The 288,358-nt window shown below is 42.6% G+C and overlaps 7 protein-coding genes and 1 long non-coding RNA gene across 28 annotated transcripts in view; 4 read left to right on the top strand and 4 right to left on the bottom strand.

The window, feature by feature from the left end:
- The window catches only part of slc2a4rg (SLC2A4 regulator), a 44,357-nt gene extending 21,451 nt beyond the window's left edge, over positions 1–22,906 (top strand). Inside the window, exons 3-9 of one of the 2 annotated variants that reach the window (XM_085782252.1) lie at positions 3,929–4,029; positions 5,509–5,747; positions 8,568–8,668; positions 10,741–11,014; positions 12,145–12,285; positions 13,852–13,979; positions 14,685–22,906. In XM_085782252.1, the coding sequence (XP_085638378.1) occupies positions 3,929–4,029; positions 5,509–5,747; positions 8,568–8,668; positions 10,741–11,014; positions 12,145–12,285; positions 13,852–13,979; positions 14,685–14,796 (1,096 nt within the window). In that variant the 3' untranslated portion in view covers positions 14,797–22,906. The remainder of the gene's footprint in view (positions 1–3,928; positions 4,030–5,508; positions 5,748–8,567; positions 8,669–10,740; positions 11,015–12,144; positions 12,286–13,851; positions 13,980–14,684) is intronic. The other variant, XM_085782253.1, reaches the window with a different exon arrangement.
- On the bottom strand, positions 20,937–82,873 carry zbtb46 (zinc finger and BTB domain containing 46). Of its 5 annotated transcripts, none has more exons than XM_085782247.1 (7): positions 82,509–82,863; positions 61,523–61,743; positions 60,356–61,313; positions 36,922–37,203; positions 31,770–32,161; positions 30,222–30,264; positions 27,327–30,083 (listed from the first exon to the last, which is right to left on the bottom strand). In XM_085782247.1, exons 2-7 carry the CDS (start codon positions 61,706–61,708, stop codon positions 29,287–29,289), a joined length of 2,658 nt encoding a protein of 885 aa, XP_085638373.1. In that variant the 5' UTR covers positions 61,709–61,743; positions 82,509–82,863; the 3' UTR covers positions 27,327–29,286. The 5 variants fall into 5 exon arrangements, with proteins under 5 accessions (XP_085638377.1, XP_085638375.1, XP_085638373.1 ...); XM_085782246.1 differs by having other exon boundaries at positions 61,523–61,746; positions 82,509–82,862; XM_085782248.1 differs by lacking the exon at positions 82,509–82,863 and adding an exon at positions 80,869–80,964 and having other exon boundaries at positions 61,523–61,746.
- An 18,630-nt stretch (positions 82,874–101,503) lies between these two features.
- On the bottom strand, positions 101,504–117,030 carry uckl1b (uridine-cytidine kinase 1-like 1b). 5 transcript variants are annotated; one of them, XM_085782242.1, is made up of 15 exons: positions 116,916–117,030; positions 111,480–111,673; positions 110,713–110,819; positions 109,328–109,498; positions 108,877–108,948; positions 108,396–108,585; positions 108,069–108,130; positions 107,074–107,090; positions 105,097–105,195; positions 104,872–104,965; positions 104,274–104,336; positions 104,010–104,132; positions 103,609–103,716; positions 103,359–103,515; positions 101,504–103,207 (listed from the first exon to the last, which is right to left on the bottom strand). In XM_085782242.1, the coding sequence occupies exons 1-15, from the start codon at positions 116,987–116,989 to the stop codon at positions 103,128–103,130; spliced, it is 1,611 nt and encodes a 536-aa protein (XP_085638368.1). In that variant the 5' UTR covers positions 116,990–117,030; the 3' UTR covers positions 101,504–103,127. The 5 variants fall into 5 exon arrangements, with proteins under 5 accessions (XP_085638368.1, XP_085638367.1, XP_085638369.1 ...); XM_085782241.1 differs by lacking the exon at positions 107,074–107,090 and adding an exon at positions 105,892–105,911; XM_085782243.1 differs by lacking the exons at positions 107,074–107,090; positions 116,916–117,030 and adding exons at positions 105,892–105,911; positions 114,114–114,441.
- A 1,124-nt stretch (positions 117,031–118,154) lies between these two features.
- Positions 118,155–146,850, bottom strand: znf512b (zinc finger protein 512B). 11 transcript variants are annotated; one of them, XM_085782228.1, is made up of 17 exons: positions 145,287–146,850; positions 143,040–143,174; positions 134,248–134,327; positions 133,962–134,090; positions 133,451–133,626; positions 133,055–133,338; positions 132,883–132,954; positions 131,829–131,963; positions 131,177–131,304; positions 130,065–130,157; positions 127,567–127,665; positions 126,714–126,971; positions 126,218–126,559; positions 125,771–125,872; positions 122,882–122,944; positions 122,363–122,461; positions 118,155–122,179 (listed from the first exon to the last, which is right to left on the bottom strand). In XM_085782228.1, exons 2-17 carry the CDS (start codon positions 143,170–143,172, stop codon positions 121,835–121,837), a joined length of 2,538 nt encoding a protein of 845 aa, XP_085638354.1. In that variant the 5' UTR covers positions 143,173–143,174; positions 145,287–146,850; the 3' UTR covers positions 118,155–121,834. The 11 variants fall into 11 exon arrangements, with proteins under 11 accessions (XP_085638354.1, XP_085638357.1, XP_085638356.1 ...); XM_085782231.1 differs by having other exon boundaries at positions 126,714–126,869; XM_085782230.1 differs by having other exon boundaries at positions 145,440–145,774.
- Positions 146,851–151,258: 4,408 nt separating this feature from the next.
- Positions 151,259–204,817, bottom strand: LOC146984804 (sterile alpha motif domain-containing protein 10-like). 2 transcript variants are annotated; one of them, XM_085782227.1, is made up of 5 exons: positions 204,433–204,817; positions 183,823–184,007; positions 169,333–169,501; positions 162,136–162,276; positions 151,259–151,677 (listed from the first exon to the last, which is right to left on the bottom strand). In XM_085782227.1, exons 1-5 carry the CDS (start codon positions 204,443–204,445, stop codon positions 151,655–151,657), a joined length of 531 nt encoding a protein of 176 aa, XP_085638353.1. In that variant the 5' UTR covers positions 204,446–204,817; the 3' UTR covers positions 151,259–151,654. The 2 variants fall into 2 exon arrangements, with proteins under 2 accessions (XP_085638353.1, XP_085638352.1); XM_085782226.1 differs by lacking the exon at positions 204,433–204,817 and adding an exon at positions 192,780–192,946 and having other exon boundaries at positions 151,408–151,677.
- Positions 204,818–214,435: 9,618 nt separating this feature from the next.
- Positions 214,436–228,254, top strand: prpf6 (PRP6 pre-mRNA processing factor 6 homolog (S. cerevisiae)). Its single transcript, XM_085782225.1, has 21 exons — positions 214,436–214,689; positions 216,836–216,998; positions 217,140–217,258; positions 217,361–217,439; positions 217,570–217,746; positions 218,216–218,344; positions 218,459–218,553; positions 218,637–218,793; positions 219,058–219,220; positions 220,864–220,982; positions 221,125–221,343; positions 223,011–223,133; positions 223,236–223,357; positions 223,693–223,831; positions 223,955–224,074; positions 224,876–225,052; positions 225,702–225,835; positions 226,376–226,467; positions 226,585–226,699; positions 226,847–226,973; positions 228,081–228,254. Exons 1-21 carry the CDS (start codon positions 214,469–214,471, stop codon positions 228,231–228,233), a joined length of 2,943 nt encoding a protein of 980 aa, XP_085638351.1. The 5' UTR covers positions 214,436–214,468; the 3' UTR covers positions 228,234–228,254.
- A 1,510-nt stretch (positions 228,255–229,764) lies between these two features.
- On the top strand, positions 229,765–234,158 carry LOC146984802 (uncharacterized). The gene is made up of 5 exons (XR_015036218.1): positions 229,765–230,464; positions 232,258–232,392; positions 232,872–232,928; positions 233,190–233,327; positions 233,593–234,158. It is a non-coding gene; the product is annotated as an uncharacterized LOC146984802 (long non-coding RNA).
- A 789-nt stretch (positions 234,159–234,947) lies between these two features.
- aar2 (AAR2 splicing factor) lies at positions 234,948–237,457 on the top strand. The gene is made up of 3 exons (XM_085782224.1): positions 234,948–235,830; positions 236,361–236,590; positions 237,197–237,457. The coding sequence occupies exons 1-3, from the start codon at positions 235,041–235,043 to the stop codon at positions 237,362–237,364; spliced, it is 1,188 nt and encodes a 395-aa protein (XP_085638350.1). The 5' UTR covers positions 234,948–235,040; the 3' UTR covers positions 237,365–237,457.
- Positions 237,458–288,358: the final 50,901 nt, after the last annotated feature.

Genomic DNA, 288,358 nt, shown 5'->3' with positions numbered 1-288,358 from the left:
TTTGACCCTTTTCAATCAGCTATTTAGTGTTTTGATAAACTTAAATCCTGTTAAAATGACTGTGTTGAATAAAACAAACAGTAATGTCTTCATTAATATTTTACTTTCATGTTTATTGAAAGCTACCTTTTATGTTGCAAGAGTCCACTTTATCAGAGTGTTGTTGTTTACCTTTTACTATGTTTACGTTGTTTGCACATGTTGGCAAAACTGCAACTATTTAGATTAAAATCTCTTCAGAAAGGTTCTTTGGCCTAAATTGTCTATTTTTCCTTTTTTCGATTTAAGATCGTGATGAAATCGAAATCGTGACTTCATTTTAAAAAAAACGTGATATGATATTTTTGCCATATCGCCCTCCCCTAACACATGGTCAAAAAATGACCATGTGTGGCATACTGGACTCATTTTGATTTAGTGCAGGATGGTCTGTAAAGGTTAACCTTTAATGCACACCACACACCAGTGCTTTGATATACATTACTCTCCCCCGTTCTACGCATGCAGCTTGCTGTCACTACTTGTCTCTTGGCTCAGATTGGTAGTCCCCCCCCCCCTCCTCTCCCTCTCTAGCTATGTGCCTGGGCCTGGCTTGTTGACTTAAGCTGGCCCATGTGTTGTGCCGCTGCCTGAGGGGGGGGTTCTGGGCCTAGTAGGCAAGGCCAATACAAGTTTAGGGAGGAAGGAAGGTGAGAGGGTGTGTGAGTTGCGTTTTTTTTCTTCACATGCACAAATGAGTGAGTGAGTGTGTGTGTGTGTGCTTGGGAGTGAGTGCATGTGTTTTTAGTGCTTGTATTTAAGTATGCAGAATGCTCCAATCAGAGACATCCACAAACGCTTGTACACACATTCACACCCAGAGTACAACGGGGCTTCCCTTCGAGGGATAGTACCTGTCTCATAAAACACATATCTATCAGTGACGGGGTCTGTAAATGTGACAGCGTATGAGTTGTGTCACTATTCTACCTTAAATTCCTCACTTACAACACAGTCTTTATATGTGCCTGCCTACACATGTTCATGTGCGTATATGGGGGAGGACGGTTATGTTTATCATGTCATCATTAAATTTACTGCATCCCATAAATGCATCATGGGCGGACTGTTTTTGTAAACATCTATATTTGGGGAGTCAAAAACCAAGAAACCCCAAAACACCCTTCCCCTTTCTCACACACCCCCACACACACATACACACACACACACACAGACCAACTTTGTTGACAAGAACCTCTACTCTCCAGTGGCCGCTCTCTGGCCGCTAAATAAAGGCATCCCTAGTTTAACATGCTCCAAAATAAAGCCTTGCATAAAAAGATGCAGACAGATTTACTGTTGCATCAATAAAGTCACTCTTTAGTCCGCCCTCCACTCCCCCCAAGTTTTATAGCTCCATAGTAATTTCACAGACTGACAGACAACAGATGATAGAGAGAGGAGAGGATCATGCCATTTACAGTATCTGATCCGCAGGCACTGATCCGTTCATCAGAGTGAGCAGTGAACAGGAATGACAGGGCCGTTATTTGTGCGAGCTGCTTTTTACGATGGCAGAATCTGGCACCCGTCTGCATCTAACCTGGTATAAACAATTTATATCAAAGTCTGATAGCAGCAACAGTAGATTAGCTTTTCCACCGTCAGCAAGAGTGCGAGTCACTCACCGACCGGACCCTCTGTTTTTAACATGCCATTAGTGTTTATTGTATTTATTGCTTAACAAACGCACACATACAAACACTCGCACCAGATGTAATACGACTGTGGTGGAGTATCGAGGTTCTGCCGGGAAGCAGAGGAAGGAAAAAGCTCAATGTCAGGAAATCAGGGTGGGTGGAAGGGTTGGAGGAGGAGTTGTGGGTATTAATGGGGTTTGGCGTGTGTTGGTATCTGTGTGTGTGTGTATATGAGTAAGAGAGAGGCGGGTAGGGGGGGGGGGGGTGGTATCAAAGTTTGAATTAGAGTCTGGAATCAACTAATAGGTTGTATTTGTATTTCTTTTCTAAACTGTCTCACTACACACACACACATACAGACAAACACGACTGTAAACGTTGTGTTATTAGTACCACTTCTCAACACCATGGACAGTCTCAATGACACTTTAGCAGCAGAGTTGAAAACAACAGTTCTTGTTCTCCTGAGTGAAACTGACAACACGTCCATATTAGTAACAAAATGAGAAAAATAGAGAAATTATTGTTATTAAAAATAGACAGAGATCCATAAATCAAAAGCCTGTCCCTGGTTGACCCTGTTTAGTGCTGAAAACAAGGCTAATGACTGCAACAGGACACGGCTAATCTTGTTATCTCTTTATCTCTCGTCCAGACTGCGTGTGTGTTTATGCATGCGTGTATTTGTGTGTGTTGTGTTGTGTTGTGCACATGTGTATCACCAGTCCTCTCCTCTGGGTTATGTGTGTGTCTTCTGCTGTAGCGGTCTTGATATTATTCTTTGCCTACTGTGATTCTATCGATGTTGGTATTTATAATTGCACACAACTGTTTTGCCAGCCGCCTGCATTGTATTCAGAGCACACACACACACACACACACACACACACACACACACACATGGTGGAGTGTTCAGATTCCTCCATATCTCGTACATTCCTCTACATCTAACACATTCTCATCAGCGTGGGAGCTGAGAAACTTTTCTAAACTTTTTCTGAGTCACACAGTGTTTTTAAATCTAGTCAAATTTTAATGGTGTGTGTGTGTGTGAGTGAGTGTGAGCAGGTACATGTAGCCTTGCTCATTTAAAATCTAGTTTTGTGCGTGCTTGTGAACACTAGAGTGAAGTTTTTGTGTTGAGTGTGTGTGTTTCTGTGTGTGTGTGTGTGTCTCTGTGTGTGCGCGCATTGAGACTCAGAGTGGATCTCTGCCAGGGCTTAGGGCTTGGCTGAGAGAAAGCCTCAAACCAGTTTACTCTGGTTGTGTAGTGGAGAAGTCTGGGGGCGGGACAAGGACCTCTTAAAGCTGCAGACCATGTGTATCTTTGTCTGTCTGCGTATAACTGTCTGCTTTTGTGTTCGTGCATGCGTGTTAGTGTGCGCGGTCGTATGTTAACATTTCACAGCATTTTGTTTTGTATGCTACACACAGCACATAGCTATTCGCCACGTTGTACGGGGTTTAGGGGTTTTACATGAGAGTTGTATGTGTGTGCAAGTGTGTGGGTGAGTTCTTGGCCCTGCATTGAATCATTTTCCCTGTATTTCACTTTCAAGGACAACAAGAACAGAGGTTAAGGGTGCAAAATATAATAGACTGAGAGAATAGGTATTGTCAAGCCGAGACATTTGTGCTTCCTTGCAGGATGGCACAAATGACTTCTGTGCTCAGTCATATTTTTATTTTAACACCGGTTGCCAAGGCATACTCTTTGAGCACACTGTGCATGTATGTGCAATGTGTGTGTATATATATATATTATGCTGCCAGTTCAAGTGGGCAGTATAAATAAGGTTTAAGCTTTGGAGTGGACTGCTCAGCATGGAGTGCACTGAGCAGGAGGGGAGGAGTAAGTATCTCTCTCGCTCTCTCAGAGCTGCGTTGCAAAAGCTGTGCAGAAGCACGCCACAAAACCTTCTCTCTAGAGACTTTCTATTACATCCTCATGCATACACACATGCAACATACGCAGAACTAATAGGTTCCCTCAGATTCACTTGTCTCTGTGTGCACTGGCTCCTGTTGCTGGATTTGTTACCAATATCAAATTTCTTGAAACTTTTGGGGTTGACAGGGATTTTCTAGTTTTCTCTGGAGACCAGGCTTCTTCTTATGAAATCATTTTCCATTACACACACAAACACACAAACAGTCAAAACAACGCATTCTCTTACAGAGTATGACTCATGTTTGATTTTTCAAACATTATGCCTGTGTGGTCAAATCTATATTTGTGTGTTTTGCAGGAAGCCCTCAGGTCATGCTGATAAGGAGGTGATGGCTGCCACTGTCCTGACCTCACTGTCCACATCCCCTCTGGTGCTCCACCCTTCCTCTGCATCCACAGGTAACACCACTGCCACGGCTCCAGCTGTATTTATCCTGGCAGCTGATCATCCACCGTTTTAGCAAATGAAGTACAGTACATGCACTTCAAATCCCCTGTTGCACACTTTTAGTTATGTAAAGCAGGGGACAGTGGGAAGATGTTAGTTTAGCCTGACACAGATGGAGATGCTGACTGATCTCTGTTCTAAGCTCAAGCTGTGTTCATCCAATGGTAGAGCATTTTAAAGTATTATTAGCTCTATTCCCTTATCTTTGTTTGCATGCACTTTTATCCAGATTCATCTCTTACTGCCAACTGTTCAGCCCTGACCATATTTGCTCTTTCAAGTAATACTGTGGTTTCCATCGCCATGCCAACCCCACCTGATGGTCAAAGCCCTGTCAGCTTTTTTTTTTTTTTATTTTTTAAAAACACAACATTTAAAATAAAGCTATTGTTTTTGCTTCCCATAAAGCAAGATGTTGAAGTTAATATCACAAAAGGCTGGAGACTCCATGTTTACATGGCTGTATCAAAGCACAAATCAGTCTACATTAATGTGAATGTTTATTGTTGAATTCAGCAGAGGATGCTGTGGGGTTGGGAGGAGCTAAGCGTGATGAAAGGTTTATTGAATGTGAAGTGTTGCAGAGACGGGACCTTAGTTGATTTATCACAGTTTGGTCAAGTCTCATAAAAATGTCTGCATAGTGTACGCAAGTAGCAGCTTTGAGTAAAAATCCCATTGTGTGTCCCCTCCATTAACACCACTTGCTCCATACTTCCCTCAACACCATTAAAACATGAAAGTGGCTGTTGTTTGATTTTTATATGATTTGTGTCACTTAGTAAAAGTTATGACATGCTTTACTCCCAGCCTGATGTAATTCTGTCAAGTTGAACAGTAATCCTCAACAAAAACACAAACTCGTCAAAACTACATCTTCATTTGAACTGAGATTCAACTCCTTATATTTCTATAGGATAATATAGTTATTGGTTTGTATACATTAATCCCCAGCCCACATGATGTGGATTCCTCTGTCAAAGTCATTTTTTTTTTCACATGTTTTGCAGATCAAGCCAGTGTGTTTATTAAGTTTACGGGATAAGCAATATTGGATTTGTCATAAAAGCCCGAGTGTATGAAAGGATTGTGGGACAAGACTTGTAAATAGTGCATCACCTGTTCAGGAAATTGAAGCTGTGTCGGGCTTAATTAGCAGAGCTCAGTATATCTTAATGAAAATTGTTAGAGTGTCTACTGCTACTACATGTAAGGTATTATAGATATTAGAATCGACATATTAAACAGGCTGTCATGGTTTATATTTGGGCCTCTTAAAGATTTTGATTCCCATTTCAGCGGTAGGATTTGGGTCAAGATTGTTATGAATTTCCAAACATTGTTAGAGTGGATATATATAAAGTCTGTAGTTTATAGTATATATTGTGTTGCAGTTAATCTGAAGTAACCTGTGTGTATTCTTCAAACAGTCCCAGAGCCAGCCAACAGGGCCTGGAAAGAAGTGTTGTCGGCTAGCTACAGCAGTTCCACTAGCGGCAACTGGAGCTGGGATGCCAGCGACCAATCGGTGCCCTCCACACCGTCCCCACCTCTGTCCAACGATACCAACAAGAACTTCCTGCTCTCGTCCCAGGGTGATGATGTCAGTGAGGATATCACAGAAAACACACACTTCATGTTTGAGGACCCCATACCTCGGAAACGGAAGGTAAAGAGACGGATGTCTAATGTGACCTTCATCTCATGTCATGTATCAGACCTTTTAACAGTAAACTGAAATTGTCACTTGTATTTTCTATTTGTTTATTTCCACATATTGGAACTAAATGAAAACATACAAACATTTGAAATTCTGCATCTAACACCGAAGCTAATTTTGCTCCCAGCCAGCATCTGTTTCAAATGCTGCGAATGAAACAATGAAAAACTTTTGTGAATATTCTTAGCAGTGGGACACAAAAGGGTGCGATACTTGTGTCAATTCCTTTGCATAATAAATGTATCGGCATGTTCGAATTGGATTGAGACAGAAGAGAGAGGAGAAGAGAAAATGAGCATTTCTAGATGTGGCCAATTTAGCCTTCAAAATAGTCTTCATGCTTGAATAGACTTTATTTGATACAGCTGCATTTTTCATAGTTTTGGTTGATGACTAGATTGACAGCGGGAAGATTTTTATTGTGTGTTTTAACCGAAAAGAAAAGTTGACATCCGCAATCACTACACAGTTTGTTGACTCAACCCAATGCTTGACACAGCCGTGGTTTTGTGGTTGTCACAGCAGCCCGAGACGCTATCCACTTCACTTTTAACTAAAAACTAAAATGGAACACGTTGAGTATTACTTAAGTTGTAGGTGAATAATTTGGATGTGCCTTTATAAAATGTAAAAGCAGAGAGAGGCTTTGGAAAAAAACCCACTTGAAAAATTCAAAAAATGTAAGAACCATGCAGTTTAACAGCCTCTGACATATGGCTTGTCGTTCTCTGCTTGTGTGGATGATGGATTATGTCCTCTCTTTCACTTCTCCCCCTCTAATTTTTTTTTAACTATAGCAACAGTCCAGAACGTCAAAATGTTTTCACTGTCAGGAAGCTTTCTATCCCCCTTTCAGTCTTTTAAAGGAGAGGTGGGAAGGTTTAGCAAGAATGAAGGAGAGGAGGCAGACGGGGGAGGGATGATCAGCAGAAAAGCAACAAAGGGTTCAAGGGATGCATGGAAATGAGGATAGTCAGAGTGTAGAGGAGGAGAGGAGAATTGATGCTCAAGGTAGCAACTGGAGGAGAGATGAATCTCAATATATCCTCTAGCCATACGGTGACAGAAGAGAGCTCATATACAGTACAATATGTGGGAGTTTGCAATTCAACCTCCCTGGAGTGGGGCAGCGGTGAAGATTATTGAGCTGCTGAATATATGAAACCATAAAGTCTCCAAGGGATGACGCTGCCAGAGACCTATGCCATACCATAGATAAGCTGACAGGAAATGAAGTAGGGAGGAATACAGACATACAGAGTTGTGTGGAAGGGGGCTGAAGCGTGAGCTAACTTGCTTTGTGTTGTGATACAGCTGTCGCCAACCCCAGAGGTCTAAACCGTCTATGAGCAGCTGCCCCTTGGATTGTAGGCCGTTTGATTTTGTGCAGGCAGTGAGTTAAGAGGATTATTAAACATTGCAATCATCGGTTTTACTGTAACAGTGTTAAGATGCAAGAAAAACGCTTAGGGAATTAAGTGATTTGTGATTGTTTGTGGGATTAAAGACCAGCTTCGCTGTGTAATTTTTATTAGGAAGGTTGTTTCAAACAGCATGGCAGGGGACTTGCATATGGCCAGCACAACCCCATTAGTTTAATAGCATGTTGGTGTCAAATGCAATGAAAGGGAGTGGCAGTCAGGGAGAAATAGTTCAGAGGAACAAAAGTGTTGGAGACCATTGATAAAATCTGTTCTACTGTGACTTCTCTCTCTCTCTCTCTCTCTGTTCCACCCTCTCCGTCACTCTTTTCTTGCCCTTCTTTCTCCGAGGGCTGTTAAAAGGTAATGAGACTACACACCCACTGTCTTTCATTAGCAGTGATGCATGTCTCTGCCTGCTCATGGGACAGCTGCCAGCCCCTGATGTGGGGAAGAGAAAATGAGTTGAAATAAAAAAAAAAATTTTTTTTTTAAACACCCACTCCATCTATCCATCCATCCCATCATGGCTTACTTATGAACCATGGAGGGTTCTTCTTGGTTTAATGCAAAATCAGATATGAGCAGGACAAGATATGAGAAGCATTTTCAAATCCTCCAGTTAATGATATGATCAGAGGTCAGAAAGAGGTCACAGGTGTGCATGTGTGCAAGTTCATATATTTAGTACATCTACTGTATATTCTGTTAAACATTAGAGGCATTACTATTTCCAATGCAATAGATCTTCAACCCGGCCCACAGCATGCACAGACAGCAGGAGTAGATCAAAATGGTACATTTATTTTGCTCTTCATTCTGTCAGTGAACATGAAAGTATTGCAAGGTAGACAGAAGAGGGTACAGTTTCATTGTCCTCTCCCTGTCCCTGTCTTTTTTCTCTCTTTCTCTTTTACTCCGTATGTGTCTGAACTCGTCACATATCGGGTTTCTATTTTTATAGGCTTGCCGTTCTAATAGCTTTCTAATGAGGTGTAGTGTTTGGCCCCTTGTAGAGTGGCACTCAATCCCCCACGAAGGCTTTTCTATTGCCAGTGAGATCCACACGGGGGAACATGAGACCACATGCTACGTAAATGTCTGTTTCCTTTAAAATACTCATGAGTGCTTTGCAGAGAATATGTTTAGTTTTGTCAGTTTCTATCACAGCTGACAGCGGATCTTTTTTTTATTGCAGAGAAAAATGATTTGAAAACCAAAGTGCTTAAGGAAAGACAGATGTGATAGCCTACATGCACAGATTGTGAAGCGAACATCAGTCACGTTATGTGGTCTTTATAGGCAATCACACAGCTCATGTTGGTTTTGGGCTGAATGTCTCTTTCAGAACTCCATGAAGGTGATGTTCAAGTGCTTGTGGAAGAACTGTGAAAAGGTCCTCAGCACCTCCTCAGGGATCCAGCGACACATCCGCACCGTCCACCTGGGGTGAGTCAGAGAAAATCAAGCACGCAGATGTTGTGTCCTGAGATTCAGCAGTCCCATTTGCAGGGACTTTTAATCCAACACTTTGTTTATTTATTTATTTATTTTTTTACATATCTTGCACAGTAAACGGTTTAAAAGAAAAACTGACACTGAATTTAAGATTTTCCATTGAGTCTTGTTGCCTAGTGTCGGAGCTCAACCCTTCAACACACACCGACTGTTAATATAAACTGATCAGGCATAAATTATGACGACTGACAGGTGAAATGAATAACACTGAATAACACTTCATCATGGCACCTGTTAGTAGGTCTGATATGTTAGGCAGCAAGTGAACATTTTATATTCAAAGTTGATCTGAATCAGGAAAAACGGGGAAGCGTAAGGATTGAGCCAGTTTGACAAAAGCCAAAATTGTGATGGCTGGACGACTGGGTCAGAGCATCTTATAAACAGCTCTTGTGGGGTGTTTCTGGTCTGCAGTGGTCAGTATCTATCAAAAGAAGTTAATGTTGGTTCTGATAGAAAGGTGTCAGAACGTGCACTGCTCTTTTTTGCGTACAGCAGAAGGGAGACCAATGCAATATTAGGCAGGGGGTCATAATGTTATGCCTGATCGGTGTTGTATATTCATAAGGAATCCATTCTGCTAATGTGGACAATGATACTTATGATGTATATTTATTTTATAGAACTGCAGGCATAGCTTTCCTTTAAAAAAAAAAGACGATCATGGTGCAGGTGGCAGTTTAATAAACCTTGCTCTGCAGCTTCAGTGCAACAGTGGCAGAGCTTATTTGAGTAGGGTGGTAAGACAAGAAAAGCGATACACATCTGATTTGTCACCACTTGGATGCTGTCCACAAGCCTGCCTTCACACCTGACAAGCTGAGCATCATCACGTCTTCATACATGTGCGTACTTGACTTTGAGTGAGTATAGTATGGTATTAGTTAAAACGTTTTTTGGAGTGATGGTCCTTTTTCATCTTCATCTATTACTTCTATATGCACAGAGGGACAGAGTCTTACTTGTACTTCGTGCATTAGCTGAACCTCATGCAGTTTATGAAGGAATAGGCATCCACACATGTGCAGCCTGTTTGTGTGAGGATGTTGGCACACTGGCTTTCACTGCCCCCTGCTGTAGGAAAGGGTAACCACTGTCCTCCATTTGTTTTGGTCACAGAAGTGGCAGCTGTGCTAATGTTTGTGCAGTGGTCAGTGACACTTAAGTAAAATGGGACATCACAGGCAAAGACTTTGACGTCTTTCATAATCACTTTGTTTTCTAAATGATCTTATGTTTGGTTATTCTCATTATGCGCTTCTTCTCAGTAGTTTTTGTTTTATATGCGGTTTATCTGGGAAGAAAATCACATATATGTACAAAGAATTAATGTGTTGGTGTATTTTTTGTAAAATGGAAGCTTTATTAGGTCCAAATGTAATTTAAAAAAAACATCTGTGAATGAATATTCAACTGACATTTTTAAATTGAATAAATATTCAGTAGTATTTCTGCAGTGCAGTAATGTTGTAATTTCCAGAGAAATGTCAATTCGTAACAGCATCAACACAATATCATAGGCTGACTCACTCCACCTCGGGCACGGGCAAGAGTCTTCAGGCTAATGCACCTCAGAGGAATTAGCGCATTTGAGATCAAGGAGCTCTGCCACCAAATTAGAGATTGCAGACTAGAAAGGAGAAGAATTAATTCAGGCACATACAGTAGCACAAGTGCTTCATATTTTCTGGCTTTAATGCTTAAAGATTTGAAACGGAAGTGAAAAATATATCTTCCACCTCCACTTGCATCACTTGTGTTAAATGCGTAGATGCTCAAGTGAGTCATAACAAAAGGTTTATGATTCTGGCATTTATAGCACTAGAAGTCAACAGAGTGTAACACTGGGCAATTAAAATGCTGTGGTCAGAGGTATTAACAAGCAACAAGTACAGTACAATATGAGAAGGGCTGGATTATAGCAATTCAAGAAGTGCGTGACCCCAAACTCTAAGAGGCTTTGTGAAAATCAGGGGATCATGTGTACTTTTTGTCTCCTACAGGCGAAACAGTGATTCGGACTACAGTGATGGAGAGGAGGACTTTTACTACTCAGAGATCGAGGTCAACATGGACAGCCTAACAGAGGGCTTGTCTAGCCTCACACCGACCTCCCCCACTACGGCCGGTCCTCCACCCATCTTCCCGCCGCCGCTCACTGATGTCCCTCACTCCGAACACATCGACATGAACGGCTCACAGAGCCACGCCCCGACACTGCTCAGTCAATCAGCTCCCTCCACGCTCTGCCACATCCGCACTGACCACGCCTACCAGGTAATACACACACTCCAGCCCACAGAACTTGGACACAGACTCTCACTACTAAATTTAATTTCCCATTTAATCGTATTGCAGTGGTGTTTCTTGCAATGTAATTAAACAGCAAGGAAGAAACGTGAAACTGACCACAAGTTATAAACCAACAAATTGCAGTTTTCTATCGTATGGAATTTGCAGAGGCAGTTTTTGAGATCAGAGTAGCAAAGAGCACAGAGGTCAGAATTACTTAACTCCTACACCAGTGTGGGAGTATATATCTGGGTTATAGCTGGGTGAGAGCAGGAAGAATTTTCTTGGAAATATTAACATAAGTTTACTTGAACAATACAGTCAAACTATTTTATGCCAGTAAACTTTTAGCCATAAGATTTTATTATGCTTAATCCCTTCTTGCAACATTTTATTTGAACAGCTTTGTAGCAACTTTGGAAATCAATGCCTCCTCCCTCTTCCTCTGCTCGTCCTTCTCCTTTTCTTCCTGTTCTTCTAACCAAAACCAATTCATACACACACCCCTCACTTGTTTGCCCTTGGAGGTAAAACATGAAGTGTTTTCAGTTGGAAGAACATATTTAGTGAGAGTATAAATCTTTAAAATATTCAATATTGAATTCAGTCCTTCGCAGTGGTTAGAGGTAGTATCCAACTTTCAGTTGTCGTGACAACACAAAATGCAGACAAATGCAGACTTGCGTTATGCATATGAAATTGCTTCTTAAGTTTTATTTTCTCTATTGCTCACACTCATTCCTCTCTATTTGTAACGGCTAACCTCATGTCCGCATTGCTGGTCTCTCTGCTCTCTAGAAACAGTTCTGAGCCACAGCCTACGGCTGCCTGCCAATGTTGTTTAACAACAACTGTAAAAATATCAAATTTTTCTCCTTGTAAAATGCTATTTTAAAAATATGAATACATTTGTGTGTTGAGGAAATTGATTCAGTAATCAATCAGCCATGATATGAAGGCACTTTTCACACTCAGGTGGAAAGATACCTTCCCCACTAATTACGTTATCTCTTTTTTCTGTGCTTTCTGTTGGTTCCTGTCTGCACTTTTCCTGTCCCTCCTTGTTTCTGTCATGTCCTTTCTTTCCTGCGGTGGGGTGGTTGTCCATGTTCCAGGCCACTGCTCCAGTGAGTATCCCAGTGGGTCCTGAGCTGGCAGGGTTAGGCAGTGGTAATGGGACCGGGCCTGGAACTGGGACGGGGAATGGCATCAGTGTGTCGTGGCAGTCCCCTCCTGTCATTTTCAAAGGCGTCCCGGTGAGTGAGGCTTTGTCTCACGCCTTTTTATCTTAATCTTAATTACTCTCCTGCTGTTTCCCCACTTGTAGCCAGTTGAGCTTCGTGTCGCCCTGATTTCCGCTGTCCCTGCTTCTCTATACTGTCATCTCTTCATACAGAAAGGTGTCAGCCTGTCTGTGTAAACCACCGTCCATCCATCAAAACCCCTAACATGTATTCAAGAAGAAAACCATCAACTAAATGTGCATGTATTAACAACATTTATTATAGCTAACATGTATGTGCTGCCTCAATGCTGTGCGTGTAAGACTTGTGCAACTGAATAGAAATAAAAAGCTAGAAAATAAAAACAAGTTAAATGGAAGGAAACTGAAGGTTTGTGTGTTTAGAACAAGTTTAAAATATTACACTGTAAAATCCTCAGCGTCTCAAGTGGGCTGTTTTACAAGCTGGAGCCATAACGGTTGAAGGCAGCTTTGCCTTGAATCAGAGGCTGGGCTCAAAGAACAGCCAGGAGACAGTCAGAGGACCTGAGGGATCCCGGAGGCACACGCTGTATCTTAAAAGCACATCAGACATACTCAGGCATAGTCCTGTTTAAATATTTACAAACCAATAAAAAAGACCCTAAAATCAATAACAAACCTGACAGGCTACCACTGCAGGGACACGGAAATGTATGTAACACCATCTTTTGTGGTTGTAGATCGAATATGTGCAAATGAATTTTATATGAATTGGTTTTGAACTGTGTCTGTTTTTTGGGGGGAAACATTTTAGAAGAACCAGAATCGAAACAGTGCAGCCAGCTGGTGATGGAGGTGCAGATCGATTGGTTTCCTCTTTAGTAATAAACGCGGAAAAAGACAACGTTAAGCGCAATAACAGCGATGCAAAGTTAGATGTCATCAGTGTGACAGTGATAACTTGTGCGTGACTCCTTTAAGATAGAGAGTTTTTTGAAGTGACACACTGCAGAGCTCCACAAGGTTATATAGTTAATCGAAAGGCAATAAAGGATAATTCCTCTGGTAAGGTACTGTCACAGTGACAATAAGGCCAAAGTCTTTCTGAAAGCATGAAATGTTCAACAGTATTTCAAGCTTCTTAAAGGAAACAACACTGAGCCTTAACTTGTTTGCAGCTGTTACTAAAGCAACGTCTGTGATCTCTGTGCTTTCCATGTTGGTTGCATTTAAAACATAACTGTGTTGAGGGTGGCTCGGCTTGTTGTATGTGTAATCTGAAATTATTGAGGGGAACTTCTGTCCAGTTCCCATGGACACGATATATTCTAGATGAACTGGTTAGTTTTTGGTGGTCAGGGTGGTTTAAACAAACGCTTCATATTTTATTTGAGTCTGTATAAACAGAGATGTGAAGTGAAACTAGTCTGAATGCTGGAGGCAGAAAACCGCGAGGTGGAAACTCTAATCGTAGTCTTGCTCTGACGGGGACAAAGGTTTTGCCTTTCTGATGACTGACTTCTTTCTCTCCAGGTAGAGAGTAAACCAGACACAGTGAGGCGTCACTCACGTCTACTGAATTGAGGACTGCACTTATGATGTCTTCTCACTTTTGCAGGGGCCCGTGACTCACGTCCGAACAGTTAGCATCGGCGAAAAGCGGCAGCCGGCAGCCAGCACACACACCACTGTTAACAAGACCCATGCTTTAATAACGCCACCAGCGAAGTCGATACCAGGAACCAGGTACGCAGCAGCTGTTCTCTGTGTGTGTTATTGTGTCATGTATTTATCTCTATGACTTAAATTCATGGGACTTTGTTATTTATATTTTGCATCGTTATCATATGACTCGGCAGTCAGCCGTTCCTTATCCTCTCAGGTCACATCCACTTACACGTCATCTTCTCTTTGTGGCGAAAAATTACATACAAATTGCTGTCCTCACTACAGTCTGTCACAGTTATATAAATGTACTCAACAGCTCATTTCATAGCAATTCAAGTACTGTTATTATAAATTGTCCAAACCCCTTAAATACAGAAATAATTGAATATAATTACATTTGTAGCAGTGAGTTAATTAATGGCTTATTGCCAGTGGGACCTAAAATAAGGACATGGAGACAAAAATTTATGTCATTACTTTAATGTTAAAATACCTGGATAGCATCTGGCCACTATTGATTTTTAGGACCAACTAGAGTCATAACAAACACAGTATACATCACCATCACCCTGCACTGCTCTTATTCATCAGATCACATTAAAAAATAGTGATTGACTTGTTTAAAGGAACGATTTCTGCAGGTGTGTATTTGTATCTGTATGTGTCTCTGCCCCTGCACTTAGAGCAGACTGTACGTATATACTATATATGTGTTTTTTGCCAGTGTGGGCGCCTGAATGTCTGTGTGCATGTCCTTATGCTGTCACATCTGCTGTTACCAAGGAAACCCCGTGGGGAGGCAAAGAAGTGCCGAAAGGTGTACGGCATGGAGAAGAGAGACATGTGGTGCACAGCCTGTCGCTGGAAAAAAGCCTGTCAGAGATTCACCGACTAATCCAGTCCCCTTCCCGCGTCTGTGAGATGAGCTCTTCCTCACTCAGAGCGACAGCGACGTGGACTCTTCCACCGAGGAGATGAGGGGAGGTTTCTTCACGATGGAGCTCTCAGTGCTGCTTCCTCTGGCCCAGTAGGGGCTTTGCCTTCTCTCTTTTCGTTTCGAAACACAAAGAGAAAATAAAACTGGTGGGTAAAAAAAACAAAAAAAAACAAACAAAGAAAATCAGCAAGAAAAAAAAAACTTTATGCAGGTTTGGAGACTTTTCTAAGACTGAGACATTTTTCATTCTGTTGATGAATAAGGAAAAAAAAGAGACATTTAAATTGGATTTTTAACCTTCTGATTTGATTTTTGTTTCTCACTCGCCATTTTTCACGGCCTCGACTCAAGGCAATGTTTAAAGACTACAGATAAGCTTTTTGGTATACTCTGTTGTTCATTATAGGAGCATCATGTAAGCTACTGTTTACAGGGTGGATAAAGACTCTTTTTTCGGGGGTTCAAGGGTTAACACCAGATTTGCTCGGTAAGACCTCTGTAGCATATCCGTTTTTCATTTTCACTGTTTAAGGGACTTCAAACCTACCAAAGGCAAAACGCCTGTTTGCTTACAACTAACAGCTTAGATCAGTACAGAATCTAACATCACTGTCTCCTGCAGCCTTACCGGGTATCGACTGTATGTTTAAACACATATTGTTCCATATCTAACAACATGTTCATCAGCCAGCGACACTTCTCATAATTAAGCAGAAATGCACAAAAAAAAGTGGTACAAAGAGTTTTCCCTTGACTTTCCAAAATATTTTAGAGAGATGTAGATGATATATTAAATATATTTCCCTCTCTTCTTTTCTATACTTATTACCTACAGATATGCACCTTGAAGAAATAAGTCGACTTTTGGAGTATCACTGTAACCACAGCCAATTACTGAGAGAGTGGATATATATTTCTTAAATAGACTTTATTCTCAACAATGAGTTGCTTAAGCAACAAGCAGCTGCACTGTGCAATCAGCAGAATTACAGCATTTAATATTGTCTTTCTTGCTTTATGGTTGTCATTGTTATTTGGGTGAATTGAGGCAGAAAGACTCATTCTTTCCTTTGACAGCTCATGTTCTTCAAGAGATTGTTTACCACAATGAATGATAACTACCCCTTAAACTTTAATTTACAGTCTGACTGGTGTTAATTGTGTACGTAGGTAAATAACCTAGAGATCGTGACCCAACGAATCACTACCTGATAATAAGTCAGGCATTCCAATTCATTTCTCACAGTTTGAAATGGAGAGGTTACCCAGTCGTTAATATTTAGATTAATTAGAGTGATTAATTATTTAGCAGCAGTGTAACAGTTTGTAGTTACCAAACCTAACTTCATAGGAATCAAGACGTTTCCCTTGGTTTTCACTAGATGTTCTTAATCCTTTAGAATGAGCTTTCACTCTGGTCTGACATTCGGATTCACATGGATGTACTAAGTGTAGCATACGTTTTAAAATGTTATACCAAAGTGGAGTTTTTAGAACCGGCCTGTAATATTTTAAAACAGGTCCAGTTTTCCAAGCATTACATGAGATGTAAGTGGTAGACTTTTAGATAATTAGGATTTTTTATCAAACATTTTTGATGTATCCCTATTTGTTTTTGTTTTTTTCTACAATTCCCAGCTATAGTCACCATCTTGAGAAAAAAAAAAAGTTAAAACCCAATTTGTTACTTGCTTTGTATCTCCATATTAGTTGTTTAATATATAAAACAGAAAAAGGAAGAAAAGATAAGTCAACTTTCAACCCTTTTCTAGAAATATTTATAAAACATGCTCTTATGCGACGGCACAGGAGAGTTCCTACAAAGGACAAGCATGAGGACACAATGATGATCTCCTATTTAGAGATAACAGTAGAAGAGCGAACCACACATCCGCAGTCATAAGTACAAATATTTTAGGTAATTCCTGTATTGAAGATTTTCTACGAGATGAACTTTTTTCTTTTTCTTTTCCCCTCTTTTGTAATGTCCTGTCTTTGTTAACCTGCTCTGAGTCGACTCGGTCACAATTCAGATTTAAATAACTGTGATAGAGATGATAGCCGGCTGTCTGTACTCAACCATATAGTCAAATCCATTTATTTATTTATATAGCCCCATTTTCCTCAAGGTGCTTCACAGTCTGTACCACTTAAGACGCCCTCTATCCGTACACCCACAGTCCAAACAAGGAAAAACACAAGAAGAAAAAAAATGTTTCTCATTTGCTCTCAAAAGTGGAGTCATGACAGTAGATGTATATATATTTTTTTGAAGAGATTCACCCTGGTGCTGTTTGTCAGCAGCTTTTTGAATGTAGATTCTGCTGCGTGTCCTCTACTATTTGAAGCAATTTCAACACTGACCTTACCTGATGATCACCATAGTAACTTATCACACACACACACCCATGCACACACACACACACACACACACAGTGCCTGTCCTTCCCTGTATGATGAGCAGGCTGACTCTGAGCAAGCTCCTTGACTGAGGATTAGTGTGACTTTAGGACCTCCGTCGCCATAGAAACACCTGCACTGTCCTCGGTCGCCACAGGGTCACTCGTGCCGTGTGCTGTCGGCTGACGCCACCTTACAAGTGACCAGCTTTCACTTCTCCATTAAAAAAATTGCTCATTTGCAAGCGTCAAGTCAATGGGCAAAACAAAAGATAAACATGAAGCACATGTTTTGCTGTGATAGTAGTAGTTCTTTAATATCTCACTCAATTCCTGTCATAAACCACCATTGTTTTTGAAAATTACTGATCCTGCCTGTAAAGTGTTTATTCCAGTGGCATCCCAGATAAGCTAGGCCTCCCTCTGCCTCGGTGGGCGGGCCTCTTCCGGTCAGAAACTTCACAAAGTGCCAATGAAAAGAACATTAAAAGGAAAAAGGTATACTGACCTAATGAAATTGCACTATGTTGCACTGCGCAAAGACATGTTTTTATACATGGACATTTTATATACACAAATTTTGAAGTGAAAGGATTTTCTTTCTTTTTTTTCGATGGGGTGGGAGGGGTGTCGTCACTGCCCGGTAGAATAAATGGGGAGTCAGGGATAGGGGTCCAGTACCTCTGGGGTCCCCCATTATTAGCAGGCGATCTTGACAGTTAATGTCTTTTCTCTCTGTGTCAGATTTATCGTACTAAACACAGTGGTGCTGGCTGTTGTAGAAGCGTGGTACTGAGAAGTACAGTGTGGTACTTTGGTAGTCAGTCACTTTGCCTTTCCTTGGAGGAGTGCCAAGGGCCGAAAGCAGCACCTGCCTTGTCTCAGTGATGGGAAAACACCGGTCTCAGTCAGCAGCTACAACGTTATCGCCTTGATAGCGGATGCTTTACAACGTTTAATTGCCAGGAGTTTTCTTTTTTGTTTTTCTTTTTTTTACAATACACTTTTCTTTGAAATCCGTAAAGCTCGTCTTTGTGCTTTCTTTACTTAGAATACAAAAAAAAAGAAAAAAGAATAATACAAAAAAAGAACAGGTTCATGCTTCTTTACATTTTACTGAGCTGAGGTGGTAACTGTAGATACTGTTATTAGTGCTGGATACCACTTTTGATTCTGTTATCTCTGGTTAGGTCATAGATCGAGTGTCAAACGCAGCCCATCAGCTCGCTCTCTCCATCCTCAGTGTAAGCACTTTTAGATTCCACCAGCAGGGTTAGAGGCCAGTGCTTTTGCTGGCAGTGAATGAGGCCGTTAGCACATGTTAAGCTAACAGGTGCCTGTGGTTGTTGGCCACTATTCCACCTTTTTTTTTTCTTAATTTGTAAAGTTGCACTAAACTGGCCCGTGACGATTAAAAGCCAGGCTGCATCATTAAAGAGCTTGGACTCGGCTGGACTTGACTTCGTGGCCTGAAAGAACTCTGGGTACAAAGTCGCTCTTGTGCACAGATCTCAGACAAGAGAACCTGATTGGTGAATTTTTTTTGTGAAATAGATCATCAATTAAAACGTTCACCTAGAAAACGAGCGATGGAGAGATTGGAGTTGACTTCATGGGCGTGCGGGGAAACCGGGGATTGACAGTTAGACCGAAAATAGACACGAGATGCGCAGTGACGATATTGATGGATTTGCAGTTTCAGGGCTTTTCTTGTACATATGCAACAAAAGAGAACCGTGAGGCTTTTTCATATATTGTTGTTTTTGTTGTTGTTGTTGTATCTCTGTTTTATGAAAAGGAAACTTTTTTTACAGTACAGTTGCTCAGAATATTTTTCTTTCATTAAAAAAAAAAAAAAAAAAAGTCAATTGAGAAGCTATAGTGAACATAACACATAAAGATTCAATGTATATTGTAGCTTAGAGGCAATGGGGAGAAAAACAAAACGTGTTGAATGTAAATCCTACAAAAAAAGAAAAAAAGAAAAGGTCTTTTCTGTTGTGTTATTTGCTGGCTAGTTTGTACCGCCTGTAGTGAACCAGTAGCGCATCCTGATTTTTTTTGGTATCCAAATCTTTTTAACACCCACTGACAGCTGTCGCCACACTGCTAATTCATAACACAACCATGCAGTATTGCTTTACTATCATACTTTGTGCAATGATATGCTTTATAATGGAACAAGAACTAACTTGAGCTTTTTGGTGACATCTGGGCAACTCGCTCACACTGTTGCTGTTCGTCTTTTGTCTTTCTCCCTGCGCCAAGTAGTACCTTTTTTTTTTTTTTTTTTTTTTTTTTGGAATGTGTGTGGTTGTTGTCGTTGTTGTGAATGTTTGTGGTTGTGATGTTAAGTTGTTGTTAGGCAGGATAACCTTCGACCTTTTTCGGTCATGATGAAAATTGTAACCTTGTGGGAATCTGTGTCCTGCCGTGCACATTCCAACAGACAGCACGCTTTCTGTGTCTTCCACTTGTTTCCCAATAGACATATCTTCCCATTTCCTTCTCACTACAGTGATTTCTCTCCTGATCACCTTGTCTTTTTTTCCCCATTTCCCATGTTCTTGTGCTATCCTACAGCTTTACTGTGGTCCCACCCAAGCCTTTACCCAGTATATTAAGCTAAACTAAACCCTTGAAATGTGCATAAAAAAAGCCTTCGTTTTTTCCAAATATGTCAAAATCTATGTGCTGCTTTTCTTGAATGTCAGTTTTCATTGTGTGTGCAAACCAGCAGCAGCAAAGCCAATAGATCTCCTTCCAAATCAAATGTAATGCATTGCAATGGCAGCTCCACTCAGTTCTCGGCTTCTTCTACTGTGCTCTTGTTGTTTGTCCAGGCTTTTACCCCCTGTCTGTCACATCTCTCATTTCATGACCATTTCTTTTCTCCTCTTGTGTTTTTACTGAGCCTTACACTGGCCGGTGTGAAAACGGACTTTTGCTTTGTTATTGTTTTCTCATTGATTGATTGATTTGATTGATTGATTGATTGATTGATTGTCTGGCTGAATTTGAGGTTGTTTTGCATGTCTAGCATCGCTCAATTTTTTTTTTTCCTGTTTGTTTTCTTGTTTGGAGATACAACACTGAAGGGTTTTATGTGTTAGATTTTCCCTTTCAGAAACTGATAACCCAAGGCTGATTGTGTTTGTTTTCCTCTAAATGTTAAGATGCTCATCGCAGCCTCAGACACAGACACACGCGCTGCGCTAAAAGCTTTAGATGGAAACACTACGTCAGCCTTGGGTCTTCACTGGAGGGCAGGATTTCTCCTGTGTGTGGGCTCAGCCTCTGGTCTTCATCAGCAGTCCCACGCACATGGAGGAAGCACTTTCTGAGGAGTGGTGCACTCAAAGAGTATTTGTGTGAATGTCAAGCCTATGACTAGTGCTTGGAAAGATGGATGACCATGTATGATGCTGATAATGTGATCTATGTGATGTAATGTGACAGAAAGAAAATAAACCTGAATGGAAGAAAGTTGAATGGTATGGTGTGTTTTTTTTAAATAAACTTGAATATGCAGATGAATAAATCAATTCAGGGGTTGTTGATAATGTAAAATCTTTAAAATAAGTAAACATGTAAGATTGTAGAGTGGATTCATTTGACTTGTCTATTCTGACCCCTGGTGGGTAGCAGTTGTAATTACACTTCTGTCCACAAGGAAATAAAAGCCATAGCACACTTTGGTCACTTCTTTACAGCAGCAATTTCAAAATTTATTGAGACTGATTGGTTTTTGCAAATAATAGTCAAGCTAATTCTTCCACTAAACATGAAGTTAGAAAGAGGCTTGGGCGGCCGGCGGGCCAGCCCCAACATCAAAACAGGAGGCTCATGGTTGACTGTAAAAATGTTTTGTGATCAGTACTATCAACCAAAAGATATCTGCACAAGAGCACTTAAATCTGCCCAAAACAAAACAGGTGTAAAAACAGGACAGGTTTTTTTGATTATTTAACACATTTTGTTACAAACACAGGTTTATGATAATCATCAATATAAAGTCAGTATCATATTGAACAATATCCCCAATGAAAATAAACAAACCTCAAGCTTCAAGGGCAACCTTTTACAAATTAAAGACCCTCTGAAACTCGAGAGAGGAAAATAAATAATATATAATAGTAATATAAATTCATATATATGAAGGTATACACACATCACTCTTAGTAGAAGAACAAAATCTAAAGTAAAAAGCGCCAATTTTGAAATATAGTATAATATAGATATACCCATATCTATGGCTTCATGATTTGCACGTGTGAATCAAGCTATACAGGCTAAATGAGGATTGCAATTTGTACACGTCTAAGAATACCCATATTCATCTGCAATAGAGCAAATAGTTCCAGTTTTGCATCGTGGAAATGAGACAGTTGTGTGCAGATGCCGAAGACGTCGCTTTGGTATGACAAAATGAACACAGGCATGCAGTTAAGACCACAGAATCAGGGCACAAAAGGTCATCAACACACGGTGGGAAGGAGAATCTAGTCGCCCATCATGATTTGTCTCTTTGAAGTTTCATCCTCAGACATTTTGCACCTCTAATCTGATCAGTCACATCTTGGTAATCTCTTTCCATCAATACAAATATTCAGTCGTCTCTCGGAAACAAGCACTCTCACAAGCACACAGGTGAAATGTCATTGAGGCACATATTGAGGGGTTGATGGCAGACGTTTTCCTGAAGTACAACCCAGTATGAGGAAGAAGACATACAGTACAGGTTGTGAGAAGAGCGCAGGAACGGGGGAGTCACGCATACATCCAGACGTCTCGCGAGTGGCCACAACAGCACCACAGGACAGAGATTTGTCACTGATCATGGGCTCCTTCCACACCCACCATTGACATTCATAAAAATCCTACCCCATTGTCTTTCTTCTTTTTTTTTCACCCCAGAAAAGTACAACTATTTAATAAATGGGTTGAACAAAAACACAATAAATAATACCAATAAAATAAAGACATTTGCCAGACATGAAGAAAGCATCACAAATCGCATTCTACTGAGTTTCTCAGTGGGGGTTTATGGGAAGTGCAGTCCATGGCACCTGTAGCAGGAAAGCCTGATGTGTACGACCTGCACTGGCAACAAAATGTTTCCCAGAGTTACTACTGCATTGCTCACTTTCCCTTTATGTAAATGAACTAGAGTTCAAGCCAGTAAAACGCTGGCGGATAGAAATACAGCATGTAGACTCAACTGCCTTCGGTCTGCGTGCTGCATTTCTACTTGATTGTGTGTCATGCGCAGGCGTGAGACAGTAGAAACTAGAAGAAAAAAAACCAACAACAAAAAAAAACTCATCAGCTCGGTTTTGCAGTCTTCAAAAGCTAGCCAGTTCTTCCACGCAGCCCTTCATATTCACAATAATACCATAACATGTGCACTTTTTTTTTTTCAAACTGTGACAAATAGTGACAGGTTCAAAAAATAAAAACAACCCAACAACAAAACTGTTAACCACAACAATAAATCCAAAAAGCACCTGCACACACAGACTGTGAAACAAAAGCACTTCATGTATACAAGGTACTAGATTGGTTTTGGTTCGATATTAATCAATTAGTGTACATTAGTGATGCAAAAGCGTGTGCTGAATATATGTCTCAATCAATATCTAACAGAGAAGTTTGACAGTGAAGTTGTTTTTCCCCTTGGTAAAAAAAGCAAATACGACAGAAAAAGCGTAAACTGGCACAATAAAAGGTTGATAAAAGCCCCATGGCTTGCTGTCCACAACAAGGCAAAGTATAAAAGCTTTTTTTTTCTTATACAAGATATAAAATATCAAAAAAAAAAAGAACACACAATAAAGCTTAGCATCCAGCACTTAATAATAATAATTAATAATCATAACATCAACAACAGTAATCATAGTTCTGATAATCATAATAATAAGACATGTCATCTGCCTCACTTGAATTGTCAATAACTTTGCCAAAAAACATGGAAAGAATCTTAAGAAATCAATATAGACTTTTTTTTTGGACACTGGACACTCAGACATTCTTGCATACAAACAGCCATCCTGTCCCACACCACACAGAGAGAGAGGGAGAGAGGGAGAGAGAGAGAGAGAAGGAGGGAGAGAGAGAGAAGGAGGGAATGACTTGTCAAAAATCAGGAATCCACAAACAGGTTTTCTTTTTTCAATAAATAGCTGTTAAACAAAACAAATTAATATTACACTCTCTACAAATATCAAACTCTGAATTTTCAAGCACAATTTTTGATCCTCTACTTTTTTTTCTTTCTTTCTTTCTTTCTTTCTTTCTTTCTTTCTTTCTTTCTTTCTTTCTTTTTTTTTTTTACCTTACAAAGCCGCAGAAAATATGCATGTCACCAAACAAAAGAAAACTGTGGAAAGAGTCTGCATATTCTGTGTTCAGAAACTGGAATTACATCATGACCAAAAAAAAAGAAAAAAAAGAAAACATATTAAAAAAAAAAGAAAAAAAGAAATAGACAAACAGAAAAGAAAAGAAAAGAAAAGAAAAGAAAAAACAAAGGCAGCTCCTCCTCAGTTGTGAGAGACTGGGCTCTCAGGTCCTAATAACATCATAACCTCCAGTGTGAGAGAAGCTGGACCAGTGAGAGACAGTGAGAGAGACAGAAAGAGTTAATAGTGTAGGTCATGTGGATCCACTGTGTGCTTGTGTCGGGTCTCCAACACAGGGAAGCAGAAACTGTGTAGAAAGACTCTCAGATACACTGTAAAACTCTTTTCCCAGTCTCTCTCCGTCCCTCTGTCTCACACACACTTCACTTCACTCCCCCCTTTTTTAAAAATTCCAAAAGTCGTATGTACATTTTTGTCAAATCTCCAGTATTTGTCGGAATGGATCGATAAGAAAACCGTGTGGTAAACTTAAGCGAAGAAAAAGATTAAGGACCCCACTGAAAGGCATAGGCTATATAAACAGCAATCTGCACAAAGATTCAGTGATCTTCTATATCGTGATAACAGTCAAGAGGACATAAAGTACATCCTTAAAGGTAGGTGCGGTCACCGAGTTGTTTAGGTAAGTAAAGATCAGATCAAAAAATGTAAACCACGGGTTCAGGGCTTTGATAGGAGTCAGTTGTCATTAAAGTGCAAGTCTGTGGCAGTAGGACTCTGCATCAATGTGCCATCGGGCTGCCCGGTCCTCTGACACACGTAGCTTTGCAATAGATTTCGACTCCCCCCCCCCCCTCTTCAGACACACTCTCCCTCCCTGGGGAGCGTTACCCAAGGTGGGACCAAGATAACCCTCCCCTCCCTCTCCCTCTCCCTCCCCTTTCTCCTGGCTTTTTTTCCCCTACGCTGTCAGTGATCCTTGGTTTCCATGGTGATTGTGATGGCAAACATACATAGTCGCAAGTAAAGTTGCAGTCTAGCATTGGCCGTGTGTCCTTGGCAGGCAGCGTCCTCGTTGATTCCTGTCGTGGCAGAGTTAGAAAACTACTGGACTCTGGCCTGAACCCTCAAGAAAAAGAAACACAAAAACACTGCATCAGAAGTAAAGGAGGTAAGCAGAAAAAGCCTTGCACTCGAGATCAGCCATCCCCTGACCACTCTTCTTCTTCTTCTTCATCATCATCTACTATGGCAGTCAAAGTTGAGAATAGCCTAAGTGTGTGTATCTGTGTATCTGTGTGTATGTGCATGTTTTGTTGTTGTTTTTTTTAGATCATTGTCGCGCATCACCCTACAGCGTTTCCATTCAAAGGAAGGCCGGCCCACGCTGGGACGAGTGGGTAAAGAGAGCAGAGCAGAGTTTTCTTTCCGCCCAAGAGATCGCAGGAGATCTTCGGAGAGAGACCGGTGGCCGTGGAGCCGCGAACGGGAGGATCGCGTGGCGGCGGCGGCGGGTTCTAGGAGATCCAGGCGAAGTCCCTCTCGCTCCCGTTCTGCTGCTCCCCCTCCGGCGCCGAGGAGTCGCTCTCCTCCTTCTCATTGTCCAGCGCTCCGTGCGCCTCGCCGCTCATCCCCGAGTCCTTCCACTTCCCTCCTTCTTCCTCCCCCTCTCCCATCATCTCCCCGTCCCCCTCCGCCATCATCTCCTCCTCCCCCTCCCCGTCGCCGTCGCACTCCGCCTGGTCGTCGTGGAAACGGTCGCCGGGATACAGCTCCTCCTCCGGGGAGATGTCCCCCCCCACCTCCCCGTTGTGGTCCAGCAGGGCGGCCATGCCCCGGCCGGAGCAGTCGGCGCAGACGCCGTGGCGACGCGAGCCGTGTTTGATTCCCACGCTGGCCGCCGACATGAAGACTCTGCTGCACACTTTACACACGTACTTCTTGTCTTTGCTGTGGACCTGTCGGGGCGGAAACACATGATTTCAAAATGTTAATTCACACTCTGGACCATCTCTGATCCACCGCCCCACCCCCCCCTCCTGGTGATGGTGAGCTAGGGGTGGGCGATATGGCAAAAATATCATATCACGATTTTTTTTAAATGAAGTCACGATTTCGATTTCATCACGATCTTAAATCGAAAAAAGAAAAAACAGACAATTTAGGCCAAAGAACCTTTCTGAACAGATTTTAATCTAAATAGTTGCAGTTTTGCCAACATGTGCAAACAACGTAAACATAGTAAAAGGTAAACAACAACACTCTGATAAAGTGCACTCTTGCAACATAAAAGGTAGCTTTCAATAAACTTGAAAGTAAAATATTAATGAAGACATTACTGTTTGTTTTATTCAACACAGTCATTTTAACAGGATTTTAAGTCTATCAAAACACTAAATAGCTGATTGAAAAGGGTCAAATAAAGTAACTGTTGTTATCTCTTTTAGCAAACTTTGCAAATGTCCTTTGTTTGCGCTCTGCAGCACAGAACTGCAGTTTATAGAATGAGCCCCAGACGATCCTACGATCTCTGCACTTTGGCAGATCGTCTACACGCTCTAATCCTTCACCATCTCATATCGCCGTATCGCCCACCACCCCTATTGTGAGCCCACTCACCAGCGTGTGCCTCTTCATGTGCTCCCGTCTGGTGAACTTCTTGCCACAGATTTCACAGGGGTAGGGCCTCTCGCCAGTGTGAGAGCGCATGTGCCTCTTTAGGATGCACTGGTGCATAGCAGAGAAACTGCAGTAGGGGCACTTGAACTTTTTACGGATCACTGTGAAGTCATTCACTGTGGGGATAGACAGAGAGAGGGGAGAGGGGGAAGAGAAAAGAGAAAGAAAAAAAATATTAGTGCTGAATGAAACTCATTTAAATAAGCAGAGACGTCACCTTTCAGTTACTACATTTAATTAGCGGCATGGTCTAGAAATGTACCATCAATTCCCATGGCCACCCCAACCCCAGTCAAAGCTACAGTTGCCCTGGCAACAGCTCTTCCTCCATACTAAAGCAATAAAGGCAAAGAGATACTATAAACACACAACACAACAGTCAGTCTGCCTTGGTCGCTCTAGAAGGTCTCTGCTACGGACAGCAAAAACACAGACAGAAAGACAAACACAGACAATGACAAGACGGCTGAAGGTCGGGAAATAATCACACACACAGAGGGAGGCTTCAAAATAATGATGAAAAAAATAAGAGCTAACGTTAATACCACGTCCCGGTTTGCGTAGAGGTCTGGTAAGTCAATTATCTCGAGGTCTAGACTTAAATGGTAGTTAAGCCAGGTGAAGGCGTCCAGGTAAACAGATTGTGTGTGTGTGTGTGTGTGCGCGTGTGTGTACTAGTGCGTGTGTGTGTAACCAATGAAAAACTTTACAGTAGAAACGTATATAGACCATAATAACCAGGAGCAGATTTAAGCACACACTGTACACGTCTACTGCACATGAGGGAGGGAGTCACACACACGGTTAAGGGTTAAGTTCAGCTACTAAGAATTCAATATAATTACCTCCATCTGCAAAACGACTTCTGCTCTGATTAAGCACTTGACAGCACATCAAAAAAACAAAAAAAACAACAACATGCATGTATACATATACCGCACAACAGATTAGTTTTTTTTTTTTTTTTACGTGAAAATGCAAAGACGAGGAAGGAAATGTTGTGATTGTGTGAATATGTGCACGACACAGACGACTAATAACAAAGGGGTTTTGACAGTTTCAATAACAGTTTAATTACAGCATGAAAATTACAAGCAGAATCTCATTCTGTTTAGAAAAGTACAGATTATTTTATACAGTACATGGGTTTTCTTCCATTATCTAAAATGAAATATCTTTCTGTATTTACAAACAACAGGTTTCCCAACACTGAAACGCTACACAACATCTGCACGGTTTATTCCTCCAGCATTTTCTCCTCAGTGGCTGATTTTGCAGAGTTCCTGATTAGTTCCTGATTTCTCTGAGCCTGCCAGTCGGCTTCAGCTGCAGGCCGGGACAGTGTGTGCTACCTGAGATTTGGGATTTTGTATCAGAGAGGATTTGGCATTTGGGAATTCAGTGTCTGCATATATATATTTATATTACATACATACATACTGTAGCGAATGGGTAGATTCTCCAACAGACACCAGCTCCACCTTATTGCACACATTCATATATTACTGTTCTTTGTGCTGGAGGGACTGTGGATTATTAGAGGGAAACACAGGTGGATGTCTTCTCTTTGGATATTCACATTATGGGTGTGCACAATAAACTGGGCTGTATCAAGTCAGTGTTTTGTTGCAGGGTAAAGGCCTGCTGTAAACTCAAGGGAGAACATTTTGGCAGAGATGTGTCTGTGAATTTACATGAGCAAAGATTTCTCCTCCTGCAGGCCGTGCTCAGTCTTCACCACCTCCCTTATTCCTCCTCAGCATTTTCCCCCCACTCTTCATCTCCCATTTACCTCTACCTTGTACTTACAACTGCACCATTATCTGTCTGCTGCAGTGACATCACCCCGCTCATCTGGTTTAAAGGGCATCTGCCTCTCGGCCCCCCACTTCCCCCTCAGATGACGGGGTCAGGGGTTAAGAAGGGTCGGAGCCATGAAGGACCAATTACTGTCCAGCTCCAGCCACACTCAGCCACTAGAAGACTTACAGATCTGGGACAGAGGAAGATGGACAGGGAGAGGAGAAAATGACACCACCCAACCCCCATCTGAGCTGCTACTGGTCTATTGTTTTAGCAGGCTTTGTCTCGTTCGGCACATCCCCTCCATCTGCACTGATCTGACAGCACTGACAGAAGGGAACTGTGTCAGACTGATGACTGAGGACAAGCTTCTGCGAGTCCAGTGGAGGTGGATCAGTGGTAGGGGGACTTTGTTTTTCCTTTCTCTCTGAGATACAAGTATCCACATATACTTTTATATATTCCATTCAATTCTTTCAGGCCAATTCTTAATATTTATCGGTGCGCACTGCAACAGAAATAATCTCATTTGAGGGTTTTTCTTCAGCTCTCACTGCTGCAACGCTACAAAGTTCCTGCAGGTGGTGTGGTTGCGTGGGCTGTGAGCAACAGTAAAGCCTTGCAGATATGAACTGTCTTTGTGCCCGTAATGCAGGGGTGGACACAAAGATAAAGATCTCTCTGCCTAAAAAAGGAGAGAAGAGTTTAGTCAGACTGGTGACTGGCGACAGTGAGCCGGACAAGTGGTTTAGGTTGGGGAGGCAGAAAAGACACCACCACTACCACCCACCCCCCCTCTACCTCCACTCAGCACAGCAGCAGAGTCATTCACCTGTTTATGGGTCCAGTCACTGCTCCACTAAACTATTAACACAGCCTTAAAAAAAAAGTTTTTTAGCTTAAAATATCAGCATTGCATAGCAATTGTGCACTGTTGAAGTCAATTTGTGTTAAATCGTCCTTATAAAATAATCATTTAACACGTAAAAAAAAATAGATAGATATTTACAACCATGTCAACAGGCATTTGATTGTAAAAGGAGCTCATCCCTTCTGAGTGCACCGACACCACTGATCATTTTTGGCATGAACGTACAACACAAGTGAGGATACGCTGCTAATTACTGGGTATGACTGTGTGTACATAACCCTGCAGCCTGCAGATCCAGTTTTACTTTTCCCCACTGATACTGCCATTATGACTGTCAACTTTCATCTCTGGAGAAAGCCGCCACCGTGGATATATACCCTGAGACGCCCTGAGACATTTCCATCCCGGTGCGACCCCCCAGCAGGGCTCCTGGCATCGAGCCCACCTGGCAGCACACTTTAACATGTGTGGCCAGGTTCTTCTGGGTGCTGAAGCCCTTGGCGCAGGCGGGGCAGGTGTGCCCTCTCTGCTTGGAGTGCACGGAGGACAGGTGCCTGTGCAGGTCTGTGCGGTCTCTGAAGTGTTTCAGACAGTACACGCACTGCATCAGCTTCTTTTTGAAGTGAATGGTCTTCTCGTGGCGGTCCGCGTTGGACTTGAGGGTGAAGCTGGCGGGGCACTGGGAGCAGAGGTAGCGCGCGGGCTCGGCCGCCGCGGGCCGATAGAGAGACTGGTCGGAGAAGTGGAGCTGCTGCTGGGACTGGGACTGGGGCTGGTGCCGGGACAGGGGCAGGGGCAGGGGCAGGGCGGGTTGGTGGTGGTGGTGGTGGTGGTGGTGGTACGGACCCGGCATGCTCGGCCAGTCCAGGGACAAGGCCATCAGAGACAGGGTGTGGCGGTACTCGTGTTCCCTGAGATGCTCCAGGCTGCTGAACAGCCGTTTGCACAGGGAGCAGGAGAACCCCTGTGAGGGCCAGGCACCGGGCCCTGAGCCGGCCTCTTCGCCCAGCACCAGCAGCCCTTTATTCTCTCTGCCAGCCACGGACACTGACGCAGGCATGGTCAAACCACCAGCATAGCTCCCACCGCCCATCTGATCCTTCTCGACAGGAGACTGGTCACCTTCCAAGGCTGAGACAGCAAGAAGGAGGGTGAGAATGAAAAAAGTGAGAGAAATAGAACAGGTATATATAAAAAAAAAGGACCAAAAACATCTCTGTTAAGTTGTCTAGACTTGACATACTTCAACTCTTAAAGCCTCAACCATACCTGCGCTGTACTCCTTCATGTCGTCTTCATCTTTTATGCCCTCCTGTAAACACAAAGCGTCTCGTTATGTCACACGCACACAGATTTATACAGGCTGTATGGAATATTGTCTGGGCATGCAGGAGGCAGGCAGGTGAGACAAGCTGCGAAGACAACCTTTATTCACACTTGTGAGAAACACAAGAAGAGAAACAAAGACGTGAAAACAGAAAGGGGGGAAAAAAAAGGGACGACAAACAGCAGGTCAGCATGATTTAAAGACAGATAAATTGTAAGAGATAAGCATGAAAACACGGGGAAAAAAGTCTTGTACAGTAAATAACTGAGGCTTCCTGGGTGCTAGAGCTGTCCTACGAGACACAGAACGAACACTTAGGTTGATCTACAGTATTAATAATATTATCTCCCTGTTACTCAGATACTCAACCGTGCACCCATCCCCACTTTCCTCTCCCTCCTACATCCTTTCTCCTTTACTGTATCCTTCCTCCATCTACTCCACGCTCCTGCCATTCCTTCGCCCCCACCCATTTCCTCGGTCCCTACACCTCCTCCTCCTCCTCCTCCTCCTCCTCCTCCTCTCCAAGAACAGAACACAGTGCACTGGGCAAACAGATGGCTTGTCCGTAGAGATAGGGAGGCTTGTTGGGAGGCAGGTCCGCTGAAATCAAATGCTGCTCCTAAATGCTCACCCGCACACACAGACTGGCACAGAACTCACATCCACACATGCTCATACCGCCATGCTCACACACATAACATTCACACACACATTCGCGCACATAAACACACACGCGGAGCAGAACAAACAATTTCCTGGGCTGTGAGAGCAAACCTCTCATTGTCTACTAGTATTGATTCTACTCAGTCTCATCTCACTACCTTGCCCGTTATCTGCCATATCTAAGCACACACTGCCATTGTGACCAGATGTGTCATCTCTAATCTAACCACTATATAGCCACATTACTACTAATGCTGAGCAAAGACTGCTGGGCTTGGAAGGTGAAATCTGCTCTAGCTATATTAAAAGAGTATTTGAAAAGTGAGGCAGGAGTCAAGAATTGGAAATCTGAAAGGAAGAGAAAGCAAACAAATCATACAGAAAAGAAAGACAAACAAAAGAAAACAGACAGACAGTGTTTCTCCTCCAGTGTAGCAGGAAATATGCCAGATTCCACACAGAGAACAAGATACAGAGAGAGGGGTTGAGCGATGATGTAGTTGCGTGTTTAGAAAAGAAAAAGACTTTCCAATCATGACAAAAAACCCCATTAACCCAGAGCCCCCCTCCCCCCCACTACCATCATGTCACCAGTCACTTTTTTACTCTCCATCACCTCTCGACCCCTCTCGGTGCGTTTGCAGAAGCAGGGTGAAGCTGCCCCCTGGATTCTCGTCTCCACTCGGTTTTACGCGGATCAAACTTTCATCCGCCTGGAGGCGCAGCGCCCAGGGAGCAGCCCCCACCCCCCACCCCCCCCCGTCCCACCCGTCCCACCCGTCCCACCCACCGCCCTGGAGGTGAGCCAGGCTGTGTGTGCTTACCTCGGGCAAGGTGCAGGGCTCTGGGCCCTCGGGGGCCTCTTCCACTTCCATGTCCAACCCTTCTGAGCGCAGCGGGGATACCCCAGCCCGCAGACCGGGGGCCTCCAGGGGCTGAGGCTCAGAGGGGAGCAGTGGCGTGGGTGGAGTGGGTGGGCAGTATGCTGAGGTCGATGTGGATGAGGATGATGATGAGGATGATGATGATGTTGGCGGTAGTGGTAGTGGTGGTGATGGCGGGAGATGTGGAGGAAGAAGAGGAGGAAGAGGAGGAGGAGGAGGAGGAGGAGGAGAGGAGCCAGCCCCCTGTTTGTTATGAATAGTGGCCCCCGTGGCCCCCGTGGCCCCTGTGGCCCCTGGCCGGAGCGTGCTGCAGTAGTTGTTGGAGCGGAGCCCTGAGGAGCACAGGAAACGAGTCTCACCCACCCACTCACGTACAACTGCAACTCTGCTAGCAGCTGGCCACCAGAACACAACGGGAGAGAGTGGGCAGGGGGGCACACAGAGGCTGCCAGTGCTACGCTATCAAACACTATGGAGAGGGGGAGGAAGAAAAACTCTGAAGTTTCACTTTCCACCAGCCGAGGGGAAAGGGTTAGGGCTTCTCTTCTCTCTTTCTCTCTCTTTTTCTTTCGCTCCTCTGCTCTCCTTCTCCTTCCACCCACATGCGTGCGCAGAGGATGGCAGCATGTGTGTGTTTTGTGAGAGAGTGTGCATGTGCTGTGTGAGCAAGTGAAATGCATATAAGGAGAGGGGGCTCGAGGATCCTCTGTAGTGTGGAGGGAGATTGTTTTGGACAGGAGCCATCCTGCAGCTCAAGTGAAGACTTTTTGTACACGCAGGGTAAAGGACGAGTATATCGACCATGTAAGATGTTTACCAGCAACAAGTTGAGGCACGCTGGATAAAGAATTTGGAATTTATCACAGAGCCTTTAGCTCTCTATAACTATTCACACAGGCGCTTTTTCTGCTACATTAATATCACCATTAGCTGCTGCTGAGAGTGCATCTCTTTTCTTTATTGTGCATATTAATCAAAGTATAATGTATTGCAGGTTATTCTGGAGTGTGTGCGCGTGTGTGTGTGTGTGTCTGAGTATGTGTGAGTGTGGGCAGCGTTTTGGGGAATGTCTCCAGAGTTATGCAGTGGGTTAGCCATTCATTGCCCTCCTCTGCACAACGGACAGAATCACACAACCATGAGGCTCGACCATGGACGGATTCCTGGAATGTTAAACTACCGCGCCCGACACTCCCCACTCCCACTTACTGAGAACACACACAAATGCTTAACTCCCCATCTCTTCTTCCTCACCCCCGGCTGTAAACGGGAGGAACAACATTAACCGGGAGGAAGAAATGAAGACAGAAAGAGCAAAGGGATGAGCTACAGGTGAGAGATAGCAGCTCATTGACAAATCTCGTCCCGGACTATCATGGGATATCTGCGGTACAGTACGTCGACCGGGTTAAACTGCGTCGGCTCAGGCCTCTTGAAGAACTCCAACATTTGAATGTAATTTTTGCAATCTTGTCTCACTGACTTTAATATCGCTCGTCGTGTCTGGCGAGCTGTACAGAATACAAATAACAGCAGGCTGACTCACTGCACAGCGTCAGGAGCAAAAGAAATAGAAAGAAGAAAAATACAGTAATGTAGAGTACCTGAATTATGTTAACACTAAGACACAACCTGCAGCCTCTCCTGCTGCCAGAACAGGGCCAAGATACTTGCGTCTGTTTAAGCTTTAGGGAACCAGTTACTGTAAGGTGACTGAGCAGCTGCCAGGAACCAATTAACTAAAACTTGCTAAGTCAGGTTAGGAATAAATATCCAGATAGGATTGGAGTCTATGACTCTAAAACTCTCTCTACACTCCTTTTGTTGTGATGAAAAGCAAAAAAGAAACTTGAACTTGTATCCATGTTTCACATGCTGCATACATCTCCTACAGGTAAGAGGTGTTTGGAAAAGTGCCAGCAAATCCAAAAGGTTTATATATAAAGTAGTTTAGGTCACCTTTAATGGAAGATCTCATGACCACATTGAAGCTATTTCCATCTCCTGTATCGATATCTGCCTTTACATTGACCCTCACTGTTCTTTCTATCCTCTTGCATTTAAGTAAAGAGGCAGAAAGTAGGGCGTTGGTGTGTATATATATATATCTATATATATATAATCCAAAGTTTAAATCTGAAATGTCTTTTGCCTCCCAATTGAGATAAATCTGTGTTAAATCATATGAAAATCATGACATCTCTGGAGAGTGGCAGCTATGGAGCCACTGGGAACTATACTGTACATGGTGAGTCAATTTTCAAAAGTACATGTGAAGTGATGAGAGCAGGCGGTGGGGGAGAAAGTTCAATAATGTCAGTATGATCCCTATAGTTAATTGGATGTTCTTTACAGTCGGTACACGGTGGCGGCGTGGACAGGTGCATGGGGATGGTCCGGCAAAATCCATTGTCTGGCATTGATTGTCTGACGCACAGAGGGGTAACGGGGCCAAATCCAAATGATCTTAATTGGATTCAGGAGGCTGATTGACATACAGACTGGTTCCACTGTAGATTGGCATTCGACGACATGCTAGGAGGATGTAATCTGTGGCCCGTGCAAAGGAATGCCAAAGAGAGGAGCTGTGCATTTGAATGGCCGCCTGACGCGTCAACAAGGTGGAGGCCGGCTCAGTTTGAAAGGCCGAATGTAAAGAGAAGAAGGTTTTCAGTGGATGAACTGCAGAAGCACTGATTCTCACTTTGGTCAGATTCTAAATGGATGAATCTTAAGGGGAGAATTTTCTATTATAGAAAAGAGAGAACAAGAGGAAGAGGAAGGGAGGGGGAGAGAAAGTCTATGTCAAGGCCTTGTGCTGATGTTCAGTGGTCTCTCTTGAATTGGGCCAGGTGACCTTGCTCTACCTCCTCTCTGCCTTGATCAATACTTTCCCAGGATTTTAAAACCAACATACTTTGATGCTCTAACGGAAGAGGTAAAAGAAGGGGGCAAGAGACAGGAGTGAAACAAATACGGAGGCACTGAAGGAGTCGGCCAGAGGGGGGAGGGAGTGAGGGAGAGTGTGAGGGATGAGTGTTAAGGAGGGGTGAAGGAGAAATAGATGGAGGAAAAGAGGGAGGGAGGGATGGCGTGAGGGGGAGTACAGGAGGGAAAAAAGGACAGGAAGGATGTTAAGCAGGGGTGAAGGAGAAGCAAGGGAGGAGAAGAGGAGGAGGGGAAAGAAGGCTGAATGGAGGGAGGGAGGGAGGCAGGGAGCAGCGATCTGTCAAACCAGGCAGACTTATCCTCCGCCCAGTAATCTGAGGTACGGTGTTTGTTTATTTTCTGTCCTCATTTAGACACGGGGGCAGACCCAGGGAGGGAGGGGAGGTTGTTGGCCATCGTGACAAGCCCATTTCCCCGACCCCTATTGTGCAGGGAATTTAAAATAGGGTTTGGGCTAACCAAAAACCTCCCCAAGGTTTCTTTGGTGACAACAGAAATACAGCTATAAGACTTATTCAACATTTTTTTTTCCCAAGCGGGGAGCAAATGATTAACATTCTTTGAATTCTCTAAAATCTTCTATTCATATAGTCAAGGCTGAGTGTATCTGTAAAGTGTGAGTGTGTATCAAAAAGCCCGTTCTCTTTCCTGGAGCTTGTGAGGCTGCCTATCTGTGCTGTGACAGCATCTGATTCTCCTCTTTAAGCCAACAGAAACATCTCAATCCCACACACTTAACACTTGCACAAAAGGGGTGATGTGATGTGGCGTGCGTGCGCAGGCACATGCGCGTATGTGCAATTTCGAATGTGTGTTTTGGTCTATTCAGCCCTGGCTCTGTCTTTTATTTTGTAGGTGAGTGGGGCTCAACTCAAAAGGCATGACTAGGCTTGGAGTTGTACCCTTCCTTTGCTTTTCTTCCGCTCACAAAGACAGGCAGAACTCGGGACAAAAGATCCAATTACTAGCCAGTAAAAGCAAAGAAACACAAACACAAGAGTCACACACACGAATGTGCCCTCGCGGACATGGTCTCAAGCAAATATATACGCTCGCACTGGCACATACACACACACACACAGACACACACACAGAAATGCATGTACTACAGACACACTGACAGTTTAACACCTTCACTGAGAGCAAAAAAAAACAAAAACAAGAACGGACTGAGCGAAGAACAAATTCCCTTGTTCACATGGACAAATTAGGTGCAATTAGGCATGTGTATTGATCTATTATTGGTGTGATTAGAAAATTATTTGTTCTTCATTAAGTAGAGGCATTGATTGGGACATTTAGGCTGAGTTTGTTTTCTTCTCTGCTGGGATATTCATACCTCATTCAAAGAGTGGAAGAAGGCTTAACACAAAAATACACAAATATCAGTTTCACAGTCGTTCATAATCACAACAGAATCGTATGGGAAATAATTACTTGAATATAGCAGTGTGTTGTAATCTGTTTGTTTGTTCATTTTCTTTTTGTAAAGTGATGTTTTCACTGGAACAATTTAAAGAAAAAACATTCCTCATTTTGAAGCTGCTTTTAACAGCGAGCAGTGGGTTATTCCAAGCAAAGCTCATCATCACTTTTGCTGCTAAAATTCAGTAAGAGACTAATATGTGAACAGTTGCTGCAGTTCTGTTGTGTTACTCTGCTGCTGTGAAACAGCCGTAGACCCACTGATACGCACAAAGAAACTGTCACATAAAACCAAACAAATTTTCTCACGACGGAGAGAGAGCGATCCCAGCAAAATGTTCTCTCACTGAGTCACCGCTGACTATTCATCACTGGCATTGCCACACAATCTCGTTACACACTGAAGTGGCAACACACACACACATGCACAAACGCACACACACATGCATTCAGTGTTATCCCAATACAGTGGCTGATGAGGGAAAATACTCTGCAGCAGAGGACCCTCATGTCAAAAGCGGTCAAGCCTGTATGTTTTAAGTTTCACAGGTGACCATATGAGCAGGCACTCAAAAAATAACACACACACACACACACACACTGGTTGATTTGTGTATACTTGACTTGTAAGTTATGATGAGATGTGTGGTTGGTTTTGGGTGCATGAAGTGTGCGTTAACGATCAGTGTGAGCGCGGTGTTAGTAAACAGTGACTTACACGACAGGGAGTGTCCTCCTTTGGGCAGGTACTCGAAGAGCAGGGGGTTATCATCTCCCATCATCTCGGCCCGCAGCGACAGCAGGCTGTTCTTACTCATCAGCGCCGCCTTCAGATTGGCCACCGACGAGATCGTCCCGCCCCCGGCCCCTCCTCCGGCCTCTTCCGATTCGTTGGGACCCATGAAGCCGGGCTCGGCGGTCAGAGCCTCTTCCTGCTTGAGGAAGAAGTCCAGGCGTTCGCCGCGGCTGTCTGAGCTGTTGGGTTCGGTCACGTCTGCCCCTGAGAACACAGATGAGGTAACAGAAAGATGGATGGGTGAGGCTCCTGTGCTCTTTTTCTGAGTTGGTACGGGACATTACAGTACCTCAAAACATTTCACACAGCACTGTTGTGACTTAATTTGGGAGATGACATGTTTCTATATTGGTGGAAAATCCTGCCAATCTTCTCAATTCATGAAATCCTCTCACAGGGGGATTAAAAAAAGGGGATGGTGGACAAAACACAAAAACTGGTGACACTGTATTTGAAAAGTTGTCACTTTGTTGATGTGAGGGTTTCACCTGACAGTGACAACAACAGCTTGAGTGAAAACCCACAACCCCCCCCCCCTCCCAACCACCCCCCAACCAACATATTAAACCAATTCTTTCAGCCCTCTCAGTCGAGTCATGGTTTACACCCAGTGTTTTCTGTTTTCTGCAGCAACTTCCAACACGTCACCGCTCTGATTCATCTCTCTCTCTCTCTCTCTCTCCTCGACTCCCTAACATACCTCATCATCACCAGTCAACAGAAAAACAGGGAGATCATAAAGAGACAGTGAAAGAGAGAGAGAAGGGCAGACACACAGACGTGATGCGTATGCGTATGTGTGTGTGTGTGTGTGTGTGTGTGTGTGTGTGTGTGTGTGTTTAGCCGTCAGTGTCGTTGAAAGCAGAGTGAGTGGAAAAGCTGTCAGCGGTAGACATGTCGCTGGAGGATCCACTGTAGATCTACAAGACTGTCAGACCACACTGCTGACGACGGCTCCGCTCAACACTCACACACACACACACATGCAAGTACGCACCCAGCCAGGCAAATACAGACACACAAACACACTTTCATTGCCTCCTAATTGACATTTAACTGATGACAGGTTGCTTTTCTCTAACAAAGACTAGGACAAAAATACACACCACGCACATCACCGACTTGGAGACTTTGAAAGAAAGGCTCGTCTACACCTAAAACAAACACACACACACACACACCGACTTCTGAGCGCTAATGCAGACTCCAGAGTTGCTTTAAGGGGGTAGTGTGCATAATTATGTGTGATTGTTCTGGACAGAAACCTTCTGACATCCTAATATATAAGCCTACTGTTCCACAAAGCCCATGCAGTGACAGCTGAATTCACACTTAAAGCTAATGGGGAATAAACAAAGTGAAGACAGAAACAGGGGTGATGCGGGGGCAGAGAGAACAGGAACAGACAGGGAGAAAGAAAGAGGGAAAAAAAAAAAAAGTAGGAACTGGGGAGTAAAGCAGCCCTATTGTCCATTTTAACTACAGTCAGGTAGTGCTAAGTGTTTCCTGTGCAGCCCAGTGCTCGTCTGCTGCAGGGGGAGTCAAGGTGACAGAGACAGTAGTTTGCCTCCCCGTCTGGAATACCGATGGGTATACAGCCTCTTCACAGTCTACCAGGTCAATGTTGACCACTCTGTCTCTCCCTCTCTCTCCCTCTCTCCCTCACACACACACACACACACCCACACACTCTGTCAGTCATTTTTCATGCCCACTGTAGATAAATGATCACAGATCAGATGGATGGATACACACTCCGTATGCACGTACACGCATGGATCTGAAAGGTGCAGAGATACTCGTGAGATATTGAGGACGCGGGGATGGAGATGGGGCGCGACAGATAAGATTGACACACATACGAAGTCATCAGCAGCCTTCAAACTAGTAGCGGATGCAGGGGAAGTGGGGGGGGGGGGGGGGGTAGAAAAAAAAGGGGGGAGATAAAGGAGGAGAAATGAAGGAAGAAGAAGAGAGGAGGAGGCACGGACAGGGTGGAAAAAGAAAGAGAAAGGAAAAAAAAGGCAGGGGCGTGTAAAAGCGGGGGTGTTGAGCTGTGGAGGAAGCAGAGGAGATACACACAAAATACACATGCATGCATCCACGCACACACCCCCGCCCCACCCACACACACACACACCCACACCCACCTACCCACACACACGCACACACACACACACACACACACACAAACAAAGTTAATTAAGGAGGGGGTGTAGGGGTTGGCGCAAGGGGCATAAGGTGCAGGAATTCATTAGAGCTCTGCCCCCTCCTTCAGTGGGCAGCCCAGCAGCCACAGGAGTCAATCAATAACATAGATCTGCTGTTGGCCAACAACAAACACACACACATGCACACACACACGCACACACACACACGTATATGGAGAAAGGAGAGGCACACAAATGGAAGGAGAGGAAGCGAAGGAGAGAGAGAAAAGAGGGTCACCTCTGACCCCCATCTCCCTCCACTCATCTGTTCATTGGACGAGCGACTGACCCCTGACCACATCTCCCAGCATCCCCCTGGACACATGTAACATGTCCGCCCTGCTCACAGTCATACAGTAACATCGCTTCGGTCACACGTTGTGGATTTAAATGGCACCGTTATGGAAATGTGACCATGTCCCTGACTTTTTATAAAATATATGTATTTAGTATATACATGTCTTAGACATTAGCAAAGGAGTCACTCTGCTTCCCGCTGACACACTCCGCTGTGCAACATACAGTATCCTGCTTTCTGGGGATTTATCCACATTTCCGAGACTAAGCGTGAGATATTAGAAATTAGTATTCAGCTGACCACAAACAGGCTTCCGCGCCAAATAATCGGAATATGGTACATAATCCTCCTTCACTTATGTAAGCTTTATCGGCCCCGGCGTAGATGGTGTGTTACTTAAACCTCATCCTGTTCCAACAGATAAAATCATTTACCACACCAGAAACAGTCGCACCTAATCCCATGCACGCAGCTTATGGATTTCATCATACGTGTGCCGGGTTTCACTGAGGATTTGTAGACACACGTATTGTAGTGTCTTTCAGAGGCAATAGGTTTATCTGGAGTTTTAGAGACACCGCGGTTACATCATTCCTTTGTGCACATATGCTGAGTGTTAACGTACTGGTTGTCATGAGACAACCTATGAATTTCAATGGCATGGTACGCCTTTGAACTGCATGGTCAGATACAAAAAAACAATAGCATTTTCCTCATTTTTCCTCCCTCCTTTCTTTTGCCTTTACAGTGCAGTGGTCTCTGTACAGTGAAGGGAATTTTCATTTTCCCCTTCATAAAAGAGTCCGAATAATTTAGATTTCTGCTTTCTGAAGAGATCCTCCGTTTAATTTGGTTGCCATGGTAGCCGGGCACCCTTGGCTTCAACATTTATGCTAAATCAAACCCCCTTTTAAAAGGAGAGACAAATATGTGGAAATGGTGGTTCTCTTTGTTCATGTGTGAGTTTGTGTGTGCGTGCGTGTGTGTGTGTGTGTGTGTGTGTGTGTGAACGCGTGAGCGATGCTGCAAGCTATGTGGGGGCTTGAGTGGGAAAAAGCAAAGGCGGAATAAGACTTGCCTTGGAATGAAAGATGCGTGTGTTGAACTATACTTCAAATGTGTTGTGAGGGATACTGCATTTATAAACCATTGAGAGAGTTGCAGCTAATGGATAGACGATACAGTTTTATGTGCTGTGGTCGGAGGCTGCACTGTATATCTGAGTGAAGTGTGTGTGTGTGTGTGTGTGTGTGTGTGTGTGTAAGAGAGAGAGTGTGTGTGTATGTGTGTATGTGTGTGTGTGTTTCACAAGGGGAGTTGTGTTATTAGACAGCGTGCTTTGACGCAGTAAAGAGGAGGAGAGAGAGAAGGTCTGAAAAGGGAGGGGAGGGTCAGCTGACCCAGTTTGACCTCTGATCTTCTGTTCTGATTGTGCTCAAGGAGTGTGTCAATGTGTGTGTGTGTTTGTGTGTGTGTTTCAACATATTTTGCCTCCAAACACTGTTGTGTGTGTGAGGGAGTTTCCATTTCCCATAAAAATGCAGGTTCTTAGATAGATAAAGGATGATCGACATTAACCTGATTCGCATTCATTATTTGCACATGCACACATGACCTGGCTGTTGGTGGACACACTCCTGTTAACACCTCCAGTCACACACACTCTCACTCTCACACACACACACACACACACACACACACACACACACACAACACGATGCACCACGCCTTCAAATCACCAGAGACAGTAGCCAAACACAATGGAGAGAAAAAGTCCAGGGTGGTTAAGCAACGAGTTACTGAGGCTTGTCGACCACAAGAGAGCTGTCAAGAAGAAAGTAGGGCTTGTGTGCATGTTTGAGTATGGAAGTGCAAACAAAGGAGAAAGACTCGCTCGCTGTGTCTCTTTGTGTGTATGTAAGTGTGTGTGTGTGTGTGTGCGTGTGACAGAGAGAGACTCAAAAAGAAGCCTTGCCCCAACCCGGCCTGGTTAATGGCTCGGCCAGCCTGAGGTTGAAAAGGACAAGGCATTACAAGAGCCGTGTTGTCACAGGACCCCGCTGCTCACCGTATTGTCTATGCGACATTACAGCGACATGCTTCCAAACCAGAAAATGAAAGTCTCTCTCCTTCACCTTCCTTTTTTTTTTTTTTTTTTTTTACACAAACAGTTCAACACACCGTCTGTGTGATTAGTGCGTGTTTGTCCTCGCGTGGACAAAGAGGGGAGGGAAGGTAGAACTTGCTTCCTCAGCATGCCAGAGTTTGAGAGGGTAAAAAAGTAATTTCAGCCGAGAAGGGGGAGTGAGGCACTAAAACAGCTCAAGAATTCAGAGGCAATTTAAAAAGCAGTGTGGGAGAGGGGAATGAAAAAAATGCTGGGTTAAAAAGGAGGGAGGATGGAAAGTAAAAGAGGTTGTTATTCTCTCTCTCTCTCTCTCTTTCTCTCTCTGTGTCTGTCTGTCTTCCTCTCCCTTACTTGCTCTCTCCCTCTCCCTCTCTCTCTCTGTTGTTTTTAGGGACTAGCCGGGCCACAACCTCCAGGAGAGATAGGGAAGGGTGGGTGGTGGTGATGGTGGTGGTGGTGGGGTGTGTGTGGATAGGGAGGGCAAGCATAAATCAAGCAGAGCCTGAAGGCTTTAGAGGAGGGAGGGACAGAGGGAAAAGAGTGGTAAAGGACAGGGAAGAGAGAGCGAGAGAGAGAGGGAGAGGGAGAGGGAGAGATGATGGTGCTGGTGGTGATGGTGGTACTGCTGGGGGCTCGGAGAAAAAGAGAGAGTGTGGGTGGAGGGGAGGAGAGGAGCAGAAGAGAAGAGGAGCACAGCGATTGCAAGAGTGGTGGGGTGAGAGGTGGATGGTGGGGTGATGGAGTGTGGGTGGGAGGGTGAGTGAAGGGGGAGCGAGGAGAGGTGAGGGGGAAGTTACAGAGGGAGGGAGGGAGGGAGGGAGGGTGGTGCCGGTGGTGCCAGTGCAAGTGAGTGTGTGAGAGTGCGTCTACAGTGTAAGACAGCTACGTTTGAAAATGCATCTTTCGCTCACGCGCTCGCTCGGGTCCACGTGAAGAAGACGGAGAAGCTGCAGCTGCACAAACAGACAGAGGGGGCAGCAGATCGAGACTAAAGCTGCTGCTGCTGCTGCTGCTTTTTATCTCATTAACCAAATAATAAACTCCTCAAGTGTCACTGTGTTTCATTATATTTAGATTTTGAGAGAGAATGGGGGTCACAGGGATGATCTGGTCTGGTGGCAGCACAAGGGTTCGCTATGGTTTGGTTAGCAAGTGGATTCGCTTGGTTGCTGATGGGATAATAAGTTCACACACACACACACACACACACACACACACTTCAGTCTGTTTAGATGCATTTCTACCATTGAACCATGTCTTGTAACTGTCTGCAAACTCTTAAAGTGGATGTTGCAACACAATAAGCTATGACAACTTCCTCCATTTTTAAGATTAGTCATTCCTTTTTTTTTTTTTGTCGTGTCACTGTCATGATGATTTGCTGGTTGAGATTCCACATGCAGGCACAGTACAACAGGTCTTATACTGTATGAGAGCTCTGACTCTGTTTTCCAGTGCATCACAAGCCATACGATATATGGACGACTCTCATCTGAAACTATCTCTGTGAAAACTCATTTTAATATGTTATGTTCAATCTGGCTGATGACTTTGTGATCTCAGCACAGCAGGACAAGATTTACTGCCCCCCTGGTTAAAATGAAGCTTTGATCTGGGATCAAATTGCTATTTTATTGCACCCTGTGTTGTCTGACAACAGAGACCTATGTTTATGTATATGATTGTGGAGATATGTTGGCAGAGATGTACAGTTTTGTTGTTTTCTGTCTGAAAGAGCACAACAAAGACCAGATTCATTCGAATTCCTGTTACCGAAGTGTTTCTTGGAAAATAACATGAAAATGCTTGTGCGGTCAAAAGTGCTTTTCGTATTCAAAATTAGCCGCCATGGCGTGGACGCACTCAGAGTGAGCAAGTGAATGAGTGAAGGAGGGGAGGGAAAGAGGGAGCGGGTGAGTGCGTGGGGGATGGAGGATTGCAGGGCTCAAGGTAATCTGGGGAGTTAATGCAGCTTAGAGGGACTGCGAGGAGTGGGAGGGAGGTAGAGAGAGAGAGAGCGAGAGAGGGGGAGTGATGGCAGAGGGAGAGAGAATATAAAAATAATAGGGTCAGCAGGGAAAGAGAGGGAGAGAGGAATAAATGAAGACATATCAGAAACAAAAGCCGAAGCAACTGTGGGGGGAGAGAGAGAGAAAACGAGAGAGGGAGAGAGAGTGGAGGGAGTGTAAAAGCAGGAGAGATAGCAGAGTGGAGGGGGAGAGAGCGAGCCGAGTGAGTGTGTGAGATAAAGAGTGGGCTAATGAAAGGTAGGGTGAGGCTGAGCGAGTTGGCGGGTAAGAGGGAAGTCGACAGAGAGAGAGAGAGAGAGAGAGAGAGAGAGCGGGGGAGAGGTCTGCATGGGGAAAGAATGCTGGGTGGGGAAGGAAGGCAGACACGCAGGGCTTTGTGCTAAAAGCAAAGAGAGAGAGAGCGATGGAGAGATTGAGGGAGAGAGAGAGAGGTTATGTCTTGGCTTTATGCGCAGGGGAGGAACTGGTGAGCGGGCACGAGCCCAAAGGCCCCGTCCAGCCTGGTCCAGGGTCGTGTCTGAAGAGGGAGGTGGAAGAGAGAGAGAGAGAGGTTGAAATGAGGGATAATGGAAAGAGGAGGAGGAAAACGACAATGACTCTGGGTGGGGATGGTGCACGGAGCCCGTGGCTTATTGGTGTGTGGGTTAACGCACTCTTCAACTCACACTGACCAGCTCAGAGGCTCAGAGGCAACGCAGCCAGAATGACTCCTTTACTGCTCCCTGGAAATGAATTTAAGGACGAGTTTAACAAGCAAACAAAGTTGGCGAAAAAATCTAAATATTTCCAGCTGGACGTTCTGGAGCGGATGATGAAACTATAAAACAGATAAACCACATGTTAAGACACATAAAATGTAAAATGTGTTCACTGAGGCAGACATTGGTGACGAAACACGGTTTATATTTTGCGCTATTAAGCATCGAAATCTCCACTTGACACCTCGACTGTGTGATGTAAATTACGCCTACAAAAAAATGTACAAGCGCACGCATGCACGGAGCCGTGTGTGCATCTATCTGCGTGTTTACTGTATGTTTGCATCCATTTGCGTATATAAGGCATATAAGCATCAAATCCTTTTAGACTGTAACAACCCCTGAAAATCTTGTTTCTCCTGCCCCCCCTCAGGGATTTACATTCTCGTCTTTCTTTCATGTCGTGCACTCCGTTACATCTTAACATCACTGCTGGGTGTGGTCAGAGCCAAGACAGATTTGAAACTTTTCCACCAGGGAGGGCAGTGAAACGCCGCTTTTCACTCTTGCATGTCTCTATAAAAAAAGGTTTATATGTCTTTTAATTTCATTAGATTTTTAAGATGAATCAAATTCAAGTGGCTAAAATCTTCATTCATCACTAAATACTGGTTTGACGCCATTCCTCCTTCTTACATAATTGGAGGTCTTAACCTACTGACACTTTGACATTTAATAGGAGGGTCGTGAGTTTGACAAAGCCTTCAGGATTATTCCACTTAGAGTCAGGGAAAACTAACCAACAAAGGTGCAAGGTTGAAATGGTTGTAGAAATATGTCAACGTATCTCAAAAACAAGACCTTTAAAGAATTCTAATGTAATCAATTGATTTTCAGCTTTGATTATCTTCTATTTTCATTCAATTTTTAAGATGAATCAAATTCAAGTGGCTAAAATCTTCTTTCGTCGCTAAATACTGATTTGACGCGATTCCTCCTTCTTACATATTGGAGGTCTTAACCTACTGACACTTTGACATTTTTAGTTAGGAGGGTCATTCACCAAAGCCTTCAGGATTATTCCACATTTGGAGTCAGGGAAAACTAACCAACAAAGGTGCGAGGTTGAAATAGTTGTTGTAGGCCAGGGGTGTCAAACATGCGGCCCTTGGGCCAAAACCGGCCCGCCAGAGGGTCCAATCTGGCCCGCGGGATCCATTTGCCAAATATGAAAATCATATTAAAGACAGAAGAGGCATAATATCGCCGAAGCTGCAAATGTTTTTCTCAGGAAATTTGTTCGTTCATAATATTTTTTGTCAAAGGATAAATAATATACTGTAAATATCTTAATAATGTACTTGTTTGCACTAGAGCAAAAAGAAAAGTTTAGAGTTCTTGTTATTTATAGGTTATTATGCTCTTATTTTATCTGGTCTGGCCCACTTGAGATCAAATTGCGCTGAATGTGGCCCCTGAACTAAAATGAGTTTGACACCCCTGTTGTAGGCTAATGTGCAGCATCATTAAATATGTCAATTATTAATTAATTTTCAGCTTTGATTATCTGGCTTTTCTTTTCTTTTTTCTTTTTTTATTATATAGATGAACAAACATCTTTCTAATCCGACCTCTGGAGAACCACCATCAAGCGGGGAGCCTGACAGATGTACAAAAAAACACACCACAATCATACACTACACTCACAACAGGTGAGCAGAGAGCAGGTGACCGGTACAAGAGGTTCCTCCACCGACAGTCAATGTCACTGTGCTCTATTCACAGAGGGACGCTCCACTGAGTGGTGAGCAGGGGGTGCTACGTGTTCTCTGCAGAGCATTAGCATTGTTGTCGGGCTGCCCAGTGACCAGAGAGGCTATTGCCCCCTCTCTCTGCTCATCTCTCCCATCTCATAACATTAAGACTGTGCCTCTCTGTGCTTGTATCCTTGGCAACCTGCCTCCAACAATGGAGAGAGCTCTGGCCTCAGCATGGGAGGAGTACGGTGCCATGGAGAGGAAAAGCAAGGACGAGGGAGATACAGAGGGAGATGGAAAACTGGCAGAGAAGGTGGTCAGAGAGAGGGAGAGGGAGAGTGAAGGAACGAGTCGCAGTGTTTGCGCCGTAGCACAGATGTGTGGGTCAAAGAGAGGGAACAGAGCGAAGGGTTAAACAGAGGAAGGAAGTGAGACAAATGAGACGTGGATGAGGGAGCCAAACCTGTGCAAGCTGCGAGCTTAATGTTAGTGGATCAGTGGAGATCTGTGTCACCCCTGAGCTGATAAAAGTTGGACGGGTGTCAAGACCAGGGCAGGACGGATCTGGACCTTGAACCTCACACCGCTCCGTGAGCCTCTCAGCCGGTCCAAAGCCTGCGAAGATGCCACCGGAATAGACGACGACCTCGATTCACGCGGCTTTAATTCCATAATCAGAGCTCCGGCGCGGCAGCCAACACGGAGCTGACGATGCCCACTGATCATGAGAATCCAAGTTTGATTTTATTAGTTTTGATCATCAACTTATTTACTTTACAAATTGCAGTAAGTGATGAATGTGTTTCATGACCTCGGGAGGCTCGTAAAAAAAAAAACCTTTTGAAACACACTGTAATTCTAAAAGACATCAGAGCTGGAGCTTTAAAAGCTGTACTTGTCTGCAAATCCAAAAATTACTAGGGAAACCACACTGTTTCTGCAGGGGGATATCATGTGTGACAAGAGACACAATTGCCACAGCATGGCCCCTCTATGATATGAGTATAAGAGGTAAGAATAGTAGTAATCACAGTGCATGAACAGAGGGGGAAACCACAGCCAGGGACACAGGCTGTGGAGGACTGTTCATCTTCTCTTCCCCCTCTGCAGCCGAGCTGAACCACTGAGATTAATTGCTTATGATCAAATCAGCAAAAGCTGTGCAAATTAAAGAGCAGGCTACTACCCCCCCCCCCCCACACACACACACACATGCACGCTCACACCCCTCCTTTTCCCTCACCTCTGCATCATCTCCCACCCACCCAGAGCCACAGACCCAGTGGACGAAGCGTGTGACGAGCCGCGCTGCTTATTCAAGGCTACGAACGTGTCATTTCCTCTTTCCCCCGGAGAGAGGAACGTAGAGCTCGGAGAGGGCTCGCCATGGAGCAAGGGGTCAGTCAAATAGCGCGGGCACATGAATACACACGCACAAATGTAGTACACACAACCTCACGTGCACACACACACACACACACACACACACACACACACACACACAGAGTCCGTGCCCTGAGCAGAACTGCTGATATCTCACCCCGCTTCTCAAAACTGCTCCTCTCTCCCTCTCTCTGACTCTCTCATTAAGAAGCCATTAGAGAGAAGGGCAGCGTGAGACCACATGACCTCTCCCTAACCCCTGTAACACACCCCTGAAAGGGAGGGAGGAACACAGAGAAGGAGGGAGGGAGAGAAAGGGGCAAAAGATATAAACAGAGTCAGATAGCAAAAAAAACGGGAGGGGGAAAAAAGAGAGAGCGATAAGAGGATAAAAGGGAGAGAAGGGGCAAAGGGAAAAAGTTGAGAGCATGTGAGTTCAAGCAATGAGCAAAAGGCTGAAAAAAAAAAGGTGTGATCAAATACAACCCCCCACAGCGACGGGGGGACAGATGAGCAGCGGAAAAATGTAAGCTTCTGTCTCTGAAGTTCACTTTTCACTATAAAATGAAATATGTGGTTATACAATACTAAGATTTCCACTGGAGCTTCTGGTGTAATAATTCACAATACAACACAATCATGTTTTTTTAAACATGATTCGCACTGCAACAAAAAAAAAAAGAAAAAAAGAAAGAAAAAAAAGGTGACATTATCGCACTGTGCTGCCAGATCTTTTTTCACTTGCTCCAATACAACATTTTACGATTCACTACGAGATGATTCAACGCGCTGTTTGCAGTGTTCTCGGTGGAGAGATGGAGAGGACGAAAAGACGGTAGATAGATAGAGGAGGTATGTACTGTATGAGTCAGAATGGAAGAGAGAGGTAGAGAGGCGTGTGATAAGTATGCAGTGACTTTAGGAGAAGGGGATAATTTGGGAGTGGAGGGGAAGACGGCTAGGCTGCTTCCTTAGTCGGACACAGGAATGTAAGAGCGGGCGGATCCCTGTGTGTGTGTGTGTGTGTGTGTGTGTGTGTGTGTGTGTTTCTATGTGTATGTGCGTGTTTGTGCCAGACAGGAATCCCTGACCCCCACAGACTCCGGCTCCACTTATCAAGGTCTGAACACAGAAGTATGGAGGGGGGGGCAGAGAGGGTGGGGAGGAGGAGGAGGGCAGATGGGTCTGGGTGTCCAGCGCTATCAAAGCCACCTCTAACCCCCATCGCTCCCTATTCCCCTCTCCTGCACTACAAACACACACACACACACACACACACACACACACATACACATACATACACGTCTTCTCACAGAAACACAATAAACCTTGAAGCTGGATGTCTCTCTGAGGCTGGAGCAACTATGGGAAGGCCAAACGGTCTCACCGCAAAAAGAAGAAAAAACCTGCCAGGGTCACAGACAATTACACCATATACACATGCAAACACACATTCTCTCTCTCTATCTGTCTCGCATGCTTTCCCACACACACACACAGACAGACAGACACACACACTCTTAGGACAAAACTCTAAAGTCCTCTTTTACTACTCTGAACAGCCGTCACCTTCCACCACTGAAGGAGTCTCTCTCACTTACTCTGAATTCACATAATCCCCCCCCCCCCCCTCAACTTAGGTCAGGTGTAGTCTCAACTGGGGAATTAGTGTTAATACAAAAAAGAAAAAAAGGAAAACCTACGGGCACCCCTGTTGTGGGAGGTCCCACCTGAAATGAGCCCATGACCCATTTTAGATTCAGAGATACTGACTTACGAGGAAAAGAGATGGGGGGTGAAGACAGATAGAGAGAGTGGAAAGGAGATCAAGATGAAGTTATTCTTTGCATGCTGCTACTTGATTGTATGAGGGTAGTGAGGAGGAAGAGAGGTGGAGGAAGGTGGAAACAATGCAGCGTACGGGCAGGCAGGCAGGTGATCTGGGGCAAAGGGGTTGGTGGAGAGTCAGGGAACAAAGGAGAGTTTGGCCTGCTTTTACGAATCGTCTTGATCAAAAAAAGAGCAGAATTAAACGGAAGAAAGTGCCGGACTAAAGCTGCTGTTCCAGCTTCTATAGCTCAGTGCAGCCTCTGTTCACGTCTTTCATCCATCTCAGAGTGAAACATATTCCTGAGGAGTTCTTTTAAAATGTGAACCTATTGTAATTTAACAAAAAAAAAAAAAAAAGTGAACAACAATTAGTATTCAAGAAACAACAGTTACAGTGTTTCTCAGGTTGGCAAACGTCTGTATTACAGGTGATCCTGCAAGTTTCTCCCTTATCATTCCCAGTGTATTTACCTCTTTTAAAGCCTCTGGGATTGTCTTTATGCTTGATGTTGTTGTTTTTTGTTGGGTCAGTGAAAACACCACAAAGCAACACTCAACTGACATGAACTATTATCTCCCTTTCAGTTGATACAGTGAACTTGTTAGCAAATAGCTGCCTACAGTATTTACACATCCAGCAGACATGGAGCAACATTAACATTCATTTGAAGTTGTGTTCAAGGCAACCTGGGCCAACGCAAGTCCAATATCCACTCTCTGTTTGGAGATGTTTTCAGTATCCACTTAGTTTCCAAAGGGAAATACCTGAGTGTGTGAGCATGTTAATGCTTCGCTGTGCTCACCAAGCTAGTTGCTAACTTTGCCTGTCTGCCATTAAGACGGGGCAAGAAGAGTGGAGAGGGTTTAGTTTAAGAGCTTTTAAAACAGATGTTTTCAGTGAAACAAGTCAGAGCAGCTGTGGCCTGAATAAAACCAAACAGTGAGTCTGGTGGTAATTCTCTGTGGGTTCATCACTGTGGGGGCGACCCCTTTCAAATCGTCGCCTTCCTCACATAATATAATAAAAAAAAGAATTGTAATAGTCATGTCTGGGTAAGTCCATTTTCATAGCTCACACTTGACTGGTCTCAGTGTGTCAGGTTGGTGACCTGTAACCCCTGAAGGTCTCGTCTTTTTTTTTGGGGAAATGGTGTACGTCGAAGGCCACGATAAAAACACTAAAATCAAACTGGCAACAACATGTTGCTCAAAAAACAGCTCTGATAGTCATCAATCACATGAGATGCTGTTGATAAAAGTCATGTTGAAGGGCTGGGATTTTTCTTTAGTAATTTGCATCATTATACTGTAAACGTCAGTATGATTTTTCTTTTTACTTTTGGGGCAGGACCTGGAAGTTCCAGTTTTACACAACAAATAAACACAGATCCTGCTGATGAGGAGGAAGTTTAACCCACAGCCCGGCGTTTATTTCAGCCCATATACTCAATGTGAAACAACAGACACACTCACATACTGTACACAAGGAGTGACTGTAGCTCCAGTGTGTGTGTGTGTGTGTGTGTGTGTGTGATGAGTGAAAACAGAAGTGACAGCATGAACTGACTTAATGGAGAGGAAGGTCCAAACAGACAGAGGGAAGGAGGGATAGAGGAGAGAAGAAGGAGGGGACAAATACTTGTGAAGGACAGATAGTGGCTTCCAGGACTGTCTTCAACGCCTCTATAACTATCAAACCCAAAAAGAACCACACACAACTACACACACGCACGCACACACACACACACACTTGTATGTACACAGCCCAAGCCATAATTGTCCCCTGTGGTGATTTTGGCCTCACCCTCCTAGTTTCTCATTGCTGTTGGCCAACTCTTCTGTATCTTTAACACTTTCTTTTTTTCCTCTTTTCAAGAGGAGGAGAGGAGGAGGAGGGTGGGTGTCACAAGAGAAGGAATGAAGGATGAAGGAGAAAGAGAGGTCTAAAAGGAAGGAGGTGTGGAGGGGTGTGACGGTGAAAAGGGGGGAGGGGGGGTGAAGGGAAGGAGGGGAAGGGAGAGAATGAATGTATAAGAGGAAGGGAGACTTTGCCCTCCAGCGGGAACACTCCCACGATTGTGTGTTCGTGTATGTGTGCGCACGCCCGTGTGTGTTTGTGCGCGAGCTGTGCCTCGGCCAAACCGACACACCCACAGGCTGTAGACCTCTATATCCTGTTCGGGTTGTCCGTTTGTCCAAACATCATGCACCCACCCTCCTCTCCCCCACCACCTATTCCTCCTCCTCCTCCTCCTCCTCCTCCTCGCTCCCCTTCTCTAACTGGTCTGACGCTGATGGGGGTAGAGGCCGCAGAGGGAGTGGGTACGGTAAATAGAACAAAGCCACCTTTCTAAAATAAACAGACCGGGAAAGGGGAACTTCAGGTTGACTGAAAATGAGAGAGAAAGCGAGCGCCGATCCAGCCACGAGCTTACTGTGAAACACTTCTTTTTTTTTTTTTCAGGTTAAACTCTTCACGAAAGTTACTGTTTCTGCTTCTCCTTGTCAGTCAGTCTGCCACTGTATATGTCTGCCCCTCTCTCTCTCTCTCTCTCTGCCCCCCACACACACACACACACTTAAATAGTCTCAATATCCCGGCTGCTTGTGCTCGACTAACTCTTGGTGAATGCTTGGTACAGTGTGACACATAAGCCACAGTGAGCGGTGCTGCCAGGCTCACGGCTACAGGGCCCATTACTGGCTATCAGATCACTGGAGGAGAGAGGCTCACATCACATCTCCATCTCATATCTCCAAAAGAGAGGGATCTCCCACTGAAGAGGAGGAGGTTTTTCCTCGCACGTAAGGCTCATCATTTTTTCCCCCTTCAGATTTTCTGTGAAAGTACCTTCATCTTTTTTTTTTTTTTTTTTAATAAGTCATTTTCACAAGATCTTAGGTCACCAGGTATACCAAAAGTTGTTTTCATGTTTCCTAATCGCCACAGTTTACTGTACAGTAGGTGAAACAGGTTCCTCTTAAGAGATCAGAGGCAGCCAGAGTTTCTTTTCCTTCTGGGAGTGTTTTATTTGAATTCTTCTAAAAGGCTTTCAGAAGAATGACCACAAACAAAGGGAAAAGTCTGAGACTAATTTCAAATTTCCCTTCCTGTTATTCATCTTGGGACCCCTCTGACCCCCAGATTGGGAACCAATGGATTTTCAAACTGTGAGGGGAGAGTTGAAGGAGGGGCCCAGACTGAGGGATGAGCCCTGAGGCAATAGTGCCCGATTACTGAAATGTGTATCAAAAGTCATTCTCTGCCTGTAATAAATCCAATCTGAACCCACATACTGTACATGTGAGATACACATATTCTTAGGTTCAGAGTGACTTACACTATCTCTGGTTATAATTACTTCAAATAACTAATACAATTTAATATCAGTTAATTTGCTAATTGACCAGAACTTGCTTGAGAATCGTCACATTTTAAAAGCTTTCTTCAGTATTAAAATAATCCAGCGATGGCTGTCTGTACAGCTATGGGTACATTACAAACAGGAAGTGCTAAAAGCTAATTCAGCATGGCTTTAATGCTGCCAATTTGCCAAAAATATGCCAATGAATAAGCCATAACACAGCTTTTAGCCCACAGCTAACTAGTTGCCAACATGGGTACAATAAACTTCCTGTTACAGCTCCCAAAGCATCATGGAAACTGTAGTTTCAAAACAAAGACCAAGATTATTCCGCCAGTAGAAGTAAGACAAGACACAGGTGTCTCAGTTTTGTCTAAGGGAGGGCCCACAGGGTCACACTTTGAAAACATCTGGATTCAACAGTGCTTCCAGTAAGAAAAAGTGAAACCCAAATGTGCTGCTGATTATGAACCTACTTACAAGCTATACTCAAACTCTCTGAGAAAGTAAAAAAAAAAACCCACATTATTTTGCATTAATGTTATTTTGAAAAACAGTTTTCACCAGGCTGCTTTATTTAGACATATTTTGGAAAGTTAGAAGCTAAGTGAGACAAGCCATTAAAAGATGAAATTGAGCATGGGAATAACTGAGTTATAGTGTTACTGTGCTGAGTAACAGAGGCTGGTGGGTGTGTCTGAATATAGGTGTGTGTGAGTGTGTCTGTGTGTGTGTGTTTGACCTACAACGTTAACCACAACCATTAATATACCTGTGTATGGTACATTTGGGGTATGTGATGGAGTTTGAAGTGTGTCGGTATGTGGGGGGTGGTTCTTAGCTGTGGAGGGGTACTGCTGTGAATGTTCAACCACAGAAACCTCCTGACCCACCCACCCCTACACTGTGCCAACAGGACATCCTGTCAGGATGCATTCTGGGTAGTTTAATTCTTAGACCAGAACGATCAATGCCAAAGAGATGTGTGCGTGTCTATGTGCGCGTAGACAGAGTTTGACCACATAAATTTAAAGTTAAATGTACGATTACATTGTGCACATATTTTATAGGACATTTTCAGGTGCTATGCATGTGTTTATATACTTGTGTGCAAGTTAGTGGGTGAGTGTGTACAGTATGTGTGTGGGCCATGGCCGACTAAAGCACACACACATGGGCCCAACCCAGGTGCACTCAGGGAGGGATGGCTAATCTTTAACCCCTACAAACACATACACACTCCTCCTCCTCCTCCTCCTCCTCCTCTTCTCCACCTAGCAATCTTTCTCCGGGCCTGTTCCAGGGGCAGGAGGTGGAGAAGTGGGGGTGCTGACATTTTGGAAAAAAGCCCTGGTCAGGAGTGGGGTGGGGGGCAGTTTCCTGTCCAAAATGGCTCTTTTAAAGCCAGAGAATTATAAATAGAGCAGGTGTCAGTATAGAGAACTGGGAGAGAGAGAGGGAGCGGGAGCTGCAAGAGAAAAAGACAGACAGCAAGAGTGTGAAAAATTGTGTGAATGTGTGTGTGTGGTGTGGTGTGGTGTGGTGTGATGGCGTTGTGGAGTAGGAAGAGGGGCTTTTAGCTGGTGGACTGCCCATAATGTCCAGCAGGATGTGAGGTCATATGACAAAGATGGCTGGTGGGCGGTGAGAAATGATTGGTTTCCACGGTGATAATGGAACTTTTTTTTTTTTTTTTTTTTTTCAATCTAGTGGGGGCCGACCGACCAGGAGGTTGACATGAGAGAGAAAGACAGAGATGAAAAAGGGGGAGAGAGGAGAGGAGAGATATTTGAATTTTCCATCACAACTCTCAGAACAAAAAAGAAAAACAGTCAACCCCTGTTACAACATACAACTGAGAAACTGAGGGGGGAAATGAGTGTGCATGTATACGTGTGTGTGTGTGTGTGTGTGTGGTAGAAGGGGACAAAAAGGGGAAGAGGAGGATGGAGGGGAGCAGGGGAAACTGAGGGAGGTGGGGTGAGCAGGCCACAAAAGTCAATAGGGTGGGAGGAAAGGGCTGAAAGCATCTGTGCAGTCAGAGGACAAAGAGGCAGAGCAAACAGGGGGTGGGGGAGACAGAGTGAGACACACAGAGAGAGAGAGAGAGGGAGAGAGAGAGAGAGGCCTGGAGTACAAAGACAGTGTGAGACAGAGTTGATAATAGACTGACTGTGTAAAAAGTGAGGAAGATGAACCAGGGGCTGCAGAAAAGAATTGAAAAGAGATAGACGTGGACAGAAGGGGGGAAGAGACGATGTAGTTGTCTAGCCCATAGTGTGTCAAGCACCAAGCCATGAAGAAAGGGGTTCAAAATTAAGTCCACACAGTCTGAAATATTAAACCTATTTTGGTTTTTAATGAAGGAGGAGTGAATTAGGGAGGAAATATGAGAGTAGATTATTAAACCAGGAGTGAGGATGGAAGGGAGAGGAAAAAGTAGAGAGGTGTGCGAGGGGTGAGGGGGTTGAAATCTGTTCACGGTGTTTTAAATATTAAACCTATTTCAAGTTTAATGAAGTGCAAATACTATGGGGAGAGTCTTAACTGGAATACAGAGAGGAAGGGGGCGAAAGGGGGATCCGATTCATTATTTCAAGTGTTCACCTTTAGACTGCCGAGACTTTGGGGAGAGGAGCGCACGGAGAGAGAGAGAGAGAGAGAGAGAGAGAGAGACAGAGAGAGAGAAAAGAGGAAGAGAGAGAGAAAGTTTATGTGCAAGTGCAAACTAGAGGGCAATCTTTAGAGTGGCGGTCTGGGGGCCCCGACAGAGTCCGAGCGGCTCCGCAGCAGGATGAAGGTCTGAACTCAAACAAGCCAAAACATGCAGCGCTAACTGCAGCACTGCCAAGCTCACAGGAATAAACAGGACGGGGTTCTACGGAAAGATTATTTCACTTTTTTTTTTTTAGTACGTCTCTGTGGGCATGTGTGTGAAAGTGTGTCTCTCTCTCTCTCTCTCTGAGCATGTGTGTATTACTGGTTGAGGAGGGGAACTCTGAGGCTGCAGAGCAGAAAGGAAGAGAGTCAGATAAAGATGTTGGATTTCAAAAAAGATATTCGATGTAATCAATGTGCAACAGCTAGAGGGAAATGGAAAGAACAGCCCACGTGTGATTGAACTGTTCACGTCTTCATAATCAGATGCTCTAAGCTGTGTGTGTGCGTGTGAGTGTGTGTATGTGTGTACGTACATCATACCGGCCATGTACCGGATTGCCAAAATCCCCCAAGCTGCCACTAAAGGTCATCATGTTTGTGTGTGTTTGTGTGCGTGTGTGTGTGTGTTTTAATACCAGCAAAAAGAGAAAACTAACAAAAAGTGTTTCCAGTGCCGTTATTATGTGGGATAAAGATCAAGTTGATGTTTGCCCCAAGTATAAAGGAAGTAGGAAAGAAATCAGTGGTTAACTCATGTTTTCACCAGCTCAGGCTTCTTCTCAATCTGAGAGTGAAGGTGCCAGGGAGCGGCTGAACTCTGACCTGTCTGTTAAAGAAGTGAGACCTGCTTTAATAACATAAACAACACGTAGGTGAAGGTAGAGAAAATGTTGGAAATGTTGAAATGACAGAGGCTGCAGCCCTTAAGGTCTAAATGACACATTTACAGATGGGAACAATCAATGGCTTTATGTGATTATATACTGCAGATGCATGTAGATCTATTGAAAATACGGTGTCACAGGTGAACAAAGCATGTTTGGGATTTGTTGAGGGAGGGTAGCCCATAGTTCAGGGTATTTTGTTAAGATATAAAAAGAAAGCAGGGAATTACAGCTGAACACTATGATTATTTTTTATGAATAGTCTTGATGATTATTTTTTAAATTAATCCATTTATAGTTTTCTATATTAAGTATCAGAAGTTCATAAAAAAAGAAAAGAAATCTTCATCTCAGGTGTCTTCAGTTTGTTTTATAGAACCAAGAGCTGAAACCATCCTCACATAGTGACAAGATGCTGTCATACAACGTATAACGTTGGACATTTTTTTACTCGACGTGACCTGATAAATGATAAATCATTTACAAAAACTGACTAACTGGTTAATCAACTCACCATTTCAGCAGTACACAGATTACAAGAAGAGAATCTGACATGATGCATGAAAGATGAACACACCGAATCATTAGGAAAAAAAAAAGAAGAAGAAGCTTGACTGCAGTTTTCAAAACACTGCGTGTTTGATTTGCAGATGCTTTTTAATCCAGGTCTGGAAGAAGCAGCGGGGCCAAACTAAAAATAATTTTAGGTAATTATCTGAAGGTTTACGACATAAGCAGGCAGGAGATGGAGAGACTATTTAAAACTCTCCTACTCAGAATTGTCACCTTTAATATAGTATTAAACAGGAAAAAAACATACAGACATGAGGAGAGCACTGGAGCGGTGCGGTTTTTTTTCTCCTAATTCGCATGTAAGATATCAAATATTTGTGTCAGGTGAGCAAAAGATGGAGTGAGATCAAGCTTTGGGAGAGAGAGAGTGAGAGGAAAAGTAAGTTGAGTGTTTAGTGGCCTCAATAACGACATCAAGTGAACACAGCAGATGTTTGCAAGGGAAGGGGATCGAAAGAAGACAAATCCTAATTCCTGCAGCTGTTTGTCAACACGCGCACACGCCACTTTCATGCAAACACTTTGGAACGGCCTCCGCGGTAATACACTGAGCCTTTACACGGCCGTATATTATCCTTATATTACAGAATAATCCAGCGGAAATCCTCCGTCAGCCGTCCTCTGTGTCGTATGTAATGTTGGCATTTTCCAACAGGAAAGCATGGACGCCGATCACACATGAATGAGAGCGAGGGAGGGAGAGAGACAGTGAGTGTCTAGGCAGTTCTCATCAATAAGGAATGAAGCAATTAAGCTAATCTCAGACTGAAGGTGCCCTTTCTCCTTTACACTTACCATAACTCCTCATGGAAACCAACAACTGGACACACACACACACACCCTAAACATGGGTGCTACAAATGGGAGAAGCCTAAATGAGTTGGAGAAATGTTCCAAAGAACATGGTGGACATGGATATTATCATGTTTTCATCTTTTTAAATTAATTTATGCGTTATTTTATGTGTTTGCTAGTGATTTTTTGTTTTTTTTTCAGAAGCAGGAACCAAAAAACCCAAACTGCCTACTCAGTGGCTCTTTGCTGTCTGCCCAGCCTACATTGCAACACTGTGAAATGGTGTAATTAGAAACTTTAAATAGCATTGTCCATGACTTTCTAATTCCTTGGCTCTTCCCTATGCCTGTACATCTGATGGTAATCGTCTTCTGCAGGTGACAAAATCCTGGACTTAAGCAGACTTAGGATTTAAGAAGACAAACTCTCATAAGCCCACAGAGATCATGGGTATTTTTGCCCCCTGACTTGGTCGAAGTAAAAAATAGAAAAAAGAAGAAAAAAAATCCCCACTTTATTGATCATAGTGAGAACCTATACGACATCACATGGTAGAAATAACAGCACAGTCCCAGTGCTCCCACAACCAAAATATCACACACACACACACACACACACACACACACACACACACACAGCCCCTACCAGTTCGATAATGACCTCACTAAACCTGTTCAGCAGCACCACCCCCCCCCATCCCACCGCCCCTCCCCACAAACCTTAGCTAAACACGCAGAAACCAACTCCTACAAACGGACTCAACACAGTGTTGTGTTGTTGTTGCTGTACTGTATATAGAGTCTGTCACACACCATCACACGTCAGCCACGTCGGTAACGCGATCTTGTTACTGCTAAATGGCGGGGACGGCCCACTGACAGAGGCCAAAATAGTTTTTAATGTCATGATAGAAAGACATGCCGCCTCTCCCTCCCTCCCTCACCCACCTCACCTCACCCCTCCCCCTCCCCTCCTCTCCTCTCCTCTCTCTCTACTGTGACACCAATAGTGAAACCCAGTTGAATGTGGGCACAAATGGTGGTTTTTTATACCAGCCAGTGTCTAGCAACACTACACTAGACTTCCTCTCTAACCTTTAGGTGAGGAAACACCTTTCTCAGTAATGGCTGCCCCACTCACAGAGCCAGACTTAAACTCTACCTTCTACCCCAGCGCGGACGCACGCACACTGGCCAACAGGCTTAATAGAGTCGTTTATTTTGTGGGTGCCTGTGGTTTTTTGCGCGTGTGTGTCTGAGTGACTCTGAGGCTCAAGACAAGATGTACTCGGGCACCGTAATAAGGCCTGACTGCCGGTCACAAAATCTGGGGCTTAGGACACTTTGAGCTAAACAGACAAACTCTTACAAGCCTGTATGGATGCTCCGTCCTCTCTCGTTTCTTTTCTCCCTTCCTCTATCTCTCATTACCCCTCTCATCTCCAACTCTCTCTTGCCTTTCCCTCCTCTCGCCCTTTCCAGAAGGTCCTTCCCTAAACCCCAGAGAGAGAGAGAGAGGGGGGTGGGAGGGGGGGGAGGAGCCTGGGATGGCGAGGACGTGCTGGTAATCCGTGCAGTGACCCAGGTCAATTCAATTATCCTGTTTTCTTTCGCTGCGTAACGCGTGTGCCCATTTCACAGCCAACTCCCTTAATGCGCCCAGGATTAGCTTCTCTTACTTTTAATGATCTACCTATCAACGCCTTGGGCCCCACAGCACACACACACACACATACACACACACACACTCACTCACTCACTCACACACGTACAGATAGTAACAAAAACACAGGTAAGTGTGTTTTTATGCATTACTTTTAGTGTAAAAGAATTCGTTAGACAATTCAGCAAGGATGAGGATCAAGAGAGGCTTTCTCAAAATAAATATGCGTTCTTGAGTTTGTTTGTGTGTGCATTCGCTTGTTTATGTGGGAGTGTCTGTTACATAAACTGCTGTAAGAAGAGGATTGTATTATCCATCTGCATTTACCCAGGCTTCACCTCACACCTCCAAGATTTGAGATAATCATCTTGGGCCTAACACGTTAGTGTAGAAGCTCGCTAATCTCAACCCCGGAGGAGGAAAAAGAGGCCATTTTACACTAGTAAACTGTGTGGAAGGCTGACATGCATTGAAATATCCTCACAGGATTCAGAGTATTAAACACACGTGTATTGTGAAGCGCCGTGCACATTCAACAAAGCGGTTTTGATCGCTCACACACTGCAAACGCTGCCCTGCTGGTTAGAGGGAGTCTTATAAAGAGAGGAGCACATATAAATTAGATTCTGCTGTTGTTTAGGTGTTGAAATGACACTCTCACCCAATTACCTATCCTAATCTCTTTATCTCACCAGTCATTCACTAATTACATGACTGGATAACTAACTAAGTAGAGGCCAACGCGATGAAACTGCAGCAACTCTAAGAGTGTCTAAAGCCTCAAAGTCATCAAATCAGCACCGCAAAGTCTTTTCCAAGATGGAAGTGGCGGTCTGTTTTTTTCTTTTGGCCTGCTTCCATCCCACCAGTTTTGAGAGACAAGTTCAAGTTAATTCCACCTGCTGTTGTGACAGTAAACTAATAATGTAACCAACAAATCCAATAAAAAGAGACTATTTGGACCTGAAAACACATGCTGTGCTTTCACCATGTCAGTTTGGTTTATGCTGTGTAAAGACATGCAGCAGCACTTCCCGTCCGGACTCGGTGAAATGCGGAAGACGCGGGTTTGTCGGTCTTACCTGGGATGTCCTGTCCGTTGTAGCTCCATCCGGCCACAGCCAGCATGGAGGGCAGAGGAGATCCAGGCCTACTGTCCCTGTCTCTCTCTCTGTCCCGCTCTCTGTCCCAGTTCCTCTCCGCCTGCTGGGTAATATGTCTGACTGTGTCCTTGTTCTTCCTGTTCTTCCTTCGCCCTGACCCTGATAGGGGTTGCCACGGCCCCTCTCCGCCTCCTCCGGCAGCGCCCCCGGTCCCTTGCTCCCCCTGGCTTTGGGCTGCCCCCCTGGGAGTGTCCCGAGGATGAGAGGAGGAGGCGGGGGACACCTGTTCCTCTTTGACGGTGACGGGCCTGTAGTCGTGCGGCCAAGCGGGCTGGGAGTCGTGGCAGGTTTCCTCCTGGCTCTCGTGGCTCTTGGGGGGCTCTTGGTCCTCCTTGCCGTACGTGCTGCCTCCCTCGTGGCAGCTGGCGATGGCCGAGTCCCCGGAAGAGTTGGCCGGGCTGGTGCGCCGTGCCAGCCAAGGGGAGGTGCTGCGACCAGACATGATGGAGGCCAGGGCTTCAGAAGCCATGCCCACGATCCCTCCGCCTCCTCCTCCTAAACCCACTCCTGCAACACCCCCTGCTCCCGCTAAACCCACTCCTCCTCCTCCTCCACCTGCACCACCGCCACCACCGCCGCCCCCTCCTCCACCTATGCCGGCAGCGGCGACGGCTCCCATTTCGAAGTCGGCCAGCTCGTCGGCCATCTCGGAGCGGATGCTGATGTCCAGCGCGGCTTTGATGAAGCTGTGGCAGGCCTGCACGATGTCCGTCATCTGCAGGTAGCTGGCGGCCGACATGACCTCGATCACGTTCTTACTGGTGAGGGCGAGGTGCGCCGAGTACATGAAGTCCAGGATGGCTTTGAAGCCCGTCGCCGTGACGATGTCCAGGTGAGTGACAGTAGTCTGGTGGTGCGGCTCTGCCCCTTTTTTAACCTGAAGGGTGAGGAAGAAGGAGTGTTCATAGCAGAGTTGCATTGTGTGTTTATCTCATAGAGGACAGGAGTACACACAACAAGAAAACACAACTTTTGACACTGATTTATGAACTGAAACACACAACTATCACAAGATCTGAGAGGAAAAACAAGCCCTCAAACCGAATCCCCTGACCCATCCACCCCCCGGTGTTGGCGGTCCTTTACCTGGCAGTAAAGAGTCTTGAAGTAGCGTGAGGAGCCCAGGAGGACGTTCTTATGGGCCTTGAAGATCTTTCCGTCCACAATGACACAGGCGTCACAGAGGATGCCGTGCTGCCTCTGCTCATTGAGCTCTCGGAGGAGCTGACGGTAGTGAGAGGAGATCTCCATGTCCTCCTTCCTGTTGTTCATCTGTGTAGCTGAACAAAAGCCTCTCGTCAAAACATCTGCTGAGAAATGAGAGAAGACACGGGAGAAATCAACTTAGGGTGTACTGTATCTCCTGGTTCATCATCGGCGCACTGTTGTCTGTTGCGCTGCGATATGCACAGTGTGGAAATGTGACTGTGCAGCAGCGGGAAGACACAGCACGGGAGCAAAGACATGCACACAAGCCATCTTTTTAAATTTCTTGGAAATGAAACACAATTTCTGGCAACGTGTTCAGGTGTTTCTACTCTTAAGTCAGTGTAGACATGGTTGAAGTCTGTGGCTGAATGAAAACGTTGGTTTCGTAAGGGAGGGAGGGAGGGGGGAAATAGGCAAATTTAGCTAAACCTTTAAAGAGAAGCCAGGGTAAGGATATATCAGTAATGACTGTGACATAAAAACAATGACATCAATAGAAGCCACATCTCAACTGCTGTAGTTTGATGTCTAAAAACAGCCCAGTAACAAATAGTCAAAAATCTCTGTTGAAACCGTGTCTGACAGGTTCATTTGTGAGCGTGTGTGTGTGTGTGTGTGTGTGTGTGTGAGCAAGAGTGTGTGCACGCTCATTAAAAATGTCAGTTAAAAAGCGCAACACTTTCACAAAACAGTTGAGAAGGAGAAAAACACCTCATTTAGCACAGACCACTTTACCATTAAATTTATCAATAAACATAGCCTCGGCTCCTTTCTCTTTTTTTTCCATTTTGTTTCAACTGTGAATTTTCTATCAGCTGTCTAGTTAAGACGAACATTTACTCTTGAACTCTAACCTCGGCGCCTCTGATCTCGCTCAGTTCAGTCGAGGTTGTGAACACAAAGTTTTTCTGAAAAAAACTACAGAGAAAAGACCTGTAATGACACTTCACGCAGCTTCTGAACCGTCGGTGAATGAAGATCCAGTTTTTTGATATTCATTGACAGGATTTGTGGTGAGAAAGCATGAACACTGGGATATTATATTGTAACTTTAACCATACTGTATGTTAGTAGAAGAAAAGACAACGATTTTGACTTTTACAATCTAAAAGCTTCTCTAATTCTGGCTTTTGGCTCACAAGCATTGATCCATGATTTTTCCTTGAGTGTTTTTTTTTCTTTTTCTTTGTCTTTTTCCACTGTGTAGCGGTTAGATGACGCAAAGAGAGGCATTGTGAGCTCACACATAACAGAGGGAACGCAGGTAAAGGCCACGGCGAGGCGGAGAGCAGCGGGGAGACAAAGGGAGACATGAACATCCTTATGTCGAACCATTCAACAAGGTGGTGGTGAAACAAAGAGAAACGCAGCCACGTGAACATAAAAACACACACTCACAAAGAAGAAGCAGAAGATGAACACACACACACACATACACACACACATACGCGCACACTCAGGCAGTGCATTAGCCAGAGCATTAGCAGCCGCCGCTCCCACTCTCGTCTTGGTGGGCTAAATCGCGCGGACACAGAGTGTTACCAAACGCAGCAGTGATTTGTTTTGGGAACGCCACAGCTGTCAGCTCTCATGGGCCATTCTGAGACATGACAGCTCGGGTTGGCCAAGGTGACAGCAGCGTTTGCTCGGGGGCCGGCACACTTCAGGTCATGTTTAGCAAAGCTCTGCTCAACCTGATGGCTTGTAAGATCAGATAAATCCACAGCGTCTCCCACGTCCACTCGGACAAACACACCTCCTATGAACGACAGTGGACGAGCGGATGGAGTGATGCCGACAACTGCTGAAGCCTCCCCTTGCTACAGAAAAGCAACAAAAAGAAAAAAAAAAAAAAAAGTAAAAGTGTCCTGAGTTCGATCAATGCATGGCTGGCTCGCAAACTTTCATTTTGATTGGTGTTTCTCTAAGTCATAGAAAGAATTGTGAGGAGGAGGAAACTTAGGTGTGAATGCAGTGAGTGTCCCTCAGAGTCTCAAAAGGCAAGTTTTGACGCAAGTGTTTTTATCCTCTGGCTCACACATTCTCTGGAAAAAAAGAAAAAAATCTATTGGCGGTTCAACCTTGAGATATTCTTTCCTTTCTGCATTGCCCTGATTGAGGCATTGAGAGTCTTCACCTCTCACCTTTGGAGACAAGCGGCTTTAAAGACACAGCAGCTCCCCTCCCCTCTCTCCCTGCTCCTCTTCTCTCAGGGCCATCGGCACATTCAACTGTATAGGCCAGTCTATAAGATAGGCTCCTTCTCAGAGCCACATAAAACACAGCAGAAGTCATTTATTCACTGAAAAATACCTCAATACCCGGCTTCCTCTTTTTTTCCTGCCCAATGTGAATGGTGAAATACAGGGTCACCGTGCAGCACACGCCAATCAGCAGCTCCCCAATTGAAACACACATCTGCCGGTAGCACGGGGAAGGTAGTGAAAGAAAAGCTACAGCTACACCGAATCAACTGCAGATCAACTGGAGACCGTGGCCTTCAGGTTGCTCCAGTTCTTTCTGTTTCCATCTCATTTAACATCCCCCGTATCAATGAGGAACAATAACGACAACAATGACACTCACCGGAACAAGCAACACGGGCGATGACAGCAACAGCGATTTATTGACAGGAGAAATTAATTGTCGGAATGAGATTACGCAAATTTCAAAAGAAAAGAAAAACTTTCTTTTTTAAATCAGGTCATGCTGATTGTTCAGAGATATCCATCTGTGAGATTTCAGCTACAACACCAACTTATTGGAGGAAAAAATAAAAAAAGCTGAATTTCTCTTTGGAAGATACTAACTGTACACACCACTTCATGTGGATAATCAACCAAACACACTGTCAACTGTTTTCAAGAGTTGTTGTCATACAGGGAGGCTGCATTGATTAGTTTTATTAATTGATCAGCAGAGGCAGCAACTCATTTGTCACTCTTAAAGCAAACAGAAAATATTCTCTGCTCAGCTCGTCGAATGTGAGGATTTGATTCCTCTTTGTCAAACATAATAAATAAACCGAATCTCTTTGGGTTTTGGACCATTGGTTGGACACAACAGGAAATCACCTTGGACTGTGGGGAGTTCTAAAGGGTATTTTTCAACTATTTATTGATTAACTGAGAAAATGAGCAGATTACTTTCTAAAAGCAAACATTAGCTGCAGCTCTCTTAGAAAATTCACCTCTTTCTGAATGGTGTTGAGCCAGAAAAGACAAGGACACGGTCTAACAACAATGAAATAAAATTTACACAACTACATTATAAAAGAGGTAGGTGGGAAAATATATTGTTGGTATTGTATATTGGGTGAAGACTAGTTTTTGTACAATCCTTGACAGTTTTAATCATTTATATTCAAATAACCCACTGAGAGGGAATAAACTCTGATAACTAGTATAGGACCAAAGTTCATTAGAGCAACGTTTCATTCTGTGTGCTAATGCGCGTCCGTGGAGTTAACGATAATGCCAGGGTGGTGCGACGCTGCCTGCGACACAGGAGGCCACGGATCTAAGGGAGTATTTAAGTTGTTGTTGTTTTTTTCTTCATCAAGTGTGTGAGTCTGAGTTTGTGCGTGAACGTGTGAGTAGGATTGCAACCAAAGACATGTTAAATGGTGCCTCAAATTTAACAAAAACAATGATCAGCGAAGGGTAAAACAACAGCAAAGGACTGAGTGCAGCACAGAGGGAGAGGTCTAATCAGATTTATTGCTTCAACAGACTCAGAGACGTACTGAGTTAGCAGTTAGGCAGAGAAGAGGAACTTAAATGGAGTGCGCTTTGACCTCTAAACTCTTTGCTTGCCTAATTGGCTTGTTTAATTTCAGCATGTCCAATTCCCTCCAGTCGGAGAACACTTTTCCAGAGGAACCAGTCCCACTGCTACCCCGACTGCAGTACACAAAACCCTCTCCAGTTTTCATCCTGACTTTTCATTTCCTCAAAGAGCCCCTCCATCTTATTCCATGAGCCTGGACCATCTGCAGGACCAATACCTTCCCTTTCTCTCTCTCTCCCTCCCTCCCTCCCTCCCCCCACCATGTGAGTACAGCCTTGATTTATAACCCACTTTTTTTTTCTTCCAAATATACACTTGACACAAGGTGGGAAAGTAAGGTAAAATGAAGTTGTCAGACAATCAACTAAAGAGAGAAAGGCAGAGACTTTTGTGTCTCATCCAAAGCATTAGCAGTCTCACCAAGGCTACAGAAACTAAAGCCTGCTCTCAGGATGTCACAGAATAGAAAAAAAGCTTTTCATCCCTCTATGAAATTTCACTGCAAAAAAAAAACGGAAGAAAAAAAAAAGAAAAGCAAGGAAAAAGTCATCAGAAAGCAGGCTGACAGTCTGAGAGCGCTTATTTGTGGTCAGAGACGATTGTTTCAGTAAAGCATGCCACTACAACTCCAAGTCCCTGTCACCCTTCTGAGGCCAAATCAAAAGTGACTGTCCTCCTTAACCCCCCCCCACCCACCTCCCCACTCCCCCTCTCACACACACACCCCTCCCTCTTTGGCTCACACACAAACGCACACCGTCAAGAGCCCCGTTCCCCTCAAAACAGACACGTACACACACAGATTCCCTGCCCCTAAATACACAAACAACATGTAAGAACTAAAAACACACACGTTCACACAGCCGTCACGGCATCACACCCGGTTTGTCCTGGTCACATCACAGCAAAGTCACTTTAGGCCCCAGCCAGACGACTAAAGAGATGAGACATGTGATGGAGTGAGAGAATGGGGCTTCCTCCTTCTTGCGTTTCTCTTAATGCAGCCTGTCCCTCCGAGCCACTTCTCTGCCTCCTTGACCGCACAGGACCGAGGGGAGATGGAGCGCAAGGTCCTTCTGGATCAAAGGCAGCGCGATACTTTGTTTGTATGGGGTTTAACACAGGCTGCTTTCACAGGGGGCTCATGCTGTGATTTGAAGAGGTATTCAGACATCACACTGCGCGAAGATGTTACAATATGCGAAACATCTTTGGACAGGGTGATAATACAAGATTACACAACATATTTTAGCAAATAAAACTCACCTCAATCACACTTTCTTCTTTGCTAATATGTGTCTGTCAATGCACTCCTCATTAGCATTCTTGCAGGTACAAGGTTTAACTGACTGTGGTTTCGCCATCTGAGCAGTTTCACACACACATATTTTGAATTGAGGGATTTCTTGTTAGTCGGGGCAAATTATCATTTAGTAGCCAGTGTGCTGCTTGCAGAATTGGCACCCTCAGCTAATCACTCCACATTCAAATTGTGGCCCTCTGCCCAACAAATGTAACAATTCTGCTCATTATTTGATAAAATGACTTTGGTTGGAAGAGCATGTCAAACTGAGGGAAGTGAGTTCACATGGCTCATCATTTAAGTGGTCAAATAAATCAAATAAATAAATAAATAAAACACATTAAAAAATACAGAGGAAAAAACAGACTAATAGTATTTTTTTAAATTGCAAACTGAAATAGTTTATGCTAATGTAAACTTGGTTGCAAAAACAAAGCACGAGTGCAGTTTTGGCATCATTTTTTTTGTTGTCTTTTTTGTTTTAGTCTTTTGCAAAACTGCACCAATCCATTATTTTATTAATTACAGGTCAAATAACTTTATGTAGTGCAACAGTGCTACCACAGAAAATCCCCTTTAGTTTTTAGTAGTATTTGGCGTATCGTAGCTCATCGTTTGAGTTTTACCGCCTGCGACTTGACTGTTTCGACTCCCTCCCGTCACTCCCATCATGCAGCTAATCAACATCATGCAGCATTTAGCAGCAGGGGAACCCAGGTCGGAGCTGGAGCTGCTGAAGACGACACAATTAAATGCATCGCACCTTATTTGCTGGATGTGCAACTAAGCAAATGTTTGCTCACTTGTTTGGTTGCATTTTAATGTTGTGATGTCAATTTTCAAGAGGGATAGTATGCTAACAATGGAACTTTGTACTATCTGTACTAACAAATACCAACACGCACCAATCTTTTATGATCAGATACATGACAGGATCCTCTGTTAGCAGTGAGTTCCCTCCTTTTCACATCCCTACTTTTGTCTTGGCGCTGTAGCTTAGAATCAGCAGGGAGGATGCAGTAAAAACTGGCCGAAGACTGACGACGTGAATGAATGTGTGGGGGAAGCAGGAGGGGACATCAAGTCGGGATTCAGTAGCCAAGAGTTGGCATTTATGTTGTTCACGTTCCCTTTTGCATATTTTCTAGTTGTGACTTGCACCAGCACAGTATCATATCATAGCAGGCAGTTTCTGTGGAAAAGGCAAACAGGTTGGCAGGTCTGCACAAAATGAATTATGTATTATGTAAAGCTTTCAAAACAAAGTGAAATAAACGATGTTAGCCTCAAGAAAAAGATATTAAGAGAATCGTTGACATGATATGCTAATATCTATGAAAAATTAAAGAGTACAGGAAGAAAGAACTGTTGCTTGGAAGCGGACTTCTTCTCGATATAATGAGAGAAACCACTGGAAAAAATTACAACATGCACAAGTGGAATTAAAATGATGTTGAGCTCGACAATGTGGACACTGTTCTTTAAACACATGACAGTATGATAGAAGACAGCTATTACTTCACTGAATAAAATCTATTACTCTCAAAAGAAAAAGAAAAATGAACGCTAGATTACAAGGTTTGCTTCTATTATTTCCCTAATCCACAACAGAATCTTCAATAGGTGGTTAACATTACTGACGTTAACTGGACACGCTCTGAACATCGTATGAGGTTACACAGAAACGAAACTAAGTGGGAAAAATCTAAAGAGATGGAGAGAAAAGAAAACGTAGCGCCAGAGGAACGACAGAGATAAAGAACAGTGAAAAACAGAGGGGGAAAATAGAATAGAGCAGAAATGTAGAGACGGCAGGGCTAGAAAGATAGAGACAGGAGATAGAAAGAGGGGGAGACAGGAAGAGAGGGGAGAGTGACTCAGGCAGCCAATATTTTTTAAACAGCTTTGCTTCCACTCAACTGGGCATCAAGGCCATTATCCCGGGGTTAATCCCCAATCCGACGGAGCTGGCAGCCTTCCGGGACAAGCCAGGGTGGCAGCCCATCAACGAGGCAGGCACGGACAAAAATAACGCACACATACACATGACACACATGCACACACAGCCAGACACAGGCAGGCATGCAGGCTGCAATTAGGAAAGAAAAATAACAACACAACAATGCTATTAGCTGTGAATGGCTCGTTCTTAGATTCTTTGTCCTTTATTTTCTGTCACAAATAAACGACTGTTCATGGTTGTCTTTCATTTATTTCCCTCTATCTCACTGTATGGGTTTGTGTTGTCACTTTTCCCCCCTTGTCTCTTTTATCACATACCCTCCATCTGTCCAGCATTATTTTCTACACCTTCACCATGCACCAGCTCTAATCATGCCATATTTTGCGCCTCTACCTTGCTCTCCCTTTCTCCGTCCGCTCACTGTTTCTCTGGCCGAAGTCCAAGGAGCCAAGGTGGAGGAAGAGATTGACTCAAAGAAGGATAGCCATGTCATGTGGAGAGGGACCAAAGAGGATCCAGGAGGCTTAGAGAGACTTAGCACTACTCCCTTCATCCCTCGCTCTTCCACCCCCCACTTCAGTCCCACCCTGCATGCACCAACCCAAAAAACAATACCCGGGACCCTCCTCCTCTACAGCTGAAGACCTCCGTGCTGCTGCTCGTCATGCTTTTTCTACCTATTCATTATTCAGCCCACCTGCTCAAAAGATCTGCCCCATATAAGAGCCTCCGTGTCCGGCTTACGACGGGAGCGCGTACAGTTCAGCAGCTCTCCTCCTCTGCTGCCACCTGTTCCTCTCACCTTCAGCCACACAGGTGTTAAGCTTGGAGTGATCTTATGGAAATCCAGCCATAGTAAGGAAGGATGGACCGGGCTCATCCCAGAGTGACCGCAAAAAAAAGGTGTGACGCTAAGATGTTAACGTTGGTGTCCTTTCACACTGAACACTGACTGTTCAGTGTCAGCATATCCTTAAGTTCCTCTGATGCCCCATGAAGTGTCAGTGGTACTGTAAGATCTGACGTATCAAGAGGTCCAAAATAGGGTGAGAGATGCCACATCAGCCCATCTATATTTATCAATCTCTCTGTTTGTCTTTTTTTCCCTGTACCCTCTTCATAGACACTAATGCATGTGTGTATGTGTAGTTTCTGGGCTATCGTTCTCTCTAGGCCCCTAAGCCTGCTATGTCTCCTATGGTAACTCCCTGACTGACGACCCGGGGCTTAGCCTAAATTCTCTCTCTATTAAAAGCTGTGAAATGCAAATAATGAAACATCTCATTACCACTGTCGGAGAACCCAAAATGAAAGGAGGGGGAGAGCGGGAGAGCGGGAGCGAGGAGCGTTAGAGAGGTGGATGAGTAGGACTGTAAGACAAGGAAAGAGGGCTACGCGGGAGGGAGGGAAGGTGAGAGGACAAGGAGAAACGAGAGCGAGAGCTGGAAATAAAAGGAGTGGAGCAAAGGGAGGAAAGGATCGGAGAAGAAAAGGGAAGTGAGGATGTGAAAGGCAGAGAGGCGGAGAGGAGAGGTGAAGGCACGGGAACAGATAGTCAGACAGCGAGGCTTTTGTCTGATACGTGTTGCTGTTAACACAGAGAGTAGCCAGGGCTGGCCACCTATGCAAACAGGGGTGGAGCACCGAGGAGCTGAGCTGTGAGTCGGGGGGGGGGGGTAGTCATTCAAATGTCAAATGATCAGATCATCTGGAATTGATCTACTTCAGGGTCAAGTTTAGTATAAAACCAGAACATCTGTCAACAGCTGTATGGCGCAGTCACAGGTAATGTGTGATCAAATACTGTAATAATAATCAGGTATGTGTTTGGTGGTTGATATTCACATTAACAAGAGGGTTATTAGTCACTGGGATTTTACTGACTACCCTCTTGACCACACTATCATTGATAACCTCAAAACCTACAGTGGCTAAAGAAAAATGTATGACTGTGCTTTCTCATTATTACTCAGGTTTAAGCGTAATAATTTATGACAGGAAAAGGGCTGCTCGTTTAAAGACTATATGCGTGTGATGCAGGGAAGTGAAATCACCTACGGGAAGTGTCTGTATTTGGTTTTGCAGGTGGGAGGAGATTGGTGTGGTGGGGGGTTGGGGGGGGTTGGGTGGGTCTCATGTGACAATGACCACACCATCTATAGTCTCCTGGTGCAAAACCCAGTTTCATCAGTCTGGAGACTCATCGTTTGGTGTAAGAACCTCTGATATCACAGGGGTGGAGTTTAAAGGTGGGACGTTGTCTAATAGCAGGATTAGTTCCCGACTTCTTCAGTATGTTGTGTAAGGGTTTTGTCTGGCCGCAAATTGCATCATATTTCTTTCCCCCTTTGCTTTCCCAACCACGGTGGTTGGTATCCAGTCGTCTCTGACTATATAAATGTCTTATTCAAATGTAAATTCTGTTTATTTTGTTTAACCAAACTGCATTTTTAATGACTGTATTTTATAGATTGTGATAACATTACTTCCCTACTACCACTGGGATAGTGAAAATAAATTGACAAATCTAATTTTTTATTATCCAAACTACCACTGTAAGTGTTTAATAAATTTTGCTTTCTCATTTAACTTTAACAACACACACACACACCTCTGAACATTACACCTACGGCCTCCACGCTACTCTTAGAAAAGGTTTTGGCCGGAAGAAATTTCTTCCCATTCAGCCAAAAGAGAATTAGTGAGATCGGGAAGGATGTTGGCCGATAAGGCCGCGCTTGCGGTCGGCCTGCCAGTTCATCCAGAAGGTGTTTGAAAGGGTTGAGTTCAAGGTTCTGCGTAGGCCACAGAAGCTCTTTCACGCCGAACTTGAAACACCATTTCTTTGTCAAGCTGAAACAGGAAAAGGCCTTGATAAAACAGTTGCAACAAAGTTGTAGCCAAGTTATTCTCTCAAATATCACTGCAGGATGAGCATTTCCTGTAAATGGAATAACTACTCTTTGCCATAGCAACCCCAGCACTAAGTACACATACGTAGGTAGTGTACGTGAGTCATTCATAATTTTTGCAATGCAATGAAGGATTTTAATTCATATTTCGTGTGATTGCACATGTTCCAGGTGTGAACAATCAATGAACTGGACAACAATGAATACAAAAGCAAAAAAGCTTCAAACTACAAAAAAATAGAGAATTTTCTTTTAATTCCTCCTCCAGGTTCACTCACAGTTTTGTGTTTTAAAAGGCACCAAATAGGCTTCATGGCTAAAGTGATGACGACAGTATAAGACAATAGATGGGCTCAAAACTCACCTATAACACCCACCCTGATCTGTCTCTGCCAGCAGGCCACTCAGTGTGTGTATATGAGTGTGTGTGTGTGCACGCGCGCTTGTGTGTGCGCTTGTGTGGCTGTCCAGAGTAGACCCTTTCATATGTCTTAACACACAACCTGTCACAGCAAAAAAGCAACCTGTCACGACTCAGCTAGACACGACTGTACATGACTGTACCCCACATAACACAAGCAGCCTGTTCCCGAGCTGTTAAAAACAGTCACTGCAGCCACCAACTCCAAAGGTCTGAGACGGCACACACACACACACACAGAGCAAGTGAACAGTATAGAGGAAATGAAACAAACAAAGGGTTACCAAGAGGGAGAGAATGTACAAAAATGAACATATGGTAGAACAATACCATTCCTAAAGGAATAAATACATGAGGTGTCTGAGGACTGTGAGCTAATTGTTGTTTGTTAAAATGTGTGGTTTTTGAATGTGCAGGCGAATGACTGAATGATGGTGACTCACTGCTGGTGGCCAGTCGCTATCTGGTGCCGAGGCGGGTGTCCAGAGAGTGTGTCTGTGTGTGTAAGGGTAACTTGGTGTGACTGTCGCTCTGTCAGACAGCAAACAGAGGCATCTTTCTCAAAATCCACACTGGGCCGCAGTTTACAATGAGCTCATGCAAAGAGGGGAGCAAAAAAAGCCGCAGCTTAAGTGTGTACTCACAAGTTCAACAGGCACACCCTCCATCTCCCCCCTGTGCAAATATTAAGAGAGACTTCACTCCCGGCTAATCTAATTCACAAACACTCCAGAGCACACACAAACAAGAGAAAAACACATAATTTTACTACATTAACTTAGCCCTCAACATGCAACATTCACTCACAACTAACGCTCCGGCAGCCTACTGTACAATAGCAACTGAGCAGCACAGTGATTTACATATAGATAGAGGAGTGTTTATAAAAACACATTTGTATATAATAGCCCGGGGCTGTGTTGTCACTCATCAAGCTGATCAAAAAGCAGCTACTATACAACACTGATGAATCTCGGAGAGCTTTTGCAAATCTGTCCTTCAACAGCAGAAAAAAAAGGAGGTGAGATAAAGGAAGAGAAATCAAGGGGAGAAGAGAGGAGCATCTAAATATAGAGAGACTCACATTTTGGAGTCAGAAAAGAGACAGTGAAGGGTAAGGAAGAGGGAGGCAGTCAGGAGATGCAAGAGGAGAAAAAAAAAGAGGGAGAGGAAGAGAGCTGGGGAACAAATAAGAAAACAATAGAGATGGAAGAGAAGTGGAGTTGAAGCTGCACGAGAAGAAAAGAAGACAGAGGGAACGAGATCGATGGCGGCGGAGCCTCAGTGGGTTTCTCACCTACTGTAGCGCTGCTTAGTGGACTACCGGTGAAATGGACATGGAGGACACTCAATTTTGTCTGCGAGACTCCAGAATTCAATAAACGGCGCGCCGCATCACCACAGACATTCGTCAATACGTAGCGTCGATGGTGAGGGTCTGCCCCCTCACTGATCTCTTCAGCAGTTTCTAATCACACCTCCACTCTGGTCGCTCTGCAGAATCCAACTTCTAATGGTGATCGTGGAAAGATGCACTGTTATTATAAATTCATGGAGGAGTCGCTGCAATTTAACGCCCAAAGCTAGTAACAAAAAAGTTTCAAGTTGAATTTTAAAGTTTTTGCTGAATTGTAATTGCTCATGTGCAACTTTTTTATGGATGTTGCGTGGATGGCAGCGTGGCCCGAGGCCTGAGGCGCCCACATTGTCACGTCACAAAGAGCAGAGTTCACAGCCAGACAAATGCTTCACCTGGATCCTCAGTTCTGTCCTGAGCTCTCTTCTTCAGTCATCCTCTCCTTATCTGTCTGTCTTTTCACTAAGAGCGTGTTTACTCGAATGCGGTTTGACATTTGACTGTCACCTGTTGGCTAACATGAACGGCCGCCGTGGCTCGCAGGCTTTTTGGAACCATTGCTGCTTTTTTCCCCCCCGGCAGCGATGGAAAGAACTGCAGATTCACGTACATTAGTGCCACAGCCAGACATAAAAGACACAAAGGGAAAAGGGAGAGACAAAAGGACCACTGTGCAAACTCTCTCATGATCGTGCTCACCATTGCTAGGGACAACACCCACCTTGGAAACCTAATTTTGAAGAAGTCACACATTCCCACATTGTGAGGCAGTGCCAGTATCAGGTGTCCGTCCAAACCACCAACCACCAATCAACCGCCACCCCCTTCGTGACACATCAGCGCACACACCAAAACAAGCGGGAGAGGGAGGGGTGGGTGTGTGTGTGGGTGGGTGGGTGGGTGGGTGGGGTGGAGGTGAGATAGAAGACAGGAGGGAGTGGTGCAGGGGTGAGAAAGAGAGAGTAAAAAAAAAAGAAGAGGGCAAGGGAGAGAGCCAGCCAGAGACAAAGGCAAAGAGAATGACAATGAGTGAAAAGAGGAAGAGTGGGGGGGCGGAGGGGGGGGGGGCAAGGAAAAGAAAATACAGGGGATGAGATGAGGTGAAAAGCGTACTGCCAGCTCGCCATGTGCTTTCACAGAGCAAGAACAGAACAAAAAGCTGGCAACAATGAGACTTCCATGTATATGCATGTTTCGGTGTCCGTGTGTGTGTGTGTGTGTGTGTAGGCCTATTTGTGTCTATCTGTGTGGTGTGTGAGTGTTGCGTGAATCTGTGCGGGTGCAACATGGGAAAGAGCAGCAAGAAGGCCGTTGGGGGAATTTGCCCCTCACCACTGAAAAGGGGATGTGAACTTACTCACTTCTGTTCACATTTGGTTTGGCTTCTCATCTCTTGTTGGTAAAGGGAACTAGACAGGACACAGGAGGGCTCATAAAATGTCCAGCAACAATGACAGAGCTCTGTTTTCATCGCTGATTTATAAAGTTCATATAATTATACACAAAGACTAACAGTTTCTCATTGCTGAAAAAGTCGGTATATATCAAAATAAACCCACTCCCCCCTTGAGAAGTCACCTTCTAGCCTGCAGAGATGAGTTATTCTAACTTCAACTTGGTGACTAGGAGCGCATCGGGCCAAAATATGATTGCGCTTTAGCAGAAAGCTGGACCCTCTGTATCCACCATTGTGAGCTGTTGCATTAACAGGATGTATAAATATGAGCTAGGGTCAGGGGGAAGGATAAAAATGAGAAAGGGAACAGGGAGAGGGTAAAAATGAGAAAGGGAGTAGAGGAAGGGTAAAAATGAGAAATGGAGTAGGGGAGGCCACAGGAGGCACCTGGCCCACTTACAGCAGAGGAGGGGGTGGTGGAGGAGGAGGAGAGGTGGAAGATTAAGGAGTGGGAGGGGAAAAAGAAAAGGATAAGGTGGAAGAGGAGGAGGAGGAGGAGGAGAAGGAAAAAAAAGCACGGGGAGATGCAGCTGGGATGGAGCAGAGGGCACGAGGAGGACGGGGGCTGGGGTGAAGTGAAGGAACGGGAAAAGGTGAGAAGAGAAAAAGGACGTGAGATCAGGAGGCAAAAAAAAAGAACAGATGAAATAATGGGTAGGGGGAGAAGGGCGGCGGGGGGTTAGGAGGGGTGTGTGTGGTGTGGTGTGGAGAGCAGGAGAGAAAGAGAGAGAAGGAGCGGAGGTGGGGGCCGGAGGAGAAGAGAAGAGAAGAGGTGGCCTCGTGACGCGACGAGAACGGAGGTGGGGTGGATATGCATGCGTGGATTGACTGCGTGGCTTTGTGTGTGTGTGTGTGTATGAGTAGTGTGTGCTTGTGTGTGGAGGGAGGGAGGAGGTGGAGGAGGGGAGGAGGGAGAGGAGGGGGGGTTTAAAAATTATGACGAAAAACTAACACCTCACCCAAAGTATGAATAACCGACCACAACAGGCCAATGTAGGTTCAATCTCTTCTCCCAGCACATTCGAGCAGCCTGCCTATACCACTAATATCCCACTAATACCACCCACAGTCCTCGCTCCACCTCACATCAATGAATATTTCATGTCCTGATGGCACTTTTAAAGCAAAAACTAATTAGCAAATCCAAGTTGATCTGGCATTAGTCATATCAGGCCAATTAAAAGCCCAGTCCTACTGTACATGTTAATGGCAGCGAAGTGGAATAATTGTATGTGGAGCAGGGGAGAGAATGTTAAACAGGCCTTGTTAGCAGCACTTTAGCACTCTAGCCTGAGTCCATGGCTGGATTACAAAACTCTACAAAGCAGGATAATGTTCATCAGAAACACACACACACACACACACACACACATACATACAGGGGCACACATACATCTTTGAAAGCGCCAAACGAAAACTCTATCCATTAATTAGAGTGTCGCCATCAATTCCATGGGGTCAGGTCTGATACTTTTAGTAAAAGAAGAGAAATATTTCCAGGGAAAATGATGGTTTTATGCGTCAGTAATAATATTAAACAGGGATCCAAATATTGGCAGAAGCTCACAGGTCAGATGTTATTCAGTATTAGTGGGAGAAAACCATTTTCGGCTCCACACGGTGTTTCTGTGGTCAGCGCCAGTCAACATAAGGTTGTAGGGACTCGCATTTGTGTGGTATTGAGGAGAGAAAGGTGTTGGTGTATTCGAGTCTTTCCAACCTTCACCGTGTGTGTTTTTTTTAAAATGCAAGAGTTTAGATTGAGACAGACAGCACTGACACACACAGACTAAACTCTGCTGCACAAAAAAGCGACAGAATAACAAGGGCTAGAACTCTTTTGGAGTGGATGTCTGTTTCATCACCCCGTCCTCCTCCTCCTCCTCCTCTTTCTCGCTCCTTCTCCCCATTCTCTCTCTCTCCTTCACATTCTCTCTTCTCCTTCCTTCCTCCCTCTGCCTCCCGTCTCTCTCCCTCTCTCTCTCCCTCACCTGAGCTTTGATATGGAAATCTCTCACCAGCCAGAGCCCGAGGCTAGTTGACTGTTTCTAAAGATGTATTTGCTCAAAGCCGCTCAATTTCTCATCAAATGCTCACACTGTGTATAAAAGACAAACCCTTTCAATAGGAAAATAACAACTAACAACTACGTACTTATACAAAGCGTTCAGCCGTCTGCAAACCCAGGATTCAACAAAAAAAAAAAGGTTTTTCCAAACCCAAACCTTAAGGCTCTTAATAGCTTATATAAATTTGACTAAAAAGATGGTGACCTTTCTACGAAGCAGAGAGCTGAGGACACTAACTATCGTCGATAGATTCCTTCAAGAGAGTGTCAGCGTGTCTGTGAGTGTGTGTGTGTGTGTGTGTGTGTGTGTGTGTGTGTGTGTGTGTGTGTGTGTGTGTGTGTGTGTGTGTGTGTGTGTGTGTGTGTGTGTGTGTGTGTGTGTGTGTGTAGATTTCTTTTCCACTGGCCTACCAGTCCTGCACTGCCAGGTAATTATACTGCATTAAGGATGTTCAACCTGCACATCTACAACACTCAGCTGAATAAAGTAACAACCAGAACCATTCAGGAACAAACAAAACAATTAGTAGGAGATTTAGACATAAGTGAATAATTTAGGAATAAGTCAGAAACTCTAATTGGGAAGATACAATATTTAGTCAGTCATGCCAACAACAATTATCAGTCCCATGTCAGCTCATTATCAGAGTAGCAATGTGAGTAGCTGGTGTGCCTAAAAAGTGTGATTGTGTGAATCTCTCATCAAGGTGATCTCATAAAGACTTTTTTTTAACAAGAGAACAAAAAAATCATCTCTTTAAAAATACTGACATTTCTTTCACGATTCCTGCAGAAATATATTGGTTTCAGTATGAATACCAAAACCTAAAAGTGACCCATGGCTGTAAAAAAAAAACAAAAAACAAAAAACATGGCTCCAAGATCACTGTTGCTAACTAACTGATCTATACTGGGAAACACAGAGATGAGAAAATAGATACAATTTCTATCTCTTCCTTTGTTCTTTCATTAACTAGTGACAGGAACCTAATTGAAAGGATAATATGTGCATGTTGTCTAGCTCACTTGCGTTACCTTACGTGTGAAACAGCTACCGTCATCACTTCGCTTGTTACAGCATTTGTTTTGACAGCATCTGAACAAGTGAAAATGTACAGGATATAAAACCAACAATTAGTAGTGCGTTAAGCTCGAGGAGGAAAAATGGAGGGGGACGGATTCGCTTTCTAGGCTGCCCCCGACTTTTGGACATTGATGCAATTGATAACTGATGTTAGAGATGGTCATAAATTCCAGAAAATAACTCGTGATGCTGATAAGCATTGTGTGATCATGAGGCTCTGGTTGGAAAGAGCCGATCTGCTCCGCATTCCTAAATAAAAGAAAAACACACCCTGATGAAAGCACACAAACTGAAATCCCTCATCTGTTTCCTCAGGAATGTGCGATCCAAAAGGTGTTTTGCAATATCAACAACTTCTAAGAAAAATCCTGACACCTTGCCATTTTCACTGCACACACACACACACACACAAAAAAACCTTTGCATTCGTTTTAAGCAGCAATCAAAACATGATTTCGCTTCTGGACTTAAAATTCTTTGTGGTAGATTAGAAAAATTTGAGCAAAAGCTGCAAATTACCTTCCAATTTAAAATTCAGGGACAAAAGAACAAAAGAACAAGAGAGCTCATTGCTTTCATTGACATCCTATCATGCGTGCAGGTGCGTGCTCACGGACACACAGCTATGAAATATTAACACCTACGTGAAAAGACAAGTGGGGTTGTGGAGAGTTTTTTATACGTGTGTGTGTGTGTGTGTGTGTGTGTGTGTGTGTGTGTGTGTGTGTGTGTGTGTGTGGTTTGAAGTGGGGATGGCTTAAACTCACCTGTTGTTTCTGCTGACTGGGGATGTCAGATAGGTGGATAGAGAAGACAGCTGTTACACACAAACACACACACACGCACGCACACATCCCCCACAGCATCCATGTAACCCCATGGGGATTAGGAACACCTGTATTCAGCACTGCACAATGAGCTATAGAGGCAGTTAAGCTAAAAAGCCTTGGGAGTCATTAGGGGATGGGGGATGGAGGTGGTTTGGACCGGGGGGTTGATGTGTGCGTTTCGGTCTTGACACAAAATCAGATGTGAGAATGATAGTGTTCACGGCATGACAGATGAAAAAAAAAAAAACAGAGTTGTCAGAAAACTCTGGAGAGATGTGGCATGTCATGTAAGATGTGTACACGCGAGTGTAAACGGTTCATTTTGCAGTGTGTTAGCCTAACAGGTGTTCCCATTAACAAGTGAGCTCCGAGGGGGGATCGGGACGAGGAAACTGGCAGAGAGGGATAGAGACAGAGAGATGAATGGAGTACAAGGTTGCTCACAGGGAACAAATGAGTCTTTATGGAGCATTTGTCCTCTTTTCTCCATTTCAGGAAAATGTAGAAGAGGCAAATGTACTGTACAGTTTATTGTCATGTTGTCTCGATAAACACACCCACGCACACACTCCTGTGAGTGGGGGTAATACTCTGCATCCCCAGGGGTTGCAGAGCCGAAGCCGACTAACCTGCTACCACACAGATCAGCCCACAACCTGCATGGCAGCACTGAGAACCACCTACACTATAGCAGGCTTACACACACGCACACACAAACACACACAAACACAGTGAAGAGGCAAGTGTCACGAGCTCCAAACCTGACTACCACCCAAACCAAACCCAGCCCCCTCGCCTCATTTTCTCACCCTGTTTTCACACCTTGCCCCACCTTCACTGTTAATACTCGGAATAACCACCTCCACCACCCTCGGCAAACAGCACGCTTAACTTTGGCTTTAACCAAGAAAAAAGTGAAAGGTAAATTTAACTCTCTTATCTTGTTTAATCAACTTTAAAGACCCATTCATGAGAGATAACACAAGTGGAAAGTGCTTCAAATCCTCCTTTGCAATCCCACGAGCACACGAGCAGCTAATATTTTTTCCATCTTTCGGCCGATCTCGCCTACACTCCTCCTCCACTCATGCTTGTAGCTGTTGTCTTGGTCTGTATTATATTTTCCCCACGGAACACACAGATGGAGAAGGTACACACACACAATCACACACACACACACACGCTCACACAAACACATTCACAGGAACACACACACACACTGATGTCCGCTGCTCTCATAATGATAATACTGCACAGCCCCACCTCTGAGCGGGTAGCATGGGGCAAACACAAAGACACAAGGCATTCTGGGTGATTGTCCATCCAGTTAAAGATTTAGGGTTGTCACTGTTAAAAAGCAGATATCTGAGTTTTCTCTTGCTCATGGCGACTCATGGACACACACATCAATGCACACAAACACACACAAACACACACACACACACAGACATACACACACAGACATACACACAAGCCTACACTAATTGAATTACTGAATAAAAGACTTTGGAGGGTTTATCATATTAAGTGCCAACCCTTAACTCTGTACTAGGAAGGACAAAACAACACGCACAAATCCAGCGAGGCCTAAGACAATTTGGAAAAATCAGTAGATGGTCTCTTAATCCCAAAGATCCAGTTAGCTGATGTCGAACTGAACAAAATGCTTAGATGCAACCCGCTGTACACAAAGAAGCTGCAGCTGCACTTTAAAAGCAGAGGTAAAAATGGCTTGGCTGTGCTGCGAAGTTCCTCAAACTAACAAATAACCACAGACTGCTTTGATAAAGCAACTCTCACACAAACACATTCTGTGTTTTTTTTGTTTTTTGGATATCCCTTTGCTATTATCTAAAATTTCTAAATAAAAGATGGAGGAGTTACAAGAAACAAGAAACCTACATGTCAATCCAAGTTCAGAAAAAGTTTGGAAACCCCAGTGCAAAAGATCAAGAGCAGATGAGGAGTAACACAGGAAATCTCAGTCACTTTTTTCTCTCTTTTTGTGTTGCTCTTCTAGGTCATGTGTGGAGCACTCACCTGGCTGCAGGCTGCTACTGTACTCAGAGGAGCACGACAGCCAGGCGCACTTTGCCTGTCTACATGCAGGGAGCGTGAATGAAGTGGGGTTGTTCCCCTCTCACATGGTGAGCATGGCAGAAAATGGAGGAAGACGGAACTGACCGGTTTGAGAGAAGAGGGCAGACACAGACAGCAGACATGTATGTAGCCTACACACTGCACGGGGGGGAGAGACAGACAGACAGACGGAGGAAAGCGAAGCGAAGGAGGAGGAGGAGGAGGTGGTGGTGGTGGAGGGGGGGGGGAAGAGACGCTTTCGGCTTCAGTCGCCAATAAACAGAAAACACTTGACGCCACACTTTTCAACTCTCAATACGGATCAGATGATGATCAGCGGTACCTCGTCAATTACAAAAATTACCCGAGAGCACCATCTGCAAACAAAATCCCCCCTGTCTTGTCTGGTTACTCGAGGGCTGGGTGTTGACGCAGCAGAAATTTCCAGCTGGAGAAATCCCCCTTTTGGAGGTTAATCGAGGGGAGAAGGAGGAGGGTTTAAGCCCTTGTCTTCCCAGCTCTGAGCGCTTTCATTTTGAATCCCCTCCAGACGGCTGCACGGAGCATCACCCGTGTTTTTGCGTGGCACGACATGTGTGCAAGACAGGTCTAACCCCCTCCTCCTCTCTCCCCAATACCAAAACCGACGTGTCTGTAGGTTGTCACGCTGTACAAAACTTTGCAAATTTCAACAGGATCCCGCTCCATCAGCTGAGATAGAAAAAAAAATTGGACCGGATGATTTATAATGTGCCTGCGAGTGTGACATGAGCTACCTGTGCATAGGTGTTTCTAAAAAAATAAAAAAAATAAATAAAAGAAAGAAAAAAGAAAGTCCAGCCTGCAGGAAACACGTCTGTGCAGGTGACATCCATTCAAATTAATATTACACAAACTGGGCTTTTTCTATTTCCCACCCTGCGCGCTGTTACAGCCTGTCATTCAAAGGTTTACTCCACCAAATTAACTGTTTCCATTATAGAGCAGTTTGTCTGTTAGAAAGTAGATGTGAACTGCAGTCGCTTCCACTGTGAGACAGCTCCCCGTGGCTCCATAATCATGTACATAACGTGTGAAATGTACAGTGTGTGGATCCCGTCAGAGAATGACAGCTTCTCCAAACATCAACAAGCGCAATAGACAGCTGGCTGTCACGTATGGAACAGGTAGGCGTACTTTCAGACTGTCGCCTGCTCACTCGCTCGGTGTATTTAGCTGTCAGAGTACCACTCATGCTGTGGCTAACATGATGCCAATGGACTGGAATTAAGACACAGATCAATAATAATAATAATAAAAAAGAATACATAAAAAAGCGGACAGACAGGCCTTCGTACTGTGGCCAACTGTACCAGTGCCACGATTGCGAAGAGTTGCATTGTGTGTCATGTCTCCTACCTGCGCGCCCACCAACTATCAGCTGGAGACGCGACGTCTCCGTGAGGTAGAAAACTAATTGTTGACATGCTACTATAAAGGCATGGACATCCTGCCGTACCCCGCCGCGGCTGAATGAAAACCCTCCAAGCTGCTGGCGAGGCGGCGGGGCTGAACGCTGAGAGAAGAAGGGCTACTAGTAAATACAAGGAAGTCAGACATACCTGTTACCCCATGGGGTCTGGGGTGGACGCGCCGCGGTGTCGGTCCTTCGGAGTCCAATCTGATGTGACAGCCTGAGAGAAGAAAGGAGGGGATGTCCAAAGCACTAGGTACTGTCCTTCCTCTCCCCTGTATGCTTTCTTCAAGTGTTATTCCCCCTGTTTGCTCCCACTCCCCGCTCTTCTTCCTCCACCAGCCCCTTTTTCTTTCTCTCTTTCCCTCCCCTGCTTTTCCGTGTCTTGGTATCAGGAGCCTCCCCCTCCTCCTCCTCCTCCTCCTTCTCTGTGCATGTCTATGTCTCTCTCTCTTCCTCTCTCCCCGTCTCTCTCTATCTCACTCTCCCCCTGCAATCTCTCTCTCTCTCTCTCTCTCTCTCTCTCTCTCTCTTCGTGTCCCCATATCTCCTCTCTCTCTCTCTCTCTCTCTCTCTCTCTCTCTCTCTCTCTCTCTCTCTCTCTCTCTCTCTCTGGGCAGAGTCAGGAAATGAGACAACGAACACACTGCGCGTGTATCCATCAGATCTAAGTCTTATCAGAGACCCTAAAGGCAAATTCTGTAATTTATAATAAAAATAATATTAACAACAGTAATAATAATGATAATAATACTTATTATTATTATTACTATAATGTGATGGTTATGTTAATGGTTTTGTGTTGTGATGTCAGCAGTGGGATTGTCATGAGTTGTGCGTGGTACATGGGGCTTCTGGCTTGTGCGTTTGTTGCCATAGGGCTCAGTAATGACCAAGGGGCTTACTGTAACTTACCCCCTCTTGTGGCAACAACAAGAAAACACCAGTCAAGTCACATAAAAACCTGATGGCTGACATTTACAGTTTGACACTGTTTGGCTGGAAAACACCGTTTAGAGCCATGTGATGTGCGGCTTGACGTTTTTTTTTTTTTTTTTTTTTGGGCGAAAAGTCTGGGGTAATTCCACCACAGTCTGGCCTTCTCCTTCTCACACCATGATGGATGTTTATCATTAGGCCTACACTTCGTTTGAACTTATGGGGGAAATTATGAGTCGACTTTTTAACACCTGTGACACAGCAAAGAGAGAGAAATGCAAAGTGTTTTTTTTCCCCAAACATACAGAAAATAGTACATGTGGTAATGGCAATACACAAGCTGGTGGTTCCTGATACCTACAGGACTCACCGGTCATTTTATCAGTAAGTAAAAGTCTTACAACCGAACTGCGCAAGATGTATTATAAAACTGTATTTAAATTATCAAAAGTAAAATGCTTGTGCTTCAGCAGAGAGACTGTCCTTGAGATCTGATATAACTCAATATATTGTATTATTAATACAGTTACATCAATATGTACATCTCTAGCAGTTCAAGGTGGAGCTAATGTATCTATTTATCCTCAGGTAGTCCAGTGGCGGTCCAGTCCAGTCCAGTGGTTCTCAGCGTACATGTGGTGGCCAGGCTCCTCTGAAGTGTCTGAAGGTATGGGATCATTAATGGGGATCACAGAAAAGTTTCGTTGCACACATTCGTTCTCATTGTTCTAACTTCTTTTAACTTAACCTTTATTGGATGGCCCTCAGACACTTTAAATGAAACATCTGAGTAGTTTGGAGAGGAAATGTCTCAAAGAACTCATAGATATGTGCAATGTGACCCCAGGGCTAAAACTACACACTGTTTTTTTTACGTAAGAGTTCACAAGCCAAGAAGGCCTGAAGTTACTGCTTTCATCGTTAATTCATCGTTTCACCATTAACGATGATGTGTTAAAATAATTTTTCATATATATAATCTTAAAAATAAAGAAAAAGAAATGTACAGTAGATGGTGAGAGTACAATACTTTTTTTATATAAGAATGTAGTGAAGTAGTATAAAAGTATGTGTACAAACAAGGAATTAGCTGTACACAAATCAAACTGAAAACAAATATGGATTAACACCTGAGGGTGAATGGCCATTGTTTGCAATTAGGAAAATGATGAGGTTCAACTCACACAGTGACAAGTAATACTAGAGAGGTGTGTGTGTGTGTGTGTGTGTGTGTGTGTGTGTCATTGTCAGTACACAAAGTCCACCATTGTGTGTGTGAGTGTCATGTTGTAATGAGGAACTGAGGAGGGGCTTGTTTCTTAGGAAACAGTCGTATGTGTGGTGTGACCAGGAATCGTTGTAGGTTTGAGGAAGTGGGAAAAGTTTATAGGGAAGAGAGTGGGTGGCACAGCAAAACATGTAGTATATGCGTGCGCGTGTGTGTGTGCGCGTGTGTGTGTGCGTGTGCGTGTGTTGAGAGACTGATGTGTAGCATGACACAGCAGGGGGTAGAGCCATTCCTCCATCAGTCTGCGTAGTTGGCTGCTGAGGGCCGGATAATGGAGAATGTCAGGCCATGTGGATTAAGGCTGTCGCTCTGTAATGCCCAGGCACAGATCTCTCTTGCTCTCTCTCTTTCACACACACACACACACACACACACACACACACACACACACACACACACTCGCACACACACACACACTCGCACACACACACACTCGCTCACTGTCTCTCCCTCTCCGAGTAGGGTCCACAAACACAATCCCTGCCTGAAACAAGCTGCTTTACTCAAAGCTGTGTTCGCTCACGCCAATGTGGCCTTCCAATCCTCCTGACATGACAAGCATGACCCCGGATCCCTCCTACACCCCCTCCCTCAGCCCCCAGCCCCCAGCCCCCAGCCCCCATCCCTCCCCCCTTTCTCTTCCCCTGTGTCTGCCCATAGATGGGTTTAGGCATCATTAGGCCACTTACACATGTATTCAGTCCGAGGAACACTCATCACAGCACTCAGGAACTCAGGAGGGAGAGCCGTGGTGTGAGGGGAAAGCAGGATTTCTGTATTTCTGTCCGTGTGTGTGTGTGTGTGTGTGTGGTACTTATGTTCAGAAAGAGTCCTTGAAACACAAGGTGATGGGTGTGTTTTGGACCTGTGTGTGTGCGTTTGCATTTGAGAAAGTGGGTAGGTGGGAGTTGGTGGTGGTGGGGGAGGCAGTTTATCAGGCTGAATTACATCTTACCTAAAGAGACAATCACTCTTCTACTACTGTGTTCTGCTTTCCTTCCCCCCTCAAGTTTGACTTTAAAAAAAATGAAAGTGAGCATGCTTTTTTTTTTTTTTTTTTTTTTTTTAAGTTTGTCACTGAGGCCAGGGAGAAGACATAAAAAAACAGACACAGTAAAGAGAAACACACTCGTCTTTCGCTCAGCGCAGGAAGAGAGACCAGGTCCTTTTTTTTTTTTTTTTCTTGACGACTTGTGTTTGAAACGCGACAGAGAGATGAGGAACGTAAACACACTTTAGGAAAACTTTTTGAAGTCAAGCATTAATTTGCTCTGCCTTGCGTGCCCCCCTGCTGGGGAACGCAGCGGCATAATTGGTCACATCGAATTAAACAGCAAAAAAATCTACAACTGTCATAAAAATAGCACAAGCCGCTTTCAAAGCCCCATCCACTACCCTTCACTATCAATTTACCGAGGGGAACAGCTGTGTGGTGCTTGTGCCATCCTAGCCCTGCTTGTATAGAAAGCAGAGCCTGCGGCTGAAAGAACACTATCTCTACCAGGTGCAGGCAGGGGATGGGGGAAGGCTTTACAAAGGAATATTTGGCACAAGGTGTGAGACAACAATATGTGTGAAGGTGCAGCTTAGTGATACTCAAATCAGTATTGGGAAACGACAAGGCTTTTATAAAGAGTCCTCCCTCGGAGAGAAAGCGCAAATTAAGAATATGGGAACCACGTCCATTGATGGTAGGAGGGAAGAGAGGACGGAAGGGATTGGGGGGCAAGAGGACCGGAAGGAAAGGTGGCGTTAATAAAGGAGGAAAGGAAGGCAAAGAATGAGCAGATTTCTCAAAGAAAGTGTCAATGAATGAATCACAATGAAGAATGACACCAGAAGAAGCAGAATGAATCGAGGTTATTGGATTTAAAGGATGTATAATCATCTGGAGGATACAGAGAATGTGTTTGTGCTCGCTGCCCACACATTTTGTTCCTGTGTGAAGGCGACATACAGGGAGGGGAGGGGGATCGAGGGGGGGGGGGGGTAGTTGGGGGTGCAGGGGCTGTTAACACTACCGCCTGTCCTCATGTCACCCGTAGGACTTCCTGTCCTTCCTACACTGGCCCGGCCTTCTGTGTCTATTGTATGTATATGATGGAGAGGTGCCTCTGGACAGGGATGAAGATAGTTCCCTCATCTCCCCGCAAGTCTTTTTTTTGTCTCCTCGCAGTTCCTCGCTGTGTCCATCCTCACGTGTGGAGAAAACACATGTGTTTGTCCCCAGTTCAGAGCAAAAATACCCCCCCCCTCCTCTAAAATGAAAAATAGGCAGACTCATTCACTCACATTCAGGCTGTTCATGCCCTGGATTTCTGAGGTTTCAGCCCGTCCGCCTCGCTCTAACCCTCCTAGTCACTTCACTTTAGGGGAATTTGGATCCTTCCCTGTTTATCATATCTTAGTTCTCTGAGTTATGAATCCCACATTAAACTGCCCTCTCTCCCTCTGCATCTCACTATCTCCATCTCTCTTTCTGCATGTCTACCCTCTTGATCCCTTCCTCCACTATCCTACCCCCTCTAAATCTCATTTACTCCATTGGAAGTAGTAGGAGAAAAAAAAAGATTGAGAGAGAGAGAGAGAAAGAGAGAGAGAGAGGAGTACAAAATGACCTTCTCTTCCCCGAAGCAAGAACATCTTCTTATTGTGGAGGTCACCGTCTCAGTGCAGCCCCACGCTCAGAACACTACTCTGCTTGTTTTAATGATGCACAGAGCGGAGGGAGAGGGAGGGAAGGAGAGAGAGAGAGAGAGAGAGAGAAGGAGACTAACGGAGAAGGGGGGAGTAGATGGAGATGGGAGGATTGGGCTATTTTTTCTACTGACTCTGTTCACCCCCACCCCCTCTCCTACCTTCCCTCCCCCTCTTCTGTGCAGAAAGTGCACCTCTCTTTCCACATCCATCTTGAAAGGTTCTTCCAAGCATTCTAACCTCTCAGCAATATTATATATTATTGCTTGCCTCAACCCACACTGAAACCTGGGTTGCTATGCTACAATAATATGACCTCTCATCTCTTCTCCTCCACTACATTTCCTTTTTCATTGCTTCCTCTCATTTCTGCAGGGAGGCAGGGGAAGGGGTTAACAGCGTCCCCCGTTCAGCTTCCCCCCCATCAGGCCTCTCTGTCTCTTTAATGACCTTCTTGGGCTCGGTGCTGCTGTTTGATTTGACCCCATTGACCGTGTGGGGTCACGACCCCAGTCCACACCACAAAAAAATTATATTTGACCCTAGCGAGGGTTTTATTTAGTAGTCACGTCTATCTGTTTAATTATGTACAGTATCTATCTATCTATCTATCTATCTATCTATCTATCTATCTATCTATCTATCTATCTATCTATCTATCTATCTATCTATCTATCTATCTATCTATCTATCTATCTATCTATCTATCTATCTATCTATCTATCTATCTATCTCTATCTATTTATCTATCTATCTATCTATCTATCTATCTATCTATCTATCTATCTATCTATCTATCTATCTATCTATCTATCTATCTATCTATCTATCTATCTATCTATCTATCTATCTATCTATCTATCTATCTATCTATCTACCTAAAGTATGGAAAAGTATGGAATTTGATTTTATACATTTCCAGGTCTGGAAAATGGAAACTATTGTATGGAAATATACATCTATTTTTGGTCTTCTCTGTATTTGGGTTAACTATTTTGTATGTGCTATTGTACTTAGCTACAATCACCTGGAAATTATTTGGTTGCATAATAGCATACACATTCAGAATGGAAACAAGATAAATTGCATGCTTTTTTTTATATTATGCACATCTATTTACTTGAATATCACAAATTACTAGATTTTTTTACAGAGAAGTCTGGAGATTAGGGTCTGGAAAAAGTATGGAATTTGGAAATTTCAAATGTGTAGGAGCCCTGTATCTATCTATCCATCTATCTATCTATCTATCTATCTATCTATCTATCTATCTATCTATCTATCTATCTATCTATCTATCTATCTATCTATCTATCTATCTATCTATCTATCTATCTATCTATCTATCTATCTATCTATCTATCTATCGAAAGATTTGAAAAGTATTGACACAAGCTGTTTAAACTACTTTACACATTGTTGTGCATATTTGCTTCTAAATGGACATACTTACTGTAAGTAAAGTACCTCAGAATTGTTCTTAGAATAAATATATTTGCACTCCTACCTACCCACTGTCACTGGCTTCTTTCTTTCAGAAGAAAATGATGGATGATGGAGATATAGATGGAGATAGATAGATATGGGCTGATATGAACTGCTGGTTCTGAAACTCTCAACCCAAATCATAATGCACAGCCAAAATTCCCTGTTACATCATCCATCTCCAATCCCTTCCTCCTCCTCCTCGTTCTCTCCCTCTGCCATCCTCTTCTTTCTCTCTTATCTCTGCTGGCCCCGTCTCTTGGGGGTCGTTCGTTTTTGTCATAATCACCTTGGAGATTGGGGACCGGTGCCCATGGCAGAGCTGAGCAGCGCGGAGGAGAGGAGGAAAGAGGATGAGAGAGAGAGTGTGAGAGAAAAGAGAGAGAGGGAGTGGAGGGGGGAGGGGGTGTTGAGATGAGCAGTGGAGGACAGTCTTGCGGGGGGGATGACGGCTTGTCTGGCTCAGTCCCGGCTAATGTGAGGGGACAGCCTTGGCTTTGCCTTAACCACACTTGCGCCGTCGATGCCAGGCAGAGCAGGGAGGAGAGAATAGACGGATGAAACGCTCTCCTTTTGAGCGCTGCCTTCTCCCGCCCGCACTGACTGCTTTCGGAGGCGCGTGGGGCCCCAATGTCACACCCTGTAGGTGTTTAAGCTGCTTACTTACACCAACAAGAGAAAGAGATGAGGCAATAGAAGACAGGGAGACAGAAAGGGAGAAGGAGCTGCAGAAAGGATGAGAGAGGGAGAATGGGAGAGAGTTAGAAGAGGATGGGGGCGGAGGTCACAGCTGTAGGAGGTTGTAATGTGTAAGTATCCCAGTTTGACTGTCTTCACACCGAGGAAGGGTTGTGTTACATGGGGGATATTCATCACTCATTATGCCGGTGCAGTTTGAGTGTTTGTCATGTATCCGAGTGTGACGATTAGAAACTGCACTGACAAAGACGATCGGGAAGAGGCAGAGTCATCAGGATGATAATATGATAAGTGTTTTCTTCTTGCAGCCCCACCCGGCTGACTTTTCTTCTCGCAGACTGAAAACATTTCCCAGATTTTTTACACTCCTCAAGAAGGAGAGGCTGACTGGGAAGGCGTGGGATGCACCAGTCAGGAGAGATGGTTTCACTGGGGGTGGGGTGGGATGGGGTGAGATGGGGTGGTGGGGGGGTTCACAGCGTACTTGTGTTAGTCTAAAAAACCCTGTCTTGCTGTCTGGCGTCCGTGCGTTCAGGCCTGTGTTTGTCTCACTGAGGTGTGAGGGGGTGATGATGACATGTGTTAGGGGGTTAGCATGGGGGCAGGGAGGGAGGGATGAAGGTGGACATAAGAAAGGCTTTTGTTAGGATCATTTAGGACTTCTATAGAGTGGACACACGCTCACATACAAGGGGGGGGGGGTCAGAGGGCGACGCCTCTCGCCGACACGCGTGTTTCGACGTTGCTCATTTGCTCTTTTTCTCTGTGAGCCGCTCACAGCTCACTGTTTTAACTCGTATTTCTGTCCTCTCAGCAGCCCCCTCTTGTTGATGCATGCTGGGTAGGTTCTCAGACACTCCCTCCTCAGGTCACTGGCTCTGTTTGTCCTAACCCTCCTTTCCTCCAGCCCTCTCCTCCCCTCTCCTCCCCCCTCCGACTCCACTCTGCCTCTCCTCCTCGCCTGACCAGTTCCTCTAATTTGGTTTCTAATTTTTTTTTCTGTACCTCATCTCCTCTCCCTTTAGCTATGTAGGGGTAAAGTACAGCCCCTCCTCCCATTGGCTGTGTTTGTGTTTGCTCTGTAAGTATGTGTGTTGTGTTTGCGTGTGTGTTTACGTGCGTTTACGAGCGTGTGTACCACTTGTACGTAAATCCCCTTAAGTATGCAAGGTTTTAAGAATGATGATTTGACATTGATGGCCTTTCTCCACATATGACTTACAGTTAACATGCAGGGAAACATGATGGTTTATGTCATGTGTGCAAAACACACACACGCACGCACGCACGCACACACACACCCTCACACCGTCTCACACAGGCTTGCAGAGTAATGAAAAAAAGACTATCACACCAGACAAATGTGTTAAATGTGAGCTGCAAGTCAGACAACAATCCTGTTTTGTTATACATCGAAGGCAAACCTGATTTTTTTTTTTTTTTTTTCCAAACATCAACCCGACAATGTGTGTGTTTGTGTTTGGACAGGGAGAAAAGAGAAACTGAGAAGAGCGTGGCAATAGAGCTTACAGTAAATGGAGACATTTAGGAAAGTGGTAGATAGACAGACACAAACACACAGATCAAAGAGGTCTGAGCATTACAGTACACTGGGGAACAAAAGGAATAGAGAGAGAGAAAGAGACTGAGAGAGGGAGAAAGAGAGGATGTGAGTGAAGGTGAATAGAAACCCCAATCAATACACCATCCAAGAACAGCTTGAGCCGGTGAAGGAGCAGAGAAACTGAAAGATGGAAAGAGACGGAGAGGAGAGGAGAGGAAAAGTGGGTCAAATAATGAGACAAAAAAGATGAGTGTTTGCGCTTAGGAGGACACGGAGATGGAGGGAGGTGGAGAGATGGAGACGGAGCAGCAATAGAACAAGAGCGAGGGTCAGGAGAGAGAGGAAAGAGCATGAGCGAGGGAGTCACGAGCTCCTGACCCCCGCTGACCCCTCGGCCAGGAGGTCCCGAGGAGCTCAGGGCAGAGGAGAGAGTGGGAGGGGAGTAGGGGAGGTCTTTGGGGAGGTTTGGAGAGGAAGGAGGTGATATTGATGTGGTAGAAAGACGGGGGATGGGACGTGAAGAGTCGAGGAGGGTGAGGATGAGGGGTCAGCAAATCATCCAAGGACAGTAAAGGGAGGTCTTCTCTCTTCTCTTCTCTTCTCTTCTCTTCTCTTCTCTTCTCTTCTCTTCTCTTCTCTTCTCTTCTCTTCTCTTCTCTTCTCTTCTCTTCTCTTCTCTTCTCTTCTCTTCACAACCAAACCTGACAACATGTGGTCCGTCACTGGAAACCATCATCATCATCTAATTCACCTTGATACTCGCATCTGTCTCGCGCACCTGTTTATCTCTTTTACACAAACCATTCTGATGACTGAATGTCATTTAGCATCTTGTGCACATCACACATTTGGCTGGATAACATTGCACTTCATGGTGTTCTCTACCGAGGGCACTTTACACCAAACACAATTTGAAGAGAAATCATTTACTGTTCAGTGCGAGAGTGTCTGCCATTTTATGGTCTAGTCTGTTCGTCTGGTGGGACTCAAATTATCCCACAATGCAACATAATATGTAGTGAGTAATTAGGAGATTAGTGGTCATTAATCAAGTGCCAACAATCATCATTCACAGTTAAGGCTGGATTACCAACTAGGCAAAGGCACACAACTGCCCCAGGCCGCCATTAACAACTCCAAGGCCCCTGAAAGCTCCAGACCTGCTGTGTCAAACTCCTCAGTGCCAGGTTAACTGAAAATTTGTTTGGGAATGCTACACCACAGGAGAGGCAGCATTATCTAATCAAATGGCCGTGTCATGACCATGGATCCCTTTGCCAAAGTCTAATTTTGTCCCTTGTTGTGGGGACTAATACAGCACAGAGCAGGAGGAATGGGGGTTGATATTGGCCTCCAAGGCTGACCGTGTCCACAGGCCTTTTTCATAGGAAACTAATTCTAATGTCACAGTAATGAAGGGGTATAGGACAGAATGATGGCTAAACAATCAGCAGTTGTTAACGTTACCAGCAGTAACTCCTGTTTCTACTTTTTCCGCCCTTGCAATTCAAAGTGTTTGCTTTGCCTATTATGCCTATTATTGAGACAAAGGTGCATGGCATATTTTTATTTGTGTTACAGGTAAAACATACTGTAGTCGACCATGTATTTTGCCACTGCAGAACAACATCTATCATGTTACTCCATAATTTTATTTAATTAAATCTCATTAACCAGCATTAAAAAGGTGGCTGGTTACAACACAAACTGTATTCTTGCTCTTGCTGTAACTTACTCTGTTAGTTGCACTTTCTGTCTACTCCATAAGCTGTTCATGAAACAACAACAACAGACAGACAGACGGACAACAAACATTAAAACTGCTATATAGCATTATAGGTATGATACTGCACCCACATGAGCCATTCAATTCAGTTCATTTGAATTTTATTTATGTAGCAATGATCCACAACGGAAGTTATCTCAAGGAGCTTTTCACATAGGGCCACTCTGAACCTTTATTATACTATTGAGTGTATTGTAATATAATATTAAGAATATGTCTTGTGTAAAATTTAGAAAATGGTTGTTTTTGAAAGTTTTGGGTAAAATTGACAATGTCTGTCTCCAACAGAGAAGCCAAGACCAACTGTAAACCAAAGCGCACCTGGGCCAGGTATATACTGTACTTTCCACATCTGGTACACATGATACAGTAGAAGACAATCACTCCTCTGAGGTAAATCGTGGTTAATTAGTTAGTTTATTGACTTAAATATCACAGTATGTACAGTATATGATCACTTCAGAGAATCTTATTAAAAATTATATATACAGTTTTACAAATACAATATAGTTTTGTCAGCATATGAACAAATTTAGGCAATACACCTTTAACATTACCCTGTCTGTGACTATGAATAATTAATTCTGAACATTTTGGATAAGGTCAAATCCTGATCATAAGACTCTGAAGACATGGTATGTGTCTTTTCTTTTGTATGCTAATGCCAGTTCAGCAGTCACGACAGTAAAAGATGATGAATCCATGGCAGGATAATATCATTTATGGAATATATATATATATTTTTTTTAGCATAAAGAGAACGCTCCAGAATGAGTGTGGAGGCTTTGAAACACATCTCTATCAAGTCAAATCAATACATATTGCAGGATGTTGAGTATTACCATGGAAAAAATGTAGCGTAATGACCGCAAGCAACATTTCTCCCTCTGTTGCTCCCCACGTACCTCCACCCCCACCCCCTCAATTTCCAGCTCTCCCTCCTTTCCTCCCATCTCTCTTCTCATCCCTACTCCCTCTTTCATGCTGTCTCTCTCTCTCTTTCTCTCTCACACACACACACACACACACACACATACACCACGCTCTCCTTTTCTTCAGCCTTCTCGCAGTCCAGATGGCCTAGCTGCCCCCACACTCACTCCCCCACATACAGTCACTCCATGCACTCCACTCCACCCCACTCCTCCTCTCTCCCCTACAGGAACAGCACTCCCTTTAGAGGAATAGACCTCACCCCCCCTCCCTCCCTCCCTCCCTCACCCCCCATCACCACCACTACATCACTACCACTGTGCTCACGCTCACACAGTCACAATGTATACACATACCTCCCCACACATGCTCTACTTCAACACATCTCTACTGTCCCTCCACAGACCACAGGCTTATGCACGCCCACTCAGATACACACTGACACAGAAGATCTCGTTCACAATTCTCCTCTCCTGCAACACAATGTCTGACGGGGAGTTTAGTTTGAACGCTGCTCGCGAAGGTGCGATATGTGGCACTGTGAGACACGGCCATTTTTGTGCTTTTCTTTTGTTGTTGTTGCCCACCCCGCACCCCCACCACTACCACCCACCAACCACCACCACCACCACCACACAGCTGATTACATGATGAGACACTGGCATTAGCAGGAATGCCGCGAACCTATTACGAGTGTAAACCTACCTGCGTGTAGACACAATGGCTCAAGCACAAACATGCCTACATACACTAGGGTTGACTTATCTTTATAATTAGCTTGTGCGTTTGTATGAGAGTTTGTGTGTGTGTGTGTGTGTGTGGGGAGGGGGTGGATGAGGGGGAGAGGGGCGGCGGGCGGGAGGGGGGTCAGGCATGGAACAGCAGAGAACAACAGAGAGATGTTGTAAGGGCAGAGCGAGGATCAGAGAAAGGGAGAGGTGTGACTACTACAGTGTGAGGGAAGAGGACTATTGTTGGAGCGTGTGCGTGTGTTCGTTGGCCGGGGAATAAAGGAGAAAGAGGGGAGAGTTGGTGTAAGAGCGGAGTGTTTTCGAGTGCGTGGTGGTGGTGGTGGTGGTGATGCGAGGGGGTGTAGGCCAGGGGAGGAGGGTGTGGTTAACGGTTATAGCGCTCACAGGAAGCCATGAGGCAGGGAAAGGGGAAGTGAACCACCCCCACACTGTTCCAAGGCCGTGGCGGCACTCTCCTCGGGACTGGAACTAACTGACCTCAGCTCACACCACACCTTTTAACCCTCACACACACGCGCACGTGCATACACACACACACACACGATGGTGGATGGTCACTCTCAGCATAAACAATGTTTGGCCGGGTATAAGTTGACCGTCATGTACCTTCTTGTCATTCATCAATGCTGCACCAGCCGCAGCGATGACGCCACATTTTATCATTATACACGTGTAACAAACACTTCCATCAAGTGCTTCCAGATTCATCTGGCAGAAAATCATTATTGCAAACAAACAACCGAGCTGATGATGTTTCATGTTTTAGCCCGGTTGCTATACCAATCCTACGATCTTGACATTATTACCAGATATTGACTGTTCTCCCACACACATACACACATTAAAACACCATGAAACAGCAGTTTGACAATCATCAGGTTATCTGTCATAATCTGCTATATGTTTTTTTTTTTTTTAAAGTCACCTTGCATTGAATTTCTTTTAACTTCATTTGGCTTCTGCACCGTACAGTTGTGATGCAGCTGCCAAAAAAGTTAAAATGAGAAACCTAAATATAGGTGGACAATAGGACATTTATTGGGGGGTTTTTCCATGGTCTCCGTACGTGCACCAACATTTTCAGGACAGTCCATCACAGCATTTATAACACAGTAGTGATGTAAAATTATATTAAATACTGACTGTGATAAATTGAGTATCTCAAGCAAGTGTCATACTGTAGAGAAAGCCTAGAAGTTAGAGCCATTAAAAAACAAACAAACAAAAAAGAAACTAATGAATCTTTTTTTTATATGAAAGGACTGAAATTCTCTAAAATTCTGGCATGTTTCTTTAAATAAGAAAATTCTCCAAGATGCAACACTTTTATAAAAAGCTCTTAAAGTAAGAAATTATTTGATAATGTGTTTTGCTTTTTAGAGCAGTTTTGCAGGAACATGCTGAAATTTAAGTCTTCATGTGAACTCAAAAACCTTTTCTTTTCTTGCGTGACATGAGCTGACCTGAACTTCCTCGCTCAGCCTCAGACTGTATGCTGTAAGCCAGCCACCTCGGCTCACACTTGGCCGCCATGATCTGGCTTTTCAGTCCACACACATGTTCATTCAACTCATTCATACTCGGCCAACTGACCCCGGGCGACGTGGCTCAAACCCTTCAACCCTGGTCGGCTGACTCGCAAACCACATAAAAGAAATTCAAAGAGCAGTGGGGGCAACAAAGGTTAAAGCTAGGACAGCTAGCTAGAAGACACGCACACAAACACACACACAAATGCACACGACTCATTACAATTAGTCAGAAAACGGCTTATAACATGAACCACATTTTATATTTATGAATTGAAATAAACACGGTAAAACAAGGTAAAATATGTCACAAAAACAAAATGCAATCTCCTCTCAAGCCATAAGATAAAAGTCAGCGTCTAATAAATATCAGAGTGAGAGTTCACCGCTGTGACCCTGGTCATCCTGGTTGCACATAATGTTACCTTGGTGACCCGGTTTAATCTCTCCACAGAGAGCTGGATCCCAATCTGACCCTTAACCCCAATGAAAGAAAGGTCAAAGAGGTCACACACTCCTCTGGTCTATTTTCTACACAACCATTTTCCTCTTAAACTGTGTTAGTAAAATCAGCTTTCACGGCAACAGAACAGAGAGCCCACGATGTGAATATGTTAAACTGTAACAACGTCATCTTACTGTAACACAATCACTGCACATCAGACTAAATATATTGTGAGTTTAGGGAAATAATGATAACAGTGAATGCAACACTTCAGTGTCCTTTAAATATTAGCAGGGGTGTGACAGGGTGCACCTGCTGTCTCTTCACTCCCTTTGCAGAGTTAAACTCAGCCATTGTGAAAGAAAGTTGCTGATGTAAAGACCTACAAGGTAAAAAAAAAAAAATAAATTGGCCAGTATGACATTAATTTATACAAACTCTGCAACCGCTTAATTCCTGATACATTTTAAGATCACATCAGTGTTTACGCCCTCTCTTAAAAATCACAAGATGTCTCATTTCTTTATCTAATTTTAACAGTGGCTTTGCTGGACAGAAACAGCAGAATCTGAGATGCCAGCGCAGACTGAGAAGTCCCATTTATTTTACATGTTGGAATAGTTAGTGGAAAATAGAAACTCTAAACTATCGTTCTAAATTTAAAACACATTTGAAAAGACCTGCTGCATCTATCAAAGGTTCTTTCATTTCATTTTGCACTCCATATCGTACCTGTGATTTTTAGATTGAATTACATATTAATCTCAGTGTGAGGTCAGAATGTAAAAAGATATTGCATTTTCTTCTTTCAAAGGAACACGCACGCGGACACACACACACACACACACACACACACACACACACACACCACCGTACAAAATTTACCAGAAACGACTTTTAAAAAAGCAAAAAAAAAAGTCCTTCCCTCAGCTGAACGCCCGCAGCTCCATTTCTTTATAAAAATAATTTTCATGGAATTCATGATTTATTAAACAGTTCCGAGAACGAGGAGACAAAAGGGTTGTGATGTAACATTTGTTCAAGATTAGTGATGCTGCAAAACACTTTTTGGATAATTCGTTCCTTGAGTGTAACAAATGCACTAATAATCATTTTATTCCATCTGGTTTATGTTATATTGTGATGTTATTGTTGCATGTGTGACTCGTTTTATGCTCTTAAACCGTTTCATTCAAGATGGTTCAATAAGGAATCCTGGATGATATTCAGGTTACAAACTGGCTAAAATATTTTGATCAGATCAATATTCAGATACAGAGTTCATATTTAGAGGGGTTGCTTCAAGGAATTTTGACACTTACTGTAAAATCTACACAAGAAATAATGAATGCAGCAAAACGACTCCTGTTGCACACATCGAAGTCTCGAAACCAGTGAACAGTAAAACGTGTTTCCTGAAGCCAATTCAAATAAAAAGCGCGCATTAACACTCAACACTCATTTTTAATTTATTGAATACGTTTCTCTGACTATTCTTGTGATTGTTTATAATGAGGCAACAAAAATTATTATTATTGCATAGATCATCTTTGTATTTTCTCATGTGCTAAAATCCAGTATGCAAGAATTTGACATGAAATATACAGTATGAAGACACTTTCATACCCAGCACTTTTTAAAAAACATTAGACGTGTCAAGTTCTCTAGCCTAAAACAATAGGATTATTAACAAGAATCAGCAGTCATTCATATGAGTTCTGCAGAACAGCTCTAAACCAGAAAACAATCTTACATCACTATGTGTTTTAAAATAACATCACATTTTAGCTCTGGCAGGTGTGTACAGAACAATGTGAGGTGACCTTCAATATTTCTGCTTTCTGTCATTTTCAAGAAGGAAGTAGCCGTTGTTGAGAGCATATGAACAGAATTACTGAGAGGGCGATTCAGGCGATTTAGCTGTGAGATTAAAATCTAAATTATCGAAGTCAATTCCACAAGCAGCAGTGCTGTGTTGCTGTGTGGTTAGTGTGCACATTGCTCCCTCTACTGGCAAACAGGCAGAGCTCAGTTAGAGAAGAGTTGCTCTCTGCATCTCAACATTAAGGACAACAGTTCGGTGTAAGGAGAAGGTGCTTTATTTTGAAAATCTAGAATAACTTGTTCAGTACAGAAGATTTTCACAATAAAGTCGAGCCAATTTCACTGTCAATCATTTATACAACTGATGAAATACAGAAAAAACAATGATCAGTAGATAATCTACACCTTGCTGTCTGAATGCCAGACATTTTCCACCACAGTCCGGGCAAGTTTTGGGGGCCTTTTTGGTTGTTCCGCCTCACAGGCTGCTGAGGTGAGTTAGCGTTTCATGGGCTGACGAACCTGAGATTGAGCCTGAAATCACCATTCTCAGGTTGGACAGTCCTAGAAAGAACTACTCAAGAGTTTAAGTAGGACTGGGTCTCCTCCTCAGGCCGCTCCAGTTGTACTGACCACACTGGGTGCAACTGCTACCTACAGTATGAAAAGTTGATCTCTCTCGGGTTATTTTAGTCCAGATGTTGTTGTTTTTACACACCTGCCAATGTGCAATTTCTGCCGCTTACTGTGTATGCATAATTAGAATAAAAGAAGTACTTTGTGATCAAAAGGTCAAACTATATTGCACGCTAACAGTGCTGATTACCATAATCTGTAGACTAATTACACTAAATGTAAGGTACTATTTTTGTTTTGTAAAGTAAAGTTATTAAATAGATCAATTCAAACAAAGTGAATTGGATTGGGTGGTACACGCAGTCGCAGCATCATCGAGGAGGATTTTGGCGCGAGGAGCAACAGCCACAAATCCAATGGGGATGAAGTTGAGAATTTACACTTTTGAAATAATTTAATCAACAACAATGATTTAAGTATAGTGATTTATATCTATTTTGATAATATATCTCCCTAGATTTTATTGTTTCTAAGAGGATACACATGCTATGGCCATAATAAAACATCATACTGTATATAACAAATAATGGCAAATTCCAGCAGTTACAATGAAATGCATTTGAACAAGATATGTAGATTGTATTAGAGCATGTTTTCCAGATAACTAAGAGCACAGAACAAAAAGTTGAACACCACGTCTGTCTCTGTGTTGTAAGCTAACCTGCACTGAAACCACTCAAAGAACAGTTACTCAGCTAAAGAAGCTTTGTGCACAAACTGCATCGCACGGTTAAAGTCTGTTAAATCATCCTGGCCTGACTTTATGAAGACATTGCAGTTTCATACAGTTCTCACTGTCATGATAAACTGTGCAGATGGAGGTTACAGCAGCAGACATACTATACACACAGACACACAGACACACACACACGGAAAGAGAGAGTGAAAGGAGAAGGAGGGAGAGAAAAGACGTCTATACTTTACCACTGTTCAACAACCCTCTTCACATGATTCAGAAATACTTCACCTTCTGAATAATTCATCCTTAACTATCTGCATTAAGCCACTGTGCTGTGCTGGTCTCCTTCACATTTACAATCCAGACGCACTCACTGCCAGATAGCACATTAACCAAACAAATAACAACCATAAAAACACACTGTTGCTTTCCATGTCTCCTCAATAATCATTAGAATAATGGAAGATTGTGTGAAAGTTTTGTGAGTTCTCCTGTCTAAGAGCTTTCAAAGTCTTCTCTGCGTACTCCTTACCCACATGGCAGGCAGACCCTCTGAATCCTCACACCCAGTCAATGCACAGGAGGTAAAAAAAGAAAAAAAAAGAAAGAGAGAGAGAGACTCAGAGAGACATCTTCATCATCTAAAATCAAGAGCCAAAGAAGATACAGAGGAAGAGAGAGAGAGAAGAGCGACCTGGAGCCAAGCTGGTGACATGAGGATGAAAAAGAAAGACAGGTCGCTGAGTTATAACTGCCGCTCCTGCTGTCTTTACCAAGCTGTGACCTCATCATGCTTTGTGCTACCAATGGGGATGCAACTCACAACACACATGCTGACACACACACACACACACACACACACAGACAGACACACCACCTTCCTGTTTGTCAGTGCTGGTGGTAAACTTTCCACTGACATCTCCATTCGAGGGACTATGCCACTTTATCATGAGAAATGAAATAGATCTGAAACCGACTAAAGAAAATAGTATTTGGGCAAATGTCAGCATGCAAGATGGAAGATAATAAACTAATTTGTGTATGTAAGTGAGTGAGTGAGTGAGTGTGTGTGTGTGTGTGTGTGTGTGGGTGGGTGTGTGTGTGCGTGTAGAAAGAGAGAGAGTACTACAATTGCTGTGATAAAAATAAAGACAAGGCAAACTTCTAAACTTATTGCAAATTAAAACCAATTTGACATTAAATGAACTCATTACTGCATTTTAATCAAATCTAAGCCATTTTCACTTTTGCAGAAAAACAGAACCCGTCAAATCTGAGACAGCTGAACATTTTTACTCCAGACAAACTAGAGCAGTGCTGCTGCTGCTGCTGCTGCTGCTGAGCTTCCTGATATTCTTAGCTCTTGTGTGTCTTTTGACTGTCCTTCTCACAGCTTCTCTCAGAAAAAAACTGCCTCTAGCGGGTCAATATCTGCCTAATCGGCTGCTGGTTTGTAATTGTCCATCAGCCTCATCAAATGTATGTCAATCATGCTTTACTGTGGCTGACGTCTTGACAGCTGTCAGAGTGATAATTATGGAAAGTGATGGAAGATGTCAAGGTTACTTTCCATGAGAAGAGGACAACCACAATATCCTTCCTGTTCATTTTCAAAGTGTAGGTAATGTTTCATTCTGTCATTAAGTGTTGGATGGAGGTAAAAATGTGTGACTACGAAAATGTGACTTCTCATCATGTTGATGATGAGAGAAATGTGCTTTTTTTTTTCTTTGAGGTTTGTTTTCCTATCCCAGTCTGAAAAAAGATTTGAATGCAAGGCTGAAATATGACCCCCGTTCACCTGGCGTGAACTAGCTGAACACAGATAATATGTTGTTTGTCATAACATGTTTATTTGGCTGAAATGAAACAATGCACCAGAAGAAATTTAAAAGCTCTTTTGCACTTTTATTAAATATATATATAAAAACATGCAGCAGAGGAGTTAAACAGCACACAGTCACACACTGAGGCTACAAACTCGGTCAACGGATTTTCAGTGCACAATGACTTGCTAACGGTTGTGTTGAGCAGAAGCAGTTGATTAAATGTTAAGATTATGGTGAACTAACAGCTGTACCGGTATCCAATGCTAATGTCATAGGTTGCACAGTGTTCCACTTTCAGCACGGCTCTTTTGATATTTTTTCTCGTATTGCTGTACCTATTTTTTTTTGTTTTTTGTAACGGAAATGAGTGATACTGTATATTGTATGAGCAATGTTTATCAAAATATAGTACATGGATAATTGAGTGTAAACCTGTAAAGAGAACATCATATTCATCTACTTTAACGAGGGAGTCAACACATGATAGAGTAAAATGCAAAGCGCACTTTCTATGCAACGCTCTCCTCCTGACATCTCATTACATCAGTTCTTATAAACACGTGGATGAATATTTTAAAATACTTCCACACTTTTGAAATGATCCTTATCAGAGCAAGGCAACATTTAACAGGCACTAAGTTTAACAGAAATCATGTTTTTTTTCTTTCCCCAATACTGACAATGTAAAAAGATCAGGCACTACAGGACACCTTTTGACTTGTTCTGAGGTCATATCAAACTCTACAGGCCCTTTTTTTTTAAACAAAAAAAACAACAACAACAAAAAAACAAAAAGAAAAAACAACAATTTCATCTACAGCATAAAAAAAGGCATAAATGAGGTTGTGTGGGACTGAAATAATCATTTAGTCTGTGTTTTGTTAAATGCAGATGACCTAGTTTCACAGCAGTAAAACGATATATTTGCCTTTTTTCTCGTTAAGTCTATCCATAGTGTAGAATATGTAAATGAGGGATATACTGCATAAGTACACAGCACAAGTGCATACTTTTAGCTGTATAATGAAAAACAGTTTCAACACCGTTTTCTACTGGTTGGGTCAGCATCCACAGAGAAGGAAAAGGCTGAACCGGAGAGCTAAAAAAAAAGAAAAAAAAAGACAGATACACCTACACATTTTCCGATTGAATGGTCCTTCAGAAAGTGCTCATGGCAATGGAAGTTGAGCAACATGAGTTCATGTTCTGATTTTTGAAAGTTGTGAGGAAGGTTTGTGATAAAAATAACCTTAAAAGCTCGATATTTCTTTTTCTCGTACAGCACGTGCAAATTTACATTCAGTGTCGTCTGCAGCACACGCCTTGAGGATAGATAATATTTTTCCAAAACATGTCTGCAAATTTTGATACAGAGATTGTCACATTCTAAAATTAAAGATTAAAATAAAACATTTGGACTTCATAACTTAGTGATCATACAAAAATATTTCAGTTCCACTTTCCACAACAGTATTTACATGAGATTAAATAATAATTTAACTTAAAATTTCAACATGGTGGCTCTAGATTGGCAACGTTCATCCTGTTTTGTTGATTTTTCAGGGTAGCATTGTTTGGCTCTTGGAGGACAAATTTTATGGCCTGACAGTAGCAAATGATCATCCTCAGAGGGGCATTTCCATGAATCACCCAATAAAGTCAATGCACTGCCAATAATTTGATCAATAACTGGGCTCATCCAGGTCGTCATCGCTCCAGTCAGGGGGTGCATCTGTTCCGAAGTACCGATCCCCAAAGTTTCCTACAGGGACGACAAATGTGTGATAGCATCAGTTAATCTGTTCGGATCAGAGGCAACATCATGTAAAGGTCAAGCACGCCCCGTGAAAAAAAACAAACACTGCAACAAGCAGTGCTTCTTCTACACTCTCTTCTATCCCAGCATTCCTCACCTATGCCAGGTATGATGTGGAACAGATCGTTGACCTTCTTGTCGACAGCCGTGGTGATGATTTTAACCTGTGGAAATGCGTAGGCCACCGAATGGATTCCCATTTCAGCCATTAGCAAAGACACCAGCAGGATCTTCTCCTCCTGAACGTCATGGTCCTGAATATGAAAACACGACTGTGAAAAACTCTGTAATACAGTTCACTGCACACAGTCAACACGGATTTGTGAAGAAGTCGGGGAAACACCCACCAGAAGGACTCGTACAGCCATCATGGCAGCAGCTCCCGTGGACACAGTACAGTCCATCAGAATCACATGGTCTTCGCTGATGTCTTTGGGTAGACGCAGGTAATGAAGCTGCCAATGTTTTACACAGGATGTGGGTTGACACCAAAAATATGAAATACATGACCAGGACCTATATCCTGTAGCTATATCATAGGTGGTGTGTTGCAGAAAGCCCCTAACCTGAGAATTTCCTGCACAGGACATAAATAAATAAATAAATAAATAACTAAAATAAACAGCAGGACCTTGCAACACAACAAGACACTTAACATAAGATAATTGACCAGAAAATTCACAAGTAAAAATAGACATATATTTTTTTAAAGTTGCATGAGCCACACAGTCACAGTTCACATCTGTACCTCTGGTTCTCCCGTGTCCTGGTTGGTCTGGATGAGGATCTTGCCGATGCGGACATCTTTGCAGACAGCTCGAAGAGCCGGCTCCATGGTCTCCCCTGCTCGCAGGATGGACACGCCTGTGATCTAAAGAAAACCAAAGAAAGAAAAAAAAAAAACGGAGGTTAATTGCATCAGTTTAGGCAGCGACAAAACTCTTTAAAAAAAAAGAAAAGAAAAGAAAAAAAAAGTTGAGAAACCGGCAGGAAGTAAATGGAGTTCACTCACCCTCTTCCCATGGAAAGACCTGCCTTCATAATCCTCTCCTTGGGGGGTCTGGACTACGTGGACCTGAGATAATATTAAACATCATAACAGTGTGAGCACAGTGCTGATCATGGCTGTACTATAGAATACAAGTCCGGAAAATACTTTGTGAGCACCTGCAGTACATTTCACACTTAAGTCACATGGGTGCAGACTCTAACTTGTCACCTGTTTCTCATGGTGAAGGTATGGAAACTTTCCACCGTGGTAACCTGACAAGCTTCCTGGCTCAGACGGCAGGCCACTATGTGCATGTATATCTTATTTTCTTTTCTGCAAATACCAGTGCTTACTCTTTTTCCATTCATCTCCATCTTTCAATATTTTCAAGACAACATATTGTACAGCATCTCACTCTCTCGATAGTTCTGGTCAACATCTGTCTATCCATCAGTTGTCTCACACTTTCTTTCTTTCCTTGTTCTTCTTTTACATACCTACATCTACATTAATGTATCTAACAGTTGAAGTCACTGTCCTAAATACAAAGGGTTACAGAACCCTCCTGTAGCGCTGTGGGTTAATTAACAGTGTATCTGAGGGATAGGGTGTGTGGCACCTGTGAGGGGAGGAAGGAGAGCGCTCGCTCGATCAACAGACGCATCAACCTCTTGGAGTAGAAAATGAATTCATCGCGGCTGGTTTCCTTATTTCTAAATGTGGTGATTAGGAAAAGAGAGAGAGACACAATATTTATGTTACTATCATACACAATGATAATTCCTTTAAACAAAAAAGCTGCTTGTTCATTTGACAAATCAACATTTCATACAGTAGCTTTTACCTGATGATGGTGTGCATGCCCCTGACCTGGGGTGTACTCTCCAGGACGCTGAGTGTCTGGGGCAGAGGTTGGGCCTGGTGTGCTGACGCCAGGGCTGCCCTGTAACCACGGCAACACGCAGTAGACCAGGGGTGGTGCAGGGTGAGAGGAGCAGGAAAAGAGAAAAGGTGGACGGACACAGGAAAACAATGAACATGAATAAGTGCAATTAACACTTCTCTGCACCTGTGTGTACAGAATGTGGTGTACAACTTCACAAACAAGCAAAACAAGCAAAAACAAAACAAAACAAAACAGACATACACACACACACAGATGTGTAAATACATGCAAATCATTTTCAGAGAGTATTTGGAGCAAAGTTGACAATAGTAGTCTGTAACCACCGTAACTGGAAAAGGCAGACACACAAAACTGCAAAGCACACAGTGCCAGTGTTGAGTGTTTAAGTGGAAAATTACAACAGCACAGAGACCGTGATAATGGAAAAGAACATTAAGAATTAAGAATGAGCCATAAAAAATTATTAACATAATATACAGATTTGCAATAAAGGAAAATCTCACTGCATGATATAATTAATATGCATGAATGTTATTTTCCATGACCGGTCTCTACTCTCTAATAACTTCCTTGTTATATGTAGTTAGCCGAGGTCTAGCCTGGGCTCTAGGAGCGCACACTGTTACAAATAGTCAGTGATTCAGTGTTGTTGACACCACAGTCTCCACAATGTCACTGCGATACATGTTAGCCAGATGCAAAGGAAAGAAAAGTCATAGCAAATCTGCTCACATATCCCAGCGAAGTTTCCTCTATGGGGAGATTTTTTTTTCGACGAAACACAACAACAGGCACAAAAGAGGAGACACAGAGAGATGAAAAAACAACAGATAAGAGGAGGAAAAATGAGAGGAGACACAACATCAAGTGGATGAGGGGAGCAAGGATTATCTCTCACAGTGAAGAGTGTGACAGCTGAGACTTAAAAATGTCAAACGTCTCTGAAATACACTCAGCACTGAGGTAAATTTCCATTATAAGTAAACTAACTAAAATAATATTTACTGGTTATCACTTTATTTGTCACAATACTGAGAGGAAGGGGGGTAACAGGCCGTGCTGAACACGTACTAGAGTTAAAGAGAGCATTATCAAGTTTTGGATCAGATTTGCAAATCTATACAAGTGCATCCATTGTGTGTACGCGTGGGAGGTGCGTGAACTATCGTGCGGCTGTCACTCTTTCACCATGTAGAAGAGGAGAGGTTGGTATTTCAGCTCACAGGCCCCAGCACATCCTGTGTCTAAAGACAGACACCGAGCTCACTTCCGCTCTCTCTGTCTCAGATACTGTGGCCGACATTCAATGGAAAAACTCAGCGCTTTGTAGTAGGGTATTGGAAACTTTCTCTGTGGCTGAGGTATGTGATAGTCAACAATAGCTGTAGCAAGAGCTTCCTCTCTCTTGCTTTCTGGTATTGTCACTCTCTCTCTCATTCTTGTTGCTGCTGAAAGGAGGGGTCAGTGACTTCACTCATTGGTGTATTTTTAGACACAGAAGGCAGGAAGAGCGTGAGTTGTCATTTCTCTAAAAGGTAGAGAGAAGGAAAACCAACGTCTTTACATTAAATGCTGGCTGCACCACATCACTTCAAAACTTTTGATCAAAGTTTCACTTTCAAATGTTCACAGCTGTTTTCATGCAGTTTTTAGATTTGCTCCAACCTGGGGAGGACAAAATCTTTGCAATGTTTTGGTACGTTATCGTCACTGATCTGAAATGAGCCATATTAGGTTTACAGATGAAGAACAAGAGTGCCGCCTGGCGATGTGCCATGGCAGCCAGCAGTTCAGTGGAAGGTAGACGTTGGTTTTGCTGGACTCTTTTTCTCTCCCTCCCTGCAAGAAGCTGAAGTTGAGGAACTGGGCAGATGGTGAGGTAGAGAATGATAGACAGGATAAAGGCCACTCTACCTGACGCTGAGCTCGCGCTGTGAGCCATGGAGGGGGGATGGGGGGTGGGGGGGTGGGGTGGGGAAGGTGGGGAGGGGGTGAGAGAGTAGTCCATCAGCAGCCTGTGTATTACTGTGTGTGTATAGTGGGGAGGAAACAAAGCAAAGTGCACTTTGGCACAAAGTGCTCCCCATGGGTAAAAATTGCCTCTGGTTTCACAATTAGTGGGCTACATGTCACACATACTATAAAAGGGCAATGCCATGAACCATCACCATGAATGGATGGATTTATTATTTATAATATGTTTACTTTTAATTAATTCCCCATTTTGTCATAATTTACCAAACTAGAGCTACAAAGGTGTTAAAACTACAGATTCATCTAACTCCATCTTGATGCCAGAAAATGTAAACAATTACCAAAACGAGAAGAAGAAAAAAAACTACATATATGCCAAATATCAGGGCCTATAAATTCCTATAAGTGAAAACATGAAGCTTCAGACTCATCAGAGAATGACTATCAAGTATAGCATTTGTGACTTATCAACTTTATGATTGTTGCTATACTAAGGGTAAACTAATTTGTATTAATTTGTACATTAGGAACCCACTAAGACAGGCAAGACAGAGGAAATATTTAATATTAGTTATTACCTGCACCAAATATGCAAACAACTTGAGTCTATATCATATGTCAATGATTATATTCCCCAAGACAAATACAAATAATTATAGCTAAGAATTGTTTGCACAATCTTTTACAGAATAGGCCTGGGGGCAATCATGCACAATCACCATCCACTTGGATAAATGCAATACAGGTCATTTCCACTAGAGGGTGTGATGGAGCTTGTAATCAATGACTACAAATTTAAGGTTGGTTGCAACTACTCAACTCCACCTGCACCTCACTGTAAGATAACACGAGTCAGACACCAAAATAAATATTAACCCAGAGTGACTGTGTATCTGTGTGTGTAGGTCTGTGAGTGTGAGTGTGACTTCACTTACCTCCTCCAGCTGACTGTGTACATGTTGCACGATCAAATCGATGGCCACCATGTTGCCACCGCCTGACAAATACAGTGAAATTATGTTTAGATGCAAGTTGAAAACACACAGTGACTGACAGCAAGTGAGATTTTAACAGCAGTGACATGTGAGAGATTATAACTAAATTCCAAACAGACTTGAATATAGCAATTGTAATACTGCACCTTTGCAGTGAAACTAACGATTTAGCAGTATCATAGAAGGAGTAAAACTGAAGCTATATGTATGTAAATAATGTGTGTATGTCATGTATATGTGTGTGTGTGTGTGTGAGTGTACACGCACCACGTGGCACCACAATATCAGCCAGGCGCATGGTGGGCTCGATGTACTGTTCAAATGCTGGCTTGACAAACTTGTTGTACTGTTTGATGACTCCTTCAATTTCTCGCCCCCTCTCTGAAATGTCCCTCCTCAAGCGGCGCACCAGGCGGATGTCCGAGTCTGTGTCCACAAAAAGTTTCATGTCCAACAGCTGACAGGAGAACATGAAACGGGGACAAACACCGTTTAGTTTCACAAACTGCAAATCTACACAAAGAAGACGCTGAAAACGAGGCAACCTAAAGACACTCTCTTGATTCTATTGTGAATTTATTTACATTTGATTCAGGGGTTTTACATTTAAAAGACTTGCAAAGCTTGTTTTTGCATAGACAATACTAGCTGCACATTTGACCACGACGAGCACAGATAACAATGAATCTGACACCAGCAACTTCCAGTGACCAGATGACCATGTCACAGGACAATAACCTTGACTTACCTGCAAGAGCTCTTTATCAGCGAAGGCCATGATTCCCTCAAAGATGATAACACTGGCTCCATATACAGTTTTCTGTGGTAGACACACGTGCAGATATTATTATAGTACAATGTACATACAAAGAATAGTAGGTGACCATTAGACATTAGACACCAATCATTGTTTATGCTTAAACAATGTTTATGCTCAACCATAATTAACAGGTGCCACTGATAAATGAATATTGAACTTACAGTAGTCAATAGACATCAAAACACAAAACCATGTAGAGAGAAATCACACTGATGTTTTGTCTGCGACCATCTGGAGTAGCAGATTTGTGACTCTAAATCTCTAGCGAGGGAGATTAAAGCGCTCTTAGGTAATCGAGAAACTGAAGATTATACGCAGTAACTTATTAACTTACAAAGTGCATTATCATGATGTTGAGTGTGTGTGCTTTCAACCATACCCAGTCCTTATGTCTCCCATGAGTTGTGAAGTCGTACACAGGGATTTTCACGCTCTTTCCCTTCTTTAGTTTGCGCAGGATGTGTTTCAGCAAATCAAAGTCAAAAGCATCGGGGTGGTCAAAGTTGTAGTCGTTACTGGCAGCGAGACTCTGCTCCTCTGGGGTTAGTACCTGAAGAAAAGGGCCAAAACAAAGTTGGAATGACTTTACAGCAACTGTGCTTTCTAAGCACAACGCAGCATCATTTTCTCATCAAAATATTTCTTTGTCTCTGGCTTTTGCTTGTGAACAACAAACAAACACATAACACATACTAATATGATCATTTAGTAAATGAAATTACACACGCCTGTGTAAAAACACTTAGGCGCAGATCACAGTTCAAGAGCGGTTGAAGTAAGGAGACCTAAATTTAGGAGAACATCATGCGCCACTGTGACGTCTGTACCAGGTGGTGTGTGTGTGTGTGTGTGTTTGTGTGTGTGTGTGTGTCTGCCCTCAGGGTGGTCAAGCATTAAAAGCCCGGACCTTGCATGTAGCAGTCTCAGAACAGCAACAGTCTCTTCTCAAGTTAACTGATTAAACACTTGTAATAATGATAACTCTGTGTTACAGGCTCTCGGGGGGCTGTAAGCAAACATTAGACAACGTGTGTGTCTTCTTTCCAACACAAGAGGAGAGGGTACAGAGTAAAAAAAGAAGAAGACAAATTCCATATCAAATGTTTCGGATGCCGACCTAAAGTATGGCAATGTAGAGTGCGAACTGGCACTTGCTGAGGGCTGAAGTACCCCTGGTCACTGGTAGAGCCCTCCTACTCCCAACAGTGTGAACCACTACTGTCAGATTGTGACAGGATTACATAACCAGAGAGTGGGTGGAGGTATAGAGGGGCATGAATGACGGCTCTGGCTTGATTGCTCTCCTCTCCCTCACTCTTTTTTATTCTCCCCAATTCGCTCAACACTTCTCTTTCAACACAGCTGCCTTCTAATATTTTATCCTTTCTGTCTCCTTTCTCTCCACTGACTCATCTTATCCTCATTTTCCTTCTGGGACTCAAAGTGAATCCTATTTTCTCTCTTTTACTCTGTCTTTGCACTCAGCCCCTCTCTTTCCTACCCTTCCTTCAGGCCACTTGAGGAGTTAGCAGTCATAAAAGACACAGATGAAGCAATCATGAAAGGAACAAGTTATTTCTTAAGACTCATTTGATGTTAACATTTTAACCTCCAGAGTCTAAAAGCATCTGGATTGATGTCAAAATTGAAATACCTACATAAGAAATAGAAATCCTCACCTCACATCAATACAGATAGGTGTGAGGCTGCACATGGGCAGAGACTGGCAACATACTATATCCCACATACTACATAAATCCACACCTTGTAAAAAGAGTCCATGGAGAGAAGAACAACCCAAGGAACATCTAGAGCTTCAATGATTTTCCTTGCTACGGTTGTCTTCCCTGAAGCGCTGCCCCCACACAGACCTGCGACAGAATATTGACACAAAAACATTACGTAACACGTTCATACATTTTTAATTGCAAAAGTGTAATTTTATTTTTATGGTGGAAACATAGTAGCACTAGCTTGGCAGAACACTCTGTTGTTTCTTTACGTTGCCTTAGGTTATTATATTATATACGTGTAGAGACAGGTAGAAAAAGGGACTGGCTGTCTTTGAGATAAACATTCCCATTAACTTGTGAGAGTATTTGCAGAAATTCCTGTTCTCTTGAAAGCACACTACTTTCCAATGGCTTTCAGCAGAGTCCCTCAGCCTTAAAATCATCTAAAATACAAGTAATGACACCGTACTTTGTGTAAGTATGCATTACTTATAAATAAGGTGATTGCTCTGCTCCCTCACTGCTTTATTCAGGGAGTCGTTTTACTTTGTTTACAACAGATAAATACACCTGTAACCGCTAGGATGACAGTCAGTTCTTAGATTTCAGACTTGGTACTTGATTTTATCCAGGGAAGCATTTTTTTCAGGTTTGAAAACTCACTCATAAAAAGATTTATTGGTAATGGCATCTTATTTGTATTCTAATGCAAATGTATACATACTCTAATTACTCCATGTAGAAGGAATAGAGTCAGTGTTGTAATATTGGGTTATTCATTTGCGTTAGGTCTCCTACCGATGACGAAGGCCTCTTTGGACTGTGTTCCATGTTCGTTGTACCAGGGCGGACGTCCAGCGGTGTAGATGGTTCGCTTGGAGGTGCGGAGGAGGGGGGGCTCAGACTTACACTGGCTGGTGGTCCTTTTCCTGGGCGACAGGCCCGCGTTTACCGCGGGGAGAAGCCGGTCAAGTGATCCCTCATTATCTCCACTGTAAACCAACAATCACAACAGAGCACATCACCAAGGAGAAAGGGACGAAACACCTGCTGTTTTCGTTTTTTTTTTTTTTGCAATTTGATTGTTTGCATTTTATGGATGAGACAAACTACAGATTGCCTATACAGACACAGTGCTGAGGTGTACAATTTCTTTTTGACCCATGCTTACACATCTTTACGGGCTACTTATCTTATCAAGAGGTAAATTATAAATGACTTTTGGTTACAGTATGACAAAGGCTTTTATTTTTCTTAACTTTCACAATGCCAGCACATAGCCTGCTTATTTGTGTCACTGTGCAAAGAGTTGCATTTGACCAGTGGCGTTAAAGCAAGCAATAAAAGGATCATCAAGACCATTGTGATAATCTTCCCTAAAGGAGAAGCTGCTCCTTGTTAAAGTTTCCAGCTTATGATTGATTCTCCTTTTAGTGTGTGATACATGTTTGCCAGTTTGGGTGTATAAATGCTAACCGGTCAAGTGACAGTAAACAAGACAATGCAAATGTTGTTACTCAGCAATAGCTTAATGCTATTTTTTAAACTTCCAACCACAGGGTCTTGTCTTGTAGAATATAAATGCCTCAAGTAAGAGTAACAATAACAGAATACACCGGATGTTACCTCAGAGGAAACATGTTGACTCAATTATATGAAAACTGTTGTGTGGTTATTTCTGTAGCTGAACCACACGTGTATATCCTGAAGGTATCGTCAATGACATAATCGTCATAATATCAGAAGTCCTCAGACACAAATGACAACAGGCTCATTCAAAACAGGTACAAAAGGGGACTACCAGCATGCTGGTCAATCAAATCTCCCGCACGACACCATAACAATACTCATGACACAATTTGAAGAAGAGTTTTGTCCAATACTTAGCGCAAGTGTTTCTATGGCTTCTCAATTTTTGTAGTGAGTGAGGTGGAAAATGTGTGTGTACGAACAGTCCCTTTGTGGTCGCCAAACGCTGAAGAAGAAGTGTAGAAGAATGCACATTAACATTCAGTCAATGATTGTGGCTGATCACGATTCAAAGCAGAGAGCAACAGTATAAAGGACTGGTCAAACACATTGCTGAATAAACTATCCCGAACTCAACTTCTGTCTGGAAAACACTTGTTCCCTTTAAACACTCTCTCCAAAACATTCCCCTAAAAACTCTAGTCTGAATCTGTGGTGCATTATCTCCACAAAAATGTTTTAGTCCAAGGAAAAAAACAACTTGCATAACATCTGCGAGGCAGTCATTTTAATCAGTGATAACGCACGCATATTAAGTTGCACAAGGAATATCACCAAGAGGCATCACCAAAACAAATGCTGCCTTGATAAGGCTAACCAGGTAACCGTTGCTAGCAAAACTTACTGCCGTATCCGAGACATCCATACTTCACCAATTGAGGACAGCAAAAAGCCAGATGCCATAACTATAGAAAGCTGTGTATGAGAGCAGTCAAAGAGTTTCCTCTGCCTATTTCTCTGTTTTCCAGTCAACTCTCAGCTCTCACATGTTTTTATGGGCCATCTATCTTGCTAGGTGTCAGGAGGTTGGGGGTGAAACAAACGAGAGGGCAAAGATTTATCTTATCTCACCAGGGTTACCTGAACTTGGATGGAGACAGGGAGTGAAATGAAACTAAGAAAGCACACAAAAGGCACGGGACACTCAAACATAGCACACCCAAACTGGGTTATCAGTTAAAACCAAACTAGGGTTGCCATAAAAGATAAGTATGGTTGACTCTGCTGACTCATGGCCTTATTCAGTGGTTACAGTAGCAATACATCCATGGATCTATGGATGCACCTTTGGGAAAAGTGACGGTGACAGCGCAGGTTACTTGAGGCCAGATGAGATGAGACCATCTAAGCCCAATGGTCAGCAGTGACCCGGGACAATAATAGCAGTAAATAAGACACAGGGGGGGGGGGGTCATACAATATCTGACACTATGTGGTGCCTCTATTGACAAAAACAAGAACTTCTTTACACTGTTCGACTTTAATACAGTTGCTTCATTCCAGTTTGCACTGTATCGTAAATTTGGGCGACAAAATGGTGTAAAATGCTAACATAATGTCAGAACTTGTGATCGAATCGTAACACAATTAATTATCCTGCATAAACTTTGGGTGTCAGCACAAAAGCACTTCTGCAGACAGTCACTCTCACCAAACCGGTGAGACACTACTGTAACTGACAGACACACACAAAGTTTCCTACAGCACGTAAACACAAACCCTATGGCTATACTCCAGAGAGCTTAGTGACTGGAGCTGTCATTCCTGTTCATCCACATAATGAAGAGAGCAACTTACACCAAGACTTAGCAAAACACTTGTTTAGTAGTAGTACATCTGATGGCACTAGAATTGAAAGACAAATGACATCATGTAAATAAATAAATAAATAAATACACTTACCTGCCATCAGATCTGAGAGTCCAACAGCCAGATACTCTAGCTCCTGAGTAAGACGGTAGATAGCTCATGCCTCAAGACAATATGATTACGCCCTCCACTTTGTGTGCTATGCAAGTTTTGTCTTGATCTTATAGTTTTATACACACTCAAGCACAATAAAGCAGTTAACAGCACTGCACTCTGGTACAACACATCCAGAGAGAGAGAGAGAGAGAGGGAGGGCAATGTAAAGGGGAGTTAGCTTTGATGAAAAACGAAACTTTAAACATCTGTTTAGCTTTCTGTTTTGGGAGAGAGAGGCACTGCAGCCTGGTGGACAGCGCATTCAGACTGGGACTACGGCACTGCTTTTCCCTCCTCTTTCACTTGCTCTTTTCTCCTCCCCTCATTCGTTCAGCCAACAAATGTAAGAGGATAACCTACCCTCCAGATTATGTTCATTAGGTGGTATTAATAGCATGAGGTTAAAGCTAGACCTTCCCACTCCTGGCACACTCACACACACATAAACACACACACATACACATGCCAAGCTTGGGTCATCTGTCTTTGACAGTCAGTGTCGCAATATGTGGCTGGAGGTGAAAGAGGAACCAGAAGGGAGCGACAGAGATACGAAAAAAAAATAACATGGGAAAAGGGAAAAAGAAAAAGTGTGAAGAAAAAAAAACACACACACAGTAGGAAGAGAAAAACAGGCTGCTACTATTTTGCTCTGATATTGATGCAGTTGATCAAATTCAGAGACGCTTGAGGCCGTGTTACAGAGGTGAAGAGAAGGAGGAATGGAAAGATGCAGAGAGACAGAGGGAAAGGGGAAGAGAGATGTGCTTTTTTCCCCTGCAGGGACTCACCATGTCTCTGTGTACCTTACACCAGAGTCTGGAGACGTCAGCATTATCAACACACACACATACGCACGCGCTTTACCCACTGGGTGCATGATGAAACCCAACACTACCTCTTCTGCTCTATCAGCTGACAGTCTGCGGAATAGCCCTGGGCACATACAGTACAACGAACATGTGCACAACACACACACACATACACTCCTTCCGGGCCACAACTTGTGGAGACAAACAAATCATTATACCCAGAGATCAGGGGAGATAGGCTAATTCTCATCTGGAGCAACAAAATCAAATCCAAGGAGTGCACAGGCCACAGCTTAAAAAACCTCACTGCTCAGAGAAGTCACAAATTAAACCAACATTCAAAGTGTTTCTAAATATTTGGACTGGACAGGACCTCATATCTGCTACTTCCTCGTTAAAACCACAAGGGAGAGACATGAGGGAATACAGTGTTTTTTCTCTAATCGTAATTGCAGACTTGGGACTTTTGCTGCTTCTTGTTATTGCAGTGAGAAAGCCACGCCGAAACAAGACGCCTGAACTGGTTGCTATGTCAAACATTCAGCTACCTCTCTGTGGCTGCAGAGACACAGCAGAGTTATGGGGGCCCCGGTCGTGGTAAAACTTTACTAAAAATAATATTGTTAAGTAATATGAGAAATGTTACAGGCACAACAAACACAGAATAAGCACATTTGTCCCTAAATTCTAATGACTTAAAGTATATATATATAAAAAAAAGTAATGTTAGTGAAAAATTTAAGTCACATCTCACAGAAGCCGTTAAGGTACAACATATGTCAACATGACCCAAATTCCAAATGCATATTCTTATCTGTTTTGGAAACTAGGGCAGACTTATGTAAGTGGATACATATACTGTAGATAAGGTGGGCAATATAAACAAAACATGCCTCCAATGCATTGCAATCCAAGATCATAAATCTGCAGCTGAATCTTGTGCTGTTTGATTTAAAGTTGGATCTAATTCAACTGGTAGTTTACAAGGTTTGCAAGTTGTTTCCTACTTTTTGCAGTAATCAAGCAGATATATTTATGTAAAGCTTTATCTAAATGTGACCATGTCGGTGTGTAATGTAACTCCAATACCGGTTTAATAAACAGGAATACACCCTGTGTGTGTGAGTTGATCAATGCGGTAACACCCTCTAGTGGTCGAGTTAGGTACCAGTTTGTAGGCTGCATTTTTTTTTCTTTCTTTTTTTCTTTACTGTAGGTGGTTACAGAAAGAGCACTAATTGGATGAATGACGGTATGATATGTTAATACAAATTCCGCTATGGCGTTAGTCACCTCATTCAACTATCACACCTCTTTGTAGCCTTACATTGCCTTTAGGGAGATGATACTTGTTTGTCAGTAGAAAATGGCACTTACTCATGCTGCAGTGCCAGCACAGAAAAAAACACACACATGCCATGTTTCTCTCCTTTCCTAAATAAATGCTGCCTCTTGCTTCACTTCCTCTCTGCGCTAGTCAGGCTGCTGGTGCACGCCACGTTGCAGTAACAGCACATGTTAAAGGCACATTATTAGCATATCTCATGCTGAGTTAGCTACATGTGTCAAATATTCGTGTGTTGTCATAAGTTAAGGAGGGTGACAGAAGTTATACGGGGAGGTTACCTTGTGTTAAAATAGGACAGGTGTTATTAATAACCTCGTGAGAGACCGAAAGCAAAACCTACTCCCGGGTTTACTGTAATATAAATAACATGACAATTTCTCTGCGTCATGTTACTTTTAGGCAAGTTACAGTGGCTGTAGCCTATACTCACTAAGGGACACAACGTGACAGGTCGAGTTTCCTCAATAACTAGCCTAACCAGTGGATATTTATTAATTTTCTTTTTTTAAAATGTAGTCCAAAAATCGTTACGTTATTCCAAACTTTTCCGGGTAAAACCCACATATCCTGACATATTACCTGCTCGACAAAGTGGGAGTTTTCTCTTCGTTCTCCATCTTTGAGGGCCTGTCTTCCCAGCTATCGTCAGACATGCTCTCTGTTGTTGAAGATTGCTGCTGCTGGGAGAGTACAGTTAGCGCTGAGGCATCATGGGACTTGTAGGCGCATCGCGTTTCATTCTGATGGCTGCGTCACCAGCGGAAACTGAGATGGACTTCATATCCCAGAATGCAGCTCTTCCGCAGCCAGTAGTGTACATAATTATCATAATAATCCACGCCTTTTCATAAAGTGTTACTTATTTCTGTTTTATACCACACATGATTCAGCTGTAGCCTACATCATTCATATACATTGGCGTGGCATGTAAAAGTTTGAGCAGAAATGTGAACAGTTAAGCAAGATGAAATGATCTCCAAAAGTCATAACAGATGACACATTCCCTTTACATTTTAAACTATAAGTTTTTTTTTTTTTTTACAATTTCAAAATGACAGAAAGGAAAAAGGCCAGCGAAGGTTTGGGCACCGTGTATAGTTAGTACAGTACCACTACCTACTAGCCCCCCACCCCGGAGACTATCACAGCAGGTAGCCTAAATAGTAATAGCTTCCTTGGCCAAAGTTAAGTCATTGGTTTGCTTTTCACTCTAAAATTATAGAAAACAAAAATAATACAGTGATATTGCTTAAAATATTGCAAAAGAGTGTTTCATGTTTAACTTTATGCCTTTTGAAGATCATTTTATCTTCCACTTAAATTCACATTTACAGAAATTTTGCATGCCACTGTATATCAGGAAAATATTTCTATGACTTCATGATACAATCGCCTTCTCTCAAAAATCAGTTACAACGAAACTAGGACATTAAAAAGATCAATATATTAACTTGTCAGTGTGCCAAATTTTAACTGTATGTCTGAATAGTAATAAATCCTACATTACAATGATAGAAGCCTTTAATAAAATGATACCTAACACTGGGAAAGATCCATTTTAGCACAGCGCTCAGTCACATCTTAGCATACCCCAGGTGCAGTCAGATCGTGGGTGTAGAGTTATTATGATTCATTTCCATTTACAGTACTGTACAATAGTTATCAGCACTTTGGATGTTGAGATTGACATCTGATAGTAAATAAGTAAAAATTCATGACCTCTGTAGGAACTTGATCTGTTAAGATTCTCACAATGACATTTCATGTAAGCCACTTATTTATCCAGAATAACCTACATGTTGAGACAGTTAACACAAGTTTAGTCAACAAACTTTTATTAATTAGTTGAGGGATACTAATGCACAGGTAATACAACAAGTTTGGGAGAAAAATTGTAACAGTTCAGACTCAAAGGAGGCATTGATTCCTTTTACATTAGGTACTATACAGCTTCATTTCAGATATGGAAATCTTTAATACACCATTAGTCTCATTTCACCTGTTACTTATATATCTTAACCAGTTATGAGCTACAACATCATCTCGTAAAACTCTCGACATTTTCACCACAATGGCCCCCACAGAGAGGCGGACACCATTTCCTGCATTTGAAGTAGGTAGCATACAAAATGAACCACTGTCGTCCAAATAAAAGGGTAAAATTCTCAGGCTGTCTAAGGGGATTTCTAGGGATTAATCTTGGTTTTGGAAATAACATTGTTGACAAAGGGAAGACGCTTGAGCCTGCTGTTTCCCCAGGTACAAAAGTCACACCACACACAGTCCAGGTAACTAGAAAGCTCCAACAACACTCCTATTTCAAGCCTATTTCATGGTATAGTAAGTGCACTAAATACAGAAACAAACACACATACATATGCCTTGTTGTCCCATATTGAATAGATAGTAATAAAGGACTCTCTCAATGTGTTTGTTTGTCATTGTGTACTGAAAAAGCTCAATTTATGTGCATCATCAAAATGAATAAAATAACAGTGTATGCCGACACATAGGCCTACAATGTTCTTTGTGGTCTACAAATTTTTTCAACCTTTTTTTTTTTAAGTTTTTTTTTTTAGATTTCATAATATGTAAAAAGCCTTTTCAAAGCAAACAAAGAAAAGTAGGGGAGTGAAAAAAGCCATACATTTTTGAAAAGACACATCAATATCAAAATATCAGCAAGCCAACAAAACCAGCTAAATATGGTGTATTGCTGTACTCTCTAAACATGTTGCAGTTAGCTCACACTGCGGGATAGATATGTGTTTTCCACATCGTAGGAAGACAGATAGTAAAGGGTGTGATAAAATATAAAATACCCACTGTTAAAAGCAGTGCTAAACTATCATATTGCAACACCAAAGCTTGTCAGGTAAACACAGTCAATGTGACGTTATTAATGAAACGAGTAACAAGCAGCTGATGAACTGATTCTGTGCCACAGCATAACACTCAACGAAAAGTGTTACCATTTCTGACATCCAGTCATTACAAAGGTGCTAACTGTTTAATACACATGCACGCACGCAGGCACGCTCACACACACACACACACACACACACACACACACACACACACACACACACACACACACACACACACACACACTGTCTCTCTCTCTTTCAAAGACTCACTCACACAAGGTCTGGACAACTCATATTGGAAAGGTCCGAGGACCAATCAGTGCTTGTTACTGTACTTATCCTCTCTGTCAGTCGAACCTGGATAGAAGATAAAGGTCCATCCCAACAACAGAGACAGACACATGCATATTCAACCCCACCTGAATAAGCTCCATCAGTTGATTGATTATGGAGGAATTCAGCTCAAATCTTTGCTTTACAATATAAAAGGTCACTGCGTAGGGATGACACTACCTGGGACACGCATACATTTCAAATCCAATGTTCCTTGACAACGTTCAGCTGACATCAGTGCTTGATTTAAATGATGACATTGACATTTGTTGGTGCAAAATTTAGAGGACTTGCCAGTAAGGAGAAAATGTCAGGATGGATTGATGGGCTTAACTGAGTTGTATCAGGTCCTTAAGGTAGAGTGGCAAGTAGAGCACCCTTATTAACTCACCAGAATAATCCCCACATCACAACTTTACCCAAAGCTATCAGATTGCTACCTACGTAATACATACAAGAGAATATAAAATAGATTTAGGATGTCTTTTTTTTCTTAAGTAAGCAAGTCATTATCTTTATGGACATAGACTGTAAATATAAATCAAATATTTATGGAGTTTTCCTTTGTTCAAATTGTTAATATAACTGTGAATTCAAGTATCTACTTTAAACATGTTTAAGTGAAAATATTCTCTGATTGCACACATTTTAGATTTGAAAAGTTATTTAATAATATTGGATTACTTTGTTTAAATCTGAAGCTAAACTAGCATTAGGTGGTAGAGCAGCCTTAATTCAACAAGACCAGCTATGGCTTTGCGTGGTGAGTCATAATTATATGGTCATGTTGGATTACAGATAGCATATAGAAAGAGATAGCCACGCTGCTCATTATACCCATGTATAGACAAATTTAGATTTTCTCTAGTTTAATTTTTCATCAGAGTAAAATATTCCCGCTCCTGTGCCTGACAGCTCGGCTAAGTTGAATACTCCTGGAGTGCAAAAATACAAGAGGGGAGTGAGAAGGGTTAAGGGTTAAAGTGCAAGGCAATAACTTTGAGCGTCCAGGAATTAATTCATATACATTATTATATGTGAATTTTCATTTGCAATTTTTCTGTTTAATAAAAGATTTTTTTTTTGTTTCCTCAACCTCTCTATAAAAGATAGTATGTGTATTCTCTTCTCAGTTCTTCGATTTAAGCTAAAGCAGTAGCCAAACATAATGGCCTTCTTTAACACGGTGTCACATCTTTTGATTGTGCTGCAATGGTGCAACAAGCTTCACACATAATTCACCTTTTCTTCTGTCCAACATTTAGCTTTGCCAGTATTATTTCAGACAGAATACTTCAAGTTTCTTGTTGTTTAAAATCAATTAAACAATGCCATGTTAAGAATTACTGTAACTAACTCATACCTTATAGATGGATATCTCAAACAATCACTTGTGGTGGTATTCTGCTTATCAACTTCAGTGTAAAAGAACTGTGGAAATAACCTTTTGACATGTAACTCTGGTTGTCAAAGCAGAAACCTTTCATTGTAATGAAATGCAGATAAAATAAAAATTAATGTCACTGTTGTGACACCCACGTAAGAAAAACAGAGTGGAACATGATAAACAACTGACCAACGGTTTTAGCTTATATGACATTTGCTTACGTGAAACATGAAAAGTAAAAAACAAACAAACATAAAAGTAAAACCAGGAAGAAAGTAAAAAAAATCAAGTTCAAAACGACATTGCACTACAGCACACACTGCAAAAAATTCTGATTGCTCATGATCCAATTGGACGTGTCAGGCTTGAAAATGACAGATGGCATCATTGCTTTGAGTATATAGATATATAGATATAGATATTGTACAGTACAGTATATCTGTGAAAAAAAATGTGAAAACACTAGCTATTATTAAATGACTTCACCATGCGAATAGAATATCCTTTTTAAAATCTCTCAAACACAACATGAATCTTGTAGAGAGAATTACTCTACATTTGTATTTGGAATACTACCTCTGTTTAGAAAACATTATCCATGTAGAAGTCAGGATTTTATCTTTGATAACACCGACACCCCTGCTGTGAGTGCAGAAACTGAAATGTGTGCCTTGAAAAGGAGACAAAAGTGGAATGGTGAAATAAAACACTACTGTTACATGAGTATTGTTCAGAACAATAGCCACATGAACTCTGGGTTTTCAAAATCAAGATGGTGTTTTACTTCTTAATGGCTGATTTAACTTTCTTCTCAGTGCCAAGTCCTTGGGGAGTTAGAAAGGTCTTTTAGATTCCTGGCATAACATTTACAGTAAGCATCCTCTCTGGCTCTTGGGTCAACAAAAGCAGAGCTACTCTGACAACAACAGCCTCTTGGGTTTGTTTCGTCTGGCAGCGGAGGGGATGGGCTGTCTGTTTTGGCCTGAATTAGCACTGTCCGTGGGGTCGGGGATCAGGGTCGGAGATTGTGTTGGGCCCAAGGAAGGAGTCACGGCAGGGGTTGAATTTAGAGTGGTAGCAGGTGCTTCAGTTTTTGTTTGAAGGGGAGCATCCACAGGAGGGCGCTCTTTGGGCTTGCGGCCCCTCTTTTTACCAGTGGTGGCACCGTTTCTCACCTCAGCTTTGATCCCATTGTTCTCCAGTGCTTTACTCTTGCTACTGGAGACCACTTGAGTGGCTGCTGCACGAAACCAGTTCTAAAGCAAAGCAATGAAAATAGTTTGGGTGATTATGCAAAGCTCTGAAAAGCAACAGGACAGTATAGAAAACTCCCAACTGTAACTAGCAGGGCACAACAACATGTTTGATCACTATACCATGCAATGAATTGAGAACAATATAATACATAGTATATATTTTTGAGTTTTAGGCCGACCCACCTGTGAATGTGTCTTGCTGATGTGGTATTTGACACCGCTCTCTGAACTAAACTCCTTCTGACAGATCAGACAGGTGTACTTCCCCAGTTCTCCACCACCCTGCCACACACACATCCACACACACACACACGTACGCACACATACACATGTTATTCCGCTTGGTGGTTCAGCAGTCATTATCATTAACACCACAGCATGCTACCTGCTAGGCATCAATGCGAGGTATCAATCAACACCAGAAGTTGAAAATTAGTATAAGCATCTGTGTAGACAAGTTCCCTCACGCCTTGTATATTTCATTGCCATCTGTGTTGATGCTTAACAGCTATTTCTCAACATCATTTTGTTTTCATGTCAGATTAGCAGAGTCTCTAACGTCCTTTATGACTCTTATAAATTACTACCTAAACTACACAGACACTTCATTTGTGTGAAAATGCATTTTCTTATTTTCACTGAAGTGTCCACAGAGAGAAATGCAATCAGGATGATGTCTTTCGTGCAGGTGGGTGTTTGTACCTGGCTGCAGTTGGCGAGGTGAGCTTTTAGTCCCGACACACTGGAGTAGACGGCTTCACAGTTCTGAAACAAAACAGAAAGAAAGAGGGAGTGAACAAGCTCCCATATTCCTGTGAAATCTTTAGATTTAGTGTCATAACAACTGCACAACATTTCATATATCAGTTTTTTTTTGCAATTGCTTATGCATTTGGGTCATTGTGTAAAAACTCCATTCACAAGCTAAATAAGACAGAGCGCTTAGAGCTTGTCAAAATGACTAACTGCGAGACCAACAAAACCAGACAATTGCTTATTTTCCAAAAATGATAATTTTGGTAAAATGTTCAGGGTGTAACTAACTACAGAAAACTTATTCACTGCACTGTGTATATTGTTGTTTACGATGAGACATAAATTGACAGTTCACAGAGGAAAAACCTACAAAACTTGTTTTCTTCTTTGAACCCAATTTGCAATTCACCATTTTAAGCAACACACTGCAAACAGTTCTGTATGTAAAATACAAGAATCTGACAAGAAAAGTCATTTGTTTGCCACTAGGGATGGGTATTGATAAGAATTTAGCGATTCCGATTCCATTATCGATATTGCTTATCGATTCGATTCCTTATCGATTCTCTTATCGATTCTCATTGGGTGAGGGAATAAAAGAGAAATGGGTTTGTTTGCATTAATGCAGTGGTTCCCAACCTTTTTTGGCTCATGACCCCTTTTGACATCACAAATTTCTGGTGACCCTCATTCAAGATGAGCAAGCTCAGATATTTGTATATGCTGCATTTTATTTAATCTTGATTTATTCAAGAAAGTGAATGTATAAAGAATATAGTTGTTTAAGATTGTGAAAAATAATTAGTTTATTTATTTATTTATTTATTTTTAATCAATTACTAGACATTTAAGGCGATCCCATTTGAATTCCAGGCGACCCCACATGGGGTCCCAACCCCAAGGTTGAAAACACTGCATTAATGGCTCTGACATTAAAAAAGTTGACAGGACCGACCTGCCTGGACAGGTTAACACTAGACCACTGTGGCTGTGGGGCAGCTGTGCTCACAGGAGGAATTTAACAATGTTTCCATTACATAGTTTTTATGCATCTGTATCTTCTCACTAGTTAATGTTTTCATAACGTTCGTTTTTATGCGGAGCGAGTGAGCGAGCGAAAGAGAGAGAGCGCGCAAGAGAAAAGACACAGGGCGCAGCTACCGTTTCACGTGGCTACTAGCAAAACCTGAAAGGAAGTGATTAGAATGAAGAGAGAAAAACAGAAAGAATAGACATGTAGCCTGTTCAGGAGACGTTGTCCTGTCCTCACGACGTGAGGGAGGGAGGACCGGAGGGTGGCTCTGGCTCACAGGTTAGTGATGAGGAAACGTCACTGTCAGCTGCATCTGTCAGCAGCTCCGCTCCACACAGACACGCCACTAACTTTATTTTGTGAGAACAAACGGTGACATGTGGATATAAACACTAAGCACCCTCATTTATAATGAAGATTGATTTTAACGGAACGTTACGTAACGTCATTAATCAATTAATGCGCGAGTTTCTGAACCAAACGGAATCGATAAGGGAATCGTTAAAGCAGACACGCACACGATTCCAAGAATTGATCCAAGTTGGAACCGGTTCCGAAGAGGAACCGGTTTTCGATTCCCATCCCTATTTGCCACACTGATATTCAAAATGCCACACCCATAGACCAGTAGGCCAGTACACACGACACCTGGCTGCACACAGTCATCAATCAGGATCTAAGCACTAAAAAAAAGATACACTTTTACAACAACAAAGGTGGAAGGTCGGAGCATATACAGCCCTGATCCAAAACTGGTTTGTTGACCACCTACAATTTCTTGCATGGTACCTTCCACCCTCCTCTCTTTCATCTCTCTCTCCTCTTTTTGCCTTTTCTTTACTGTCCACTGAAAAATGTTTTGTTTTTGTTCCTACAACCATAATGTAAAGGTATAAAGGTATACTGTGCATTTGACTGACTGATTTGATTTGTTGTGGAGAAAAATAAAAGGTTTTATTTCAACAGTGCTTCTGTTTCTGCACACATTTCCCGCAGAATAATTCTCTGCATGCACAACTATGATGACAAGACCAAAGATGAAAGTGCTTTTTATTGAGCACAACAGTGTGGAGTTTGTTAAACAATAATGTGGTAATTTGAATGTGTGTTTGCCCTTTGGTGCAAAAGCTTGATTTTTGATAAGAGTTTATGTAGCTTGAACACAGTGCTTCAGTTTTCAGGATATTTGTTTTTGTGAATTGTGTTAAGTGCTCTGGAAAACTGAGCTCTGTTTTCAAAATGCTTTGGCCTTTGTAAAAAGAGCAAAACTAATTCTGAAGACCTGTTCTCCAGGATCACTATCCATATTATGCATATTACCTAGTATTAACTAAGGCTGGGTTCGACTCTATACCCACTCTCCCTTACTGTCAAGCTATGATTTATGACTTAGTCCACCACAAAAATGACTTGATGTCATCTGAATTATGTGTCTGTCTATTGCCTGGTCTTCTTCTCCATCTGCCACTTTCTCTTATAGTCACTGCTTCCATGTTTGTAGAGTTCTCACGAAAGCTCACCTGAGGACTACAGTATAATGTAGCACCAAGGCTCAGACTGATCAGTGTTCAATATCTGCATTGTTTTTACGTTTGTATGTGGATGGTACAAAAGGTGGGTCTGTTTTGCAGTTTTCTTAATGATTGCAAGATGTGTATGTCCAAACAAGGTGTCTAATGTAAAAAACCAATGTGTTTGTACTTTTGGTTCCTCTGTTTAACGAATGGTTTTAAAAGTTAAGATTTTAATTATAGCTGTATATGGTGGCACATTGAACCAGTTAGCAATTAATTAGTTCTTACTTCATTGGTGCAGCAGATGAAGCCCTTCTCCTTGACTTGGTTCTTCCAGGTCTCTAGCAGCTCTGGGCTGAAATTGGGGAGGCCAGGGCGGGTGTAGTTTAACTGTTCAAGAGAGAACATCTATATCATTATTCATTTTACTGTGTGTGGTGAGCCTAGGCATTGGCAACACGTGTATCTGCTGGTTTCATCTATTTCCATTTGCACCTGGTGTTTTTGTGGAGCCTTTTCGTGGAAAGGTAGGCTTTGATGCATGTCAGTGTCTAAACCTTTTTGTTCTACTGGATGAATAAGATGAGTGCAGTGTTTTTTTTTTTTTAATAGAGGTGTTTGTTCCTGTGCATGTGTGTGTGTGTGTCTTTTTCTGTCTATTCTGTTCTACCCTTCATGTGTCTGCTAGGAATTCAGATCACGTGTCTGCATAATGCCTCTATTTTCTCTGCTCACCCTCTTGCTGTCAGGTACCAGGTCATCCTTGATGCGACGTTTGGTGCCCCAGTCCTTGGCCAGCTCATCCTCTGCTATCTCCTGCAGGTGGAACACTGCTACCTGAGCTGAACGTCGCCTCACCCTGCCACTGGGGGTGCGTTCAAAGTCCTCCCCCTGGCTCACATTCTGGACTACTTTCCCATTGTCTCGCTCCCTCTCCTTTCCTTTTTCCCTGTCTTTCTCCCTGGCTTCCCTTTCCTTCTCCTTAGGATGGCCGGATGGCGCTTTCTCCTGCCAGTCCGTCTTGTCGGGCTGGCTTTGCTCCTTCTTCCCTCCCGAAGGAGACTCCTCAGAGACCACCTGGAGGAGCAGTAGGAAACCTCTTTGAGCGGAAAATGTGGAGAAACTCTGGCTACTTACTCAAATATAAATATAGTAAAATACCCTTATAAACAATGGAGAACAGCTGCCTCCTATATTAACTACTGTTTCCTCCCCCGTGGTGTTATCTTACCCTTTCTTTGCCAGTGTTGTTGTTGGGGTCAGTTATATTGTCCTTGCTGTTGTTGTTAGTGGCGGCTGACGTGGTGGTGGTGGTGATGATCGGGGAGTGTTCGGTACGCACATGGTAGTCTCTGCCAGCCTTGGAGCGGTAGGTTTTTCCACAGTGCTGGCACAGAAACACAGGCTTCTCATCGTCAGACAACTCTCCTCCACAACGCTTCTGGTGATACTGGTAGCCCATCAGACTGGAAAAGTGTGCTGAGCAGCCCTGTATAAGTGTGTGAGTGTGCGTGTGTGTGTGCATGTGTGCGCACATAATGTTTATGTGATTGTGTGAGGCCAGTGACAGAAATGGGACAGAATTAAAACAAACATTAAGCAGGAAACTGGGTAAGTGAAGCGAGAAGTGTAGTTTAATAGAGCAACGTTACTGAACTTGGTTAATTTTTTGCGGTTTGCTCTTGAAAAGACAGTGAAAAAAGGAGGAAACTGCACATTTTTTCTGCATGGAGACATGTCATTGAAGAGAGTCTATTTTTTTTTTTTTACAGCTCATTCTCTTCCTCTCTGCCTTTTGCACTCTAGTGTGAGTAATGGGAAGCAGAGTGTTGATGTGGTTTTGGGCAACATGTCAAGAACAAGGCATAAAGGAAAAAGGAGGGAGAGAGGTAAAAGGAGTCAGACAGAAAAAGAGGAGCCTGAGGAGAAGGGAGAAACAAAATCGAAACTGGCATTTGAGGAGAGAGGAAAATGTGATATGAAAGAAAAGTTGGACACATGGAATAGAGGGACGCAGGAAAACGAAAGCAGTAAAGATGGAGAGAAAGAAAAAGAGAAAGGGACAGTAATAAAGGAATGCATACCTCACTAGGACACTTGATTCGTCCCATCTGTTTGAGAACTCGGCGCAGCCTTTCTCTCTCCTCATGCTCGTCACCCGTCTGGCCTTCACTCCCCGAGGGCTGAGGGGGAACAAACACAACATTGCATAAGTGTGTCCCACCACAATACCTCCTCCTCCTTCCTAACTTAAAAAAAAATGGTGATGAAAATGTGTTTTCCATCTTGGGTGTTCACACTGTGCCAGGATCATTAAATCGTTTCATGGTGAGGCTGTTTCTCAAGGCATGTTTATGACAACTGTCAAACTCGTGTTTTCACTCGAGTGTTGGCTGGTGCCAAACCCCAGCCAAGACCAGAACAACAGATGGCGGGGCTGCCAGCGAGAAGAAAGAAGAGAAGTGCAGAGGACTGGAGAGAGTCTGGACTTGGGAATCCCAGCGGAGTGAACTTCATGTGTTTTCTCATGTGTTAACACACAGAGCAGGATGCAGGATGACTTAGATGCAACCCTAGCTTTCGGTAAAGGTAAGGAGGAGATGAGATACAGCCAGAGCACTTCACTAATTCAGGGAAACCATGCTTAAGCCTGCAGGCAAGAGCGCAGACACGAGCACAGCCTTTGATTTACACAGGCAGTGGAAGAAACCACGGAACAACATCAGCATGTATTCTTAATGCCTCTATCATAGCCGGAGCGAGCAAGAGAGCAAGCGCCAGAGTGAGACAATAGGCGGCAGTATCACAGTTGCAACAGCTACATCAAGGTCAAACTCAGTGGGTGACCCCCGTCCTTCTGTCAGCATGCTGTGTTTTCCCACACTGCACTGGGGTTGGGCCATGTGACTGTACCGACAACACACTGGACCCGGGGTCAGTGTAAAAGCCAAATCAAATCATATAAACATCAAGTCAAACTTCATAGCAACGCAGACCGGATCAGTAAAAGTATTTTTGCAGTTCCCATATAAGGGCACATTTCTATGCCTATGTAAAAATACTGCACCAAGTGATTGACCAATTGACCAATTTGAACAGTGGAAAATATAAAACCTCAGTGCAGTTACACAAAAAGTCTGCCCTCAGATAACTGTCAGGACTTGTTGTGTGCAATGGACACAAGCAAGACACCTCAGTCAGAAAGAAAAACTCTTGTCCACTCATAGATAGAAAAAACAACTGCCTTCTTAGCACACCTTAGTAAAACTAGCAATATGTATGTATTCTCTATAGGAGCCACATCGACTACAACTGTCAAATGTTTAAATGAGTACACAGTAGCACAGAAATACACTTTTTAATGCCAAATGTGGTAAATCCTGTCTAAATACTAAGGGTTCTGTGATTCTCCTTCTGATCTTCTGAGTTTGGTAGAGTAGAGTAGAGTTTACTGCTGTTTTCTATGACTGAAAAACGAATGCGAGTATAATGCTGATCAAACCTGCAAATTGTAAAAGCCTTGAGACCGGAGCACAATCACAGACGCCAACATACTAACACAAAATTGACACATTGTTGGCTTGAAGCCTGTTTTCCAAAAAGTTTGAATTATCTAATCTGAAAACATGTTGCAAAGATTTAGTGGTTTCCTGAGGAAGACTGAGCATTTTAGTTTTAACAGATGCAAGTGCTTTTCTTTTCCTCCGCTGCATTGGCATGTTGCTCATAAGGTCAGGACGCCACAGGTCCAGACAAACGGAGAAGACAAATGGCGGAATCAAACAGTTTAGCCTGGATGACACAGATGGCACAGTCATCCATCATCGCTATCATACCGACAAACATTACACACACAAAACCACTCAAAGTCGCACTGTATCCATGCGTTGTGAACACACTACACCATTTACTACTAGAAAGCGTGCTCACAACATACAAACACACACACACACACAAGGTTGGCTGCACGTACATTCATTAATCTTTCATGATACTTTTTGAAACAGGCAGTGTTAAATTATTCAGCAAACTTCATAGCAGTACCATTGCTCTAATGCAGGAGTGTCATGATAATATCTTAATGAAGCTCTCTGCTGTCAGAGTTAAGACAGCTGCAGAAAGAAATGTGAGCAGTTCAAGCACAAGAATACCAGTCACCAGTTCAAATGTATCATCATTTACAAGAGAGGGGCACAGCAGCTGACAATGAATATGCAACAGATACATATAGCGTAGTTCAAGGGAATTAAACGCTGGAGACTCATTTATACGGGAAGACATCGACATGCACAACACCCGTAAATAGGCTTAGTGAAAACTGACACTATGCATTAGCATATAGTGGATTTCCATACATAGAAGCCACCACTGCAAGTCTGACCGTCACCTGTAGTGTGGTGCTTTGTGGTGTCTAATAACTACCTACCCAGTTCAGTGGGTCAGTGTGTCAGTGGTTGTATGCCTGTCTGCTTGCTGTCTACTGAGTGATGGATTAAGGGGCAAAAAACATTCATAAACAAGTTGCACAACTCAAAAATGATCACTTCACATTTTGAAGCCAACACACGGTCATTGGGTGTACCTTGGTGGTGTGTTCAGCCATCGTGTGGTAGTTGAGGCCGGCCTTGGACCGGAACTGTTTGTGACATTGCTGGCACTTGAGGGCATCCTGGAGCTGCAGGGGTTGAAGGCCACAGACACAATCAAATAGCATTACTAATAAAGGAAACAAACAAGTTGCCCACTCTTGCCAGCTTTGGTCTTTATTAGATCTATCAATACAGCAAAATTTCATCTACCGCCTAATAGAGGACGTTATACGTGCACAGTGCTGGTCAAAATAAAGGACAATGGTCATATCCAGAAACTTCGGGAGGCAGAAAAAGCCAATTTAACACAGTGTTCCTTTACCTAGACGCCTCACCTCGCCTCGGTATCGATTTGGAGACGGAGGCGTTTTGATGGTGAGTGACCCGGTGGTAATGTGGTAATTCTGTCATTGCTTAACAGCAGGCTGTCACTTTAATGGCACACGGGCCACTGGGTCACAGAGCCATTAAAATGGCTGTAGGAACACTCTGAGGACCTACAGGCTACAGCACCACTCAAGCTGGCTTGTCCTGAGGAAAAGCCCAATAAAATATAGTTGTATTCCCTTTTTTTATGCTTTATCCCTACTTCATTTATTGCTACTATTGACCCTAATTGAGTGCAATGCAAACACAGGTAGAGAACGCCTTCCCTTTATCCATTTCAAGTGATATTAGCTTTCATATCAGAGCAGATGAGTAAAGGATATTACATGGTTAACATTACTGTACTGAGATACTGCCCGATGTTATTTCAACAGCCTTCCAATCAATAGCTACTGTAAAGGCTCTCCAGACTCTGCACAATGGAGTCCTCAGGGAGAGGGATCTAATAACGTTGCAGTCAAAGTTATAATCCAATGTGGAGATTACAGCTCTGGGTTGAGAGAGCTTTACTTCATACTCCGGAAAAGTTTAATAATTATGGTATGAAAAAGTTTTGTGAATATGTAAAGTTTCTTCCACCTGAACACAACGCTATAATTTTAAGGGCATTCGTTTGCACTGCGGCATATGTCTTGGATCGATATTAAGAAGTCAGATTTGTTTTGTTTTTTTCGCAAATTGTAGCAGGTGTGGTGACAGCACTCCCATGCCCACTGACCTTCTGGCATATCTCCATGTGTTTCTTGAGGCCGTGGATTGTTTTCCTGGTGACGATGGAGCAGGTGGGACACACCACTTCACCTCGCTCTGAGATTGCTCGCTGCCATTGGATGTCAGGAACAGCACCTTAGAAACACATTACGCTGTCAGATAGCCGATCAAGCGTGACTGGTATTATGTCCTGATTAGCATAACATTTTCCTTTGTGTACTACAAGCCGATGGGTTCCTGTACTGTCTGTAGCAGTTAGGTCGTCAGCATTTGAAGCATTTACAGTAATCAGAGGATCAAACAGGTGAAACAGGTTTTATGTGTCAGTTTGAATTGATAATTTGCAGATAAAGAGCAGACCTCATCGCAGACATTTGTAAAATCTGTAATGGTTTATTTGTCTCAGTAACTGGTAGACTGATTAAATGACAAGTTAATTAATAAATAATTGAGACAATAATGAGAATAACTATTAGTTGTAGCTCTATATTGCTGTACGACGTGGGCTTCTCATGAGTGAAACACTGCCATTCAGTCCAGAAAAAAACTCAGGCATTACGATTACCCGATTATCACTGGTGACCTTTATGAATGATAACAATTCCTATATTTGCATGTTCACAAATAGATTGATGTAAAAAGCTGCTGAAGGTGTTCACCAGAGCTCGTTGTGGCTGGGTCTTTCCTGGAGGACTGACTCTGACTGGATCTTCTCTGAGGCTCCTCACTGGCCCCACTCCCCTCCGATCTCTTCGCTCGGCCTGCTTTCAGTTTCTCCTCCACCTTAGTCATACCTGCAACACACACACACACACACACACACACACACACACACACACACACACACACACACACACACACACAGGCATTGTAATTATTAATAATAAAAAGTAAGTAAGGTAAAGCGAGATATACAAGCAAAAGGGTTCAGTGGAGGACAACGCTGAACAAGAGAAATACAAAAAAGAGAAAGATACTGAACATAAAAAAGAAAAAAACTCAGTGTGAGTGGGTTCAAAAGAGAGAAAGAGATGTTGAGAAATTGAGAATAGAAAGTTGTTTATGAGTTGCACCAGAATAGTCACAAGCAGAGTGAAAGAGAAGAAGAGAGAGCAGTGAGCCCCGCAAACTGTGGATGATTGGTTCGATTAGAGCTGATAAGTAGTTTACAACAATGTGCACAGACTGAGTCAGTGAACATTTTCATCATGTGAATGAGACAGACAGAAAGAGAGAACAGAGAGAGAGAGAGAGAGAACACTGTGTGTATGCGACGTCTGCTCAGTGTGTGAGTCACTGATTCATTTATCAATGTACTGTATGAAACACCTCTACAACTGCCACATCAGCACTGACCGGTATCACTGATCAGCAGGAGTAGAGAGCGCTCACACAGCCAATCACATGATCTTGTAAAGCTATTTCAAACAAGCCCTCAACCCGAAATCCCCATCCCTAGCTTCCAGCAGTGATACATGTGGTTTCCACTATTCAGTAAATAATCACAGTGTTCTTGAGGCCTGTTCTATTGTCAGTGATCAATGATGAATCAGCCGGCACAGCACAATCCCTTCTTCACAATTCCTTTTATTCATTTATTAATAATACACCCACATGAGATTACAACACAAAGCTGTTTGATTATTACGGGCAATAAGAAAACATGGTTAACTGTCAACAAAAGGATGAAGTGAGAGAGATTTAGCTTGTTACCTTTCAGCCCAAACGTTCCAGATATGGACGGTTGCTCTCCTGTGAATTTCTTAGGCGTTTTCTGCTTCCGTCCTTGCTCAAGAGAAAAACAGAACAAGGAACGGTCAAACACGTGCAGCGCAAGTTTAATGAGAACATGAAGTTCGTTACAAAAGATGTGCTGTAATCTTACTATGCCTCATTCGCTCTGGGTCTTCGTCAGGGTACGAGGGGGGAAGACTCCCGCCCTCGCTTTCACTGCCCCCCGCGTCAGACGATGTGCTTTGGGACTGCGACTGCTGGGACTGAGGAAGGACCGGCAGGGATTGGTGAATCTGCTGCGAAGGCTGGCTGTGGCTGTGCTGTTTCCTCTCACTCTTCTGGTGGGCCAGCTCCCCGTTCTGAGAGGGCGTGGACGCCTCGTGGGTCTTTTTCACTTTGAAGAACACAGGAGAGGGGGGGCTGTTCTCCATGGGCCTGAATTCACGGACCGAGGGAGGACAGGTTTTGGGAAGTCAGCGTTATGACTTTACTAACACTATTATGTGGGTCAGTGTGGGTGGGAATTTGAGCTCTAAATCCCAGTCACCTTTTCTTGGTGTTGGACTTAACAGGGGTCTTTTGAAGTTTAGGCTGCTCATCCTTGGGCTCCATAGTAACCCGGTCGGGGTGGTTCCACAGCTTGTGCTTCTGTAGGCGCACCTTAGTGGCAAACACTGCCTCACAGTAGGGACAGCCATGACTCAGCTTCTCGGCTACGGTGGCCTGATACAGAGACAAGAGGAGAGGGGGATTTAGAGTTAAATTCCTCCCTATGTAAAATCAAATGGCGGCTGGCAGCTGTTACTGGAAAACCTCAACTGACTCATCATGGATTCTTTCAACAGCCTAACTAATTGCTCATGTATGGTCAATGACAACTAAGTATGGAGAGTGAGTAATATTAATTAAGTTCAGACTAATCCCCCCCAATGTGTTATCACGGACTACTACGGCCCTTTCCTTGAGAGTTTTCTTCAGTACTCGACTGTCAACATCTACTCTGAAGCATAAGGTAGAACTAGCCGAATAGCAGGAAAGAGCAGAGGTTAGTGACTCACCCCCTGGCAGCGTTGATAGTGGTACTTGACGCCATAGATGCTGGGAAACTCTAACCAGCAGCCTGAACACGGACACTTAACCCTGGAGCGGCGCTTAAACTCTTCCTTCCATTGTTCTATCATATGAGCCTGCTCAGGGGTGAGGGAAGAGAGAATTGAATACATGCAAGGGTTATCATCTATACTGTGCTGTATGTTGTGCATATTCATGGGGAGCCGCCTACTCTGTGCAAGAAAAAACGAGGCCCACTTCAAACACCCACTCCGTTTAAACAGAGATACTCACGGGGATGCTCCGAAGTTCCTGCACTTCTGCTTTAGGACGACCTTTCCTCTTCCCCTCTGCTGGCTCATCACAAACCGGACCTGGCAGAGTGAGAGAGAAACCCGCTTCTGAGTTCACCCTGCTAACTCGTATGCATAGAATAGAAATGCTAATTACGTGGGGGTATCATTTAGAATCTCAAAGACTACTTGCATTTGTTGACCTGCTATGTTATTGATCGTAGCACTTCACAGAGCTACTGTACGCAACGACCAAGTTCCAGTTCGATGCCTTGTCAAGCTTCCAAAATGTCTGATTGTGATCATATATTCAAACTACATGAAGAGCACATTCGACAGAAACAAATACAGCTACGTTGGTGGGTTTGAATAGACAAACAAAAGGAGAAGAGCACAAGAAGAAGTGTGTGTGTGTGTGTGTGACAGAGAGAGAGAGAGAGAGAGAGAGGGGGCAGAGTGGTAAAGGCCTTCTGTTGAGCCAAATAGATCAGCTATAAATCGATAGTGCGTGTGTGAACCTCTGACACAGCACACAGCAGACCGACTGCCTCAGCTCTCCCTCTGCTCTCTATTACTCCCTCCCTCCCTCCCTCCCTCCCTCCCTCCCTCCCTCCCTCCATCTCTCACACTGTGCTGCCTTCCTCTTTCTTCTCATCCCATTCCTCGCTTTCTCACTTTCCTTCCTTCTTTCCCGCCCCACACCCTTCCTGATCTTTCTCCATGTGAACTTCAGAGGACAGGCAGCGCACTGGCTCATTACCGCTCTCTTCTCTGCCACAATTAAACCTCTGCACTATCAGCCCCGCACTGTATTTCCTCTATACACTGCTACTTGAGAGAGAGAGGGAGGGAAGATAGAGAGGGGCCGGGAGAGAGTGTGTGCATGTGGGGAAAAAGGAGGAGGAGGAGGAGGAGGGGAGGGGAGGGGGGTGACAAAGGGAGAAGAGGAGAGCAGAGGATGCTGAGGGAGAGAGGAGAGAATTGCAGAGGCGTATGACTTCTTCCTCTGACCAAGCAGAATACTGAATGACAGTGCTGCAGGTAGGAAGCTGAGGCTGTACTCTGTTCTTCACAGCGATATATCTTTACATGCGCTCTCAACTCCTGGCTGCATTGATCTGGAAAGGCCGGATAGCGGCAGCAGAAACAAGGCAAAGCAAGAGAAACACAGAGGCTGTTCAGTCAAACCAGATCAGATCTAGGAAATGTCAAAGGGAAACTACCTGAAGTAGAGATGATACACCTTTGTTGTGAAGTGGAATGCAGCAGTGGTCTTGCACAGATTTTTTAAAAATCTCTCTCACTTCCCCATGCTGAGGAACACGACACTGTGTCTGCCAACTGCTTTCTTCTCCTACAAAGTCACTGACGAGCGGCGACAGGATGCACACATGCCTACTGCAGCCCATTTGTGGCGGGTCCCAAAGTGGATCAGAGCACTCTGTGTGCCTACCAGGATTATAAAAATGGTTGGAGGATTTCTCATCAAATAAATGAAATGACTTCCTGCCATTGCTGCTCATATAAAAAAAAAAAAACAACAGCACATGTTTGCAAAGGAATAGCCCTCCTCGACCCAAAAAGCATCGATGTCGTCGTCAGTGATGTTACAGTAATATGTATAAGACACATTTCAGCAACAACCTACCACGACCTCTCTTTCTCATTTCCCTCTGTGTTTTATTACACACTATCAACTTTCCCTTTTCGTCTCATTTTTCTTTTTTTTTTTCTGTTTCTCACTCACAAGCGCAGAAACAAACACGGGCTGACGGATTATATGTAATCTTTTACTTCAGACTCACAGTAATAAGGTAGAAAGAAAATAAGGCTGGGCTGAATGAGATTGAATGAGGAGCAACAGAGTGTTGCCGGCTGTGTTTGGGAATAGTTCATGACACAAGGTGTAAACACACACGCGTCAGAGCACACACTGATACACACAAATAAGTACACAAAACCATTACGGGTGTGTGTGAGTGCGATTCGTGTGCATGGATATGAGTGTATTAATATTCTCCTGGCGACACAGCATTTCTCTATTAGCTGTCTGGGTAGCAGCTGGAGAGGTGATGCAGTCGGCGCTGCAGCCCTTGTGCTGAGGAGGAAATTGAGCATGCATTCTAATTCCTGTCTTAGAAAATAAAGGTCTTGTAAAAGAAAGGCATAATTAATGAATTCTGCTCTTGGGAAAGATATGTTCTTGTTGCTATGGGAATAAGATCCACTTGTCTTAGTTACCACTATCAGAGGCCTCTATCCACAAGCAGAACAATTAGGGCCTCATACAGTAGGCTACAATGCAAATAGGCACGCACAAACACAAGCCAAGGAAGCACAGGTGCAGGTGCAAAAAAACCCCACTGTAAGATGAAGTATACAACAGCACATTTGTCTTTCCTGGGGTGATATGCAAACACAATAAAGGGTGCTCAGTATCTTTTACTTTGTTTTGCTCGCTTGAATATGTGTAGCACGCTCTGGCTCTCAGACGATCCAGCAATCACAACCATTGTCTTGGTATGAAACAAAGCAGGCCCATTGTGTGGAATCTATAGCTTGGTTCTCAGGCACAGGCCATGGGGATAAAACAGCTGTTCAACTAATGTCAGAGTATGACTCGCTCCCAGCTGTCTGCAACTGTTGCTCCACACACACTGGTTAACCCTGACTGAACAGAGGAGAGCATAGAGGAGAGAAGAGAGAAGAGAGGAGGCGAGGGCAGAAGAGAAGGAGAAGAGAAGAGAAGAGAAGAGAAGAGAAGAGAAGAGAAGAGAAGAGAAGAGAAGAGAAGAGAAGAGAAGAGAAGAGAAGAGAAGAGAAGAGAAGAGGAGAAGAGTCAGGGCCCAGGAGTGCTGGCAGCTGCCTAATGATCTCAAATAACCTCTGAGTTCTCCTAGCTACGCCTGCAACTGCTCCCCCTGAGTGCAAGGGTGCACACATTACCCACAAACACACACACACACACACACACACACACACACACACACACACACACACACACACAGGCGCACACAGAACAGTCATTTGTTTTCTTTGACAAACACTCACACAGGAGCCTTTGTCTGTGTCTGCACAGTAGGGTTTTAGACATACTGTACTGTAGTTTGGAAAGACAGCGCTCACAAATACAAACAGCACTCACCACTGACACAACTCTGTGGAAAGAAGACATACGTAGTATCACTACTTCCTCAATCCCAACAGACAATAGATGGAGAAACTGATATACCTGGACACGGTGCGGAGTAAACACACGCTGACACAGTGTAACCACCTCCTGTGCTGTGCTGTCTGTGTGTGTGAGCTGCCTCGTGGTTTACAATGTAAGCAACCACTGGATCATCTCATCTGTTTGTACTTCTGGTTTTCACGTACAGTAAAGGGTTATGTTTGTACTTCTTCACATCATCTTTCCCCTCTGTCACACATTCTCTAGTTCAGCAGCACGTCAGCAGCACAGTCACAGACACACACGCTTCTTATTTTCCTCCATGTTGTTTTTCATTCTGAACTCCCTCACCTCCCGTCTCTTGCTCACACACTCACACTCACACACAGAGACATGCACAAGCACACACACACGCACACACGAACAGTCCAAACCCTCACATCATATACGCACCTCTCTTTGAAGACGTCCCCATAATTCCCTCCCAGTCAGGCCTGATTCCAGACAGTGAGTAAGAAGAAAAAGAGGAGAGGTGGAGCCGCAGCAGAGCAGTGCTACTCAGACACGGACTAACTGAATGAAAACCAAACTCTCTCAGTGAGTTCAGCTCTCACTCTCTGTCTTAGTTTTTTCCCCTCGTCTCGCTCTCTCTCATTCTGCCCTCCCTCTTTCTCTCTGTGTGTCTGTTCCACCATGTATCTACAGTGAGCTAATCTCACTTGTTGACACACATATGCAAATTTCATTTCAACAGATTCATTTCAGTTTTTTTTTTCCTGGAAAAACTGTTGTAGAAAAATATCTCTGCTGATAATTAGTGATATCAAAAGGGGGCAGCCATTCTTCAATCACTGTATTCAATCGACAGGTGTTCCAGGGGGGTGTGGGTAAACAACGCTTCATTTTATGGGGTTCTGAGCAAAAATCGAAAACAGCCAATGAAGAGCTTATTCCACTGGGAACATCGTGAAGACTAAGATGTGAGCTGCTTGCATCATCTCTCCATTTATGACTGTCTATGATAGTTAGTGTTTCTGCGATAGATAATGACACAGAGCATAAAACTTTAGGGCTACATATAATGGACAACAGATTTCAAAGTATAATGATGCCGGTTTTATTTATTTATTTCCTCATTCGAAGCCACAATGGGCACCAGTGACAGTTCTCTAGTTGATATTGAGAGCACCAAAGATTTGAAAACTAAAATTGTCTACATAGGCTTCAACCGCTCTATTTGTTGATGCCATAATTGATTCATACTGTTATTTGTTTCTAGATTTGTCCGTCTATGATTTACTGATACGCAGACTTAAATTGGGATATCTTCTTACTACATAATAGGTCACCAATGCCCAGTCAACAAAGAGTGAATATCTAAAGAAAAAAACAACACACAGAGATGTGTGTTAGGCTATCAGTTTCTGGCACCACAGAACCACACTTAAAGCAGCCAAATCAAAGAAAAGAGTTTGGGCTTAAGATTCCTGCTACATAATCTGGTGACTCACAGTACCTCGACAGCCTCTTCAGACCTGCATTGATTTTACAGCCTTCCACATCAGCTGCATGCTTTATATTATTGGAAACCTAATCTGTTGCCTGATGCCCATTTGGCCCATGGCCAGTAGTGTGTTTAGTGACATCCAATCACAACAGCTTTGGATGACTGGCCACATATGTGGCCAGTGAATTCCTGGGGGACGATGCCAACAGGTGAACTGACAGCAAAGCAGATAAAACACTTTTTAAATATAAAACTGACAGGACAGAAAGGAAAAAAACAAAACAAGAAATGCACGCAGATGATGGTAGAGTTTATAATTGTTGTACTAAAAGAGGCACCCATGAAAAAAAGGCATGCATCTATGCAACAGTGCTGTATATGCAAGCCAGACAGACAATGCCTGCTCCAGACTGTTTGCAGTGCCCTCCTTATGGACAGTGACTCACCAACTCATTCTCTCCCCTCTCCCATTTCCCTGTGCTTCTTCTCATCTGCTATCCTCAAGCCTGCCAAATAAAGGTGTGACAAAGATGACAAAGGGCTCTCCTCAAAACGAGACGCCGCATCAGGCTGAGAAAAGCACCAGAATTCAATTTCACCCCAAAACAAACATTCTGCAATCTATAGCTCAGTATTGATTTTATCTTTTGGTATTTCACTAATCTGAGAGACTCCAAGCATCAGGCCAGAAATACAAAATATAAGAAATGTGAAATGTGAGAACAGTGAGGATAGGTACAGTAGGAGTAGGGTAAGGAGGGCTGAGGGGATGGAGCTGACAGGGGCAGGAATAGTGAGGTTGGAGGCCCAGTGATTCACTGATGCTGATAATGCTGCCTAATAAGTGAGACAAGAGAGAGATGAAGAGTTTGAGGGAGGATAAAATGGAAAGGAATGACAGTTATGTGTGGAGAACTGGACAACAAACAAGTGACAGAAAGTGTGACAAAGCAAAGGATAGAGAGGAAAAGCGAGAGATTGCTGCCGAAGCAAATGCGCAGGGTCAGCAGATGTTGACTGGGGGCCTGGAATGGAGATCCTGCAGTCGGAGTAGTGGACTGTCATTTGAGAACATGCATGCCAAACACACACACACACACACTCACACACAGAGACATGTAAACACAAACAAACTGCACAAGCTAACACCTTTCAACATGTACACAGAGCCTCCAACTTCACCAAACCTCCATCCTTCTCCATACAAACAGAGACAACATCAAATCTGGAGCACAGACAGTGTACCCTGCTATCAGGTGCACATCTCTCTATCAAAGATACAAATGGTCTCTCACACACAGAGTTACACAAACATACCCAGCATTAACATTTGCAGCAAAAGGCTTTACTCCAAAACATTGCGTCCTGCATATGGCAGCGCAGCAGTAGTCCTGTCCCAGCACTTGAGAAACGACAAACCGAGGGTTGTAATAAGATGTCAATATGAAAAAAAATCTGACAGCAAGAAAAGAGTAACAAAGAGAGAGCATGTCACCCTCAAGGACCACATCCGTTCCTGTGAGTTGTCTAGTGTGGCAAGGTGACAGCTCAACCACAACGCTCAAGGAAAGCACACAAACCCAACTTTCTGTCTTTGTTTCCTTATATAGAAGCATAGAGGGACTTCAGACAGCATTTATTCATAGTTAGCATTGTGAAAAAGTTTCCTACAGGGACGTTTATCGATCTACTTGTGAAGTGATAATACAACAAGGAATGACGGACCAAACTTTCCACGCACAGGGAATGAAGAATGAAAAGTGACCGGTGTGAAGAGGGCAGACGATGTGGTACCTGGTTATCTGAAGAGCACACTGTGCACAATGGGTACAGACCGAGCGTTGAAAAACATCCACAGGGAGCCTTAGATATGAATGCCTTTGTTTCCTCAAACCGTAGCTCACAGCCCCCCAGGGATAGACGAACTAGCGCCAGGCTCATTATGATTAGCACTGTAGCATTTCTCCTCATCATTAGCCATCGCAAGCTCAAGCCAGTCACTGATGAGTAATAAGCTAGGAGGGGCCAAACATTTGAAAAAGATGGCTTGTTGTATGGAAAAAATATTTTTGATGTACTGTAGACAGAACGGCCGTTTCGCCAGAGGAACCGCAGAACGAAACGACCACTCGCAGTCCCATGAACACCCTCTCACTTCAGCCTTGACTACATCTGAGTAAATCACCAGACAGTTATGCCGTGGTAGACGACGTCGGGGAATACAAATTCTGTAATAATAAAGTGCCCTTTTTTTAGTAAAATGAAAATGCACAACTTCTCATGCATTCCTCATGCTCCGCTTTGTGTCTAAATGAAATCCTACTCTAACTATTAGTTTCTGCGAGTGCTCCAGTAGCCTTATGTTTCCCCTTAAGGTTGCTGGATGTTCTAAGAGAATCTTCAGACCATAATCACATAAAACTCAGTCCACTGGCAATGTTACTAACTAAGCCTCTCTAAAGGCTAGGGAAACCCCTGGTAATGTTCCAGATAAGAGCAACTTTCCAGCCAAACAAGACAATTCTTCAGCTACAACATAGCAGAATGTAGATTCTTATCTTGTGCAATCAAATAGTGCTGGAAGCTGTCCTTAACTCAGACTTAACAAAAACAGACTCTTTAGCACGGACTTGTAATATCAAAAAAACACTGATATAATTACTGTACTCATAATGCTGAGAAGCTTTACTTTAATGAGAGTCAGCGCAGATCAACTGTGGAAAGAGAAAATGAAACAGGAGCAGAGTCGAATTACCAGAGAAAGTCCCGTAAAAACCGAGACGAAGCCATCACCTGCGATAGCATGACTTCAAACCCACACACAGTCTCACTCGCAATCATCAGTGTTTCTCATTAACAAACTGAAGCCAAGTGTGCTCCTCTAAATTCAAGCCTTCAGTTCAGTCTCAGTCCAATCAGGGCAGAGCCCACCACCAACTTTACACTGATAGACTTACAAACAGCCCTTGTTTATTGAGTGATAAAGTGTAAAAAGTCTATAAAACATTAGACTCTGAGAGGCTGCAGAGAAAACCTGTCATTCAAATGCAGAGCCTTCTGCTACAATAAAGTCTTTAAGAGCAGAAACAACACATCAGCCAGAAGCCGCTATACAATGAGGAGTTGGAGAACATACTGTGAGCCTGTGCTATACTGCTAATACGTGATAAGATTAGGCAGAAAATCATGAACGTAAAAAAATAAGCTTTGGATTTCTGTCCACGGAAACACACACAAACGCAAACATGCACGCGCACACACACATGCACACACCCACACAAGCGTGCAAATCCAGCCTACAGGGCTGAATATTAAGAAAACAAATTGAAGCACCTAGTCTCGTGTTGGTGCTGTGTATATATGTGTGTGTGTGTGTGTGTGTGTGTGTGGGAAAGAGAGGCTATTTTGTAGTAACCAAAACAACTGGGTCATATTAGAGCAGCCCCAGTTTTCCAAGTCTGCCTGACTCCATTAACAAAGTCATGATGATCTGCTAGTTATTGGATTGAAACATAATTCCCCAGTCCGACTCTCTCTTTCCAAAATCTTCCATCTCCATCCAGATGGCTTGGGTTTTCACTCATGTCAGTGCTTGGCAATACTTGTTTGTTTGGTTTTCTCACTGTAATGCAGTCTGAGGAAAAATGTTGTAGTTTCCAGGCCCTTCTGTGGTAAGAGGGGTAGAATTACATTGAGGTTGGGGAACCATTGATTCTTAGTAAAATATAACCCATTCAAAAAAGCAGCAGGGACAGTTTTATGCAAGGTATGTTGATCAAATCCTTGAGAAACAAACTCTGAAGTTCAGAGCAGGCTCAGAATGACAAAACCCAAGATGATGAAATGTAGAGAAATGTGCAAAAAACCCCCAAAACAATCGCAAATATCACATATGTGTTAGTGTGTCATGTTGTGTCCAGACAATAGCTATTCTTTACGCTGGAATAACCACGTGGAATCCACCCTGGAATCAGTCCAGGAGCAAACCTGGGTCACCCAAACAAAAGCTCTCCCAGTTCCCACATTTTAAACAATCTGTGAAGAAACACTGCACAGATCTAAAGTCACACACTGTGTTTTCATTCAACAAAAACTGTAGCGGCTCATTACTCACTATGTTTGTTGTTGTTTTCAGACACCGCCGTGGTTCTGACCGGCTCCTGGGGGTGTCCGTGCTTGGGGGTCCGGCCCCTTGGCAGCCCTGATGAGGACAGCTTCCCAAGCCTAGGGCCACTTGGGCTCTCCATGCCTATAATGGTAGTTGAGGGGGCACAAACACAAGAGATGGCTATAGCTGGAGGCAACACTGGGATGCTTTCTGCCCTCGTTAATCCCGTCCCATTGCTTGTCAAAACATTATTAGCAATGTCCACTGTATCAATAGCCTGTGATAATGCTGTCTCCTTGTTCTATAATGCACTACTGTCTTCATGTCGGCCATCGGAGCGATTGGGCTGAAGGTTATCTGAGTGGAGGCGCACATATCATCTGCAGTGGTAATGAGGGTGTGACCTTTCATGTTTCATTTTAAAATCAATACTCTCACTAACACACTAACTCCATGCTCTGCCCATTACACGGAAGGTGAGCCAAAGGTAGGTGATTGATACAAAGCTCCTTTTCTTTCTTTCTATCTTTAATATTTACATTGTAATATTACATTACAATACAAACCATGTACAAAGCAAAAAATAAACTTCTTCCTCCAGATATCCAGAATCTGTTTAAAATGAAGGATTCCAGTTATAACCTGAGAAGACCACTATTATTTGAGAAAACAAAGACTTGAACTACTGTAAAAAATCACTGTCTTCCTGTTAGAGGGGTTAACATCTGGAATAATTGTCCTGAAAATATTAAATTATGCTGTACTCTAGTCAGCTTTAAAAAACTTTATAAGAACAACATCATTTCTCGTTACAGTACGGAAAATTAAGTTCAATGATTTTGTACTATTTTGGGTTACGCGCTGTGTACAATTCTTTATTTTGTTGTGATCAGAAATGTAAGTGTAGCCTACTGATTAATTTCAAATGTCTGTGATCTGATCCTATTGTATTAATGCGTATATATATATATATTTTTTTTAATTTTATTTAATTTAAATTTTTTAAGGTAAAAGGGGTAGGGGTATATAAGCTTTGGCTTCAACCTAAACCCTTATAAGCTTGATATACCGAAATAAATAAATTCATTCATTCATTCATTCAATATGAAAACCAGTGATGCAGTCTTGAGCAGGTCAAATGGACAGTACCAAAGTTTTGGTACAGTTTGTTGTTTGTTTGTTTTTAAAGCAGCAGGGCTAATCCGATAGATTACAAAGCAAAATCCATTAGAAACCTCATCACCGTCATCATCCAAGGTAAACCTATATGTCAGTTTTGGGCTCTGTGGTGCTGAACTCGTCATTCCTCGTCAACATGGGTCAGATTAATGGATGAAGGCTGACAATCGCTAATTATGCTGAGAGGGACTGATCACGATCCAACATACTTTCTCTTAGCACACATTTGTGTCACTCTCCTAATGAATTACAACGGCACACAAAGGGTCACTCAGCGGGGGCCACTCAGTGTCCGTTTACACGCCATGCTCTTCACTTTACATTGAATGATGACGACTCATCCGTCACAGTCATGATATGCACACAGCCTGGTGTGAGATATTAATAAATGTGATTTTTTTAAAAAGCATGGTGAGCTCGCTGCACAATGCAAGTTGCAGAAAGATTTGCACACACGCTTGACACTAAACACCTTCCTTCCTTTTCCTGTGTGAAGAGAGGGTGCATTAGCTACTTCAAATAAACAGATAAGACTGGTCTGCTGAATTATTACTGATGAACAGACATTAATACCCTACATAGGAACAAATACACTTATAACATTTACTAGTTAGTTTCTATGGTTGAACACTAGTGTGGTCAATGCATTTGTTTCCAATAACACAGCTGTAGGATAACACTTTAACACTTTTTAGGTTTGCTTTGATGTTTCAACACCACAGCCCAGTTCAAGAAACACACAATAATAACAACATTGCAGCCAGTGTTGTGATAAAAGATTAGCTTCACAAGTAAACCACATGCAGCCCCCTACAGTACACTAACTACATACATTCTGCTAGACACAACAAAACCTGGTGACACCCACTCACATCTCCTCACACACACAATCTGCTGACAAACCAACCTGGAAATAAGTATTTTAGCTCCGCACGTGGCACGCTGCCACGCTGTGTGTGTACTGTGTCAACTACAACAAGGTTACACACTTTCTATTTGTGCGGTTAAGAAGCAACAAAAAAAAAAAGACACATCTCCACTTGACTTGTCTCCTCTCAGCTGGGCCACACCTACCTGAAGTGTCGGGCAGTCACCCAGCACCAGGGGCCGGGGGGGCCGGGGGGGCCGGGTGGCCCCGGGTCACCCACGTGAGGGAGGAGGGGGTCAGGAGACAGGCACCTAAAGTGGGCGGTTTTCCACCAATGTTATGTTACATGGCAATCACACCTGCTGTGCGTCAAGGACCGGTCAGACTGGGGTTGGGGGGCCAGAAAGGAAGAGGACAGTCGTCACCGTCGTCCTGTCCCCCCCACTCTGCAGATGACGACGAGGTGGAGGAAAAAAAAAGAGCAGGGCACGAGAAGAGAAATTACAATTTCGTCTGTACATGAAAAGAAATCCAGGATACTTTCACCTTATTCCCAGTTTCCAATTGCCTTGCCCCCCTCCTTTCCTGCATTAATATGTAAACCACGAGGCACTTCTTCAACCTCCGTCTTCTCGTTAAACACTCCAGAAATGTTAGAAATAGCCAGGAAAGATAGGTAGGTCCCCGACTCCTTGAGGAAAAATATTAGAATACGGGATGGTTTATATAGGCAGTGAAGCAAAATGGCGACTTTATTACGAAGGAGGAGTAAAAAAAAAAAAAATCCTTGCGCTGGCTGGAGCTAAAGGGAGGCACAAAAATATGTTTAGTGCAGTAATTTCGACGGCTGCGAGACAGTTGGTTAGAGTAAAAGAAAACGAAGCGAAGGAAAATCAGCAGAAACACCAAATCTCAGTCGGGTTTGGTTCACTCCTCGGTTCCTTACCTCGGGATTATTTCGGTTTTTTATACGGATATTATCTCGGCGGCCGTGTACAGTATTACAGTAATGTGTGTTGGGTCATGCGCGTATCCACTCCACCTTTGACAGTTGCAACTACAGTCTTGAGGCAACTTGCAAACTCTCGCGTTATTATTATCTATATCGAGCAGATTAATATTGGGGTTTCTGTCTAATAAACTCGCTGCAATACCGGCTCGCGCTGCTCTTCCGACGTAACGGCGCTCGTTCCTGACGAAAAAAAAAGGGTCAGGGCTTAAATTCCTTAAATCAACCTTCGCCAAGTGTTTTAATCTAGTTGCCGCTAAATGTTCTCTCCGTGCGTCCTCCAGCCTATCGCAGCTTTACCAGATCAGGCAGGGAAAATGATTATTGTCCGGTCTGTGGCAGGCTTTTCTGGTTGTCACTGCCTGACTGTAGGCCGGTGCAGTAGGCACTCACTGCAAGTAGCTCTCTCCTCAAAACCACTGGAATAACAAATGTGCCCAAAATTTTTCGAAATGCCTCGAAAAAACTGCTTTGTACAATGAAATTAAACAATACAAATAAAACCAGGCGTTTGCAATCACGCTGTCACGCAATTCAAGGTCAATATTAAGACACAAGCTATTAATCCTATTGATGTCAGCCAAACGACACATAGGCCTACAGCCAATTTACACTATTGGATTTTTAATTGCTGTAGCTGAACGCTGGCTACAGGCTATGTGCACAGTACTGGCATTTCCCCATTTAACTCAGCTAATAATAAATGTTTCACACATGGTGTGAAGCCACATCATTCTTGTATCACGGCTCACCACATGAATAATTCATGGCATCATTGCCACCTCACTCGTTTCGGTAAAACAACAGAGGGTCTCTCTTAGTGTTTGATTGGTGCCAGTCATCATGACCTAATATTTCCTATTAGTGGAAATTATCTGAAACCATGATGTAATGTGTAAAAACAATTCTCAACGTTGCCAGTGGAGGGCAGGCGAGCCTCATTTTTGGGGGAAGTCGGCTGTGATGAATAAGTGTAAAGCCTTACTGGTGTTTAGGTGTTTTATAAAAAGATTATATAAATTACATAGAAAAAAGAAAAAGTCAGTGTCCTCAGATGTTTTGAATGTCAAACTTGAGAGACTATGATGAAAAGAAACATCTCTCAATGCATGCAAGTAAATAATGCAAGTAATGCAAGTGAATACAGTATAGCTACATAAAAAGATACAGAGGGACCTGTGGATCCTAAAGGCTCAAATCATTGGGAAATCAGATGAAACGTTTTCCTTACTTAAAACATTGTCCTGCACTGTACATAATATCATAATAATACAGTTTTTTTTCAAAATTATTAATCTACACAAAATCAACAAAAGTTTGTTTTAAAAATAATTTATTTAGTATAATTATGGGCAGTATAATCTACTTAGATATGATTCCCAAAAGTCAGACTCTTAAATTATTGAGGACTCGGACTGTGCTACGCCCTAATTTACAGTGAAATGAAATGTATTGACACAGATACCCATTTTATTTATTATAATCATAGGCTATTATATATCAGCTTGTTAATGCCCAACTTTTTGGTTGCAGCTGACAAGTTTCCAACATGTTTTTATAATGTCCATTAATCTTCCACTAGGGGGCAGTGCTGTTCTGTGATTGGTCAGCATCACCTGGCTGGACCATATGGACACATGGGGCTTCTTTGACACATTTAAAATGTGTGGTTGTTTTTTCATGGCAGTGTCATGTCTGTTGGTACAAGCACATCACTTGACTAGTGGGAGAGGACGCACAGCTGGTTCATCATGTCACTCTGAGCCCGAGGTTTGACTTTCTCCCTCAGCTGACAGACTGACAGCTGCCATTCTCCCGTGCAGTATGTCCTAGTGGTGAAGTGAAATCTGCTTTCTGCTGTCTTTACCGGCTGCTGATGAATGGTTTACGCTCGGCCCCGTCTGACCCGTGATTAATCCTTTTACTGTGGCAGTGATTTATTTTCCCACTCCTCCTGTGCTGAGTGAGCAAAAGGCATACTTAATGGTTTTTAAAACTGGCCAGGTGGAGTGGTCTGTGCCCTAAAAGGCTACCGGAGAGTCCATCCAACAACTGATTGTGTTATTTATCTTACTGGCCTTTCCAGTGAAAGTTGAGCGAACACATATGCACTTTTTTGTCATTCTGATATACCTTCTAGCGGTATAATGAATATTAACGCTTGGGTCATAGCCAGAAAAATTTGTCTTCATGCTGCTGAGCAACTCCACTGACGCAGCTGCTGGAGTGCTTCTCAACGGTAGCAGATGAGAGAGGACAGTGTTTCTCATTCAGCTTCAGTGCTGTCAGAGGACTGAGATCCTGATGATCAAAGGCACATCAGATAATGATAAACAAGGCGGATGGAGATGCTCGGCGTTTGGGTGTTTAAGAGAGTAATGACGGAAGACAAGCTTTCAGAAATGAACTGCACATTTCCAAATGAGAGAAAAAAAAGACAGTTAACAGTAAACAGCGCCCAATTAACTGCACCATCCAACCATCTGCTCCACAGATTTATTCTCAGTCAGGGTTGAGAAGGCCACTGTTCACTGAATCTGTTTATCATACATGTGCCTGGTTATTAACAGGTGAGATGCTTCATGTCTCTCAGTAATTGGATCCCAGTGTGTGTGTGCGCGTGAGCATGAGACAAAGACTGTGTGCTGTTTTGCATTCACAAAGTTGGAGTCTTGACTCATCGACCCTGACTGACAGGTCAGAGGGCAACAGCAAGCCTGAGACAAACATGTAAATAAGTATGCACTATTTAAAGTCATAATTGGTGAATAAATGAATAAAATTAACAGATGCGTGAAAAGGGGCAGGGTACACAAAAGGATAGAGAAGCAGAAGGAACAAACAGAAGGCAGAGAATGAAAAAGAAATGAGCATCATAAGAATCCACAGGAACTGAGCAGCAGTTCTTGGTTATGGCCAGAAGAGGATATCTGGGACTCTGGGAGCATTTATGGCATTTGAGGGACAGACCACTGAGATGTGTATGTGTGTGTGTGTGTTGGTTTGAATGCATCAACAGAGAGATACAGCACATGGGTGTTTCTGTATTATTTAGTAAAACACATTGTAGCAGACCAGCCACTTTACAAAATTGAGCATATTTAGTGCCATGGGGCTAGTGCACGTGGCCGAGCCCGAGGCCACGCTGTCTCTGAGTCTTCGGTCGTGGCCGTGGGTTTGATTCCACATATCGTGGAGGCACCAGTTTCTTTCCAGGTTCCTCCAGTTTGCCTTTTGAAGTGACCTTGGGAAAAATTGTGAATCCCAAGTTGCCCCCAATGTATCACTGGTGGTGTGTGAAGAGAGGCACTACTATATAGGAAAAGGTGTGTACTGTATGAATATGTGTGTATGTAGAAGTGGCTTCCATTGCTGAGCACTTAAGCACTTCAAGTGAAGTCCATTTACATACAATGGCACAGGTTAATACGCTGTTAACAATTGGTTTAAAGTCTACTTACACAAATCTAGTGTCTCAGTTTAATGATAATGATGCACATGCTAAATACAGAATTCAGTTACACAGATGTCCAATGCTAGACTTGTACACATAGAGTCTTGGGTATTGTTGGTGATTCTAGTGCATTTTTTCCTTTGTTGCTCTTACAGCTGTTTTGTTGCTCTGATATTTATCTTGTCCTTAAGCTTTTGTGTACATTGTGTATATTGTGTGTATATTAAAACCTCCGATTCATCAGAAATAGACACATTACAGAAATCAGGACAGTTGCTTCATCTCAATTAGTTTATTCTAAAAAGACAGCTCTCATCACGTTCCATCACATGTTTCTTCATATCTGAAAAGCAAATAAATATTTCAGTTTCCTCTGTTTGCATGTCAAACAGTTCATCAAGCGTCTGACAAAGTAAACCAAAAGTGTCTATTTATACCGTACATCAGGTAATCCAAAAAAACAAACAAACAAACAAAGAATGTGTTCAATCCATTTTAACAGTCAGTTACATACATTACTCAAAGATTCCTTGTCAAAGGACGGATGAGAGGAAGTTGGAGGGGGAAGTTTGGTTTGTTAGAAGTCTGTTTGTGTACGTATGATTTATTAATTCATGTGATTTAAACACCATCATCATACACAGCTGTCGAAGTGACATCAGAGTGGCATCAAAGGTGCTCAATTCAGTCACGCTGGGGAATCTTGCCTCTGGGTAAAACTGTCAGAGTCTTGATTTTTCTGAGCATTTGAAATCACAGTGTCACATCAGGGGAGGGGCGGAGACTGGGCAGAACACACCAGCAGAGGCTTGTCCCTTCTCTTCACGTCTCTGTGTGAAAGATGACATACGGTATACAGTATAGCACACACCTAAGGACAGAAGCTATGAGGTTGGCAAATGCTACCACAGGTACAGGGACAGACTGTATATTTCCCTCAGCAGACACTGAAGCTGCATCTCAACTCTGTAAAAAACAAAAAAACAAAAAGAAAAACGTCTTTAATATTGGTCCCGCTGTGTGCCAATCCTTTTCATCTGTTACTCTTTACATTATTGCTTCATCAAGCATAGACAGTCAATGATTATCACATTAACTCTGTCCTCTTCATTAATAAAAGACTATGGTACTGTTACAATAATATACACAGATTAAATTGTAGGCTATGTTATTCTACAACGCTCATACTGTATATATATATATATATATATATATTTCTAAATTTCTCACTGACATACTGCAGATCAGTCGCAATAGAAAAGAACTGATTGAGGGAATGACATTCAGCTTAAAGAGATACTTTTGATGCTCCAAACCTAGAACTCCAAAACTCATAAGTCCTGAGAAGAAAATGCACTGTGACCTGTGGCTGAGGAACTGATTGATATCGGCATCAGTCAAACTGCATTCAAGATCGGCTCCCATTCCTTCTCAGCAGGCTCAGTGTTGTAGCTTCAAAGGTGAGATGAAGAGCCACTTCAGGTCCAGTAGCCAAGTGGTGGCGCCGCATGGAAATCTGTGTTTTCATGCTATAATTCAAGCAATCGTCTACATGTTTAAGTGTCGCCGCTTTTAGAGATTTAGGTGATTTCAAACCGTAACAAAGAATTATTCATGATGAGAGAGGGGGGAAAAAAAAAACGTGTGAATCCTTCTTATGCACATATGAGGCTTGTTTGTCTGTCTGTCTGTGTGTGAGTGAGTGTGTGTTCAACAAGCTTTTGATAAAACTGCCCAATCAGTCCTAGTCCAAAACGAGGCAGGAAACCAAAAAGGAGATTTGCCATGATCAAGCATATACCAGTGACGGGCCTACATCATCACTAGGGCTGTGAATCTTACATCTTATCACTATGTTACAGTGGGTATCCCTGCCTTGAGTGGGGCTTTGTCTCTGTGTCAGTGTCTGTAAACCACATTGGCCGTGTTGAATGAGGATCCTCCAGACTGGTTTGGCATGTCGTCTATAGGCTTGTCCTCTCCCCTTTCACTCATTGATTCTCCGCTCACATATCTGAAGACAGCAGCTCTTCCATGGCTCCTAGAGACGTATTGTGACGGGGGCGGGGGGGGGATGAGGGAAAGGACTGCCAAATGGATCCAGGGATGAGCTAAGAGAAGTTTCCAAAGGAGGCTGTAGAGACAGGGGAGAGAAGAGCAAGGGAGGAGGAAGGAGGAGGGAGGAGAGGGGGACATAGTTAGGATTCACAAGGGAATTCAAAGTGCAGCAATAGTTTGTTCTCACATAATGCTCCCTCGTATCCTCACTGCATGGTTAAAAATACTACATAATACCTCTCCCTAATGAAGCTGTTTGTCCTCTGTGCTGAGCCTCTGTTGCCTTGAAAAAATCATCACACCAGTCTCATAGGAGCCTTTCCAGTGCTTAAGTATTGGGCTCAGGACCCGTCTGAATCTGTATGAGACGCCTCGCTCCCCCCAGACTCTGCTGAATTATCAAGTAAACAGTGTGTCTGACCTCGCTTCATGTAACACGCTGCACTCCATCACAGAGAAAACAACCTATGACAACACAAGAAACTGTGGCAGACTGGAAAAGTTAGAGAGTAATAGCAGTGCATGACAATTAGTGCAGTGTCACTAATGCAGGCAGCGGAGAAGACACTACGATAATGACATACAGGCTCTGATTAATACAAGTCTTTTTGGTGTCATTATCTTTTTCTCTCTCCTGAAACAACAGATGTGACCAGGTGGTTTCCCTGACACCTCGCCAGTTTATTCCACCCTGAGAGGCAGACTTTCCTCTGTGAGGCTGCTGGCATCTCAGCTCCAAAGCCCTCCCCTCTCTGATAGCCAAGGAAGACGTGCCACCTGTCCCTCGACACAGACAGATGTAACGTGGCACTGGAGTGAACCTGAAAACAGGAAACGACGGAGAGAGACAGAAGGATGGAGAGGCGTCGATATGACTAGAGGCTTGTAGAGACACAGAGTGAGCCACCTCCGTGATAGAAATCATTTTAAATGAGCTCCCTATGGAGTCATCAGTGCTTAGGTGCAGCAGAGGAGGAGGAGAGGCGGATGGGAACCAGGGGGATGAACCGCAACCAGGCGAAATTTGTGTTGAAGAGAAATGACACGATTCTCGTTTTGCTCTGCCCTGTCACGCACAGTTTCATTCATGTTCTTATTCAGAGCCACATTTCAACTGGCAGGCACCACACGGAGCCCTGAGTAGAGCTTTTCAGGGATGAGCAGCATCACAGGAGAGTTTACAGGGTTACCAAGACTGTGTTTCAGAGCAGCCAAAGAGCTGCCGAGACTAAATCTTGCTGCAGCGGGTCAGGGGTCAAGGTTCATCTTGAGGTTAGTCACAGCATCATTTGCTTTGAGCTAATCACCTCTGAGAGTTTGAAACGAGGCAGATGGCAACACAACAGCATAGACTGACTTTGATGAAAATTTGATGTGTTAAGAAGGAAGGAGGCACTGCCTGTTTATCATAAAGATATACCAACAGCCAGAGGCTGAGAGGAAGGAGGGCAGATTACCCACTGGGCTCTGATCTAAATCCCCTCTCCTGAGGCTTTCCAGATGTTACAACAACCCCTGTATGGTTCACACTACCCTGAGAGAGCTGTGGCTCTGGGCTGTGGAAGACTTCATGCTTACCTTAGTGACAGACTGGTGTAACACAGCCTACACTGCTGAAAATACATGAAACACTTGAGTGAAGTGAAGTGAAAAGAATAAAAATAAACACAAGGCTGATGTAAAAAAAAAAAAAAAAAAAACTAACAACAACCAAAAGCAAAAAAAAAAATACAACAACAAGAGGCAATAGTTTTCCTGTCCATGAAAAAGTTATGTACAAAAGACAAACAACAGACTGCATGCAATGCACAGTGTAGCAGTGAAGGCTGAAGTAGCGGATTGGTCCATCATTTGCATTTCACTGCACATGCTGCATGAATTCCAACTTTTTAGATTTGTGATCTGAAACTTTGACCTAAGTTTAAACAGATGCTACAACAACAACAACAACATTTTTGAGCTTTCAACATTTGAAAGACTGCTGTGAAAAATGTGCCAATGTCAACAGTTTGTGCATTACAATGCATATAAGTATATATAAGTATTCTGAAGAAACTTAAACCACCACAGATATTTGCATTTGTGCATGACTTCTAACTTTTCAGATCCATGATCTGAAACTTTGAACTTTGGGGTTTAAACAGATGCTACATCAACAAAGTGTTGAGCTTTTTGAGCAACATTTGAAAGATGGCTGTAAAAAGTTTGCAGATGTACTTAAAGGGATAGTAGCATTTTTTAAAAATGGGGTTGTATGATCTACAAATAGCCCCTAAATACTTTAATTGCAGTAGAAGACTCTGTGCACTCCTCCCATTAGCAACACCAGCCCATAATAGCCCTGCTCAGAGATTTACAACATACAGTGTTGTGAATGGACCCAAAGAAACGGCCTATTTTCGCGGCCTAAAAGAGGCTTTATGTGAAAAAAAAAATACACAGTTCCATTGTTCGCTATAATATAATTTTTTCCAGCCCTTCAAAGTGCAGGAAAAATGCAGTTTTTATTTGGACCTAACCAACTCACGTATCCCTTCGGTCCAGGGTTAGAGCCCGCCGATCAGCAGTTGGTTAGGTCCAAATAAAAACTGTGTTATATTATAGCGAACAATGGAACTGTGTATTTTTTTTTTCACGTAAAACCTCTTTTAGGCCACGAAAATAGGCTGTTTCTTTGGGTCCATTCACAGCAATGTATGTTGTAAATCTCTGGGCAGGGCTATTATGGGCTGGCGTTGCTAACGGGAGGAGTGCAGAGAGTCTTCTACTGCAATTAAAGTACTTAGGGGCTATTTGTAGATCATACAACCCCACTTTAAAAAAATGCTACTATCCCTTTAAACCAACTACAGATATTTAGCCATGCTCTGGCAAAAATAATACAATTCAGAATATCCAACACAGAGCACACACATATCAGAGTGAGTAAGGTTTGTTATGCTGCAGAGTCACAATTCTGATCCATTTTTTCTCACCATGAAACAAAGTGTAACTGTTGGAACCAATTTTATCTGACCTGAACTGAACCTGTGCACGGTCGCTGTGCTCACTGAAGGATGAAAACGAGGATAAGAGTTTGGGTGGGGTATGACTTTGTCTTTTTTCATAATCAATTTAGCTTTTTATTTGCTGAAATTCTACTCTTCTATTCACCATTTCATATAAAAAACATGCCTTGTTTATGGTAATTTATTCTGCATCAACAACAAATAACCTGTGATTCAGAGCTTGTGCTCATTTCATAAAATATTTTCTTGTAGCCCATTATTCCCCTGCTGTCTGCTGATTGTGTGTGGTGTGTAAAAACATCACATTCAGAATGCTGTTCACATATTCTGTTGTTGTAGCACAGAAGTAAATAAGTCAGAAAGAAAAACAATCCTGCAGGCATCAAGTGTAGAAACTACTGTTAAAACCAGTAAAGCCAACACAACACATTTTATTCTATTGTTAAATTCTTATCTTGAAGTCATTTCGTCTTTACTTAAACAATCATTAACTTAATTAACATGGTTTCTCGTCCGCTTTCGGCAGGAAGAACAACATTGCCGTACCATTACCTCTCAATCTGATAAATGGACCAACACTTTCAGACCAACCGGTAAATGTAAATTCAGTACTTTGTACACAACGAACAAGCCACAGCACAAACACGACACACACACATAACAAATATGTGACATTTAAGTGATTGGATCTATCAAAGTCATTTTCATTGTGACAAAGGCCAGTACTGTATATTGTTTCTCTGCAAATGGCATTTATTTCTTAAACTTAGGGTTAGATATGACATTCTGTTTGTTACTCTTATTTTTGAGTCATTGTCATCACTAACGCTTAAGAAACTAACGTGGATGTGAACATTTATCTTATTTATTTTATGTGGGTGGAATAAAATGATTAAGGAGCTCGTTGTGATGTAATGATGAAGCAGCTAATGAAGGAACGACTCTGTAACAATTCTGTTTGCTTTGTCACTTACAAACTGTAAAAACAGCCGTTAAATGCAGGTGGTTTTCACTTTGCGGTACAGTTCTGGTGTAATGTTCAGCTAATTAGCCTCTAAGGAAGTCTAATAAGAATCTAATGAGCGTCTAATGGTCTAACAGTGGGAAATATGATGAAATGTGCCTGCAGCTTACACAGCCTAATGTTTGTGACATAAAGGAGTAGGAACTATCACTGTCTACAACCTGTGCATATATAAGAAGCTGTTGAAGTAAAACAATAAAGGCTGGAAAGCTCTAGAGCTAAGGACAACTAGAAAGCAGGGTAATAATTCTGTATGGGTTTATCAATTGCAGTGACTAACTCATATGTACATATGTACCAGTAGAACATTTGATTTTATCCACTTTTATAACATGGAGATCATCTGCAAATAACCGCTTTGTCTACGGATTCCATAAAACAATAAAAGAGAAAACTAAATTAGAAATATCTCTCAGGCATGGACTCATGCTTTTTTTTTTTTTCGCCATTGTGTGGAGAACAGCATTTTCAACAATGATTTGCAACAGAAGTAATGTGATTCCAAGTTGGGTGTGAAATGTTATTATGGTGCTTTGAGCAAGTGAGCTTGCCACTGACAGATTAGCGTGGTGCAGAAAGTACAGGCCCCACAGCCAGGGAATGAAAGTGCTATCAGACCAAGCTTTCTTTCACTATCCGTGTCCCTCTATTAACCTCTTTGTCCGTCTCATTTCTTTATCGCTGTGATCTGTTGATTTCATCCCCTGTATTTTTCTTTATCTTACATCTCACCTTCACTCACAGTTCTCTGTCCTCCTCTTCATTGCATGCTACTCTTTCATTTTTCCCCCTCTTCATATTTTAATTTCACCTCAGGTGTGTCTGTGCACTTTTTTTTTTAACCATTTCTGCCCTACAAAGGCAAAGTGCAGTATCTGCATTTTTTCCATTTTTTTTGACCAATCAAAAGTGTGGCATATTCTCTTCAATCTGGTAGGTTCAAATCTTACATCTCACCTTCACTCACAGTTTTCTGTCCTCCTCTTTATTGCATGCTACTCTTTCACTTTTCCCCTCTTCATATTTTAATTTCACCTCAGGTGTGTCTGTGCTCTTTTTTTTTTTTTTTTTTTAACCATTTCTGCCCTACAAAGGCAAAGTGCAGTATCTGCATTTTTTCACTTTTTTTGACCAATCAAAAGTGTGGCATATTCTCTTCAATCTGGTAGAATTTGATATTGGTACTGCTAAAATTTCCAGAGTTATTGGGCTTTTTATTTTGCTGTCCATCCAAAAAAGCCCTGTGAAACAAAGGCAAAGTGCAGTATCTGCCTGTACTCCCTACAATTTACTCTATAATTCCATTGGAGTAAAACCAAGCCAAAGTGCAGTATCTGCACCAAAACCAAGGCAAAGTGCCGTATCTGCAGCTAATACCAAGCCAACGTGCAGTATACTGTACATTTAATTCAGTCCACCTTTATCTAATCAATTATAGACTTGGTAGTTATTCATAATTTGATGCTTAAACCTGACAATGAAAAACACAAAAAGCTGTTTTTCTCAGTTCGGCATTTTTACAGATACTGCACTTTGCCTTTGTAGGGCAGATTTGTTCTTTAAAATGTCTACCACAGTTCTGTATTTTATGATATTTTTCAAAAGGAGTCAGAGAGAGAGGGAAAACATATTATTGCTTGTAAAGGTTTAAAAAGTCACCGAAGAGACACTTTTACAATGCTGTTGTGAAAAAATGTAGGAGCCTTGTAAGGGTAGTGTTAAATTGTGCTATTGAGGCTCAGATCAGAGACAGTCTCACTTCAGATTCAAGCTTATTTGTATTTTCGTCCTCTTTTCAAACGTTATTGTGAGATCAATATTTAATTTTTGGTAAACCCATTGGAGATGAATCAGACCTGACAGGCAGTGTGACATAAGGCTCCACTAAATCACACCAGAATTGTAAATGTATCGGGAGAATTGTTCAGTGAGAGAAGATGGAAGAGTGTGTGTGTGTGTGTGTGTGTGTGTGTGTGTGGACCTCTGTGAGTAAAGTCAAGCATGACAGCAAATTCTCAACGAACTACATCAGCTCCTGCGCGACGAGTCTAGCTTTTTCTTTCTCACCTCCAACCCTCATCTTTTGATTTCACCATCACCGTGCTTCTCCACACACATCACCTCCTATTTGCCAGTAAAAACATCAGCATCTTTCAGCTTCTTCTTTTTTTCTGTCTCTGTCTCTCTCTCTACCAAGACTCAGGGAGCGTTGGAGTCTGGAGCCATGCCCGCAGCTCTTTGCAGCTGTACTCGAGCACAGCAGTGCTTTGAACATGATGCGAACATCATGGGAACACGTGCATAAGGATAATGTTAACATGCTGATAAGCCGGTGCATATTCTCATTTGCCCAGGTCATAGTATTTCAAAGGACACAGTCATTCCATATGTGTCTGGAGTATCAGAAAAACTCAGGAGGATCTTTAACAAACACCGTATCCCTGTGTTTTTCAAACCCAGCAACACACTCAGACAGAGACTGGTACATCCCAAGGACACAACACCACACACCCACAAAAGCAATCTGGTGTATGCAGTCCAATGCAACGAGGAATGCAAAGACCTCTACATTGGAGAAACAAAACAACCACTGCATAAACGCATGGCCCAACACAGGAGAGCAAACTCCTCAGGCCTGGACTCTGCTGTCCATTTACATCTCAAGGAGAAAGCCCACTCCTTTGAGGACAGCAATGTCCAAATCCTAGACAGAGAGGACAGATGGTTTGAAAGAGGAGTTAAAGAAGCCATCTATGTAAAAGTAAAGAAACCATCCCTCAACAGGGGAGGTGGTCTGAGACACCACCTATCTCCAATTTACAATGCTGCCCTTTCATCCCTTCCCAGGAGATTCAACAATCTAGCCTCAAAGAACAACAACTGTTCACAAGTGGCAAGTGACTCCAACGACTGTCGTTATAACAACATAGGGCACTAACGAAGTCGAAACCAACTTTCCATCAAAGGCAGTCATTTAAACGACTGTCGTTGGCACTTGGAGCACTAAAGGGAACCAGTGACATCATCAGCCTTGTGAACGCCCACACAAGAGGTTAAATAGTGAGTCTCCACACCAGATAGTTGGACCAGTCCCAGCCTGGTCAGATGCTACATGAACTGATGAAGCCTCTTGGATGAGAGGTGAAACGTCTTCCTAGACAAATAACTAAGTCCAGTTGCTTTCGATTTAACCTCCTTTGAAAAAAAAAAAAAAAAAAATTAACATGCTGATGTTTTGCATGTGTAATGTGTATGTGTTTTCTAATTAGCTCTGGGCATGATTTGGATGACAACCCATCCTTTAGTTGTTGAGATAGTTCACTTCAACAAAAAATAATATTCTCATTGTGGCACTACAGGAAGTGTGGGACTGGATGTTGGATGTTCATACAGTATTTCATGGTAATCCATTGAATAGTTGTTGAGATAGTCTGGCAAAAAGCAGAAATATCAAGAGCCAGTTTGGTAGGGGGATTCTGAATATCTGTACAAGATTTGATGGCAGTCCATCATGCTGGCATTTTTCAGACTGGACTAAAGTGGTGGGCCAGCAAACTGATTGACATGACCATCTCAGAGAAAGATTGAAATTATTTACACAGACCTTATTCAGTAAGGCAGAGATGAAGGCAGAGCAGAGCTTATCTTTTTTATGTGTCAGTTGTCATTTGGTATATAGAGACAAACCTGTCTGCTGTGAATGACAGATGTCAGAAACTAAACTGCAACAGGCTGGGCTTGCTGGGTTATATTCAGAGACAGTGTTTCTCAGTGATTGAACATTACATTTATCAGCTCACCATGTAGTCAGCAGGTGGTTTGGGCTGGTGGTGGCTGGTACAAAGTGCACAAATTTCCAGTGTCACTATGGATTTTTGTCTTCCCCTGACCTTGAACAAGAGCAATTGTAATAATGCTGTAGTAACACATTAGATATTTTGGTGGAAAACAAATATGTTAATTATTTTACTGATATAAAGCAGCATTACATGCAAAAATAAACTCAATAAGTTCCCTACAAAATACATTTTTGCTGCTGCAGTTCAGCTGTATAAACAGGATTGCCATTATATGGTAAATTGTTATTTTAAATGTTACTTTCCAGACATAGACCTTCATCACCTCTGCCCTCATCACCGCCTCATCACACTAACTCATTTCATTTTCAGCCCTGAAACACCCCATTATCGCTCCCTCAGACGGCTGGATGTCCTACCTTTGTCACATCCGAGTAACCCTCCAACCCTGTGAAGCTCAGGTGTTTTATTATGAGGCCACCAAATTAGTTTGGCCTTATAGCTTAGAGTCATAGCCTGCTGAACTGGCAAATTGCATTTGCATTGCTCTATCAATACAAGTGTCCAACAGCAGTTTCATTCTTTCTCTTTATCCGTCAATTGCTTTCCGTCTCTCAATTTAATTCAGTTTCATTCAATTCAAAACTGCTTGACTGGCATGAATGTCATCAACAACACTTTTCCCACCGTGTGTGTAAGGGCAATGAACAAAAGTGATAAGAGAGGAAACAATAAATTAGCACACAAAATAAAGTGAGTTAAGGTGTCCCGGTGATTGGCTGGTTTGAGGCACATGCCAAGTAAAGTGACGTCCAGGTTTGTTCACATGCCACCTCCTGTTTCTCTCTGCTTGTTTTTCCTGTCACTTTCTTGTGACGCTTATTCACCAAAGTCAATACCTTTAAAAGCCAATTCAAATGCTTTTCAAAAGACTTTCAGTTTACAGCTCAAATGAAAAGCCTTGTGGTCCCTGCATCCTATGTGCATCTTGAATGGGACTGAATTAGAATGAAAGATCTTCTTTTTTTTTTTAAAATGATTATTATAATTAGATAACAGCCCAATTCAGTCTTTTATTCGTATTGGGCTTTTCATTGCATTTGTTCAGGGTTCATATGTAAAATCGTTAGTTGAAATTATTTATGTGCTTTTGTGCTATTCAGTGATTTCAGGTGAATTGGTTACATTTTCAGTCTGTACACATCAACCTCTTTCTCTTTCTGCCTGTCTCCCTCTCTTACACACACGCGTGCAATTTTCATTTGGTGGAGCTCTCACAAAATGTCTAGCTCCATCCATACATACTGTAGCTGATCTTGGTTGACATTCAAATGGACCAAATCTTACTGCAAAGCTGCATCAGCACCATGGATGATCAGAGAGTGAGAGCGTGAGCTTGTCGGCTTGTTGACTGAAGGTAACTGGTGGTTGTAAGAACCCCTGCACATAATGATCAGTTGATGTCAAAAACAACTTCACTGCTTCGCCTGAGCTACTCTGTTTTGGTCCAAAGCTTTTATCGCAAGGAAGATTGGACCATTTAGAGCAAATGCTTATGCAGTTTTCTTTAGTTTTTTTTTTAGAGTGAAGCTTCTGCTCTTCACAATGTTCTGTGAATAAGAGGAGAACAGTACTTACGTAATTTGGGTTTTGTTTCAGTACTGAATTACTTAGGAAAACACTTGAAACAACTGCAGCCATAAGCAGGCTGCAATCCACTTTAAACTATGCAGATATCCTTTTATTGTGGGAATGAGGGTCTCAAAAGGTTTTGGTACAGAATACAAAAACTAACACACCTTTCATCCATCAAAACATTAAATGTTCCTTTATTCATACCACTGAAGAGTTTGATATAAATATATAGTTGCTTTAATTGTGGATGAGTTTTCCCCTGATTGATAGGTATACTGTTGCCCATAAAGTTGGAATGAAATGCTTTTTTTTAAATTTTTTTTTATCTCTCATGAAATAGTTTTGACAGTGTGATTTACTCTTAATATATAAAGTGTATATCTTCTTAAAACTTTATTGGTCAATCTTTTGATATATCACTCTGAAAATTAAACCACAGTTAACAATAGGAATAAAAAGAGGAGTGTGTCTGAAAACTAAATTATTCCAACTTTTTGGGCAACAGTGTATTTATCAAGGTACAGGGAATATTTTGTTGCCAAACTGGACAATTTAAAAAGTCTCCAAGGAGCATTTGATATCCAGCGCTATACAGACAAACACAATTCAGTGGACATTGTGCCATCAATGAACCCAGAAAACAGCCACCCACAACAATGGCCGGAGCAGTCAAAACAGGCTTGCAAGAAGCCGGCCAACCTCAGTCGCTGAATCCAGGTCAGCAGAGATTTACTGAGCCAGTTTATTGATGGCTGGATAATAAAAGTGTTTACCGAAGCCATCATTCTGAGGCAGGGCAGCAAATCAAGGGCTCCTGTCAATAAAACCACACGCAGCCACAAACAATTGCACTTGGATGCCCAACTTCACGTATGTCACAGCAGGCCTGCATGGCCTCAGTCTGCTTCCTTCCAATTTAGCCAAACCCCACCAGCTCTCCCTACGCCTGTCTGTGTCTTTGTCGTTCCGTCTCTTCCATCAACACACAGAAAAAAAAGAAAAAAGACATTGCTCACAGAGATGCACAAAAATATAGCTAGTCACACAAACAACAACATCTCGGTACTTACTTCTACTAAGGAGCTGCAGATTGCGGACCTCTTCTCTGACCTGCAGCTGGAGGACTTGTTGGAGGACCTCCTGCCTCAGCGTCTCCTGGACGATGCCCATCCTCTCCAGCTTCTCACCGTTCAAACGCAGCAATGCCCGTCCTGTCAGGAGGAGGAGGAGGAGGGATACAAATGGGTTAATTCTCCACTGATGCAGATAAATATTTCTCTTTGCACAGCGTTAATATTTCCATGAGAACTGAATTAATTTGATTTAGTCTTTGTAAGTGATTTAAGTTGATGGAAGTTGACCAAATTATAAGAAAAATGGTTGACTTGAGTGCCCATGTTTTCCATTTACACCGACTCTTACTAATAGATGGTTCGTAACATATTCTAAGGTAGTTTTAAGAAGATATAAAGATTTCAAAGTGTTAGGGTTAGGGTCTTATACAATTATAAGTGTGCAAACTTTAAATTTCATTACTAAATGCATATGTCTTTTTACAACTGCATTATAATGTGTTAGAGAGTATACAGTACATGTTTGCAAAGTGCTTCTAAATTCTAAACAGGGGATCAAAGTGACAAGAAAAGCTTCACCAAATAATTTATATTTGAATTACTTCACAGTGAGAGTGTGTAACATGTAATGTACATGAACATAAATGAAGTTGTGCTCTAGATATGTGGCCTTGGGTTCAAAGCACAATGTGTTCTTTGAGGAGTTTCCTATGTTCTCCTAGGTTCCTCACAGTCTTTACACAAACCTAATCCACAGGGAGAGGAGGCTTTACATGTCCCCTTGGCTTGTATGTGAGGACGTACAGTAGCCTACATATTGCATGAGAATGTGTCTGCAACATTTTCCGTTCTAATGTATGGCGTCCTTTGTAGATCTCATTTACATCCAGGAGTAAAGTGTGGGTTTTCTGGTGAGCGCGGCAGCCTCCAGTGAAGATGCTGGCACAGTGGAGGATTACCGAGGCTGCCTCTAATCTGTGGCTGAGTTTTACTACAGAGTTTGGCAGTTAACCCGGGGGACACACACATTTAACATACCATTACCCACAGTAAACAGCTTTTACAACTAAGATGCACTCACACAAACACAAAGGAAATGTGAATAAACTTTCACAATACAAGCACAGACAGACACACAAGCACACACACACACACACACACGCAGGTTACTATGGGTAAGGGAGCTATGTCCTTCACTGATGCATACAGAAGAGGAATCCATCATACCTGCAGCAGCTCCGTAAGGTGCCTAAATCATAATTAGACTCATTACTCATGCAGCTCACTCTCTGTACCATTCTATTCATTCCTGTTTCCTTCCCTTTCTCATCATTACATCCTCTGCATCTCAGTCTTTCTCTCGTCAGTGCGTTATGTCTGTGCTGCAGAGGAAAAATACCTCATGTTATGTACAGTATGTGCTTCATACACATAGTAAACAGTCTCTCTCTTATTATTTCTCTGTGTCTTACACACACACACACAAACAGATTGACACACACACACACATTTACCACATATTTATCCACCACAGCTAATAAGCATGTCTGTGAAAGGAGTGCAAAGAGCACAGGGGAGGAGATGAAAGAAGAGAACAGAACAAAAGGGAAGAGGAGCAGAGAGAGGTAAATGAAAGGAGAACTGCAGTCCTTTGTCCTCTGTCTCTTTTCTCAGCCCATGAAATATGAATATCCTTAATAGGGAGTCGGCACTCATATTTTATAAGACAGGCTTTAGGCTGGAGAACAGACGTGTGCGCGTGTGTAATCGTGTGATAGACTGAGGTGGGCCTGCCCCTGACCCTCAGTGGCCCCTGGCCTGGGTTAAGTGCTTCTGAAAGGAAAATGTAACACAAATTGAACCATTTAAATACCCCAAGAAAAACGTTAGGGATTTTGCAAAAAGAAAAAAAAAACATGAGTGTATAACAACCACAGGAACATTTTATTTCTCCATCATTATTTCATGTGGTTGAATTCTTGACAGTCTTCCCAGGTTTTCAAATGTAGGACTCAGTTGGCTCATCTGCTGACCGATGCACTCTCACAAATCAAACTGCAGCTCTGTCTGCTCCAATCTTCATTTTCTTCTTTTATGTAACTACTGCACTGTGCATAGAGCTGATCGTGTCTTCTGGAGGTAAAATGCATTTGATGAAAGTATTGAACATTAAAAAAATTCTGTATATACAGTACAGTAATCTCTCCGAGAGGTACTGATATTTTTTCCTTCTATCCGCTAGATATGATGAGGAAACTTTTGTCTGAAGAATATTTTGTTAAAGTTGAGGGATTGATACTTAGTTGGCAGCAGGCTACTGAACCTTTTATCATGAATCATTGCAATCCTTTTTTAAAAATCTTATTTTAAAGAGAGGCATCTCTTTAAGATAAGATATATGCAGCTCTCGCTGGAACTAAACAAGTTAAATGAGTACAGAACTGTCAGCCAGCCTTTGCCTTTAAAGCCACATGGGCTGGGAGAATAGACTCCACTCCCTGGGAGACAAAGCCATGACAAACCAGTTAGCTTTCATGATGCTTTGTGTGTGTATGTGTGTGTGTGTGTGTATGTGTGTGTGTGCTTGTGCCACATATGGTGCTGTGGACAGATTATTTACTTCTCGTCAGAGTCCAGGTGCTCTGTTTTCCAGCACATAAAACAAGCCATTGTGTGTGAGGACAACTGCCCACAGGATACAGCAATAATTTTCCATTTATTTTGTGCACAGTTACAGTATTTGCTTTACACATGCACCTTTGTCTCTGTGTACACACTCATCAACCTTTTCACCCCATCTCCCCCCACAGCAATGCCAGTCCGTCCTAGAAAAACCACTGCCCTTGGTGCCTGAACGTGTGTTTATGTACGCATGCATGTGCGTGCGTGTGTGCACAAATGAGACAAGGCAGATGAATAGAGCTCAAATCAATTCCCCTCAGACAGACTTAATACAGCTCCTAATAATTGCCTGCAGATAGGGAAAGTAGTGCTGTCAAAAGGAGAAAAGAGACACGAAAACAAAAAGCTGTTTCAAAAGAGATCGCTTCTCTCAATTTGGCCTAAAAAAAAATCTGCTTATTAACAATTTCTGTGGGCAAAAGGGAAGCAGCTCTTTCTTGGCTAAGGCAATAATGACTCTTAAAACAGTCTGAGAAACAATCCAGCAGGGAGGAAGGTAAAGCTTTCCTCATAAAAAGAACGAGCTTCAGATTAAACCTTTGATAATAGACCAATTCAAGCCCATGCTTTCCCTGAAGGCCTCCATACAGTATTACATTTCTGTCAGGTCGTATAGAGTAGCATAGGTTGAGTGTGTAGCCCTGTGGGCACATTTACTGTTGGACTCACTCAGTTTATTTCATTTGCAGTGTGTTCTTTGTACTGTATCATCATCCTATCTGGCTTATCTGGCATATGAACTTATATATGAACTAAAATTGTGACCTGTGTCAGGATATATTACCTAGATAAGGAAAACCGAATATTAACGTAAGGTGTAAATTCATGCAGGAGCAGCAGCTGGACTACATTGGTTTGACTTGCTTTATGATCATATCTCAGTCTGTAAATGCAATCAGTCCAGCTCACAGTCCTGAGAGAGTATCTGCACATGAGCTGAGGACAGCAGATGACAGATTAATGACTGTCTGACAGCTGAAGTCTTCCAACCTGCTGACCTACTATATGTTTGCAATTTCTCATCGCAGTGTGGGCAGAATGTAGATAGCGGCAAATAAATAAAAACACCAGGTGTGAATGCAATCGTGCCATTATTCGGAGAACCAATCTAGATACGAATCACGTTATTAATACCTGGGGGTATTAATAAACAGGTCCTCTGTCACTAAATCACATTCTCACCACGGTCCTGCCAGGCTTTCAACTTTCACAGTCTGCCAGTCCTGAACCATTACTCATTCCGTGTTGAAATGACCAAAGTGTGCTGCAGTTGTACAAAAGGTGACACTGTAGCTGCTGAAAGATGAAATAGGACATTCTTTCTTCAGCAAATTAAAAGTTTAACTCCTAAGTAATGAACTGTTCAGTGCAGTAGCCTACAGTCACAGGTTTTTCTGCTACATCCATAGTTTGATTTGATCAGTAGCTAGCAGATAGTGTCAGCTGAATTCTGATTTATGCTAGTTGCAGAGTAATTATTATTGAGTAGTGAGTAGCTCTATTGAGTATGTTTGCTTACTAGTGTTACTAGATCGCTGCAATTTAGCATTTACCATTACCATGCAGTACACATTTTGGTCACAGGGGTCACTGTTTAGCAATACTTCACCAGTAGAAGTGATAATAAAAAACAAAAAAAACATCACAAATAAAAACCTTGCTTTGAAATCATTCAGTAAGAGCACTGATTTCATATGGATAAATTCACGTACAAACCATATAGGTTTAGGTAATATCTTGGATACAAATCTGGCAAACTTTGGCATAACTTTGTCAAATTAGATGAGTTTAGTGAAGTATAACTATTCTTGCTGAGGTATGAAGTTGTACAAATACTCAAATAAAAGATAAGTCCTCATAACTGTCAAACATAAAGAAAAGGGGTTGCTTATCAATGAGGAGTATAAATCACAGGGTTTAATTAAATTGGGAACTGTTCGTATGATCGAAAGCTCTACATACATTATTGTGCCGTCAAAGTGAGTTATCATCACATTTCACACACTGAGCGACATTCTTATTCCTGCTCTTGACCATTACTCTGTCTACTACCACTACAGCTACAACCCCCAGTATTTGGTACAAAAACAGAGAGAACAATAAAAACAGTCATGAAAAAATGAAAACAAAAGCACAATAAAAGATGATAGCATGAATCTTTATGCACCAATTAAATGTAAGAGCAAAAGAGGCTGTGGAGCTCCACTGACCTGAGGCGGTTTCACTATAATGGTAGCCTTACTGAGAGGCTGAGAGAAAAACTATTCCTTTTGGGTCAGTGAACTAAGATGATACAGACACAGAATCCATTCTAGACTGCTTGTGAGATCCAACTCCCTTCTGTGCGTGGAAAAAAAAGGCAGGGGTTTTGTATATACATTGTGTGATTCTTTGATGCCGATCATATGCATCAATAAAAACACATATTCACCCAACATTTACACAAGGAAACACTTGAAGCTGTTAACCAAGGCAAAAATAAAATCCAGCTTGGACATCAGCAAGTGAATACAGAGAGATAATTGGACCTCAGCCTCTCTCTCTCTCTCCCTCTCTCTTTCTTTCTTTGAGAATACATAAATAAAAATGATCAGATCAGAGCTGCTGTAACTGTGACGGTGGTAGCATTGTTATGCCTGAAGCCACAGAGTATGTGTCTGCATGTGCCTGTGTGTTTGTGTGTACGTGTGTACATGCAAATGCATGTGAGTGGTGGCTAACCCCACGGCACAGAGGAGCTATCTGCTCTCTGCAACACACTAAAAAAGAAACCGCTCTCCCGTCTAGTCCTGGTCTGTCAAGGCTGCAGATGTGTATGAAAAAGAAATGTTTCTTTGCATGGATGTGTGTGTGCATTTGTGTGCACCTGGTCATGTATGTCCATTGGTTCTGTGGTTTGTGTACGTGCATAGACTCACCAACAAATAAATGCATTTGTTTGTGCGTGTATGTGCGTGTATGTGCGTGTGTGTGTCAGAGAGAGTTTGTGTCGTTTGAACTTAAAACATGATAACCTACCATTTTTTCCACAGCTGTCTCTTTCTCCTCCAAAAATAGGCTGCACTCCTTTCGTCACCTCACATGAATGACTTTAAATCTCCTTTGGAGAGATTTGGGTGTAAACCTGTTTCCAGTTGAAAAAGCTAAGCCGTGGAACCACAAACCTAAAAATAATACTTGTGTGAGATTTGGTAAGCCTTTTATGGCACTGGTTTGCAATGTCTTAGCCCAAAGGAGCATCACTGAGGTCAACCACAAGGTCTTAAGATATTAAAGGAGAGTTGCTGAATTTTTTTTTTTAAAGTCTGTCTTAATATTGATAGGAGCCTTGATCACTGTATGCAACTATGCTGTAAGAAATGGGGGACAAAATACACAGCTGCTGGACCAAAGTTGGGCTGAGTTTGTGCACCAAAGTTTGGTTTATGCTCATAAGAAACTTCAGCAGCCCCACAAAGCTGAATCAAGTCGATATCTTTCAAGGTTACGGTCAATTTAACACCAGCTTCCCCCTGTTTGTTTCCCATGGATAGTAGTTCCCAGCTGGGCTGTGGCGTAGGGATACCTTCTAATAGCTGCGTGTGGTTTTAGAAACAGAGTGAATCAAAAACACAGAACAAACGTGGTTATGTTGGATTGATTTGAAACTGCAATTTGCATGGTAAACCATACATGCATGGAATATATCAATCTCCTTTGCATACACATTCACTCTCACAAAGCTGAGTTGTGTTGTGCTGCAGGTGAGCTTCACAGGATATTTCACTGTCCTACTTACAAACATGGATGTGTGCAAACTGTTTTGGAAAAGCTGCAGTTTCATCATATTCACCAGGCTGGTGATGAAACTGCCGAGCTCTTCTTAAGAGTTTTTCTCAGAGCAACTCTGCTGCTGTGGTAATCATCCTCTGAGAAATGAACTGCACATACACAGCTCTCCCAGCTATACTTATGTCAATTTTGACCACAATTTGCCACAGCTTTCTCAGGGGAAATATATGGAATGATTCTTGTGCTTTTCATAAACATAAATGCAGATGCAAACCATTCTCTGTCTTACACGGAGCAGATGAGGCAGGAATAAATCCAAGCAGGTCTGACGGACAAGAGAAATAACACAAGAGAAATAACTGGATTGTAAATATAATTCAAACGCAGAGTCAGAGTTTTTTTTAAGACAAACTTTTTGTGTCCTACATCCATGAACTACATAAATACTAAATCAAATCTGCAAAGGACAAATGCACTAATTACCACAAAGCACAACTTGATAGACATACAGTAGGATACGGTAGTTAATGACAAAAACATCACATATGAGAGTCAGTGAAATCTGGAGTCCAATTTTGCATTTCTGTTCATTTTTTATAACATAGTGGGCATGTGGACATTTTATATTATGAGGCTGTAGATGTAGACATCAGCTAGTATGTGAAAAGAATCGAAACCAGTAGCAGGAACAATGCAGGGAAATACCTTTGTGCGTTGAGTTTTGTGTGTTGTGAACTGTACCTGTGATGGCGTGATGAGAGAAGGCCTCTACATAGGTTAGGTAGTTGTGAGGACAGTGTTTCTTAAGCCACTTGCAGACGTCCTGCTGAGTCCACAGCACCACAGGTTTGGACAAACTGGACAACGTAGGACTGGTGTGATACACAGTGAAGGCTTCCCCCGGACGCAACTAGAAAAACACACAAGAAGCAGAGAGCGTTGTATTCACTGCAGTTCCAATTTACAGGATCATTATTTCACTTTTTAATTTTCAGTTTTCACATCATCACCTTATAATCACTATAGTTTTAATGGATTTTCTCAATGTGTCATACCAAATGTGTAGGTATGATTCATTCATAAAAATGCCTTCTTAGTAAATCAAATAGAAAATGTACAGAGTGCAAATAACTGTAAAGATGCCATTTAATGGAAAACAGATTATTAAAGGTCTTTACAGTATTATAGCCTGTGTTCTCACATCTGTGAGAGTTACCAGCTTATTGTTCTGCAGAGTTACCATGACCATGTAATAATTCGAAAAAGGTCACTCTTTTTTCTCTCATGTGTGAGAGAACTGAAATTCCCATAATGAGCTTAAATGTAACCCGAATGTAATCCACTGTAAGAGCGAACATAAGGTTTAAAAGCTTGTAGACACTAAAGGGCAAACAGATGCTGTTGTTCTGACTCAATGAGCGCCCACTTTTTCACCTTTCAACCCTCATTTGGAGACTGTGATGCAAATTTCCACGACTTCACCATATTTTCTCACACATTGAATTATTGCAATTCTGGTCCTCACCCCTCTGTCAACAACATATCGTGATGCAGTAATTACATTCCATATATTATTTCTATGTGTGGTCTTTTTCTGGAGGTAATTTTCCCTGACAGCACTGCCTACATTATCCAGCCTGCGCAGTATGAGTGTAATTCTGTCATCTTTATCTTTCCCCCTCGCACCTTCATTCCTCTCTTTCTCTCTGCCTCTCTCCCTCGTCTCTTCCACTTTCCTCTGACCCCTGAAAGTTGGCAGATAGCAGCAGTCCTTTCTTTGTGTGCCACGTCCATGTGCAGGGAATTAATACGGACATCAATAAAGTCGCAACGAGTTCATATGGGCAGAAAACACAACCATCTCCTTGTCCCCCCTCAGCTCCCTCTCCCTCTTGTGTGACTTACTCTCATATCTAATCACTCATTCATGCTCTGACTGAGCCAACTCGACAACAAAGGACTTGGCTGATTCTCAGCAGAAAAACACAGAACTGCTGCCAAATGTTCCACTCCATAACTGACTGCATTTAATGGGATTATGTATGCCGAAATGTCATACACACAAATGCAAAATGCACGCACCCATGTAGCTTCATATGCAATGTTCTTGCCGCTCCTTCTCATTAATGACGCAAAAGAAATTGAACTCCCAGAACACCTTCTCACTTCTCAGCATGTGATAGACACAGGTTCATAACTATTTACATCTTTGCAAGCTCCAATAATGAGATCTCCTCCTGTCAATTTAAGCACAAAACAGCCCTTTCAAGTTCTGGCTGGTCCTCTCTCGCTCGGCATGCTCTGCTTTGTAGACTGTAATTGAAAACAACTCCATCTCTCTGTCCCAGTGTGTTTGCTCATTTCCTAATTACACACATACTTCTACCCCCAACTCAATGGAGCGCTGAATCCATTTTAATAACCCAAATTTACTGCTCAACCCCGTCATTAATTGAGATTGAGTTGGAAGAGGTGTGGAAATGCTCTCTCTCTCGTGGATGATTGAGACTGGACAGGAGAGGGTGAAACTGTTCCCTCATCTTTGGATGGACATTAGCTACTGTACGTCTGACTGCATTGAAGCTGCAAGCCTGGTGATTTCATCTCTATCTGTCTTTGCAATCCTGACTGGACAATCGTTACCTACAGTAACTTTAGCCAGGACCTATATAAGCACCAAGTGTAAAAGTCGTAACCTTTGACCCAGAGGGATGAGAGTTTACATGGGCAATGGGAGAGATTTGATTTTTCAGTGAACGGTGCCTTTATTCTGTGAACAAACTGCACTGACAGTCTAACCCTAACGGTTTCACATTTTGAAAAGTACTGTGTGCTTGTAAAAGGAAATGTATATTGTAGATATGAAATACTAAAAACGATGAATGCTTTTGAGTTGAAGAATTGTGTTAAAATATCACTTCTACCATTACTATTCCTTTTTCTGTGTGTGTTTGGGCTTCAGTTGTCTCTTGTCCTGGCTGTATGAGGCAACTGATGAGGGCTGCACTCATGAGAGGAGAGCAACAGTAAATTTCCCTGCTGGCTCTACAGCCAATAAAAGTAAAAGGATAAATCAACACTATCACCATTAGTACAGTTAAAGATTCTGCAGGAAGATTTATAATAATCCAGAGGCCTATTTTGTTTGAGAAAAGAATGTAATAAATACAGTATATATTAAAAAGGTGGCAGAATCTGTGATAACTTTAATAGCTTGTCTTTAATAGCTACAGGGGAATTTACATCATTGCAGCAGGAATTAAATGTACTTTAGATCCACTGAAGGATCATTTACTACTCATAACAAATCATGGAAACAGATAAAGATCTTTGCGTATAGATTTTTTTTTAATGACCTTAAAAGTCACATTAATTTCAATGTGCAGTATTTTTCACTAAGTGTATGAATGACAAAAAAGACAAAGATTAGGGATAAGGATGAACAAAGACAGACAAAAAACGACAAAGAGAAAGAGAGGACGGCACACGGGGGAGTGGGTACTCTGTGCGTGAGTAATGGCCTTCATCATCAGGAAGCCAGACAGAGGCGAAATAGAGTGATAGGTTCTCATCATCCCGCCTTTCCTCCGCTTCTTCCCTTGCTTTTCTTGCTCCTTTCCCCAGTCATCCATCTTTGCGTATCTGCTCTGACGCATTTCCATCTTCCCCGTTGTCCCTGTTCACCCTTTCCTACCTGCCCCGCTCCTCCCGAGACCTACTTCTGTCCAACGGGAGGAGCTCCCTCATTCATTACATACAGGAGAAGAGAGGATAGGGAGTGATGGAGCTGAGGGGGGAGGAAGAGAGGCACAGGCAGAAGTGGAAGCTGTATAAAAAGAGAAAGTCTAATGAGAGGAAGAGGGGGAAGGCAGGAAATAGCCAGAATGTATGCAACGGATGATTTCTTTTAACTTTGATCAAAAAAAAAAAGAAAATGCTTGATAATAAATAATTAAGTGAGCTTCTTATACTTGGATAGCTCCCATATTTAATCATGATGAAAACAAAGACTGATACCACTCTCTCCTATGGTGATTATGAAACTACAGCCAGGAGCTTGTGAGCTTGTTACTGAAAGGTTAGCTGATGGGCATTAAATCCAATAATCGTTAAAATTCAGTAATAATTTAACATAATATATAGTATATCTTGTTTGTTTACTCTATGTAAAAAAGGGAACCTTCATTTAGGGTGAAGATGTAAGCCTCCATTGAACCCAGAGCTCATCTTATCACTTCGATACTGATTAAACAATTGTGCTACAACATGGTCATTAGTGAGCTGTAGAGGTGCTAGTATATTGTGTAGCCTGTGGTCACCACTGCTTTTCATGCTAAGCTACATGCTCACAGGCTGTAGCTGTAGCTTCATTTAAACTGAGAGAGAAAAAAAAATAAGTCATGCTTCCATGTCTCTTTGTCTTCAATAAGACAGGTAATGTCTCCTCTGTTGCCCATCCTCTTGCCTCCACACACCCACATACTCTGACTTTGGTGCCTGCTCTTCCCTATTGATCAATCTGTTTGTATCCCCAAACAGCTTATTTGTCCTTCCCTGGTTACTTTGTTCTATCATGTCTCTCATCCCCCCTCTGTTTGCTCCTCATAAATTTTACCCTCCGCCTCCCTGACATCCTCCCTCCCCCCTCCCCGTCTTCCCTTTTTTGCTTGTTTCCCCCCTTCGATCTTTCTTCCTGACTTCTGTGCACTTCGCTACTTTTTTTTGCGCATTTAACAACTTGTGTTTGTGTGCGTATGCTCTGCCTTCTCTGTGTAGCTGAATCAGGGATTAGTTAAAAGTCAAGGGAGCGTGGGGAATCCTTAAAATTCACTCTTTGTGACCGCTGGCACCTCTCTTCCGATGCCTGCCTCTGTCTCTGCACATCCAGTCTCGGCCTGAGATTGATCAATGATGCTATGCCAAAAAGTGGTAAAAATCCAATGCTATGTTTTATAAAATGCGCGTCATATACTGCAGCTCACACCTGCCTTTCTCTGCTCTTCATCTTTGAAAGTTGGCGTTTTCAAAGTGGAAACAGACACTACTTTAATCTCCTTGAGGTAAAAGCCAAGAACACACACACACTTTCTCTCTGAGCGTCTCCGCCTGCAAACAATATTTGACACATGAAGTAAATACATTGGCCTTTGGTCAGCCCTATATATTATGGTATTAAACTACATCTTTTTATTTAACTAGGCTAGTTAAATCACAGTAGCATATAGTACTGATGTGTTGAACTTACAGGCTTGTTACTAAGTATGTATTAATTATCATGATAAATAAAACTCCACCTGTCACACAGCTCCATGTTGTCTCTGTGTGGCGTTCAGGGACAGTCAGGACAGTCTGAGGACAGAGTTTATATTAATGCACCGTGACACTGTGGCAGGTCTCTGTACGTCTTCACCACAGATCAGACACAGCATGAAAAGTGGGATTTTCGTCCCCGTAAACGCCCGCAGATTTCCCTAATTACCGGCAATTAACGACAATTTATGGACTGCAAACGTCGCGTTCGTCCGTGCCACATACTGACGGAAACGAACCACTGGTGGAGGGGCTAATTAGCATATGAATCGCGGCGAAACAGCGCCGGGTCAGAAGGTGTTAATGGCTCTAATCAGCATATGAACAGCAGCAGCCAGGCGGGGCTTGAATGGCCTCACTCAGTATTGGTTGAAACCACTACTCTTAAACCAGAAAAATGACTCGGGATTGGTTGATATATATACTTTTAAACTAGGAAAATGACTCGTGATTGGTTGATATGTATACTTTTAAACTAGGAAAATGACTTGTGATTGGTTCATATACTTTTAAACTAGGAAAATGACTTGTGATTGGTTCATATGTATACTTTTAAACTAGAAAAATGACTCGCGATTGGTTGACATATAGGCTACTTTTAAATTAGGAAAATGACTCCTAATTGGTTGAAATATTGTTATCCTATGGACATGAATTTATTGAGCAAAGAAAAATTGCCAGCAACATGTTTATTCACAGAAAGAGCTTTATTGGCATAAATAATAATAAAAAAATGTATGTATACATAGCACAAAACACAACACACAGCATTCTCCTCCATGATCATACGGTACAGCTCTGTTTGCTGCGTCTGGGATGTAGGTAACAGATGACACTCTTTTTTAATTTTGTCCATGTTGTAAACATCTGTGGTGTGTTGCCCTGTATTTAGGATTTGCCTCTGAATGTGAGGCTGCAGAGCTCCAGAGACCTTTTCACAGCTTCCGCCTGTGCTGCAAGTATAACACAGATACACTTAGGCACAGCATTAACATGCATCCCCTTACATTGAACAGTAAGCAGAAAGTACTAAACGTTACTTACACACAATAGTGTCTTTATCGGCATCAGGCACAGTGGTCACGAGGTCAGTCTGTGAAAACAAAATGTACGGTTAAGATGAGTATCTGTTTACGTTTTTCCTTATGCAGCAGAATGAACACATAGCCTATTCTTTAAATCTTACCCTTGCTCTGGTTTGTAGCTCCTCCAAGTTGCCTCAGAGTTGTGAAGACGGCGTACTGCATCCTGTAAATACACAGAAACACAGTTTGATAAAGCAACACACTTGGTTCAGGCTACTTTTTAGCTTGGGCTACGGAAAGAAAAGCTTTACTTTGAGGCTACTTAGCTTAGCAAGCAGGCACCGAACATATTCTTACCGCAATTTGGGGATTGCATCCGTCTTTTCCTCTTAAGAGTTGGGCTCCTCTGGCCTGTTTTTCATCTCCAAGCATGAAGGCAGTCAGTCCGAGTCTGTGTCGGCGGTAGTTATCTGGACGAGACAGCCCACTAACAGCGTTCAAAAGCACTCTCCTCTCGTCGGTCTGCGACTTGCTGTGGAAAGGTGTTCGCGTCCACGCAGAGGAGTTGAGGGGGAGGCGATAGTATGTCTATGGTTAAGACGCTGTCCAGCCATTGTAGTCAACGAATCAGCAAAGTTAGAAAAAGTTGTGAAGAAGTCTGTTTACTCCTTGTAGCCTCGCATCACCAGCTCTTCAGACAAGCGAAGAACTCCTTGCAAGTACTTCCGTGTTAGTCCCGCCCATGACCTCACGTGATTGGATGAGTCTCGTCGGGTCCTCCAATCACAGGGGAGTTTCATTGTTATATGGAAGAACTCGCGAGATGTGGTTTGCCATCTCTCAACACTCATTCCAAAATATATGTTCAAAGTTGTATTCATTTTAGACAAACCTGGGAAAAAGTCCCATTGTCTAGTTAAAATGTGGTTGCTTTTCACTGTTGTGGTTGTTGTATTAATCTTTTTTTACATAACATTGTAGTAGATAACACATTTTACATAATTTTTAAAAAACCTATTTAGATGATGATTAAAGTCAATTTGTTTGTTTTTTCTCTGAATATATTTCTTTTAAAATAGTTGGGTTTTTTTTTGTTTGTTTGTTTTTGTTTTTTTACATATGGCCCTAATACACCAGCGTACTTCTCAGTATTGACAAAATGTGTTCAAATGCATAAAAACTTTTTGTGGATGTTTTAAATTGACAGTGGGTTTTATAAGGATTAAAATGAAGTTAATACCTTTTAGAAAAATCTTACCTGGAATAACACTCCTCCTGCTACCAAGCTACACTGATTTGCATTTGTATAGCTCACAGCATGATCATTTACATGTTAAAGCCTTCCCTTGAATTAGGGAGAGGGGGGTGATGGGGGGGGAACTGCCCAGCACAATTTCTGACAATTCACGACAATTCCCGACAGTTGTGGGTGTTTCCTGCAAATTGTCGTATGCATTCGCAAACCTGAACTTCCACGACAATCTACAGTGCCGCTAACTGTCGAAAATCCCACTTTTCATGCAGTGAGATGTTCAGCTGGAGGAGGAAAACTCAGCTGTTCTCTCCACCGCGACGTGCGCCTGGCGGTTTTTTTTATTTTATATATATATCAAGCTCCGGTAGCACAGCAGGACGCTGTGCAGCTTCTGCTCACCTGACTCTGTGCAGCTTCTTCATTACATCCAAACAGTCCGACACAGCGACGCACTGCTCCTCTTTTGGCGCATTTCCACTAGCACGGCTCGGCTCGATACGGCTCGGCTCGGCTCGGCACGGCTCGGTTTGGTTTGGTTGTGTTTCCATTACAACTGAGTATCACTAGTGCCACCGTGACGTCATTTACACGGCGCCGAGCAACGCTCTAAACTCTGTAAATATATAACTTTAGCAACATTTGAAACATTTTCAGGTGAGAAAGTAGTCGTTTAGATCCCCAACGTGTTGAAAATCTGACAAAATCTGACAAAATACCAGCTGTAGCTCATCAGCCCGGAACTCGCCGTCACGGACCAGAAGCGACGGCGGCGTTTGGCCTCAGTGTCTCGGACTTCCAGAGCAGCTACAGCAGCGTTATGACCTCAACCATGGTTGATGAGAGCAGAAATGTTGTTGTTGTTGTTGTTGTTGTGAAAATGGGCGAGCTCGTGAAGACGCGAATTTACACAAAATGGTCACGAGTCAAAAAGAGCGTCAAACCGCGTATCTCGCGTTTGATCGCGCGTCAGAACTCAAGCGAAAAAACGCGTTCCTCGTGTTTGGTGGGAAGCCCCTTGTGGGTCTTTTACACCGCGGACGTAACGAATAAACGGTGACGGTGTGAACAAACAACATAGAACAGGACCAGACGTTGTTTCCTCTTTTCACCGACAGCTCCACTCTCCCTTACTTACACTAACTACTGTTATTGTTGAGGCAGAGAATTGTGGGATTTGTAGTTTTTGACCAATCGCAGGTTGTGCTCTTTCTTTTTGTGATTTAAGGGGCAAATGCGAGTGAAATGCTCGCCCATGGTGGGCATAAGAAAATGTAAGACCTGTCTACAATTATTTAAGACTTGAACACAATAATTCAACAAATTTAAGACATTTTAAGACCTTAAATTTAGATTTTCACATTTAAGACTTTTTAAGACCCCGCGGATACCCTGTTATTTCATATAAAAGTTTAAGTGCATACATATTTTATGATGCTGTGTGTTATATATATTTAAGACCATCTTAGAATTTTCTAATAAATGTAATACTTTTTAAGGCCTTAATTTTAGATACATGAATTTAAGACTTTTTAAGGATCCGCGGATACCCTGAGAAGTTGTGCGCTCGCAGCAGGACAGATAATCAGATGGATAATCGGTAAAGTTAATAATTTCACTTAATGTGGCCATGAATAAATTAATTTCGATGTTTCGCCTGTTATTAAACGCAAATCTTGAATAGGTCTCCGCTGTTTTCACATTTAAAAAGGTCTTTGTTGTCTTTGTACAGAGACAATATGAGATTTGCTTGTAGCCACAGCACTTAAAAAACCCTCTGTAACCTATTTTCATAGGCACACCAGCCTCGCTTTCAATAAAACACACACTCGCATTCCATAATTGCGATCAGTGAAATATATGAAAACAATAAAATACAATTTAAAAATGAGAGAAAAAAAAATCAAAATTAACGCAATAGTTACTTTCCCTGGTAACTAGTTACTATTATAGTGAAGTAGTGGAGTTACTAACTCAGTTACTTTTTGGGAGAAGTAATTAGTAACTATAACTAATTACTTTTTAAAAGTAACGTTCCCAACACTGCCTATCCATCTCTGTTTCTGCTGAGACTCAGATCTCTCCAAAGACCCTGACATGTCCTGACACATGATCCTTCACACCTCTCTCCTCCACTTCTCACTTCACCTTACCCTTCATTCCTCCCCCCTCAGTAAAACTGAGCCCACCCCCTTTGTGCCTGGCAGTTTCTGATGCATCATTTAGCACCCTTGGGTCTCCCACCGCTCACGAGAGCCCCGTGCATATCTGCGCTTGAGTGTGCCACTGTGATTCCGAAAATGTTGAAGTGTGAGCTTTTGCGAGTGTCTGCTTGACTGTTCCTGTGCAAGTGAGTGTGTGAACTGTCAGCCTCTGTTAGCCTCGTACAACTCTGCCTTCGCTTGTCCTCAGAACCGAGTGTGTAAATGTCTTACACCCATGCGCATGTGAGCGGGCTCTCAGTGGGCGGACAATGGGCCAGATGGGATTTTCACAAAGCTCTCGATTTAGCATGAGTCAAACATGTGTCTCAGACAGAGCGACACATCACTGAGTGGCTGGACAAGGACAACAGACTAAACCATTTCTGCCTCACTGCCCAGAAGCTCTCTCTGTCTCTCTGTCTCTCTCTCTACACCAGCACAGCCACTGGCCACCAAGGTGATGCTTCAAAATAAGTCTTTATACCTCAACCGCCAGATGTCATTTGTCACAGCCTTTGCAAAAAAAACAACAACAACATATGAGCATTTTCTGACGCTCCTATCAGATGAGAATGTTTGTCTGTGCTTTCAACAATCATAAGTATAACCTGATTTGCAGTATTTAGCCAAATTCAGGTACTTGGGTAAGATTATGGATGGTAATAAAAACATAGGCTACTGTCTGTTGCAAGGAGGTGTATACAGAAAAGTGCTAATTCTGTATGCACAACCATTCACACACCTCCTCATTCAGAGGTTTTGTGGCAGGCGAAAAAACACCACTTTGGCCTTTCCCTCTGAGTGAGCACAATCATTATCTGCATGACAACAGGTTACTTACTTGTCACAGTAATTTTGAGGTTTTGAAGAGATCCACAAATACTAATTGTTGACAACTGCTCCACCACCCACACTGGGAAGAAGTAGTTAAATTTAAAATAAGCTAATACAACAAAACAATTCCCTCATGACTTGACTTGAAAAGATAATATGAAAGGGGAATCTGTGTAGGTGATGGCGTTTGATCAAACGTACTGTAACAAGACTATAAGTGAACAGCTGTGCTGCTGAGATGAATTAATATTCGACTGTATAATGCAAAATGCTAAGGTCAGCATGCTAACATGCTCACACTGACAATACAAGCACCTGAAGCATTCATTGCCTTACTTAAGTTAGCATGTGGCCATACTATTAATTACTAATTAGCACTGAACACACAGTATAGCTCAGGCAGTAAAGCTTAAAGGGATAGTAGCATTTTTTTAAAGTGTGGTTGTATGATCTACAAATAGCCCCTAAGTACTTTAATTGCAGTAGAAGACTCTCTACACTCCTCCCGTTAGCAACGCCAGCCCATAGCCCTGCCCAGAGATTTACAACATACATTGTTGTGAATGGACCCAAAGAAACGGCCTATTTTCGTGGCCTAAAAGAGGTTTGAAAAAAATACACAGTTCCATTGTTCGCTATAATATCATTTTTTCCAGCCCTTCAAAGTGCAGCAAAAACGCAGTTTTTATTTGGACCTAACCAACTCACGTAGGCCTATCCCTCCACCCAGGGTTAGCGCCCGCCGATCAGCAGTTGGTTAGGTCCAAATAAAAACTGTGTTTTTCCTGCACTTTGAGGGGCTGGAAAAAATTATATTACAGCGAACAATGGGACTGTGTATTTTTTTTCAGGTAAAACCTCTTTTAGGCCGCGAAAATAGGCCGTTTCTTTGGGTCTGTTCACAACAATGTATGTTGTAAATCTTTGGGCAGGGCTATTATGGGCTGGCGTTGCTAACGGGAGGAGTGCAGAGAGTCTTCTACTGCAATTAAAGTACTTAGGGGCTATTTGTAGATCATACAACCCCACTTTGAAAAAATGCTACTATCCCTTTAACTTGTTAATGCTCTACATTTGTTTTTACAGTGACAATATAAGTCATAGACATAGATAGGATATTGGTGGATATGATATTATAGAAATCAATCTGTGGTGCAGTACAAGACAATATATACTGACATATGTGGATGTCAGTGCAGTGGTGCACATTTGCCAAATCAGAGCTACAGTCACAATAGCAGCTAGTGGTGGATTCCATAAATGAATCCAATTGGTATAGAAAATAATGAGCTCGACTGGAGACATTCACTTTAACGATGCAGGGTGTTATCTTGGTAATTTCTTTGTGAGGACTGGTCGGAGTTTCGGAGAAAGTTTCATGTACTATTTGTATGTGACTTCACTGCTTTGTGTTGGTATCAGCCGGAAGGTCAGCCACTGTGCTCTGTAATGAGGAGGGAAAAATAATCACACAGTGGTCCCTCTCCTTCGCCCCCTCAGTGAAGCAAATTAAGAGACTTACTTCCTGTAACAGGCTTGATTCAGATACAGAAAATGAAGCTGCACTGGCTGCTGTTAGTTCCTAAATTGCATCTCTATTATTGCACCTATTCCCCCGTCTCATCTAAAGGTCCCCCCACAAGCTGTGTGTCAGACAGCAAAATGAGAGCCACCCACAAACCCCCCTCCCCTAACCCCATCTGGCTACCCAAACAACAGCCAATTCAAGGGATGGCACAGAAGGTGCGCCAACTACACAATGACTCATTATTTGGAAAAATCCTATTAGCAGATAGGTCTGCATACAGGTCCGCCTGCAGCAATGTAACAAGACAAATAAGTATATAACCTCTAAAATCATTTAAGCTGTCACTGAGTCAGCGGGCAGTGGTGGCTGACTTTATTGCACCTGTTTCCAATACAAATGAACTTGACAACAGGCAACCTTATTCAGTCTCATTCAAAACACACATTTTTCACACAATTTCCAAATAATCGCTTAAAAATAAATAAATAAAAAAAGATCCATTATGTAAGAAAAATAAATTATCCCACTTTGATTTATGTTTTTTTTTTATTATACTGTAAATGAGAAAAAATATATCACTTTGCAGTGTATACTTGGGAATGGGTACATCTGCAACCAATCTATGTGTGACCACTTCAGGTCAGCACTGCAGCCAGATACTTTGATGTTGGGATCATCTTTAGTATTAACAGCCATGTTTGTGCATGCATGAACAATAATGCTGTATACTGAAGATTTTTTTACTCCCTTCTCTCTATATAGCTTGTCTCCTCTCTGCATCAGCATATCCGTGTGTGTACGTGTGTTTACAGGTATGTGTGTGTGTGTGTGTGTGTGTGTGTGTGTGTGTGTTCAGGATGTGAATTTGCATAGCAGGACATAATGTGTTATATCAGCTTTATTAAACAGATAAGGAAGATTCCCCAAGTGTCACCTTATATATAGCGGCTGAGCTGTGTTTCACTAAACTGTCTCCCTCATCACAGCTGATGTGTGCACAACCAGTGTAATGAAGAGTAATCTAATCATCACTCCTGAGAGAACTGAGTGCACAAACACTAATCCACACAACACACACCATCACACAAGCAGGCACATGCGCACGGATGCAAGCACGCCTGCACACACAAATGCTTCGTATTACTGATACAGGAATGGACACTGAAGAATGTTGTGAATGCACAGACACACACACACAGAGGGACAGAGAGAGGGAGAGAGAGAGGGAGAGAGAGCTGGACGGCTCTCCCATTTGTTGAATAATGCATAAAGAGGCTTGTTGCCACAATGAAATGATAAGCCTTACTTCTCATGGTATAGAGGAGGTTTAATTATCCAGTCTCTGTGTAATCACATGGAAACAGCTTCCCACTCGTCTTTTATTAAGCCTTTTATAGCTGTTATAGCTGAGGGGGCACTCTTTTATGAATTATTGAACAATCTTGCAGTGCATATGTACGTCTTACCGCCTCGTAATAGCAAACTTTCTTCAAGGCAGTGGGGGAGACAAAATAAATGACCTCCACTGGCCTATCTGCTCTCTTTCATGTGAGGAATATAGGAACCAGGAGGGAGGCTGTTGTGTCATATGCTGTTTTAGGTCAAACACAGGCAGAATACCTTAAAATAGATCTTTTTTTTCTCCCCTCTTTGTTTTGCCTCTCTCTGGTGCTGCACAGATGGGATTCTATTTTGCACGAAAGAGATGTGTGGAAGTAAATGATGCTCTGGCTGCTTACATTATACTGCTGAGACACTGAGCCACCAAGCAGACATTCCTCACCACCCAGTCAGCACTGAAGTGACTTTCGAAACCGGTGTTTATATCTGTCACTTCTGTTAAAGCTGCTGCACACAGCTTTAGGAAAAAAACAAAAATAACATGCATCTGTGGAATAAATTAGATTTTTAGATAGGAGAGATGGTACATTTCTCAGTGTGTGCAGTGTGTGCTCCCTTGGACTGTATAAGCACAGTTACATCACGAGCCATGAGGGCAGCCAACATCATACAAGATAAAACAATTAGACTTTTTGTTACCACTGAGATTTGGCAGCTAGGGATGCAGCGCTGATGTTCCCCCTTGTCTCTGTGATGCTAACAGATGATCTTCCACAGAAGATTCACTGCACGAATGTAAAGCTTTGAAAAGACAAAGCTTTTCTGAGTTACTGTTTATTTCACATGAGATGATATTTAATTACTGCAAAACTCCCCATGAGGAAAATAATGTTTTCTTAAAAAAGTCCATGCTGCTTCATTAAAATATTTAACCTAACACTGATGTAATTTAATATAAAAGTGAACTGTGAAATTGCTCATAACTTATAAATATATCTGTATCTGTATACAGAAAAATGTCCAAAGAAAAAGATTAATATCCTATAATATCCGTGATTTTAAAATCCCTAGCATAGCATTTAGCAAATGTTTTCACGCGTCTGTTTGCCAGCTTTTTTGTGTCATATTGTCATATTGTCATGCATCTTCATCATGTGCTGTTTTATCCCGAGGGAAGGAAAATGTTTTCATTTCCTTGAATATGAAAAAACACAACATCTGTTCTTCTGTTCATATCAATTCCACTGACAAATGATGCCTTAAAATGACAAAAATAAACCATTAAAAACACTAGCTAAATGTAGAATTGGATGATCTGGATGTAATCCGTAATGTTTGTGTGTGGGAAAATCTTAAAATATTCCTCTTTTTTTAATTTGGTAATAAATAAATAAACAAATAAAGCATGCTTTCTTTTCTCTAAACTGCTGTGATTGCCCGATGGCTGGAATTTATTTCTTTTGAAAAATCCAAATCAGCCACAGATTATGCACAAACCATTTCACTGCATATTGCTTCGCCAATAAAACCAAGTATGAGTTGGGCCTCAGAAGCTTTCTTTCTCTTTCATGTTTGTTATGGCTGAATCTTCCCAAATCTGACTTATTGCCTGAAACGACTTATTTTATCTGCCTGTAATCTGATTTTGTGAGAGAAAACACATATGAAAACCATTCCTATGCAGTGAACACACTCCTCCTTTCTGCTTCTCCCCCTGTTGTGTGGACGTCTGTATACCTGGATGCCCTCTGTGCCGGGCTGCTGCAGGAGCTTGACGGTGCGTGTGTGTGCTGTTTTCTGGCCGCGGCCGTCGTGCCAGGTCAGGTTGCTGCCTCCGGCACGGCGTGGCAGCTGGTAGCTTAGCTCCTCAGCAGACACCGTGTGCTCCAGGGAGGCGCGGCAAAAACTGAAGCTGGACGCCGCTGAGAGAGACAGAGAGAGAGAGAGAAAAGGAAGGAGAAGGGGAAGGGAAGAGCAAAGAGAGACAAGCAGAGGTGGAAGAATGAACACCGATAAGCATTCGCTTTGTATTTTCTTTGTTGCAAACACACTGTCTATGAACTGAGCAACAGGAAAAACCAAAAAACAACTAAATAAATGATTGATAATCCTCAAAGAGCTTAACAGACTGCATTCACTTCAGATTACACGCTCTGTGTACAGACTGAGATAGAAACAGATGGCTGTTTTGGTGATGGTGGTGGGCAGCAGTGCTACTCCACTGTGATCTCCAATTATGCTGAGTGCATATTCACAGAGGCCGCACACAATTTTTGGAATTGTGTCTCTCTTGCTAGATTAGTCCTTGATTATTTAAATCCTGCATCATGAATATTTGATGTTTTTTTTTTCTTCTTCTTTCCTCTCAGTGTCTTTCACTCCCAATCTTCCTCCCAGGACTGAGTGTTAGATGTGAGCAAGCAAAGCAAAAGAAAAGTTGTCAAATGCAAGGTCAGAGCACAGTTCTGTAACAGCCACGTGGCATCTCCTGCAGATCACATCAAGACGAACAGGCTAGTTGATTGTCTGTGGCAATGGATTTGGGTTTTTTTTATGTAATGTGAATGATTCAAGAGGATATGACTGCTCACTAGCCAGATGTAATAGAGAGGAGACAGTTGAAGGGAGCAGAAAGGTCAAGGGAAAGAGAAAAAGCAACCTTGCTATTGTCTGCTTTCTGGAGATATCACACTTTTTAGGTGAGTAACGAAAACAAGAAACCTGTTCATTCAAGGTTATGAGAAACCTGGTAAGGACATTTGGGACAGCAAAACTTGAGACATTTAGGATACAACGGTTGACCAGGTTTCTAACCAGTGTAATGTGAGTTCAGTCAGTGTCACTGTGGAAAGGAAAGATCATTACTCAGAGGGATGCGTCTTGGCTGCCAAAATATTTAAATCTCAAGTCCAACAAAAACTGACACTGTAATAAATTAGTAACAGATACACAGTCTGAATTGCAGCATATGGCACACAGCAGAAAGACTTAAAATATAGGCCTTCGATGCTTCAATACCAGAGAAGAAATGAGACAACAAGAGGCAAGTAAGTGCAGCGTTGCACAGCATCCAGGGTATTCTACAACTTCCTTTGCTTATTTCCCAGAGCCATAAATATGCAACTTCTGTATTTTCATGTATGCATGTAAGCGTAGTCATTGAGACAGAGACAGAATTGCTGATGATAGAGTTAAAAGTGGAACAAGGCATAATAAATGTTGCATTCATTACTTTTTAATATGGAAAAGAAAAGCTTCTATACAAAGGAACAATATCAGAACGTTGTCTGAGTAAAGCCTCATTTCATCTCCCACAAATGAGACATGAATTTCTTATCCATTCTCCACCTCAGAGACCAGATTTTTTTTAAAGGGAGATTAGAGTTTTTCGGAGGTAGTGTGTTAAGTTATATAAGGTCTTTCCATTGTGTTCATCCATTTGTTTCTAGTTGTCTCTTCATTCTTTCAGTGATGTGATTCCTAGGTGACTGGGTTTTCCCCCTGTGGCTATAACCTATATTCCCATACAACTAACTACAAAAGAGGTGAATAGGCATGAAGATATAACAAAGATGTATGCTGCCAAATGTAGGTTATGACTAGGTCACAGCCTACATTTCCCTGCAGATTTCAAGTCTCTGGGAAACTGAAAGAGGAATAAGAGGTTTTACCCTAAGCCCACAGTTTGCACATATACAGAGTCCAGCCACCTTCTATATTTATAGTATTGAAAAAATGTACTTCCAATGTACCAATAAATCTAGTTGTCAACATTTCAGGCTGTAAACACCACCCTATTGATAGAAGACTGGAAATATGATAATCCGACTAAGATCACTCACTCAGTCATTCACAGTCCCTCATGATTACTTTGCTGGCCCTGCTGCTGTGGTTCAGCTAAAAATGGAAGAAAAAACAGACAAAAGTAGATACACCGCCTCATGGTTGTGTGCTACTGCCAACCAGCCTTGTAGGAATTATGGTCTTAATCACTCGTTGCTAAATTACATCAATGAATAGTCAGGGGTGTTTTCACCAAACCTTATGATGTCACAGAGAAGTTGACTTTAGTTAATACAATGTCATCATTGCATAATTTCATCCTATTAGACATTTGTGTTTCAATTGTGCCGTGATCAGTGTATGAATTTGAGAGTTATGACCAAAAACATGTTTTGTGAGGTCACAGTGACCTTGACTTTTGACCTTTCAACACCAAATTCAGTCCATTGTTGAATCCAAGCAAGTGTATGTGACTGATATAATGACGTTCCCCTGTGGCATCCCTGAAATCTCACATTCACAAGAACATGACTATAAATGTAATCAGCTCATCCCTGTGTCCATGTGGACATTTCTAGCAAATGAGAAGAAAATCCCTCAAGGTGTTACCAAGATATCACATTCACAAGAATGGGATGAATGGACAGACAACCTGAAAACATAATGCCTCGGGCCCTGACTGTCACCGGCGCGGAAGCATAACAAGTACAACCTGACATTCCTTCGACCAACAAGTGAGAACAAGGCTTCCCATTTTAGAAAGGCCCAGCAGACCACTGGGACTTGCTGTGTGACAGCAAAGGCTTGTGGGAAACATCTGGTTGCAGATGAGTGAAGAGGGTAAGAAAGAAAAATATTTCTTTCAAGCCAACCTGGAGGTCCAAAATCCAAGTGAACACTGGTGAATACAGAATTCACATGGCCATGATGGAGGAATGAAAAAGAGGGTGGCAATGAAAAGAGAAGAAAGGCCTGTCAGGAATCACTGATGTGTGACCTGTTCTGCCTCTCTCCCCTCCTACATGTTTCTCCACACCCTCTCTTGCTCTCCATGCTTCACTCCTGCCTTCCCCATGTCTGCATTGTTGCTGCTTTTGTATCTTTCACAGCACCGTGCCTCTTGTTTCCTCTCTTTCCTCTCTCTATCTCTCTGTGTTGCTCTGTCTCTTCCTGGTTGTCAGGTCATTGGGATAAACTAGGCCCAACCCTGATGTAATTACTGCCAGTCAGACTGAGGGGGAGGAGACAGGAGGAAGAAACGTGGGAAGCTAAGCGCCTTGCAGCTCTAAAGACCTGCCAATCTCACAGAAAGAGACAAGAGAAAGCCCAAAAGCAAGAGCAAGACAGACAAGAACGAGAGGGAAGGGGGAGGCAGTGCTGTAAATTAGCTCTTGATCCATGCAAACTGACAGTAAACTGATCAAACTGTATCAAGGTAAAAGAGCTCAGGGATGAAGCTGGGGAGATGCATTAATAGACCACGAAACAACTGCATCTCAAAAGCTGTTACAGAGAGAGCTTTCCAATTATTAGACAGTGCTTTACAGACATCACTTCAAAAATGAAGAAGCGAGGCATCATGACTTCTCTGTTCCACCGAAATCTCAATCTCTGCCATGTCGCCGGACCTTGCCACCTCCAGCAGTCATAAAACCAAGACAAAGCGCTCATCCTGCAAGCTTTAATGGACTCGGTCAGCTTAACCTCCTGGCACAGGATACGGCTCGGAATTCAGAATAAGCCAAAAGCGATTAACTATCCATAGCTTCGTACTGATGTCTTTTTTTTTTTTTTTAAATGACATTGTACAGTATACCTCAGCTGGATGCTATAAGAAACACAAAGCGTTAAGAAAATGCAAATGCAGAATATTGTAATAAGACTGAATGAAAGGATTTTGCTGTGCTAAAGCTCCCTGTCCTTAAATAGATCTTTGAATCTCACCATTCAGCAGATGGGGTTATCTGTCACCTTTCCTTGTCTGTCTGAACATGCATTTGATCAGCTCGGACAACTGCCAAATCTCCTCTGTCCTATTTATCACTAACTGCTGTTGTATTATCTCTCGCTGCCCTTGCCGGTGACTTTTATCACCTCCATCCGGAGGAGTGGAGAGAAGACAAGAGATGATGGAGGGTGGATGGAAAAATGAAAAAAGCAAAAAGCATGATATGTATCATATGAGTTACAGTCAGTGAATAAAAAATAAATAAGATTCCCAGCGATGGAGTGCATTTTTAAAACCCCAGGAAGCTAACTTCAGATTCACATAAAAAGAAAAGGAGGTAGGAGGAAAAGAAAAGGAATTGGTGGTGATGGAGGTGCCAAAGCCAAGGGCAAACAGTCAGGCAGGTGTTTGTGTGTGTGTCTGTGTGTGTGTGTGTGTGTGGATAGGTCAATACGACTCAGCCCAGTCAAGTGTAACCTCATATCACCTCCTCTTGACTGACTAGCATATCTGCTGTGCAGAGTGGCTGCTAAACCTCAGAGGTATCCCCTTCTGAAAAGGTAATTAAACGGTTAGGTGCAGCACATTGGAAGGTCGTTCCAATCCAAATCCCACAGTAGATTAACATGGCATCACTGGACATTACTCATTTAACTCTAAAAGTGAGCATCTAAATTAGTCCATGTGGACTATTTTGCTGTGTAGGCTTTTTGTAGAAGTTTGATCTTTGCACAACCTTGGCATCAACTTCTGAGCCCCATGTGTGTGTGTGTGTGTGTGTGTGTTCTCCTCATCCTCCTCATGAGGAAAGTGCTCTGGTCTAATCCACCTCCAGGCTTCAGACTCATGGAGAGTTCTGTGGTGAATTTCAGCTGCGTGATATTGGCATCAGCCCCCTCCCTATATCGACTACCTCTTATTCAACTCAAAAGATAAAATTTCTATTTGCGGTGCAAGTTTTATATGAAAGAGGAAAGAAAAAGAAAAAAAAAACAGTCATTCTCGTTCCTCTGTAATCTGCAAGAGGGTGAAACTTCATCATGCAGATTTCATGCTTCAGTAATGTACCTTAAACCTGGAGTCCAAATATAGCATCAAACAGACCAATGCTGCCAGCTCCGCCAACACATCTACCAGTGATCCAGATTTGTTGGGGCTGTAGTATGTTGGGGGTAAAGCGAGGAGCTATTTACAACTCCTCCACTCCACCAGGCCCGGTCTTAACCTCAGGAATGAGCCATGAAATTACTCCATTTTGAAAGAGCAGGGGGGGTGGAGGGAAAGAAGAATTTGGTTGCAGCTTTAAAAAATAAATATAAAACCCTTGGACCCTAGGGTTTTCTTCCCATGATGCATTGCAGTCTATTATCCACTCTGACATGAGACATTGTCACAGAGGCTGGGGCTGAGGTTTACCTTTCACAAACTATCAGTGTCATTTGAATGTGTAGATAGGGAAATGGGAGTAAACAATGGACATCCACAACGCAGGCTGATTGAAGATAACAACACACCAACTCTTATCAGGGCACAGATGAGGGAAACGCCAACTGAAATCTGTGTGTGTGCATGTTGTGTGTGTTGTTGGCGAATGCTGGCATGCTCATGCATACGTGAATGTGACTCACGATTGCCGGCATGCGGACTCACATATATCTACACATCTGTATGTGTAATCCCTGTCTGCTTTTGTTTAGGATAGTGGATCTGAATAAAGCTGCAAAGAGCCGCCTGTATGTGTGAGCCATGTCCACAGAAGCTGAATTCAGGATTCAAACTGCGAAGCAATTACGGCTCCCAACGCATAGTGTAGCCCAGAACACAGGTGGAGTTGGCATTTCTGTTGTGATTCTGATAGTCACTGGAGAAGTCCAACTGCACCCTGAGAGCAGAGAACAACAAAGGCTGGTATGAGAAATGCCAGGCCGACCTTGGCTCCCTCTCTTTGGGTAGTGATGTGACAAAAAAAAAAAAAGAAAAAAAAGGAAGGTGCAGCTTTGAGGACGGGACGACTTTTATTCTCTTTTTCTCCAACCTGGTCCCCACAGCACTTCCACAGAGACAGACAGAACTATCGATTATACATCACCATGTCAGAGAACATACAATTACAGATCACTTTAGATAAAACACACACACACACGCATGCACACACGCACAGACAGCATCGCACACAAACCCAGTCCACCTAACTCTTCCACCCGAGGCCACTGGCTGTCATATCCACTCCTGCTCAAAGAAACTCACACAAAAGGAGGAAAAGGAAGAATGACAGAGAAGAAGAGATGGAGTACAGAGGTCTGACACGGTCATGCCCTCTTAAGAGGATGAAGGAATGAAGCCCAGGATAAATGTAGGAACAAAGAAATGTCAAAATAAGTAAGATGACATGTCACAAAAGGGACAATGGCTTTGGAGTAGGACATTAATATTAATTGCATCAGGTAATGGAGAAGGAGAAAGAGGGAGAGGAGAGGAGTTTATGGAAATCGTGTGATTCTGTTATTTTCTCCCCTTCACAGCCAAGTCCCTCATGATGATTCAGGACAGATTACATCTCAGTGACAATCAGTAATTCAGAGCAAATGTCGGGGGAGGAGGGAAGAGGAGGGAGAGAAGGAGGAAGAGGAGGAGGAGGTCAAGTAATAGGATGTGAGGATTTGATCAGGGGACAGACAAGATCAATGAGTGTCTGTACATGTGCACCAGTGACTCATAGTACTCCAGTTATATGTTGTTCTTATCCTTGTTGCTCCATGTGATGGCTGTATAGATAAGTAACCCATTGTAACTGTTAATCGTTTGCTAACAAATTTGCATATCAATTTAACAGACATTGATGTGTCCGTGTTTTGGTTTCGTTTGACATTTTCTCTGTAACATTTAAAGGGACAACGAGGAGTTTCTATTCGGTTATAAAAAAGTCTCACGTTAATGTGGATGAATCTACGTTACCACTTGTTAATGGGCAAATTTTCGATAAATATATCGTTTTGTCTCTATCGTTATTTTGTTATTATTAGTGGTGGCGGAAATGCTGGTTGAGCCGACCAGCGTTTCCTTCGTGGCGAGTCATGACGCAGCCAAATCGCCGTTTATGGTCGGAACTACGGCGGTATGTGAACCTCTTTGAACCTCTGACTTTAATTATTGAATGAAAACATGAGTCTGTCTTGCGCCGGTCAAAGAATTTTATGGTGCGCGCGGAGGCTCATAAATGTAGTGTGAAAACGCTTCGCTTTTCCAAAACTCCTCGTTGTCCCTTTAATAAAGTATTCATCACTAAATAAATAAAGCAATCAAAACAGAATTACCAAAAAGGCACTTTCATACCTGTTTGATCACGTACAACGTTTAAAAATGTCAGCTAGTCTGCTTTATCTAGACTGCGTGGGTGAATGACAGCGTGTCATGGGGTCAGATCTTTGCCCACTGGTTGAGTGGCATCAGAATGTATAGAACGGCTATGCATGCTTTTCTCGTCTGACCTCGGGCTGTATGCTCACAGCACAAAATGAGTACCACCATTCAGGATATCGTTAGACAACTGAAGCACTTAGACCATTTAGCTGGAAACAGGACTACAAGCAGAAACCTTGTACACGGCAGGAGTGGGTATATGGGTGTGAATGTGGGCTAAGGGCTCTGCCTCTTGTTGCATATTTAAAAACTACTGCATGCATTATGTTGTAATACAGCTACTTCGACCCTGAAAACTGTTTAACACAAACTCCAGTTTATTTGCATAGTGAAATTTACAGTGTATTATCATCACGGTGGATCTAGTAAAAACAAAGGCATCAGTGTTATTATTACGAAGCTTTAAGTGCCAAAGCGCTTCAAGGGCGGACACCATCTATGTTTATTTGCATGATCTTGTTTGTGCGATATTGCATTATTATTGGACAAGCCAGCTTAACTGTCCGCATAATCAGATGATCAATCTGTCCGCACACACCCACTACATTGTTATCACTATTATGGAAACCTTGGATGAATCCTTTCGAATTAGGACTTCCAAATAGATCGAGGCATAAGATGGGAGAGAGCATGAAATGATGAAAATTACATAAAAAGGTCAAACAGGCAGAGCATAACTTTATGCATGTTTAAATAGTTTGAAATTCACATGGCAGTGGCATCCACAGGCAGGCAGCATAAAGGTTAGGCTAAATTGTAATGGGTCTGATGGGCTGAATAATTTAATACTGTGAAAGGTCAGATGCAAGAAGTGAACTCAAACTAGTTTCTTGCTTTACTGTCTGTGTTATTGATTGAATACATTTCAGATTAAAAACAAAAAACAGATCATGCACCTTGCTTTTCAGACTCACAATTTAAGATTTCTGACATTTCCGTGTAATAGAAGTGAGAGAGTGCTGCCACTATGATCTTCGGTGTTTGCTGAATTACAGTCATTTTCAGCGTCACATAAAAATAACACATTGTTTTTCAGCTTTTCAAATCTCAGTGCATGCTGTGATCTAAAATGTCTTCACAGTTTGTCTGTCAGGCAGACCGTCATCGCCTGAATTATACTGGAAAGAATCCAAAACGATGTGGGGGATGAAATGAACAGAAGCACGTAACTTCGCAGCTCAGGCAAGATTGGCTTTTTAAATATTTAGTGTTTGTTTACAGCTGTTCCCCTCACTGGCAAAATGTTCTGCCGGAGTAGATTAACGGATGTTTGGGTACAAAATATTAAAGCACTGAAATACTCCATTTCCATCTGAGCACAATGGCCCTAATAAAGGAACACACTGAATTAACAGCAGGAAGTTAGTAATTTAGGAGGTTGCCACATAAACGCCAATGAATCCTAAAGTGACTGAAGCAATCAGACAAATAGGTTTTACCATTACATTTTTTTTTCTCTCCCTCTAAACTGAAATCAAAGAAGCAATTTACACAAACAAAATGTGGCGTGCTATAGCTGCCTCGCAATGCACAAAACAAATACCTTCAATGATAACGTGGAAAGCCGTCCGGCAGGGATCCACCACGCCTTGTCTGTTGAGCATAGAGAAACCACTTCCTCGTATTCTCACATTATAACTCTTTGCATTTGCCCACAAGCAGATGGCTGCTGTCTGCAGAGGTTAAACTTCCCAGAGTGAACCGTGTGGAGTCGGTGTACAAGTTGGCACTCACTCACGCATGCACACTCAGGCTCACGGTGATGAGAATGGACTACAGTTCATTGTGATTGTCACATGTGGTCTGTAAATCGATGCGGTGCACTCACACTGTGGCCTGCTGAGAGAATGGGATGTGGTGGGGCTCAGCACTCGATACTTTATTGAGTGTCCTCGGGCCATGACTCTCACACAAGTACCCTACTTTGTTCGTACATGTATGTCAGCGCTCGTAAACCTCTGTGACATATTAGAGAAGAAATGTCTGAGTAATGTAGCGTGTCAAAAATAACAACCAGTCGATGGCACAAAATTCACACACAAACACACATTCTTGCACAAACCAACACAAAGGTTATTGAGCACCGAGGGGTTTGCAAACAATGAAGTGAATAAATGACCGTTGTGAGAGTGAGTTGATAATCTGCTCTACACCATCCCTGCATCCGCACAAAGAGACCAGGATGAGGGGATAAAAGAAGATAAAGAGGAATGAAAAAGGAGGAAATAGGCTTATAGAATGGGCGGAGAGCTGGTGGAAAAAAGATAAAAGTTAATGCTCCACAGAAGCTGAGAGGTAAACAGTCTGAAAAAGAGGGGGAATGTGCCAATGAATTAGAAGCTGAGATACACAGGGAAGAGAATGAAAACTTGCAGACAATTTGTAGATTCGTAAGCAAAATGAGTGATTATGAACAGCAACTCAGCAGCGGTGGTTCTATACTACTCATGTCAGGCAGGTGAAATATGACTCAGAGCAAGAAAGAAAGAAAGAAAGAAAAGAGTAAGAGGTGTAATGGTTGTAATACTACTAAGACAGGGGAGTGGAGAATTGTAGAAGAGCCACTGGCAAAAAATAACAACCTATCAAACGAGTGATAAAGTAACTCTGCTCTGTTTCCTCCACACACAATTCAACAGGCAGCAAAAAGATGTGAACCAGGAACTTTGCTCGCACTCAGCTTTGTTTTAAAATGTGAAGATTTCTGCAGCAGCAGCAGCAGCAGCAGCAGGACCAGGAGCAGCAGGACCACGAGCAGCAGCAGCAGCAGGACCAGGAGCAGCAGCAGCAGCAGGACCAGGAGCAGGTGCCTTCTGCTGGGGAGTGAATGGCTTTGTGTGCACAATACAACCAGCCATGTTTGGGACAAGCCCTTCAGGAGCCTCCTTGTTTTCAGTCTAACAGTGAGACAAATTAACTCACATCTGGGGGCACTCGCCCATTCTCCCTGTGTCTGTGTTCACTCCCTGCAGTCTCACCTTTCTCTGTGGGCCTCAGCAGCACGCTGTGCTGGGTGGGGGTCTCTCTCTCTCTCTCTCTCTCTCTCAGCTTAATTGCCATGTTATCAGCTCCACTCCTGCAGTACCCAGCACTTTCAGTCAGATGGACATGCCAATTACCTCTCCCACACACACACACTTGTTCCTGCTCACTCACATGGTTTCCTGAAGCTGCACTGTCAGGTAACACAGCAGACAGCAGTTGGTACAAAGGGAGCAGTTTGGGATCAAACGAAGGAGAGAGTCAAAGCTCTGTAGCCCTTATGCACACATGCAGACAAACACACACACATCAGTACACATAAAATCCCAGCAGGAGCTTCTTGTCCAGGCCAGAAGGTCTCAGGGGGACCTCTCTACTTCCCTTTCCGCCTTAATCTTTAACTCTGAACACACACACATACACACACACACACACTGTCTTTCATTCATCTCTTCTCTCTTCAGCACCATGTTCTCCACCCATTTCCTCACCCCTCTCTTACCTTTACTTCCCCTCACAGACACAGGTCAACACTTCCCTGAGTTATGAGGAAACTGACACCAGTCCAGTGTTCATGTAATAAATATGAATGCAAGAGGGGAAATACCTCAGCTCAGCCATTTTAAATTAATGCATTAGATCTTGTTCGTTGATTTCAGACAAAAAAGAAAAGAAACCAAAGATAACCTCCAGTCTTACTGTAATGATAAGAATCCCCTGTCTGTAGTTTTATATTCATGACATAGGGATTGTTTTTCTGACAAAACAAGCATTTTAAAGACTGGACTTGTCATGGGGATTTGTCACTATTTTCAGACAATTGTTTTTATTTATTTTTTTATCGGTTATTAAAAATAACAATTATGAGAAATAATCACGAGCTGTGGCTCTATGGCTCACTCAATTCACAAGAACACAGCAAGATTTATGTCATGTAGCCTATGTCTCATACAGAACTGACATCTAATCATGAATGAATGTTTCTGTCTCTTTCTCTCTGCAAATTTGATCAGGCAACAATATGAGTTCATTAAACAGGCTGCCACCCACGGCTACAATAGTACTGTAAATCTCTTCACATGCAATCACTACAGTAACAGTAAAAGCAATTAGGTGATTTAGAGCAAACTTCCTTCCTCCATTTCCTGTGGCAAATAAATCACAGTGCCCCATCACTGTCAGGTTTCCAAACAGCATTGACTTTCTATTGATCTTCTCCCCTTTACACCGACTTCTAATGACGTAAGATGTTTCATAGACAGCACAATACTGCTCTGGGCTCCTCATAGAGCTCAACAATTAATCAACCTCAGTGTGTGTGTGAGTCTCGTGTGTGTGTGTGTGTGTGTGTGTGTGTATGTGTGTTCTGGCTTGTTAACACTGACACTGCCACTTCTCACGGTGTGTGTCACAGGGATTTCAGCAATTCTGTTCCAACATAGCAGTGCCAAACCAGCTCTCGTTCCCACTGTCTCTTCCTCTCCACTGAACCATTTCCTTATTATCACACAGCTACTCAGATGTCACAGACAATCACACACACACACACACACACACACACACACACACACACACACACACACACACACACACACACACAAACTTTACACACTCCAATTATCCCACAGACACATCATGTTAACAATAGGGCATTAATAGCACATGCATGAGCGACCATGCTTATACTAGATTTTTCTCCCTTTCTATGTCACACACGCACACACACACATTCACATCCATGTCTGTCATATTAATGTACTGGCTGATTGTAGGCCATTTTCACTTGAGATGAGAGAGGACAAGAGAGAAGAGCTTTATTATGTAATGCTTAATTATTTCACTTTAAACCAAATTAGGTGAACCTCAAGCCCATCCGACCCGATATCCCTGATATCACTCACGGTGCTTTTCTTTGCTGTCATCCATTATTGCGGTTTCTAAAGCAGTTTTAAAAGTTTCCTAAAATCTGTCTCTGAAAAGCTTTTTTCCCCCCATCTTTTGAAGACACAGTCTTTCTGCAAACTCAATACGGGACTTGTGCCAGTTTCTTTTTCTCCCCAGCTGTAAATCTTGCTCTGTGACTCAGCTTGCTTGTGTACACGTGTGCACACAAGGGCATAAACTGTATGTATGTGACTTGGGCTATGATGTGCACAGAACTATGTCTGTGTGTGTGTGTTGGCTCCTGCCAAGACCCGAGGCCTGCAGAGCACCAGTGACCTGATATGTAGGGCGAGACCGAAATGCTGGGATGACAGCTTAAAGCCCGCCCCCACTAACTCTGACTGACAGGCCTGTAACCTTGGCTGCCTCCTGCGACAATAGTTTGGTCTTGGTTCCACTTTAACGTCTGTCAGTCCTGGCTCAATATAACAACTATTTCTGGGCTGGAAATTCCATAAAAGCATTGCAGCAGGACTGAAGGACAAGACAAAACCAGATGAAGTGGAATGAGAGGGAATAACAGCTTTTAGGGCGATACGCTGGGACTCTGACAAACTGATGGCTGTTTATTTCTTAAAGCAACTGTGAAGATCTGCAGAAGTTGTACAAAAGCCCTGGGTGCTTGTACAGAGTCAAAAACGACATGTATCACTAGGATTTTTCAGTCTTTTAGTCCTAGAGCCTTTGTGACCGGCGCTCCATTGAGGCAGCCACATCCTGTCGTCTCCGTCTCCGGCTCTTATGGGACAAATCCCCCCCTAATCTACGGATAAGGTACAACACCCGCACGTCTCGGTGGATTTAATCAAAATCAGGTCAAAAGGGTGCAGACTCTTAAAAGAGCATTATTGTACACAAACAGTGCACAAAGTCACTGCCAATTTTCCCGCCGTTTGGCATGAAGGAAGCAAAAATACCTAACAGAAGAATCAATACAACCAAATATTGAAAGAAAATGATCTTATCAAGAAATCTCTGGCTTCAATCTAAGATTTCAGATACACTGAAATAGACTTGTCAAATGTCTGTTTGTTTGTTTTTATAAAATGTGATCTGTAGATATTACATAACAGACTGACTATGGCATCATAGTTGCAATAGCTTTGTGAGAATGAATCATTTATTAGGAAGTCTGGGATGGGCACATGAGGTAGTGGGTTACATTTAGGCTATGAGCGATGTCTTCTGTTCAGCCTCCAGGATATTTTCTGGGCTGTGACATTAAGAAAATCAGAGTCAGAGTTGATTTTTTATGGCTGAGAGGCAGAAAATCTGATTATATGTACATGCAAACACAAACATGCACATCACATTAAACTAAAGAAATATCCATGTAGTCTGAGCACATTACAGAGCTCTGCATCGTGTCATTTTTCTGTGGCATGAGGCAGTTGTCGATAGTGCCATATGGCCTTTCTATATCTAAGCCAGAGCTTCCCCTGGGTTGGTTCAGAGAGTGTATGAGAGAAGAAGGGAAATGTTTGTGAAAATGTTCACATGTTCAATGAGCATGCAAAGGACTGCTGAATTGACGTGACTCAGGAGGGGATTTTTTTTTTTTTAATGTAACTCCAGAGAGATACCGCAGGGAGATTACAAGAGAGAGCAAGAGAGAGAATGTTTCAAATATATGAGATGATGAGATGGATGAGGGAACAAAGTGCAGTTGAGAGGAAACATGGAAAACAGACAACAAACACAGAGAATACAGGAGTAAATGCAGGAAAGTATGTGGAATATTAGTTCCAGGGGTTAGAGAGAGTCACAGAGAGTCGCGTTGCATTGAAATAACTCTTTACTTCCCACCTCAGCTGTGAAGCCGACACGCTGACACTTGGCCGACTACTGACATGGTAAATTGAGGGCCCGTTCAGGCAGCACTGTGACAGCCAGAGGAGGAGGCCATATACTCTGGGTATTCACAGGACACTATTACAAGACGCATCAGAGGACACAGAGCAAGAGGGGAGAGAGAAAGAAAGACAGCAATATGGATGCATTAGTAGGAATGCAACAGAAGGTAGGCGGTATAGGACAAGTTTAAAAAAGTGTGAAATATAGGCTGGAGCAGCAGGGGGAGGAGCAGGGAGAACGGGAACGACTAAGGCTGATAAGAGGGGAGGACAGAAAGCAAAATTGATTTCTATTTTTGGAAAAGGTATGACCGATGGGTGGAATCAGCCTAAAACATGTTCAGTTAACAGTCGAACAGTCACCCACACACGCAGATATATACAGTATATATATGCATGTATAGTTTTGTATTATGCATATAAACTCTACATATAAAATCTTACACACAGATCAAACCTGCCATAGATCATGCTACTAGATTGTGAGTGGCGGCGTAATTGCTTTTCGAGTGGGTGAACGTGACTTGTGCTCCTGAGTGTGCAAGGATGAATGCCTTGTTAGGGTGTAGCTGCAGCCATTAGCCATTTAGTTTAATGGGTAATCTGCACCACAGGCTCCGCTGACCCCTGGCACTCGGAAGGAGGAGCAGACCAACTTATTAACAAAGAGTGAAAAGCTCCAAGCTTACCCTATCGCACAAGGCCACACTTAATTAGACTGTTTGTTTAGCACACTCTAATGGGAAGGATAGGGAGTGGGGGGGGCGAGGCGGACTGCTCTCCTTGAAACTGCCTGCTGAAAGACGTCTGGCCAAGGATGAGAAGGAGGACACAAGACATTAATGTAACATGGCCTCATCAGATTTGCAGCTATCTCATTTTCTCAGGACAGATGGTAATGATGGGGAGCAACAATGGACAATATTCATAAATGGTGAATTGAGCCATTACATTTCCACTAACATAATTATAGTCTGAAATAAAATAAAAAAGTACACAAATGCTCCATGTGAAAGGCCAAAACACATTGATTACATTGATTAAGTATGTGTGGGAGGATAAAACACGGTGAGGAAGACCGGCAGAGAGAGACAGTGATTGAGTTTATGAGTATTAAGTTAGTAAGTAACAACAGCGTGGTACATGAGGGATACAACCCCTGTATGAAATTATAGCTAATTAGTGCAATCCTTCAGAAAAATTACATCTCTCTCTTTTTCTTCCATCCCTACATCCCTACACCCTTTCAGCCCCTCTCCCTTGATCCCTCTCCCTGTGCAGAAGGCTAATTAAAGAATAGAAATTGGATATGGGCCTGTGCGCACTCTAATTCAGGGACAGAAAGGAGGAAGGAAAGAGGCAGGAGGGGGAGAAGTCGGACCCGGGACAAGGGCACTGGATCAGAACTGGATCAGGCCTCATCATTTCTGGAAGTATTAACACCGTGGCAAGGTTAGCAGCAGGGAGGGCAGACTGGATGAGACAGTTGAAGTGTGACGCCTCAGAACAGGGGGATCCAAGGTCCACACATACTCTGCTCCTTCTAATCCACTGCTGATTTGCACTCAAGCTGTCTTCTCCCTCTTTAACCACTTCATCAGTCTGTGAAAGAAGCTGCAGGACCAGAGTGTTAAATGTTTATCCACTGAATCACCCTCCGTCCATCTCTTCTCCAACACAACGGGTCAGAGGTCAAAGCAGTTGGCGACCACTTGACAAATCCATTGGATCAATAACTCACAGAAAATGTTCTCCTCCATCAACAGCAGCTCGCTAATGGATGTCTGAGTTTGAGTAAAATTGATTATTGCATTACTGTTATGGTGAGAAGTCTAAGTGCCCTCACCCTTAGATGTAGTATTACTCTGTGCTCTGAGGATAATTTGGTTTTACTTCGCTCCTATTTGTCATCTTTCAAATTCAGAAAAGGCTAAATGAAGCACTCGTACCAACAGTTCAGGTGCGTTCGCTGTTGGGTGTTCAATCCTGGCTCACAAGTGTGTGTTTCCTTAAGCGCAAGTGGATCACAAGTTGTAGGAATAACGGCCAACACTGAGAAAACAAGACCCAGGTTGTAAGAATTTCAAACGCGTGTGCTGGATTATACACAACACATCCCTCTCTGTCTCCTCGCTCCCTCTGTCCACTTTGTTTTTATTCCCTCTCTCTGCGAGTCTAAAATCCTCAGGCTCAGGCCAGGTGCAGCTGCAGAGCTGCGGTGGATCAGAGAGTTGATAATGGATGACAGGAGTGTGTGTGTGTGTGCATGTGCATGTGCATGTGCATGTGTGTGTGTGTGTGTTCAAGAGGATTCTCCATGCATTAAACTGAGTGACAGCCTCCCTGCTGTGAGGGAGCAGGGGCTGATGACGGACAGGGGAAAGGGGTTAACAGCTTGCATGCTCTCTAACACACACACACACACACAAACAAACACACACACACATAATTGCTGTATAACCCCCACCATGCCACTGTAACTGAGAGGGTTAACACACTATTACCATATTACTTTACTACAGGGGCCAGAAACACATTTGGCTCCTACACCAAATGCGCCAAATGGATGCAGCTCCAGCAGGCAGTGCCAGAAAAACAACAAAGGGTGTATCTGTCTGTGTAAAGCTAACACTCCCCCATCATCCCACCCACTGAGGTGCTGGCTCCCCTTCTGCTTCATCTGCATGTTCACACACACAAACATAAACACACACATGGACCAAAACACATGCACACACACACACGCACACACATATATATATACGCGCAGCTTGGGCTCCTGTGTTAGAGCGAGAGCACCACACTGGAAAGGGCCAATTATTTCACAGTTGAATGAGCACCCAACTCTGTGACCCGATCAGAAGAAGGGGTGCGCTTGTGTGTGCTGTGTGGAGGTTTTGAGGAAAGGGTTAACCATAATAGCTCCAAGGCTTCACACACAACAGGCCGATCACTCAACAAGACAAGATAGACAGCTGTAAATTTTGCCTCTTATGCCAGTTTCTCAGAGGAGACATCTGTGTTTTCATTTTTATGTCATTTCAGTTTCCTTCAAAGGGATGGTTCAGGGTTTTTTGTTTCTTTTTTGACGTGGGGTTGTGTGAGGCTGTCATGAGTAGTTGGTACATTACCTGCAGTAGACTCCAGTCAGTTTGCACTGGTGGATTAGCAAAGTTATGTGTTGCTAGACTGTGCACAAGGCCGGCGAAAAAACAAAACAAAACATGTTTTGGACACTGAATTGATAAATGACTGTGCACAGCAACACATAACTCTGTCACTCTGAGGATGCTTAGTTGCCTTCCTTAACTGGAGTGTGATACTACTACAAATAATGTATGGGTCTCTTCATAAATACCTCACACTACCCCATATTTAAAAAATCCTTACAGGGAAGAAATCCCTATTAAATCTTGTTTTAATGAGCGTGGTCTACAGTATACATTTCTCCACATCTGTTCACCTCCTTATACAGTTTGTGTCAGTCTCCCTCCCTCCCTCTATGGTGGACTGTCTATCCACATGCTCAGACAGACATGGGGGTTGAGATAAATAAATGGAGATCCAGCTGTGTGCTCTTCACTATGTGGGCCTGTCAAGTTGATGCTGAGCACAGCAGCTCCCTCTCTGCTTTGGGTGTACATATGTCTTGCACTATATGGATGACTGGAGGCCAACATGAACTCTCAACTATTGGTATGGATACATATGCCAACACACACTTACAAACCAGCAGCCCCTCCATGCTTATTCCTTATATTAATAGGGGGTAAACCATTCTAGCTTCCTCTTATGAAAACAAAATCCCTGATGCTGTGTGCTGGACAACACAATGGCCTATGTAGCATCATTTGTATGGCTGCTTATCTCTGATATGACAATACAGCCAGATGTCCTGGTCGATTTAAGCAAAAGATCTGATGAATTCCACCCACTTTGAATCGCAAAAACATGGAGGACAACATAATTATGTAGCGTGAGTTGCTGTGCAGCACGCAGCAAGGAGGAAAAGGTAATTCTCTCAGCAATTTGCATGAATATGAGACAAAAAATGTCTATTATACCATTTAAAATCCCTTGGAATTGATAGTGTCACGGACCAGTAGCTGACGGCCCACCTAACATTGAAACTGCAACCTCCTGACAAATGGAAATCAATGCAAACATTACCAATGAACTCAGCTATTATCCTCTACATGTCCCATCTGAAACAGTCACGATCGTCAACCTAAGATCGAGGATGTGCCACGGCTGACGATGGAGTAGTCTGATTGTGTTTCCTCTCTGTGTTAAGGACGCAGTGAGGGATTTGTGTGTCTGTTTCTCCTCACAGATTGGACTTTGTAAATCATTATGTCCCCACCAGCCATTAGTCAGTTCTGTATCAGTATTTCATCTTAGCATAATGCTTCAAAAATCCTCACAAATAAGAGCGATAATAAATCCTAATGACAAAAGCCTCATATTAGAGGATGTTAGCAGATTTTTGTGAAGTGTAAAAAGGGGTTATGAATCCCTGGTCATTGACACAAGTTGTAAATCATGCCCTGTGTGTGCTATAGTCTTTTTGGACCAACACTCATTACAGTTTAAGTGGCACAGCACACTGTCAGGGTGGCGTCAACGCTCAGGGCGCTGAGTAAATTAATGATGCTTAAGTAAACTATGGATTAATTATAGATAGACCAATATGTCACTGGGCATATATGCATATCTGACTGAGTGTCCTACCTGCAGCCATACTAATGAAGAGCTAACCTGCTTCGGCAGACAGAGGACAGATGGGAGACACACTTGGCGCTACACCGGTGCTCTCACACACATTATTGCCCTTGAGCAGAGAGAGGCTCTGATTAGGCTTCACTTAAGTTAGTTAGCCTGGAGCAAACACCAGTCAGCCAAGCGCAGGAATGGGAAGGGGGCAAGACAACAACAGTACAAACAATCCAAAAACCACTGAAGAGCTTTTCATGCACAGTATATTAATGCCTAATCGGTTTTGTCCCCTGGAGCTGGGGAACCAGGGAAGGCATTCAGGACCAGACATTAGAGTTGGAGCCAAGGATTCAGAAAATCTGTCCTCTAGTAAAGATGTTTGATCAGGTTTGATGTTTTCGGTGAAATCCAAATGACACACAGTGGATTTCAGCTGTTCATCAATCAATCAATCGACAGAAGATTACTCAACAACGACTGTATGTTGATAATCATAAAGGTTACAATATATTTTTATGCAAAAGCACCAAATCTCCAGAATCTCAAATTTGATAATTTTCTGCCATTTTCTGTTCCAGTGAACTCAACCTCTTTTGGTTTTGGACAGCTACTCAGATAAAACAACCAATTATATTTTTTATCTCTGCTTCCTAATTTGACATAAGTGTTCACCATTTTCTGATCATTATTCTTAACTGTCAGTCGCTGCCCTAAACCAAACAAACAAAAGCGAAAAAATATAAGTCCTCTAAAAACTGATATTCATTTTCTACTCATGGCATTTATATAGGATTTTTTTTTTCTTCAAGGTTTTTGCTTAATTTACTATTAAATCATTGTAACAAAAAACAAACAAAACAAAACAAAACAATAACTGCCAAACAAAACAAACACTCCCTGTCTAGTGCTGGCTTCCACTACTTTATTCATACCACAAGGGCATGGTTTTTATTTTTGCACAAAGAACACTTGTATTTACACAGTTTGAAGAATGAAAAGCAAAGAATGCTGCCTCACTGTTGTATTCCTGAATGGGCTACCGCCTTTACTCTGTCCAGGTGAGCTGGGTGCTGGCCCACAAATATACACCCTAAGTATCAATAGAGCATGCGAAAGATACCTCTTTTCAGTAAAAAAACAAATTATTGCATGAAATACTGGACTGCAAATGAATATTCAAATATTCCAAAAACACTGCAGCAATGAAAGACTTCAGCTCTTCTTGACAGCATGTGTCAGTCAGCTGATATTAAGTTTCAGAGTTGATCCTGTCAAATTGAAGTTAACCTCACAGAGAAGAAAAGCGTTCACACACATCATCTGAAATCCTGTCAGCAATTGCTTTGATGATTTATTTTGGTGAGGATTATGTGGGTTATTTTAAAATCAAGGAAATGATAAATATAGTGTCTGTGGCTGTGGCTGTAGCCTCCAGCATGAACGCTTTTGATGAACCTGTAACTCCCTATTGCAAATGTAAAAGCAGAAGAATAAGCACGTGCCCATACAGAAATGTTGTAGCCTATAAAAATATTTCTAAGAGATTTTTAAGAAAAATATCACAAAGTATTAGTATTAGTATTAGTATTAGTATTGTGCGGTGACTGCGAACTGCTAATTGCATATGAAGTGTCTGTGTGAAGAACGTGGGTCTTGTTAGGAAGCCTCAGTGAAAGAAACAGAGAGCGCTCAGCCTCTTACCGTCCACAGCCATAGTCGGTCTCAGCGTGTATCTCTCCGTGGTGTCAACAGGACTCTCCCATTCTTCTGCCAGACGGATAAAATGAAGTGAGTGTGGGGGATAAAGAGCGCTCCTTGCCCTCTCTAACCTACTTTGAGAGCATGGATGCAGCTGTACTCGCACTTAAGAGAGAAAGGAAAGGAAACCCGGATCACACTCTCCCTCTCTGTCGGTTCACGGCCATTTGTTGTCCGGGACACCGGGACCAGTCCGATACGAAGCGGCTGCTGTTTGAATCCCCGCCCCACTCTCCGTACCTGACCGCCGGGAGACAAAAGGTCATTACGCCCCTACACCAGCTGTTACTGGATACAGACTGGATGCTGCTGCTGCTGCTGCTCTCTCTCTTTCACACTCTCACTCACTCACTCACTCACTCACTCTCACACACACTCTCTCTCTCTCCCTCATGCACAAACACACACATGCCCCATTTCATTACTATGGCAAACATATACAATAGAGGCTTTCATTAGCCTACATAGTCTATCTCTTTACAATACTGCTAATGACCAGAAGCCCCAATTTAAGTGTAAAATGTTTATGTTACCTTTATTATTCCTCTGATGGTTTGACATCAAAGTTGCCATGGCTATAACCTTACTGTAAAGCTGCGATCATACCACATACTGTGCCCTATATAACAAGGATTGAATTTTGGTGTTAAACACATAAATCCACATTTCACATGGGCATCAGCATTATCAGTAAATGTGTCACTACTGTCTATATTTTTCAATTTTTAAAAGCAAATGAATTCATTTGTTTTGGTGTTTAGAGTGATTTTATACCATTTGTGAAGACGGCTGTCGCTGTATTACTCTTTTAATAGTCTTTTTTCAATCGTTGGTTATAATAAAATCTTACCATCTCCAGTGTTACAGTTCTGTTGATGGTGACTAACAGATTTCCATGAAAACTTAAGTCTGAGATCTTCCTTTTGTACTTTAGCATAAGTAAATGGTGGAAGGAGTCTCCTGGGAATTTATGAGGGCTCCTTTTATTATGCACTGGCAGCAATGAAAAACTGCACAGTGTGTACCTAGTCTGTTTATTTTTGCAATTTGCAAACTTGCAACCACAAACCAATAGCTGCTTCCTCTATACGCAAACAGGCTAAATCAAAAGTGAGCCACTGCTCCTTCTCAGGGAAACATAAACAAACCTGCATGCATTCAGGAATAGGAAAATCAGTGAGCACGTTGACAATATGAGCTGTGCTACGCTGCTTTCTCTGTTTGCTCAGACACAAATGTTTAAAAGGATTGCTGTTATTTATTATTTATTTATTTGTAAGCCGTATGCAGCTTGCACTTGACTCAAAAGTTTACCAGTTCTCTATAGTGCAGGTGGTGAGTAGGCTTAAATACTGTCATGTCATAGGCTAAGATCCAGGCTATCACATCGTCAATTTGCTGTATCCTCATTTTCTATAATGTACGTAAATGGTACTTAATGGTATCATTATTGTGTCATCTGTCAAACTCAGGACTCTTAGGCTTTATGTGAAGTCTCAAGGCCAACCTGAGATAACCCTGATGACATCACCACAGTTACTCAGATCACACAGCTCCTTCCAGAACTACAGAGGGAAGCTCATATCTGTTTTTACATACATACAGTACAGTGCACATCAGGCTAAAACATACAACCCTTTTTGAGTTAAAGCAGTGGATTTCCCCTTTAAGATGAGAAGCTTGCATTGAAACACTAAGCTGAGAGCATGTGTGGGCTACCATCTATGCAAACACGCAGAAACAGGCACGACGAGGAGATCCACTGGATGCTTGCAGAAAAGCCTAAAAACAGCTGTTCCCCAGTAGACACCCACGTCAGCCGCTATTTGCCCATCAAACACTCAAGTTTTTCGCTTCAAAGCGGAGAATTTGGGAGCAGGTTGTGAGCGCATCTTTGTCAATGTATTCTCACAACATACCCAGGCTAATTGATTCTGCTGGCATTGAGATAGATGCAGCCTGTTCAGCGCCAGTGCTTTTTTGTAGAACAGTGAACAGATATGTCCCTGAAAGACTTCAAGACAGTGCATCAGTCTGTGTTGGAAGATGAGGGCCCTCCCCAAGCCCAGGAGCTGGATCATCAAAGTGTGAACACAACAAGGAACAAAGGATGAGCTGGTCCACCAGGGTTTTCACCAGAACACATGCTAACTGGAAGTAAAAGCACTGTGCTCACTCACCCACACACACTCACACAGCTTTATACATGATGTTACACTCATTGTCTTTCCTGTGCATGGAGGCACAAGCACACACAAACTCTTTTGCGCGTACCCACTTGTAATCTCTGAGACAGAGCTTAATTTAGAAGTGTGTTACTGTGGGTCCCTGTGAAAAACTAAGCAGTCAAAGCATGTACTATCTTTAATTCAGAGGGTGGTCAGTGCAATGAATAATGAATAGACTGGATCCTGCAGAGATCAAGGGGCACAACTCGCTGAGCACTGGCCCATGGGGTGTCAGGTAGCATGTGACAAAGCAGCTAAAACATGAGCAACTGTTGTGGAAAGAAATGTTTGCTCAGTGTTTTGTGGCACAGTGGAGAAGAGCACGAGGGAATAGAAACTCAGGGGAATGGAAAATCTTTGCTCTGTAGATATTCATGCTTTACTTTGTAGTCGGCAGCTTCCACTGAGAATTTGGTTAAAAGCGTCTTTTCTGGGTGATAACAGTTGTGCAGGCGGGGGGTGATGGGGAATCATTGGTCTCTCCATAGTACAGTCTATGCATTACATCATGCCAGTAACAGATGATGGTATTAAATTTTTATCTCCTTGAGTCGTATCATCACATATGGCCTTCCCCTGCTCCTGCCAACAGACCCTTGACATTTCGCTGTGACTATGCACTACGCAGCACTGTATAAATACAAACAGACGCTTTAGAAAACATCTGTAAGGAAAAATAAAGACGGCGTGTTTGTAGGCTACTGCACACAGCCAGATTGTGACTGATACCATGGAGGGAAAAGCACATCTTGGTGGAGCTCTCTTCAAAGAGAGGGAGAGAGAGGGAGAGAGCACTTTCTCAAGAGACTCTCTCTCTCAGCTATTATTGAAGTGTGGCATCAGCCTGTGCCAAAGCTGGTGTCATGGTGAATAGCTGTCCCTGAGTTGGCAAAGAGACATAACGATGCCAACCCAGGAGCAGACCAGACCTTGGTTGCATCTAAATGCTTCGAAACAGAAAAGATTCAAAGAAGCTGGTTTTCAGTGGAACATAAGAGTTCTCTTCTTCCTGTACTTAATCTGATCTGAAAGGAAGCACTCTTTCAGGTGAAAGTGAAAGCAATCTAATGAATTCCCACAGGAAGCTATTTACTCCAGTGAGATGAGTGCAGATGATAGAGAGGAATCCACTTTATAGTGTTAAGTTCTGGCCCTGAGGTGTTTTCCTAATCAGAGACCCGGGGGGAGTTTTTTGTAATTCTAAGAGCATATTGTAGCGCTGCCTTCTTTGAAAGCCGTGTCCCCCTCCAAGGATGTATTCAGCATGTGGAGCAAAAGATGACAGAACCTATTTGAGAGATATATTCTCTTTGCCACTCCCTGATCATCATCATCATCATCATCACCATCACCTCTGTTCAGGACCCTGCATGTTTGTGAGTGTACGCACATATATGCAGGGAGAGAGGGAGGGAGGGCTGGGGAGTCATTCTCATTCCACTCACTCTCTGACAGTGACCTTATGCAAATGACCACAGTGAAAGAGACAGTGTCTGAGGCTGACCTGTGCACCCCCTATCACTCTCTCTCTCTCGTACACACGCATATGCATCCACACACACACTTCCTGCTTCCTGAAGATTTATCCTAACCCTAGACTCATTTGATTTTAATCTTGACCATCATCTGATCAGACGATGGCTCGTGGCAGCTGATAGCTCAGTGCTAACTCATTGTTCAATGTAGAGATTGAAAGTCGACCCCTAGAGGAATTCTACGAAATTACAAAAACACTCCGGCGCTTCCACATCGTGTCTGGCAGAAAGTGGCGGCCGCACACAAATTAGCATAGTAGCACAATTAGGAGGTGTTTCTTGAAACAGGAAGCTTTGCTACAGATGTCTAACAGTGTCTGGTGGTCGTATTGTGGCACATTCACACACTTTCCATCCACACGCTTACAGCCCCCGTTGTTAACACATGAAAAGCACTTCTTTTTCACTGAGATGCTGCCACAAACATCGGTCGCGCTGCCATGGTCAACTCTACATTACACTCAAACATCACTTCCAAGACAGCAATACATTATCTAGTAATGTACATGTAATAGCAACGCACCCTACTCATAACAGCCGTAAAGCAACATCCATGTCTGCTCTCAGTGGGATTTCTGCTCTCTGGGGTCTGCACCAAGGTAAAGCAACACCAATGCAAATGTGTGTTTGACTCCATTGGTCACTTTCTTTGATAATTTGTAGCCTATTCCTTCTGCTGAATGACCAGGGTATTTCTTTGTAGTACAATCCACTTCTGAGTCTGTCTTTAATGGCTGGCAAATTTTGTTTGTTTCCTTCAACCTCGACAGGGCCCTTGAAGTTAGCTCATGCTTCTCTCGTGGACACATACTAGTGTGCATATAGCCCTAATCCTTAACAGTAACTATAACCTTAATCTAATTGTAGTCATAACCATTACTTTATAACATTACAGTTTTAACCGGAACATTTTATTTAACCACTGACCCAAATATATACTATATTTCCAATTTAGGTCATGGCAATGCCATCCCCCATCCCCCAAACTGGTTTTTAGTGTGACATTTTCCCCCAAAAGTAATCTGTGACAGAAATGACATCTATTGATCTGTCAAGCTGGCAATCTATCTGCATACTCCATGTGTGTGTCGTGAAGTAAGCGTTGAATAATCCCATAATATATTTCATAGCCATCTTGTCAAAAGAGTAAAAGCAGGGCATGGGTTCACTTGCCTGCTCAGAGAGGAGAGTCCCTCCAAACTAATACAAATTTATTGTGAATGATCGCCTTTATCTCATGATGAAACACTTCACCTGATGAGTGTGATCTCTTTCATGATGGTTTGATGTGTATGAAAATGATGAGTGACTCATTGGCTGTGGCCTTTGAAGTCACCCGTTGAACAGCTGTGGGAGATTTGGGACCGTCACTCTCCATCACCATCACCAAATGAGGGAATATATCCTCAGGTAGCATTCAAGAGACCAGCGTCTATGACAAGGAGCATTAAGGATCCTCACCTATTATCATTTATGATGGTTATTCTTTATCTTTTTTTATTTTACCATATCTCAATTTGAATGTCCTCTTGGCTCTGCTGTATGAGCAGTTCACGCTCAAGTCAGTTCAAACAGCAAAGTCATACATTTATAAGAAAAACATAGATAGTTGCCATGTAGGGGTAAATACTGATTCTTGTACATTTAACTGCATTGCTTAAAAACAAATGCTGTAAAGCACATAAAATGGCAAATCCTGAAGGGTTCTGGGGTTGAACCTTGGTTCACAACTGTGATTATTAGCATAAATGACTGTCAGCACTGTGATAGTCTGGCAACCTGCTCAGGGTGTTGCTTGCCTCCCACATCACCTGGGATTTACGCCAGCCATCAAAGGATGAGCTGTATAACTAATGGATCCGTTATATCATTTCAATAAATTTTGACATGTCTTGTAGAAACAACTTAACAAACAAAACACACGTAGAGCAACTACTCTGCCTCTCTCAACTTTAAATATACACTTATATTTTATTATATTTAGAAAATATAACTAAATAAAACATGTCTTAATGCAACATAACTTCCTGCTGTTTTCAGCAGCCAAAGAGTGCTATGTTAAAAATACTCAAATGTCAGTATCACTGCATTATGATTCATCTTTCCCACAATCTGTTATTATCTTCACAAGGGAGCCATTCTCTCAATTCAGAGGATTGAAAATGTGAACAAATATGAAAAAATAACGTATATATTGTGCCTTCAACGAGTTAAGAAAGATTTTCTGACATAAAATGACAAATAAAGAGGACAGTGATGTTCATGTCATCTTTATATATACAAAGACCTCTTTGTGTTTGTTCCTTGGGGATGATTCTGATTCAGAGATAATCCAAGTTTATTCAGGCTTCATACTTCTGAATGCACAGTCTTCCTATCTCTCTCCCCCTCTCATGTCCCTCCCTCACTACCTCCATTTGAAGCCCACTCATCTCTTCTCTTTTGTCTTGTCTCACCATGTAGCTGTGTGCTGGAGTCTAACACTCTCTTCTCTTCTCCTTTCTGTAGAGACAGGGTCAGAGAAAACTGAGTGCAGTCACGGTATCATCCACTGTGTCAGAATCACGCAGCCAAATAGCATTCTCAGTCAAACAACAGGTCAGGATAACAGCTTCAGTCAATAATCTCATTTATCTGCTCAGCCGTCAGGGAAACAAACAACTCCAGACTGGATCATGTTAGCTGTCAGACTTTTAATGGGGGAAATATGAATAGTTCTCTCACTAAACGAGTGCTGGTGTCACTCACTTGCTCCTCTTTCTTCTCCCATGCTACAAGGAAAAATGTTACATGGCAGAGAGAGGATGCTGTGACATCAAGTGAAATGTAAAGCACATGCTGTAGCTGGGGAACACATCAAACATTCCTCATCACTCTGCTCTGAGTGTAATATTATTGCATGTGCGTCTCGTCTGTAAGTCTCTGCCCCAGAAGTCCTCTTCCCCCGGATTCAAGGTGACCTTACTGCTGCTTAAGGAGACAAGTGGAAGGGTTTTTTTCTTTACATGGCAATTAGTCTAATGAAGCATTTCCAAAGTGATTGACCCACAATGCATATATGTCACGTTTGTCAGGGTATTAGTATTCACAACACAAAATCCACCATCTTTTTCTCCTTTGTACAATGTCTCAGATCCTGCCCTAGACTAATTACCAGACTGTCCTTATTCAAAGCTTTGTTGTCACACTAAGCTCAGTGGATCAATGAAATTCCATTTGAGCATCTGTTGCTGGTTAGCCACTCCAAAAAGAAGGCCCTAATAGCAATTTACTGCCGTCCTTTCACAAGGACACTTTGCTTTGTTTCGGAATGATACACAATCAGCAATTAGTGCAAAATAAATCATTAGTCTTCTCTGGACTTTCTTATATGTTTGAAGTCAGGCTTTGTGCGTGCATAGACTGTTTTCAGCTAAAAGACAGTAATTGAGTTTAGCATGTGTGTGTAATAGTGAAAAATGATGATGTCCTGTCCTATTTTGCGTTTTTTTTTCTTTCTCTTCTTCTTCGCCCACAATGTATTGTTGGAAGTAATGAGCTAAAATTAACCTGCAATGCAGCTCAGGCAGTGTGAAGGATGTGTCTGTGTTTCTTTGTGTACGTGTAGGTGTGTGTTTGTATAGGTGATGCATGAAAGTATATCAATACACTTGTTATCTACACATATCATCCTCCTGGGCTTCCTTCTTGCAAACCGCAGCCTACTCTCAATCAGAGGATCATTAATGGGACTTTGTGTTATTTGCTGGGATGCTTGACCTTTTAATGCTTGGTGTCATCCGACAGACTTCTTCTGCGGCATCCATGAAGCTATATTCTATACATTTATTATCCTACTGTGGACATCTGTTGGGACAGTAGTCCTCCTCCCTTTTCAATGTAATATGCACTGAATTTACAGATTAAATAGAGTCATGCATCCGTGCAAACTGGCACACACATGAATGGATAAACATGCTGATTACTATACGCTTGCACAGAAATAGACACAGTCACACAGTGTTATCTGGCTTGTTTATAACACATTTCAATTCACCAATTATACATTTTCTCATATCAATTTATCACCATATTTCAAATTAAAGTATTATTCACAAAATGAGGGATATTATTTTGTAATTCTATCCAAATGAAGTGATTAGTCTCTGTTAAAAAAATAGAATGAGCCACTTAATTATTGTCTTTCAGCTTTGCTCACATAGACAAATCACACTAATCATTTCAGTGCAAAATCAAATGTAACACATTCTATAAATAACTCAGTATCAGTGTCAACAATGACAGCAGTCATTTCTAGTCTTCTGTATCATGATACCAAGTTAATATATGCAGATAAACTAGTTTCTTCATTCTAGACACTGTTTCCAGCTCACAGCTGCATTTACAGGAAGCATTGCCAAATGTTTTATGGCAGCACATCAAAGGGAATGATTATAGTACGAGCTTAGGCGAGACCACACTTACCAAGTCTGCCTTCACAACCCCCAAGCAGATATCAGCTATCTTCTGCTGCCACCACCACCACCACAGTTTGAGATTTTAATGCACTGTTGCTAGGATGTGTGTGGTGAAGGCTGGCTTCCAAAATGTGTTTATGGTTAAGGAAACACACTTTTTATATACAAATTCAGGTTGTCACAATTATGTGGGATTCCTATTTTAGCCATTAGGATGCAACATTGCTATCATTCTTGTGCAAATCAGGCTGACTATGTCTGCTTGGACCAGGCTTTGAAGGATTTTCTCACTGGTAATATTGGCCAATATAATTACTGATTTATTTATCACTAAAGAGGGTCAGTACTGTGATAATCTTGCAGACATGTAATCTGTTTCGACTATCTTTCCCTTACTGCAAAAAATCATGCTGTGAATTCAAGCTGCGTATTATGTGATCATAAAAATCACTGGACTAAAATTAAATGATCACTGACATAATCACAGGAAAGTAAAAGAAGCAATGCATAGCAATAGCCAGATGAAATCAAGGCTCAAGATGCACTTCATGTTTAAATTGGTCCTCGGCTGTGTGAGCCATATATTTCATAATGTGCCCGACAGTCCATTTTCATCATAACATCTTCTCCCAGGAGTGAAATAATGTCTGCCCTCCAGGCAATGTAAATGAAGAAAAATGTAAAGGGCCGGGCCAAGGCTCAGACTATGGATGGGTGAAGTTAAACATGATTGAAGCTAATTGATATATGGCCTCACTTCATCTCACGGGATGAAACCCAGAAATGTCATATTAGACTGTAATTACTTTTATTGCAGTCTCCAGCCTCATGTTTGAATACAGACTCTCCTGCATGAATATTTCCCGATCTAGATAAGTTTTCACGATAAAACACTAACACGTCTGTCAGACGTACACTGAAATCACTGTATGTCTCAATTGGCTGCATGCAGGTAAAAGAAAATGGCCTGGAGACATTTTCTTAAGTAGTGTTGCCTGGAGTAAAATGTGCTATACAGTTTAGATCCAATAACATGGTTGTACTGTGGAGTACAAAATGATCATTGCAAATGTAAGAGGCATGCTCAGGCTCAGAGAAAATGAAGAATGAGAAGGATCATTGAAGCTGGGCTTTATGCAACCTTCAGGGCATGGTTGTTTCTTTTAAAAAATGACAGCAGTCATGATGCTTGGTCAAGGGAAGAAATGAAACTGCTTCATAAAAAGCACAAATAAGACATTATGCAGTTTATTAATGCCCATAAGAAAAGGAGTTATCGTGGTAAAACTATGGCTATGCACAACATCTTATAAAAGTAGAGATTGGCATCCTCTGAATGGCAAAAAAAGACAAGTTAAATTAGGAAGACCTATCTATAAAGCCTGCTTTAATATGATTATGCATGTGCAATAATATCAATATGCCTGGCATGTGACAGCATGTGGCGCCCTCCTGTGGCTTCTGTGAAACACTCAAATCAGCATGAAGCATGATACATATTCTGAAGAAATACTTTTAATCACACAGTCACACAACGTGAGGTGTAAAATGACCATGTGAAAGGATTCGCGCCGACAACTTCAGACTGAAAAGACAACAAAAGCCAAACGACACCAGGCGGTACCCGGTCTGTCCGTCCTGTGGGGGCGCTGTTACAAAAACAGACAGATAAGTTACTTCCAGAAGCGGCGCCGCTGTTTCAAGCAGCGGAAGCGCCGTTGTTGTTGATCCGGCTCTGAGCCACCTCGTCGTCGGTGTCATGGTCGGTGTAACGATGGCCAGCGGTAACGCTAAACAACAGAATAATGCTAAACAAACGAATAAAAATTCCTCTAAATCGTCTGCGGGAGGCGCCGGGGCGGCGGGGGGCGGCGGCGGACCCCCGATAATGCCCCTCGCCTCTCCGCTCATGGGGAAAAAGAAGAAGCCGTTCCTGGGGATGCCCGCTCCGCTAGGCTACGTCCCCGGTCTGGGCAGAGGGTAAGCTAAGCTAACATGCTAACAGCTAAATAGCTAAGTATCTAAGTTTAATCTGTTAAATGGAGTCAGTGGTTTGGTTTAACAAATGTATTCAGTGTTGTAACACCCATATGTTTGCATCTGTACGGAAGTGAAAAGATTCCGTAACGCTAATGATCAATTACGAGTGTATTTACAATCTAATAGTAGATAGCTGTATTAATACACACAAGAGACATAAGACTTTCTGTTGATCCCACGTGTGGGTAATTAACTTGTAACAGTAGAAAATAGTACAAAAGTATATATAAAAAACAAAGATACAGTACAGGCCAAAAGTTTGGACACACTCAATGCATTTCCTTTATTTTCATGACTATTTACATTGTAGATTCTCACTGAAATTCCACTAATGAACCCTGACAAGGCAACACCACCTGTGAAGTGAAAACCATCTTCAGGTCAGGTTCACCTCTTGAAGCTCATCAAGAGAATGCCAAGAGTGTGCAAAGCAGTAATCAGAGCAAAGGGGGGCTACTTTGAAGAAACTAGAATGGGCTCTATGCACAGCTCCACTACTTTCTGAACTTAATGCTGCTCCTTTATTTCCTGTCTTACATGATTGGACAAACTGATTAATCCAGGTGTGTTTGACCATTGTGACTACTCGGACACACCTGGATTAATCAGTTTGTCCAATCATGTAAGACAGGAAATAAAGGAGCAGCATTAAGTTCAGGAATTAGTGGAGCTGTGCATAGAGCCCATTGTTGGGGGCAGAGATAGAGGAGGAGGAGGAAGAAGGAGAGGAAGAAGAAAAGAAGAAAGAGAAGACAAAGAAGAAAATACGTGTTTTCAGTTATTTCACACTTTTTTGTTAATTCCACATGTGTTCATTCATAGTTTTGGTGCCTTCAGTGAGAATAAAGGAAAACACATTGAATGAGAAGGTGTGTCCAAACTTTTGGCCTGTACTGTATGTACTGTTATGTACAAAATATTATTTAAATAAAGAAAAAAACTCTATATAGGCTACTTGTTGTTGAGGTAATGGAGAAAGTGGCGTGTGCAAAAGTTGGCAGATCAGTAGTGCAATAATGTCAAGAATAAATGGAGAGTCCAGAGTGCAGGTTATTACTGGGTCAGACTGGTGTTGTACAGTCTGATGGCAGCTGGAATGAATGACCTGTGATCCTCTTGTTGCTGAAGGAGCTGCATAGAAATGATAATGATAACGATAATGATTTTTCAGTTATCATAATCATGGTTATCATAATAATGATAATAGTTGTTATATTTGGCCGCATTGGCATGATGATGACCTCCTCAAAATGTCAAATAACACGTCTAAAAATAGTTGCCACATTTGGATAGATTTGGTTTTCATTCATGCACGTAATACAAGAAGAGTGAGTGACTACTGCTCACTCGCTGGTACATCTAAGAATCTGTGTGATCTAAGTATTCATATTGCAAACATGGTAAATGTAATACTGCTTTTAAAATAAGGATATTTAAAGCAGATATCAGTGGCACGGCCGTTTCGGCTAATGCTGTGTTCAAGGCAGGCTTTTGAAACCGTAAGTTACAGCTTCAAGTCACAACTACGACTTGGTAGCGTTCCAGGTAACCCGTAGCTCGTGTTTTTCCCGTCCTGTTGTCTGTGAAAGTTCCCTATAACGGCCACTCGTAACTTCCGACCCGTGAACTCGTACCAGATCGAACTGGTATGACTTCACAGGAAGGAAAAACACAAAGTACGAGTTTCCTTGAACGCACCATGAGTTAGCAGCCCCCGCCCTTGTCAGGCATCAATTGGTCCTCGTGCTACGTCACCACATTCACGCGCATCCCTTGGCTGCACACACAGCCCTTCATGCCGTTCTCTCCCCTCATTGGATAACACTTGTACCCCACAAGGAAAATTTTCTCCTCGGGTTACAGCAGAGCAGAGTGACGGAGAGACTCGTGTTTAGGCTGAAATACTTCATGTAAGTGATTGCTGACGGAAAATAGGACTATTTAGGACTTATATTAACAAAAACATTCCACTGATATCTGCTTTAAGTTAAAGTTATCTTTTGAACTTGCCAGTGCATGCTCATCATTATTCCTGTACTCAGTGTTTATTTGAGCAACTTTAAAAATAACTGTTGCTCTTCTTCAGTGCCACTGGTTTCACCACCCGATCTGATATTGGTCCTGCTCGTGATGCCAATGATCCGGTGGATGACCGACATGCACCCCCGGGGAAGAGGACAGTTGGGGACCAAATGAAAAAGAACCAGGAGGAGGATGATGAAGATCTGAACGACACCAACTATGATGAGGTGCCCGCATCTTGTCTGCCTGTTGTTTAATGTTTATCTGTTGCATATGTCATGTACTGCATGTATTACAGATTGACCATCCCATTAATCTGTGTACGTTTCTGTCTTGCTTATTACTTTGTTTTTCTTTTTCTCTTGTAGTTCAATGGATACGCTGGCAGCTTGTTCTCCAGTGGGCCATATGAGAAAGACGATGAAGAAGCAGATGCTATATATGCAGCACTAGACAAGAGGATGGATGAAAGACGTAAAGAAAGAAGGTCAGAGTTTTAGCATGATATCGATGCTTTACTTGGTGTATTCACATTATACAATTTGTGCATGTAAGTGTAATTCTTAAAGCTGCATTTTGTATTCATCAGGGAGCTGAGAGAAAAGGAGGAAATAGAGAAATACCGTATGGAGCGACCCAAAATCCAACAGCAGTTTTCAGATTTAAAGGTACAAAGTTGCACACAGTATTTCAGACCTAATTCTCCTTCAGCTGTTTTTTTTTCTTACATCTGACTCTTGGTATTTTATCCTGGTGTAAATTCTGATTTCCCATGCTATCTATGCTCTCCTGTCACAGAGGAAGTTGGCAGAGGTGTCAGAGGAGGAGTGGCTCAGCATCCCTGAGGTGGGAGATGCAAGGAACAAACGCCAGAGGAATCCCCGCTATGAAAAACTCACTCCTGTCCCAGACAGCTTCTTCTCCAAACACCTGCAGACTGGAGAGAACCATACCACTGTCGACCCTCTGCAAGGGGTCAGTCTTCATGCAAAAACATCTTCCCTGTGGACATCCACATTTAAACACAGGCTATGAAGAATAATAAAATGTAGTTTCAGCCTGCACCAGCAGGAGTCACAATATCATACTTCAAAACAACTAGAGACTTCAGTTTGTACAGATTAATCCAGTTACATCAAAGCAAGGCAACTAACTTGGTTCGATAAACCATGTATGCAGCTGTGCATTACATCTACGTATTGCATTTTCAAATCTTACGTTGTCATTGTGAGTAATGTAGTATTCTTCTCTGTGGATTAATGAGATAGGAAAGACTTTGCTTAAACTTTCACATATATCATTTACAGTGGTGGGAAAAGTGTCATTTGATCTAAGGCTGCGTCACACAAGCCTTTCAACATGCTGTGACAAAAGTCTCACAGAGATGAAAATGCTTGACTCCATTATGATTATTTTTTCTGTTCTATTTTTTCTTTTTCCCTAGCTGGGAGGTCTGAACACCCCTTATCCAGGAAGTATGACCCCTGGACTGATGACCCCGGGAACAGGAGAACTGGACATGAGGAAAATCGGTCAGGCTAGGAACACACTCATGGACATGAGGCTTAGTCAGGTAAGCGATGCGCCATCCTCAGCCCCTTTCATTTTTACCTTGTTCTGTGATTTATTATCTGCTTTTCTAATTTAATTATTTTCTCTCTTGTGTCTGAATTTCATTTGTCTTTAGGTATCTGACTCAGTGAGCGGACAGACAGTGGTGGATCCAAAGGGTTACCTGACAGATCTCAACTCCATGATCCCCACACACGGCGGGGACATCAGGTAGGGACACCAGAAGTTCAGAGATTACATGAGTGTGTGTGTGTGTGTGTCTGACAGCTAATTTTTTGTCTCTTCATGTCCAGTGACATCAAAAAGGCTCGTCTGTTGCTGAAGTCAGTGAGGGAGACCAATCCCCATCACCCGCCTGCCTGGATTGCCTCTGCTAGGCTGGAGGAAGTCACTGGTAAACTGCAGGTGGCAAGGAACCTGATCATGAAAGGCACCGAGATGTGTCCAAAGGTAAAGAATAATGGACATGTCCTGAAACAAAGAAAACAATGTGTATCATTAACTAAACCAGACTATAGGCTGGCCCTGATATAATAATGTCCATAAATTCAGCATGGTGCTTGAACAACAACAATAGCCCTGCAGATTGGTGAAATAATAGACATTTCAGTTCACACTTCCAGCTATTTAATTTGGTGGCAGAACAACACTGCTCAGCCAGGTTGGGGAGAATGGTCCTTTCCTTCCTATTGAGTGTTTTTCTCTGCCCACCAGAGTGAGGATGTGTGGCTGGAGGCTGCACGACTTCAGCCTGGTGACACAGCTAAAGCCGTGGTGGCCCAGGCTGTACGCCACCTGCCACAGTCTGTCCGCATCTACATCAGAGCCGCAGAGCTGGAGACAGATGTGAGGGCCAAGAAACGAGTCCTCAGGAAGGGTAAGGCCGTTAGAAAACATAACCTGTAAAGATAGATTAAAAAAAAACCCACAAGTAATTAGGGCTGGGTATGTGGCCAATTTCCTGAATCGATTCGATTTCGATTCCTAAGGTTCAAAATCGATTAATCACGATTCGATTTCATTAGAATCGATTCAATCTCCTCTTAAAAAATGAAAATGGCTCAACTCTGTTACAAAATACAATGTTCTTTTTTTTTTTTCTTTTCACCATAAACAACAGCTTTTAAGTGCAAACTTGTAAATTTGACAGTTTAGACTTTAAAACAATTTTGAAATTAGAAAGGAATTGCAAGTGAAAGTGAACTTGAACTGCAACATTCCATCACTGCAAATTGCATTAATTAATTAATTTATAATTAAGGCGTTGTTTCTTTAAGTGCAAAAAATAATATTAATGGTAAAAAACAAACTAAAAGTAAACTTCAAACTGTCTCAAATCAAGTCTGCAGCAGCTAAAGCTCCCTCCCTCCCTCTTGAGGGAGGAAATGTGTAGAAACGGAGCCCATGGTAAATAAAGTGACGGTGAATGTGTGGAGTGGTTCCTGTGACGAGTCCGGCCCGGTCACGTCGCCTATCTCCGGGCTCCGAGCGTCAACCTGCAGATCACCTGAGCTGACGTGATCTCCGCTCGTAGTTTGGTTTGGTTTTTATTCATATCAAACACAGCAATAGCTACATTGCACAGTTACAAAGAGGAAGAAAGAAACTCCGCTCGTAGTTACTGAGTCAGAGCGTCAGACGTAACCGCGCTGCTGCTTCATCACGCACGAGACTACCGGGGGAAAAAAAATCGATCTCATGTCCTGTGAATCGTTATTACAAAATTTTAATGAAATCGATTCAAAATCGATTAAATCGATTTTTTTACCCAGCCCTACAAGTAATGCTTTTAAGCGGTTGTCTTTGTGTGCATGCGTTTAGCCATAAATGAAAGTGTTGAAGAGACATGTTGATGTTATGTTGTTATGACAGAAGGTTTCCCAGCATCGCTTGCCTGAATGAATACTAGGTTCCTCTGCCAAAAGGAAGACACTAATTTCTGAAGGGCAAACATCTACAACCAGTCTCAATCTGTCTGTTGTGTCGTTAAAAGCACTCACACACAACTCCTCACTCCCTCCCTGCATATGTAATACTGCGGTTCCATAAAGGTTACATTTGGCAGCTGTGGTTCTGGATTCTCGTCAAGGCCAGACACCCTAGTTGAACCATAGTGTCAGTGCCCGAGCACACACGCACATACACACACACACACTCACACACAGTCACTCATATTTCCCAGCAGCATACCCCGATGACAGAGATGGATGGGAAGCTTCCTCTGTGGAAGAGGTCTCTCCGCCTCTACATGTTCAGTTGCCTCTGCAGTGCTTATCTCCATTACACACACAATACTCTCCTGTCCCACCCACACACTATTAAACTATACCACTATTGCAGAATAAGCTGTTCAGTATTTGTTTTTCTTGTGTTATATTCATAAAGTGCCTTTGTGTTCAGTGAAGTTGTGTCTTCCTACCAGTTATAAAATACATTTGCCGACCTGCTTGCATGCTGTCAGTCCTTCAGGGTTAAAGTTTTAATGAAATGACTTAACGGTTGTTGTTGTCACCCATTTAGCCCTGGAGAATGTGTCCAAGTCGGTTCGACTGTGGAAGACGGCTGTTGAGCTGGAGGAGCCAGAGGATGCCAGAATCATGCTTAGCCGAGCTGTGGAGTGTTGTCCTACTAGTGTGGAGGTGAGTTTAACACTGTCATATCCTTTTTTTCCCCCACCCGACAAGATGAAACGTAATTGCTAGGTGGCCACACACTACAATGCAAAGAAACAAACCTCTTCACCAAACTCTATGTCTAACAAGTTCTGTCTGACCTCTTCAGCTGTGGCTGGCACTTGCCCGGTTAGAGACGTACGAGAACGCCCGTCGTGTCCTGAACAAAGCTCGAGAGAACATTCCCACGGATCGGCACATCTGGATCACTGCCGCCAAACTGGAGGAGGCCAACGGCAACACTCAGATGGTGGACAAGATCATCGACAGAGCCATCACCTCTCTACACGCCAACGGTGTGGAGATCAACAGAGAACAGTGGATACAGGTGAGTTCCAGCAGCTTTGTGGTTAGTTTGACATCATAGTGAGAGCGAGAGAAAGAGAGAGAGAGAGAGAGAGGGCAGGGTTTCTTGCTGGAAAGCTGTTTGGCGAATGACAAACAGCTTCACTGAATAAATAATCGCATTCCCCAAGGCCTTAGAAATAAGTGTACTTTCAAAACAGAAACTCTTCAAGCTCTGCCACTCATACATCTCATGTAAATAAGAGTTGACAGGATATCAGAAACATCTTTCAGTTTAAAACTTGTAGTTTAAAAAACCAGCACAAAAGACAGCTTTAGGAATTTTGTAATGTTTACTCAACATCTCTGTAACACTTCAGCAAAAATGAAACCTTAGAAAAGCTTCACAAACAGGAAATGTGTTGCAAAGTTATTGTGCTGGTCTGTGGAAGATTGTACACATGTAACTAATTAACTGGCTACTTGGTTACTTTGTCTTTATGACTCACTGACAATGACGTTAAGGTTTTTTTGAAAATATGTGTCACTGTCACTTCCAAAGTAAGAGGAACAACAACATTGTTTAGTTTTAGTTTTTATGCTGTACCAGAACCATCAGTAATGTTTGTAAACAGTAGTAAATCCAGCATTGTGTTTTAATTATGATCAGCTGATGAGCACACTGTTGGGATTTGATATGTAGGTCTTTAAATCTTTGATTGTACAATCCACTGAACCTGTAAATGAGAGGATGAATTACAAATGAAAGATGTAGCTTTTTAAATCTTGATGTCGAGGGAACAGAGACCGAGTCACGTGTTTGTCACCTGATAGTGCAGCCAGCATACTTTGCCAAAGTCGCTTGCTATTTCATCTGGGAGCATAAGCACACACACACACCAGCATTGTGACTGACATTTTGTGCAGTGCAGTTCAGTTGTTTTGCAATCATAGACCTTCACGGGAATCATTTCTCACATTGTTTCCTTGACTACCCACCCCTTTTTCTACCGCCGGCAAAGTGTGTGGTTAACGTGGTGGGTTTATCATGGCCATTTGCCAATACACTCATCACAACACTTAGAGCAGATGAACTTTAAAATGACAGGATTTGGCAGCTTTTAAAAGAAGGATTTTATATGGAGACCGTAGATAACTTTAAAGAGATTAATTATCTATTAAAATATAGCTATTAACTGTAAGTTAGCCACATTTATATCAATCAGTGAACCACTTATCTGACATATTAGATGTGTGAATATTTCAATGTTAAAGAGGAATTATGCAAGATTTGCACCTTAATTAAACACCTTTGAAGTAATTTTCAATGGTTAAATGACTTGTGACAGGGAGAATGGAGGCTCTATGTCCTCCACCTTGGGTCTCTTGGACAAAAATCACTTCGGCAGACGTCACTGCACGAATTGCCTTCTAGCCGGCTTTGTTGAAAATGAATGCACATGTCCAGGTGGGAGGGAGGAGGGTTAGCTGTGAGTTTTTACACCAGTGGAATATGCGCTCCGAAACTGTAGGGGGAGCTCTGTAGAGAAGAAAGTGACTAAAACAATGACTGCATAGTTCCCCTTTAGTATCTTCATTATTCCTCTGAAACTGTTGGGATCAGTAGTTTATACCATAATTGTTACATTCTACATAACATGTTTACAAGCCAACACTCTTAACTCTCAAATATTTCTTTTTATCTTCTAGGATGCAGAGGAGTGTGACAAAGCAGCTAGTGTTGCTACCTGCCAGGCCGTGATAAGGGCCGTCATAGGGATTGGCATTGAGGAGGAGGATCGTAAACACACCTGGATGGAGGATGCAGAGAGTGTGAGTACCAACACATCCAGAGTTTCTTTACAAGCTGATTTCCTGTCCGAGGTTGAACCTCACTGAGATGTTTGTTTGTTTGTTTGTCTGTTGTTGTTTCAGTGTGTTTCCCATGGAGCGCTGGAGTGTGCCAGAGCCATCTATGCCCATGCCCTGCAGGTGTTCCCCAGCAAAAAAAGTGTCTGGCTCCGAGCTGCCTACTTTGAAAAAGCCAATGGCACCAGGTGACCACATTTGGTTTTCTAAATAACAGATAAACACTCTGAGAATTTTTTTTATTGGTATGAATCACAGACATCCACAATCTACTTTGTGAACCAAATACATCATAACATTTTACCATTGTAGCAGCTGTACTATTATTGTAATATATACACATAATAAGGGATATGGTGCATTTTAATGTATGTTATTTCCTCACATTTTTGTTCCTTAAAATGTTTTAGTTTATCGCTATGTTTAAAATTCTGGTTTTCTCTTTTTTTTGCCTCCCATCTGCTTCATCACTGTGCCCCCCCCCCCCATCCATTACTCTCTCATGGCTCATTACCTCTCTCAGGGAGTCTTTGGAGGCTCTGCTCCAGAGGGCTGTGGCTCATTGTCCCAAGGCCGAGGTCCTGTGGCTGATGGGGGCCAAGTCCAAGTGGCTGGCAGAAGATGTGCCTGCAGCCAGAAGTATCCTCGCTCTGGCCTTCCAGGTGTGTCCAGCAGTTGTGCAAACTCTTGACTTGTTCATTTAGTGTCCATGAAAGCCTTTGTATAACTCTGTCCAATCCACTCTTTCTCCCTTTCTTACCCAAATACTCCTTGATGTTTTTTAGGCTAACCCTAACAGTGAAGAGATCTGGCTTGCTGCTGTCAAATTGGAGTCTGAGAATAATGAGTATGAAAGAGCCCGTCGACTGCTTGCCAAGGCCCGGAGCAGTGCCCCGACAGCCAGGGTGAGTGTGAATATGTGTGTCTGGGAGTGAGCAGAGGGAAAAGTGATAGTAGGATTTCCTTCTGTTTAAGTTGCATGAATCATCTTATGTGCTGAAAAAAGTTGAAAACTGGTTCCATTCAGGTTTTAATGCTTATATCTATATTCAGATGTTAACTTTGGCTCTAAATTTGTACCGGGGGAAATATTTCACTACTTTTAAACTGTCTTGTCCTTTTACTCTCCAAGTGTCCTTCTGTGACCCTGTGTACTGGAACAGTTAGTTTGTTTTCCACTCAGTATTGCTGGAATAAATAGAGGACTGACCCATGTTTGGATTTAATAGGAAACTAACAGTGCATTGTACTCGAGGAAGCTTCTACAAACATGGTGTTTTTTTTTCTCAGGTTCAGGCTTGCTGTGTTTCTACATATCAAAGCGGTCTGTTGCACTCAGGCTGACAGATGTTGTCAGCAGTGCTCTTTAGTTGCCTGTCTCTATCAAATTGATCTGACTGTGCTCCCTTTAGTTATCTGTACTGTATTTACTGTCAGCTATGACCAAGACGGTTTGCTTTAATGTGGGCCGGACCGATTGCCCTGTCAGATAAGACAAGTGCGTGGTGTTAATGAAGCAAGTTAGCATTTAGGCCATGCCCCAGGAAGTTGATATTTGATACATTAGATGGCTGAGAAGGTATTTGCATTACATAAATTTGGCTGCTATGATAATATTCCATGTCAAGAATATTACAGATCATTAACAGCCCTGTTAATACACGTCGCTTCGTTGAACAGTTTATATTTGTTTATAATCTCTACAGGTATTTATGAAGTCTGTGAAGTTGGAGTGGGTGTTGGGAAACATCGAGGCTGCCCAGGAGTTGTGCACCGAGGCCCTGAAACACTATGAGGACTTCCCAAAACTCTGGATGATGAGAGGCCAGATAGAGGAGCAGTGTGAAAACATGGACAAGGCCAGAGAGGCCTACAACCAAGGGGTGAGGTGTTGGCCAAGTGTTAGGGGGAGGGGGTTTCTGTAGGTGTGCTAACAGCAAAGGGCTTTAAAGCAGAAGTAAGCGATATTTTTGTGTTAATATAAGTCTTAAATAGTTATATCTTCCGACAGCAATCACTTACATAGAGTGTTTGGACCGAAACACGGGTCTGTCAGTCACTCTGCTCTGCGCCGAGGAGAAAACTTTTCTCGTATCCTACAAGTTTTATCCAATGAGGAGAGAGAACGGCATGCAGGGCTGTGTGCGCAGCCAAGGGATGCGCGTGAATGTGGTGACGTAGGGACGAGGACTGTTATGGTGCGTTCAGGGCAGCCCGTAACTCGTGTTTTTCCGACCTGTGAAGTCGTACCAGTTTGATCTGGTACGAGTTCACGGGTCAGAAGTTACGAGTGGCCGTTATAGTGACTTTCACCGGTAAAACAGGTCGGAAAAACACGAGTGGGTTGCCTGGAACGCTACAAAGTCGTAAGTTGTGACTTGAAGCTGTAATTTACGGTTTCAAAAGCCTGCCTGGAACGCAGCATTAGCCAAAACGACCGGATCGCTTACTTCTGCTTTAAGGGTGTTTTATTCATACAAAAAATAATTTCAAAAATAACTAATAAAGTTGATGTCTTTCTCGTTGCCGTAGTTGAAAAAGTGTCCCCATTCGGGTGCCCTGTGGTTGTTGCTGTCTCATCTTGAAGAGAGAGTGGGACAGCTGACCAGAGCCAGAGCGATCCTGGAGAAGGCACGACTCAAGAACCCCCAGAGCCCCGACCTGTGGTAAGAAAACACAACCAACAGCCACTTATACACAATACAAAAGCTAGTTGTATGCAAAACAGTGCTCGAGGACGCCCACAAGTTTGAAACGTGTCGTCTATGTGGATACTGCAGTAAGCATTATCAAAGAGTTCTGTGTGTACTGAGCAATTACAGATATTTACTTTGGCATTCAAGTGCCTTCCATCTTCTCCTTCGCTGTCATGCTTTTGGCTCTTTGGGAAACATTTCACTTCACTGCATGAAGGAGAAGATGCTGGCACACTTCTCCACATACCCACACAAAGATTGTTTTGTTTTTTTTACTTTTCTGTAGAAAAGGAAAGTGAAAATGTTGTCAGATAAGTGTGTGCATTAGACATCATGTGCTAAATGTGCTTGTTACCACATTTAATGGAATATATTTCTTTAAATGCAGTATGGAAACCCAACCTATGATTGATATCAGCTTAGAAAAACAATAATGTCCCCACTTACCAGTCAAAAACAGACATGCACAGCTGAGCATCTGATTGACGTGTATGTGATTATATTAACCAGGTTGGAGTCAGTCAGGCTGGAGTTCCGGGCCGGGCTGAAGAACATCGCCAACACACTCATGGCCAAAGCCCTGCAGGAGTGCCCCAATTCAGGTGAGAACCCTGTTTTATACACCCAAAAAAATTTTTTTGTTACTTTCTGTACTTTTTATCGCTGTTTGTAATCTCAAATTCTCCCTTTTACACCACTCCCTGTTCCTTCCTACAAAGGTATCCTGTGGGCAGAGGCTGTGTTTTTGGAGGCTAGGCCCCAGAGGAAGACTAAAAGCGTTGATGCTTTGAAGAAGTGTGAACATGATCCCCATGTCTTGCTCGCTGTTGCCAAGTACGACCATGTTTTTTCACTGTATCCCACTCAACGTTTTATGATCAGCTGTGCAGTTTGTGCAAATTTCTCATTTTACTTTTTACAGATTTTTTTTTTAATCTTTCCTTTGTAAAATGTTCACTTTGTAAATGTGCACTTTTTCAGGTTGTTTTGGAGTGAGCGTAAGATCACCAAAGCCAGAGAGTGGTTCCTCAGGACAGTGAAGATCGAGCCAGACCTCGGAGATGCTTGGGCTCTCTTCTACAAGTTTGAGTTGCAACATGGCACCGAGGTATCAGTCATCATTGTCTGTCTTGTTTGGGTATGACGTGTGTCTGCAGCTTAATATCAGGCAACATTGTCATGACTGATTTAGCTAATTAACCCTTAAAACTCGCTTGAAGCAGTGGGTCCCACAGGAGCTTTAAGGGGGTTACGTTGGTCCGGTGTGAACTCAATTAATGCCACTGTGGTTTATCTAAGTGATGCGGTTCCTGCTGTTGAAATGTTATTACATTGATTGTCCAGCTAATATTCTCACTGTGTCATTTAAAGGGATAGTAGCATTTTTTTTAAAGTGGGGTTGTATGATCTACAAATAGCCCCTAAGTACTTTAATTGCAGTAGAAGACTCTCTACACTCCTCCCGTTAGCAACGCCAGCCCATAATAGCCCTGCCCAGAGATTTACAACATACATTGTTGTGAACAGACCCAAAGATACGGCCTATTTTCACGGCCTAAAAGAGGTTTTACCTGAAAAAAAAATACACAGTTCCATTGTTCGCTATAATATAATTTTTCCAGCCCTTCAAAGTGCAGGAAAAACACAGTTTTTATTTGGACCTAACCAACTGCTGATCGGCGGGCGCTAACCCTGGCGGAGGGATACGTGAGTTGGTTAGGTCCAAATAAAAACTGTGTTTTTCCTGCACTTTGAAGGGCTGGAAAAAATTATATTATAGCGAACAATGGAACTGTGTATTTTTTTTCAGGTAAAACCTCTTTTAGGCCGTGAAAATAGGCCGTTTCTTTGGGTCTGTTCACAACAATGTATGTTGTAAATCTCTGGGCAGGGCTATTATGGGCTGGCGTTACTAACGGGAGGAGTGCAGAGAGTCTTCTACTGCAATTAAAGTACTTAGGGGCTATTTGTAGATCATACAACCCCACTTTAAAAAAAATGCTACTATCCCTTTAATGTATGTATGTAATGGACAAGATAAAACAGTATTTGGGTGGAAGAGTGCATGGAGGAATCCATGATGATGATGATGCTGTCACTCTAAACTATTTTGCACCTTACAGAATTGCTTTTACTCGTTTATCAAGATAGACAATAGACACAACCAAAAACTCTGTGTATGTGGGTTTAACCTGAACTGATCTGCATCCACCAGGAACAACAGGAAGAGGTGCGAAAACGCTGTGAGAATGCGGAGCCACGCCACGGCGAGCTGTGGTGTGCCGAGTCCAAACACGTCCTGAACTGGCAGAAGAAGACAGGAGAGATCTTAGCGCTGGTAGCCAGCAAGATCAAGAACACGTTCTGAGACCGGGGAGATTTTGGACTGGGACTGAAAACACCTGGAGGACTCTGGCAGTCACAAGTCTCACAGGGAACAGCTACGGACATGCTCAACTATTGTTCTCTACCACGACTTCACACCATCTCTGGAACAAAGTATTCACCCCCGCCCCACTTCCCCTTACCTTTTTCATGTTTTATTGTTTTACATACCTGAATTAGAGTTTTTGTACTTAAAAACAAAAAAGGGATTTAATGTCAAAGTGAAAGTGAAAGTACCGATGTAAAATTCATAATCATTCCATGTAGCAGCAGCAATTCAAACACTTGTAGTAGTCTGTCCAGTTAGATGGACTGTCAGTCAGTACATGAAATTTTCCATGACCTCGGATGGAACAAGGTCTGGATTCAGTCAAGTTGTTATTTCTAAGCTTCTGTAGCTTTACTTTTATCTTTGAGGTGTTTGTTTTGTCGACAAGTAAACCTACTAAGTCTTCTTGCAGTCTGATGCAGGTTGCCCTTTAGGATTTCTTTGTATTTCGCTACAGTCATTGTACCCTCAACCTTTCAAAGCCATTCAGGACCTGCTCACAGTGATAATTCTATCACCATGTATCATGGTGGAGACTTGGTTTTCAGCAGTGTGGGTTGTTTTTCTGTTGGTACGATAGTGTCTCTCTTTTGCTCCAGTCTCCCGCTTGCCTTTGGGCAAATATTATCTCAAATGATAGGTGAGGTTTCTCCATACATGATGTCTTGTTCAGTTGTGGTTGGTTTTCCGGTTGGATTCAAAAACAGTAAAAAAAAAAAAAACACACCGCCAGTACAAACTATCACTGTGACATCAGGTTTTGAGAGGTAACTTGTGATCTCCATGCAATATATAATAATTTGATGATAATTGGCTGCACCCATAACCATCTAAGTGTGTCATAGAAAAGTGGGTTAAAGGTAAGATAGTCATTTATTCTGTCCTGTGTTTTATATGACGGATTAATTTGTTCATCTGTTTTCACTTTGACATTTGTCTGTTTTTCTGTCTCAAGATTGTGAGAGAATAAATTTGAAAAAGAAAAAGCAGAAATGGAAATCAGTTCTTTCAATACTAGTCACTGTAAAAGAGAAGTTGAGCTTGAACCCTGTAGGTATCAAGAGAACATTTGTTTTTGTCTCAAATTGTGTTTGTTAACAAAATATCCAAACATCTCATTTTGAAGAATTATATTGTAATGCCTCAACAATGAGGATTTTAAGAGAGGCTCAGATTTGGCTCTGTCAGTTCAACAAGATGCGACAGTGTGTATAAACTTGTTTTTTTTGTTGGTTATGATATGCTTTCTCATTTTGGTGGGAATGATCTAGTTTTTTTTTTTTTTTTACACAGCTTGCTTGAGATGTGTTTAAAATACTTTGCAGGAATCCAATAAACAAATAAAGTTTATTGCATAATCCCCCTGTCTCCCCCAAACAACTTAAATTGATGAAGTGGTTTGTTGTGATTTCAATGTCATTTATTTTACGAGCCCCATTGTTTGGTTTGTTGGTTTATTTGCTGGATGTGTTTCCCCTGACCTTCCAGTGCAGGAGTTTTACTCACACTAATCCCCCCCATGCACTTCATATGGTGGTCTGTGCTTTGGTGACCCCTTATCCCATGGGATGTCATTGGAACCTCAGCTAAGGTTGAACTTGGCTTAGATTGGTTATGATCACTGCATAGTGTCAGCATTACAAGCATCGTTTCATAGTCCCACTGCTTCCCTGTAGCTCATTCTATCAACTGGAAGTTTCTTCCTTAGAAGAAGGAAAAAAACAAAAAAAAAGCCCAATAAGTATTAAATGGCGCTTTGGGAGACCTGCTCCATCAAAACACTGGCTCTTCACTACCGCTCCTCCTCGGTATCACGTCTTTCCAAGAAAAACCGACACGATGAAGGCAAATGATTGATTGCAGACGTTTTCCTCGACTTGATCGGACTGGAGTTTGGTGAAATCCTAAGCCCAGCGTCAGCAATCCATGACAGGAAAGGAAATTGGAGCGGCAGTGACTTTTGTTGATGTTGGAAATTACGGAACACTTAATCGGAAGTCAGTCCGCCACCGTGTGAGCCTATCCAACACAAGAAGTGTCAAAAACGGGTGCTTTTGGATACAATGAGCGCCGCCGGATCATCAGGAGTAATTGATTGGATCTTGCAGGTACTGGTACAGATGGGTTTGCTCGTCTGAGGAGCCTGCAGCAGAACATGATAAATGGTAAGTGCGGTTTTTAACGTCAGGTGCCTATTTACGCAGCAGATGAGCGCATTGAGATCATTGTAGATATTAATAACGCTGCTCTATCATCAGGTCTGCGCACACCATACAATACTGTTAGAACTGCACCGTGTTGAACTGCCTGGAAAGCGACTGGCGCTGAGGCGCACTGTGTGGAGATGTTTATTGCCTACTTGTTAATAACCCACAGAGGACACTGACCACAAATGTTATTAACTTGTGTTCAATTGTACGGAGCGATTTGCAAGTATGGCCAAACATTTACGCATCTGTGGCTCCATTTGTCCATGTTGAAAGGGTTATTGTAGGCTATGCAAAGGCGACAAATCTGTATAAGAGAGTGAGGTGTCCATATATCCACTATAGCTACTCTGGTCCAGAGGTGTCATCATATAGGAACTTCATCCTCTAAAATGTAAAATGTAAATTTGTAATAGACTCACTCAAGTGTTTCAATTTCTCATCAAGAATGCTACACTTTTTAATAAACAGGAAACACTTCATCACACTTGTAAAGTGATATTTCTACATTTGTGGGTCCATTTGTAAATGTGAAACGGGCTTTGGGCCACTTCCTGTCAGTTTGTCGGACACGTGACATTTGAACCTTCCCTCAGATGATTTAAAGTTGCTGCCACTCTCAGGACTTACAGTTGTGTAGAAGTAAGATCAGCAGATAGACCAAAATGAAGTGCAGCTTATAGCCTCTATAGCTTTAGCCCACAGTTTTAACATTTCAGGGTAAAAAAATATATATATACTGTTTGCTGATAACTTTCCAGTATTTTATCATTATTTCATCAATATAAGGAGATAGAGACAAACACTTTCCACTTGTGTGGAAAATCTGTATTATTAACCTTATCACTGCTGTTGCAGTCCTGTCTTTTCCTTTCAAGTCAAACTATGCTGGAAGTATTTATTTGATTTTCATTCATTTAATTTTCATTTTAAAATAATTGGCTTGAATAATGTCATTATGAAAGACTCCAAACACATACTGTATCTATCAAGGGGTTGGACTGGATATTGGAAGAATCTGAAAAGATCCTGGCACACCACCACATCATGGAAAGTAGGGCCAGAGATGGAGGGCCACCCAGCTCCACTTTATCTGAGTGAAACCTGTCTCTGTCAGTTGCTGTTTGCTGAAGCAAGTTACTCAACCCAAAGTTAGTAAAGTATCACCAATAAGGAAGCAATCACAGGACAACACACTCACCTGGGGAAGACAACGGTGGCTTTAATACTAAATCATGATCTCTGAAGTGAATAAAGATGCTCCACTTCAGGGTGTGGTTTGCAAATAAATAAACATATAAATAAAAGAGAGAGTATTTGGGGACCAAAGGATATTTTGTGTATGCAGGTGACACTTATCCTTTATCCAGAGGATGACGACACCTACTGGTAGAGCCCAGTACTGCACTTGGTATTTGGGGATTTTGTTTTGACAGATCAGCCATGGTTTGAGTTGGAAAAAGTCATCCAAACAAATAGGAAGGAAATAACAAATGTCACATTGCCCACAAACTGACAGCAGGTGACCCACACATGTATTCACATTTCATGCAAACAAATAGATCCGAATGGTATTTGTAAATCATTCACACGTGTGGATATCGAATTCATTGTGGATCATAGTTCACATTTGTAGATTGTTTACTGTGACTTAGAAATATCAAAGTCCCATAAAACAGTTTGCATCCGCAATCTGTTATTTTATGTGGAGATAAAACTTGTAATTAGATCTTGTCTTTTTTTTTTTTCAGTGTCTGACCGGAACTCTACTCCGTAGTGTCCTGGTGGTTTTCTTGTTGGCCAACACTTGTGCTAAACGTAGATGCAACTATAAAGAAATACTGGGCTCATACAGAGAGGTCGTCTTCGTTGAGCTGCAGAATCTGGTATGAAAACATGAGACTGTGTAGGCCTACTTCATGTGTGACTTTGATGAAGACAAAGTCATTTTGCGTTATTTTGCATCATGTGTGGTGGTATGTCATTTTATCCAAAGTACTTTCAGGTTGGATTAAATATCTGATGATAGCTGCCATTCTTTTTAAAACTACTTATTAACATGTGCATAATGTCTGCATATGTTGGAACGACTGCTGCAGTATTTGAATGTTTTATTTGTATGTTATTCTTTTATAAGCACCTTACACAAGAAGCACTCGTAAATTCTGTTGTATATTTCTGTGATACAATGACAATAAAGGCAATCTTGATCTTGATCTTGATCTTGGTCTTGATCTTTATCTTGATCTTCAGAGTTTGCCATAGTGTTCAGTGTGCCAGCTTTAAAGTCTTGTCTGTTTTGTCTTTGAATGGCAATGTTTTTCTGTGAATAAATCCACATTTGTTTTTTTTTGTTTTTTTGCAGAATTTGACAGGTTCCTTTAATACTGCCAAAGACAGAGACCCCTGTCCCCAAGGAAAGGTAAATGGCACTTAAATACATAGCCTACTGATAGCACATTGAACAGGGTGATAACTCATAATAGATCCGATGCTGTGATGCTGTGGGTTTCAAAAGAATTTATCGGCTGCCTCTCATTATGAATTTTGAAATGCAAAGGAAGAATTGCTCCATGGGCATCATGGGATTTCGTTAACGGTTATTTTATGGTACCAGCAACAGATGAACTATTTCTAATGGCGATTTATTGTCTTCTCTTTATGGGCTATTCTCCCATCACAGGCACGTCGCATCCTGGGTTCAATCTATGGTATGACACAGCAGATTCGGTGTCAGAGGAGTGGCAAGCAGTCTGACCTGGAGAAGCCACTGGAGAGCATGGAGCAACTCATCATTCACAACTGCAGTCCTGGTTACCTGGTGAGGAGAAGGGCTTCAAAGAGCCACATTTCTCCATTTTTGATATGTATTGATTTTTTGATTTTTCCACACTGAGCAAAAGAAGACAGCACAGCACTATGTTCCACCTACCACCTTCACCCACACATAGAAATAGCAAAAATATTCTTTTGTTTTTTGTGCTTCTAAATCAGAGGTTGGGCTTGGGAAAATGGTTTGTAGATTATCTGGATATATAAATAACTGCCTGGTTGCATAACTGCACAACACTGCCTTTTCTTTTCAGGGGAAGAGAACCTCTTGTTCGGGCGTCCAGAAAATACGAGGAAAAAAGAGAAAGAGGACCAGGTTAATCAAAGTTATCAATGCACTGATCACTTGTTGGCAGAAACTTCAAAGCGTATATATGCTCTCAAAGTAGGAAATGGTTTGTTTTCCTGATTCCTGAAACTCTCTCATAAAGTTATCAGGCGATTTCCAATAAGTTCATTGCATCAAACGATATTATTATTATTATTATTATTGATGACCCTATGTGTTTTCAAATGCAATGTCATGGATGTTTACTGATGTCAAGTTCTCAGTGTTCTGTCTATTTTAAAATCAGACTTTGCATGTCAACAGTGATCCCTGTTTCAATGCAGTCGTTTTATAGTAACCACAGATAAGCTAAAAATATTCGCAATGCATTCAAATACTTTCTGAATATGCACATTTTCCTCCAAGGTGTCTCCTGTTTTAACAACCATTGTTTTTATGTTGTAATCCATAGCCTGTGTCATCATACTCATAAAATGTTCCCCTGTCAGTCATGTTTTAGAGTATATTCCTTATAATAAAATGTCAAAAATATTGTTGTTGTTATTCATCATCATTGGGAGTAATAGTAGCAGAAGGGGGAGTGGTGGCAGACACACCGAGCTGAGACACAGCAATAATTAATAATATAAATAATAATAAATGAATAGAAATAATAGGCTAACAAAGTACATAAAGACAGAACAACACTTTTCCTAAACCATTTTTACATAGCCTATGAAATAAATGATTTCCCTAAGTATGAAAATTAATGATATTAATAGTAGAATCAAGTGAATAATATATTTTGGACTGAGTCAGACAGTATAGCCTAATTGAACTAAAGGTAAGCGGCCTAAATTTACTTTTTTTTTTTCTTTTTTTTTTACCAACTGGAGGTGCTAAACAGAGTTTCGTTGTTTTTAACAGTGACAAATAAATTCTATTCTAGTTTCTATTTTGCGGAAAACCGTCTCGGCTCTGAATAAAGCGGAACTCGCCATAAGCGGCGAACAAAGCAAATGTTTCTACCCGGAACAGATTCTGTGTTGCACAGCCTCGACCAATCGATGTGTGGACGACGTGCAACATCAACAAGACTCTAATTAATGAAGGTATAGTTGTGACTCCAACACGTTACCAAAGATACTCGCGTTACTATAGGAAGTTTATTCACAGGTTTTCAAGCGTTTTGTTGATATTATTATTTTTTATTTTTCGCTTGTTATTTTCAGCGACAGATAAAAACTGCATCGTTGGTGAAACGTTGAAGAAAACAGCAGCTACTCTGAAATCCTAACGTGACCCACTCCTCTGAACATGAGCCGGTCTCCTCCTGTAGCAGGTGAAAGCGGTGTTTAGTGTGTTTAGCTCCTGTGTTGCCTGGGTTGTGTTTAGTTAGTGGGTTTAGGTCAAGTATCCATCGCCAGAGCAGATATGGCTATGAGTGTTAGTAGCAGCAGCAGCAGCAGCAGCACTGTAGACATGGACCCAGATGTTGCTCTGAGGCTGTTTGAGGAGGGGGCCACGCTGGTGCTGCTGGGTGTCCCTAAGGGCACCGAGCTGGGGATCGACTGCAAGAGCTGGCAGGTGGGGCCTCGCTTCCGGGGGGTGAAGATGATCCCTCCGGGTCTGCACTTCCTCCACTACAGTTCTGTCAACGCGCCGAGCTGTGGAGGGGAAACTGGCCCAAAGACGGGCCTCTTCCTCTGTCTCAAACCCAGGGAGATCGTGTTGGCCAACTGGGACCAGAAAGAGGAAGATCTGGACTTCTCCGCCTCCAAGAACGAAGAGGAGGTGAGCCGCGTCCGGGCGACCCTGCAAGAGCTGGACCCTTACCTGGGTCCCTACCCGTACGAGGTGATGAGGAAGTGGGTGTCCCTCACTGACCGCCTGAGCGAGGAGGTGGCCAACAACCTGCAGCCTCTGTCTGGCAGAATATGTGCCTTCAGCGACGTCATCCCCGAGACCGAGTACAGACACACCAAAGACAGAGCGGAGCAGCCGAGGAACGACACAGCCTGTCAGAGCATGAAGGAGGGACTCAACAGGCTCCCCAAGATGAAGATAAGGGAAGGGACGGAGATGCGCTTCTCCGATATCCCCAAGAAAACATACCCACCTGGGGCGACGCCCGCCGAGATCACCCAGTGCAGTCTGGACCAGAGCTATGCCCTGGAAACGGTGCTGGAGAAGAACCATGAGCTTCAGCCTCTCAACCTCCTAGGTTTGTGTTAGATACACATACAGTACAGGCCAAAGGTTTGGACACACCTTCTCATTCAATGTGTTTCCTTTATTCTCACTGAAGGCACCAAAACTATGAATGAACACATGTGGAATTAACAAAAAAGTGTGAAATAACTGAAAACATGCCTTTTCTTCTTTGTCTTCTCTTTCTTCTTTTCTTCTTCCTCTCCTTCTTCCTCCTCCTCCTCTATCTCTGCCCCCACCAATTCTAGTTTCTTCAAAGTAGCCCCCCTTTGCTCTGATTACTGCTTTGCACACTCTTGGCATTCTCTTGATGAGCTTCAAGAGGTGAACCTGACCTGAAAATGGTTTTCACTTCACATGTGGTGTGGCCTTGTCAGGGTTCATTAGTGGAATTTCAGTGAGAATCTACAATGTAAATAGTCATGAAAATAAAGGAAATGCATTGAGTGTGTCCAAACTTTTGGCCTGTACTGTACATTAGGTCATCAGAATAGCCCAGAGTTATATTTTCTGTGTTTCAACCATCTACGTTTCTTTTCTCAGGTGAGCTGCAGTTTGCCTTTGTGTGCTTCATACTTGGAAATGTGTACGAGGGCTTTGAGCACTGGAAGCGTCTCCTGGCACTACTGTGTCGCTCAGAGGACGCCATGAAGAGGCGCAAGGAACTCTACCTGGGGCTCATCGCCGTGCTCTATCACCAGCTCGGAGAAATCCCGCCGGACTTCTTCGTCGACATCGTATCACAGGACAACTTCCTCACGTCCACACTGCAGGTAGATGCTGAATGTCAGGATGTTGGGAACTGTGGACAATACATCCATTAAAACGAAAGCAAAAGACAATGAGGTGTCATGTCTCAAGTTAGGAACTGAAATGATAATAAAAAACAAAAAACATAATGATAAGAAGATGATTAAGGAAATCACAGCAGACATTTTGACTTAACATAAAAGCTAAAGTGTTATTATGTTAACAAAACCTAACAATGTGCTGGCATGCACTGCACCAGAATCCTGAAACTCAAGCAGATGCGGGCGCATCTCAATTTATTAGAATATCATGGAAATGTTCATTTATTTCAGTAGTTCAATTCAAATAATAAAACTCATATATTATATATTTTTAATCAAGAGCAAGCCTTGAGAACTTAATAGCAAATAGGGGGTAAATATACAACAGTGACATATTAACATTTAATCCACAGTGAAGATCAAACATTGTAATAATAGGCAATTTTACATAACCAGACCTTCTCTGATTTGTCATAAGTAGCCCATACAACAATAACAACAAGTTAAGTAAATAAGTATATACACATGCATTTGTGATCATAGATGTTGATTTCTTTTCTTTTTTTTTTTGCACTTATTTTCTTGCAGGACTTTTTCCAGTATGTCAGTGGACCTGGTGTAGACGGTGTGCTTCGAAAGAGAGCGGAGAAGTTCAAGGCCCACCTTACCAAGAAGTTCAGTTGGGATTTCGACGCAGACCTGGAGGACTGTGCCCCCGTGGTGGTGGAGCTGCCAGAAGGTGTTACAGTCGACTGAACTGCTCTGCCATCCATCGACTAAACATTTATCTTTCAGTCTGAGAATGAAGGAGAGGTGTGAACGTTATCTAAGAGCAGATCCAAAGGCTCTCTGAAGTTAGCACCCTGTTGTAAGGAAAGCATACTTGTTACTAAGTCATCATAAGTGTTACAGCCAGGGAGGAGCAGCTGTGTATTATATGTGAATGGTGCCCTCTGGTGGTGGTTTCCTCTAAGCTCAGCAAGCACGTGTTGCCTCGTATGGCTTAGTAGTTGTTTTTTTTATCACCAAAATCGTTTTCAATCATTTTTTTTTACTTAAATATAAAATAGTTGTTCAGTTAATTAATGGTGAGAATTATAAATAATACTATACTCCTGTCACCTGGCATCATCATCAGTGACAGAGCACTTAAACGTTCACCAGAGCTGCCACATTTTAACTGTACAGATGACAAGGATGACAGAGCTTTTATTTAGAGCTTCACGTCACCAAACCTTCTATAGGAGAAGTACAGAGCTTCGTTAGAGGACATTACAAGTTAAGGAGTGAGTGACTGTAGTGACTCTATACCTCATACATTAGAAATATAGATATATAGATAATATAATAGATATTATTCAGTGCTGTTGTATCCTTTACATCTATGTAGCCACACTGGAAAATGCCAGTTGTGCTTTTGTAATGGTACATTTGTCAAACATGAAGATCACACTTCCTTCAGAACTTTTTTCTTCCAGTTAACTTTCCTTTCTGATTTATTTGATACAAAAAAATGTCTTTAATAAAAAATCAACAACACTTTTGATACAAAATAGCTGTATATTGTTTTGTGTCAGTGCTGCATTGGATGTTCATGCATGTCTACTCCACTAGATGGCAGTCATAGGATTTTTTTGGGAAGATTTACAACTTCACATATCTTCCTCTGTACATCAGTTGTGCACATAGAAATGTGCATTCACGCAGAATGAAAAGCTGCTGTTGTTGGTGCTGGTACTGGGGTTCTTGTGCATAAGAAGACTGTTTGGGTGGAAATGATCGCTGCGCTTCTTCTGATCTCGCCCAAGATGATTTGTGAGGAATAACAGGTGGAGGAACATACGTATGGACTGCATAGACAACAGCTGGATCAATTGGATAACATATTCACATGCAGCTTATTAGCTGTGAGCGTGTGTGTGTGTGTGTGTGTGTGTTCTTTGACTTTGATGGATGGGGTAAGCCTTGCGTTACTCTGCTGGCCCATCAATCCATTCACTCATTCATTTCTCCCCTCCTGAACCTAGGTTCTCTCCAGCTGGACGTCTCTCTGCTTTGACATGCCCCAGCTCCGTGAACCCATCTATAACCATAAAGCTGCTGTCAAAGGGACTAGAGCCATCTAATGTAATTATCTGAATCAATGGAGTCTAGGCCTGTTGATGGAGATCCAAATACCAATACAAGACATCCATTCTCTTCCCAGAAGACAGATGGTATTGTGAAATGAATGGTAACGCTAGGCTTTACGATGAAAGCTCCCCTTTTGAAAATTTACGCACATCTTAAAAGAAGATCAGTGCTCTATTTGTGGTCCATACTGAGACCACTGGGGCCTTGCACTGGTTGTTATTTTCCTTTTGAATGCAATTAGATGGAGAAAATGGCTTGGAGCACATGGTGGAAACATATCAGCGCAACATGGAAGGAAATGTGCGCTGATTATTTGTAGATCCCTCTTTCCCCTCGGAGATGGGATACTGCACATTGTCAATGGAGGCAGTCTCAGAAACGACACCACTGGGACGTCCTTGGCGCTCCTGCCCCGTCCACCACAGTCAGAAATATAATGTCTAGCAAGTTGCCAAACAAATGATGAGGTGTCCAGCTTTTTCTGCGCCACACGAACCCTCATCACCCCTCAGTGAACGATCTCCTGCCATGTTGCTGGTATGGCAACCATTTTCCTTTTTAATCGCCCCTATTTGTTTAGTTTGGTGCGGCTGCCCCGAGGAGTGAAGCACGCTGGGAAACGGGCTGCGCTGATTGTGCAGACCCTCAAAGCCTAGCAGGCCCCTGTCAGTCATGGTGGAGCTTTCTCTCCATTAGATGTGAGCTGGTCATTTTCATGGGGCTCACACAAGCTGCTCACCCTGCCAGTGTAAACACAGGCCCCTCTGTTTCTTTCTCAGGCGCTCTCCTCCCCCCTGGTCGCAGCAGCAAGGAGGATGGATGATGGTGTGTGTGCGCGCATATACATGTGCATGTGTGTGTATGCAACTTCTTGACCAAGACTTGATCTGGTCTTAATGAGAAAAGTCACATGTTTGATCATGTGTGTAGGTGGAATTGACCCATTAAAAGAGGTAATTTGATCATATACAGTGGACATTCAGAAACATCCTGAGAGATGTTTTCTGCCTTTTGTTTTTGCATCAATCTGCACCTTTGCGATTTTCTAAATATTTTTGTAGTTTTAATTTCAGGGCTTTTCTTTTTTTGTTTTGTTTTCCCTCTTTGCGTGTATTTGTATGGTTGCCATTTCTCTGCCCGATGTCTGTCTTTCACCCACTGATGTGAAGTGTGTTGCTATGACCACATGGACATATGGCGAAATGCATAATTATAATGAATAGCTTGTCAAAAAGTGGGGCTTATTGGTAATTGCCCGTGTCGTGAGATTACATGTGAGCAAAGAAAGAGTCCTCACTGTGCAGACACTGTACAGGCAAAAAGTTTATTTACAGTTGTTGTGGGACCAGTTAGAGCAGTTTAAACCCCCATTCCTCAGATGTAACAGGGAAAACAAATGACTTCTCCCCTAAGCAATAGTTTGTATTATCCATGTATGCATCTGGTGTGTGGATTGTGTGTTCCTGTCCACACACATCAGTTTCTAGATGCTACTTTCTCTCACCTTTTTTGTCCTGGAGTTTGTCTTCTGTCTCTGACTCGTAAGTGTGTGTGTGTGTGTGTGTGTGCGGTGTGATTACTCTCTATTCCTTCTCCGCTGCAGTACCAGAGGGGCTTCACATGTCTGACTCGCATGACCCAAATGTGAGTCAGGCACGTGTACATTTTCCCAGGACGTGTATATGAGTGTGTGCAGCGTGGGGGCGCGTGCACAGTTTTGAGCTCTGGTGCCCAGACATATGGACTGGGGGTGGTGGGTGTGGGTGTGGGGTGCTAAAAGTGGGGATGGACGAGGTTAAAAATCCCTGCTGGAAATTTCATACACAGCGTGAGGGAGAGAGAGAGTGTGTCTGTGTCTGTGTGTGAGTGTGTGAACAATATGTTCTGTTATAGTGATCTGCTGAAGTTATTAAAGGCAGGAGCTAAAAACAAGGCGGTAGACCTTTGAGGTCTGTTCAGCAGACATGTGTGTCTGTCGGTGTGTGTGTGTGTGTGTGTGTGTGTGTGTGTCTGCCCTTCTGATCATGTACAGCATAAGGACACAAGAGCAGGCCAATAAAATTCCCAGGCTAACTAATTAAAGTTGTAGAGGTGAAACAAGTACAGGCTGTGATTAGCACAGCAGCACCACAGGGACAGAGATAACCTCCACTGTCATGTCCCACTGCCGTCACACAGCTCATAAAAGTGTCTGCGCCGGTGCCGTATATCGTTCTGTTAGACTTTAACTAAATGTTGAACGAGTCATTTTGAGTGAAACGCGGCTTAAGCAAACCACAACAAAGATCCTTTCCTGGTCCCTATTCCCAGTCTCTACTCCATCAGATATCTTTCACCCCCATCCCACCCCACCCCATCCCATCCCCCCAACCCCCCCAACGCCCACCTGCCCATCAGATGACTGATCTCTGACTTCCATTTTTAGTGTGTGTGTTGTCTTTGGCTGTGGCACTCAGAGCATGAACTCTAGCAGACCTTGTCACAGCAGAAAGGATTTGAATACTCTTGCACCCCAAATACACACACAATCTGTCTCTATTGCTTTAATACTGTTTTTTTAAGCAGATGTGCGTGTTGTAGTGTGTGTGTGTGTGTGTGTGTGTGTGTGTGGGAGAGGGTTCTGAGGTGAAAGCAGCCCCCTCCTGTTAGCCCCACACCCAGGGGAGAACCTGCTGAATGGCTGTAGGGTGGAGAGGAAGGACAGGAGGGGAACCCTGAGTAGAGCAGGCCTTTCTTTCAGATGTGAAGAGGATGAAAACATTCATCTCTCACTGTTTTCTGCTGGGTATTAAAGCCATTCCTGTTTTCTTCCTTCTTCCGTCCTCCCCCCCCCCCGCTTTCTCTCAGATTTCCGTACTTTCTCTTTGCCTCATTTTTCTTTTACCCTCTGCCACCTGTGCCAACACCCTTCGCCTTGTAAATAATTCAGAGATTTCTGATGTATTATTCAGACCTTTCTCTCTCTCACACACACACACAATGTTTTTGTCTGTTTTGATTTCCCCCTTAATGTTTGAATACAGAAACATCTCCTTTGTCCATAACCTCTGTGATATTCTCCCTCATTATGCCCCCAACATATCAGGTATGAAATGTAATATCAGCAGGTGCGAGGATTTTGACCACAGAATGAAAGAATCAAACAAACAGTGTTGTCCTATAAATAAAAATAGTGTTAGCAGCTTTCCCCTCTAAGTGAATGCAAGTGAGGCAAGGGATGTGAATAAGTCTCTGTATTCCAGCTGGATGTGCGGTTTAGAAGAGCAAGTTGGCCATGGCAAGGTGGGTGATGTGATCTACCTCTCCTCGAGTCCACATGTCGGAGTGTCCTTGTGCAAGATGCTAAACCCCTAATTACCCCTGATGTGTATGTATATGGAAAAAAATGTCAACGTCTTCATGATGAATGACTTTTTATGTTAAATTTGGAGCTCCCTATATGTGGGAAAAGTGATTTACCTCGGCCTGGTTAAAGTAAAGTAACAAAAAGGCCATGCAATTATATATGATTAATTCTCTTAATTAGGCGGAAGTGGACAAGAAAACTGGTCTTAACTTTTTTTCAGCAACTTGGAAAAAATATGTGCCACATTAAAAGTGTATAAGTATATTTATACCTAAATCATGATGAAATCTGCTCTTCTGAAAATAGTAAATAATTGAGTGTAACCGTGGAAATTGCTGAACCATGGAAATTATAGTTGACCTTCATCAGTCCATCCAGTTTGACTACCATGGTTTTAACAGTGAGCTCTGAATCAAAAATAGAGACAGATGCCATCCTTCATTTTAAAAATAAAATTTACATTTATATTAAACATTTTTCAATCTCTCCCTCTGTTTGCTTACGGCCCAGGTTTGAGTCATCTACACTCTCATGTTTGTTTTTTCTTGGTTTCCTGTTTTTCTTGTTACGTCTTCAGCTCTCTCAGCGGGCACTGCAGGTGTGTTGAAGTCCTCCCTCACTGATCATGCTGTAGCTCAATCTGAAAAGCGCAGGATTTGTTTTAGGACACAGGGAGCTTTTAAAAAGCCGCAGAAAAAATCCCCACCTCCCCTGTTATATTCCCACATCTCTTTAATACAACAGTAAATCTTCCTTTTCCTCTTTCCTCTGTGTACGTTTTTTCCCCCCATCCCAACCTTTCCTACCGTATTCAACATTCCCCATCCCTCCGTTTCTCCCCGTCCAGGCACTAGTTGAGTTATGGGACCATCATCCAGAGTACCAGAGCACAGAGCAGCACAGAGCAGTCGAGTCTGATCTGCTATCTGTATTTTACTTTCTTCTTGTCCCATTTCTATTCGGCGCTCCCTGAAATCTTAGCTCCCCAAAATCCCCGCTTAATTATTAACAGACCCAAAAAAGAAACATCAATTCTCATCAGCCTAAGTTTATTAGGGATATTAGGTAAATAACTCTTAATCACCATTCTCTCTAAAGTCGTTCCCTCCCTTTTTTCAGCTCTAACGCTCCTTCAGTGTTGCTGGCCAGAGTCCCAGACTCATCTCAGCTGATCATCCCTGATCTGAGCCCTAGCTGTCTCCTGTCCTATCCTGCTGCTGTCACCACTGCTATTAAGTCTGTCTAATTGGACAAGCCTCTGTCAATGTGTGTGTATGCATGTGTGTATGTGTCCATGTTGTGGCCAGGCTTACTGGAGCCAGGTGGCCACGTGTTTGGCTCACAGGAGGCCATTTTTCTATCGATGTCAAACCACAGGCAATAAACACAGCCATGTGATGCACACAGTGCAATGTTTGATTCGACGCCAAAGACTTGGAAACAGATTCATGGGAAGACAGTGGATGTTACCAGGACATTTGGCGTAAAGTTTGAAATTTGGCTGAAGCTCACATGCAGATATGACCAAAGTGGTTTGAGTTCTTTCCAAGATGTTAATGGAACTGCGAAGGGAAGATAATGGCCCTGGATTAGAAATATGTGGCCTAATGGTTAAACACAGTTAAGATGCAGCAGAGACTTCAACGAGTCTCCAATGAGTGGGCTGGGTATTGTAGCTAACGTGGGAGCGGTTTGAAGAGGTCGGAGAGCACATCACTGCAAACAAAACAGAAAGACAACTCAACGTAGTAAATCATTCCGGTTTATAAATGTCTTCTGGTTTCAGCAACACTCCAGCAACATGTTAGGTGTGGTATAATTGTGGTATGTCGGCTTACAGATAATTAAATGCCCTAAATCACTCATCTTAAATCGCTAACAACTTGCAGGAGCTGCTCATCTGCCATAATGATGTCACTGCAAACTGCAGCAGAGCATTTTTCTACCACAAACACTTTGGCGAACAGTTTCCTCTCTCTCTCTCTCCCTTCTGCAGCAAACCCAGAAGGATTATCACTCATGTGTTTCCACAAACACTCTTCATTCTTTCCCCATGCTGTCCCTCTCCTTGCTCCACATGTCACCTACTTCTCTCTGTTTTGTGGCTCGGTCTGGTGCTGCCGGTGATGTTTACCTCTCTGACCCGTGGTGTCTGGCCAGTAAACAGACGCTGGCCTCCGTCCTGGTCTGGATTGGCTCCACATTTCTGTTCTGGGCCTTCTCCATATCCACATTACCACTGAACCACAGCTGGCTAATGAAAGTCAGGCCCACAACTGCCCACAGAATGCCGGCACACAAGCTACTGGAGTGTCCTGAGAGCAGTAGATGAATACTACTGTGGAAGTGCCAGTGATTTCTGAGATTTGTATAAATATTTAAGGCTGGATGGAATACAGCAACATCAAGACATGATTTATATTGTATATTTGGCAAACCATTTGCAAACATACTGTATTTCTGCAGGAAAAACATTAGCATTACATTGGTATTCAATTATGTCTTACTCCACATGTTCAGCCTCAGTTCTAACTCTTCAGGTGACTCCGAACTGCTGCTTTTCCAAAGCCACTCAGCCCACAGTATTATATTACTCCCACAAATGTATATGCATGTGTATGTTGTGTGATTTTGGATGTACGTAAGCGCGTGTGTATGTGTACTTTGGAAACACACACACACACACATACACGTACACGCTCTGAAACCATTTCCTCTGTTTTACCAGGTGGGGTGTCAGAACCTGACAAGAGTATCCGCCTCTCTCTTCAGATTCGGGGTGTCTTGTTCGTGTAGTTTCTTGAGGGAAGACGTCCAGTCCAAAATAAACATTTGATCTGAGAGCTGGTTCAGTCACATGCAGCTGGCTGCGTACAGAAAAGACAGCGCTGACCATATGTTGAGTTATATGCGGGGATGCAGAGTGAAGATCTGCTTTATGGCTAATGATATTCTACTCCCACAGCTTCCAGTCTGCATCCTTTCCTGCACCCCCAACACCGGGCTGCCAGGATTCATGGGTAGACAAACAAAGACCTGCAAGGAGACGGAAACACGTGCGGTGATCTGGTCGCATTTAATGGTCAGAGAGGGGAAAGGAGTGTTTTTTCATACAGAAGATTGGTGCTAGCTGTCATTCCTCTATGTGAGGACTGCACACAGACATCCAACCTGCGCTCTACTTTCCTCCTCAGGTGATAGCAGTCTTATATTGGCATGCCTAAATGCTTATGAGGCTCTTGGTTTTATTACAGTCCAAATAAAACTATGTAAATTCTGAAAGAAAAAATAACACAGTCTTCCTCCTACAAGTGGAAAGTTGAATTCATAAGCAATAAAACACACTCAGGGGTTTTGCAGCTACAGTATTACTTGGTCTGGTTGGAAGTAGCCCATGGCGGCTAATGTTAGCAAACTTTGGACACATAACAGTATAATTCAGCAGTTATCATCTAATTATGGACCCTTGTGACCACAGCGGTCGTGGTTTAGCAAAAGTTGCTCAGTTTTCGAACTTTGTATTTTCACAAACACAAGAGAGAGAAAAAAGTTCTGCATGGATTGATAAATAGTCAAATGGAAGTTTTAAAAAAAAGCAGATATGTTATGAAGAAAAAGAAAAAAAAACTCTCCTTAGCTGTCACTGGTTTGCTGTGTGCCAGTCAAATGCTCAGAGCAGTGTTTAGTGTTTAAATCTTTGCCTCTCACATCCACAGACAGCAACAGGTATAGCTTACAGGCCATGAACAAAAAATGAGTGATACGATGTGACCTATAATTTGCTGACAAATGTCCTTCTGCAAAAGTATTTCTTTTGATTGTGAATGAATCACAAACTGTGCACATTTGGGAGAATGTGCAAAGTCATTTACAGATGTGAAACAGTTTTCTTTTTCTCTTAGTAAAGGTTTATTTTCAAGGCTACTGGAGCTTGAATTTGTCTTTGTGTGCATGAATTAGTGTCTAGTTTGATTTAAAATGTGTTTTCTTTTCTTTTGGTAGCCTTGTCAGTCTAATAATGTGATAGGGATGGCAAATCAGTTGTGGTCACACCCAACCAATTTGGAGTCCAGCTTTTCACGAATGATTTCACACGCCTGGGAGAGACCTCAGTCTCCAGCGTTGACATGGGAGCGTATTGTAAATTTGCTCGTTTGGGTTTTAAATGTTAAGAAGTAAAGATCCTGGCTCTTTGTAAGTCAAAGGGGCTGGTGACTGGGACATGAGCCATATATCAAATGTATACATACCATACAAAGCAATGAAACCTTCTTTCCCTTTGGGATGTGCCGCTGACGCCTACATGCTTTAGGGGGATTGGGGGCTAATCTAACAGAATTCCTGACCGGTCCAGTTGGGAATTACTTCAGTCGTAGCCATGCATCGCATTCAGCAGTAGTGCTGCGGTGCTAAGTGGATACAGTCAGCCTGAACATAGATATCAGGGGTCACCAATGCACAAATTCTTACCTTAATAACCAATAGCCTGAGAAAACACAAGGCAGCCTGTAGATCAGCACGTCGGGGTTTCCTAATCCAAACCACACAATTGTACTTACATGTGCATGCATGCACTCCCTCTCTTTCCCACACACATGCACGTGTTTGACTGGCACATGGTCTGCGATCGCTGTGGCAGATATCCTTCATATCCTGTCCAGTAAAGATCGGACATTTGTTTGTGTTTGAGATTCCTGGATGAGGGGCTAAATCCATAAGGTCACTGCTGTGGGAAACTGATGATTTTTTTTATTTATTCATTAAACAAAATCATCTTGAAGGCAGACAAAGTAACCATCCTCAAAGCCACCAGGGACAGGAGGATTGACCCTTGAAGTAAAACAGTTGGGTTTTTTTTGTCAGGGCACACCAGTGTGTTGAGAAGAAGAGAAGTGGGTGCAAAGAAATACATTCTTAAATTGAGAGTACTAAGTACTAACTCGTGCACACAAATCATAAAGAATTCACTCTCAATACTTGCCAGGCTTTGTACTTAAAACTCAGGATTGCTGAGGAGGAGAAACAGTGAAATGGAATTAACTGAGAAGGAAGTTCATTAGTACTGCATGCCTCTAGTGAAAAGCTTGAGATCCTACGTAATAGGCATGAAGGTATTTTGTATGATTAATGGACTCGATGGATAGGGGGTCCTTGGGTCATGGGATTTTGGTTGGGGTCAAGGACAAGGTCGTGGGGCTCATGGAAAGTTTGTTGATGGGTTGCTTCATTTTGATGAAATGTTGATGATGCAAAAGGCCGAGCTGTAGTGTTAAACCTAAGCTGTGAACAGGCAAATGTTTCCAGCTCTGGTAATTTCCATAACTAAAATTATACTGATTATGGCAAACGGTGAGCGTTGGACAAAGGCCCTCTATCAGCATTTTACTAGAAATCCCATTAAAAACACAGCCATGATCTGCTGACAGAAAATCTCACCCCTTAAATTAAAGCTGACTCACATTTGCCTTTGGATAAGAGGACATTCTTCAAAGCCGCTAAACCCACAAGAAAAACAGAGTCCAAAAGTTCCTCGGCCAGCAAATCCCTTTCATTCTTCACCACGTCAACATCCTGATAAAAAAAAGTGTTTAAACCAGCTGGCAACAATATTTTCACTTTCCTCGGTTGTAGAATCTGCTGTTCTTGTTAACTTCCTTACGACTACTGGCTAACTGAGGTTGTCACTACTTTATCAATGAAAAACCCTGGTATGTGATTGGTTAGGTGTGACATCTCTCCAGAACAGCTTTGTTTTGTTGTATTCACATCTTCAAAATCATATAGGGACCACAAATCACAGAGCTCCCTGATGTGTTTAGCCACAGTAAGATCCTGAAAGAGATAGCCTATAGCTATTTCTTTTCTTTTTTTATGCTTTTCATTATAAACAGCAGTGGTGAAGGGTGAGGGTTAGTTTTGACTGGAAATATTTGAAAGTTTATGCTAAATCCTTCATGACTTTGAAAATAAATACATGAAATGAGGAGTTCCACTTTTACAGTTACATAAATTGAGTGTAGCCGATTTTTACTGGACCACAACAGTGGAACTAACTATGTTGGCACACAAAAAAAGAGTTAGTCACTTAGTTGGAGGTTGGTAGTGTAGCTGTGAATGTAGAGTGCACAGCTGAAGACACAAAATCCCATGACTTCCCTCTGCTTCCCAGCTACAATCCAGACTAAAATGTTAGTGACAAGGCAATATTTTGCATCGTCACTGATGTCATTTTAAATTGTTAACAACTATGTTCAAGCTTATCATAGAGGTCATGTTTTTTGTCTGTACTGTAAGCCGGCTAAGGTCATACAGGAGTGAGAGTTTCAGCACACTGCAGACAGGCAGCACAAAATCATGAAAAAAAACTGTGATTTGTTCCTATTACTAGTGTCTGTTTATTCCCTGTATTCACTGAATAATCTAGTAAGTGTCTAATCCATTGTGGCTCTGTTTTGTTCTCTACTAACTCTTGAGGGAAATATCTGGCTCTTTAGGAACTAAATGTTCCCACTTTGTTCACCAGCTAGTTGCCAACTTTGTAGCTTAGCCTACAGTGGCTCTTTAGTGCTTTTTCACCGAAAACATTTGCCTGCTTTTGCTGAAGATATTACAGTGGTGAGTGCAAAACAAAACACTAACATAGCAGGTTGGCTGACTTCACAATGAGCTGTAACTTGTTGTAAAGCTTCCAGATGAATTTAAGAGATGAGCCAATATTCCAGGGATATCTATACTTTTTTTTAGTTTGGAAACACCTGCCGGAGATCCCCAGTTGTACCTCCTAGTCAGTAAGGTCAGTGTTTTAGTGCACTAACTGCATACCAGGGGGACTGGATGTCAAAACCATCTATCTAACAAAACTGATGTCATAGTTATACAGTGGAACCGTAACAAAAAGTTTCAACTTGTCCACAAAAACCACATGAAAGCTATTTTGCAACAATTTCTGTCAAGATAAAGATCTTCAAGTTTCATCAACACACGTCTTATTCACTCTCGTCTTACCCATCTTGAAAAAACAGAATTATTCCACAGCTTTTCTTCTTCTGAATTCTGAATAGACCCTAAAATGTCTGTTTTGCATAGTTTTGCCACTCCAAATACTGTATCAAATCTCTAATACAATGACCATAAGGACCATATTTTTCCTCATTATGGCATAGTCTTCAGTGATTGTCTGTCCCCTTTATAGGTAATTGCTTGTTTCACAGACTATTTATGGGTGAAATCAGCCATTTCAATGCTCTCTTATCAAAAAGAACAACAAAATCAGTGGTTTCAGCAAGTGCCCCAAAACAGAATCATATTTATGTTACAGTGACAAATTCCACATGGAGCAATATGGCAGGAGCGCAGGAAAAAAGGACAAAGTCAGGGAAAGCTGCTATAGAGGGTTTTCTGTTTCCAGGCTTTTATTTGCCATTCCTTAAAGCATGACCTTGATTATCCTAACTACATATTTTTTGTAACCATGATGAAAGGTCTCCAGTATTAAACAATTAATAATTTTGACTGTAACCAGTTTGTTGTCCAACTTTGAAAATAACATTTTATAACCCAAACCATGATCTTAACCTAAATCTAATAAGGTTTTCTTTTTTCCTAAACCCAACCAAATCTTACCTTCAATGTTAGCAAACAATATCAAGACGTCTGATCAGGAGCTGTTCCTGTTTGACAAAAGGCACATTTTGTAATTTAATTCACAGAAGTAGTTGACCATCTCACATGAAACAATATCATACTGTCTGACGTGCTGCTTGTTGACTAGTCACAACACTGTTGACAGGAAGCAAGTCATCTCACAATCATGTTGCACCTATGTGACTGCATGGACAGTAGGGGTGCAATGGTACAGCCCGCGGTTCGGTCTGTGCCCCGGTTTTCTGGCCACGGTTCTTGGTACGGTTTCAGTAGGCCTATGTGTTTTGTGCAGAGAACATCTATTTTCTACCAAAATAATGTTTAAAATCCTATTTCCTTGAAGAGCACTCCCTCTCTTACACACACAAACACATCAACTACCGAAAACCCACGGTCCATAAGGGCGTATTGTCCCATGCAGGGCGTAGCCTACCGAATGGTTTGGTATTTTACCAAGTAGGCTACCGTTGCATCCCTAATGGACAGATGGTGAGGGAACACAGTGGGCCGAAGTGGGGACAGTTATACCCCCCGCCATGATCCATGTCAATCTAACTCATTAGTTTTTTTATACTCCGAGGCAATACATTTACAATAGTTTTTCCCCCCAGCATCACACCCAATCCAGGCTTGGCCCTGCAGTCTGGAGAGGAATTCCTGTCTTTATTAAAATGTGAGATTTGTTTGGCAAGCACTGTGTCATATGAAGGATTACACTGCCAGACAAAAGAGAGTGTTTAAACCTCCCTTGGCCTATACCATAGCTCTCCTTTAAACCAGCATGCTCCAGCTCCTGTACTTAAACTGAACACTCAACTGATTTATGACACTGATCCACCCATCGACCATGATTACCTTACAAAGTGTATTATGGCAACAGACACTTTGCAATTTGTAAAAGCAAAGTGTGAGACTTGGAGGCTGCCCTAAAAGTAATGTATGTGCACACATGTGTGCTGTGGATTTTCCAAGGGTATATGCTGAAGTGCACATACAGAAATGTAGAGTAGGGGCACTGGCAGCAGCTGTTGTGTGTTTGCTATGTTTTCTATACATTACAGAGGTATGTACAGCATGGCATGAGGTATGTGTCATAAAAAGCCTGCTCGAAGAAGCATTAGCAGGGGTCCAAGGGCGGAGATCATTACAAGTCACCTCGACTTGTACCTGCATATGAATGCAACCGCAATCGCAGGCCGTTATGCGTCACACTGTAAATCTAATGTTAGTCAGGTTTTACTAGACGGCATGTGTGGCAGCTGCCCTTCATGCTGTGTCTGTCCTCCAAACCTGACAAAGTGGCTGTTAAGTGTGTGGTCGTTGTTGCTGCCTTTGACATAGGATTTGATGTATGCTCAGTGTTACATTTCACCTACTGACACCAACATCATAACATTATTAATCATGTGTCTTTTACCAGGCTGTTTCATGCTTTCACTACATAACCCCACTATAAGTTTGTTTACATTCTATGGACATGATGATGCTAGATAATGAGGAGAGAGAACGCTGTTGTCTTCATTATCAACAATCTCCCCTGGCATGAGTTAATTTTACACTTCCCTCTCTTGCAGTCACCTCGTAGCTTATCTTTAGTTATAATACAGATATGGAGTTACACTTTTGAGGAGTTGAAGGTCACCTACGAAGCTGCACTGGCTCATATGCATAGCTACATTACCACCCTGCTAAGCCTTTTACTGTAACACAAACATAAAAATGTACCTCAGCACTAGCACCACTACATGTGATGCAACCACTGCTGCTACAGTACAACGCACGTGTGCACAGATTTGTAAACAAAACAGCAAAGAATGCAGAGTAAGGTTATTGAGTTTAAATTTAAAAAAAAAATGCGTACCAATTCCAAATCCCTGTTCCAAGTACTGCAACACACTATATGCTGCAGATGTGTGCAGCTTGTAGATGAAAAAGCAAGTAGACTGTGTGTGAGTTTCAGGAATGTAGCACTGCATAGTTGCTTCAAGGGTCTCCCCTCTGATCTTTAAGTGCTACAGTTGACCCTGAGAACTTCTCATTTGTCCAAGCAGGAGAGCTAAACGATGTCCTCCAGTTCTGCATGTCCTGAGGAAGAACGTCCGATGAATGCTGGCAATGCAAGGTGCAGTAATTGTCTGATATTGTCTGGCTGTACTTTGTTGAACATACACGTGCACAACCGGGTTTTGAATGTACACGAAACACGTATAGGCTATATCCCAGTGCCTGAGAGGAGAGAACACACACACACACACACACACAGCAGCACCACGTGATTGGACCTCCAGCTTTCAGAACTCTCTGTGCTTCTCCTCTGTTCTGACCCTGTGCCAGAGGCTGTGAAATGAGATTATTATATGTGAAATCAGGAGGCCTCTCACATTTTCTTATGGTCCAGGCAGCAAACAAATCAGGGTTAAAGACAGACAATATGCAGAGATAACTGCAGGCTAATCCTTCACCACAGGAGGGTAAGGGGGTGGGATTCTTTACTGGTGGACTAGATTCTTCCACATCATTACATACAACTATCCTGGAGGCGAAAGGAGAAAAGTTCATCTAGTCGGAGATAGAGATGATTGAGGTATAACCATCTCCTCCAGCTTGGGCTTCCATCGTAAATGATCCCAGGTTGAACAAACATTCATCTGGGCGTGAAGTGTGGCCCTCACCTCCTAACCTGCGATTCCTCTTGCTTGCAGCTCTCCGCAGCGTCTGTCTGACTCTGCTGCGATGGCATTCCCGGCATACCTGTGCTCTCAACTAACGGGGCCACATGCACAGGTCACAGAGCCACGACGGGGAGCGGATGTATGCGTATTAACTTAAATCTCCAATGACAACCCCATTTTCCCATTATTGCAGATTAATCTTTCCCAGGCTGCGAGGGTATAGGGAATATGGGTCAAGCTGCTGAGTGAAGGGAGGGTGATGGGGTGAGGCAGGGTGTGTATTTGAGCGAGAAGTTTCAACCCTGGTCGCCTGTGACCCCTGACTCCCCGATGTGTACCTGAAGCGAGCGCAGTAGAAGCCGACCTCCTCTGACGGAGTAATTAGCGTGAACAATAACACACAATTGGTTACAGTTGGATTAGCTTGAACCCATCTAATAAGGCATGCAATGCATCAAGTGGCTCAGTGAAGCGCTCAAGTTGGGAAGTGATACACACTCTTTGATGTTTTAATGAAAGGCATCTCTCTCCTCTCAGCTCACTGGCTGCCTGATCACCATATGCACTATAGATAATGATGGAGGTATGCAGTTTCTGGAACAAGAGAACAACAATAAGTTCCCAAATAAATACAAAAAGACTTTTCAAAACATAGCTCTTTCTTGATTTCCTTCCTCTGTGCTTCCTTTATGTCATTTAGGCTTGTAGAAGTCTTAAAAAATGTCTCCTCCGCATTCTTTTGAGCACAGCGTGTTTACACAAGCTTCTCCATCTGTAAGTGCTTTATTTTTAATTTCAGTGAGGTTGATCCCTCCTTTAGATGATGCAATATAATCAGCAATGTCCATTGCAGACTACAATGCATTTCATTGTAATACTCTTTCTGGAGTTTTTTTTTCTTCTCTTCTTTTTCAAGTGTTAATGTCAACAGTCCCTAAAGGAAAATCCATTATTCCACAGATTCCCATGTGATGAAATGTAATCCCTCAGACCCCCACCTGCAGTGAGTTTTACATTCATTTCATTTTATTTGGATACTTCAGTCCCTATATTAAACTTTCAGACTGTGTTATATATTTACAAAGGAGCAGATAATATAAGGTATAAATTAAGTCCATTCACTTCTACCAGTAAAAGGAGTTTGGAGCACAGTTTGATTCTGGCAGTAATTGCTCTAATTAGCCAAATGCACAATGATCTAATCCCCAAATGAACATGTGTCTATTCAAATGGGATTAATCTGTTGCTCAGCAGTCAGGTACAGCAGTGAAATGTCAGCAATAAACCAGCTTTTAGGGGTTTTCATTTAACCTTGACTTTCCGGGGGTTAATTTAATGAGTTCAAAGTCCATATTCCAAAGTTAAGACGAAAAGACAATCTTAAAACAACTCTTTGCAGAGCATGTTCTGTCTTTTTTTCCCCCTTATTTTTCTCTCTGCTCATCAATAAACGCCCTATTAGGGAGGGTGCATCTCCCCCAATGGTATTGAGACAAACCTCTTTTCTGGCTAGCACACAGAAAGAGGGCGTATACCATGCAAATATGATGATGGTACCCCCCCGAACCCTAATCCCATCCCTATAGGCCCTGCTTGTACAGTAAACAGTTGTGTTCAATTAGGCCCAAACAAAAGCAGCACTGGCCTCAACTGAACCCCTTCTCTGCAGTGGTGGGCAAGTGTGCGTTTCCCAGCATGCACCCCACCCGCCATCCTCCCACCCCCACCCCATTTTCTGTTTTTTAACAGAGTGGGGATACAGCCAGACTGCAAGCTTAAGGGCATTTTATTCAACTATTTGTCCAGTTGTTTTCAAGAGACTCAAACTCTCTCACAGTAAACTGCACCATATTTCATTTTGCCACTATCCTAAACTGCAGAATAATTTACTGTTTCTATCATACACCACCTACTTTATTGTGGCCACGATTCAAAATGATGAGGTGGCTGTACGCTCACAGTCACTTTCACAAACAGGCAGTGGCAGTTTGGTCTGTTTACTGCCTGAGGTGATGACTGATTGCAGCTCTCTCGCTGTGTGTGTACTGTTGTGGAGCTGTTTCCAGCAGCATTAACAAACCAAGTGGACTCCAGAATGTGTAAAACAGCCTCTGGTGAGCGCTCAGTTTGATGCGGTCTTCAGCTCCTGACTGGCATCCAGCAGACTGACGCTTCCTTCCTCTGTCTCTGTCTACCAGTCCCCCTCTCCAGGCAAAAAAAGATTGCCTGAATGGAACACACGGGATTCATTTAAAATGTTTTCTACTGTATTTCCAACTTTTTCTTCACTCTGTTGTTGTGTCAGTAAGTAAGCAGTGTGTTTCTTAATGAGACTTTTATCAGGCCATTTCATGCATGCTCAGCAAGACGTACATCAGGAAAGGAAGTTAAAAGGTGCTGAGATTTAATCCCTTGCAGTGAGGGAATGTCAAGGGGCAACGCATGCCAACTTGGTCCACGCAGGCTGTTTCCTGGGGAAATGCCTCTGACCAGCTATTCTAGCTTTCTGTCTGTGCAGATCAGGAGCACATCACCATTAACACATGCTGTCTTCATTCTTTCATGCTGCTCCAGGTTCACATTTTTGTTCTGTATGTTAATATACAGGTGAATAAGCGAATGAGAATGGTATTGAGAGCCTTTATTTGAAAGAACATTACAAAGTGAACTAGAGATCTCACTGATATGCAGAAAGCATAGCTACTTATCTGAATTAGTTTGCACTGGTGGAAAAAAAAAACATACAATCATTTAATCTACAATTACAGCCTGCTTACCACAATTACAGGTTGAGGTCATGTGGTACCATTCAGAGGCAAGTCAAGTCAAAAAGTCTGAACTTGCATTAGAATTAACCAACCAAGGATTTCTAATGTACACCCCCAGTACCATTTAATTAGAGCAGGGGTGTCAGGGGAGAACTAGCCTCTATTACCTCTGATTGGTGAGGCTGAAATTATTTCCATTCCTCCATCAATTAAGTTCAGTCGTAGAGGACCCATCTGTTTGTGGTTACATTGCCTGGCTCGGAAATTTATTCTGCCCTCTGCTATTCCTTTATTTTAATGCTGAATGGGCTTCGTTATGATCTGAGAATTTCTCGATCCATGCTTTAGGTTATACAACACCATTCAGTGCAGCAAGCATATCAGTGTGTGCTCATAACTCTAAGTAGACTCCTATCCATTTGGCAGCACAAAGGGAAACGTATCCAGCAGCACTGCATGAGATTTCATCAGTGATTATGTTGTTTACCATGCTTGACTTTCAAGTGTTTTGTTCCTGTCAGAGGAATGTCATATACTGTACATTCAATATATTGTAAATCCCATTTGTGAAAGCAGGATTATGTGCATGAGACTATCCCTGGCTGTGAAGAGATGGTCATGGTTTTACTGTGGGAGGGGAAGTTGTCATTGTGTGCTGTTGTGATCCAATTGCTACTTGAGTGATGAAAAAGACTCAGCGACTTCTTTGGCTAACTGTAAAACTGAACTGAAATGGAGTCTAATAGCGAGAAACATCTGGAAGTGTCGCCTCTGCCACTTGCACTGCAAAAACTCAAAATCCTTCCAAGAATATTTGTCTTATTTCTTGTCAAAATGTCTCATTTCTAGTCAAAAACTAAACTCTTTCCACTTAAAATAAGACGCATCACCTAAAAATTAACTTGTTTTTAGATATTTTCACTTGTTTCAAACACATTTTCACTTGAGATAAGTAGAAAAATCTGCCAGTGAAAGCAAGTTTTTTGTTCTTGTAATAAGAAAGAAAGACTTGATCCACTGTCAGATTTTTCTACTTATTCCAAGTGAAAATATGCTTGAAAGAAGTAAAAAGTGTCTGAAATATATAATATAATGTATGTATAATGAGATTAGTTTTGACTAGAAATGACATTTTGACTAGAAATAAGACAAATATTCTTGGTAAGATTTTGAGTTTTTGCAGTGTGTCGCTTGTTGGTGCCATTGTATCAGATCTCACAAAGCAGTGAGTAGCTTGCTTGTCAGCAGAGATTGTCCAAATATGCTGCCAATCACTCGCTCCAGCAATGAGTTTGTGCCAGACAGAATCTCTACTCTTGTAGGCAAGAAACACAAAGTAGTGATCTCACAATGTGTTATTGTTATTCATCCCAGACCAGGCATCTCTCACTTGTACGTAAAGTTGCCATCCAAGTTTTTCATCAACTCACTTTTCGCACATCACAGGCCAGTAACGTGTAGTCAGGAATCCCCCAATGCTTTCTGATTCACTTGCGCCCCATAGAAAATGAATGGAGATGATTCCTTTTGACATTATTTTAACCCCTTCTGGGTCATTAGCAGTGATCCTACAATGGGGATGATCACTCTCAGTCTTTTGAGTAGATCCATGTATGGTTTGACAGCTAATGATCACACAGTCAAAATTCATGGCACCGGCTGGACCTGTGACCTATATGATTATTACTCTGCTGACTGAATCGTGGAAAAATCTATGGAGTTATGGAGCAACAAAGTCAGTGCTAACGTCACAGCTTTAGGGCTTTACAAAAGGTTAACAACCATGGTCAAGTGGCCGCTTTTACTGCCTCCTTGGTTTTTGTAATTTGATTGACAACTAGTAACAATTATTAGTGCCTTCCCATACAGATATCTCAGCAGGTCATCACATTAAGCATGACTCTTCAAGTGTCCCACTCAGCCATGTGGAGTAAAGTTCCTCCAGATCTCAGAGTTTGGAGAGTGAGGGGGTTGAATGAGTGCATGACGCTGAGCACTCTGACTCACTGGATTCAACATGTTTGGAATTCCTGGCCTTTCTCCAGAGGAGTTGGCTTTCATTTTTATGATCTCAATCATATAAGTTATTGTGAGTGTCATCAACTTGGCCCACGGAGACACACGCTGACTTTGTGATTGGGAGTAAATTGTTGTTTTTGTCACAGAGGGAGCATTTCAACAATGCAACTTTTGTAGTCTCTCACTGTTGTTTATATCTTGTTATGTTGATCATTACAGCACAAGATGTAAAAAAAAAAAGGAAAAAAAGAAAGAAAGAAAACTATCACTTTGGGGCAGTTTTGAGATGACCTAAACCTATGCAGTACTTCACATATGGCAGTAGCATCTACCCGGCAGATATCACATGTTAATATGTTAACAATTTGAATACGCACACATATATTCCCCCAGCAGTTGATTTGCGGTTCCTCCATATGGCAGTCATATTGAGTGAGAGGGAGAGAGGGATAGTGCAGAACTGTTGTGATGTGCTTGGCCGGTAGCCTGTGTTAGGAGGAACTGTATGGTTCTGTGGAAGTGACCAGAGAGATTTTCACTGATTTTCATTTCCAATTTGGATTTTTCATGTGGCTCCAGAGCTTATGTAACAGCCTGGCCAGCGGTCACTGTTACATCAGCAGCAACAGGACAGCGGTGCAATGTCCTCGGTTGCGAGCACAGCTGAAGTCCCTCCAAAGAGCATATGTTAGGGCATTACAGAGGCTAAATGGCGCTTGACTTTTTATTTCTGGGACCATTTGGACTCATCTCTGATAGGTGAGATTCATTTCAGTGGTCTTCCAGCTCCATCACAGGCTCCAAGGTTCAAAAGTCTAAAATGATGGGCTGGCTCAGATGACATCTGGCTAATGATGAGGTGGATACAACACACTAATGGAAAGTAAAACTTCTGGAAATCCTTAGCGAGGACCATGAGTGAGGTTAATAAATGATATGGGAAATAATACAGGAAGCCAGGGTAGCATCTGGCATTGTTTGACCAGCAGGCTACAGATCCCAGTCTCTTTGTTTATCTGTTCAGTTTACCTCTGTGTTGCCCTCATAAAACAGACAGCTGTGTCAATACATGTGAGTTTTTTTGCTTTGCCATTAATGACAATGTGTCACAAGCAAACTATTTGGTTTCAATGACAATGAGTGGGGAAAAATGCACTGAACCCACAGTGTAATTAGTGGATCGCATTCTGCAGAGAAAACATCTCTTGGAAAAAGACATGTAAATACAATGCTGCAAACAGCATCAATGATCAGGTGTAACAATAGCAACATAAACTCATCAAGTGAGTGTGATTCTCTTCATTAGTCTAATGCAGGTGGTGGCATCTCTCCCTGCGTTGCACTTGTACTCGTGCCTTTGTTTTCTCTTTTAAAAGGCACCTGGGATGTCTAGAAGAGAGAGCCCCTTTATGAAATATAGGCAGCCAGAGTGAGGCTCCATGTCAGCATTGCCCTCACACCCTTTTGAGAGCACAGTTCCACGACTGATCCTTTCATTACACTGAGGCCAGCCATTGCTGTCATATTAACCAATGATGAACTGAGGCTCAACCAAGAGAAAAGGCCCCATGTGACTGCTATTTGTTGCCCATACATCTGAGTCCACGTCACTGTTGCCCTGTAATACAGTAAAACAATGAAACCATTAACCACTTTAATACAGAGGCTAACCAGATGTATGGTCCACATTTATCATATAACCTTGCCAACGTGCTCTCACCCTCCTTTGTGGCAGAAGATTTACAGTGTGTATGTGCACTCTGTAAGACCTCCATTACTCTGCTCTTGTGATTATGACTCTGCAGCCTCTCCATGTACTCACATGTACACATGTAGCCTCCCCTTCACCTTGCATACTACTGCTAAAGCTGTTCCCAATCACACTGAGATCTTGGGAATACCTGCTTGGATAATTAGAAATTCCCCCAGAAATGAGGCGATGTCGAGGCAGGAATACTGGATCATTGTTTCGTCATTTCACTGACCCTGCCTTGATGGATCAGCTTAACCTCGGACGCTGAAAAGAGATGGCAGAGAGTTGTGTTGACTGTTCACTGTTACACCATAGCAACTACAGGGACTGCGCAGAACACAACAGAGGAGGGGCACGCAGCCGTTCATCAACAGGGCTGTTATGACAGATGGAGAAAGGAGAGAGAAAAGATGAAAGCTACAAGGAAAAGGTCAAAGGAAGAAAAACAAAAGAAAGTTGTAATAAAAATGAGATATAGCACCGAAGGCGAAGAAGTTAACAAGAGATAAAAGGTTTCTTGGATGAAGACAGTCAGAGAGAGAAAAATGTGTAAGGGTGACCATGTATAATCCCTAGGGATGGTGGGAAAGAGAGAAAGACAGAGAGAGAGAGAGACAGAGCAGTGGCTAAACCAACAGTCAACAATTAGGTCAGAGGTCAAAATGGCAACAGGCTCTTGGTGGTCCAAAACACAAACTGGGGGTCTCTGGTGTCTTAAGAGGTCAACTCTATTTGTGGGGGAATCTGACCTGTCAATTTTCATTAGTAAATAATTGGATAAATTGGTTGTGCGTGTGTTTAGTTGCATTAACAAAGAAATGAGTGTCTGGCAGGTGAAAAAAAAACAGCTGAATAGGTCACGAGTTGTTTGTGAGTCAGTGAGCTGTGTGACAGTGAGTCTAACAGACCCGCTGCAGGACAGGTCTCCACCTGTGACTTTGATATTAGAGCAGTGCTGAACTGGACAGTTTCAAAAAAGTCTCCTCTGACCTACGAGACACAAACAGAAGGGTGAGCAGAAAAAAAAAACAGAAGTGGAGATGTTTCCTGGAAGGAAAGGGAAGGAACCTGGAATTCCAAGATTCCCAGACTCCCTAGCTCGGAAGCTGCAGCAATCAGATCATCTCATGGTGACATGATGGTGCACAGTCGGCTTCCTGAGAGGAAGTGCATGTGAGGAAAGAAGAGGAACGTGATCTGTGTCGAGAAAGTCTGGTGACTGAGCTGTTGTCTCCTCGGCACATTTTCTTTCCTTCTTTTATCCCTAATGAGGTTACTTTGATAACTCACTTTGTTTTCTGCAGTATCATGGAAAAGCAGTTATTAGTTAATTAATTATTAATTGAAAGAGCATTTAGGCCTGAGGACTCTTGTTTGGGCGTTTCTCATGGCAAGTGGTTGACTGACATTTGAGGGCCTAACAAATGGAGCACATCATAGCCCCATGTGGCCTTTAAACAGGAATACAAGGCATTTACTCTTCTTTTTTTTTCACTTTTACAACAAGCCCACATAGAGTCAGCAATTCAGCAATGCAATGGGTGCACCCATCACAGTTTGTATTCCACCCAGTTTATTAGCCTGACTTGCCAACAATAGCGTTGATTCCTCCTCAATGTTGCTGTTTGTCCATTTACATGAGATTAAAACTGCAGGCAAGTAGCCAAAGGGTGGGTGAAGATAGAGGCTGGTCTTATTTGGATGTTCACAAATGACAAAGAGGTGCAGATTTACATCCAAGCCATTTTCATGGGGAAAAAAACTTGTAAATGTGTAATGTTTAGGGACAGAAATGAGTTGTAGGAGGTTTAATCAATGCCAGGAGAGGAACATTAAGTCACTCAGCCTTTCTTAGTGGTGCTAACATTGTGTTGGGTGGTCTTGTTATGACATTTACACGCAAAAGCTCCGGCAAGACCACAAACATACAAGGGGATTGCATTGCCTCAGCTTTGTCATTGTCACATATGATTTAAACATGCCTCTAGTGTGCTGTTTGCACTATGAAAACAATGAGTCATTGTACTGGACAGCATTTTTCCTGAGTGATTTTTGATTATTTGGACAGCATGCTACAACAAAACAGCAATTTGTGGATGACATAACATGTTAATGTTCTGTAACTGTTGTGGTGGGTCAACACACAAAGTAGTCTGGGAACCAATGTGAGTAACAGAGCAGCACACGGTCACACATGAAGAAACAAACACAACTGTTTCCTTAGTCTACTGGGAAAGAAAATGTACTGATTATTATTCTTGTTGTGAGTAACGAGGATTGGGTAATGCCGCTATGTTACTGAATCGATTCTGATTCACAAGGTCCTGTTAATGGTCCTGCACAATTGATGGATGGATTGAGATATTTCAGCTACACTCAGTCAGTTTTGTCTGGAAATGAGTGAGATTCTCAGAACTAACTCTCCTGGTGCATACTAAAAACATTAATTGTTACAGTACAATTGGATCCAAAGCAGGGACACACGGTTTATTCTACTGACGTCTTTCTTGCACATCTTGCACATAACTTTGCTTTTGTCCAGGTGTATGCCGTCTTCATTGTTTTTCAATACGAAAATCAGCCTCACATCTGTCTTTAGACTTAAAGGGGACATATTGTGAAAATATCACTTTTTGAAGGCTCTTTGCCCAAAATGTGAGAATTGACCAAAAATATATCTGTAATTTGCACGCTCCCGAGGATGATATCCATGTGGTTTTATGAGCTGTTCCCTCAGTTGTCATTCAATGATGTCATTGGTTTTCAAATGTGCATAATAATAATAAAAATGATAATAATAATAATAGTTTTGTTTTGTTTGTTAGTTTGCTTGTTTGTTTGTTAGTTTTTTTTCTTATTGTAAGTTTGTTTGTTTTTTATATTGTAAGAATGCTGGGTATAGCTTAATTTGGTATGTAGGACAGGTATTAATATAAGCATTATGCTTCTGCATGTGCCTTTTCAGTCACTATTTTGTCGATAATGTTTGTAGCTATTGTGTGATGTGACTGAATAAAGAATTTCATCATCATCATAATACCACCCCACAACTGAGAGAAAAAAGCAACCAAAACAGCAGAACAATGACTTTGTGTTTAGTGCTGTTTGTTTACATTTAAGACTCCACCTACTGTTCCCACTGTGACAAGTTTATACTCTTGTGTTGAGCAAATGAAGCCACATTCGAAGCGTTAATTCAGAGGAGAAACTGCAGGCACAGAAAAGGTGCAGGCATGCTGTGGAAATGTAGCTAAGCTTTTCAGTACAAGCTGCCCAAGTGTGACAGAAGGACCGAGTCATAATTCTGCTTAAAATGCATCAGACAGATAAAGAAACTGTTAAAGGAGTGAATGACAAATGAGAGCATGTCTATGCATCTCAGAGGCTGCAGGCAGCTACCAGCTACTTTTAAGGTGGAATGCTTTCTTGCGTGTTACTCAATGCACAATTGGCACAATTTGGAAATCATCACCTTAAACATTGTCAATATGACAACTTTGACAGTTTCATTTGTTTTTATTTGATCTCTTGCATGACATACACTTAAGTATTTGCATCCTCAATCACTCAACAATGTATAGACTGCATATTTCCATTGAATTGGGAGAACTGCAGATGCAACTTTTAATTCACCTTGAGAAAAAAAAGTAATGGAGCATCGATACAGCAGCTGCATACATCTGCATGCTTGCGTATCTAGGTTTTGTGAATCAGAATCAGATTATTATAAATGAAGATCACTTTTAATCTGAGAACTGTTTCAACAGAGGTAGGTAGGTAGGTAGGTATAACTTTATTATCCCTGAGGGGGCAATTCATCATGGTACAGTGAGCAGTGTAGAAATATATAAGCCCTACTCACTATAGAAAATGTAAACATTAACACACATGGATAAATTGTATGTTACAGATATGCTCTGCTCTTGTAACATTGCAGTATACAGTAGGACCTGTAGGTAGAAGCCTGCAGAGCAACTTACCTGTATGTCAGCAGCTTGATTTTTGATCAAGTTACCCATAGCTCAGGGCACTTATCGAGCATATGGAAGCAGTATGTGAATAAAAGACTTTTGGTGTGCTGGCCTGACATGAGAGAAAATACAGTGGGAGGGATGAAATCCGAAACAGTGATCTAGCTGTGAATTCAGAGTGGGTATATCGGTGGTTGTGGAAGGTCACGTATCTGAGCTTGGACACCTTCGCCTGGAATTGCTGTGTCGTATTTCACACATGGCTCCAATGCCAGGCACCAGCAAAGGATTTGTACAGTTGAGATTTGTGAGAACATATTACATGATTTCATACAACATGAAAAAAAAGACGTATCAAATGCCTTGAAGCTGGGCTCAACTCTGCATGTGTGTGTGTGTGTGTGGTTGTAGAGGGGGGGTGAACGCCTGTGTAAAGGTTCATGTGTGAAGGAAACTGAGAACTCAGAAATCATTATGTTTTGCTCCATTATCCCAGGGTGGATCCTGATTTTTGGCAAGGATGATGAATATTGTTCTCCTAAAAACACTGAAAGCCAACACCACAATCTCTGACTGCCCACTACTCAACCCCCTGAAGATGAGCACTGTCCACATGAACTCTAGCTCTTGTTGCTGTCCTTTGCTTTTCACAGCAGGACATGCTGTCCTGGAATTTCTTTCAGGTGCCAGAGCAAAAATGATATTTCCCGCTCTCCCTCCATTCCTTATATCCAGAAACACTAAACTGTGGCCACTGTCAGCATAATTTTAAATCACTTTAATGTTCAGTGACACGTCTTTAACAATGACCCTATCCACATCGACGTTTGCTGTCAGTCTGACATTTCAGCCAGAGCAGGTGCCAGGTGCTATGAGGCAGATGTTTCACTACAAAAAGTTGCCAAAGGGCAGATATTTGAAAAAGCCTGTCAGGTGATTTTCTGACACTTTTTTTTTTTCTTTTTTACTCATTTCACTTCCCATCTGAAAAGGCCAAGCATAAAGGGATTACAGGGTACAGACATGTCCAAATAACCTCATCATCACCGTAGGCTCTGGGTGTCAGGCTGCGTTAGTATCAGTGCCCCCCACCAAACACATCTGTCCCCCTGCATTAAACTCCACATCTAACCTCTGGCTTCCCAGGCCCCGGACAGGCCACACCTGGTTTAACCTGTCCACAGAGGTTGACTCTGTTTGGGCAAGGGAGGGGGGCAGAGCTGCTGAAAAGTAGGATTGGACTGATTGGCTGAGCCCAAATGTTTGATTCCTAATCTAGTCTCCCCGAGCTACCGTCTGAAGGAATTAAAGTGTTTAGTGGCTGCTTTACACTGTTGTTCAAACAAACAAATCACAGTTGACCTTCTGAGGAGCAACTCTTACAAAACGCTCCTCCAGATGTCAATTTGTTCAAAAATTATTTCTAACGGAGAATGAGACTAGCTTGTGTCTGTAGTAATTTAGTTTGCACAGAATGAAATATTTGATAGCCAAAGGTTCATCTTTTATTTTTCTAAGGAGACAAATATGTTATTGTAATTTGATTATTAGTCTGCATTACGTTGTGATTTGTATTACAGGTTTTCAAGAATTTGTTTAAGTCGAGTGTGTTAAATGTACGTTATGATTTGGTCGTTAAACCATTCACTCCCATGTATCTAAAAGCCACAGCTGGCGCCATTCACAGAAATGTAAAATTCACACGTGAGCTTACAGTTGAGTGGCTTCTTCACACAGGATCATCACCACCACCACCCCTCCTTCTTACCTTGTCATCGTTCCTGACAGCGGATGACTTGAGGGTTCAGGACAGGTCAGATCCCATACACACACATCGCAGATCTGCTAATCTCCTGGGCCCTGATACGTTCCAGCTGCCCCCATCCCCACCCCCCTTCTCCCCCTTCCTCTCGCTCCCTCTCTCCCCTCCTCTCTCTCTCTTTCTCTCTCTCTGTCTTTTTCTCCTCTCTCACGGGTCCAATGCATCCCAGATGTCTCACGCTGACTGGCTAGACAGACTCACAGTTGGCTAGGAGCACAGGGCGAGAAAGAAAAAAAAAACTGCAGGAGAGAGAGAGAGAGAGAGAGAGAGAGAGAGAGGGGAAAGGAAGAAAAGTGGATTGTGGGTACCCGCCAAACCTGGACAGTTCTGCTGCTCTGTCACACTGTAAACTTTATCGTTTATCTGTTTCAGCTTAGTGCAAATGAAATACAAACCACAATATTCTGAAAAGCAGCACCTTTCTACGCCAAGCTTTCATGAGCACAGGATATAGTGTGCACATTTTGTTTATTTCACAAGGTTGTATAGTAAGATAAAAATCCATCATGGATGCGACCCTAGTGATCCCTACAGCTTTTTTATGTGTGTTCGTTGCCTTTATGGTTTAGGACTTGCTATCAGTGTCCTTGGGAAAACATTTCATTAGCTGTCGCTGCCACATTGTCTCCATCAGGCAGAACAGTGACGGACCCAGGAGACAGGAGACCGCCTGCTTCCACAGTCCCGTCACACTGACACTCCCTCCTTAACCAAGATCTGCCTCTCCTCTGTGTCGCATAAAACTCCTACATTATGCTGCAAAACCTGCACACACACACAAACACACACACGCGCACGTGCGCAGGCAGACTTTCAGTCAGACTCTCTCCCAAGTGCTTATGTCTGGAACAATCTATTAAATTGTCAAGCACACCTTCAAATTGGTCTTGTGGGTATGATACCTAATGCACATTTCATTAAATGTTTTGACATGCTGTTGTTTTATTTATTACAGTAGTCACATGAAAGTGTTCATCTGACAACTTTTTCCACACGGCAAGGCACAGAAGTTGTGTGCATGTGTATGTGTGTGTAATCGTGCTTGCAATATGTGCCTGTAATAGGAAGGCCAACATGTTGTCAAAATAAAAAAAAACAAAGGTATTTGTGTTTGTCCATTTTCTAGTAGGCTTAGCAGCTCACAGATGTTCACATGTTCACATGTTTATAGTCCTTTTGCACAGGAGAGGAGGGATTGCTCCAGTGTTCAGAAAATGTGCCTGTCAGCTCCAGAAGGAAGCCATGAAAACAAAATACAAGCTGTTCCTGCTTTCCTGATGTTTTTCCCCGTGCGTAATCTAAAAGCGTAAGCATTTGATGGAACTGCATAGGGATGAGCAGGAAGCTTATGGGACCTGTTAAAACTTTGATCCAATGTTGGTGAAGCAAACCTAAAATAAAGAACAACTTCCAGCTATTCACACTCCAGGTTTTGAGGCTCCTCTGCGGATTTCTGATCACCACCGTTTTACAGCAATGCATACTTCACTCATTGAATCATGTGTTTAGGCTTCAACTAGATGATGTTATTTACGTGAGCTTGACCATATCAGTCTTCCCTGGGATCTCCTGTGGTCTTTTAACGTAAGACATTTGATGTCAGAGGTTTTGTCAAACCAGATGGCCCTTCCATTACTTTTCCCAAATCAGCCTCAAGACCAGAGATGGCAACATGGGAGCTGCTAATGACATGTTGACATAAAAGTAACAAGAAGGAATGCATTACTGCTGCCCCTACTTCATATCTGAAACAGATTTGCTTATGGGCACATTTTAGAACTTCATGAACTCTCCCGTGGCTTTCACACAAATGTTTATAGGAGTCTGACCAAATCAATTTTCCTATAATGTCTGAATGTTTTTCTTCATTTAAGCAGTAATAACTCAACACCAATGCATTTAGCCTCAAGATAAATGACCAACTTCTCATACTTTTAGTGTTAAATTAAAAGATAGAAAGAAAGAAACCCCTCCCTCAAACCATTTCAAAATTGTTTTGACTCGGGATAGTGGTATCTTTGGTGGTGGTGTTTGGTTTTGCCCTTTAATTAGCTGCAAAGCTAACTAGTTTACTTCCAAGGCTACTGTAACAGTGACCTAATAAATAGTGATAATGAACAGTAAGGTTGTGTTACTTCCAAGGCCAAAGCGTATAAAATTAGCAAACATTATTTACAAAACAATGCTCATGACTGGTTTGTAGTGGCAGGGTAGTTTCCTGCATGAAGCACTTGCATGCGTTCATACAATCTGATAACTCAACAGTGTTGTAGGGGTGGCCATGTGAGGGTTGATCCAGTGCAATCACAATATAACACCATCTCCATTAAATGTGGATTTAATTACAGTAAACAAGCTTTTGGCTGACGGGAAGCATCCAGTTGTCCAGTTTTCAGGCACTTCCATAGTAGTAAGTGCCAAGTCAGATATATCAGAGCTTTCATAAAAATCAGTGTTGTAATTAGGACTTGGGAATTGATGTGAACACTTCTTACAAGTGGGAAAAATGGTAATTATAGTAACTCTAAGATGACAACAACACGGCATGCCAGTTCATTTAGAGAAAGCCTCGTTCAGAGCCAGCGCTTCTATTGTGTGACTATCTGTTGCTAGTACAAGTGTGTTTTTCTTGTAAGCTAAGTGTACAAACATGCTCACGTCAGAATGACATAACCGTGATACATATTTTTTTTCATACTTGGCAAACTGGCTCTTCCCAGCAATACAAGAGCAAGAGCATAAAGACACATGTGAAGAATGGCTGGCTCTTCCCTCTGCAGGTTTTGCCAATTATAACATGAAGTGGGTGACAATGTCAGATGTTTTTGCAAAACGAGTCCGTTGGAAAGTACCCCTCCGTCCCCCCGCACACACACCCTGTTCTGTTGTTGGAAAGGTGTTGGGGGAGGGGGTCACCAAAGTTATTTTGCCATGCAACAAGCAGTTGTGATGAAGCTTATGTCATCAGGGCTCATCTTAAAATGGGAGTTTGAAAGACAAAGCCTAACAGGGGCCCCGCCAAGTTGCATGTTGTGAAAGATAGAGTATTTTTGGAGTTTGAACCGTAGGTACTACAAATCAACAAAATGTGTCTCACGAAAAACCAAACTTTATCAGGGTGTATTACAAAAACAATGAAGAATCCCTTTAAACATCTTTCTTTCTGTCTTTATTACACTACCATTGCTCTTCCTGGGGGAGGTCTAAACTTTGGTCAAATGTGAGTCTGTAGTGTACTGTATGGTGTGGTTCAATGCTTTTTAGATTACAGGTTGATTCTGTTTTATAACTGACCAACTTTATATTAGTAGCATTTTACCATGTTGTTCATATAGAGTAATGTTTCTGTCAAGGAATGGATGATGATTCAGCAGAAAAGCAACCAAAAAAAGAAAAGAAAAGAAAAATTCTCATCAAGCTTGAAATCTTTAAAGTTCAAAAGAAAAAGATGCTGATAAAGCTGAAAATTCATAATAAGTCAGAAACACTTCAGCTGCCTTATCAGCTGAGGCACCAGAGGGAAACACAAACAGCAAAGACAGAAGGGTGGTGGAAACCAGAAGAATGTTTTGTGATGTACAGATTCCTGAGATCACATGTAGCTGTAAGCATCGACTGCATGTGTGAAAGAGCTCTTTGTCTGCGGCCCAGGTTCTTGGGTTCAGCTAATCAAATGGATTAGAGATGGCTTTGAAAGTCCGCCCATCGGAATTGGTCATCCGCACAAAAACAAACACTATAGTGGCTGCAGTCGTCCACTTTCACTAAGGTGCCTGTTTGTGTTTGTGCATGTGTGGGTGCATGTGTGTGTCTGCATTCCAGTGCACTGGACTGCATTTGACTCTTTGTGTTCTGGTCCGTGTGTGTGTGCTGTAAATAGGGGTCTATTTGTGCACACGTCCAATCTCATGAAGGCAAATAAAGAAAACGTGGCCTTCAAATGCTGATTAGCAGCCGTATGGGAAAGACCGTGCAGACTGATAAATGACATTGTGTTGCTCCCTTTCTGCCCTGACGCATTGGTACCACAGTCCGATATATTGTCAGTATCTCTTTCTGGCATTTTAATAAGACCCAGATCTCATTATTCTCTGTCCTTTCTCATGCTTTCAAGTGCAGCATCTGTTTGTATTGTGATGTCAAACCTAATCAGTGGACATTATGCATAGCCGCTTGGCGTAGACTGAACTATATTGGGATGTTTTAAGAAAAACCACCGCTGATTAATTGATATTTGAAACGAAACACGTGGGACTTTTGTACCATTTCCAAACAAACCAGGAATTAGACACATTCATTCTCGGGTTCAAACTCCTAACTATTGTTATAGGGAAGAGCTCTCTTGTTTTGGGAGAGATCTTTTTGAAAAGCTGCACAATAAACTTCACAAAACCCTCTGACAGTCTTTGTGAAGCAAGGGTTGAGAGTATGACAGGAGAAGTGCTGTGGCTTATCTGTGAGGATGCAGACTTGTAACACTGCTCCTGATCCTGAGGCCTGATTACTCAGCTCTCCCAAAGTGGGGAAACACTAGGACTTTCCACCCGACCAACTCCACGTGCATATATGTGTGTGTTTGTATTTTCTTTCCACTGTGTTGAGGAGTTTCCACTGAGTGTTTGCTTAAGGGAAGAAAAGGTCAAATTGAGCAGGACTCGACTTAACTCTTGTGTTTCAGGCGGAGAATCGCAGATGTCCCTTGTTGTGTTTTTATATGCTGGACACACTTACAAAATGTGCATGTAGGCAACACACAGAGACCCTCACACACATACACACACCACTCAACGCCCTGAGCTCCCAGGTGGCCAGCTAACTGCCTGGAAGTGATAAAGTTGGGAGGCCCCTTGAGACACTGAGAAGAGGAAAAATAAGCTTTTTCGTTCCAAGAGATGGAGCGATACAGCACCACGCCATCAAGGCCTCAGTGGAGATCACACACACACACACACACACACACACACATGAACAGATCGCCCCAGTGGGAGGTGACAAGTAGGACTCTGTTTACTAACACTGAACTCACATGGCTACAAATTGGAAAAAACAAAGACAAATGCATGAAGCATGTGTTTGTCAGTGAGTGTGATTCAGGGATAATATCCTGAAAGTGACATATTCACTTTAGTCGTCATCACTACTGAGAAATGCTAAATCCTGCATATATTTTTTTTATATTTTCGTTTTGGAAGTAACCGACTACTGTGTCTGTGTCTAATCAACCACAATGTTGATGCTCTGAGCATTGCGCAATGAGGATGATTTATGGTTGATTGCAATTCAGTGTATTTTTGCCATGTTTATTTCCAGTATATGATGCAGATTGTCATAATGAAACCCTGCAGGCAGGCACCACAAGATACAGCTTTCACATGTTCTCACTTTCACTTTCTCTCTCTCCTTCTCCCTAGCTTCACATTAGGAAATGTAAACGTGTCACCCTGTCCTCCTTCCTGATATTTTCTCTGTGTTTACTTGTATGCATCTCTGGTCTGCAGATGTGAACATTTCATGTGGAGGATTTATCTACACGGCTCTTCAGACGCCTGTCAACCTTTACAGAATGCAGAGCAAAGGCCAAGTGAAACAGATAGTCAGATCTAAAACTCTTGTCTTGGCTTTGTGTCCTTGTTTGACCACGATGAGCTGTTTTTTTGGGGGGAAGAATACTGCAATGTGTTAGAAAATTATTTTAAGGACAGGAGAGGGGAGAACATTCAACATGATAAAAGAAGGAAACAGTGAGTGGATAAGTTGTCTGACGTCCTCTAATTTGGAAAATGTGTCTCACTGCCTCAAACAATAATGAACAAAGCGAATTTGAAACTGAAGATATGGCATCTGGCGTCAGCTCTGTCCTCTCTGAGGCAGTGTGATGTCTGATGACTTAAGCTCCTGTCCGTAGTTTAGAATAATATTCCAGTTATTTAATAGACACACATGCTGAGAATAGATGAGCAGGAGAGAGATGTGAAACAGCAAGACAGCTCCCATTGGATATGTAAAACCTGCCAAACACACAACGGTATGCATGAACACGATTCATACAAGCACTCATGAACAATCGCACTCTTCTTGCACATACACACACACATACACATACACACATGCTACACTCTGTGACAGACAGTCAGCAAAGGGGTTTGGGGTGTTTAGAGGCGCCAGATGGGACAATCTGCTGTAATTGAGGTAATCTGTAGAGGCATTCAGAGATACTGATGCAGCACTGCGGGTTACAGTGCAATGAAGTATTATAAGTGCTGTCACTCTTGAGCCAATTCTGAATGAATCAATGTGGATTCCATTGAGCTTCATATCCGTTTCTTATTCATCTCACACTGCATCGTCTCCATTTGTTTCTGTTCCACACGTGAAAATAGTGCCAAAGTCTTTGGTTACCCCTGGCTTTGTCCTCACTCACTGCCATCAAAAGACATCACTAATCCCGTGGATGTTTTGAATGATGCCTCTTCTACTGCTAATTCTACCAATTATACCAGGAAATCTTTTCTGCATCTCTCTGGCTCATGTCCCTGTGGCCCCAGTGGCTCCCAGGGCTCCCTTGCTGCGTCCAGCTGGCATGGCTAAGGGAACAGGGACAGCTGGGATTCTTGACCACCCTGGATTACAGCAACCCACTCACCATCATCAACAGCCCATCAAGACAAGGAGTTTTCCACTTCAAACCCCACGGAAATCTCTCCAAGTTCCCAGCCATCACGTACTTGGACATAAAGCAGAGCTTTTCTCAAATCCTTGACTTTCTATAACTACTTCCTCCAGTAAGTGAGTGGTTTGGATATACCACTGATTTGACTGTTAAACACACTCATACCTGGCCATTAAGAGTCGAGAGAAAGTGTCCCCCTCGATATCCAGTATGAGACTGTTTAGACTGAGAGCAGGGTTTGGCATGTGGACTATGAATCCTCTATGGATATGGTTCTCTCAACGTGCAGCGTGATCACAGCGTGGCTGAGGATCTGAGAGTCAAAAACAGGAAAAAGGTTTTCAGCACTAACACACCATTCCAAATCTGCAAAGCATGCGGCAAGAAAAAAAAAAGTCATCTATTGACACTGATAGCTCGAAAAAGGTTGAAGCTGGGACACAGCAGTCCCCAGTTAACCATATGTGTATGAGTCGTGCTGGTATAAAGAAAGTCTTGAGTCAGACTTTGGAACTGGAAATGTGTGAAGCCCTTTTCAAAGAATGATGGTTTCATCTCTCTGCTAAAGTAATGGCTGTATAAATGTTACTGATAGAGCTGCCTTACTCACGCAACATCTGTCATCTGATTGAGCAGAGTTAGCTGGAAAACAAATGATCTCAAAGGAAGGGTCAGCCATGATGGATTCAAAAAATGATTTTGCAGTTTAGGGCTTAAGTCATTTTAAGGTTGAATAACTCTCACACCCACTCATCACATAATATCTATTTGTACAATAAAATGTCACCTAATATGATCATTATATTTATGAATGTGTATTGTGTCTATTACAGTCAGACCTCAAATAATAGCTTTGAAAAAAATTATATGATGCTAATCTTGCCAATGTTATCAGGCTTTACAAAAGTACTTTATTTTTCCTGCATGATCATTATAGTGTCTCTCACTTAATGTGATGATAAATCTTTCCATGCAAGCTCAAGCAGAAAGACAATTGTAATTTTTCTTCATCAACACTGAGGCTCTACCTCTCAGTCACAAGTGAGTTCACTGGGACTTGTTGGCAGGTTTTTCTGTCTTCCGTTATATATCCCACAGCCACTAATGACAAGGTCATGTATCATGTCTCTTTTGCAAGATTGTCTGACATTTATGACATTAGAGCTAATCAAATGCATCAACAAAAAGTCTTCAACAAATAAAGCTTCTTCATTCTCATATTGTCTTTTCTGATTGTGTGTATGCATCCAGCTACTAAATGGACCCTGGTGTGTTGTTTGGTCCAGGGTCAGATGAACTTTCAGTCTGAAATTATAAGTCAGCAGGGACAAGAAGTACTGAAAAGTTTGTTTTTTAAAAGGTTCAGTTTGAACATCTGCGATTCCATGACGACTGGGTAAACGCCATCTGCTGAGAGGGAGAGTGCGATATGATCAAAAGCTCCAGAATAGTGTTCAAATCGTTGCCAAAATTTACACATCAAATCTAGATGTCATTGACATTTAATTGCAGAAATCACACGCGGGATTTATTCTTTACATGAACAGAACACACAGGCCTCTAATAGCCTCTTATCAACTCCAAATGTATTTGTCCATCAAGTTGCTGAATGAACTCCGTCACCAGAACGATGCTGCAGGTGGAGAATGAACTTATGCTGTTGTTGCTGCAGAATGTCCTTACAGTAATTATCTTTCCACCAACACACACAGTCATCTCGTACACACTGTCCAGTCATGTGTGCACAGAATCATGAGGTTGACATATTTGCCCTGGTTTGCCCCCGGTGACCACACATGAACAGGAGGCATAGATGAATTTACTTTGGGCCCCTGTTTGGCATGGCTAAGGGCCTCTTTGTGCAGACTAGCAGACTCCTGCCATTGTAGTGTGCTGCCCTGTGAGAAAGCGTGACGGCCAAGGTCTGAATGTTGACCCTACGTGCTAATGGTAAACACCGGCCAAATGCCAAACAAACAAAAGCAAACCAACCAAAGAGGTCCTATACTATCACTGTAATGAGCCTCTTTCTCTCAACCATCTCTCTCTTTCTCCTTCACTCCGTCCCCTCGTGTCCCCTGGAAAGCCTCAGTGGTTAGTGTGCTAATTTAACATCGGAACATGAAGTGAGAGGCCAGCACCAGCAGCAACCTGGAGTTCATTCAGATGTCTGATGGAAATCCAATTCAACTCAACAATTCATTCAGGATCATGTGGCTCCAAATTATTTCATTTTCTTGTCCACGTTGGTTTCTTCTTGCCCTTTCCTTTTTCATTGACTGTTTCTGAGGGCTAAAAGAGCCATCTGGACTTCAACCCACAACTCTGCCTTTTGCCCATTTGTACTCACCCTTACTCAAAAATGTACAGAAGCAAAATTTTACACGGTCAGGTGGTGATTAATGTGTGGTTCTACAAGCACCAGCACAGCTGCTACGTTGGTTAATATTCCATGGCTTTGCCTTGTATCTTCCTCTTTCACACGCACACTCACTCAACTAATCCAGTGCCAGGGTAACAAAGCCAAAATCCTGGTTATGAGGTAGTCTGTGGCAGGACTCCATTAGTTTTGGCCCAAACACTGTCACTGCGTTCCAGCTTTGACCAGCAACACTGGTTCACTAACCTCAGCATCTGTGCGTAGACTAATACCTTGTGGATTTGCAGTGATCAACAAGAGTAACCACGCTTTCTCTAGGTTCCAGCGTTCGCTTGTAACCGAGACTAATCCCGTAAGCCCTAATAGATATTATCACTTTATTCTTAAAACCACATGCCATTTAATTAAACCCGGCTGCTCTGATCCTGCAGCCAAGTAGCGTTGTGTTTTAGGGGAGCACCAGTCAGTTTGCTCAAATTTCTTTTCATGGTGTGGTTAATTATTAGCAACAACAAATCTATATGTGTTGATGGGGTAATGCTTCTTTCCTAATGATAATTGAACAACATCATGTAATGTTCTCTCTTTCTCTGCCTATTGATGTCCATTCAGAACTTTAACTGGCTCTTGTCTTTTTTCTTCTCAGTGTTTTCCTTCTGAGGACTACGCCTGCTGTTTTAGAGCTCTGCTTTTCATTGGCTTTATGAGACCAACTGTAAATTCCTGAGTGTGTTGTGTCTCACAGTGGACTCAATCCAGTTTTTCCTTCACTCCACCGAATTCTGCCCCCCTCACACCCCCACTCCCAATTTAACTGGCTGGCAAAGCAGCACTTGCCCTGGCACACCTTTTGCACTTTGGTGTTTGGCCTCCTGAAAACCTGGTCCACTAATTATGAGGTGATAATTATTGAGCACAGCTGATGAAGGGTGCATTGGCTGCAGTTGGAGAAAGCAGCACTGCCTCGCTGTTTATTTCCCTCAGAGGGTTTGTGACTTAATGAGGCTAAATGTTGTCCACAGGCACAATGGGAAGACAACAAGCACATGTTTGCATATTTCATAAATATTTTCTTTGCCTGTTAATATGCTTTTATTACCCTGAAAATATGTTCCATTCAGGGAAAAGACAAATAGGACTGATGCTTTACAAAATGATGTTCTTGCCTCCCCGTCATATAATGTCGAATTAAAAGTTAACTGTTTCTGAAAGAGACAGAAAACATGCGAAAGGTGCATGTGTTTCTCATGAATTTAGCTTTGTTTGAATGGCATGAGCCTCGGGACAACAGAATGAAGATCCTGAACAGAGAGGTACGTGTGAATTAGCCAGTTTTCCAATATGTTTGTTTTCCTCTGTGAGTATTTGCATGTGTTTGTAGCCCGAGTGCACCAGCGTGGAAGCAGCGAAGATGGAAGTGAGGGACTGCAAAGGAACGAAGCCAGGCATGGTCACTGAGAAAATGGAATAATATAACAAGGTAGAAAGTGTGTGTTTGTGATACGCTGGCTGAAGGAGACTTTTTAGACATCTGTTAATGATTTTGCAGATGTGTGTTGGGGACAGAGTGGGGAGAGTTTCACTGTAACAACAGAAGCTGCATTGTGCTTTGTCTAATTTGGGTGCATTATGTTCTTTTTTGTGACCAAGGAGTTCCAAGTGTTGGCTCCCAGCGCGGACTGAATGGTTACTATCACTCAGAGTGAAACGCTGCTAAACTAATATCGTCATGCAAGGCAGTGTGCAACATGCTTTTGTGCACACACACACACATAAGCACACAAAAATAATCCCTCATAGAACAGTAATGCCAGTAATGCCTCATGTATGTGCTGTAACCCTTTGAACTTGCTGTCACAGCGTCATGTCAAGAAGACAAGTCAAAGGTCAGAGGGGAAGTCTCTTCATGATAGGATATGACATTTGAACTTTAAAAACTTTGGTCAAGTGTCCACAGTCTGCAGCAGACGTGGGACATTTTGTAAAGAGGTTTGACCTCTGCAGAGGGATGTGTGTAGATCTTTGGTAAACACAACATACATAGGCAGGCATGGCTTTGGTATGGGAAAGACACCGTACTCAACCCTTAAACTAGAGGAAGTGACTGTGAAAAGCATTCCACTATCAATGAACTGAAATCTAACCCTCTTTTTACTGCATGTTCCAGAGAGGAGGAGAGAGAGGAGAGGGCATGAATGAAAGAAGTATAGAAAGGGAGGCAAAAGAGCGGGGTGGTAAGTGAAAGAATGTCATAGACAGGGGAGTGGAGGTGGGAGGGGTGAGTGGCTTTGGAGAGCAATGGGAGTGAGCAGTTGAAGGGTTGACGGGTTTGATAGCTCGATGTGCATCACTGGTCCCACTCCGCACTCAGTCCATACACACTCATCCCCCTATTCTCACTCTGGCATTCAGAAGCGCTTTCCCATTGGGGACGGTCAAAGCCCCATTAAGAGAGCATTTTGTTGCTATTTTGTATTTGTTGTGGGGATAGTGAGTGGAAAGGTCAGCCTGGTAATACAAAGAATTTGCTCCTGCCGCCCCTCTCTCCACCAATTCAGACTCTAATAGTTCCCAATTGGGTTGTCACTGCTCCCACACATTCAGGCTTTGATACTTGTCTAGACAGAGGCGGTTTGTGTGTCCACGTGAAAAGCTACACTCACACAAAAAGTTTTAAGATGTTTAAAGAAAAAATGTTTTCCTGCCTCTGTTGTTTCACATATTGAAAACAATCTATGTATGTGTGAGTGAGCTTAAATATGAGCTGCTGCATACGTCCTGATGTCATGCTTTTATGTTTATTGGCACAGGTGCACTGCCATGACTTTGAAGATGCCAGATCAGGAAGTCAGGTTCTGATGAAAGAGAAGTTGGGGACCAGAGGAAGGTGGAGGTGAATGTTTTACTTACACCAGATGGAATGATTGGACCATGCCAGAGTTACACCTGACTTTTTCTAAGAGTAATGATTTGAACATGAGCCTAACACTGTGGACATTTCTACTAACATTTATGAAGAACAATTCCCCTACAGCTGCTGACTTATGTGTCCTGTTCTGTCTACAGTCATTAGTGTGTCTAATAGTGTTTCTGTTCGGACGGTAGTAGCTCTGCTGTTTGACCCCCCACACCGTGAAACCTCCTAATTATGGCTGAGTTGTGAAGGAAAACATATGCAGCAATTAGACTCCTATTTGGTTTAGGGAGAGGAGTATGGGAGAGCGGGAATTTCTGTCCTTGCTGCTTGAAAACCTCCATGTGGCAAGTTAGCGGAGCTGTAATCAAAATCACATCACTGCCTTTAAGATTCTGTTCTCCTTCCAGTATGTCACTATTTAGAGTGTGCAGACTATTTTCTTCGCAAATCTTGAAATGTAGCCTGAAACCATGCAACTTGGCTAGGTCCGTTTCAGCATGGTGATTGGCACCAGGAAGTAACTGGGCGCGACACAGGAAACACTATTTTAGTTTTTGGTTTGTGCTGAATGGTCCTATTTGAATAAAAGGACACACATAAATCAACCTCCAAGGACCAGAGTCAGGAAATGCTGCACAATGACACCACAGATTAGCCAGCTTTACCTTGAAGTGTCTAATATTGCATTGCGTAATCACGACATGTGAACAGGATGTGTCTCATTAATACCAGCTATACGAGAGACTGTGATTCATGTAGTCAGTGTGGCAGCGGTGGCATGCATGCACAACATGGGCTTGTATACTTGTGTGTGTCTGCCTGTAATTATTCCGTATCTGTGTTTGTTTGAGGGTGCAGATCTATCGTTAACATGCCGAGATCATGAGAGCTAAAGGCCTTTGATTGCAATCTATGCTCAGCCTGAAACGCTTGTTAGCCTGTGGTGGACATAAACAAGAATGAAGTAACTTAAGCCACATCATTCACTACAAAACAATGATCTCATTTCCCAGACCCAATACTTTTTTTTTTTTTTTTTTAGTAATTTTTCGCTTTCTCTCGCACCCCACTGGAGTCTCTGGGTCGCGGTCTCTTTGTGGTGAAGTTTAACATAGCAAAGGCTGCTGGCACCAGCCAGCGCGGCCTCCTCTGGGTTTCCTGGTTTTCTTTTATACCTGCTCAACCACATATGTGATGAATGACGAGAAATGCAGTTCCCTCAGATTTATGAGCTCCAGAGAAACACTTGGCCTTATTTATAGAAGCCGTTTTACTAGACGTGGCCCCCAGGAATGGAGAGTGAGTGGACCAAGTGCCAATAGAGACTGTGGCACGTGTGATCCATTAAATATACTGGGATCATTTAGTCAGGTGCGTGGAGCAGCCGGTTTGTCCTGCAGTGTGTGACTTTGTTTTTGTGAGTGAGAGTCAAAAGGGACAGATGAGGAGAGGACAAACAAACCCACACATTTCTAATTCCAAACATGTTAATTTAGAATGTGCAACAGCAACAATAACAACAGGACTGACCGTTGGAGAAAGTATTGGAGAAAACAGTTTTGCAGAGGGCATCCGTATGTTTCGTCCCTTAACTTCTTGAATTGATGCAGCCAGGTCCAGTCATTTCTGGCTTAAAGAGGATCTATGAAGGATTTGTGGTTTAACTATGCTACATTTTTACCTTAATTAAACAGCTTTGCAGTAATTGTGATGGTTTAATAAATGGCTTAACTTGTTACGAGGGAGAATGGAGGCTCTCTGCCTTCCACGTGCGTGTCACTTATTTTGTCTCTGGGCTGAAAACCAACCATGCAAGATCGGCGCCGCCGCCCCAGCTCTCGTCTCTGCACACCACGACACGAACGTGCCCCAAGCCGAAATCTCTTGTTTATGACATTAAACTACACAAATATACACGTTGTAACATTGTATATGATATATAATATTATGTACCACTCTATTGATTGATTTCCCGCTGCTTTCGTTGTAAACAAATGCACATGGCCAGGAGGATGGTAAAGTGACCGGACTCGCATAGTTCCTCTTTAACTTTCCTATAATTATACCCACTTCACAGAGTGGTTAGTTGGTTGTGATGCAGGTACTGTATGGGCCTTCTGATGAGCAACCCTCACATAGCAAAAATATTTCTCAAGCACCTAAAAGACCTGTGGCTTCACAAACACAGCAAAACAAATCCACATGTCACCCACTTATTGCTTACAACACACAAATACACAATTTTAACCCCTAAACAGACATGTCTGTGGCATACAGTATGTTCAGAGAGCCAATGCAGTGGTTAGATTGTCACAGCCAGCAAGTGAGCAGCTTTATTGCTCAATGTGTCTGTCATTCTTCCATTTGTGCTCCTCATTTCCCAAGTGTTGCCTCGAGTCAAACTCCCCCAGAACTCAGAAAGATTAACAGGAACACATGACGTCCATCCATATGCGAAATACAACAATACATCAGATCTGAGCTGATTGTAGCTCAGAGGCTGGTGAGCAGCTTCAGCCTGAACTGCAGGCCGGTGCGTTTGATGCTGCTCCTCTGACTCTTCTATCCTGTCTCAGCTCCCTCAGGTATGCAGGCCAGGGGTTCTTGGCATCCTCAGCTTGAGACTGCTGCCCAGATGAGCCCTGCTTTAGTACATGTCTGCTCTTCTCCGCTCACAGGAAATTAGGGAGTGGAGAAAGCAGGGCTTAAACTCAAAGACACAATTTGACTACTTTAATTTGAAGTTTACTGTATATGAACTCACTTGACTGGGCAGTCTGTTTAAGTAGAGAAGGAAAAGGCGATGAAGTGGTGAAGTTATCGCACCCATTTTCCACTTACGTATACTGAAGTGATGACTGGCGGAACAAAAAATAAACACACACGGCATCCCATTTTTCCTCTGCATCCTCAGAAAGTCATTTATGAAACTCATAAATGTCACTGACAGCATGCTGCTGTGTTTTCTTTTACACAATGCTAGCAAACATTTATGTGTGGTGTCCTGGGAGTTATGTGTGGGTGGTGAGGGTCAGACAGAGAAACAGATTACAAGCAGTGATGCCGATTCCACCGGAGTGATAAAAGCCTTCATCGCAGTCCTACATTATGGTAAATCGTCCCTGTTGGTCTTGGCAGCTGCTGCCAAATGCTCTTCTTTTCTACTGTCAGTGGTGTTTATAAATCATAAACTCAACACGTAGACACTTCGGACTGCAGAGCTCTGGACATACAGTATATCCATAGACCCACTGTATTTATGCATTCAACAAACTCTTGAACACTCCCTGATAAAGCAAAAATAAATGTTTTTTTGTTGTTGTTGTTTTGTTTTTTTATGCCACGAGCAAGAATTTGTGTGGAGGTGGTGGCATGTCTTTTTCTTTAAACAACAACCTGGTTTCAGTTCTTCGCTCATGCCATTGTGGGCTTTGTTTTATTATTTTTTTATCCAACATGTTTCTTGTTGAACAAGAATCAAAGTCTTTCCCATGCCTTAATGATGATGTTATTTATTGAAACAAACTTAAACCAGTGATAAACTCTCTCAACCCTCGTTTCATGCTAGCTGGAGTTAGCATTGGCAGTAATGCACCAGATAACACCCCTGCAGGATTCATAATTTGATTTATATTTTGAATTACTCGAACCCTACAGTCTTCACAAGTTTTTCTTTTGTTCTCACTGAGGCTTTGATTTAGAGGGGTGTTGATTTTATTTATTGTTTCATAACGTAGCTGTTGTGCAAGCCTTTGAGACTGCAACTTTGATGAAGGGCTGTCCAAATACGTAAATCTAGCTTGACATGGCTTATATCATGGACACCGGTGTTAGCAGATTGCCAAAAGAGCATTTTCAGAATTCCTGTTTCAGCAGATGATCGTCTGTGAAGTTTTTGGCTGATATTTATTTGGTCCAAAATGTTTCCTTTTTTTTCAGGATCATGTTAGCGCCGTGGCAAACGGTTTGTTGGGTCTGTCCACAGCCAAATGGAAATATCTCAACAACTGTTGGATTGATTGCCATGAAACCTGGTCCAGACATTCATGGTCCACAGAGGATGACACCAAGTGATAATGATGTTTTTGGCTACGGTGAGATTTATACATCAAATACCTTGACAACTATTGGATGGACCATGACATTTGATTCAGACAGTCATGCTGTCCCTGGGATAAATTTAATCCCCTTTGATTATTTAGATCTACCCCAGTGTTGGCTGTACCTTGTATTTCATGCCAACTAGGAAATGTTACCATGACAGACAGTTAAAGCAGAAGTAAGCGATCCGGTCGTTTTGGCTAATGCTGCGTTCCAGGTAGGCTTTTGAAACCGTAAATTACAGCTTCAAGTCACAACTTACGACTTTGTAGCGTTCCAGGCAACCCACTCGTGTTTTTCCGACCTGTTTTACCTGTGAAAGTCACTATAACGGCCACTCGTAACTTCCGACCCGTGAACTCGTACCAGATCGAACTGGTACGACTTCACAGGTCGGAAAAACACGAGTTACGAGTTGCCTTGAACGCACCATAACTTTTTGTCAGCCGATGGAGTTAGCAGCTCCCATCCTCATCCCTACGTCACCACATTCACGCTCATCCCTTGGCTGCACACACAGCCCTTCATGCCGTTCTCTCTCCTCATTGGATAAAACTTGTAGGATACAAAGAAAGTTTTCTCTTCGGCTCAGAGCAGAGCAGAGTGACTGACAGACCCGTGTTTCGGTCCAAACACTCTATAGAAGTGATTGCTGTCGGAAGATAGAACTATTTAAGACTTATATTAACACAAAAATATTGCTTACTTCTGCTATGTCAAGCTTAATACCACTGCAAGTGGTTGATGGTTCTAAGTCCGAGATAAAACACACAAAAGGAACCCAAAGGGGTCTCCAAAAATCCAAAACCAATAGACACAAAAGACAACAACAAAAATGTGGGAGTACACAGGAGTGTATATGACAGCAAGGTAGACGTGGAAGAAGACATACTGGGGGGTTATTTATACACAGACAAGGGGAAGACACAGGTGCTGCACATTAGGGCGGGGCAGGTGCTGATTGAAGGTGGGAAACACAAGAAGGCAGGAAGAGAGGGGATTTTCAAAATAAAACAGGACAAACTAAACAGGGAAACGCATGGACGTGACACCATATTTCCTACAGTATATACTTTATTTGTGTGTATGTGAAGCTCTTTGTATTTTGCATGAAGTCTGATTTAACTTAATTTTGTTAGGCCTACTGACTATGAAACTTAAGCGCCTGAGACTGTAGTAAAACTCCAGTCAGTTGTGTTTATTTAATGTGTGTTCATCAAGTACTCCTGTTGTCAGTTTGGAAACTTGCTTCTCTCACTCTTTCCTCCCCTCTCACAATTAACCATTGACTGTTTGAGCTCTCTCTTCTTGTGGAGACTGAATGTAATATAAGTGGTTGGTTGTTTTTGACTGACACTCCAAAGGGCTTTTTCAGTGCAAGACTTTTTACACAGACAGGTCAGAAGAAACCAGTTGGCACCAGTCGTCGATGTGGAAAAGTGAAAGCTTATTGTGACTCCCCGTGCATGGTTTCATTGTAAAGGATGGTTTTGGACCCAGTCCGAGTGCTTCAGAGGGCGGTAACACCGGCACTGATCGCAGTTAACACATTACAAAATCAGCTGAGACACGGAGCCAAGCTCTGGCTGGAGGGCTTTAGCGGTCGGCCTCCAGAATTAAATTCCTTCATTATGATGGAGGGATGAAAGAGGAAGGGGTGGGGAAGCTGATAGGCATTTGAAGGCAAGAATAAAGAGAAAGATTACCATCAGTGTGCACCGTGTACACACTGGGAGTGGAAGAGAGGGAGATGAAGAATGAGAGCAGACAGTTGAGTTATACTCATGGATATGGGCAAGGAAAGGCAGTGATGGCTTAAGTCTGTGAGTTTATGACCCTTTTAAGTGTTGACCTCACGTGAACCATTAACAACCTCCCAGTGTGTGTGGGAAAAACACACACACACACACACATACACATCAACCTTCAACCTGCACAAATGAGGGCGCACACAAATGCATGTCTTCACACACACTATAGGCAGACTTAAGAGTGATGGGCTCATTCCTGTTGTTCTCACCACAAGCCAAGGGAAAGAGAACAAACACGAGAAAACAAGGTCGCTATTGTGGGTTCCAGCCTCTACTAGAGATAAGGAAAAGATAACATGAGCAGCTATCTGGAGAAAATAACTACCACCTATTTATTTAATTGGTTTATTTCCTTTCTTGGGTGATAACATAATCTGAAGTGATATGAGGGAGTTGAACAGTAGTGCTTTTTTTTTTTTTTTCACATTCTGCAATGTGAAAATGGAGAGGAAAAAAAACATTATGGCCAAGATCTCTCCCACCCCATCACCCACTTAAGCCACAGCAAAAATCCTAAACCCGTTGACCCTGAGTGGGCCAAATACTGAGAAACCCTGTTTCAAGTCTCTCCAAATAACAATAATCCTTCTACATCATGTGTGTCTGTTTTGCTGTTGGAGAAGTTTCAGAGGGAGTGAAAAAAAATGGTAAAGACCATGTCTTATACACATGGAGAAAGTTATGCCCGTTCACATACACTTCAGTGCTATCATAAGACGCATCGGCCTAATGCGGTATTCTCTCTGTGAAAATACACAACCTGTACAGTACATACCACTCGAGCTGTGGATACCAGCCGACTGAGATCCGATAATATTTAGCCACATAATACTCGAAGATTATTTTTTTCTAACAGTGAGGCCTACTAGTATTTAACCTTTTTCTTTTGTTAAACGTGAGTGATTAAAAATGAGCATCAGTGTGTAATTAATTGATATTTTGCTGGAACTGACACCAGAATGAAGATCCTTTCAGAGCACTTAAAGAAAAGGAGGGTCAAAAACTGTTTCTCACAGGGTAAAGTGAAAAAAAACTATGAACAATGAGTTCATTCAGGAAACATTGTAAAGGAAGAGGGGGAGAGCTTTTGAGCTGTTCAGCACAGTCCTTTTTTGTTTCCTTTTTTTCTTTATCTATGAAAAAGGTTAAACAGGTGGAAGCTGACATCACTAAAATGAACTACTCCACCCTTGCATTTATATCTTTTGCTGCATAAATAAATGGCTAACAATGGGTTCTGTGTTCAGTAAATCTATACGAAGTCAACACATGACTGTGAGTTCACTGTAAAGTGTCTGTCACTCGTCTAAATTCATCGTTATTGTAAGGTTGGCAAAGTGAGAGCAACATACGCCTTGTGCCGCAATAACATAGTGTGTTTTCCTTCTGCCAGCTCTGGCTGAGCCTAAATGATGTGTGCATGTTCGTGCGTGTGCGTGCACACGCTTGTGCACAGGTCCATGTGCGCCTGTTTATGTCTTGCTCTGCGTGCACGTGCACATGTGCTTGTGTTTGTGCTCGCATATGTGTGCATGCCCATCATTCAGCTTTCAGCTGGGCAAACCTGGAGGATTGCGTCACAGACAGAGAAAGGAGCAGCCCTGGCCAGTAAACTAGTCTTTAATTGCTTTGCAACTGAGAACACATTGCTGAGGAAACAAGGGGCTCATTGTGAGTGTGTGTTCATCTCAACACACCTCATATTTTCTGCAGACCACTGACCCCCGCCAGCTCTGCAGCCTTTACAATAAAACACCAAGCCAGCAATTAAATTAGTAAGTGTTTGCATGCACGCTCACATGCAGACACTCTTAACATGTGTGTCTGCACTTCCATGTGCTGATGAATTCCAACAGCCGGTCAAGCTGCTGTGTGTTTGTGTTAAAACACTGAGGAGCGATGTGATGTCAGTTTTCTTGCAGGAGGATGGACTACAACTTTGTGCTTCTGTGTTTCTCTCTGAGAGCGCTGTGCATGATGAGGTATTAAAAATGAGCGCAACTGAAATGTCTGTGTGTGTGTGTGTGTGTGTGTGTGTGTGTGTCCCATGATAGATCTATGTTGGGTGGTGGTGGTGGTGGTTTGACTATGATGCAAACCAGATGTGGACTGGATGCAGACTATCGTACCCACCCGAGGGAGAATGAAGCCTGTATGTGTGTGTGTATGTTGGTGCATGCAAAGCGCCAGCATTGATTACAAATCCAATGTAATTTTGCGTTGCACCAACCACATTTGGCAGAGCGTGGATTCCTTGCTGGCTGGAATGAGCTCATGCTTCATATGACTGACCCATAAATCATAGAGAACGCATACAGCCACTGCTGTGACAGAGCTCAGTGGCTCAGAGTAGAGCGGGATTATTATTATGCCTATTTAAAAGCTGTGTTAGGTAAACTATGTCAATACCTGATGACTCTGTTTAACCTATAAACTCTCAGGCCAACATTTGTTACATTTCAGGTGATTAAGGAATAGTCATGAGATCTATTTTGAAGCCACTTCTAAGGCCACCTGAAAAAAACCCAATCTGAGGTACTAAATGCAATTTCAGAACAAGGCTGACCGTTAACAAAAATTTATTGCAGAAGTTTTGAATTAGGAAAATCTAATCACTATCTACCCTAGACAGGCTGCACTGTGTTCAACTGTTGAACCACTCACTGTTGATATCACTGGCATTAGCACAATGCCCCGTGTGTATATCAGCACGACTCCAATTGCCCGTCTCTTCAAATTGATGTATCCTGTCTTATGTCTATTTTCAGAAAACACTGTTGGAAGAAAAAGAATAGACTCATTCAAGTGGTCAGATGTTTTCAGCTCAACAGGGCCGAGGATGCCATGGATGGACAGGGATATCAAACTGTGATCAAACTCACATGGGAGAGATAATTATTATGTTAAAAACAAAAAAATCAAGATACATGCCAAAACTGGGTAAAGCATACCAGCTCTACAGCAGCTAATAATGAACTTATGCACAGGCAGCCTCTTCTCATTATGAAGTCATATGAGGTGTTGATCATCAGATGGACATAAAGGTTTGCAATGAGGGCGAGGGTATTAAAGCAGGGGCATAATCTGAATGGGAACATTTAGATAAGAGCGGGCCGTCACATTAACACAATTAGTTAAATATCTCCCTAATATGTGAATGCATGTGTAATAGAAAATGTGAAATCCTACCTAGCATATGAGTGACACGGAAGTTTATTTGGAGATAATATCACAGGAAATTATTACGTGAATGGGCTGTGTATTTACATCACTTAAGCCAATATATAGTGTTACCCTTGACTAGACTGAATCAATAGAAAACCCACTCCCGAAACAACAATATATGTAAATACACCCATGATCAGTTCAGCATTTAAGCATAAATATCAGTTTTCATATTCCACTGCTAAAGAAATCAACGTGAAAGTATCTATATCCAGGAGACTAATGACCATGACCAGCTGCTGCACCAGCGACAGACTATAAGAGAGAAAAGTGGCCTGAATTTCTGGCTCAGAGCTGCAGCTCACTAAATTTGATTTTCCCCTTTAACCCGTTCTCATCACTATGACAAATTAATTCAAAATTAATGCAAATAGCTGCTCAGAAAAGATACAGCCATCTGACAAGAGCAGGGTTTTACTGTCACCTTGCTCCCAAGCTGATCATGGCTAAGAAAAGAGCCGCTACTTTGTAAAGCGCACCCACACACACACACCTGCAGAACATCCATTCAGGACAGGCAGTAAAAGGCTGATCGAGTTAAACTGTGTACTATGTAATGAATTTCAATGAAGATGCACAAACAAAATGCAAGAACAGCACAGCCCCTCCTCTCTCTCCCTGCACCTTATCCACCTCTTGTCTAATTTGAAACCCTGGGCAGACAGTAAACACTGGCGCATACCTTGAAAGAAGTGGCGACAACACTGAGAGATGCTTTGGGACATGAACGGATAAAAAGAGAAGAGGGAAAAAGTGACTGTGGTGAATTGGTGTGTACACTCTCAAATGCCATTCCATTCCCACACCTACATCTTTATGAGTTCATATCCTCCTGGTCCAATTGTGGAAAAAGAAGCTGTTTCCATCTCACCGAGGCCCCTTCGACCCCTGTGAAAATCTTGTGTTGTTTGCCCCCCCCCTTATTTGAAAACCTGTGATGGCTCAATTCACAGTAGTTTCTCTTTGGAGTGTTGCTTGAAAGGACCACACTCCGCCATTTATTTATTTTTTTACTCAAGATCTAACCCTTTTAACATGGATATCACAAAAGGTAAAGTTTAAAGTTAAACTTCCCATTTGAAGTTAGGAATGAAACTTACCACTCATCTCGTATGCTCTTGGGACAGTGTGTTTCCTCTGAAAGAAAAGTTTCAGTGCCTTCCATGTGATATCGTACCAATACAGAATACTTCCTACCTCTTTCTTTGCTTGGAAACCAGTGGTGGGTCTTTACTGCCCACAGAGTGCAGAGGGTGGGTAATTTCTCACCGGCCATCTTGAACTGTTGTAGATGGAGGCCCAGTTTTACTGCTGGTGTCACATGTTAACGAGCAGGTTTTACAGTACAAGTGATGGAGGGTCACACCACCTCAGCAGGAACACACCAAGTGACTTAATTGCATGTAAATTTAATTTAGTGAAAGTTGGGTGGTTTTTACATAAACTTCCCTTCCTTTTTGCCTTTTTGGGCCGAAGATCCTTGCTCTATCTCTGACGGTCAGGAATGAATTTGTGTAGACATGTGCACCACCTCTCCTGCCCTGGGAATAGAAAAATAAATGACGACCATTTCCCGTGTCTTCATTTCTTTATGAAGTTTGGGCCGCTTCCCAGGTCACTACTGTAAGAAAGGATCAAGTGTCCTTCTCATTGCTAAGTAGCTGATGTCACTAAACTGGAATTTGTCCATTTTCTCTGCTTCTCCCTCGCTGTGTCTGTGCCCCTGTGTCTAAATCTAATAAAAGGGTGTCCTGTAAAAAAAAAAAAAAAAAACCTGAAGAGGACTGATAGCAAATGATGAGCACAGTTCATATAAGGGTTAGGGCAATGAAACTAATGGAATAGTGTCCCCTTTCACTAAAGTGGATTCATTAACTTTGTGTCTTATCACTGACCACAGAAACTCTACAGAGAAAAATGGGTGTCACTGGGAATAGGTAGGTACACCTAACTAAAATAAAACAGTACTGCAATAAATCGTCCCTTATGGCGGAAATCATATTAATTTTTGGTCAAAACTGCATTAAATAGATGTTGAATTGATTTGATCATTCTGTTGTTGTCAAGCTGTATCGTTGTAGACAGGAGGGGACAAATAGGCAAATACATAAAAGCATACTGTAAAACAAAGCAGTTGAAAAGCCTCCAATGAGTGTTTATCCTCAATCCTAACCACATAAAGATGAGGAAATTGCACATTGTGTGGTTGAATATTTTTGGTCACTGTCACTGACCATTATTCAGTAGAAAGGTCAAAGTATTATTTTCGCTTAATGCTGAGGTTACAGATTTTTTAAAAAGGTGCATGAATTTCGTCTTCTCAGATTTCCATTCAGGATATGGAATTAGTCAAGGGGAGCAGATAAGGATACTTATCTGAAACTACTCACAGATGTAGCTCCAAAGACTAAAAGTCAAATTCTGGCAGACTGACCATATATCCTACATAGACCACAAGGAAATGAAAAAGAAGAGGGAGAATAAAAGGACCAAACACTGACTCGTGGGGCTTAGAGCC

This window comes from Trachurus japonicus, chromosome 7 (assembly GCF_045865225.1).
Source record: "Trachurus japonicus isolate A0001 chromosome 7, Traja_1.0".
Taxonomy (NCBI): Eukaryota; Metazoa; Chordata; class Actinopteri; order Carangiformes; family Carangidae; genus Trachurus; species Trachurus japonicus.
This window is presented reverse-complemented; position numbering and strand designations above follow the sequence as displayed.

Bases quoted from the DNA above. Each gene is read 5' to 3' on its own strand.
- zbtb46 (XM_085782247.1), bottom strand. From the start codon at position 61,708: ATGAACAACAGGAAGGAGGACATGGAGATCTCCTCTCACTACCGTCAG. The intron at 32,162-36,921 runs GTAAGTCACTGT...TGTGCTCCTCAG, and splicing joins AGGAGGACACTCCCTGTCGT to GGCTCCGCTCCAACAACTAC. The intron at 30,084-30,221 runs GTATGGTTGAGG...TTGCTGTCTCAG, and splicing joins CATGAAGGAGTACAGCGCAG to CCTTGGAAGGTGACCAGTCT.
- uckl1b (XM_085782241.1), bottom strand. From the start codon at position 116,989: ATGTCTGACGATAGCTGGGAAGACAGGCCCTCAAAGATGGAGAACGAA. The intron at 110,820-111,479 runs GTAGGAGACCTA...ATTCTGTCGCAG, and splicing joins CAAAGAGGCCTTCGTCATCG to GTCTGTGTGGGGGCAGCGCT. The intron at 108,586-108,876 runs GTAAGTCAAGGT...TTCTCCTGTCAG, and splicing joins CTGATAAAGAGCTCTTGCAG to CTGTTGGACATGAAACTTTT.
- znf512b (XM_085782228.1), bottom strand. From the start codon at position 143,172: ATGGAGAGCCCAAGTGGCCCTAGGCTTGGGAAGCTGTCCTCATCAGGG. The intron at 133,339-133,450 runs GTGACTGGGATT...CCGTGAATTCAG, and splicing joins AAGTCCAACACCAAGAAAAG to GCCCATGGAGAACAGCCCCC. The intron at 126,972-127,566 runs GTATGCATTCCT...ACACTTATACAG, and splicing joins GAATCAAGTGTCCTAGTGAG to GGCTGCTCAGCACACTTTTC.
- LOC146984804 (XM_085782226.1), bottom strand. From the start codon at position 192,840: ATGCTCAACAGACAAGGCGTGGTGGATCCCTGCCGGACGGCTTTCCAC. The intron at 169,502-183,822 runs GTATACAGACGT...GTGTTTTTCTAG, and splicing joins CCGGCACAGAGGGCATCCAG to TTGCGTCCGGGGGAAGCCTT. The intron at 151,678-162,135 runs GTAAGTACCGAG...CTGTCTCTACAG, and splicing joins TCTGCAGCTCCTTAGTAGAA to CCTCCTTTGGAAACTTCTCT.
- prpf6 (XM_085782225.1), top strand. From the start codon at position 214,469: ATGGTCGGTGTAACGATGGCCAGCGGTAACGCTAAACAACAGAATAAT. The intron at 214,690-216,835 runs GTAAGCTAAGCT...GCTCTTCTTCAG, and splicing joins GTCCCCGGTCTGGGCAGAGG to TGCCACTGGTTTCACCACCC. The intron at 224,075-224,875 runs GTGAGTGTGAAT...TAATCTCTACAG, and splicing joins GCAGTGCCCCGACAGCCAGG to GTATTTATGAAGTCTGTGAA.
- aar2 (XM_085782224.1), top strand. From the start codon at position 235,041: ATGGCTATGAGTGTTAGTAGCAGCAGCAGCAGCAGCAGCACTGTAGAC. The intron at 235,831-236,360 runs GTTTGTGTTAGA...TTCTTTTCTCAG, and splicing joins TCAGCCTCTCAACCTCCTAG to GTGAGCTGCAGTTTGCCTTT. The intron at 236,591-237,196 runs GTAGATGCTGAA...ATTTTCTTGCAG, and splicing joins TCCTCACGTCCACACTGCAG to GACTTTTTCCAGTATGTCAG.